The 235,539-nt window shown below is 42.1% G+C and overlaps 1 protein-coding gene and 1 long non-coding RNA gene across 5 annotated transcripts; one reads left to right on the forward strand and one right to left on the reverse strand.

The window, feature by feature from the left end:
• Positions 1 to 21,646: 21,646 nt before the first annotated feature.
• FCHO2 (FCH and mu domain containing endocytic adaptor 2) lies at positions 21,647 to 234,409 on the reverse strand. Of its 4 annotated transcripts, XM_039543172.1 has the most exons (28): positions 234,207 to 234,409; positions 213,254 to 213,374; positions 205,206 to 205,297; positions 191,272 to 191,346; positions 189,303 to 189,335; positions 188,631 to 188,772; positions 188,386 to 188,538; positions 177,560 to 177,664; positions 169,498 to 169,596; positions 155,453 to 155,549; positions 123,596 to 123,640; positions 121,575 to 121,647; positions 114,716 to 114,740; positions 88,655 to 88,709; positions 82,700 to 82,878; positions 81,725 to 81,736; positions 77,781 to 77,805; positions 76,135 to 76,177; positions 73,964 to 74,058; positions 58,685 to 58,788; positions 51,025 to 51,154; positions 44,980 to 45,091; positions 44,211 to 44,366; positions 41,970 to 42,102; positions 39,912 to 40,111; positions 33,119 to 33,183; positions 23,719 to 23,883; positions 21,647 to 23,418 (listed from the first exon to the last, which is right to left on the reverse strand). In XM_039543172.1, exons 2-28 carry the CDS (start codon positions 213,269 to 213,271, stop codon positions 23,396 to 23,398), a joined length of 2,454 nt encoding a protein of 817 aa, XP_039399106.1. In that variant the 5' UTR covers positions 213,272 to 213,374; positions 234,207 to 234,409; the 3' UTR covers positions 21,647 to 23,395. The 4 variants fall into 4 exon arrangements, with proteins under 4 accessions (XP_039399106.1, XP_039399105.1, XP_039399108.1 ...); XM_039543171.1 differs by lacking the exon at positions 213,254 to 213,374; XM_039543174.1 differs by lacking the exons at positions 213,254 to 213,374; positions 234,207 to 234,409 and adding an exon at positions 205,850 to 205,918.
• LOC120407527 lies at positions 214,594 to 221,834 on the forward strand. Its single transcript, XR_005600086.1, has 3 exons — positions 214,594 to 214,692; positions 220,503 to 220,622; positions 221,499 to 221,834. It is a non-coding gene; the product is annotated as an uncharacterized LOC120407527 (long non-coding RNA).
• Positions 234,410 to 235,539: the final 1,130 nt, after the last annotated feature.

Here is a 235,539-nt window from a genome sequence, read left to right on the forward strand (position 1 = left end):
TTTGGCCATCTGGGCTGAAGTGTTTCCAGGCCAGGTGTTGGCTTCAGGCTGAGTTGTGGATTTTTTGTTTCTGAAAGCTAAAAAGGGTATTCAGCCATTTCCAAGAGTGAGGTTAGGGGAAAATATATTTAGGCTTAGCAGACTTCAGTTCTTTTTTGCAATTTTGATGATTAATATAATTTCTTTTTCCAAGTTTTAACTTTTTATTTTCACAGGTGTGGGAAACTAAGTGGGATAGGGTTGGGATTAGGGATAGGGCAGTGCTGACATGGGGCTGCAGGGCTCTCTGCACAGCCCAGGGGCCCAAAACACCTGAGTGCAAGGTGGTGAGAAGTCTGCAGTCCTGGCAAAGCAGAACAGACACTCTGCTCAGGGCTGCAAGGAGAAAGTTGAGCCTGTGGCCATGGGGGAGCCCACTCTGCTGCTGAGCTGTTCTGTCTGGGGATGGCCCCCTGCTCCTGGCTGATGAGTGAGTGAATAAAGCCATGACAGCAGGGCTGCAGAGAACTCTCTGTGCTGCCAAAGGGCTGGTGGCACCTGATCCCTGCTAGCACAAGGTGTAGGAAGGACATCCTGCCAGAACAGAAACTTCTGCCCAGGACTGCAAGGAGGAGGATGAGCCTGACCTCAATCAGGAGCCATTCAGCAGCAGGGTAGCCTCCCCCACACCCAAGAACTAGTTCCACTCCTTGCAGTCCTGGCCCAGGAATCTTCTGTCTACCTATCCAGGACCATAGCCTTCCTTACAGCTGCAGGGATCCAGTGTCATTGGCCCACAGGTGTGCAGGAAACCCTCTGCAGCTCTGCTGTCATGGTTCTGCGTCCTCTCTCCCTTGCCAGAAGGGCTGCAGAGGGCTCTCTCTGATGCCGCAGTGACAGTCGATCCCTGTAGGTGCAAGGTATAGGGGCTGTTACTGATGGAGATTTTTTTTTGTTGAGATATTTTGGAATGTTGGCTGAAATTTGTGTTTACAGACAGCTACTAATTTATATCAAATCCTGCCAAGCCTAAATCTGTTTTGTTCATGTTTAAAAAATGCTGGTGACCTTTGTCTGGAAACGCTTTAGAGCCACCATGCTTTGGAGCAGGGACTTGGAGTTTGGCAGGGGGGTGGCCTTTGTGTCAGTGATGTGCCTATGATAATCTTCCAAATTTGGCCAGTTTATAAGCCTTTGAGAAATTGCAGTTTGTACATGCTCACACACTTGCTAGAACTTAACAGCTAAAATCTTTGAAGATTCTGGCCTCACTAAGCATGTTTCAGCCAATGTGAAACAGAACTCTCCCTGCAATTGCATCTCTGGGCTGTGTTAGGTTTGGGTCCAGGCACTGGAAATGAGAACAGGGAGACCCTTTCTGCTGTGCTCTCTCTGACCATTCCTCTGGGCCTAGGTAATGTAGAAGAAGCTTCTTGATTCCAATACAGCAGGGAGAAGAGCTGGACCAGGGTGAGGAAGTGAGAAACTGAGAGCTTGTGAGGAGATTGGGACTGGGAGCCAAGTGAAGGGACACTGGGAGTGACTGGGTAAGAGGATGGGGAACCAAGAAAGGAAGTTGGGGAGGGGACTGGAAGTGACTGGGTAAGAAGAGTAGCAGGTGGGAAGGGTTATGGGGCGGGGTAGCCAGTAGGTAAAGGAGAGACTGAGATTGGATGAAGATCTTGTTGTGGAGCCTGGGGCTGACTCATCAAGGAGGCTAGGACTGGGAATCAGTGGGGTTAGGGGAAAGAGAGGAACCAGGGTATGGAATGGGAACTGGCACTGGCTGGGTGAAGAGATTGTGACAAGGAGCCAGGAAAGGTGTGTATGTGTGGGTACTGAGATTAGATTAGGAGTCTGTGGAGAGAGACTGGTATTAGGAGTCACTTAGGACAGAGAACGTGGGTGGGGGCAACTGAAGGCCAGTTGTGGCAGATATCCAGTGAAGAACTGAAATGTGGGGGATGGGACTGTCTGGGCAAGGAGCCTGTGGAAAACAGATAGGCGGAGATGAACTAGGAATGGTTGGGCAAGAAGAATGGGACAGAGAACCCCAAGGGGAGATTCCAACTGGGATGAGAAGCCCAAGGGGTGGAGACTGGGATGGCTAGATGAGGAGAATGGGACTGGGGCAAGGAGCCGGGGTGGGGAAGAGATAGGACTGGGACAAGTTGTCTGTGCAACCATAATTCAGTCCTCTTGTGCATGTACATCGTTCTATAGCGTATTTAATTACATGATCACATACTGTTTTTCTATAAGAACCCTACCTCTTTCAGTGCACAGACTGACCAGTGTTTACTTAATGAACATCAATTCAATATTTGCAGAAACCACCCTGCAAAGCAATTCTTAGCCTTAAAATAAAATTATTAAACTACAAAGATACTCATTAAATGTGAGATACAGGCTTGGAAAGGAGTGTCTTAGAAATACTTACAAGAGTGCTTATAAATAGTGAGAACAAAGTCCTGTTAAAAGAGAAGTTTGAAATTATTTGTATTGTGATAGAGGCCAGGGTGCCACTGTGCTAGGCATTGTATAACCATAAAAAGAGACAGCCCCAATCCCAGGATATTATGCACTACCCATTTCTCAAACAAAATTTCAGAAGTTCAGACAAGAAATGCAAAATGACCCAATCAGCTTGATAGAGCAATTCTAGATTGATGGTCAATAGAAAAAGCCCTGATGTCTCCAACTGTAAACATGTACTGGGGCTATAATGGTACAATTACTGCATATGATGAGATTCTGTACAAAGTTCATGATCATAATACCACACACCATGAATTTAGAAATGCTAAGAATAATCCGTAGTGCCTGTCTGGGTGTTTAAAAAGTGCAACTGCAAAGCTCGGTTCTATTTTGGCCTGACATGAATGCTGCCATCAAAGAAAACATATCCAAAGTGTGAAATCTGCAATACGGTTAGGAAAACAGGATTCAAGAAAAGTCTGAAACCACTTGAGATCCTCAATCAAAAGTTGGCACAAATCTTTCCGAATTAAATTGAAAACTCTGCCTTTTAATAGTAGGCTACTACTCAAATTTCTTTGAAATAGAACTGGTGCAGAAAACATCAAATAAAATTGTAGTAACATACTGTAAATTGCAGATCTATACTTGGTAATGCTATAATATCAAAATATACTTCACTAGACTAACCAATTCAGAGGGTCATGAGCAGGACAAAAACCTCTGTGCCAACATTCACCAGTCTGTTTGAACCAAACATAATTAACCCTGAAGTAGTTAAAGATGAGCTACGTGCCAGGAAGTTGGAACAGAAGAAATACTATGACAGGAATGTAAAACCATTGCCCAAGTTGCAAGTAGGAGAGAATGTTAGATTGCAAACATAGTGGCTGGCAACAAGCCAAGTTCACAGGGATACTGTATATTTGCACCAAGGCTATATGCCACAGCCACCCTTAAAAGTCAGTCCTGCAGGAGGAACTGAAAATATTTAAACAAAACCAAAGAGGCGCTTTCCTTCTTCAAAACATCCTGAATGTTCATGCCCCGAAGGAAGTAATACATGACCACCTCTTCTCTGACAATAAATACCATCAGAAGAGCAAATACAGATACCTGGCAGATGAGGATGATGTAAACAGCTTTATTGGAGCCTTGCCATGTGACAGTAGTAAAGCCTTTTGTAACCCTGAGCTGTATTGTGAATGGGACCAGGAAATGATCAGCCTTTTACCAGTATTTCTGTGTGTTACACCTTTATTACATCTGGTTTGCTGCAGAATTTTGTTCCATAATTGAAGGCCTTTCACATAGATCACTCTTGGTCCTGGCGATCACTAGTTGAAGTCTGGACTCTGTCAGATGACGTTTCCCTGCTGAGGGAGCAGGTAGAGTGGGGAGCAAAGACACAGACATTTCCTGACTCAACATGACCCTAACTCTTTCAAGAGGAACTCAAAGACCTCAAAATGGATATGAATTCAATTATTGGTCAGTACAGAATGCAGAACACTCTGTGTGATATTCATTACTCCTGAGGGAATTCTGTATCAAAAAAATTAAATATTTTGTGCCAAAAAACAAAAATTCTGCACACAATATTTTAAAATTCTGCAAACTTTATTTGGTCAATAAATAAATGTGGAGGCTCCAGCATGGCAGTGGGGAGCACACGCCAATGGCTGCCCTGCAGCCCCCCCCTCCACCCCCCGGACACAGGCTCAGCATTGAGGCTGCACCCAAGCCTGAAACAGTGCATGGTCTGGCCTACCCAAGGGCCATGCTCCTCCATGCCAGGCATACCAGGTGTGAGTGGGCAGGCTCAGCCTGAGAGAATCCATGTGTGTGTGTGGGATGGTTCTGTGTGGGGCAATCTGAGTGCAGGCTGCTTGGTGTGGGGTCTGGGTACAGGGAGATCAGAGTTAGGTTGACGCAAGACAGCTTAAGTCAACCTAATTATGTCAGTGTCTACACTAGAATGCTGCTTCTGCCAAAGTAAGTCCCCCACTACACTGACATAACTCCACGTTCTCCTCCAGCTGTGAACCCTGCACCTGGCTGAATAGGGCAGGTTGTCAGCACCGGGGTGGAGGGGGCCCAGCTGTGAGCCTGCATCTGGCTGTCATCAGGAGTTGTCAACACTGGGGCAGCTGTCAGTGGTGGGGTGCGGGGGACAGATGTGAGCCCCACAAGGGCTGCTGGGCTCTAGCTGTCAGTATCCCACAATACCCCACTTCAGTTGGTGGAAGCGCTCTTGGTGAGGATGTGCACCACTGACAGAAGGAGCAAGTGTGGATGTGAATCACTGCTTTAATTGCTGCAATGGCTGTACATTGACTTAAGTTGGCTTAATTTTGTAATGTAGACAAGCCCTAAGAGACTGGTTAGCAGCTGTTCTCTCCCTAAGGAAGTGGGTGTTCGGAGCTCTATTTAAATAAAGACAGGATAGGTCTGCCTCCCAAACTGGGTTTCAGATCTTAAGAACATAAGAATGGCCCTACTGCATCAGACCAAAGGTCCATCTAGCCCAGTATCCTTTCTTCTGACGGTGCCCAGTGCCCCAGAAGGAATGAACAGAACAGGTAATCATCAAATGATCCATCCCGTGTCATCCATTCCCAGCTTCTGGCAAACAGAGGCTAGGGATACCATTCCTGCCCATCATGGCTAATAGACATTGATGGACCTATCCTCCATGAATTTATCTAGTTCTTTTTTGAACCCTGTTATGGTCTTGACCTTCATAACATCCTCCAGCAAGGAATTCCACAAGTTGACCGTGTGCTGTGTGAAGAAATACTTCCTTTTATTTGTTTGAAAGCTGCTGCCTATTAATTTAATTGGGTGACCCCTAGTTCTTGTGTTTTGAGAAGTAGTAAACAACATTTCCTTATCTACTTTCTCTACACCAGTCATGGTTTAAAGATCTCAATCATATCTGTCCTTATCTGTCTCTTTTCCAAGCTGAAAAGTCTGTTTTATCAATCTCTCCTCATATGGAAGCCATTCCATACGCCTAATGATTTTTGTTGCCCTTTTCTGAACCTTTTCCAATTCCAATACATCTTTTTTTGAGATGGGGTGACCGCATCTGCACGCAGTATTCAAAATGTATACTATGGGTTCATATAGAGGCAACATGTTATTTTCTGTCCTATTATCTATCTCTTTCTTAATTATTCCCAGCATTCTGTTTGGTTTTTTGACTGCCACTGTCCATTGACTGGATATTTTCAGAGAACTATCCACAATGACTCCAAGATCTCTTTCTTGATTGGTAACAGCTAATTTAGACCCCATCATTTTATATGTATAGTTGGGATTATGCTTTCCAATGTGCATCACTTTGCATTTATCAACATTAAATTTCATCTGCCATTTTGTTGCCCAGTCACCCAGTTTTGAGAGATCCTTTTGTAGCTCTTCACAGTCTGCATGGATCTTATCTTTAGTAATTTTGTATCATCTTCAAATTTTGCCACCTCACTGTTTACCCTGTAGCTACAGCCAGTGAGGAGTGCTGAATAAAAGTATGCACGGAGTTCTAAGCTGCTCCCCTGCAAATTTTCTGATACAGGAATGTTTCTTGGGCCCTACTAGAGCATTCTTTAATATGAGAAGGTGGTTCTAATTTATTTCGTTTATAGACTATCTTAATGCAATCTGATACCCATTTCAAGAGTCTCTGGATTGAAATAGCCTACCTTTTACAAATAGCCTAAATGACTTGTGGAAAGGCTTTGTACTTTGGAGATAGTAGGAGGGTGCTCTCACAACATCAGGCATATGAAGTGTGGTTTATCCAGAAGTCAAATGGGGTGTGGGGAAGAACACTAGAAGGCATGTAGATTGATTCAAATGAAAGTTCAGACCACCCTGGGTAAGAACTTGAGTGAGGTTAGAGAATACTAGAAGTGTAGGACTGGAAGGGACCTCAATAGGTCATCTAGTCCAATCCCCTGCACTCAAGACAGGACTAAGTAATATCTAGACCATCCCTGACTGGTGTTTGTCTAACCTGTTCATAAAAGGGAGCTGCCCTCCTCCCCCTTCATTTATCATAACTCCAAGGACAGAGATTCCACAACTTCCCCATGCAATTTATTTCAGAATTTAACTACCCTGACAGGTAGTTTTGCCTAATGTTCAATCTAAATCTCCCTTGCTAGAATTTAAGCTTTATTGCTTCTTGTCCATTCTCAGAGGTTAAGGAGAACAATTTTTCACCTTCCTCCTTGTAACAACTTTTTATGTACTTGAAAACTGTTATGTCCTCCCTCAGTCTTCTCTTCTCCAGACTAAACAAACCATTTTTTTCTTTCTTTCCTCATAGGTTCTGTTTTCTAGACCTTTAATCATTTTTGTTGCTCTCCTCTGGACTTTTTCCAATTTGTCCAGATCTTCCCTGAAATGTGGTGCCCAGAACTGGACACAATACTCCAGCTGAGGCCTAATCAGCATGGAGTCGTAAAATTACTTCTTGTGTCTTGCTTAAAACAATCCTGCTGATATATCCCAGAATGATTTGCAACATTGTTACACTGTTGACTCATATTTACCTTTTGAGCCACTGTAATCCCCAGATCTCTTTCCACAGTATTCCTTCCTAGCCAGTCATTTCCCATTTTGTGTATGTGCAACTGATTGTTACTTTCTAAGTAGAGTACTTTGCATTTGTCCCTAATGAATGTCATCCTATTTACTTTAGGCCATTTCTCCCGTTTGCCTAGATCATTTTGAATTTTAATCCTATCCTCCCCAACACTTGCAACCCCTCCCAGCTTGGTATTATCCGCAAACTTTATAAATGTACTATATTATCATCTAAATCATTGATGAAGATATTGAACAGACCCAGAACCGTTCCCTGTGGGCCCACTCAATACATCCTTCCTGTTTGACTGTGAACCAAGGATAACTACTCTCTGGGAATGATTTTCCAACAAGTTATGCACCCATCTTATAATAGCTCCATCTAGGCTACATTTCCCTAGTTAGTTTATGAGGAAGTCATGTGAGACAGTATTAAAAACCTAAGATATACTACATATACTGCTTCTCCCCATCCACAGGGCTTGTTGCCTTGTCAAAGAAAGCTATTAGGTTGATTTGACATGATTTGTTCTTTACAAATCCATATGGGTTGTTACTTATCACCTTATTAACTTCTAGGTGTTTGCAAATTGATTACTTCATTATTTGCTCCATTATCTTTTCATGTGCTGAAGTTAAGCTGACTGGTCTGTAATTCCTCATGTTGTCCTTCTTCCCCTTTTTATAGATTGGCAATAGATTTGACCTCTTCTAGTCCTGTGGAATCTCTCCCATCTTCCATGAATTTTCAGAGATGAAATAGCTAATGGCTCAGATATCTCCTGTCAGCTCCTTGAGTATTCTAGCATGTATTTAATCAGACCCTGCTGACTTGAAGATGTCCAACTTGTCTAAGTACAGCAGAATCCCATTTATCTGGTCTAATTGGGACCAGATCAGATAATTGAAAGTTCAGATAATGCAGCAATTAGCCAGATTACAGCCTACTGCTGGTAAAGAGTACAGTACCCCCTCCAGTTTTTAAAAATGCAGAAATGGTAAACTGAGGGAACTAAAAAATAGAATAGTATTGCTGTTGCAATTTAAAATTATAATTTCTGCATTTTCAAAAACTGATACTCTTTACTAGAAGAAACGGTTCATGTGCACTGTAAATAAAGAAGGCAGCTATGTTTTAATTCTTTTCTGGGAGCAGCCAGCTAGTTTAAAAGCAACTCTGCAGTTTAAAATAAGGGATAGAAAGCTCTTTGCCCATTTTCTGGATTATAAAGTTTTAATACTTAATACAATATCCTATGTGCGCACTGGTTATTTGGTTAATACAAAGAGCTGGGTAATAGATCACTTGATAAACAGGAATCTACTGTAATTTTTAAATTGATCTTCCCCTATTTTAGCTTCAGATACTGTCAGTGCCCCCCCATAAAGCTTTATGGAAATATGCTTATGAATATGTATGACATAACTGGAATATGTTCTGTGTTACATATACCATGTAACATATCTATGTAAAGGTTATGATCCACTGAATCTATTAATCCTATTTGTATGCATGTATTATTTTTGTACTCAAAGTTATGAACATTGGCCATGTACTGGCTTGATTTCTAAGTAACCTTAGTAGAGCATTTGGTCAGTTCCTGGAGAAAGGAATTCACAAAGTTAAGTGCCCAATCAGGAAGCACTTAAGGAACAATGCATCTGGGAATGCTCCAATCCACATAAGAAGTCTTCCTGGAGACATTCAAGATACCATGTGGGTAGTGGCTTCTGTCTGTAAAAACTGAGAGTTTTGGACATGTGACTTGCCCAGGTGACTCCAGAACTCCATCTTGGAGCTGGACTTTGCATAGGAGAGAGGAGGGTGTTGCCCCCCCCCCCCCAAGAGAGAGTCTATTCAAGCCCGTCAGAGACCCCTCCATCTTGTCTTCAACTGGCTAAAGAGAGGGCCTCTCCACCCCCAAAGATACCTGAAGGACAGTGACTGCGAATGATTGCTGGACCCAGACTAAAAGGAGATTAGTCTGTAAAAGGAAGCATTCTGGAACTGGTGAGGATCTGAGCTGTAGTCAGTTGTATTACTGTATTAGGCTTAGATTTGCATGTGTTATTTTATTTCACTTGGCAATTCACTTTGTTCTGTCTGTTACTACTTGGAACCACTTAAATCCTACTTTCTGTATTTAATAAAATCACTTTTTACTTAATTAACCCAGAGTATGTGTTAATACCTGGGGAGAGGGGGGGGTAAACAGCTATGCATATCTCTCTAGCCGTGTTATAGAGGGTGAACAATTTACCCTATATAAGCTTTATACAGGGTAAAACGGATTTATTTGGGGCTTAGACCCCATTGGAAGTTGGGCATTTGAGTGTTAAAGACAAGAACACCTCTACTAGCTGCTTTCAGGTAAGCCTACAGCTGTTAGGGGATGTGATTCAGACCTGGGTCTGGGTTTGCAGCAGACTAGTGAATCTGGCTCAAACCAGGCAGGGCACTGAAGTCCTAAGCTGACAGGGCAGGAAAGCAGAGGCAGGAGTAGTCTTGACATATCTGGTGGCAGCTCCCAAGGGGGGGGTTTGTGATCTAACCCGTCACAGATACTACCTCATTTCACTGGCATTCACTCTGTTAGATGTCTGATTACCAAAAAGGTTAATAGCAAAGATGGAAACAAAAAAGGTATTTAGCACTTCCACCATTTCCACATTTTCTGTTACCGTCTTTCTCCCCTTCTTGAGTAATGGGCCTACCCTGTCATTTGTCTTCCTCCTACTTGCAATGTTTTTATGTCTCTAGCTCAGGGGTAGGCAACCTATGGCATGGGTGCCGAAGGCAGCACACGAGGTGGTTTCAGTGGCACTCATTGCCCAGGTCCTGGCCACCAGTCGGGGGCGAGGGAGGGCTCTTCATTTTAACTTTATTTTAAATGAAGCTTCTTAAACATTTTAAAAACCTTATTTACTTTACATACAACAGTTTAGTTATATATTATAGACTTATAGAAAGAGACCTTCTAAAATGTATTACTGGCACACAAAACCTTAGAGTGAATAAATGAAGACTCGGCACACCGCTTCTGAAAGGTTGCCGACCCCTGCTCTAGCTAGTTTAATCTCATTTTGTACCTGAAGCTTTCTAATTTTGTCCCTGGATGCTTGTGTTTTTTTTATATTCATCCTTTGTAATCTGATCCAGTTTCCACTTTCTGTAGGACTCTTTTTTGAGTTTCAGCTCACTGATGTTCTCCTGGTTAAGCCAGGGTGGCTTCTTTTCATACTTCCTATCTTTCCTATGCAGTGGGATAGTTTGCTCTTGTGCCCTTAATATCTCTTTGAAAAACTGCCAACTCACACTATTTTTCCCCTTAGACTTGCTTCCCACTTACCAATTCCCCGAGTTTGCTAACATCTACCTTCTTGAAATCCATTATCTTTATTCTGCTGTTTTCCCTCCTACCATTTCTTAGAATCATGAACTCTACCATTTCATGATCATTTTCACTCAAGCTGACTTCCACTTTCAAATTCTCAACCAGCTCCGCCCTATTTGTCAAATTCAACTCTAGAACAGCCTTACCCCTACTTGCTTTCTTCACCTTCTGAAATTCTCTAATGCATTCCAAGAACTCGTTGGATAATCTGTGCCCTGCTGTATTATTTTCCCAACAGATGTCTGAGTAGTTGAAGACCCCCATCACCATGAAGTTGTGTGTCTTGGATGATTCTGTTAGTTGTTTAAAAAAAGCCTCATCCACTTCTTCCTGGTTAGGTGGTCTATCGTAAACCTCATCCTTGTTTTTTTTAACCTCCTTTAGCCTTTACACAGAGACTTTCAACAAGTATGTTTCCTATTTCCATCTGAACCTCAGTGCAAGTGTATACATCTTTGATATACAAGGCAACACCTCCTCCTTTTCCCTGCCTGTCCTTCCTGAGCAAGCTGTACTCTTCTATACCACTATTCCAGTCATATGTATTATCCCACCTGTGATGTCAACTATGTTATAATTGTGATTATTCACTAGTATGTCTAGTTCTTCCTGTTTACTCCCTATACTGGTTGCATTAGTATACAGACATAAGATACTGATTTGATTTCCCCTCTATGTTCCCTTGTCTCTCCTTTTTGCCTGCTACAATTGCCCACGCTCCCCCCAGCTTCTGACCCTTCATCCAGGTTTTCATCTTTTTGACTGACCTGTAGGCTTTTGTCTCCTTCCCATCAAACCTAGTTTAAAGCCCTCCTCACTAGGTTAGCCAGTCTGTATCCAGTATGCTTTCCCCCTTCCTCAATAGGTGGAAGTCCTTAAAAGTCCTTCTTGAATAGCATCCTGTGGTCAAGGAAGCTAAAACCAAAGCCCTCCTGGCAATATCACCCACACAGCCAGGCATCGATCTCCAGGATTAATTTGTTTGCCTGGGCCCCTACCTCGTACTGGAATGATCGAAGAGATCACCAACTATGCCCCCAACTCCTTCACCTTTATTCCCGGAGCCCAGTAGTCACTTCTGGTCTGCTCAGGGTCACATCTTGAAGTATTATTAGTGCCTACATAGAATCATAAGACTGGAAGGGCCCTCAGGTGGTCATCTAGTCCAATCCCCTGCACTCATGGCAGGACGAAGTATTATCTAGACTATCCCTGACAGGCATTATTTGTCTAAGCTTCTCTTAAAAATCTCCAATGATGGAGATTTCATAACCTCCCTAAGCAATTTATTCCACTGCTTAACCACCCTGACAGGACATTTTTCCTAATGTCCAACCTAAACATCCCTTGCTTCTTGTCCTGTCCTCAGAGATTTAAAATTTTTTTTTCTTCCTCCTCCTCATAACAATTTTCAAGTACATAAAAGATTATGTTCCGTCTCGGTCGTCTCTTTTCCAGACTAAACAAACCCATTTTTTTCAATCTTACTTTATAGGTCATGCTTTCTAGACATTTAATTGTTTTTGTTGCTCTTATATGGACTTTCTCCAGTTTGTCCACATCTTTCCTGAAATGTGGTGCCCAGAACTGGACACAATACTCCAGTTGAGGCCTAATCAGCAGAGTAGAGTGGAAGAATTTCCTCTCGTCTTGCTTACAACACTCCTGCTAATGCAAAAAAAGCAAACATCATTCTGGGATGCAATAGTGTTACACCATTGATTCATATTTAACTTGTGGTCCATTATGACTCCCAAATCCCTTTCTGCAGTACTCCTTCCTAGCCAGTCATTTCCCAATTTGTTTATGTACAACGGATTGTTCCTAAGTGGAGTACTTTGCATTTGTCCTTATTGAATTTCATCCTATTTACTTCAGGCCATTTCTCCAGTTTGTCCAGATCATTTTGAATTATTATCCTCTCCTTAAAAGCACTTGCAACCCCTCCCAGCTTGGTATCGTCCGCAAAGTTTATAAGTGTACACTCTGCCATTATCTAAATCATTGACAAAGATATTGAACAGAACTAGACCCAGAACTGATCCCTGTGGGACCCCACTCGTTATGCCATTTAGCATGACTCTGAACCGCTCTTCAGAGATGTGGAGGTGTATCCACCTTATAGTATCTCCATTGAGATTGCATTATCCTAGTTTGTTTATGAGGTGATCATGTGAGACAGTATCAAAAGCTTTATTGAAGGCAAGATATACCACATCTACCACTTCCCCCCATCCACAAGGCTTGTTCCCCTGTCAAAGAAAGCTAGCAGGTTGGTTTGACACGATTTGTTCTTGACAAATCCATGCTGTTACTTATCACCTTATTATCTTTTAGATGTTTGCTAATTATTTGCTTCATTATCTTTCCGGGTACAGAAATTAAGCGGAGTGGTCTGTAATTCCTGGATTGTCTTTATTTCCCTTTTTATTGATTGGCACTATATTTGCCATTTTCCAGGCTTCTGGAATCTCTCCTGTCTTCCTTACTTTTCAAAGATAATCGCTAGTGGCTAAGATATCTCCTCAATCAGCTCCTTGAGTACTCTAGGATGCATTTCATCAGGCCCTGCCGACCTGAAGACATCCAACTTGTCTAAGTAATTTTTAAATTGTTCTTTCCCTATTTTAGCCTCTGATCTTACCTCATTTAGACATCCAATCACTACCAACATTCTCGGTGAAAACCTCTGCCATTTCCATGGATGAGTATCATAGGATATTAGTCAGCGGGCCAGATGATCCTTAACAATTTCCCCTCTATGTTCTCTCGTCTCTCCTTTGTCCTTGCTCTAATCGGCTATGCTTTCCTCCCCTTTCTCCCCCCACCCCCAGCCAAGATTCCGACCCTTCACCCAGGTCTCCATGTTTTTGACTTACCTGTAGGGTTTCTCTCCTGCCCCGTCAAACCTAGTTTAAAGCCGCCTTGTCTTTGTAAAATTTAGTGTGATGGTCCAGCCATTAGCACCTGAATCTCACTCACCCTTTGAGAAAAAATGGGGGTCCAAAATGTTGTCTTGATAGAGGAATGGTATAAGGAGTACAATGCTAAAGGCACAAAGGCAAGGGGGTATTCATTAGGGCCAAGAGTACAATATTTAAGTCCCAGAGAATGGGAAGGTCTATCACGGGGGGAAATGCGTGGATCAGACCTTTCAAGAACTGGGACACAGTTGGATGTGTGAATGTAACATGTCCTTGAATTGGAGGCTGACAGGCAGATGCTAAAGCTAAAGGAACTCTTAACTTGGCTGATTGAATGTTACAAGAATAATAAATAGTTCAGAATAACAGCAATAGATAGCTATAAGGATTGAAGGTCATGCTAGGAGCTTAGAGCAAAAAATATTTCTATTTGGCTCTGTATTAGTCCATAGAAGTCTTTCTGCTTTGAATCAAAATATATTGTACTTTGGTGGAACAGCTCCTATCTAGTTCACGTAACGAGCTAGCATCTATGCTGTCATGTAGAGGCAAGTGATCTGGGCATAGGATCAGGCCCTGATTTTGTGAAATAACATCCATAAGATCTGGAAAAGTGATGGGTGGCTGAGTTGATAGATGCATCAGTTTTGAATACAAGAACTGACATACCTGTGATAGTGCTCTCAGTATCAGGTCTTTGTCCCATCTTACTTTTCTGATGACACTGGGGACTAACAGGATTGACAAGAAGGCATGTATCAAGTCTCTATTCCACTGGATCAGGAACGCATCCAAAAGGAACCATGGGCTCATACCGCCTCAGGAGCAAAATGCCTGGCACTTCTTGTTCAAATTGGTGGCAAAGAGATCCGTGGTGGAAAGACCCATTGAGAACTGAGAGTCCATTCATGACTGGTAAAGCACTACAGACTGAGTTGGTCTGCCACATTGTTCTGAATAGCTGATAAGTGTAGAGTTATGACATTGATCTGGTGTTTATGCTCCAGTCCCATAAATTAATCGCCTTTTGAGAGGGGATGATCTCACTTCACCTTGTTTGTGCATTGCTTCAGTATTGTCTATCAGGACTTGAATGGTGGTCCCTTGGAGGAGGGGCTGAAAAGTTCTGCATGCTGAACATGTGCTCTGAGTTCTAGCATATTTATGTGTAAATGAAAATCTTCTCGGGACCACCAGCCTTGTGTCTGAAGATAGTCTAGATATGCTCCCCAACCTCTGGTGCTCCCATTATCAGAGTCCTAGTTGGTAGATGGTGAAGCAAATGACACACCTTGGCAGACTTTTTGCAGGACTTTCCACCACAATAGAAAAGATAGGACTTTTGGGGCAGTTACGACCCGCAAGTTCATGCAATGCTTTTCAGGTTGATAAATTGAATGTAACCAGCCTTGACAAGGCCAAAAGCAAAGTCTTCCATGGAACAATCACAAACGTGCATGAGGCCATGTGGCCCAATAACTGGAGACAGTCCTTAGTTATAGAATATTTGGGTTGGAAGGGACCTCAGGAGATCATCTAGTCCTGAGCTCCTTGTCCAGATGTGGGAAAACTGTGTTGGCTGCCCAAATACGACAGAGTTACAGAGAAAACTTTTGTAAACACGCTGGTGCTGTTGCTAGCCCAAAGGAAAGGACTCTGAACTGGAAATGTTCTTGGCCCACCATAAACTGCAGGAACCTTCCATGGGAGGGATGAATGTTTACTTGAAAGTATGCATCCTTCATGTCAAGAGCCTCAAACCACATCCTTCCAGTGGGGTAGGGGCTGTCGATACTAATGTAGCCATCCTGAATTTTGACTTTTGAATAAAGATGATTAGTTGCTGAAAGCCCAGAAAAGATCTCCAGAAAAGATCTCCACCCTCCATCTTTTGTGGAGGCGACAGAATACGGGGAACAGAACCTTCTCCCTTGATATGGAGGTGAGACACGCTCTATTGCCCCTTGTTGTAGGAGGGCAATAGAGCGTCTCTTGATGAAGAATCACCTCATAATAGTGGTCCCTGAAAGGGGACCAGGAAAGGGGTTTATGAAGGAGGGAAAGGAACTCGATGGGAGTATCCTTGATGGATAATTTCTAAGACCCAACTGTTTGTAGTGATCAAGTCCCAATTGTGGGTTAAGAGTGCAAGATGGCCCCCCAAAATAATGGGGGAAGAGGTGGGTGGCATCAGTGGCTGTAGACATCTCGGTTGAGACCTGCCAAAAGTAGCCTTTTGTAGGCAGCGGGGAACAGGTAGAGGGCATGGTGATATAGGGGACCAAGAAGCAAGACCTCTGAAACCACTCTTGATGTTGCCAATATAAGAACTGGGATACATGGTGGAGACTAAAAGGCTATGGAGTCTTGAAAATGAAAGTCCATATAATAGAAGGAGTGGATCTGACCAGAAGAAAGGAAGGGGCATTTAAAGAATACCAGAAGAAGCTGGATGGATGAAGAGCCAGAGCAAGTTGGGGAAGTGCTGCTCCTTTGGAGATCTCTTTCATTAACCATGATCAAGAGGGAACTCACTGGGAGATTCTAAGGGTATGTGACTACTAATAAAGGGCTGGGTTATCACCATTGCCTCTACAGACCAAAAAACTTACAGCTTGAGGAGCTTTGCCAGCTTTGTGCTAGGAAACAGATGGTGTCTTTGTTGCAGAGGTGCTGGGGCGCTGATAGAGGTTTGAAGTGACCACAGGTCATCTAATGAGTAAGATACAGAAAGAGGATACAGGCAAGTATTAAAATGAATATAACACAGGTTAAAATTAAATGACATTTTAAAAATAAAAAAAAGTATTGGTTCATAACACATGGAGTTGGAGTAAAGAAATAAGACAATAGGTAAAACAAAAATCAGCAAAGGTTAAAAGTTGCATGCAAAATGGGCTATAATAAAAACATTAAACTAGACAACAAAATTGGGAAAGATTAAAAAAAGTAGAAAAGAACAAATAGGCATTGATTTAAACAAAGTGCAAGTGGACAAGGAAAACGTGGCAGTTATGCATGAGGTTATTGAAATGTATAAAAACCTAAAAAAATTAATTTGTAATGGAACTTAGACAAAACCAGAGTTATTTCCTGACCTTGTATAATCTGTTCTACCTCTTTTAGTCATGAGTTGCTTCACATTTAAAATTAGACTCTCATCCTGCTAACACTTACCCACATGCATAATTTAGCACGTGAGAAGTCTCATTGACATTAATGAGGCTCCATGTGGGCAAAGGAGATGGGCCCAATCCTGCAATGAAGTATGTGGGCACTCCGTTCACTTCAGTGAGCATCTGCCCACAAGACCTTATTGTAGAATATGGGTCCTAGATTGGCTGCTTTTAGAGGCAGGGATGGTCTCTTTTACAGCAATTTGTTAAGGGCAATAGTATATGCTTGAGGGCTACAAAAGAAATAATAAACTCAATAATAGGGCAAGTAAAAATGATTAAAAACAAGATTCTTCTGTTTTCTATTGGCCAGCCTGATAGTAATTCAGGGGGGAAAAAAAAAAAAAACCCTTACAGCATAAATAGTGAAAGGTAAATTAGGGCGAGCGTACACTTGAAGTGCTACAGTGGTGCAGCTGCACCAATGCAACTGTGCCACTACTGGTGAAGATGCTCTATGCCAATGGGAGAGAACTCTCCTGTCGGCATAATGAAACCACCTCCATGAGAGGCGGTAACTATGTTGGTAGGAGAAGCTCTGCCATTAGCATAGCGCTCTGGTCATGGTGACTTACATCTCTCAAACGGTAGCTTATTCACATCCCCGAGCGACATAACTTATACAGACATATGTGGTAGTGTGTACAAGCCCCAAGATTTACAAATCTTTTAATGAAGGGTTATAAGTAACCCAGGTAAGACCATTTGTTTTTCTAAAAAACATATTGCTTTTGATCTTGCATTATGCTTTAAAAACAATTTGTGGTTTGTAGAGGTTTTGAAACAGTGAAGGGATAATGAATTAAATTAACTAAGGGGAAAGGTAACATCTGCATGTCAAGAAGGAGGCAGGTCAGATAAGGTCTGGGAGGAAAGACTCAAGAAACAATACTGTACAAAGAGTTGAAGATAAAGATTGTTACATTTTCAATTAAGAGACCTGCGCATCAGTTTGTTCATGAGCACGACTTAAGAACATAAGAACGGCCATATTGGGTCAGACCAGTGATCCATCCAGTCCCGTAATACTCTCATCTGACAGTGCCAAGTGCTTCAGAGGAATGGACAGAACAGGGCAATTACTGCGTGATCCACCCCGTTGTCCACTCCCAGCTTTTGGCAGTTAGAGGCTAGGGACACCCGGAGCATGGTCTTGCATTCATGACCATCTTGGCTAATGATGGATCTCAGCCTCCATGAACTTACCTAATTCTTTTTTGACCTTTTATATGTTTGGCCTTCACAACATCTCATTGCAAGGAGTTCCACAGGTTGACTGTGCGTTGTGTGAAGAAGTACTTCCTTATGTTTGTTTTAAACTTGCTACCTATTAATTGGGTGACCCCTGGTTCTTGTGTTAGGGATAAATAACACTTCCTTATTCACTTTCTCCACACCATTTGTTCTTTTTATAGACCTTGATCATATCCCCCCTTAACTGTCTCTTTTCCAAGCTGAAAAGTCCCAGTCTTTTTAATCTCTCCTTATATGGAACCTGTTCCATACACAATTCTAATATTTTTTTGAGATGGGGTGACCAGAACTGCACACAATATTCAAGGTGTGGGCATACCATGGATTTATATAATGACAATATAATATTTACTATCTTATTTCCTATCCCTTTCTTAGAGGTTCCTAATATGGTTAGCTTTTATGACTGTCACTGCACCTTGAGCGGATGGAGAACTATTTGCAATGACTAAGATCTCTTTCTTGAGTCATAACAGCTCATTTAGAGCCCAGCATTTTGTATCTGTAGTTGGGATTATGTTTGCCAATGGCCCTTACTTTGCATTTATTAACACTGAATTTCATCTGTCATTTTGTTGCCTAGTCAACCAGTTTTGTGAGAGCCCTTTGTAACTCCTTGCAGTCTGCTTGAGTAATTTTGTGTCAGCTGCAAACTTTGCCACCTCACTATTTACCCCTTTTCCCAGACTATTTATGAATATGTTGAACAGCACTGGTCCCCGTCCCTGGGGGACACTACTATTTACCTTTCTCCGTTCTGAAAACTGATCATTCATTCCTACCTGTTGTCTCCTGTCTTTTAATCAAGTACCAGTCCATGAGAGGACCTTCAATTCTATCCCATGACCTGCAATTTAACATGGCATTAAAAAAGAAAATAGCTCGAAATGCCTTGGAGGAATTCTGATATAGCAGATTTTTTCCCTAACATTTCTAAGAACAGTTTCATAAATACTCAGATGCATCTCAAACCTATTGGAAACATGCAGCCTTTTTCATTTACTAGTATTTGACTCAGTGTTTTTTTCCTGGTTAATAGATCAAAACACCAGGTTTATTACGCCTCTTGTGTTCCACTTGATAAGCAGAAATGTCTTATCTACCTCATGTGTCCTACTGTTTGCCAAAATCTAAATTATTATGTAGCACTAGTGTGAACAATCAAGTATGTCATTATCTAAATACATTAAAGAGTTTGCTTTTCAGGAATAAGCATGTTAGAACAGCACAAATCCAGTTTAGAGTAGTTAGAGCAATACATGGGCGTTCACTTAAAACGAGGAAGGTCAGATAGGCTGGATTCCCAGGGATTCTGATCTCTGTTATATAGTTTGTATGCAGGGTTCTACTTCAGTGGAGTTACTTCCGATTTACATCTGACATCAGAATCATGCCTTTGGTCTTTTGCTTTCAAGCATAACAGGAATGCTGATTGTTAAAAGTGATGCACTTGGCTTTGGGGCAATAGTTGGAAAGGAAGAAGTGTTCTGATTTATTGATAACAGAACTTAGTTGACTGTTTTGGAAGGAAATCCCATGTAGGTCTTGGTCAAAGGTAATGGATGCGATAGGGGAACCTAACAGGGCTGGAAATCACCAGCACTCAATGAGGGATACAGAAAATCTTTCCTCAGCCTTATCCCACTCCTGGATTCTGGAAAGAGGGCAAGGAGGACAGAAGCCACCATTCTAAAAATCTCTCTCTCTCTCAAGGGGGAAATAAATCTCTTAAGAGTTTCATGTACAATATGATTATTTCAAATAAGAACCTTTGTTATTTCTTTAGAAATGTACTTTTTGCAGGAGGGCGGGATTGGACGGGAAGTATTTGTTTCAACTGGAATTTAGCTTCTTGCTCGTCACCAAGAGGTTCAACAATTTGTCTTCATTTTCAGCTGAAATAAACAGATAATGGAAAGTCTATTTCAGGACAACTATTGCTTCTGTGGCCCCAGTCTCTGGAAGGAATGTTCTCAGAGCTAATGCTTCTTCCCTCCTGTGTTCAGGATATGTGCTAGAACAGGGGCGGCTCTACAAAGTAGGCTGCCCCAAGCAGCGCGGAGCGCTGCGCCGCCCTTCCCCAGTCCCGCGGCGGGTCCCCTTCTCCCAGCGGCGCCCTGGGGGGGGGGAGGCGCATTTGGAGGGGGCGCTCCGCCCGCCGCACCATCACCGGCGGAGCCCGGACGGCCGGGCGGACCGCGGCGCGCCCTGCGGGAGCTCACCGGGCCGGAGCGGAGGGAGGACGCGCAGGCAGCGCCCGCGCGGGTCCGCGCGCCGCCGTCGCTGTCGGCCCGCGAGCATGCGCCGCAGCAGCGAGCCCGAGCCAAATCACTCCCCCCCCCCCTGCCCCGCCCCTGCCCGCTGGCCCCGTGCTGCCCTGGTGCCCCTTGCTGTGCCCCCCTATATATATATTATATATATATACAAAGTCAGTTAGAACTGGTGAAGACTAAAGGTGCAGAAAGGAAAGAGACTACCACCCATTTGTATATTGTATATCTAATATAATTAAAATATAAAAAAATAATGGTTTATGAATCCTTTGAAAAAAATAAAAAAAATAAAAAAAAAAAAATAAAAAAACAAAAAGTATCTAGAAGAAACTTTAAGAACATTTAAAAAAATTATGAAAGGAAACTTTTTTTATCTTTGTTTGTTTTAATTTGTTTTTGTGTGATAATTTTTTTATATCTAGTAAATGCTTTATATTATTATGACTTCATAAGTCAGTAGCCTTCTATGTTTTTCTTTTGTCCTGATTTCTGCCCCTTGTATCCTTCTCTCATCTTACTTTCAAAATTAATTAGGACTGGCTTTGAAGGCTCAGATGCTCATTGCATTTAGCAATTTTCTTTAGAAGTCCACTCAAATATACATTTAAAATCCACTAGGGTCAGATTATTCTTGTAACATTCATTACTAGGAATAGATTAGCCAATATTGCTAGTATCTGTAAAACTCAAAACCATATCTCGTTGTTGAATTCCCTTTTCTATCAAAACACACTTCTTGTTTTGTCCAGAGAACAGTTCCACAGCAGATGGTAGAGATATTTATTAATTCTTTTAAATAAATGAGCAAATCAAGTAATATATTCCAACCAACGGGATACTGTGGCACAAGACTACGCCTCTATTAAGCATTTGGAATTTTGAATATTGTTGATTATTGTAAGCATAAACAGCATAAATCATCTTGTAAATTATATATTACATGTTTATTATGGGTGCAATTTTTTTGGAAAATTTACATTTTATGAAAAATCAGTGTATTTACAATTTTGGTAAGAAATTTGTATTGTTCTAATTTACACTCCAAAGTATTAATATTTCATACAAACCTCAGATCCTTTAGAACTGTGTTTAAAAATTCATTTTCTCAATAGGAGGCAGCTACAAAGGTTATCGCTGTATACACAAGCAAGAACCAGCTTGCTACATACATTTCTCATCAAATATCTTTTTTTTTTTTTTACACTGTTGATGGATTTCTCTACAAAAAGTCTATATAAATTTGTATGGCTTCAAAATTGTAACCTGTACCCATTATAAATGTATGTTTTATCACCTGGTATGAATGCTAGTTTAAATTGTTGAAACTTAACTACTTCATTAATTTAGAAATGTAAGTAATACTTGATTAAAAATGGAGAGTAAAATAATTCTTGGATTTCAATAATAAAATAACTATCAGGTTAAACACACAGTTTGATTGCAAAGCAAATTACAATTAAGATTCCAGTAAAAGATTGTACCATTTTAAATGCCAATTACAATAAGAATTAGATATTCTAGTTATGTTCATTATTCAGTAAAGAGTAATATTTTAGCAAATTAAGAGCCATATGTACTGCTCCAGTCAAATTTAATTCAGGTTTGTTATAACAAGGAATATGTATAAAAAGCACATACTGTACTGTATATTGTTTAACAATGGACTCTTTTGTCTGTAGTGTGAATCAGAACTTACATAAGTGTCCTGAAAATTCATCTGTGTAAAGCTTAGCAGTCCAATTTGTTAGTGGTTTTACCTGAATTATTACACAAACAAAACAATTTATTATTGCTTCCAGTATATAATCTGAATAGACATTGGTATTCAGAATTATAATATATAGTTCCCATTTTCAGGTTATTAAATTATTCTGCCCCAAAACATTTGATTTCTGCACTTAATAAGGACTTGTTTAACAATAGCACAATACATAACAGATTTTTGAAGTTACTAACCAGTTTTAAGAAATACTACCAATGTGTCACTTCAGATCACTTCCCTATATTTTGCATATGGCAAATAGATTAGTGACAATACAAACATACAAAGTGGTAGTTTTTCAGTGAAGCTTAAATTAATAATGCAAATGACAGCACTTTTCTTGCTGCTACCAAAAATATACCTTTCTAAAATGCTATTCCTCACAAAGCACAACGTTTACATTCATATCACAAGTCCATAAAGCACTTAAATTTTCAACAACTTAGTAGTCAGAGTGAAGGGAAATGCTACATTTGTTTTAAAAATTAGCCTGTTTTTATAATTCTTTATGCATCTTCAGAATTCACACATCTTTGGTGAGATTAAAGTTGAAACTTTGACACTGAGTTTTTCTGTAATTATATTAAAGTCTTGCGCTATTCATTTCCCTCTACAATGGCTACATTTATTGCAATTACCCCATAAGGAAGTAATCCAGTATTTTAAACATTTTACAAAGCAACCTCCAGTTATTGTAAATATACTTTCTAAATTCCACTCAAAGGAATTTTATGAAGTTCTATGCATTACATACACCATGGTATGGAAGAGCCAGACTGAGAAAGGAAGTGAGGCACATCAACAACAAATTGGACAGGCAGTTTAAAAAAAGGCACACATGTTATGTAATCCATATAAAAATAAATTAAGTCTACAGCATTAATTCAAACGATCACAATTCCCATAAAATTTACTAACAGCAGAAGTAAGTATTTCTGCTGTCTTTTGCAATTTTTAACAACACATTGCACTTAAGAAAAAAAATTAAATCTTACATATAAAACAATTTACACTTTAATATATGGTACATGGGAATCACATACTTTTTGTATACATCTCTTTCTAACAACTGATTTTATAGCACATAAATGTAACATAAGTGGGCGGAGAGATTATCTTTGCCTCTGTTTGCTTTGCACAATGGCAATTAAGGACACAGATATATATGAATATTATTTATGCAAAGCTAAAATATTTTGTGCTTGCTCTCCTACTTTTTTAAGTTTAATGTTTACAGTATAATATAGTTTCATACATTTTCAATATAGCTAATGATTAGTATTTTGATTTAGTTCATATAAATTTACTAAAATCTGAATAAACAAGTTCCCTAAAGATTGCAGTTGATCATTTACAAACAGTGTTGAAGTTCACTTCAGTGCTATTATAAAGTAATATTTTTTTCCCCCAAAATGACTTCTTTAAAAAAGTGCATTTTTTTTATTTTGTAAAACAGGTCAAAGTTTAAAAAAAGTAATGCATGTTAAAATAGTGTTTGAAAGGTAGAGAAAATAGAGTTAGCTTCTTATGCTCCTTTGATTCAATGATTTCCACAGGTTCATCAGCAATCTGCCATATATCGTCCTGAAAAAATATAAGTAACCTCTTGCAATTATAATACTTACAGTAATTATGTTTTACAATAAACAAGACCACAAAACATTAAAGGAAAGTTTCAGTATTTTCCTGGAAACAGCGTTTTTGTTTTCATCTATAGTAAGCACCAATAACTACTTCCATTATGCATTGCATAAGTACTCCATGCTTATATACCAGATAATTAGTAGACAAAGTATAAAAATGCTCCATACAGATAATTAGAAGAGTCAGAGTTACATTAGTAAATCATGTTAGTTCAAAAATATAAAAATCTCAATTTCTTACCAGTGGCAAATCTCTTCTTAACTAGGGAAAGCCGGTAGCCAGTGCCTACTAGCTCTACATCTACACCTGAAAGGGTGCTTCCTTCACTAATGAATTGCACTGCAAGTGTAGCTGCTTTACTGGGTCCTTCTAACAGATCAAATTTTGCCCTTAGGGATCCAGAACCTATAAAAATAATGACAAAATTAAATGGATTGAGATTATAAAATAAAACTCTCTCACAAAACACAAGCAATAGGCAGTGCACTAATATAAATATCTCTAATTTCTGGGAGTGTAGTAATATATATACACATTTCCATAACAAATCACATAATTGGTCTATTTGTCCAGTATTCTGATTAAGGCAGCAACTAATATATAAGGATGCTTCAGAGAAAGGCAGCACATAATCTACATAGCTTTATGTGGAGAAAAATTTTCTTCCTGAGCTTCAGGTGATCAATCACCTGAAATGTATTTGAGTCTCCTATAATAACTGTTTAAGCTTGTTGATCTGCAAATGTTGCTAATCATATAGAATCATAGAAACACAGGCTGGTATGGACGTTGATAGGTTATCAGGTCCAAGTAAACCAAGACCATCTATGACAGGTGTTTGTCCAGGTTCTTCTTAAAAATCTCCAATGACAGGATTACACAATAATACAATAGAGGGATTATATTGTAATAATTGTGTATACAAATTTACCCTAGCTGTAAACTCAACTGTGAAAAGTGGGTAAAGGTTCATAAAATATCACAGTAAACTATAACACCACCTGTCAATGGGAAAAAGTGCAAAATGGAGATAGAAAAACAGAATTAGTCCACACAAAAAGACCTACTTTTATAACTGAAGGACTGTGTTAAATTCATGCCTGGTAAATAAAAGTGTGGATCCAAACATCAGACGACCAAAATTAGTGTGTCAGAAATTAGGCCTAATGAGTGGACAAAATAATGAGAGGATGGGCTATTCCACTCATCATTCCCTTTTGGGGCTCTCAAAGAGAGAGAGAAAAAAACTGATAAAATTAGCAAAAACCCCCACAGCTGTCTGCCAACAACTGTTGCAGCAAGCTTTACCATTGTGGCTGCCCCCATCCACGTTCTCCTCTGACCCCAGAATCCAGTGCGACACCACTGTGCCTTCATCATCCTAATCCTAAAGCTTGGTCTACACTACAGATTTATGTTGGTATGACTATGTCACTTGGGTGTGGAAAATCCACATCCCTGAGCAATGCAGTCATACCAAATTAACTCCTGGTGTAAACAGTGCTATGTCGACAGGAGGGTTTCTCTTGGGGAAGTGGAGTACCTAGCTGATGGGAGAACCTCTCCTGTGAGTGTACTAGCATCTTCACTAAGTGCTGCATTGGTGCTGCTGCAGCGCTGTGTGTGTAGATAATCCCTAAGAGATGTGACCAGACTGTGCCACAAGAGGGACCCAGATGATATCATCACCTCCAGGAGCTCTGGCTTAATCTCAAATACTACCTAGGATGTGAGACTTGGTCTGACCACACACAATCCTTTTCCTTAGCTATCTTATTGCTTCTCTTTCTTCTCTCTTGTTTTTCCTTCTGTTTATAGGAGTCTGGCTTAGCCACTCAAGACTGTATAGTTTGCAACACTGCTGTAAGCCTCTAACCAGAAAGGCAGCTAAAAGCAATGCTCTAAACCAGGGTTCTCAAACGGGGGGTCGGGACCCCTCAGGGGGTCGCAAGGTTATGACTTGGGGGGTCGTGAGCTGTCAGCCTCCACCCCAAACCCCGCTTTGCCTTCAGCATTTATAATGGTGTTAAATATATTAAAAAATGGTTTTAATTTAGGGGGGGGGGGGAGAGGAGGAGGTCGGACTCAGAGGCTTGCTGTGTGAAAGGGCTCACCAGTACAAAAGTCTGAGAACCCCTGCTCTAAACAACCCCATGCTGATACAAGTTTGCCTGGTTTTGGAGTGGCTGATAAGATCTTGTGTTATGCCTGTGTTTCTCCAGCAGGGAGGCTGCAAGTAAAAGTAAACACCAGAGACAGAAGCTGGGTTTTCTACCTGTGCTGCTCTTTTCTCTCCCCTTTTGTGTGTTTGTCTTCTTTTGTCTTCTAGGAAACAGGATTGGACTTTAACAGCAGCAGCAATAACAACAGCTCCAACTCATCTCAACTAATCTTTTTTCTTTCCTCCCCAAAAGGACAGTTATTGCTATATAAGGGACTGTGAAACAAGGGTTTTTTTCCTCCTTAATCTACAGGGAAAGGAAACAAGGGATACTGTGAAAGTGAAAGCCTTACTGAACACTCTACATTTCAAATGCTTTAACTGATTTTCCTTCTTTTTCTCTATCTTTAATAAAAGGTTTAAAAGGATTTTTAATGGTGTTTGCCCTGGTACTAAGTAGACTGAGGAATCTGTATACCCAAACCCTGAACCTTGTGTAAAATTGTTCAATGTTTGGCAGTTTCAGCATCTCGTTATCATCTCTGGGTCCAATTATTTCATTCTAAATTAATACAACAGTTCTTATAAAGTGCACTTCATCAGCAGATCTCAAAGCGCTTTACAAAGGAAGGAAGGAAGTATCTAAATCTAATCAGTGTTTGTCTCAATGGACTGGGTGCACCTACACTGGCAAAACTTGTAAACATTTTCTGGGCCAGTGGAGCTCCATTGGAAAATGCTGTAATGTAGATAAGGGAACTGTGCCACTTCAGAAACATGCTTATATATTTTTCTAGTGTAGACAAGGCCACTGGGACAGTGAATTCTCATGTTCAATATACAGTGAACAAACATTTATTTCCTTTCTTTTAGTTCTAAAGAAGCATTCCCTTGTTTTCATATTATAGAATAGGAGGGAAAAGGAGCACTCAATGACTTCTACTAGTCCCATCAAAATTAAATAAGTCTCCCTTTTGGAAGTTAATTATTCCCAGTCCACATATTTTCTCTTTGAAGTCAACAGGAGCTGTGGGTGTTTGACATCGCTGAAAATCTTACTGGGCTTGATGCAGGTATTACTGGCCTGTGTTATACAGAAGGTCATGCTACCTGATCCCAACTGTACCTCTTCTGGCCTTAAAAGCAATTCCCACCTCTGCCACTAACTCTGACACATACTTGGCAAGTCAATTTATATGCACTTTCCCATAACAGTATCCACCTTTGCAAAGTACTTTTAAATCTGATGACAAACTTCTTCTATTTTTCATGTGTATGTTTGCTGACTCAACTGCTACAAACTACCTGACCACGGGGCAGATCCTTGCAGCTGCACAGCCAACATGGTGTTTGGCCACAAGAAACTGCAACATGTTCTAACACATTAAACACTGGACAGAGCAAAGAACTCCAGCATTTTATTCTGGTATTAGAAATCTCTCTCTCTTTGTGGCCTTGGTCAAGCTACTTAACTTTTATGTCTTAGTTTCCACTATCTGTAAAACTGGGATAATACAATTTTTTCCTACCTCATAAGTGGTGTGACAAATAGTTAATATTTATCAACTGCTACGTAGCAAGTGCTGAATATTATTATTTATATAGAAAGATAAAGGGGTAAGAATGTGGGAAGACAATGGAATACAGATGTCAGCATGACAAAGTTGAGGAAACATCAGAACAGGAGCAATGGGTATTGAGACAATGGCATATGGGACAGAGCAAGGAAAAGGTGAACAGAGTATGAGGTAAATATGAATGAAAATGAGAGGTAGATTGACTCATGCTATGGCATCTTTCCTCCCTCCTTAGTATCTAAGCGGTGATGCTTATATGCCATAGATATTGGCACCTTAGAATTAGATGACATAGGAGATACTGCTTTAGAAAGTAAGTGGACAGAAAGAAGAGCGAGAAAAAAACCATTGACAAAAATGAGGAAAAAAATTACAGTTATCTTTCCGTAACTGATGTTCTTCAAGATGTGTTGCTCGTGTCCATTCCACAATAGGAGTGCGTACTTGCCCCGTGCACCAGTGCCGGAAGTTTTCCCCTTAGCAGTACCCACAGGGGAGCACCCCTAGCGACCCCTGGAGTGGCGCGGTTATGGCACGGTATAAGGGGTGCTGCGCTCTCCCCCCACTCTCAGTTCCTTCTTGCCAGACAACTCCAACAGAGGGGAAGGAGGGCAGGATGTGGAATGGACATGAGCAACACATCTCAAAGAACACCAGTTACGGAAAGGTAACTGTCTTTTCTTCTTCAAGTGATTGCTCATGTGTATTCCACAATAGGTGATTCCAAGCTATATCTGTTGGAGGTAGGTAGGCATTTACAGACAGTTGGGACGGAGCACTGCCTTGCCGAAAATGGCGTCCTCCCTGGTTTGGGAGACGATCTCATAATGCGAGGTAAACGTGTGAACCGATGACCATGTGGCAGCCCTACAAATGTCCTGAATAGAGATGTGGGCCAGAAAGGCAGCTGACGAGGCTTGCGCCCTAGTTGAGTGCGCCCTCACAATTGGCGGCAGGGAAACTCCCGCCAGGTCATAACAAGTATGGATACACAAGGTGATCCAGTTGGAGAGCCGCTGAGTGGAGATTGGCTGACCTTTCATGTGTTCAGCCGTGGCGAACAACAGTTTGGAAAATCTCCTGAACAGTTTTGTACATTCCAGGTAAAAAGCCATAGCCCATCTCACATCCAGCATGTGGAGGTGGTGCTCCTCACTGGACACCCGGGGTTTGGGACAGAGCACTGACAGGAAAAATGTCCTGGCCCATATGATAAGCGGAGACAACCTTGGGGAGGAATGAAGGGTGTGGGCAGAGCTGGACCTTATCCTTATGGAACACCGTGTACGGGGGTTCGGCAGTCAGGGCCCAGAGCTCTGAGACCCATCTAGCAGACATGATCACCACCAGAAAGGCTACTTTCCATGAGAGGTGTGACTTGGGAGCATGTAGCAAGCGGCTCACGTGGAGGTCCAGTTAGCCTGGCCAGCACCAGGTTCAGGTCCCACTGGGGAACCTGGGGGGGGGGGGGGTCTAACATATGGAAAAAGGTGATCTAAGCCCTTAAGGAATTGACTGGTCATGGCATAAGAGAATATTGTGTGGCCCTGCACTGGCAGGTGGAAGGCCATTATGGCTGCCAGGTGCATCTTGACTGACGAGGGCGCTAGGCCCTGGGCTCTAAGATGAAGGAGATAGTCTAGTATAAGCTGGATCGGAGCAGCCACTGGCGAGACACCCTGATCAGTGGCCCACCTTTTTATAAGGGGGCTTGTATCTGGAGTGGGAGCCTGCTGCGGTTTGAACTTGGTAGAGACTGAGGGTCTTTAATGTTGTACAGGAGTCCTTCAGACTGTAACTTCACATCTGTCTGTTCTGCAAACAGGGCCTTGCCATCGAACGGAAGGTCCTGCAAGGAGTTCTGTGCCTTGCTGGATAATCCAGACAGCAGGAGCCATGACGCTCTCCTCATAGACTATCAGGGTTGGAAGGGACCTCAGGAGGTCATCTAGTCCAACCCCCTGCTCAAAGCAGGACCAATCCCCTGACAGATTTTTGCCCCAGATCCCTAAATGGCCTCCTCAAGGATTGAACTCACAACCCTGGGTTTCGCAGGCCAATGCTCAAACCACTGAGCTATCGCTCCCCCCCACAGAGGCCGTGGACCTTGCAGCCATATCCGCAGTGTCTTAGGCTGCCTGAAGGGCCTCCCTGATGGCAGCCATGCCCTCCTCAACCAGAGCCTTAAACTCCTCCTTATCACGCTCCTGGAGGGCGTCTGCAAATCTGGGCAGTGAGCCCCACAAACTGAAGTCGTATCTACCCAGCAAGGCTTGGTGGTTTGCTGCCCTCAGTTGGAAGCTTGAGAATGAATACACCTTTTTACCGAATAAATCCAGTTTCCTTGGAGTCCTTATTCTTAGGAGTAGGAGCGGGTTGACCTTGATGCTCCCTACGGTTGACCGCCTTGACCACTAGAGAGGTGGGGGCGGGGTGGGTATACAGATATTCATGCCCCTTGGCGGGCACAAAATACTTCCCTTCTGCCCTCTTAGAGATGGTGGGCAAGGAAGCCGGGGCTTGCCACAGGGTGTTTGAGATCTTTGCCATCCCTTCATGGAGTGGGAGAGCCACCCTGGCCAGTGCCAAAGCCAGGAGAACATTGAAGAGGGAATCTGAGGGTTCCTCCACCTCCTCATCTTGTAGGTTGAGGCTTGATGCCACCCTTTTCAACAGTTCCCGGTGAGCTTTTGTGTCTTCCTGCGGGATGGGAGAAGGAGGGGCCGTGATCGCCTCATCAGGAAAGGATGATGGGGGTGCGGTGCTCTGCGTCCCCACCTATGCCGCAGGTCCCACCACTTGGTCCCCTTCTAAGTGCAGGACTGGGGATGAGCGCTCCGCTGACCCTTTTCTGGGAAGCCGAGAGAGGGAGGCTGATGGTCATCCCCGAGGCTCCGGCCACCGAGCAAGCCACCACGGGGCCCACAGCGCTGGCTAGGGAGCCCGATGCCACTGCACCTGCTGTGGCACCGTCACAGCGGACTGACTCACCTGGTCCACCAACTGTTGACTTTGAAGGGAGGCCAGGCTGGCATATGATCTACCACTGTCCTGGGACTGGGACGAGTGACGGTGTCAGGAGTGGTGCTGAACACGAGACCGCGATCCCTGTGTGGAGGAATGGGAGTACCATCTTTAGCGGCTGCTCCGCGAATGGCTCCGATGGGCGGATCGGCGACTTTGGGGTGCCAGTGACTGATGCCTGGGGCTGCGGGAGTGGTGCTGTGGCGGGGACCTTGAATGGGAGGAAGAGAGGGAACGGCGTCGATGTCTGTACTGCAAGGGGCTATGATAGCTTCTTGGAGATAACGACCTCCAGTGCTGTATGTCCTGGTCTTGGCAGGGCATGCTCTCAACGCGAGGTCTGCGTTCCCTCAAGGTGGAGCGGTGCCTTGAACCCCTCCTGCTTGGCACCCAGCCAGACAACTTGTTGGGGGTTGACGGGGATAGTGCGGGCCGTGCGTGGGACGGTCATTGTGCTGATGACAGCATCGGGAACCTTCCCTCAACCATGAGCGGTACCATTCAGGCGGCGACTGTGGGGGTCCGAGTGGTGGCTTGCCTCTGGACCGGGGAGCTGTTGACAGCGGTGCAACCAGTACCAGTAGAGACATAATGTCTCGAGCTGCCTGCAGGGTCTCTGGTGTGGAAGGCACCCGAATGTGGCCACTGGCATCCGGGGAGGTTGGCTCGGAGTGGGCTGGGCTACTCCACTCAACTTGAGTCGGAGGTCGCGAGGCCAATGGGGATCGAGAGCTGCCCAGTGCGGGTCTAGTCTCTCCCCTAGCTTTGCTCCGGTGCCTTGGCAGAGAAGACCTCTTCTTAGCCTTTTTAGAGTGTCCCGTGGACGGAGAGCAGTGCTGACCGGTGGAGGGCACCACTGGGTTGCGTGCAGCGATGCCACAGTGCTGACTCAGAGCGGTGTGTACCGCCCCTTCTTGGTCCGAGGTTTGAAGGATCTGCAAATTTTGCAGCGGTCGCTGAGATGGGTTTCCCCCAGACAGTGTAAACAGTCCACGTGTGGGTCACTCACAGGCATAGGCTGTTTGCGAGTGTTGCACGACTTAAAGCGCGGGGCATGCCCTGACCCGGGTGCACTTAACTTTTGTAACTAAACTTTTTTTTTTTTTTTTTTGGTAACTGCAGGTACTACTAACTACGAACTAACAAAGTCCAAAGAGGGAAAGATACAGCAGAGCTGGAGCAGAGCAGTTCCAAAGCACCTTCACGGGCAGCAAGAAGGAACTGAGGGTTGGGGGAGCATGCGGCACCACTCCAGGCGTTGCTAGGGGCGCTCTCCTACAGGTATTGCTAAGGGAAAAACTTCCGGCACCGGTGCACGTGGTGAGCATGCACGCCTATTGTGGAATGCACCTGAGCAATCACTTGAAGAAGAATATTTGGAAATGGACAGAATGTGTCAGACATGGACAGAAAATCAAGTTAAAAATGGATGGAGTGAGCAAGCAACAAAAGAGAAATTCTAGACTACCAATTTCAGTGTATTCTTTTGACTCTCTCTATTGCTGATTCATGCTCCTGTCCCAGGTTAATAAAATTGTAAGTTACATAAAATGCAGAATGTGATCTTAATAACTAATATTTATCCAGCTATTGTACACTTTCTGCTTAGCTCAACAATTAAACTATGCAACAATGGCATTAAAAATTACCTTTCCTTGAACAGCTATTCACTTTCATATGGTACTGAAACAGGCAAAACTTGGCATGTACTGTACATTTCCTCATCCATGGCAATGATTAGTCATTAGAACTGCTAGCTCAGGGGTCGGCAACCTTTCAGAAGTGCTGTGCCGAGTCTTCATTTATTCACTCTAATTTAAGGTTTCGCGTGCCAGTAATACATGTTAATGGTTTTAGAAGGTCTCTTTCTATAAGTCTAGAATATATAACTAAACTATTGTTGTATTTAAGTAAATAAGGTTTTAAAAATGTTTAAGAAGGTTAATTTAAAATTAAATTAAAATGCAGAACCCCCCAGACTAGTGGCCAGGACCCAGGCAGTGAGAGTGCCACTGAAAAATCAGCTCGTGTGCCGCCTTCGGCACGCGTGCCATAAGTTGCCTATCCCTGTGCTAGCTACTCTGAAGTAGTTTCCCCATTTCTTCTCCAATAGCTGCTTCATTAACAACTACATTTTGTGCTTCCAATTAACAATAAAATAAACTAAATCAACTAACCTAAGATTTTAAGATTAAATTTATTCAAAAACAACCCATTTATAATCTTGAAGAATTTAGGTGTTGTTTTTTAATAAGCATTTCAGGAGAATTAGGAAGTAGCATCTGGGAACAGTTTCAGTTTCTTCTGTGTTATTTGCTAAGTGCTGACAACATTCTTGGTGCTTTATAAGACAAAAAATGAACACTTCCTATTCTGAGCAGTTTTAAATCAGACAGACAGAGAGAGAGAGAGAGAGAGAGCAGGATTGTTTGCCAGAAGCTGGGAATGGGCGACGGGATGGATCTCTTGATGATTACCTGTTCTGTTCATTCCCTCTGGGGCAGCTGGCATTGGCCACGGACGGAAGACAGGATACTGGGCTAGATGGACCTTTGGTCTGACCCAGTATGGCAGTTCTTATGACATACTGGGATTTCCAGGAGAAGTAAGGTAGAGTGTTTTTTTTAATTTATTTTGACTGATAACTCAGCTTTTGGGTTGTGTAAAGAGAGTTTTCAGGATGAATTTGAATGAGGTGGTGGCAGCTTGGTAAACCAGATGAGAGGGCAACCCAGGAATCGGAGATAGCATGGAAAAAGGTGCAGACACCAGAGTGGGAAAAGTAAAACACAAAAGAAAATGATAAAAATGTATTTCTTCTAATTAAATAATTTATTTCTATATAATAAAATTATCAGCAAAACCCACTCAGACTTACCTCCATTCTCTGATTTTTCTGAAATACCAGATATTTTCCAAAAAGCTTTCATCTGTTCTGCATTCCTAAAATAGAAAGCTAGTTACTCACCAATAACAAAGTTTTAGAATATATTCCTGCCCTAGATCCTTTAACCTGGTGACCTTGGAAAACAGTTAGCCCTAAGAAGGGACCCTTGTACTAAACTCGATTTAGACAGAGGTTATACAAAGGCACCCCTTCACCCCCATCCCCGCTCTCCCAGATTCAGCTGTCTGAAAAAAGTCTACAAAGAGGCATAGGTTGAAGTAGATAAGTGTGGCTCTGGAGGCAGTATATTTAGATAAGTTACTGAAAAGTAATCTCATTTTCTCATGCATAAAATTACCTTCCCACAGATAATCTCTGAAAAGAGGTTAAGCAGCTAGCTGAAGAAGGTGGAGGAGGGACTGTAAAACAGTTCGCCCAAAGCAGACATTAGAACTAGCTTCAGCATCCAAAGCACATACCGACCTATATGTAGATATGAGAGCTGACCAAAGGCTGACAATTCCATTTTGTGACAACTTTTGAGGTTTTGAAATTATATCCTGGTGGTTAGGGTACTGGCCTGGTATGCAGGAGAAAGGTTCAAGTCCCTTCCCTGCCTGATTCAGAATGGAGTTTTTAATTCCAGATCACCTGTGATGGGGATGTATACCCCACACAAGCAACAAAGGATTAATGTAGACCTGAGGCGCAGTTATGCTACTTGGCTGCACCGGGAGGGTGGGTCAGATCAAATTAAAGATGAGTCCCAGCTGTGAGAAGAACTGGGTGGGTAGTATGAAATGAGAAAGTCTGGAGCAGAAGGGGGGCTGCAGGGAGAGAAGGAGGAACTCTGCAGTCACTCCAGGACTAGACAGTGGAGAGACCAGGAAGGTCAAGGAGGAAACTCGGGGAAGAGTTGGCCCTGGGATCCTCTACTGAGTTGCAAAGGCTGGCAAGAGGCCAGGAGAGAGATGGAGCAGCCACCAGGCTGGCGCAGGCTCTAGCAGTGAGCCCTAATAAAAGGGCAGGATCTGGACTTTCAGAGGTGGGAGGTGTTCAGCTGAATAACTAAGGAAAACGTAAGAGGGTGAAAGGACAAGCCTGAGGAGGGCAGAAATTGGATTAAGTGGCACTTCTGGTGTGGGATTAATGGGGAGGAGGCTGGGGCTGAGAGTCCTGACTTTAGAGAGGCCAGCTGACAGACTTAGTAGGAAGAAGTCCAGGAAGATGGCAGCATGGAGTCTGGCACAGTGAACCTTGATTGCCTGTCCTAGGGTCCCTGGACTGGAACCCAATGTAGTGGGAAGGCCTGAGCTCCCCCAGCAGCCAGTGGTGAGGTGGTGTGAAGCCCTGGAGAAGGGGATATGGACTACTGGAAGCCCTGAGAAAAGGGTGTACTGACTACTGAGCCCAGAATTGTTGTGGCAGACCAGTCAGAGGGACTGGACAACTGTGTTATTGTTGTTACACTGGGAGGCATGGGACTAAACATGTCCTGGTCAAAGGGCTGAGTCATGAGAATCAGCAGACTGCAGGGGTGCTAGAGGAGGAGAGTCTGCTATGCCACACCCAACTGTGGAGGTGGGTGGCTCCAGCATTGAGTCCACTCTTCTACAACCCCAGATCAGGGACTTGAACCTGGGTCTTCCGCATCCCCGGCCCCCAACTACCTAGCCAGAGTCTCTCTCCTTCTTTCTTTACCCAAACATCTTCCCAACAAAGGTTTTGTGGAAACCAATACACCTTCATGAAACATTCTATCTTTGCAAAGTGTTCTGACCAGCTCTAGGAAATACTCTGCACATCTCAGAGATTAAAGCATTATTCAGGCAGGCTGCAAAAGCTGCCATAGTCTTAGTGGAATAATTTAATAATCATTTGGCAATCGTACCCCTCCTTGAGAATAGCAGGCCTGAACAACAAGGAAGATTCATCTTGTCAGCTTCTTCACTTAAAATGATTCTTCTATAGTACTTCCTCAAAGCACAATATTAAAAAATGGATTAATTCCAGAAAGACTGGAAACTATCCAGATAACACTACAGCACTTGCACCACATCTGTTTGTTAAGCAAGGCAAGGTTCAGATAAAAAAAAAAAAAAAAAATCAGACTTGTCTTTATGAAAAATTCTTCCGTTCTCTGTGTTTTCTTACCACAATGAAAAGCAGCAAACATATGTCAAATTTAAGGATTTAAGTAATATGATTTTATATTAAAAAACAGGAGTACTTGTGGCACCTTAAAAAGACTAACAAATTTATTTAAGCATGAGCTTTCGTGAGCTACAGCTCACTTCTTCGGATGCATAGAATGGAACACACAGACAGGGGATATTTATACATACAGAGAACATGAAAAGGTGGATCAGTCTTACTGTATGGAGCTGAAACCTGGAGGACAACCAAAACAACCACCAGGAAGATCCAGACCTTCATTAATAGCTGCCTCAGAAGGATTCTCCAGATCCGCTGGCCAGACACCATCAGTAACATCCACCTCTTGGAGAGGACCCATCAACTCCCAGCAGAGGAAGAAATTAGAAGGAGAAGGTGGGGCTGGATAGGACATACACTACGCAAGCAGCCAACCAACATCACCAGACAGGCACTGCAGTGGAACCCCCAAGGCAAGCGGAAAAGAGGCCGCCCAAGAAATACCTGGCGACGCGACCTTCAGGTTGATAGCAAAAAAATGGGCTATACCTGGAACCAGCTAGAGCGAATGGCCCAGGATAGAAGACTATGGAGATCTGTTGTTGGCGGCCCATACCCCGGTTGGGGTGACGGGCATGAATGAATGATGAATGAATGCATACCAACAGGCAGAGTCTAATCAATTGAGATGAGCTATCGTTAGCAGGAGGAAAAAAACTTTTTGAAGTGATAATTAAGATGGCCCATAGAAGGTGTGAGGAGAACTTAACATAGGGAAATAGATTCAATTGGTGTAATGACCCAACCATTCCCAGTCTTTGTTTAACCCACAGATAATAGTATCTAGTTTGCATATTAATTCAAGTTCAGCAGTTTCTCTTTGGAGTCTGTTTTTGAAGTTTTTTTGTTGCAAAATTGCCACCTTCAAGTCTGTCACTGAGTGGTTAGAGAGGTTGAAGTGTTCTCCCACTGGTTTTTGAATGTTATGATTCCTGATGTCAGATTTGTGTCCATTTATTCTTTTGCGTAGAGACTGTCCGGTTTGGCCAATGTACATGGCAGAGGGGCATTGCTGGCACATGATGGCATATATCACGTTGGTAGATGTGCAGGTGTATGAGCCCCTGATGGCGTGTCTGATGTGATTAGGTCCTATGATGGTGTCACTTGAATGGATATGTGGACAGAGCTGGCATCGGGCTTTGTTGCAAGGATAGGTTCCTGGGTTAGTGTTTATGTTGTATGGTGTGCGGTTGCTGGTGAGTATTTGCTTCAGGTTGGGAGGCTGTCTATAAGCGAGGACTGGCTTGTCTCCCAAGATCTGTGAGAGTGAGGGATCATCTCTAAGGATAGGTTGTAAATCTTTGATGATGCGCTGGAGAGGTTTTAGTGTGGCGCTGTAGGTGATGGCTAGTGGTGTTCTGTTATTTTCTTTTTTAGGCCTGTCCTGTAGTAGGTGGCTTCTGGGTACTCTTCTGGCTCTGTCAATCTGTTTTTTCACTTCAGCAGGTGGGTATTGTAGGTTTAAGAATGCTTGATAGAGATCTTGTAGGTGTTTATCTCTGTCTGAGGGATTGGAGCAAATACGGTTGTATCTTAGAGCTTGGCTGTAGACAATGGATCGTGTGGTGTGTCCGGGATGGAAGCTGGAGGCATGTAAGTAAGTATAGCGGTCAGTGGGTTTCCGGTATAGGGTGGTATTTATGTGACCATCGTTTATTAGCACAGTAGTGTCTAGGAAATGGACCGCTTGTGTGGATTGGTCTAGGCTGAGGTTGATGGTGGGATGGAAATTGTTAAAATCTCGGTGGAATTCCTCGAGGGCTTCTTTTCCATGAGTCCAGATGATGAAGATGTCATCAATGTAGCGCAAGTAGAGTAGGGGCGTTAGGGAACGAGAGTTAAGGAAGCGTTGTTCTAAGTCAGCCATAAAGATGTTGGCATACTGAGGGGCCATGCGGGTACCCATAGCAGTGCCACTGACTTGAAGATATATATTGTCCCCAAATGTGAAATAGTTGTGGGTGAGGACAAAATCACAAAGTTCAGCCACCAGGTTAGCCGTGATATTATCGGGGATACTGTTCCTGATGGCTTGTAGTCCATCTTTGTGTGGAATGTTAGTGTAGAGGGCTTCCACATCCATAGTGGCCAGAATGGTGTTTTCTGGAAGATCACTGATGGATTGTAGTTTCCTCAGGAAGTCAGTGGTGTCTCGAAGATAGCTGGGAGTGCTGGTAGCATAGGGCCTGAGGAGAGAATCCACATAGCCAGACAATCCTGCTGTTAAAGTACCAATGCTTGAGATGATGGGGTGTCCAGGATTTCCAGGTTTATGGATCTTGGGTAGCAAATAGAATACACCTGGTCGGGGTTCCAGGCATGTGTCTGTATAGATCTGTTCCTGTGCTTTCTCAGGGAGTTTTTTGAGCAGATGGTGTAGTTTCTTTTGGTAATCATCAGTGGGATCAGAGGGTAATGGCTTGTAGAATGTGGAGTTAGAGAGTTGCCTGGCAGCTTCTTGTTCATATTCCGACCTATTCATGATGACGACAGCACCTCCTTTGTCAGCCTGTTTGATTATGATGTCAAGAGTTGTTCTTTAGGCTGTTGATGGCATTGTGTTCAGCACGGCTTAGGTTATGGGGCAAGTGATGTTGCTTTTCCACAATTTCAGCCCGTGCACGGTGACGGAAGCAATCTATGTAGAGGTCTAGTCTGTTGTTTCGACCCTCAGGAGGAGTCCATGCAGAATCCTTTTTATTATAGCGTTGGTAGGAAGGATTCTGTGGGTTAGTATGTAGTTTAGAGGTGTGTTGGAAGCATTCTTTGAGTCGGAGACGGCGAAAGTAGGATTCTAGGTCACCACAAAACTGTATCATATTCGTGGATCTGGAAGGACAAAAGGAGAGTCCCCGAGATAGGACAGATTCTTCTGCTGGGCTAAGAGAATAGCTGGAAAGATTAACAATATTGTTAGGTGGGTTAAGGGAGCTACTGTTGTGGCTCCTTGTGCCATGTAGCAGTTTAGACAGTTTAGTGTCCTTTTTCTTTTGTAGAGAAGCAAAGTTTTTGTTGTAAATGGCTTGTCTAGTTTTTGTAAAGTTTGTCCATGAGGAAGTTTGTGCAGAAGGTTGGTTTTTCATCAGAATATCTAGTTTAGAGAGTTCAGTCTTAATCTTCCCCTGTTTGCTGTATAGGATGTTGATCAGGTGGTTTCGCAGTTTCTTTGAGAGTGTGTGGCACAATCTGTCAGCATAGTCTGTGTGGTATGTAGATTGTAATGGATTTTTTACCTTTAGTCCTTTTGGTAAGATGTCCATCTGTTTGCATTTGGAAAGGAATTATATTATATTTACTAAAGCTAGTTCAATTTTTTTTAAGCATTTGAATTAAAAACAATTTGGATAAACTTCAACAAAACTGAAAGATTTACCCTGTTTTTTCTATTGACTATAGGACTGGTCAAAATATTTTGACTTCAGTTTTCTTTATTTAGAAAAATCAAGAAAAAATTCCAATTTTTTTTCAATTCTTCCCCAATTCCCGTTTTTGAGCAATGCTAGCATTTCCCTTTATTTTTTCCTGATGAATGCCATTTTCCCTCTCTTGGCATTGACACCTCCTCATCAATTATTGGGAGTGGACTACATCCGCCCTGATTGGATTGGCCCTGTCAACAATGGTTCTCCACTTGTAGGTAACTCCCTTCTCTCCATGTGTCAGTATAATAATGCCTGCATCTGTAATTTTCACTCCATGCATCTGAAGAAGTGGGTTTTTTACCCACGAAAGCTTATGCCCAACTAAATCTGTTAGTCTTTAAGGTGCCACCGGACTCCTCATTGTTTTTATTTGAAAACAGAGAAAAAACTAGTGACTAATTACTACAAGAAAAGGGTACAGGAAAACTTTCTACAAATTTTAAAGAAATAGATGGCAAATTGATACCAAGTCACAGACCAGCAGTTCTCTAATTTGTCTACAAGGGAAACTAGAACGCAAGAAGAAAAATGTGTTAGTATTGGTGCTGACCTGTGTAGCCACGGCAGCAGGTGGGTTAACTGCTTCCAGTGATTACACTGTCCACATGACATGACATACAAATTCAACAACATGATCCGTGGAAGCGATTTCAAATGAAATGGCCATTAGGTTAGAAGATGTTACGCTCAGTTTAGTGCAAAATACAGCCAGTGACAAATTTGTCCAAAAGAACACAGATAGTTGCATTGGCTTGACGTACTTTATTATGGTTGGAATGAGTGCATGTTTTCAATTTGAATTAATATAAATTGATTGGATATTGTCTATGTTTTGGAGTGAACCTCTACCCTGATATAACGCTCCGGGAGTGGGCTGGGAGCGGGGGCTGCGCGCTCCGGCAGATCAAAGCAAGTTCGATATAATGTGGTTTCACCTATAACGCAGTAAGATTTTTTGGCTCCAGAGGACAGCTTTATATCAGAGTAGAAGTGTATCTAATAAGATTATACACTATCAAAGGGTTTAAAATAAGTTACTAAAGCGATTGCAAAACTCTCAGTATGATTTCTTTTCAAAATTCACCTAATGTTAACAAGCGTCCTGAAATAAATGTGATACTATAATAGAAATGCACTGAATTTACCATTTTGCAGGGGGAAGTGACTGCATGTTTGTTACTCCTCCATCTACTGGTACGACAACCTGTATGTTAGACAGCATACTAGGCACAGTCATAGATTCTGGGTTGTACTTGTAATCCACTCTTACATCAGTAGTGCTAGCATTACATTTCCAGTACGTTGCAAGATTCAAAGGTGTGGACTGGATACCATTTGAAGATACCTTTAAAAAAATTAAAATAAAATGTCTATTTACTTATTGTAAGAATTATGGAACTGTGTTAGCAACACCACAATTAAGATTCTAACTCCATTATAAATCCTGGTTATATTTGAGATAAATGCAAATTAATAATCACTAATGCTCTTTTTGGGGGAGGAAGGTCTCATTCAAAAAGTATTACTTAATGACACACAATTGAGATTATCCATCTATCTAATCGTGCCTTATAACTAAATGGGATATTCTCAGGTTAATTGGGAACAACATCCAAGTCAGACTGGGCTCAGTAGCTTTTATATCGTAATTCCACAGACTGCTTTTGTCAGACTTTTTTTTTGGGTGGGGGGGTGGGAAGGGAAGGGGGATTAACTGTCTCCCCTCCACCCCTAAAATCCCCTTCCCTTTCTGGCTCTTCCAATACAAATCATTGGTGTCAGTTTAGTTTTTAAGTTGTCTTTTGCATTCTACACTGCACTGAAGAAATCTGCCTGGAGAGGACTTATTTTCTCCCATCCACTTGTGGACCATAATGATTTAATTGACAGAAGGTAACTTATAGTCATGGGACAGTTAGCCCAAAAGTACTATTAGAAACAACATTTGCCTACCAGTTGAAGCACACATTTGGCTGCTTCTGTAGGCTGAGCACATCACACACACCAGGGGCTCTTTGTATCCCCACATTCCCCTTACAAGCTCCCTGTGTCCCACCCTCCCATCCCCTTTTATTTCAGGGACACACTGCTACCCTCTCCCTCATGCCAGGGGATCTGTGTCCCCCTAACAGCTTCCTCATGTCTGGTACTCTGTGCTTCCCCATTCTCCCCCAACCTTCAAGACAGGGGCTCTGTGTGCCCCCTCACTGTCTTATACTAGGGTCCCCCATTAGTCCCCCAAGGGTTATGTATGCCCCCTCCTGCACATCCCAGTGGCTCTTTGTGCCCCCCCATATTCCCTTTCCCCACCAATACCAGTGTCTCCCATTCTCTCTCGCCCCCTCCCTCTTCCCCAGCAAGGGTTCTGAGTGGCCTTCTCCTTCGCCAGCCTATGTTAGCGGCTTCAGGTGCCCCCTTTTCCCTGGTCTCCCACACTCCCTCCCAGGACAGGGGCTCATGTGCATCCCTATTCCCATCTCACTGTATGTTGTGTGCCCCCTTCCTCCATACCAGGTGCTCTATATGTCCCCCATCACCCTTTTCTTTCCCTCCCACATTCTCTCCTTTTCAGGGCATCAACGTTTTTAAACTGTATTGGAAGATGGGGAGAGCTGCTATCCTGGCAAGGGTTTATGAGTGCCATCAACTGGTTCTTCGATCTATAGACAACAACAGAGGTAGATGAAGCTGCTGAATGGCAGCTGCAGGGGGCTCCTTGTATCCCTCATTTCTCCCTTTTGATTTTTCCAGTTTCACCAAAATCAATAGGGTTATGCCCTACTTCCTGAAAGTGTGGAATTGACTGGATGCCGCATTCAAAAAGTTATCACACAGACAGATGGAGAAATACCATCAAATTGAGTATAAGGTCTCACTTCCCTCAGCCAACAATGGTCAAAGGAAGCAATGTTGGAACCCAGCATAAGTGTCACATGCTCAGAGCAAGCATGAGCAAACAGAAAAGTCATCAAGCCAGGAGAAGCAGCAAGAAAACACCAAGGGCACAAATTGATCCATCAGCCAGGTGAGGTCCTATGGTTTGGAACAGTCTAGTGTAGGTCTGGCTTAAGAATCATCCAACTAAACGGTGACAATCCTCCTTTATGCCCACATAAACAGTAATTCTGATAGTCTCTTTACAGATGTGAAATCTGCAAAAGTTCCTTAAAAAAAAATAATCTCCAAATAAAAAAAATATTTACCTGATATTTTAAAACATCAACATTATAATAGGAAGCAGATGGATTCTGCTCTGATAACTTCTTGAGGTAGACTGTGACAGCTTGCATGTTCATCCAAAAATCTTTTGTACTGGAGTCACTTTGTGACTGATCACTACATGTAAAATGAAGATTGAGAATACAAATATCAGTTTTCTTATTTTGGTTGTCTTAATTTTAAGTGGTAGACCTTTCCCTTTATTTCTTACACTTTTTTCAAACACAATAAGAAGTTGTAACATAATTTCACCTTTCAGAATATTAAGGCACATCAGTTACCTATTCAATACTAGCATTCAACACAAAAACACACCCCTGGATTACAGCTGAATGTCAGTGGCACCATAGTTAAGGCTGTGTCTGGATTGTTCCTTCAAGAGGACATATTTTTAATATTAAAAAAAACTGCCCTGTAGTGACACCTTGAGGGGAAAAAGCTACAAAAAAGTATCTTTAAAAATAAATTTAATCTAATCTAAGATTATAAACACTAAAATGCCTTGATCACAATGTGGAGGTTACTTACCTGTAACTAGAGGTTCTTCAACATGTATAGTCCCTATCTCTAGTCCACACATGGTATGCATGCGCTCTATGTGCCTGAGATCAGAGATTTCTGGCAGGTGGTTTCCGTTGGTTTACACTTGTACAGTTGCTTCCCTCATGCTCTATACTGAGGTTTTGAGGGGCAGCGTGAACCAACACTTCTCCAGTTCCTCCTCTTACTGCAAATCCAGTCATGATCCAAAGTAGAGGGGAAGGAGGGCAGGCAGTTGCATAGAGATAGGGACCACATATCTTGAAGAACCTTCAGTTACAGGTCAACGACCTGCTTTTCTTCTTTGTGTGGCAGTCCCTATGTGTATTCCACACGTGACTGGTAAGCAGTATCCAAACAAGTGAGAGTGCAAGGATGCAGGCAGTGTAGATGTCTGTAATACCTGCTGTCTGTACTTCTGAATCTGGAGAAGAATCTGGGACTAAGGCATAATCCTTTGTGAAGGTATCAATGGAACACCAGGTTGCCGTCTTACAAATGTCCAGTACAGGTACTTCTCAAAGATGTGTTATTGATTTGCATGTGTTCTATTGCAGTGGGTCCTCCCCCCACCCAAGGAAGGGAGATACAGCCAACAGGTAACAAAAAGAGTGATACAGCTGGAGGTCCAACGAGAGTCTCTCTGAGCAGATAGCACTTGTCCCTGTGAGTGCTCTGCTACGGCAACAAATAGTCTAGTCTATCTAGTTCACCTAGATAGACTTTCACCTTCCAGAGCCCATAGGTCTGAGGCAGCCCTGCCATGGGGACTGTCCTCTGGCTTCCAGGGGCCATGGCAGCACGGCCATGTGGATTATATGAGTCTGCAGCTCCATGTGGTGGTGTTTCAAAACATAGAAATTTCTCACAAACCAGAAATCCTGACTTTCAGGCAGCTCTAGCTGCAATATACAAAACAGTTACTCTAGATGGGCACTGCTTTTTTTCCTCTAAGAATTTTCAGAAGTACTTTTGCTGTGGATAGCACATGCATCATCTATATAGTAACACAAAGGTTCTGGTCTACTGTATAAAAGATAGGTTTCAGAGTATAAAAGATGTAGTTAAAAAAAAACCCACAATAGTAATTGCCATATCAGAAAAAGAACTTCAGTATTAACTGCAAGCTAACAGATTTCCAAGTGAAGGCTGACACTTGATCCATCAATCATTCCAATATGATCTCTGTACAAAAAATGCTATGTGCCTTGAAGTGAGAGTGTCAGTCTTCTTAATTTTGAAATTTCTAGTTTGTTTCTGTCAGTGATCAGGTACATTGTCCGTATAATTTAAACATGTATTTATGTATTTAGATAAATTAAATCTGGTTTAATTTTTAAACAGAGCTTGTCTAAAACATTTAATTTACAAAGTCGTATGTAAAGAGACATCCACAGATTCATACAACTAGATTTTTAGCCATTTTTGCAGTTTTAGCCATGTGGTTCCCATTATAATCAATTGACATTTCAAATCTAGTAATCTATGCAATTCTCATACTGGGATTAGAGTGAGAGCGCTGAACAGAAACTAAGCATAAAAAATACAAGGCAATTTACTGGCGTAAATAAAATTCACAGCAAAGTTTAAACAATAAGATATCGGAGAATTTGTTTTTAAATAGTAATGCAACAATTCACATTTTAAAATCACATGGTTTTCTATTAGATAAAAAAATACAAAACCTGTATACAAGTTGTGCATTTGGAAGAATCTGCTCTAGTTTGCTTGTGTTTTTTACCCTGAAGCAGAGTACAGCTGGAGATGGGTTGCTGGTGAAGACTTTAATAATCCCACTTGGGAATGATACTGTCATATCACCAGTGATCTTCACAATACATCTGGGAGAGAGATGAGAAAAGAGCAATTCTATTAAAACGGAATAAAAATAAAAATACCCAGTTCTTACTGCATGTCAAATTTCAGTATTAATTTTAAAGTAAAGATCTACTGTTTTCAGAATATTTGTATCTAAGTCATAAATTTAAAATACAAATTGATTCTAAATGAAGAGGAGGCGGCACTATGGCTTATTGCACTACCTCTTTCACCTCTTGGGATATGATTTAAAAATTAGATGAGGTTGCAAGTGAAATGAGTTTGGTGGATAAAGCATACAGTAGTCTGTTGGTGAACTTTTTTTTTTCCACACCACAAACACAAGGCACAACTATGTGTAGGAGATGGCCACAACTGGCATAGCAGGGGTGTTGCAGGTAGAAATGAGGTGCTTTGAGCTGTGTGGGACAATTTACACATAGCACCTACCTGAACTATGCCTGGCCAGTGATAAATCACCATCTCATTTTCATCAGAAATTCATTTCAACGAATTTACCACATTCTTCTAAAGTTTCACCATTTTTTCCCCCATATTTAAAAGAAAAGAAAAAAAGACCAATTTGTTTTCTAAATGTAACTCAGTATAGTCAAAACAATTCACTATTTAACTAACTTGGTAGGATCTGCTCCTTTAAAGTAGGCGTTAACAGATTCAGTAAAGGCTACTGCAACAGGCAGGGTGTCCTGGTTTCCAAGGGTGACAGGGCTGGGACCACGTGAAACACCTAGAATACATATGGTTTATAGGTTTAATTTTCAAGAAGCTTAGCTAGATTTCAAAACGGTTGGCTACCTATGTTACTGAAGTATCAAGTAAAAGAAGTCACTACCATCAGCTTCACAGCAAAGTCCAAAGTATTTTTTTGAAAAGTGTGGAAAAATCTATTTGAAAAACATTTGAAATCAGAATATAACACAATCAAAGCACTAAGCAACAATAAGCAACCTGAGAAAACAGGACTATTGCAATGACATTTTAAACAGATAGATACTAGGGAACACATCATACATGATACAACATAAATGGTAACATTGTATTAATTAAAGCCAACAGCACCCAAAAGGAAATTAAACATGTAGCTGGTACTACTCATAAAACAAACTCTCTACTGTATGCTTATAATATGAAGAAAATGTATAGTAAAAGAAAAGAGTCATCATGGACATGCCCTGATTCCAATTATGTCTGCATAAAATTAGTCTGATTCCACATACATTAAGTATTGGCATCTTTAACTAAGTCTCGAGCACTATCAAGCAGGCAAACACTTTTCACATGAGATGATCACAGACCATTTTTATTTACTGAGATTTTTACGTCCACCTATTAAGGAATCAGGATATGCCTCAGTTACAAGGAAATATGCACCACTTTAAAAGTAATTCAATGTACTGGGGAAAATAGTCAGAAAGGCCTGTGTCCAATCTTCATAAGTTGTTATGCAAACACCTGCATACACAAAAGTGTTTCAATTTTTATCTACAAAACCAACTGAGGCCTAGTGTTAAGACTTCTTACACTGTGGCTGCATAAGAAGAGTGTGGGTGAACGTATGCATAACAACAAAATGTTGTGCATGCACATGTGAAGACCAGGGACTAAAATGTACCACTCTAAAATATATACGACCAGTTACTGAAAGCAATAGCACAGTGGAAAGCTTATTATTATTCTTTTCCTGTACTCCTATTAAACCTGACTGCCTCATGCAAAGCATATTGCTCACAAAGGAAGTCTAACACTTTTCAATAAGCAGGCAGAAACAGACCAATGAATATTTTCTACTGAGGTACCATAAAGCAGAAAGCCATGTTTCTGCTTTCAAACTAATCCTATAATTTACTTTGAAATACTGTGATGTGCTTCTCAGATGTATCAGCAGTACATGCTGTAGGACAGGGGTTCTCAAACTGGGGGTCGGGACCCCTCAGGGGGTCACGAGGTTATTACATCGGGGGTTACGAGCTGTCAGCCTCCACCCCAAACCCCGCTTTGCCTCCAGCATTTATAATGGTGTTAAATATATAATAAAGTATTTTTAATTTATTGGGGGGTTGCACTCAGAGGCTTTTTATGTGAAAGGGGTCAAAAAGTTTGAGAGCCACTGCTGTAGGAGGAGGGTGGGACCTTAATATGGGGAAGCAGCTTGTTAATACATGTACTGATCTATGAAGTAAGTACATGTGGGTGTGGGAACTGTATGTTTAATTTGAGGCAGGAGGGGTGAGAGGAGAAGGAGCAGCATGAGAGTGAGAGAGTAGTTTAAAAAAAATGGTCAGATTCCAGATATTTAGTCTTATTATGATACTATCACGCCTTACCTTCTCCTCTAAAGTCTTGTGCACTGTTTACAAGATGCTTTAATGTTTTGAATTCTTCCCATTAGTTACTTTGTCTATGAACCAATACAATTCACTTCCATAAAAAACCTCTAATAGAACACGTACTCTTCCTTCGACCCACGGTATTGCCAGCCCAGGCATTAAAAAATCATGAATCAGACTAAAGAAATATTAGTGGACTGATTGGAAACATGAAATTATGATGACATCTTTTTATATGCCTTTCAGTGTACACTTAGGCCACATCTTCAAGCTTTTTGCTGTAGCTACAAAGGCTAGAAAGTTAATCTTTTTTAAAAAGAAAGCTGAGATTTTCACATAACCCTACAATTTTGTTTTAAGAAAAACAAAATATTGCATGACTCATCAAATATTGCAAGACTCGTGGAAATTAATGGGAATATGATTTTATCACGAGTTGGCAAAACTGGACCCATTAATTTCCATCTCTGTAGTGAAATGCTCAACTATGGAGACAGCAAATAATACAAAGTCGTCTATAACAAAGAGTTAAAAATGCATTTAAGCTGTAAGTATTGCTCTACAGTTGTATGGGAATTTATCCCCTTTTCATCAGACCAATAGGGAGTAATGCTTAGACAGCTCAACTGCAGAGCCAGGCTGGAAGGTGATCACTTCCTGCTAAATAAATAGTCTTTTACAGAGGTACAAATTGTTGATTTACAGTAACTTTTTTCTTTTTATATTCTTATAGATAAATTCAAACTGATCCATTAGAGAGAATTATGCAAAATCTATTAAACTTCGTGTATACATATATTTTTCCATTCCATAAAAGAAATACAGGAATTTCTTGCTTGCTGAAAATAACTGTATCTTCCTTAATATATTACAATTTGCACATATTTAAGGAGACACAGACAGATATATGAATATATGCAAGTACACACATACATATTCCTTTTTTTCTTGGTCATACCCAGGGCACTAGAAATCAACAGATTTATTTTCTTTTTTCAGCTTTTACTGTGCTCTGCAAAAATCTAAGTTTTCATTAAAAAAAAAACTCCAAACAAAACTAAGTCCTTCTTATTATAAAGATAGATTTAACATTGTAAATCAGCGTTTTGTTGGCCTGTTTGCTCTGCAGCCAGGCACAAAATGCTGAGAATCCTTGTTGGGAGTGAGAAAGGAGGCTGGAGCTGGAGATCCAGAAATAGGGAAGTCGTGTGACAGGGGGTGGCTGCAGCTGATGACCTCAAAGTGGAGGTGGAGAAGGAAAGAAGCAAGCTGAGATGGAAGAACAATAAGGAGTGAGAGGCAGCAACTTTGAAGGGGATGAAGGCTTTAAAGAGGCAGGCATGAATGAACTGTCCCCTAGAGAGGCTGCAGGCAAGTTGAAGAGCAGTGGACTGTGGAGTAGACCAGTTTTAGTGTCAAGTATCAGAGGGGTAGCCGTGTTAGTCTGGTTCTGTAAAAGCAGCAAAGAATCCTGTGGCACCTTATAGACTAACAGACGTTTTGCAGCATGAGCTTTCGTGGGTGAATACCCACTTCTTCGGATGCAAGTGGTGGAAATTTCCTGGGGCAGGTATATATAAGCAAGCAAGAAGCAAGCTAGAGATAACGAGGTTAGATCAATCAGGGAGGATGAGGCCCTGTTCTAGCAGTTGAAGTGTGAAAACCAAGGGAGGAGAAACTGGTTCTGTAATTGGCAAGCCATTCACAGTCTTTGTTTAATCCTGACCTGATGGTGTCAAATTTGCAGATGAACTGGAGCTCAGCAGTTTCTCTTTGAAGTCTGGTCCTAAAGTTTTTTTGCTGTAGGATGGCCACCTTAAGATCTGTTATTGTGTGGCCAGGGAGGTTGAAGTGTTCTCCTACAGGTTTTTGTATATTGCCATTCCTAATGTCTGATTTGTGTCCATTTATCCTTTTCCTTAGAGACTGTCCAGTTTGGCCGATGTACATAGCAGAGGGGCATTGCTGGCATTGCTGGCACAGTTTTAGTGTGTACAGGAGGGAAACAATTCTGAATGTGTGTCGGGCTTTCAAACAGATGTTCAGTAGCGTTAGAACTGATTTTTCATGCAGATGAGGAAGTATTTGAATTAATTTGCATTGGAGAGGAAATTGGTTGTGGGGGAGGGACTTCATTTTGATTTAATGAGTTGAGCAGCCTCCTTGTAACACAACATGAAAAAGATTGAGAAGCCATCACCCAACACACCTCAGACCTAACAAAGTCTGGCCATTCTATCTTTGATGCCATTAGAAACTTCAGATGGGGTCCATCTGCCCCCCACCCACACAGAGTGTCCTGTATAACAAGGGAAGAGAAACGGCCCGGGAAAAGCAGCCTTCTTTTTTCCTCTGGTGGCAAGTCCTTGGGGCAGAAGCCTATTGGTGGGGTTGTGTAGCCTCTCTCCTGAGCCAAACAGCAGCAGTCTGAAAAGTTAGTAGGACTTTGAGACTTCACTGAAACGGGCACCCTAGATTGCAACACAGGTTTCAAAATTTTTAGATCTTTTGAGACTTAAATGGTTTTGAGGTTGAGGACGCAAAAAGTAAAGTGGCTCCAGTGTGTCATTATATGAAAAGTAGCTCCAGCAGAGTTACAAAGAGTTGCCTGGGTCCTACTATACCACAGGCTGAAGCACTTTTAATTTTGCTAAATTAGTCTGCTGGAGGGCAATGGACAATATCTGTCTGGAAAAAAAGGTAACAATTATTTATGGTGGAAGTTTCCAAATATTTCAGAGTTCTCCTTATTTGCATGCCACACACAAAACAGGTTCTTTAAAAGTGTTAAGTAAGGATTGTCATTTTAAAAGTTCAAGATAATTGCTTATTTTTTTTTGAGAAAAGCTATGATGGAAGATTAGGGAGAATAAGACCACAGGCTTTACCTGAATTTTTTGGAAATTTTTAAGTGTTTGGTTATATCAATTTCAAATGATTAATACAACACATAACTGATTAAGCAGTTTAGCTCTGAAGCTACTTTATGGCTGGACGATACTAGAGATTGCTGGAGAAAGTTAAGTCACAAAATTTTTTTATTAGGTACCGTTTTAGGATAATTAGTTAACATATATATCTTCTTCTAGAACAATACCTGCAGGTGTCTCACAAAGTTTTTCAATCGTAGGGAGCTTTCCAATGACTATATCATCATCTATTACATTTAAATGAAACAAAACATTGCAAGAAAACAAAACATTTCAAGCAATAATAAAAAGCACTAGTGTAAAGTTACATTATTTAAATGGAAAGATGTTTGAAAAATAAGAAATCTAATTAAAGATGAGGTTAAAATATAAAATAAATTAGTTAAGGAATATTAGACTTTTCCACAAATTCCCTTGAAACAATATACATTTGCTGGAGTTAAGTTTAATTTAGAAGACTAAAGTTGTAATAGTGTCCAGTAGTTAAAAATAATAATCAGTCCTGCAAAAAGATCAGGTTAAAAAAAAATACACTTTTAAAAAAAATAAAATGTCCTTGCTAGTTACACCTTAGGTTGTCAAAACTGAAAGAATTTTAAAAGAAATCAAGGTCCTGATCCTTCAAACACGAACATGTAACTTTATGCAGGCGAATGGTCCCTCTAAAGTCAATGTCACTATTCATGTATATTGCACGATTGGGGCCCTAATTTACTTTTCACCATTTATGCTCTTTATTTAGTTCCTTTACTTCTCTCAACCTGGAGAAAGGAAAAGACCACCAATTCCAGATTTTGGTTTCTATGTAACTGCATAATGCTGCAATTATGGGGTTGTAAGCAAGGCAAGGGAACATTTAAATCACTATAGATCATTTAAAAACAATTTTCATGGAAACAATTATATTAGTATTATGTTTTATAACAGAAATTATCAAAACAAAACCTGATTATCGGCCTAAACACAATGGTTTCTTTAAAAATGATTAAATTCACTCTATATCTAAAGAATATTTCAATATCAAGTAGAATAAAATCTCAAACAAATAACAGCCCTCACTTAATGTATACATATCCTGCATACCAAGTAAGCATTTATAAGCATTTCTACAACAATTTTAAAAAAAATTTCACTGAAGGATCTGCCATACTGGATCAGACCAGTGGTCTATCTAGCCCAGTATCCTGTCTCTGATAGTATTCAGTACCGGATACTTCAAAGGAAGCGGCAAGAAAACCTAAGTTGGACAAATAAGGCTATTTCCTCCTAACATCCAGAAGTTAGTGGTTTATATATGCCCTGAAGAATAAAGATTTATAGCTCTTCTAAAAAAATAAAAGTTATAAAAATTACAGGCTATAGAGACATAAAATAGTTGTTCACAGATAGTCTGAATTACTTACCTACTGTGGGTGTATTTGCTGCACTTAGAGAAGCCGAAGAAGATATTGATGAGATACTCTCTGCACGTGCCAAAGGAGCTATAGGTGGTGGACTGGAGTTAGAGGTCAAGGGTGGGCTGAACGGCCTCGGCTTAAAACAAAATGTGTCAATATCATTACAAACATATAAATGATTTTAAATGGATGAAACAAAGGAAATCTTATGAGAATCAAACAGAACCAAAAAAGAAGTCTTCATTTAGTTCATTCCCTGCCTAATGCAAGATTGTTCCCTACGATATTTTTTTTCTAGTGTTTTATCCAACCTAATTTTCAAAGTAAAAAAACTTATGAACTGCTACTATTTCCCTTGGACAGTTATTCTATTATTTAGACTATTGTTAGGAAGTTTTTCTTGATAATCAATCTTTAATGAGTTAAAAGACGGTTACTCACCTTTGTAACTGTTGTTCTTCGAGATGTGTTGCTCATATCCATTCCAATTAGGTGTGTGCGCGCTGCGTGCACGTTCGTCGGAAGATTTTTACCCTAGCAACACTCGGTGGGTCGGCTGGGTTGCCCCCTGGAGTGGCGCTGCTATAGTGCCAAATATATACCCCTGCCCATCCAACGGCCCCTCAGTTCCTTCTTGCCGGCTACTCCGACAGAGGGGAAGGAGGGCGGGTTTGGAATGGATATGAGCAACACATCTCGAAGAACAACAGTTACAAAGTGAGTAACCGTCTTTTCTTCTTCGAGTGCTTGCTCATATCGATTCCAATTAGGTGATTCCCAAGCCTTACCTAGGTGGTGGGGTCGGAGTGAGATGTTGCAGAATGCAAAACTGCTGAGCCAAAGGCTGCATCATCTCTGGACTGTTGGACCAGTGCATAATGTGAGGCAAAGGTGTGGACCGAGGACCAGGTAGCTGCGCGACATATCTCCTGGATGGGAACGTGAGCCAGGAAGGCAGCAGAAGAAGCCTGAGCTCTGGTGGAATGTGCAGTGAGGTGGCTCGATGGAACATAGGCCAAGTCATGGCAGGTGCGGATGCACGACGTCACCCAAGATGAAATCCTCTGGGAGGAGACAGGTAGGCCCTTCGTTCGGTCTGCCACTGCAACAAAGAGTTGGGGCGTTTTACGAAAGGGCTTTGTCCGCTCGATATAAAATGCGAGTGCCCTACGGACGTCTAGGGAATGCAATTGTTGCTCCCTTCGCGATGAGAGTGGCTTCGGAAAGAAGACCGGAAGGAAGATATCCTGGTTGATATGAAAGGCCAACACCACCTTAGCGAGGAAGGCCGGATGTGGTCGCAACTTCACCTTGTCCTTGTGAAACACAGTATACGGTGGGTCCACCGTGAGAGCCCGAAGCTTGGAGACTCGTCTGGCCGATGTAATGGCTACGAGGAAAACTGTCTTCCAGGACAGGTATAGCAGCGAGCAAGTTGCCAGTGGCTCGAATAGGGCAGTCATAAGTCTGGTTAGAACCAGGTTGAGGTCCCAGGTTTGGGAGGGGCAGCGAACTTGGGGGTATAAGTGCTCCAAGCCCTTGAGGAACCTAGAAACCATAGGGTGCGAGAATACGGAGCAGCCACTCTCCCCTGGGTGGAAGGTAGAGATGGCTGCCACGTGTACCCTCAGTGATGACACCGCCAGGCCCTGCTGTTTGAGAGACCAGAGGTAGTCCAAGATGGAATGGATCGGGACCTCGGTGGGAGTAACATTGTGCGTTTCGCACCAGCAGGAGAAACGCTTCCACTTGGCCAGATATGTTAACCGAGTGGAAGATTTCCTACTACCCAGGAGTACCTGTTGTACTGAGGCAGAGCAACGTAACTCGGATCGGTTTAGCCACGCAGCAGCCATGCTGTGAGGTGCAGGGATTGCAGGTCTGGGTGGTGAAGTCTGCCGTGATCCTGCTTTATAAGGTCTGGATGAAGAGGCAGGGGAATCGGGTTGGCTATCGACAGGTCTAGCAACATGGTGTACCAGTGCTGCCTGGGCCACGCAGGAGCGATCATGATCAGGTGCGCTCTGTCCCTGCGGAGTTTTAGCAGGACCCTGTGAACCAGCGGGAACGGGGGAAAAGCGTACAGCAGATGGCTTGTCCACGGCATCAGAAAAGCGTCCGAGATCGAGCCCGGGGAGAGACCTTGGAATGAGCAGAACATCTGGCACTTCCTATTCTCGTGAGAAGCGAAGAGGTCTATGCGGGGAAAGCCCCATTTCTGGAAAACGGAATGGATAACATCCAGACGAATCGACCACTCGTGAGACAGGAAGGATCTGCTGAGGCGATCCACCAGAGTGTTCCGGACCCCTGGGAGAAAGGACGCTACCAGGTCTATCGATTGGGCTATGCAGAAGTCCCAGAGCTGGATAGCTTCCTGGCAAAGAGGGGAGGACCGTGCTCCTCCCTGCTTGTTTATGTAATACATGGCTGTTGTGTTGTCTGTGAACACTGAGACACAAGGCCTTGTAAGTGCTGCTGAAACGCCTGGCACGCAAGGCGGACTGCTCTCAGACACTGATGTGCAAGGCCAGCTCTTGAGCTGACCAAAGGCCCTGAGTGCGAAACTGACCAAGGTGAGCACCCCAGCTGAGAGATGAAGCGTCCGTCGTCAGGGACACCGAGGGGTGAGGTGGATGGAACAGCATCCCTGCACACACCAGGGAGGGCGTCGACTCCCAGTTGAGGGAGCCTAGGATGCTCGGGGGGATCGTGACGATCATGTTTATGCTGTCTCTGCTCGGGTGGTACACCGAGGTGAGCCACGATTGGAGTGGACGGAGGCGAAGCCTAGCATGTTTGGTTATGAACGTGCAGGCAGCCATGTGACCCAGGAGACCTAGGCAAGTGCGAGCCGAAGTTGTCGGGAAGTTCCGTAGACCTTGTATAATTGTTACCATCGCCTGAAACCGAGGCTGAGGTAAGCAGGCTCTGGCGAGATTGGAGTCCAGGATGGCCCCAATGAATTCTATTCTCTGTGTGGGAATCAGAGGGGATTTCTCTATATTGATCATCAGGCCTAGACATAGGCATAGGTCCTTGACGATGCCCACATGACGGGTAACTTGGGCCTTGGAGGTCCCTCGAATTAGCCAATCGTCTAGATACGGAAAAACGTGTATCCGACGGCAGCGGAGGGAGGCGGCAACTACAGTCATGCACTTTGTGAATACTCTTGGGGCTGTAGAGAGGCCAAACGGAAGGACTGTAAACTGGAAATGTTGACGGTTGGCCACAAACCGGAGGTTACCTTCTGTGTGGAGGATAAATGGCGACGTTAAAATACGCGTCCTTCATATCGAGGGCGGCATACCAGTCTCCGGGATCCAAGGATGGGATGATGGTCCCCAGGGATACCATGCGGAACTTCAGCTTTATCATGAACTTGTTGAGTTCCCGCAGGTCTAGGATAGGCCTGAGACCTCCCTTCGCCTTGGGGATTAGGAAATAGCGGGAGTAGAACCCCTTGCCCCTTTCGTCCTTTGGTACCTCCTCTATAGCTCCGATGGTGAGGAGCATCCGCACCTCTTGCAAGAGGAATTGCTCGTGAGAGGGGTCCCTGAAGAGGGACGAGGATGGAGGGTGGGAGGTGGGGGGGCGAAATAAACTGGAGGCGGTACCCAAGTTCCACCGTGCGTAGGACCCAACGATCTGAGGTTAGATGGGACCACGCAGGGAGGAAAAAGGAGAGGCAGTTGTAAAAGGGAGGGAACGGATCCTGGGTAATAACTGGTGCGCCGTCCTCGGGTGTGCCTTCAAAAGTTTGGCTTTGGCCCCGCTGGAGGTTTAGAGAGACCCTGATTTTGGCCCCCTTGGGGCCCTGACTGATGCCTACGACCACCTCGGCCACGCCTTCTGCCAAAGTCCTGTCATTGTCTAGGTGCAGGGTAAGGGCGGTGAGGCTGGGGATGGAAAGGCCGGCGCTGAGTCACCGGCATGTGCATGCCAAGAGAGCGCATAGTGACCCTGCTGTCCTTTAGGCTTTGCAGCCTAGGGTCAGTTTTTTCAGAGAACAGGCCTTTGCCATCGAAGGGCAAGTCCTGTATAGTATGCTGCAGCTCCGGGGGAAGGCCCGACACCTGGAGCCATGAAATGTGCCTCATGGCAACACCCGAAGCCAGAGTCCTGGCAGTGGAGTCAGCTGCATCCAACGAGGCCTGGAGGAAGTTCTCGCCACTTTCTTCCCTTCTTCCAGGAGGGTAGCAAACTCCTGACGGGAGTCCCGAGGAAGCAACTCCGTAAATTTGCCCACCACCGCCCAGGTGTTGTAATTGTAGCGGCTAAGCAGGGCTTGCTGGTTTGCTACGCAGAGTTGCAGGGCCCCTGCCGAGTACACCTTACAGCCCAGTAAGTCCATTCGCCTAGCCTCCTTCGATTTAGGGACTGGTGCCTGCTGGCCATGGCGTTCCCTCTCATTGACGGACTGGACGACAAGGGAGCAAGGGGGAGGATGTACATATAGGTACTTGTACCCCTTGGAGGGTACCATGTACTTGCGTTCGACTCCCCTGGCCGTGGGCAGGATAGAGGCTGGAGACTGCCAGATGGTATCCGCATTGGCTTGGATCGTCCAAATGAACGGTAGGGCCACTCTAGTGGGGGCGTGAGCCGACAGAATGTCTACGGCCGGATCCTCTATCTCCGAGACTTCCTTCACTTGGAGGTTCATATTGAGTGCCACCCGTCTCAGGAGGTCCTGATGGGCCCTCAAGTCGATTGGAGGAGGGCCCGAGGAGGATGTTCCTGCCACCACCTCATCTGGGGAGGAGGAAGAAGAAAGGCCGGGGACAAGCGGGTCCTGCGTGGGCTCGTGCTCCTGGACGACCTCCTGTTCCAGTGGGATCTGGGAGTCTGGTGGCTGAACCAGGGCTTCCTCTTTACTGGTCGGGGGGGGACGGCTAACTGTCGCCTCTGGCACCCGGTGCTCTGACAGAACAGAGCGAGATGGGATCACAGGTACGCCTTGGGCCTGGGTGGTACGCCTAAGGTGTCCAGAATGACCACTGATGGGGGGCCAGGGTCCTGGGCCTGGGGCTCCTGGAAGACTCTGGTGGGCACATCCGAATCACGGTCCTGCACGTATGAACTGCCCGTGTGGGATGACACTGATGCATGTCTGGATGGCCATGGAGGAGCTGAAAAACCCTGGGCAGTCTCCCTCTCTAGCTGATGTCGCTCGACGCAGCACCAGGGATCGGTACCGGGAGGCATACTGGTACCAGGAGCGAGATTGGGACCTGCGACCGGAGCGGTGCCGGGAGGTCGATCGAGATCTCGAGGCTCGACGTCGGGAGTGGCTACAAGAGTCACGGTGCCTGGAGCGGTGCCGGGAGCTGGATTGGTGCCGAGTGTACCGGGCCGGTGAACAGGAAGCTGACCGGTGCCGCGAGTACGACTGGTACCGAAAAGGAGAACGGTGCCGGGACTGCGAGCGGCATCGGGACCTGGATCGGCGACGGGACCCAGAACGTCTGCGGGACCGCGATCGTGAACGGTGCCGCTCTGCGGTGCCGACGGAGGGTGGTCTGATCAAGGCAGGCTTGCCGATCGACTGTATAACCCACACTGGTGGTGTCGGGGGTTGAGGCAGCGCAGACTCCGTCATTGCAATCAACTCCCTTGCCGTGGAAAATGTCTCCGGTGTGGAGGGAATAGTGAGCTCAACCATGGCTCGCACCGGGGAGCTTTCAGGCACCGGACTCGATGGCTCTTGCGTGGCCGGAATCGACGGTGCCGATGTTGTCGGTGCCACGGCAGGTATTGGTGCCGGGCGGTCTGACTTAGTAGAGTGCTCGGGCTGCGGAGCAGGCAGCGTGGACGCAGCAGGAGTCTTGTGCCTCTTTGACCTCGGGGAGAGGAATCGGTGCCGAGCGGACGGTGGTGCCAGCAACGGCCGGTGCCGAGAGGCCTTGGCGGTACCGGCGCGATCCGGTGCCAAAGGAGCGCTTCTTGAAGATTGCCCTGCGCTCAGTGCCGAGGGCGGAGGAGTAAGAGCTGCCTCCATCAGGAGCTGCTTGAGACGAAAGTCCCACTCCTTTTTTGTTCTTGGCTTAAAGGCCTTACAAATGCGGCACTTATCTGTTAGGTGAGATTCCCCGAGGCACTTAAGACAGGAGTCGTGGGATTTCCTGTCGGCATCGGCTTGTGGCAGGCCGAGCACGGTTTGAAACCCGGTGAGCCGGACATAGGCCCCGGCACCGGGTGTGGGGAAGGGAATAATCCCCGAACTCCTCTGAACTATATACACTAACTATACTATAAACGAATAACGTTAACTACAACTATATAAATCTGAACTATATATACAAGAATTAACGAGAGAACTACGAGTAGCTAGGGAAGTGGAGGTCAGCTAAGCCACGCTCCACTGTTCCAACGACCGACACGGGCGGTAAGAAGGAACTGAGGGGCTGTTGGGTCGGCAGGGGTATATATTCGGCGCTATAGCGGCGCCACTCCAGGGGGCAACCCAGCTGACCCACCGAGTGTTGCTAGGGTAAAAATCTTCCGACGAACATGCATGCGGCGCGCGCACACCTAATTGGAATCAATATGAGCAAGCACTCTAAGAAGAACATTATGCTTTGCCTATATAACAGCCTAAAGTAACCCTATTTCAGGCTGAGCTAAGTGCCAAACAAACAAAAAAAAAAAGCAGAGAAGCTAAACTTTTATGCTGCTGCCTGAACCTGCAGTCCTGAATACACGAGCACTTTCCATGGATGACTACTTTATGGGCCACACCAGTGGAGAGGCAAGGTTGGTGTCTTTCAAAGAACCATCCGCTGTTTAACCTGGAGATGGTGCAGTGCCACTGCATTGTGAAAGAGTGGATCTCAGGCTTTCCACACACATTAATCCTCTCCTCTGCCCTGACCTCCCCTCACCCAAATTCATCTGGTGTTGCACAAGGATGGTTTCACACCCAAGATTAACGAATAAGGACAGACTAGATTAAATGTTAGCAGCACTCAGTCAAATAATTTAACACAAGCAAGGGGAGAGCAAATCTGAAATGGTGGAGGTTGTGGTTTGGTTTTGCTACTTATGTCTCCCTTTTTACAGCACCCAGAACCTGTAAAGAATTCTCAGGTACTACAGTGATGGGTAGTACAGAAATGCACATAACTAATAAAACTGTAGCTAGTGAGCCATGTTAGGTCAGAAGAATTCAAAATGTTTATCATAAGATGGATAAACAGTATCAGCCTGATAATATGAATGAGTTCCTCTTCCCTCGTGTGGTTCTCTCCCCTAGAAATTGGGGGTGAAATCCTGGGAGTTTTGCGATTGATTTCACTGGGATCAGGATTTCACTCAAGGTTTTTTCTGAAGATATGGCATTATGTATATGCAATCTTCAGTTTTTAAAACTGATTCTTTGTTTGAGCAAGTAAAAGCAAACACACCTAAGCCCTCCAAAAGCTGCTTTGCATAAAAAATACTAACAAATTTATGCTACCAATAATTACATTAACAGTGAACAATTTCCATGCACATTTTAGGTTGATGACAATTAAAATGGGTGATTTATAAACTCTCCAAGAGTTTGATGTAAAAAGAAATGTTAAAGCACTAATTTACCCCCATTATAGTTATTTCAAGTTGAACCATTCCTTGAGAAATAATTTATATAATTAAACAAAACCTAAAATTAAATACATACAATTTCATTAATTCCACTAAGTTTCCCTGTTGATATCTTTGGTCTGGAAGCAGGCCTTGGAGGTGGTACAATAGTTCCTACAGAAAGAGGAGTTGTGGGCCTGGCTGAAAAAAAATAATGTGAAGAAATCATTAGTATTATAAAAGTCATATGAAAATACGAAAAATACAAAAAAGTCACTGCGTGCAACCATTATAAATTACATTTCTGTTAAAGATTCTACTTATTCTGTTAAAGATTCTACTTATTAATAACCCTATTAAGTAGAATAAGTAGAACCTTATTCTACTTAATAGGGTTATTACAAACCCTATTTTGCAGGAATTCATAACAAAGAAAAACTACTATGGTATTAAAATGTGATTCTATGGTACTCTGAAAAATGACTACAAATGGTATTGTGGGTTCCATCATTATAGTTCCTAAATGATTCCATATCAAATATACCCAGTTTGTAGGTCAAAAGATGGTTTTACCTAGCTTTCACCCTGTATGCTCAGCATGGGCTCAGGGTGAAGTCTGGTCTTTTATTTCTCATGAATCACCAACAGTAATAAAACAGGCCAGTTAGGCCTTTGGTGACTGCTGTGCAGCTCCATTATCTTAATATCAGGCCGCTGACATATGTGAAACCACACTGCCTTCAGTGAGATTTCACAGGTGTTATAAATGATTAAAATTTAGTAAATAATTGTGTTGATGTGTGAGAAACCATGTAACTTCTCACTTCTTTCAGCAGGACTACCAGAAACTAAAAAATTGTAAAAAAAAAAAAAATAATTTTTTTTATAAGCCTCTAAAATGAGCAGATATAATTCTCAATACACGTCAATGAAAGAAGGAGCTATTTTTACATAGCCACTTTTCTGAGAACTATACTTCAAAACAGCTGTTAGATATCATCCAGAAAGTATTCTGAATAAAAAATGTGCTTTTTTCCCCCCTCAAAAAAGCAAATACATAATTACATGATAAACAAGATTCAGAGTAGCAGCCGTGTTAGTCTGTATCCTCAGAAAGAACAGGAGTACTTGTGTCTCTAAGGTGCCACAAGTACGCCTGTTCTTTTTGATGATAAACAAGAGTTATAGCATATTCAATTATCTGTCCAAAAATAATTTTACATGTGCTTGTAACCAAAAAGAATATTCTCTAAAAATTACACTTAGTGAGAGATTTTCAAAAGCACTCAGATATGGCATAACTCTGTTCCTATTAAAGTAAATGGTAGTTTTATCAATGACTTCGATGGAAATAGAGTTAGGCCAATGCTGAGCACTTGAAAATCCCACTCATCCTAAATTTGTACCACAAATGCCAAAACCAAACCAATTCAAGACTAACATTACCAATCTTCCATTTAAATTCATCCTCTTATGCCTACTGTAAGTAGTGCACGATAAACACCCTGATCAGAGGCACACAATGGGAGGAGATGGAATACCTGTCTCAACAATGATTTTTTCTTTTACATATGTTAGTTTGTGTCACAACTGTAGTCTCAACTGCACATTAAAATTTGATTTAAGTATCAAAAGGATATGTACAGATTTTAGATTTTTTACTCCAATAATAGCTATATAAAATTTAAAAAACACTACAATTACTTTTTGCAGTACTAAATATTTAAATTTTCCAGAAGTTTTTGATTTCTGAGGGATGTCAAAGGCAGTGAGCATAGTATATTCACTGCTTTTTTAAAAAGCAAAGTTCCACATGATCAGGAACAAACAATGCCCTTAGTCAAGAAGGGTTTTTTTCAGTTGGATACTTATTTATATGTTGACTGACTGACTTAGGAGGCTTGGTGCTAAAAACATTGATAAGATTTAGTATCTTTAGATGAGAGGATGAATTAATTTTAATATCAGGTGAGCAAGAGTGAGGGAGAGAAGTCAGTCTACTTTTTGGAGTCAGTTATTAGGCAAAGACCAATACACAACACATGCTTGCCATACCCTTGTCTATATGAACACAAGTGGAAACTGAACTAGAGTCCAGTGGTGCTAACGAAGATGTGGAAGAAATTTCAGCAGCACTGTCAATTTCTTGAATGAATAATTTTTCATGGTACATAATATTATTGTAAAGGTCACTTTGATCCTCAGAGGCACAGCTGTTGGAAGAACTCCCAAGCAAAGCAGCAGAGGCAGTGTGGAGATTTTCAGTTTTAAAATGCAAACTTTGGGGCGCCTCGTGGTTTGCATTTGTTTGCTCAGCTGTAACAAGATCACGAGCAAAGCAAATCCACTGATTTTGAGACCACGAAATAATAGATAAAGTATTTGTGTTCCCTGCTGGTTCTGTTGTAATAAAAGGTTTGCACAAAGAGCTAGAGGTGAAGTCTGGTGATGATGGGCTCCTAGACCCAGAATCTGTATGGTGCCCAAGCAAAGATTCAGATATTATGCACCCAGGAAAATCAATGGTAGATGAGAAGGAGCTCCTATTTTGCTCTTTTAGTGTAGCTGAAGGAAAAGGGAAAAACTGAAAGCTAGAAGCAAGATGAAAATTCTAAAAACTACAATATAAATCCAAACATATACACCCTGAAGATTACGTCTACTAGCCAAGCTGAAAAATAACTGTTCTCTCAGGCCCTGTCTGCATTAAAAGTTGTATATTATTTGTATACATCATTTAACTGTAATACTGTCAACCAATCTATTAATTTTGCTCTGTCATTTTTCTCCAAGTCTCTCCCCCTCTCCATATAGTATCCTGTTTGGGTTCTATCTTCTATATCAGCCTCTATTCAGTAGGTGTCTGGTAGTAAAGGAATATTCTCTCACCTCAAAATCACCTGACTGATGTTACTGTAGGGGGACTACTCTATTATCCTCCCTCACCTCCTTGGCTGCTGTAGTGGCAGGAACAGCAATAGTAAAAACTGATCAGACTGGTCAGTTTACCCTATGCTGCAACTTGTCAAAGCTACAAGCAACAGTGGCAATGGAGTGGTGTACAGACTTAGGAAGAAAGCACAATATTGGTTTCCACTCAGTTCATATATGGAAAATAATCTTTGCAACTATAAAAAGTGGTTACCTACCTGTACTGTAATTGTTTTTTTTGAGTTGTGGGTGCAGACATGTGTTCCACTCAGGTGTGTGTGCACTCAGTGGACTGAAGCCAGTAACTTTGCTTAGCAGTATCCAGTGGGATGGTACTCACACCATTAGGCCCTCATAGTCCTCTCCAATGGCTATTTAAGGGCAGCGCTGCCCCAACCTCCCTCAATTCCTTTGCAACTAACATCAAGGCCTAGTCTACATAACAAGTTTATGTCGAATTTAGCAGTGTTAAATTGAATTAACCCTGCACCCGTCCACACAATGAAGCCATTTTTGTCGACATGAAGGGCTCTTAAAATCGATTTCTGTACTCCTCCCCGACAAACGGAGTAGCGCTGAAATCGACATTGCCATTTCGAATTAGGGTTAGCGTGGCTGCAATTCAACGCTATTGGCCTCTGGGAGCTATCCCACAGTGCACTATTGTGACAGCTCTGGACAGCAATCTGAACTCGGATGCACTGGTCAGGTAGACAGGAAAAGCCTCGCGAACTTTGAATTTCATTTCCTGTTTGCCCAGAGTGGAGCGCTGATCAGCATGGGTGACCATGCAGTCCCAGAATAAAAAAAAAGAGCTCCAGCATGGACCGTACGAGAAATACTGAATCTGATCTCTGTATGGGAGATGAATCTGTTCTATCAGAACTCCGTTCCAAAAGACAAAATGCCAAAACATTTGAAAAAATCTCTAAGGCCATGATGGACAGAGGCCACAACAGGGACTCAACACAGTGCTGCGTGAAACTTAAGGAGCTGAGACAAGCGTACCAGAAAGCCAAAGAATCAAATGGACACTCACGGAGGGAGGGGCAACTGACAACTGTAGCTATCTCACAGTTCCTGCACTCTCCAAAAGCCATTTGAATTCTGGGCTGAGCTCCCAATGCCTGAAGGCTCAAAAACATTGTTGTGGGTGGTTCAGGGTATATGTCGTCAGCCCCTCCCAGTGAAAGCAAAGGGGAAAAAAATGTTTCTCGCCTTTTTTCAATGTCACCGTATGTCTACTGGATGCTGCTGGCAGACGCGTTGCTGCAGCGCTACACTGCAGCATCCCCTTGCCTTGCCGACGGCAGACGGTGCAGTATGACTGGTATCCATCATCGTCGTCCCGTGGGTGCTCCTGGCTGGCCTCGGTGAGGTCAGTCGGGGGCGCCTGGGCAAAAATGGGAATGAGTCCAGGTCATTCTCTTCTTTAAGTTTTGTGTAATGGAGATTCAGTCCTGCCTGGAATATCCTGCCAGCTGGAGGCTTCTGCCTCAGGCTGCTCTCCCAGTCAGCAGCACCATGCAGTCGCACCTACCTCAGCCTACGCCTTGCTACCAGGGCTCACAATCAGATACTCAGACCTCTACATTTTGCTGCAAATAAAAAAATTAAGCTGCCGTTTAGAACTGTCCCCCAACATACATATCCTGGGACATTTTGTATTTTACCATTGTCAACCAAAGGCCCACACACAAATGGAGATTCAGTCCTGCCTGTGCTTCTATCCTAGTGTTTATCACAGATTCCCATTTTCAGCTATAGGCTGAGCAAGTGCAGAATGGTGGTTCGCTCTACTTCGCTGTAAGCCAATCGCACTCCCCTCCCCCCTTTGATCTCTGGTTGCAGAAGCAATAAAGTCAGTGTTGTTTCAAATTCATGCATTCTTTATTACTTCATCACACAAATGGGGGGATAACTGCCACGGTAACCCAGGAGGGGTGGAGGAGGAGGGAAGCAACGGTGGGGTTGTTGCAGGGGCACCTCCTAGAATGGCATGCAGCTCATCATTTCTGCAGGATGTATGGGGCTCTGACCCGGAGCGGTCGTTTGCCTCTCTGGTTCTTTAGTAGGCTTGCCTGATATTCTAGGCAGGACTGACTCTCCATTAGACAAAACTTAAAGAAGAGAATGACCTGGGGAGTCATTCCCATTTTGGTCCAGGCACCCCCGACCGACCTCACCCAGGCCGGCCAGGAGCACCCATGACAGCAGCAGACGGTACAGACGGTACAGTATGACTGGTAACCGTCTTTGCTAACGTGCAAAGGCAAGAGGATGCTGCTGTGTAGCACTGCAGTACCGCGTCTGTCAGCAGCATCCAGTAGACGTACGGTGACAGTGAAAAAAGGCTGAATGGGCTCCATGGTTGCCATGCTATGGCGTCTGCCCGGGCAATCCAGGGAAAAGGGCGCAAAATGATTGTCTGCCGTTGCTTTCACGGAGGGAGGACTGACTGACGAAATTTACCCATAACCACCCGTGACAAATTTTTGGCCCCATCATTCTCAACCCATAATTCCAATGGGCGGAGGAAACTGCGGGAACTATGGGATAGCTATGAGATAGTTACCCACAGTGCAATGCTCCAGAAGTCGAGCTAGCTTCGGTACATGGATGCACACTGCTGAATTAATGTGCTTAGTGTGGCCGCTTGCACTTGACTTTATACAATCTGTTTCCAAAAATCGATTTCTGTAAAATCGGAATAATCCCGTAGTGTAGACATACCCCAACAGTAGAAACTCCATTGCAGAGGGGATGGGGGGAGGGTCACAGAATACCTATCTGCATCCACATCTCGAACAACAATTACAGTACAGGTTGGTAATAGTTTTTTCTTCTAGTGGCTGCAGATATGTATTCCACTCAGGCAACTGACAAGCAGTAAACAAAGGTGGTGAGGCTTGGAATCTACTTGAACAATGACTGCAGGACTGCCTTCCCAAAGTGTGCATCTGACAGAGATGCAGTTGTAATAGCATAATGTCTGCTAAACATATGCACAGACGACCAAATACCGACTCTGCAAATATCCAGTATTAAAAACATTACTGAGAAATGCAACAGAAGCTTCTTGGGCCCTCATCAAATGAGCCATCGGTTTCTGTGGAGGTGTGATCTGAGCTACCTCATATGCTGTCGTAATGCAGGAAATGATCCATATGGAAAGCATCTGTCCAGAGACCACCTGACCCTTCATTCGATCCGCACAGAAGATGAAGTCAAGGTGATGAACTATTTGGTTTAATCCTTTTCAGATAGAATACCAAGCATTGTCTCACATCCAGTGTGTGAAGACGCTGTTCATCCACATTTGAATGTGGCTTACAAAAGAACAGAGGTAAATATTTCATTAAGGCGAAACTGTGAAACCACTTTGCATCCAAAATTTTTGTCTAATCTTTGGACCACTTCATCTTTGCAAACTGCATTTACGGAGGTTCTGCCATTAAGGCCTGCAGTTCACTCATTCTTCTTGAGGCTTTTATGGCAATAAGAAAAGCCACCTTTTGGCAAAGAAGAGAGAACAAGTTGCCAGGATGCACCATAAAGGTAGCCAATACAGTATTAAGGTCCCATAATGGAACAGTTTACTTCACAAGTGGAAAGAGACAGACAACACCTCTTAGAAATCTCATTACCATGCGGTTTGAGAAAACAGACTTCCTTTGGATCAGAGGACGGTATAGAGAGATTGCTGCTAAGTGGACCCTCAATGATCTGAGAGAGGGAAAAAAAAAAAGAAAGAAACCAGGGGACTAAAAGTTGTAACAGATAATCCAAAGTGTCCTGAATGCTGGTTAGCTTCAGCTGAATTCCCCTGGCTAGCGATCAAACCAAAAAAATGTTTTCACTTGGCCAAATAGATAACCTTAGTGGAAGGTTTTTTTACTATTAAGCAGAACACTCAGAACTGCTTCTGAACCCACCATCCTTCCCCTCATCTAACCATGCAGCATACACACCATGAGGTCAGACTGCTCAGCACTGGATGCCAAATTTGACCACGGTGCTGAGTCAGTAGGTCAAGATAGAGGGGAAGAGATCAGGGAGGTCAAACACAGACTGAGAATGTTGCAGAACATTGTCTTGCAACGATACAATCTGATGCAACAAGTATTCATTTGGCACGATCCAACATCAGTTTGAAAACAATCTGTGGAATGAGTGGGTTCGGGGGGAAAGCATATCTCAGTGCTGATCCCCAGTTCAGATGGAAGACATTGATTAAAGGATCCCAGACTGAAACCCAATTGAGAACAAAACTTATTTTTGGTTGCAAACAGGTCGACAGTTGGAATGCCCCATTTGCTGAAGATGGACATCAGCCTGCTGCTCTTCAGAGACCACTCGTGATTCTGGGAGAAATTCCTGCTGAGGTAATCAACCAAGTTATTCTGAGCATCTGGTAAGTGAGCGGCTGTGGAGATGTTTTCCCTAAAGCAAAACTGACAAAAAACATTATTGCTTCCTGACAAAGGTGGCTGGAGCAAGCTCCTCCCTGGTTGTTCACATAAAACATTGTGGTGGTATTGTCAATGAGGATATGAATATCTGTGCTCTTCATCTGTGCCCAGCATCCATTGTAAATGGCTTGAAGCTACAGGATGTTGATATGAAAGGAAGCTTCCTTGTCTGTCCATAAACCGTGAACCTTCAATGTCCCCAGATGTATTCCCCAATCTGCTGTGAAGGCATCAGTAACTATGGCCCTGATTAGAGGAGGATGGGCAAAAGGAACACCTTTGCAACTATTTGATCTGATCTGTCCACCCCTCTGTAGAGACTCCAGGATGGGCAGTGGCAATGACTGACATTTCAGGAGATATACCAACTTCAACCATCCCTGAAGAGGATGAAGATGAAATCTTGCATGTTGGACCACGTACGTAAATGCGGCCATATGACCTAACAATTCCAGCATACAAGGATCAGAGTTAAAGGGTGAGAGCAAGGGACAGCCACAGGCAACGAACTGCATGAAATCCTTCTCTTGACAGAAACACCCTCGAACCTGTAGAGTCTAGGAGGGCCTCAGTGAACTCTATTTGTGTGTTGCTATTGTGGTGGCTGGCTTTCCTTTGTTCACAGACGATCGAAGAAATGTAGCGGAAATTGGAACAGACAGAAGACTTGGTCTCTGGACTTCCCCCTTACTAATCAAACATTAAGGTAAATGAAAGACATTAATTCCTCTTTTTCTGAGATATGCTGCTGCTACTACAGTCATACATTTGGCAAAAACACGTGGAGCTGAGGACAGGCCAAAGGAAAGCACTGTGTACTGTTAATGGTGACCTGTCACTACAAATCTCAGAAACTTCCTGTGGCTTGGAAAAATTGCCATGTGGAAGTAAGCATCCTGAAGATCAAGGGCAGCAAATCAGTCATGATTCAAAGTGGGGAGAACAGTAGTTAGGGTAACCATATGGAATCTCATGTATTTGATGTACTTGTTGAGACCACAGAGATTGGGGATCGGGAAATACTGTGAGTAGAGTCCTTTTCCCTGATGCTGCAGGGGAAACATGAAGCATGCAGACTAGACCTGTTGAAGGAGCTGTGACTCATGAGGAGTCCCTGAAAAAGGGATGGGGTAGTGGGGTGGGAAGGGGAAATGAACAGAAATTGGATGGTCTAACCGACTCCCACAGTGCTTAGGACCCATTTGTCCTTGGTTACTGTTTCCCAAGCATTTTAGAAGCGAGACAGCCTGTCCCCAAATGGTGGAGATATGGCTGGGGAGATAAAGTCTGGAATGCAGCTCTCAATATGCAAGTCAAAATGGCTTATTGCTTGAAGCTGATGGAGGACAGGCTGGCTGGTTAAAATTGGACCCAAAAGGCCTCCTACTTGTGTCCCTTCCTGGAGAAGTCTTGCTGCCTAGCAGGTAGGAGGACTACCAGAAGTATTGCTGAGAGTGCTATTGCTGCTGTTGTTGATAACCTCCATAATGACGTCTCTTTACGAATAAACCCTCAATGAAAGCAAAGTAGCACAAGAGTCCTTGAGAAAATAAAAAAACAACCACTGAAAGGTAAGTCCTTTATGCTCTGCTGGACCACAGGAGCAATGCTGTAATCACAAGGCCCTTCTCATAGTTACAACTGAGACCATAATTTTAGAAGAAGCATCCACCATGCCCACTGCCAATTGCAATAACATCTTGGCTACCAGCTGACCTTCTACAATGAATGCCTTAAACTCTTCCCTGTAGGATTCTGGCAACTTATCAGGAAAATTGGACATAGCTTCCCAATGCACAAAGTCATATTTAGATAACAGAGCCTACTGATTCACAATGTGCATTTGTAAAGATAAAGTTGAATAATTTTTTCTTTCCATCAAATCTTACTCTAAAAGGTTATCTTCAGGCATCTCCTCTGCCATAGTCGTTCATTTGCTGCCATCACAACAAGAGAATTCGGGGCTGGATGTGGGCAGAAGCACTCAAAACTCTGCATAGGGACATGATATCTTTTATCAGTATTCAGTATGCTTCACTGTAAGCGGTGGTAAAGAAGCTGGGGTATGTCACAAAGTGTTTGCACAAAAGTGCTTCATTTATAGGGAGAGCTACCATCCCTGGGGCTGAGGACTGGACAGTTTCCACCAACTTACGTTATTTTCCTGAACAAACTCTGCCTGAATGCCTAAGGCTGAAACCATTTGCCTCAGAAGATCCTGATATAATTTAAACTCCTCAGGCACTGGAGAAGAGGAATCTAGTCATCTGGTGAAGAGGAAGGGAACAGAGCCTATGGTATCTCCTGCAGCAACTCCTGCCCCTGCAACAATGGTTCAGGCTGAACCAGCTCAGAGGGGACAACCTCAGTCTGTGTTTGCAGTGTAGGTGGCTCAGGAGGAGAGACTACAAAGGGGATTGGCAAACTCACTCTGGACTGAGCCAAGGATCAGGACTTTGCAGTTCAAGGAATTTCCCAATGATTCCAAGGAGGTCACTGAGGAAGAGAATATGGCATTGTGGCCAATAGGAACTGGTCCAAGAGCCTCTATCGTTATTGTAGGAGTGGCGGCAATCCCAGTACCGATGGTAATCCCCAGAATGTCTTGCTAACTGTCGAGGACAGTACCTTGAAGGCAAGAGAGAGGAAGTCAATGCCCTTGAGTTCAATCTTAAAGAACCCTTCAAGCAGTATAGTGGCAACAGAGGAGCATCTCCAGGCAGGGGCAAGTAAACATCCAGCCTCATCTGAAGACCAATACGCAGATCGCATTGGTGTGACCAATGATAAAGTAGCTGGCACCTTGGGCCCTAGTGGGGGCATTGCATTCACACTCAGCACCAAAACAGACATTGGTAATGAAGTCAAGGCTGGTAGTAATATTGTAGAGGTGGTCTATACTGAAACAGTTGTTGGTACCGAAGGCAATGTGTGTACTGGTGAGCCCCTTGGCATCAAGGAGACCAACCTCAATCAATTAAGCAGTGCGGAAGATGGTGCCAACAATAACAACAATTCTGCAGCCAGTCCAGTTAGCCCCAAGGACACAGAAGAGGCCACTACAGTTGAATGCTTCTGAAGTAATGGAGAGACAGGAACAGAAAGGCAGAGCAAATCCTGTGCTGCCTGTTATGCCAATGGCGTGGAAACAGTCAGTGCAGCAGATGCCCCATGAATAATACTGGAACTGATGGTATAGTATAGTGTGTCCAACTGATCTCGTCTCAGTTCCAGAGAGCAGGTGGGGCCCAGCCCTATCTTGGGCACCTGGGAAACACAATGCTGGTCTGCACTCTTCTTGGAAGAAGAGGAAGAATCTCTCTGAGCTCTGTAGCCCAGTTCATCTTGAGAGTCATTTTCCTTGGGGGACCAGAGGAAGAAGAACAATCTTTCTTCATCCTGGGGGAGCAATCAGAATCTGGCCATGGAATATGCCAGCTCCAAAGCTCCCTGAGGGGCCAACCGACCTGTGGAAGTCCCTGGTGCTGAAGCAGTGCTGCCTGGTCCATAAGATATTGTTTCAGATGCAAGTCTCTAAAGCCACCTTCATTCTCCTTTTGAATGACTGGCAGATGAAGCACTTTTCTTTAATATGCCATTCCTCAAGGCACAATAAACACTGAATGCTGGGTTCACTATTAGGAACAGCCATCTCACATCATAGAATCATAGAATCATAGAATTCAAGATCAGAAGGGACCATTATGATCATCTAGTCTGACCTCCTGCAAGATGCAGGCCACATAAGCCGATCCACCCACTCCTTAGCAAGCGACCCCTGCCCCATGCTTCGGAGGAAGGCGAAAAACCTCCAGGGCCATTGCCAATCTTCCCTGGAGGAAAATTCCTTCCCGACCCCAAATATGGCGGTCAGCTGAACCCCGAGCATGCAGGCAAGACTCTCCAGCCAAACCCTCTGGAAAAGGTTATATCATACCATTGACCCATTGTACTATTTACCAGTGTGGCACTTAATTGACCTATTGACTAAGCCCGTTATCCTATCATACCATCCCCTCCATAAACTTATCTAGCTTAATCTTAAAGTCATGGAGGTCCTTCGCCCCCACTGTTTCCCTCGGTAGGCTGTTCCAGTATTGCACTCCCCTGATGGTTAGAAACCTTCGTCTAATTTCAAGCCTGAATTTCCTGACTGACAGTTTATATCCATTCGTCCTCGTGTCCACATTAGCACTGAGCTGAAATAATTCTTCTCCTTCCCTGGTATTTATCCCTCTGATATATTTAAAGAGTGTAATCATATCTCCTCTTATCCTTCTTTTGGTTAAGGAAAACAAACCGAGCTCCTCAAGTCTCCTTTCATACAAAAGGCCTTCCATTCCTCGGATCATTCTAGTGGCCCTTCTTTGTACCTGTTCTAGTTTGAATTCATCCTTCTTAAACATGGGAGACCAAAACTGCACACAATACTCCAAATGAGGTCTCACCAACGCCTTATATAACGGGACTAGCACCTCCTTATCCCTACTAGAAATACCTCGCCTAATGCAACCCAAGACCGCATTAGCTTTTTTAACGGCCACATCACATTGCCTACTCATAGTCATCCTGCGATCAACCAGGACTCCTAGGTCCTTCTCCTCCTCCGTTACTTCCAACTGGTGCGTCCCCAGCTTATAACTAAAGTTCTTGTTAGACATCCCTAAATGCATAACCTTACACTTCTCACTATTGAATTTCATCCTGTTACTAATACTCCAGTTTACAAGGTCATCTAAATCTCCCTGGAGAATATCCCGATCCTCTTCCGAATTGACAATACCCCCCAACTTGGTGTCATCCGCAAACTTTATCAGCCCACTCCTACTCTTGGTTCCCAGGTCAGCAATAAATAGATTGACAGGCAGTGTTCAAAACTTGATGACGGTATCACACCAGACTAAACCGTATCTAACTTCTACTGCTTAACTAAATCCTAAGGGTACTACTAGAACTATATACACAAGAAAAGCACCGTGACAGAGAAATGCGAGATAAAATACCACACGGATACACTTTGACTCAAGCCATGGCTGGTGAGAAGGAACTGAGGGGGGGTCAGGGTTGTGCTGCCCTTAAAGTACTACATGATGGTTTACAAGGGCCAAAGGACATGAGTATCACCCCATCGGGTACTGCTAAGTAAAGTTCTATGGCTTTAGTGCACTGAGTGTGTGCACTCCTAAGGGGAGATGGACAGATTAAAAAAAATAAATGAAAATTTCAATTCTAGAGAGTTGATAGCACTTGCCTGGGAAAACTTCCTACTCACCACAGGCTAGTAGATTTTTCAAGCCTGGAAATCTACAGATTTAGTAGATCTTACTGTTCCTGCTAAATGCTTTAAACATTGTTTCTAAAGTTTGCATTGCTACAGATCCTAAGTTAAAACAGTGCACAGACAAACATAAAAAACTGAATTTTTTAAACTACAGACGAAGAAATGGGGAAGGAAGGAAGAAAGAGTACATGAAAGAAGCATTTTTATAACATGAATAACTAATACGGAAAGCGTAACTAGCCAAAATAATTTCTATCATGTTTTCTCACGATAACAAAGTTTGCTTCAAGTTCTATCAAAGGGCAATTATTCACTGAATGATCTAAGTTTACTTCTATGCTGCAAGGCCTACCGATTGTTTAAATAATATAGTAATTCATATTGAGCTGCAAAACACTGTCCAAAAGGAAGGTTTTAAGCAGTGGTAAAAAGGAAAAGAATGCCCATGTGGTGACTTTTTAAACCACAATATGTTACATGTATGTTACATGTACTTGCAAGTATATTTCAGTCAGCAACTTAATTATTGGGATGGGGTTGTCAAAAGAGCTAAACATTGGCTTAACTTTTGTCCTACTGAAGTCAATGATAAAACTCCCACTGACTTCAAGGAGTGCTGAATTAGGTCCAATCCCAGTGGTTTTGGAAATCCCACCTCTTGGTATCTAACTGCAGCTCAAAGAGCAATAAAGGTCAGCTTGATTTAAATAATACTATCAGAACTTAGGTACTTTCACAGGATAATTGCCTACTGTTGCTTTTGCCTTGCCACATATTTTTCCAAAGTACATTATATTTATTCTGTGATATTTTAGAATACTCACTTTATTTAATATTGTATACATTAGGTAACAGATGTAGATGGATTAATTTTGCTTTGTACAAGGATCAACTGAAGTGAGCATTATTCACTGTGGCTAAAATGTTCAAAAGCATTGACATCCCATTTTCCAAAGCAATTTAGGCCCTCAGTAGCCTTTAAATGAGATTTATGGTCCTAAGTGCCTAAATCCCATTTGAAAATGAGATGTATGCTTCTAAATCATAGCAATGCTAAATCACTGCAATGCTGAATGCAGTAACACCTTTAAAAATCTGGGCCTTAGATTCCTTTGAAATTTTACCCAGTGTCTTTAAAAACTGGATTCTGGCTGGTTTTTGACAAAATCTGCATTTCAGCTAATAAAAAGACAGGTTAATTAGAAAAGTCCATGCTATTTTTACAAATCTAATTTATAACATACTCTCTCTCATTTCAATTTATCAGTAAATTAGGGTCAGCTAGCCTGCTGATAGGGCAAGGCTCCCATCCTTCCCAGAGCTCCTCCTGGTTGGTTGGGAGAAAGGGCAGCATATATGCTACCTTCTCTCTAATAACAGGACATACACCATCAGGGGAAGGATGGCTGCCTGCTGACCTGTCCCAGCCCAGGGAGGCAGGGACTAAGTAAGGAGGGGCCAGCTTGGAAAAGCTGCTTGAAGGCTGCAGTTGGCCTGAATCAGCACAGCCACAACAAAAGGGCTATGGAACTTCTCAACCCAGGAGAGAAAGCCTATTTGAATCAACAAGTCCCAACAAGGACGGCTGTGGGACTCCTGACCCTAGGAGGAGACGTTTTCTTGAACTGTAGCATGGGCCCTTGGGGGAGAGGGGTGGGGCCAGGGGCGGCTCTACAAAGTAGGCTGCCCCAAGCAGCGCGGAACGCTGCGCCGCCCTTCCCCAGTCCCGCGGCGGGTCCCCTCTTCCCGCGGCTCCGGCATCCTGGGGAGGGCGTCATTTGGCTCCGGTGGAGCTCCCGCCGGCATGCCTGCGGCAGGTCCACCGGAGCCCGGGACGAGCGGACCTGCCGCAGTCATGCCTGCGGGAGCTCAATGGGACCCGCCGCAGGCATGACTGCGGCAGGTCCGCTCGTCCCGGGCTCCGGTGGACCTGCCGCAGGCATGCCGGCGGGAGCTCCACCGGAGCCAAATGACGCCCTCCCCAGGATGCCGCCCCAAGCGGGCGCTTGGCCCGCTGGTGCCTAGAGCCGCCCCTGGGTGGGGCTCTGGGACTCCAGAACCAGGGAGAAGAGTTGGACTTGTGGGGCTAACAAAGAGTTTTATACTCTGTAAAAGAGGTAATGAGTCAGACCCCACAGAAGGGGGATCTTGTTCTCAGTACTTAGGTCTGGTAGTCGATCACTGCAGAGAACACAAGAAACTGGGGGCAGGGTGCCTACAAGGCCACCTCAGACGACAATAGGGTGCTCTGGAGGTAGTGATCCAGTTACAATGACTTAAAAGAAACAAGGGGGAACATCCTTTCCTATGAAGAGAGACAAGTGAGGGAGTAGGAAGAGCCCCATACATTATTTGGATTGTAACCCATGGAGAAAGTAGCACCCAGTAACAGTAGGTGGATTATAGAGGAAATAGGAAGAGCTGTGCACAGTGCTAGCAAAAAATTGACTCTGCCTTCAGTTTATTCAGATGCTTAAAGAATGAACACAGTTACTTATAGTAATCCACAGTCTAACACACTGTATCCTGCTGTACATATAAATGAGAGATATCATGTTTCAAAACTCTCTCACTGCAATTCTCTCTAATGCAAATCCCTTCCAATAGAAAAATAACAAAACAAACCCCAAAGAAGATTTTTATAATAAACACTTAGGATTTATAATACAATTTCTAGTATCAAATATTTTACCTAATGAGGCTGAGGACGTCAATGAAGCTGAAGAAGATGAATCAAGAGAAGTGACAAAGGGTAGATCCCATGCCAGGAGGTCATTGTTCCCCTTCCTATTGTAACAGTTAAAATTGGAAAATAAACACAAAGCATACATATTTATAACAACCACCAAATTATTGAAGTGACTTGTGTGCTGTAATCAGTCTAATGAGAACCTCCCTGCCACATAAAAACATTCTGCTGGATAAATGTAGGTCATAGGGCTGGTTCACACACAGACTTTCACCAAAAGAAAGAAATGTTTTAAATTTACACTTTGTTATTTCGGTGCAAATTTGTGTGTGGGCACTCTTATTTCAGAATAAAAGGGTCCTATTTCCTTTTTCAACAAAACATGTTAATTAAAACTAGGGCTGTTGATTAATCGCACTTAACTCAAAAAAATTAATCACAATTAATTGCACTGTTAAACAACAGAATACCTATTGACATTTATTAAGTATTTTTGGATGTTTTTGTACATTTTCAAATATATTGAGTTCTATTACAACACAGAATACAAAGTGTACAGTGCTCACTTTATATTATTTTTATTACAAATATTTGCACTGTAAAAATGATAAACAAAAAATAGTATTTCAATTCACCTCATACAAGTACTGTAGTACAATCTCTATCGTGAAAGTGTAACTTAACTACACTCAAAAACAAAACAACGTAAAACTTTAGAGCCTACAAATCTATTCAGTCCTACTTTGTGTTCAGCCAATTGCTAAGACAAACAAGTTTGTTTACATTTACGGGCAATACTGCTGACTGCTTCTTATTTACAATGTCACCTGAAAGTGAGAACAGGCGTTCATATGGCACTTTTGTAGCTGGCGTTGCAAGGTATTTATGTGCCAGATATGCTAAACATTCATATGCCCCTTCATGCTTCGGCCCCCACTCCAGAGGACATGCTTCCATGTTTGATGAGGCTTATTAAAAAAATAATGCGTTAACTAAATTTGTGATTGAACTACCTGGGGGAGAACTGTATGTCTCCTGTTCTGTTTTACCTGCATTCTGCCATATATGTCATATAGCAGTCTCGGATGATGACCCAGCACAGGTTTGTTTTAAGAACTCTTTCACAGTGGATTTGACAAAATGCAAAGAAGGTACCAATGTGAGATTTCTATGACAGATACAGCACTCGACCCAAGGTTTAAGAATCTGAAGTGCCTTCTGAAATCTGAGAGGGACGAGATGTGGACAATGCTTTCAGAAGTCTTAAAAGAGCAACACTCCAATGCGGAAACTACAGAACCTGAACCACCAAAAAAGAAAAATCAACCTTCTGCTGGTGGAAAACCAACCTTCTGCTGACTCAGATTATGAAAATGAACATGCATCTTTAGCGTAAATATCTTGCATAAATATCTTTAAATATCTTTAGGGTAAATATCTTGCGATGCTGGCTACAACAGTGCCATGCGAACGCCTGTTCTCATTTTCAGGTGACATTGTAAACAAGACGTGGGCAGAATTATCTCCTGCAAATTGTAACCAAACTTGTTTGTCTGAACAATTGACTGAAGTAGGACTGATTGGACTGATTGGACTTGCAGGTTCTAAAGTTTTATGCTTTGTATTCTGTGTTGTAATTAAAATCAATATATTTGAAAATGTAGAAAACATACAAAAATATTTAAATAAACAATAATAGAATACCATTTAACAGTGGAATTCATTTTTTAATCGCTCGACAGCCCTAATTAAAACTGATCAGTAAAACTTGTATATGAACCAGCCCAAATCTTGACCCTATCAAACTTGCATTCCTTAAAAGTTATGGTAGCTTCTAGATTAATTTAGAATGTTAACCGATTTCTATTACTTTTAATAATTGTAATATAAAATAAAATTTTATATTTATAACTAAAATAATTATTTGAGACAATCACAATGAAGAAAATGAACAGGTGGAAAAAAGGAATGCCCATGAAGGGAAGAGTATAGGATAAAATCCCCAGTTTTTAAATAAAGAATTTTGAGTAAGTCCTTACCTCTTAGGAATCACTAGCTATCCAGCCTAAACTGAATAGCCAAGTCTAGCAATGGATTTCTCAATCCTGTATCAAACCAAACCCCCCACAAAAATGGAATTCAATGTAAAGCCTACATTTTAAATTGTAACTTACTCATTAGATGGAACAGAATGCTTTGATTTTGTTAACTCTTCACCTAATTAAAAAAAAACAACCTTTTATGACAAATGAAAGCCATGAAATTTGATTAACAAAATCATTCAGCTTCATGATAAAACACAATCTGGAATGATAATAGCTGCAATGAAAATAATTCAGAAGGAAATGGAAAGGATGAAATTAGTGTTATTTATGCAATGTTATGAGTCAGCTCCTTCTAAAATACTTCCTAAAATATGCTTAACATACAAAAATGAAGGATGATTTGTGTCAGAAAGTCTTGGTCCTTTGAAAATATGTCTTTATGGGACATAACATAGGTCAACTTCACTCTTTTGCAGTTTTAAGTCCCTACTGCAGCAGAAAAGAACATTCATTTTTAGCAGATGTTACTGGTCATTTAAGTTTTCTAGGAAAAGCGGATTAAAGTGTGAACATGAGACACTTCAAAACAAATATTTTAATTCTTTAGCATCTAGAATACTAACAAGATAATACTAGTAAAAGGCTAGTTGCTATTTCCTGAAGCAAATACAACTCTGCCCCAAAATAAGGGCCATGTAATTTGCATTTTGTTTCAAAAGCTAATACTAATGAGCTATCATTGAACAGTATTATCATGCAGCATTTCAAATTTATTTTCTGACTACTTCACATCATGGCCTTCTTTGAGGTAATCTACACTGTGTACCTGTCAGTGGAGGAATTGAACTCCTCAAAATGCATGGGAGTCTGATCTCACATCTTTATTAAACAGCACTCTAAAGAACAACTCCTTTCTGAGGGACTGGAATCACCGCTATCATGGCTTCACCCAGCCTTTCCTCCATTGACTGGGATTCTCCATTTTAAGAGTGAACCCCCACTGCTCCAGCCAGAATCCAGCAAGGGGACAGCAGCTGCCACTCTTCCACGGCTGCTCAGTCAGTGCTTGGCCTGGTCTGCCTCCTCACTCACCAGGACTCCATCCTCTAAGTCCCTGCTCCTGCTGAGACTCAACAGTGTGGCTGAGAGTACACTTTTTGATCACGGGATGGACAAACTGCTGTTTTTTATGGAGTGGGAGAACAAAACATGGGATGATGGAGAAAGTTTGACAGTGGAATAAGAGGAGGTTTTGGTTTGGGGATTTGGGACACTAAAATGGTTCTGGGGTTGGTGAAAGAGGAAGAGTGTTATTTTAGGAGGTCCATGAGCTAGAGTACTCAGTACACAGGACTGACAATAGAATGTTTTCAATGACGGCCCCTTCGCTCTGGAACTTATTCCACATCATTGATCACAAACAGCACAAATCTATTGAACTTTGCAGGATGCTAGGTCTTTTGGGGAGAGCTAGGAAAGTAGATGCAATAAGATCTTTGGGTGGACCACATTCACTGCTTTGAAACACTGGCTGGTAATGTTCATTTAACATTTTTTTCTTCAAGTTTTAATACATCTGTTGGGTGGTTATTTTTTGTAAATTCAATTTGTATTAATTGTTATGGCAACAAGAGCTGATGACAGGCATTTTTCTTGTATTTAAAATACAAAAATAAAAATTGATCATAATCAGGAAATTAAATTTTCATGCTAAATATAAAGATTTTGATAAGAAAAATACAAAGTATACCCTAATAGTTAAAGTTTGCACTTACTAGGTGAATTCCTGTTCATTTGAGCCTAAAATAGAAATGAAAAGTAATACAAATAAACATTATTTTTTATTAACCATCTACTAAAGAACAAATGGCACAAGTATTATTTAGCATGTACCCCCTCCCATTCACCATTTTATTTTCAGTGCTGGGGAGACAGTGTAAAGCTCAGGGAGGGGACAGAACATGAGCAGGCTCCAGGTGAGTGTAAGGCAGGCAGGAGAGGAGAACAGAGGAACAGGGAGCAGTGGCAGAAGGCAAGGTGGCAGGAAAGGCTATTTGGAGTTTGAAGGTGGGAGTTGAAGCAGGGAAATTAAGATGGAGGCTTGTGGAAAAAGAGCTAGCTGAGTTGGCAGCATGTCAGCAGTTGGCAGCTGAGGGAGAGATGGGGTGAGTGGAAAACAGTCTAAGAGCAACTGCTCCTAGAAAGCTAGGGTTTGCAGCACTCCATGAATACAGCAAAAGTCAGCTAGCTGACACTACAGCAGTTCTGGAGCACTTTGAAAAAGTAAGTCTACATGTACAGCTGCATGTAGAGCACACATACTGCACACCCAGACAGCATGGGTATAAACAGCAGTGGTAGAGGGTGAGGTCTGGCTTGGGTGAATAGAGTTGAGAAAGTGCCCTGCATGTCTGAACCCCTTCAGTATATACCCTACATGGTTCTCTATTCACCAAAGAAGTGCCTCCCACTATTTTTAGTAGTGTAGCGTCCTGCTACCAGAGCCTTGTATTGGCACGTGTAGCTACATGTGTAGTGCCTGTACTTTACATAATGCCATAAGTGTAAACACAGACATACTGTGTATTGGAACCAAGGGGATATGGAACACATATAAACATGTTCTTAGGTATAGAAAGCTAAAAAGAATTTTTTTTTAAAGTATACAGAATGATAGAAACGTAGAGCTTGAGAAGTCATCAAATCCAGCCCCCTGTACTCGGGCAGGACCAAGTAAACCTAGATCACCCCTGATAGGTGTTTGTCTGACCTGTTCTTAAAAATCTCCAAAATGGGGATTGTAAAGCCTTACTTGGAAGCCTATTCCACAGTTTAGCTACCCTTATAGTTAGACCGTTTTTCCTAATATCTAAATCTCCCTTGCTGCAGATTGAGCCCATTACTTCTTGTCCTATCTTCAGTGGACATGGACAACAATTGATCATCTTCTTTATATATTTGAAAACTCAAGTCCCCCTCAGTCATCTTTTTTCAAGACTAAACATGCCGAGTTTTTTTTAACCTTTCCTCAGAGGTGAGGTTTTCTAAACTTATCATTTTTGCTGCTCTCCTCTTGACTCTCTCCAATTTGTCCACATCTTTCCTAAAGTGTGGTGCACAGAAATGGACACAGTACTCCAGATGAGGCCACACCAGTGCAAAGTAAAGCAGGACAATTACTTTCCTTGTCTTATATTCAATACACCTGATACTACACCCTACAATGAAATTAGTCTTTTTCGCAACTGCATCACGTCGTTGATTCATATTCAATTTGTGATCCACTATAACTAAGCTACCTTTTAGTCGCGGGTATTTTTAGTAAAAGTCACGGACAGGTCACGGGCAGTAAACAAAAATTCATGGCCCGTGACCTGTCCATGACTTTTACTAAAAATACCAGTGACTAAAACTTGGGGGAGGGCTGCCCGGGGGTGCTAGAGGAGGGCGGCCGGGCGGCCTGAGCCCCCCGCTGAGGGTGGGAGGGGGAGGAGATGGCACACAGCCCGGGACCCCTGCTGGTGCTAGGGGGGTTGGCGGGGCCAGCAGGCTCCCTACCTGACTCTGCGCCTCCTCCCCAGCAGCAGCAGAGTTTGGGTGTGGGAGGGGATTGGGGCACAGGATGGGGTGAGGTGGGTTCTGGGCAGCGCTTACCTGGGGGGCTCCCCGGAAGCGGCAGCTTCCCCCTCGCTCAGCTGCTAGGCAGAGGCATGGCCAGGCAGCTCAGCACACTGCTTCCACCAGCAGGCACCGCCCCCGCAGCTCCCATTGGCTGCAGTTCCCAGCCAATGGAAGCTGTGAAGCCAGTGATCTGGGCAGAGGCAGCCCACAGTGTCCATGCCTCCGCCTAGCAGCTGAGTGAGGGGGATGTTGCCACTTCCGGGGAACCCCCCAGGTAAGCGCCATCCAGAGCCCACCCCACCCTATCCCACGCCCCAACCCTCTGCCCCCTCCCACACCCAAACTCTGCTGCTGAAGAGGAGAGGGGTGTGATGGCCTGAAACTGCCCCAGCAGGGGCTGGTGTGCCTGGCACAAGGGCTGCCTGAGCTGCCCCCAAGCTAGGTGCACTGGTCGCTGCAGAAGTCACTGAGGGTCATGGAATCCATGACCTCTGACACAAACTTGCAGCCTTAACTATAACCCCCAGATCTTTGCCAAAAATATTACCACCTAGCTAGTTATCCCCCATTTTGCAGTAGTGCATTTGATTTTTAAATTTCCAAGTGAAGTACTTTGCACTTATCTTTACTGAATTTCATCTTGTTGAATTCAGATCAGTTCTCCAATCTGTCAAGGTAATTTTGAATTCTAATTCTGTCCTCCAAAGTGCATGCAATCCCTCTCCCAGTTTGGTGTCATTAACAAATTTTATAAGCACACTCTACTCCATTATCAAGTCATTAATGAAAATATTGAATAGTACAGGACCCAGGATTGATCCGTGTAAGACCCCACTAGATATGCCCTTCCAGTTTGACAGCTAACCATTGATAACTACTCTTTGAGTACAGTATTTCAACTGGTTGTGCATCAACCTTACAGTCAAGATGAATTTACTACATTTCCCTAGTTTTCTTATAAGAATGTCTTGTGGGATTGTGTCAAAAGTCTTATCAAAATCAAGATATGTTACATCTATTGCTTCCCCCCATCCACTACACCAGTAAACCTGTCAAAGAAGGAAAATTAGGTTGGATTGGCATGATTTGTTCTTGATAAATCCATTCTGGCTAGTCCTTATAAGCCTATTATCCTTTAGGCACTTATAAACTGATTGTTTAATAATTTGTTCCAGTATCTTTCCAGGTATTAAAGTTAGGTTGACTGGCCTATGATTCCCTGGGTCCTCTTTATTCCCTTTAAAGACAGGTAACTATGCTTGCCCTTCTCCAGTCCTCTGGGACCTCAACTATTCTGCATGAGTTCCAAAAGATAATTGCTAATAGTTCTGAGATTGCTTTAGCTTGTTCCTTAAGTACAATTTCATTGTATTTACTGCAAGTCTACTGATACTTGAATCAAAATGTGACAAAATACTTTGTATTTCTATAGTGCCGTATATATTATTATTTTATACTTATTTTCATGGGTGGACTCGGGCTTGGGGAGGTTAGCCCCTGGTCCGGCCTGCACCTTGTGCCCAATGCCCTACACTCCCAAAGAAGCCCAGAGGGCCCCCCACCAGTACACCGGGTGGGCAACACAGTGCTCCTCCCCCAGCCCTGGTGCGCCAGGCAGGTGACACAGCCCACCCCCACCTCCCTCAACCCTGGAGTGCCAGGTGCTGTGCCCTGGAGCGCTGTCTGGGCAGTGCACCTCTCCCAGCCTCAGAACGCCAGATGGGCAGGCGGTGCAGACCCCCTACTCCAACACCCATTAGCCCCAGGGTGGGGAGAAGAGCCCCCTCCCCACCCCCAGCATAGCGCTGGGAAGCAGGAAGGGGACTGGGGGTGGAGTGTGGGTGGGGCCACGCAAGACTGTTTGAGGAGGCTCAGCCTTCCCCTGCCTTTGATACCCGCCACCCATGCTTATTTTACAGAATGGATAAATTAAATGAGTTTCACAAGATCACACAGCAAGCGTTTGACAGATCCAGGAAGAGAACCCAGACCACTAGAGTCAGTCTTGTGCTTTAACCATCAGAACTTACTTCCTCTCTTAAACAAGAATTATTTCATTTTTAGTTTAAAAATGGTTAAAAAAAGATTTTGTACTTACAGGACTGTGTCTCTAGTATCAGTATGCGGAAGAAAAAGGGGAAAACATGATTAATATACCTATATAATAAGACTGCAGGACTGACATTCTGCCTTTGTGTCACTCTGAAGCCTACAGTGTCTATTGAGTCAGCATGAAGCAATGGAAACAGCTAGAAGCATGGCTGACTGCTCTTTTTGGTTCAAATATCACCAGGTTCAATCATCACTGGGCTTTGTGGTTTTTTACAATCCATTTTTTAAGTTCTTAGCCATTTTTATTTCCCCCCCCCACGTTATGAATTGCATGGGTATGCCAGCACAGACTTTCACCTAGTTTTTTAAAAATAAGATTGTATGTCAAATATTTGCTTTAATATACACGCCTTTTTATTCTAATCTTCATTTTACGCTGATATCACTTATAAGGTTCAACCGTAATGTTAATCCTAAATACAAAAGCATCACTCTATTATCCTAAGGAATAAAACACAGCAATCTGCAATGTAAAGTTATATATACCCCTGGTCTATCTTAGGGTTTTCTATAGTACTCATCCCCTTAGCTTCGAAGCACTTACAATCCAATACAAATCTCATCCATCTGTTAAAAAGAATCCCCAGCACATCGCAATTTAAACCCAAAACGTGGATCTCAGAATAGAGAGGTTATATTTGTAGGGGGCTTGGGGAGAAGATAATAGTCACTATTTTCCTTTCATTTGTTAAGGTTGCCCCCTGGAACATATCTCACACCTGGAACTAACATCAATCCTAGAAACAAAGTGGTAATGAATATATATGTGAGAGAGACATGCTGCACTCAACATCTGGAATTAAAATGGATGCTTGGTGCATCAGGAGATAGACCCATCCTTCTCAGTAAAATCTGACCTTCCATAGAAAAGAGTAACATTAATAGTTAATGTGAAACAAAATGTAAGGAACATATTAACTTGCTTCTCTGCTAAATGTAATATATGGAACAAATTACTCACAGATATTGCTGGAGAAAGAGTGATGTTCCCTATAGATACTTTTAATTCATCCAATGAAGCCATAGTGTAGTGAGAGCTATTATTTGGCTGTACAGGTTTGATTTCTACATGGAACCTCCTCGGTTCATCATCTTCAGAGTCAGAATCACTGGATGAGTAGAAATGGTTCTCTTTGATATGTTTTTCTCAGTTAAGGTAACTGATATTTTAGTGTCACCTATATAGTGAATAAATCAGTTTCTCATACACTCCTCAACATATACATCTGCGGCAAGTAAACACTTTCATGCATAAAACTAACAGTTAAAAAAGGGTCTGACAATAGCTACTTGAAAACACCATCCACAGTTTGCCAACACTCATACTTTAAAGTTAAACTTTGATTCTTTCACCCTAAGCATCTAACAAATGCAGAAGGTATGTTAATGCAACTTTACTGTTACAAATTTAAAATCACAAATGACCAGAATGGAAAAATGTAGGCTCTAGAGTAGTATTAATTTGTCTGCAGTGCAGGTTGGAGCATAAAATGGAGAGTTAAGACTTCTGAGTTCTATTCCCAGCTCTGCTACCAACTCACTCTGACTACAGGCAACTTATCAAACCTCTGACTCATTTCTGCCCTTCTGTAAAGAAGTTATTTAATAATACAGTAACTGGAATTCTTCAAGATATATCTATTCCACTTTGGTGTGTATGTACTCCATACACTTGAGATTGGAGTCTTTTGTCTAGCAATGTCCACGTTGCTGTACATGTGCTCCGAGAGTGCTCATGCTCCTGTACTGAGGGAATAAAAGGTGATATGGAACCAACTGCCCCTCAATTTCTCCTCCATTGCAGAATCCAACTGTAGGACTCCGAAGAAGAGTGGGTTGAGGAATATGTGGACATCATCTCCAAGGATCTTTGTTACTGGACAGGTGTTGTCAGGGCTGTCGCTTCTCCCCAGCTTCAAAGCATGCACTGTCACGCCCAGTCTCATGCCTAGTCTACACTGGGGGGGATCAATCTAAGTTATGCAACTTCAGCTACATTACTTAGATCTACTTACAGTGGTGTCTTCACTGTGGTAAGTGGACAGCTGATGCTCTGCCGTCAACTCTGCCTACGCCTCTCGCCCTGGTGGAGTACCGGAGTTGACGGGAGAACGCTCAGCGGTCGATTTATCGCGTCTAGACTAGACATGATAAATCAATCCCCGCTGGATCGATGGCTGCCCGTTGATCCAGTGGGTAATATAGAAAAGCCCTCAGTTAAAAAGGTTTATTGTCATAACAGAGGGACTTAACTTTAGCCTTGACCCCAGGCTTCAGGGCTCTCTCTCCCAGTTTTTGGCACTCCAGCTCTTGGCAGCCTCCCAGCATCAGTCAGCTCTGCTCCCCTCCTGGAGCAGCAGCCATAGGGCTGCTTCCCTGAGCCCCTGGCCCTTGCTCCAGGGACCCATCACAGGAGCTAGCTGCACTCCAGTGAAGCTTTTCCTCCCCAAAGCTTAGCCTATCTCAGTCCTTCCTGCCCAGCAGCCTACTTGCAGCCTTTTATAGACTCAGGTGTAGCCCAACCCTCTATAATTGGCTGGATTGGGCTCACCTGCTCTGGTCCAGGAGTGCTGGCCTTAATCTAGCCACAGGGACTAGTTACCCTGTGACAACAGGTAAATAACTTTTCTTTCTTCAAGTGCTAGTCCACATACATATTCCACTCTTGGTGGCTCCCAAGTGGTGAATTAACTAAGGTGGTGGGTGCTCTGAGCCTTCACAATAGACTGCAGAACAACTCTGCCAAAGTAAGCGTCTGCTCTAGATGCTTCCACTAAAGCATAATGTCTAGTAAAGGTATGCATAAGAGCCCTAGGTGGCAGCTTTACAGAGATCAGTTATGGGAATGCTTCTCAACAAAGCAGCTGAGGCTGACTGCAACCTACTGAAATGGGCTACAATACTGTCTGGTGGATCTAATTTAACTAGGTCATATCAGAGCCTAATACACCCTGAAACCCATTTAAATAATCTTTGGAAGGATACAGGGTGGCCTTTCATCCTCTCGGCAAAGAATAGCAGCAGCCTAGGAGATGACCTAAAAGGTTTCATTCACTGAAGTTAAAAGGCTAGGGTCCTGTGCTCATGAAGGATATGTAGCTTAGCTTCACCATGATTAGTATGGGGCTCAGGAAAAAATGTATGTAGATGTATGACTTGATTTATATGGAAATCTAACACTTTTTTTTTGGTAGGAATTTGGGCTGTGTCCTAAGGAATACCTTAACACAGTGGAAAATAATATTGGGGGGGGTGTTCCATTGTAAGAGCCCACATCTCCCCCACCCTCCTAGCAAATGTGACTGCCACAAAGAGGGAGGTCTTCATAGACAGGTGTAAGAGAGAACACCCATGGGTACAAGACTCTCAAATTACTGAACATTTTGTACATATCTTTGTTGGGAAGAGTAACTCTCTATTGGAATCTGCCAAGAATACATGACAGACACCAGCTATTGCTGCCCCATATATGCAAATATACATTGTTAGACAACCACTGCTGAGTTCCTCCTCCCTGCTCAGGGCTTTTCATGGAGCTCCCACCCAGTGTCTGCAGTACTATCTCCCCTTGTTAGAGTGAATTGAGGAATTAGGATGTGTATTAGGGTAGTTACATAGTTGCCCATTAGCACCCAATCTCGCCATTTTTGACAGGCTTTGGGTAATCTGAGGGGAAATTTTAATTCTTCATTTCCTTGTATTCATTTCCCAATGGAATCTTCCTGGTACCATGGCTTTAGGATGTCACATCCAAAGGACCTTAGATTTAAATATTGTCCCTCTTGCAACATGGCAATTCCAGTTAACAATGGACACGAGGTGTGTGTTTGTCTGGTGGGGAATCCCCCATAAATGTACTGTGTGATAGTCCTTTTCAAAAAGGAGTTGAGAAACCAGGCTTAAAATGTTTGTTTTTGACCACTCCCATGCAAGCTATCTGAGACAGAGATTAATCTGATATCCCTGTACATCTGCCTGTTGTGTTGAGAAGCACCCCTGTGAGCTCAGCCCCAGTTGGCTCCAGGACTCTACCGGCCTTTGATTTCCAGAGATACTGGTAGGATTGTCCCTGTTACGACCACTGAGGGAAAGGAACATCATTCTTTCTCTAAGAGCAGAAGCTAGTCTCCTCAAAAGACCTCCATAAGAAGAGTTCAGTCCTATGATTCTATGTAAAGTTCAAAATCTCCCCTTTAATTCCAATCTACGGAGATTCTATAGCCCAAGTTGGGCTCATTGTTCTACTGTTTAGTACCACCCACTGAACCTACCTTGTCAATGACCAATAGAAAGACTGCAACCACTGAGGTGGCACCGGTTGCTCCCTCTCTCCATCATTGCCAATAACTGTATTGGTACTGAGCAAGTTGTTACAGATTATTTCAACTCTGGCTACTCCTATGGGCTATAAATTTATCCCCAATTTTAACAGCCCCATCTACTCAGTAACAATGAGATATACAGTACCAAAGGACCTCCAGGTTACAGAGGAAACTAAGTCCCCCCTTGCTATTGGTAGGGCTTCACATTCTACCAGCATGAGGGCCCACTGCCTCAGTGATACCGACCTCCTCTTTGGCACTGAATGCTGCTGTGGGGTTACAATCTATAAGCCCTGACTCTGCAGCCCCTCCTTTGGCATTGAAATTTTCTTATTCCTCTTCTAACTCCCAACAAAGTGGGGAAGGATCTCCCACCTACTTCCCTAGAGCCTCTTCATCCAAGTTTTATGGATCAGAGAGGAAGTCTAAGGTCTCCTACAGATCTAAGCAGCAGAAGCTATGAGGGTGACCATGTGTCCTGGTATCCTTCTCTTTGGGCCCCTACTCTTTTTCCTTATAATATTCCTTCACGGCCATAGTGGAGCCCCAGATGTCCATATCAAGAGCATACCCTGAATGTATCACCTCACAGAGAGAAGTACAGGAGGCAGAAAACAGTTCAGCTTCACGCAGCTCCTCAAGATACCTAGCTTCCAGATGAATTGTCTGTATGTGTGTGGCATTTCTCCAAAAAGGGCCATATTTTTGGAGTTTAATGTACCTATCCCTAAATCACCCACAACATATATAATTTGAAAGTTTATTTTATGTACATTTAGATGAGGTCTGATGGGGAGCTGTCAAGTGGTGCCATAAGCCTGCAGGTGAGGTGAAACAATAGTACCCAAAATGGGAAAGTGTCATTTTTTTGCACAGTTCCAGAAACTCAGCAACATGACTATAACTGTAGTTTTTACTGTTCAAGTTAAACACTACATTAAAGTGTTGAAATTATTGGCCAAAGCTACCAAATGACAACATATTAATTTTTTTATTTGTTTTGGCATGGGAATGTATTCCCCCCCCCCCCCCAGATATGAAGAAGCTGTTTAGAATGTGACAAAAATGGTGAACATCAACATTTTGCAATATATTCTTAATTGTCAAAGTTTCTCACAAGTGATAATAGTATTATATATTTTCAATTTAAAATTGCTGACCAGATCAGTCTCGCACTGAAGACTGTGCACAAGTAGTGGCAGATTACACAGTAGTTTTGTACTGCATAGTAGGTAGATATAAATGTATGTGAATTCCTAATATAATGCCTCTCAATTTGTAAGCTTCTGTACATACAGTGTGGCATCTAGTCTGCCAGGTAGAAGGTTTTAATTTGTAATTGCCTATCCATGCAGTACTAGCCTTTGAAACATTCTACAAACTAGCTTTTTAATTCAGAGACTCTTATGCGCAGGTCAGTATTAGTGTTAGAAATAACAATACAGAGCTTCCTACTAGGCTTCAAACAAACGGCACAAACAAAAATGACAATTGTAATACTATCATATAGCTCTAATTTAGCACAAGTCTGTATACTTATATAAGATGAAAAATGCTGGTAGTAATGCTAGCAATATACTTGGGGAATTTTACTTCTACAGGGAAGTTATTGTATAAAGTGACATGGAGGACATAAGCCCCCTTACATCAAGTCCCACTTGTACACCCCACACCCCTCCTGCATCCCAACCCCCTGCCCTGAGTTCCCTGCTGCACCCCAACCCCTGTGCACCCCAACCTCCTTCCCTGAGTCCCCTGCCACACCCCAACCTTGTACCCTGAGACCCCTCATACACCCTGCACCCCTCCTCTGCCCCAATCCCTTGCCCTGAGCTCCTTCCTGCACACCCCACACTCCCTTCTGCACCCCAACCGCTTGCCCCAGCCCTGCATACAATTTCCCCACCCAGATGTGGCCCTCAGCCCAAAAAGTTTGCCCACCCCCGTCTAACCTGTTCTTAAAAACCTTCAATGATGGAGATTCCACAAGGCAGTATGTTATAACACTTAACTACCCTGAGAGTTCCTTACTCCTGGGGGAATTCTTCACCACTGTGCGCGTGCAGAATTCATGTCACCCACAGATTTCTTTGCTTCGCCATAGAAAAATGTCTTCTGACAGGGAAGCCGCAAGAGCAGTTACGCGCCCCTCACCAGCAGTGTGGGCACATCACTTTGGGTGCCCGGAGCAGTTGGTGAAGTAAATCACTGTGGGGGGGCTGTGGCTCCTACTCTGTGCCAGGCTCAGCTGCTAGTCTTGGGCTGAGTCAGACCCACTCTCAGGAACTTTGCCTGGCTGCAGGAAGCTCTGCACTCCCTCTTCCTGTCCCCACCACTACTCAGCTGTAGTGGGAGGGGTCACTGTACAGGGAACTGCTCTCCCGTCCACCCAACCCCCCTGCGTTCAGACTTCCCTCATAAGCAGATCCCTCTGGCGAGCCCCATCCCCCTGCACACAGAACACCCACCCCACCTAAGGCCCACCCCCTGCATCTGGAGACCCCCCGCACCAAGACCCCTCTGCCAAGCCCCCCCCCAGACACCCTCCCCCCGACAATCCTACCCCAATATATTTGCAATAGATAAAAGGATATTCTGGCTTGCTTCTGGTTTAATACTGTACCCTTCGTCATCTACGTCAGGAATGTTCTAAAAAGAAAAAAAAAGAAAATTTATGGCACTGACAAACTCTTCTATCCCTCTGAAATGTACAATCACAATAATGTATTTTTACTTGAAACTGTTGTACTTAGGAATTTAGACTATTCACCCACGAAAGCTCATGCTCCAAAACGTCTGTTAGTCTATAAGGTGCCACAAGACTCTCTGCTGCTTTTACAGATCCAGACTAACACGGCTACCCCTCTGATACTAGACTTTGTTTGACACTATTGCCAGATTAAAATTACAGTATGACAGTTTGTGACAGTTACCCATTATTATTAGGCAATTATTTCCAGTTACGCTTCATGGCTCAGAAATTCTCTGGCAGTTCAGATTTCACATTTCAAATAAGTGCTAATGGGTCTGGAGTTATCTGTGTAACTTTAACAAAATGCACTGTATACAGATTGACTTTATTTGCCTGCAGTGGTAACTCTAAAGCACTTATTTTCCTGGCCCCACAGTTTTCAAATCTCTTCCCAATTTCTACTTCTATTCTTTCAGCTACATTATTGCAGGCTTTGATTTTGCAGGATCTCACACTTCAACTAGTATACAGACTGGTAAGTCAATATTTCAATAGAAGACTAAGAAAAATCTAGATGGTGCAGGATGTAATTTCTTCTTCCATAGGTAGAAATCCTGTATCATTACTTTAACAAAAGATTTTCCCCTCATTAGTTTTAAAATATATGGATAAGATTTTAAAAAATGGGAAGCTCACATCAGCCTCCCGCATCCCTATTTAGGTACCAACATAAGAGTTTTCTGATTTTCAAGAATACTGAGCACATAGCAGTTCCCAATGATTTAAGGTGAAATTGCTGGGCTTTCATCATTTTTGAAAATCAGGATACTTATGCAGGACTAAAAAGAACACTTTAAGCATCTATTTTTTAAAAATTTAGCCACACAATTTTAACCTTATAAAATTATACTCAAAGAGAGCCTGCTAATCCAAGGAGGGGAGAAGAGCAGAAAGTTCCTTTAAGTACACTAGTGACCACAGACAAATTAAATCTGCATGTAGAGAAGTGCTTAGACATTATACTGACAGGCATTATAGAAAACTGCAAGACAGGGAGATTTTTAAAATGTAGAAATCTGACCTCTTATAAATCCCTTATAAAAAAAAGATAGTCTAGGATTAGGATGCTAAATTGTTTCTTTTAACAAGTTGATTGGTTACACACTTGGCTGAAATACAGAAACTCACGATGAAAAGAGCATGAAACAAGAAAGTAGTTTATATATGACTGACTAAACAGGCATTAGAAGCTTGCTCCAAAAATTCTGAGGCAGGACTTGGACATTTTTTCCTCATCCTGAATCTTTTAAACTATCGATCCAAGACACATACAGGAAACTTCGTGATGGCAGAAAAGGAAGTGAACTTAATGGTCTGTTACAGACAAACACTAGGGAAAGAAGTTATTTTCTAAATCAAATTTTCTATTTTTCTGCCCCCTCCCCTTTCTAATTAAAAGGGCAGGTGGTGGGAAGCAGTTGGGGGGGGGCAGGGGGAGACAGGGGGAGGATGGAGAATTAGTAGACCACAATCTTCCAGTAACATTTTTAAAGAAAAATCCAGGAACAAGAAAAACAGACTCCAGAATTCTTTCATAACCCATTTAAAGGCTGATAGTGAAGTCTGTCAGTTAAGAGCACAAAGCAGCAAGAAGTCAGGCCAGGAAATCTGACATAAGGCCTCTAAGAATACTTGCTACTTTCTTGGCAAAAAGCATGGGAGAGGATAATGCAGAGCAGCTGCAAACTCACTGCTGTAAAAAAAATTGAAAAAAATTCAATCTGGGGAAACTGTCAAAGGGAGGGTCTGGACAGCAAAACAGTATTTCTTTGCATAGTTTAATATTGGTACAGTGTTTATGCTTTATTACCTATTTCAGTAGTTTTCAATGTTATTCATAGGATTTCTTCAATTTAAATTGAATGTTTGGTGGCTCTTACTAGTTATTTACATCTTGTTTATCAATGTTTTCACGGTCTGACCACTAAATCCTACCTCCAGTCATTTATTGGATTTTCTGGGTTTTCTTTTGGGCTCTCTTGTTCTCCAGTAGCTACCTCTGCCATGTTTACACCTGAAAACTGAACCAATCCTGACTGAACTAGTGAGATGATCAGTATAACCATAGCAGCAACACTTGCTTGTTCTCTGCACCACTGCAGATTTGCCCCATTGTCCACATTAGAGCTGTTGGAAACAATTTCAGGCCTGGTCTACACTAGGACTTTAATTCGAATTAACCGTGCACCCGTCCACACCAGGAAGCCATTTAATTCGACCTAGAGGGCTCTTTAGTTCGAATTCGGTACTCCACCCCGACGAGGGGAGTAGCGCTAAATTCGACATGGCTATGTCGAATTAGGCTAGGTGTGGATGCAAATCGAACTTACTAGCTCCGGGAGCTATCCCACACTGCACCACTCTGTTGACGCTCTGGACAGCAGTCCAAGCTTGGATTCTCTGACCAGCCACACAGGAAACGACCCGGGAAAATTTGAATTCCTTTTCCTGTCTGGCCAGTTTGAATCTCAATTCCTGGTTGGACATCGGGGCGAGCTCAGCAGCACCTGCAACGATGCAGAGCTCTCCAGCAGAGGAGTTCATGCAATCCCAGAGTAGAAAGAGGTCCCCAGCATGGACAGACCGGGAAGTCCTGGATCTGATCGCTGTGTGGGGCGATGAGTCTGTGCTTTCGGAGCTGCGCTCCAACAAACGGAATGCAAAGACCTACGAGAAGGTCTCCAAAGCCATGGCACTCAGAGGATACAGCCAGGATGCAACGCAGTGCCGCGTGAAAATCAAGGACCTGAGACAAGGCTACCAAAAAGTCAGAGCGGCAAACGGACGCTCCGGAGCCCAGCCCCAGACATGCCACTTCTACGAGGCACTGCATGCCATTCTAGGTGGGTCTGCCACCACTGCCCCACCAGTGACAGTGGACTCTGAGGATGGCATAGTGTCGACGGGCAGTTCCTCGGCGTTGTTCGCCGATGGGGAAGATGAGGAAGGGTTTGGGGAGGACGGCGCAGGCGACAGCGCTTACAATACCGCTTTCCCCGACAGCCAGGATCTCTTCATCACCCTCACAGAGATCCCCTACCAACCCTCCCCGGCCGGTAACACGGACTCAGAATCAGGGGAAGGATCAGTCGGTAAGTGTTATAAACATGGAAACATTTCTTTATTAAACAACAGGAATATATACTATATAAAAACTAGCTAAAAAGTTGTCCATATAAAACTATATAAAAAGAAGGTCCACACATATAGGGATTGAACAGAAATCCTCTTGGGACAGTTCCACGAAGCTATCGTACAGGTACTCGAAAAGCCTCCACAGGAGGTTCCTGGGGAGAGGTGCCTTATGTGGTGCTCCATTGAAGCACACTCTTCCGCGCCAGGCCATCCTCAAGTAGAAAGGAATCATTGCCTCGACCAGCATGGCTGCATACGGTCCTGGTCTGTGCAGGGAGTCTCTCAGCATCCTCTCTCTCTCTGCCCGAGTGACCCGCCTCAGGGTAATGTCGCTCGGCGACTGCTGCATCTAAGTAGGGCAATTAGTGTACTGTTACTACTGTGAATGCTTGAGTTTTACTTTGCATAGCAAAGACCTTCGTTTAACAGCCACGTGCTGGAGGCCGCAGAGGAAAAGCATACAGTGATCTTTCCCGGGCACAGCCGCGAGGGGCTGGAACAGGGTCAGACTTTATGCTTTCCAGATTGCCTTCTGCGGGAGGGCACAGCTACCCATTAACTGTTAAGCAGCCTATAGTCTAGGGCTTACCAGGCCTGGCTGATAAAAGGATTCAGCTGTACCGCCCCGCTTGTCCGATCTCCGGTGCAAGACCGCAGCCACTGAAAGCGTATTCCGAAATCTCGAACTTGTCCTGAGAGCTCGTGAGACTAGGTTCCCTGTATGGTCTTGTTCACAGAAACTGAGTAGACTGTGTTCACTGTTCGCAAACATGTATCTTTTCAAGGAAATCACTTCCTTTTTCCCATCACACAGCTGCGGCTCTTTCACGAACTGCCCCGCCATCCCCCTCACAGAGGCTGGCGCAGATTAGGCGGCGAAAGAAAAAGACTAGGGACGACATGTTCTCGGAACTGATGGCCTGCTCCAGAGCCGAGGCGGCCGAGCAGAGACAGTGGAGGGAGACCCTATGTCAGCACCAGCAGTCACACATCGAACGGGAGGACAGGTGGCGGAAGGAAGACCAGCAGGCGACTCAAACGCTGCTTGGGCTAATGAGGGAGCAAACGGACACGCTTCGGCGCCTTGCAGATGTTCTGCAGGACCGCAGGCAGGAGGAGAGAGCCCCCCTGCACTGTATCTGCAACCGCAATCCCCCGCCACAAAGTCCTGTCCCCCCCTCACCCAAAATAACAAGAAGGAGGGGCGCTAGGGGCCGTGAAAACTGGCACAGCACCCCAGCATAGCGCTCATGTACCACACCGCTCTGATGCCATAAACTTTGAGAAGTGCTTCCCTTCCTGCATCACCCAGTCCCAAATCCAAGTTTCATCCCCCCACTGTGTAGTTGAGTATTAAAAGTAGTTTGTTGTTATTCACTGTTTCCGTCCCGTTTTTCTTGTCAGAAGACTTTGTGTGAAGGGGGGGGAGGGGTTTTTTAATCGCATAGGACAGCCTCCATTACCAGGGTACAGACTTGGGGGCAGGATCAACAGCAGGACACACACAGACTGCAGTCACTAGGCACCAGGGTCAGTCTGGGAGGTGTATGCTGCCCCGGGTCAGTCTGGGAGGTGTATGCTGCCCCTGGGTCCTAGCGCCTGCCATCCACAAATGGCAAGGCAGGCTGCCCTTACCATGCCCTTCCACCCTAGCCACGAGCCTCTCCAATGCCCTGAGCCCCAGCAAGAGCCCTCATCCACGGACACATACTCACCCTTCCCACACACCCCTCACCCCTTCCTACGCCCCAACCCCCAGCCCAGAGCCTGCATCCAAACTCCGTCCCAAAGATGGCACCCCTCACCCCTTCCTGCAAACCCACCCCTTCCTGCACACCCACCCGCAACCGTCCTCCCCCCAGAGACCGCTGTAGGAGCAGGAGCCTGTCATTCCTCTAGTGTAGAAGCGGTCTGTACATCAGTGCACACCGTACCCACCACAGTCTGCGTCCATGTTTCAACCCTAGAACAGGAATTCATAATTAAAGAAAACTTTGTTAATAATCAGTGTTCAATTAACTTTATTTTAGAAGGGGGGAAACCTGGAGAACGGGGTATGTAACCGCAGATCGAAGTCAACAGTCACTAAAACAGGCTCAGGTTCAGCTTCTCTGTAAGTCAAGTGGACAGTCATAGGTTACCCTGCTCTCCGAGGAACCTAGCTTTCAAAGCCTCCCGGATGCACAGCGCTTCCCGCTGGGATCTTCTATCGGCACGGCTGTCTGGCTGAGCGTAATCAGCAGCCAGGCGATTTGCCTCAACCTCCCATCCCGCCATAAAGGTCTCCCCCTTGCTCTCACAGAGATTGTGGAGCACACAGCAAGCTGCAATAACAACGGGGATATTTTTTTCGCTGAGGTCCGAGCGAGTGAGTAAGCTCCGCCATCTCCCCTTGAGACATCCGAAAGCACACTCCACCACCATTCTGCACTTGCTCAGCCGGTAGTTGAAGAGTTCCTTCTCACTGTCCAAGGCGCCTGTATAGGGCTTCATGAGCCAGGGCATTAGCGGGTAGGCTGGGTCCCCGAGGATCACTGTAGGCATCTGCACATCCCCAACCGTTATTTTGTGGTCCGGGAAGAAAATACCTGCCTGGAGGCGTCTAAACAGACCAGAGTTCCTGAACACACGCGCGTCATGAACCTTGCCCGGCCACCCGACGTAGATGTTGGTAAAACGTCCCCTATGGTCCACCAGTGCTTGCAGCACCATAGAAAAGTAGCCCTTTCGGTTAATGTAGTGGCTGGCCTGGTGGGCTGGTCCCAGGATAGGGATGTGAGTCCGATCTATAGCCCCACCGCAGTTTGGGAATCCCATCGCGGCGAAACCATCTCTGACGACCTCGACGTTTCCTAGAGTCACTACCTTTGAGAGCAGTTGCTCAACGATTGCGTGGGCTACTTGAATCACAGCAAGCCCTACAGTAGATTTGCCGACGCCAAAGTGGTTCGCTACTGACCGGTAGCTGTCTGGCGTTGCAAGTTTCCAGAGGGCTATGGCCACTCGCTTCTGCACAGTCAGGGCTGCTCGCATCCGGGTGTCCTGGCGCTTCAGGGCAGGGGCCAGCAAGTCACAGAGTTCAAGGAAAGTGCCCTTACGCATCCTGAAGTTTCGCAGCCACTGTGATTCATCCCAGACCTGCAGCACTATGCGGTCCCACCAGTCCGTGCTTGTTTCCCGGGCCCAGAATCGCCGTTCCACACCATGAACTTGACCCATTGCCACCATGATCTCCACTGCGCGGCGTACCCTGCTTTGTGAGAGGTCTGCGCCACTCTCCTCACCGCGCTGCCGGAGCCTCCTCGCCCGATTTCTCAGCAGCTGACTGTGGAAGAGGTGGACGATAAGGTGCGAGGAGTTGACAACGGCCATAAGTGCAGCGATGATCGCAGCGGGCTCCATGCTCGCAGTGCTGTGGCGTCCGCGCTGTAACCGACCAGAGAAGGGCACGAACAGATTTCCCGCCGGCGCTTTCAGGGAGGGAGGGCGTCATTGACGGTTCAATGACGAGAGTTACCCAAAACCACCCTCAACACATTTTTTTCCCCAGCAGGCATTGGGGGCTCTACCCAGCATTCCAATGGGCAGCGGGGACTGCGGGAACTGTGGGATAGCTTCCCACAGTGCAACGCTTCCAAAGTCGACGCTGGCCCCGTTAGTGTGGACTCACAAAGTCGAATTAGTGTCCTTAGTGTGGATACACAAATTCGACTTCATAAGGTCGATTCCACAAATTCGAATTAAGTTAATTTGAAATAGTCTTGTAGTGTAGACGTACCCTCAGTTGCAGCACCCTCTTTATATTTTTCCCCACAGTTCATAGCAATACTTCCTAGAAGCACTGGATTCTGAGAAATTCCAAAAGGCTGCAGCTACCTTATGGGTCAGCAGTAGGATGACTATCTGAACCATTTTCATACTAATACTATATCTTAACCAATACAGACTGAAAGGGATTAGACTAAACTTATTTAGATGTGCTTAAATTAACTCTACTTCAAACAGTATTTGGCATGCACATAAACTGAAGCACTTGTGTGTGGATACACTGTACTTTACAAGTTGGCTTTGGGGACCATATGGTTCTTAGAATGTACAAATCTGTCCAGTGTAGACAATGTCTTGGCTATCTGTCTGGGGTCTTTAAGTGAATTCTCTGTAATCTGTTCAACTTTCTGTGCAGAACCAGGTATATTTCATTTGAGAGTGCTGCAGCTTTTCTGGTTAGAGATCATTCCCTGTACTATCCACATTTATTTTAAGTTACCTGACACATGTTTCTCTAACAAAAGAGAATAAAAACATCACTATGAAATATTCCTGCAAGATATATAATTTCCATTTCTGATGTGACCATCTTGACTATAATAAAGAACTACCAACAAATACATACACAGTCAAAATTGTCCAATTTCCCAAATCTAAATAAGCAGTATCAAAACTGTTGACAGATTGTGTGTGCATGTGCCAAGCATCCTCATGAAAATATGAATCTTTCTAACCCTACAGATAATTTTGTTTTCAGTAGTTAATTTAAGAAGGAGCTTCTTATATTATATTGTTTACCCTGGAAATGGAGCAGTAGATGCAAGATTTGCCAAGTGAACATAGACCAATTAAATGGAAAAAGCTCTGTTACTTTAAAGTTTCCAAGAGGCTACTAATGTGAAATAAAATGCAAAAGTAGAGCAATATATTCAAAAGCATCTCTCTAATGTTTAATTTCAATAAATAGATCCCGGATCACCAAGAAGTCAGAGGCTGATTTTAAGAAGTTTTTTAGGTTTTCTAATTTTACTTTTCAATAAATAATATTTTTGTCCCAAAAGATGAGTATAAGTTTACCTTGTTTATTTTTTCCTCAAAGGACGAACATAGCTTCAGTGGTCACCTTAAAATATTTATTTGCCAATAGTTACCATATTCTCTGAGATACTAGAGTTTTTTCCCTATACTTAAAATATGAAATTTAGTAAATATGCAGCATCTGGTGGTAAATGTTTACATTTAATGGCATCCAGTATATTTTAATTTAGCCTCACCTTTTACAATTTTATTTTGATTGACAGAGCCTCATCTCATAGCAATCAAGGCATGGATTGAAAGAAGCCTGGGCATAAGTAGTCAATACTCTTTCTCCATTGCCCTCCCCCTCCAAAAAAAAAAAAAAAGAGTTGAGAGAGGCAAAATAGATTGAGGAAAGTTTCAAAACTAAAAGGATGTAGCACTGGTCATTTAATTGCCTAAATTTGCTACCATTTCCTTAAGTCTAGTACATTCAATCAGTTATTATGATAAGAATTCCTGTGCAAATATTAAACAGTTTTTGATACTGCCAATAAAACCAAGAGAAATTTTTACATCCACAAAAGAGAAGCATCAGATCAAAAATCTGTGTAAATGTCAAACTTTTATTTCAAAAAGACTTAAAACGTGGGGAAAAATTGTCATATGAATGTTTTGCATTGCTGCAATATAATGAAATTCAAAAACATTTTTCCATATATGATATATCATATAATGTGTTCGTCAAACTTTATAAAAGTTTTTAAAACTAATCTCTTGTTCGTTCTTCCTTTACTGGGGTAGTGTTTCTCTCTTAGGTTTGTATTTATACAGCTCCCTTGGTTTTGGCATTTGGTTATAACCACAATTTGAATATTAAACAATAACTTTTCCAGTTCACTTCCTTAACTTTATTTTCTTCTCTTTCGTATCTTGCTGTATTTCCAACCCAGTGGATTCCCTGGACTGTGTGACTCTCTTTTTTGGGCCATAAGAACGCTAAACGGGATACAAGGTTTTATTTTGTTGCTGCTGTTGTTGGTTAATTTGTTTGGGTCTGATTTCTGGAGGAGAAGGGACATGTTTGGTTAGATGGGAGTGTCATTCTTGCTATGGTAGAAAGACTTTCAAAGGCTTTGCAGCATTTTTTATAGGGTAGCAGACAAGATTTGCCTAATCTTTTCTGGAAATTCATTCCATGGAGAAATATCCTGATCAAGAATGCTTTGTCTCCTGCTCTTATGCATTTCATCCTGGGTTTTGTGATCTGCATTGTTTCAAAAGAGACAACTCTCTCAAAAACTAATCTTTTGAAAAAGCATTGTGCAGGTTTCCTTTGAGGAGGAGGATTGATAGGTCAGATCTAGAGTGATCACTTTGTGAAGTGTTCGCCCACAGGTGATAGGGTGTTTTTGTCTTTTGTCATTTTGCTGTGTGAGTTCATTTGAGAGCATAGTGATTGTCTAGTTTCACCCACATAACTGTTATTGGGGCATTTAGTGCATAAGATGAGGTACACCACGTATTGTGATGGGCATGTGTAGGATCCATGGATCTTGAAAGGTGTGTTGATCATTGTAGGAGTGGAGCTATGTCTGCAGGTTTTGTATCTATTGTTCTGGCAGGGTCTGGTGCTGCTTTGAGTTGATATGTCTTGGTCTGTGGGGGGCTTGTGTCTGATGATGAATTTGCAGAGGTTGGGAGGTTGTTTGAAAGCCAGAGGTGAGGGTTCAGGAAAGATTTCTCTCTCAGACTTGAAGAGGAGCTCTGTGTGGCTCAAAAGCTTGTCTTTCTTACCAACAGAAGTTGGTCCAATAAAAGATATTACCTCGCTCCAGTGGCGGATTAACAAATTTGCCGCCCCTAGGCCCTCAAAAAATTGCCGCCCCCAGCTCACCTCCGCTCCCCCACGGCAAGCCTGGGAGGGAGGGGGAGATGTGGCGCACTTGGGGGATGGCGGAGGTGGAGTGATGGTGAGCTGGGGCAGGGAGCAGTTCCCTGCCCCCCACCGCAAAGAGTTACTCCCCGTGCCCGCCGACCCCAGGTCACCTCCGCTATCCCCCGAGCACACCGCTACTCGCTTCTCCTCCCTCCCTCCCAGAGCTTTCGTGCGGCAAGCCTGGGAGGGAGGGAGGGGGGAGAAGGGGAGTTGTGGCACTCGGGGGATGGCAGCAGTGGAGCAGAGGTGAGCTGGGGCGAAGAGCGGTTCCCGGCCCCCCGAGTTACTCCCCGCACACGTGGGCCCCAGCTCACCTCTGCTCTGCCTCCTCTGAGTGTGCCGCTACTCACTTCTCCCTCTCTCCCAGCACTTTTGCGCAGCAAGCCTGGGAGGGAGATGGAAGGAGGGAAGCGCGGTGCGCCTGGGGGAGGAGGCAGGCTGGGGATTTGGGGAAGGGGCGGAGTTGGGGAGGGGGCGTGAGCAAAATTTGCCGCCCCTGCAAATTTGCCACCCTAGGCCTAGGTCTTGTTGGCCTAGGCGATAATACGCTGCTGCCTCACTCACCTTGTCTTTCTAATATCCTGGGACCAACATGGCTACAACTACTCTTCAATAAGGGTCAGGGACTGGGAAACAGCCACAGAGCCTTCCAAGGGAAACCCTTGGTTGCTCAGTTCCCAGAAAGCAACTGGGAAAGAAGAGGAAAAAGCCAGAATGAGACCTGCTTTGGGTGCTACTGAGGCAGCTGCACCTCTGACTGACTAGCTGCAAGCCAGCTGACCCTTTCATATGGCTATAAAAGCTGGTCAGGGGGAGACAGAGATGAAAGGAAAGGTGTTCCTATCACTTATGAGTAAGGCTATGTTTTAGTCATGGGTATTTTTAGTAAAAATCATGGACAGGTCATGGGCTGTGAATTTTTGTTTACTGCCCATGACCATGACAGGTGCTTTGGGGGCGGGGGGGAAGAGAGGCAGCAGCGAACAGCCTAGGACCCCCGATGGTGCTGGGGAAGGGTTGGCGAAGCTGGCAGCCTCCCTACCTGGCTCCGAGCCTCCTCAGAAGCAATGACATCCCCCTCCCTCAGCTCTTAGACAGAGGCGTGGCAAGGCAGCTCTGTGCACTGCCTCTGCCCCAAGTGCCAGCACCTTGGCCAATGGGAGCTGTGGGGGGCAGTGCCTGCAGGCGAAGGCACCGCCGCCTAGGAGCCAAGGGATGTCGCCACTTCTGAGGAGCCCCCCCCAAGGTAAGCGTCGCCCAAAGCCCTCACTCCCTCCTGTATCCCAAGACTGCACCAGCAGAGGTTGGTGCAGCTGGGTCAGGGGCTGCCTGAGCTCAGGAAGCCCCTGGGCCAGCCGCACAGCCGCTACAGAAGTCACAGAGGTCCCAGAAAGTCACAGAATCCATGACTTCTGTGACCTCCATGACAAACTTGCAGCCTTACTTATGAGATGATAATCTGATAAGAGCATTAGAATTTATCATCTCTGAAAGAAGACTTCCTTGACAATATTCACAAATATTTGCTGACAATGTTACTAGTACACTAAAACATTTTATTCATGGACAAAACGGATTGTCTTTAGAACTCTTAGAAAATAATCTGCATGAGGGCTATATACCCAATTTGAGGATGGCAACTGCCTGGGCTTGAAGACATTCTTGCTTACCTCTCTTCTGAGTCACTAACAGAATGGAGAGAGACTATGAGGTGACAATATTAAGAGGCCATAATTTAGTGGTCACCTTGAAATCAAGCTCAGAAGGTAGAACTTTCCTGTACTGACAGCGTATTTAAATTTCTACTTAATTTCCTATGTTTTGTCTTACAACACTTTTGTTCAGCGCTTCTCAACCTCCTTCACAGACAGCTGACTGATCACGTTACTTGCACCTCATTTTCACCTGCTAAACTCCATTAAAAGACAGCTTAAAATACATTAAATACTTTTACATGTAAGCAACTGCTATAGCTGCCACAGAGAGGGCTATGTAATTGCAAATGGGAGGGAGCAGTCCATGTGATTCTCTATTAAGAGATCTCACTATGAAAAGTTTGAAAAGTCCCTGGATCTAGTCCATTCTTAATCTTTTTGAGACACTTTATGAAAGCAATGATGTTAAAGTGTCTTCATGGACACCTGAATGTAGGGCTACATAAGTAACTGAAGAGAGCCCTGCATATCTTTCCATATGGATGGTGTCTTTGGCAAAGGAAGCTGACTGGGCTCTCCAGATCAGACCAGCAGAACTTTCACAGACAGTTCTGAAAGGATCCTGCGTTTCTCCTGGATATTTCAGAGTATGGAATATCTAACTAGACTCATGGACAGTAGAAGTAGTTTAGCTCTCTGCAGCAGTGACAAAGAAACTGAGGTGGGTCAAACTTCCTTACACATGTGTAGGTGATGACATCAAGAGTGACAGCACTTCTGTACCCTGCCAGTGGACACTGTTTTTCTATAAGTTCTCCAGTTCAATGCAGAGACACTGAATCCCATTAGTGGGAATGCACAGAGGCCCTTGAAGAATAACTGCCAAATCCATTCAGAAGTTAGTGCCCTTGGGAGCCTTAGAGGCTCCCAAACACTTTGGACCATTCATGGCCTACAGCAGGGGTGGGCAAACGACGGCACGGGGCCGCATCCGGCCCTTCAGATGTTTTAATCCGGCCGTCAAGCTCCCACTGGGGAGCAGGATCTGGGGCTTGCCCCGCTTTGGTGCTCCAGCCGAGGAGCAGGGTTGGGGGCTTGCCATGGCTCCATGCGGCTCCCAGAAGCAGTGGTATGTCACCCCTCTGGCTCCTACGCGTGGGGGCATCCAGGGGGCTCTGCACGGTGCTCTGCCGCAAGCACCACCCCCGCAGCTCACATTGGCTGGGAACCGCAGACAGAAGTTCATTAGAACCTAAACCAAAAAACTTCTGTATCAGTAGCAACAAGTTCAACTGTACCCAGAAAAGATTAAGAAACCAGTGTATTCTTTAGCGTACTGGTGTAATATGCTCCCTCCTGTAACACTTTTAAAGCAGCAGACAGATTCCTGCTTCAACACGTTCACTTTTGAAATACTAGTGGGTCGAGGACCAGCAATATATCAGGTCTGTGTCATGCTTATTTTAATTTTCATACTGTGTCATATTAGTCTTAATTTTCAAAAACGAAATCCAAAATTGTATTTTCAGCTTTTCCTCATGTAAATATCATTGCCTCCATGCATGTCATACTAAGGAAAAAAATATTTTCCTCTGTACACATCTCAAGGCACAACAGTTCTCAATTAAAAATGAGTGAATTTACACCTTGCTCTAATTTCCTGCTGAAGAAAGTTTTTCCACTAAATATTTCTGTTTTTAATACCATATAACACATTGACAGCTTATAAGGTAATATCTTAAATCAATCTTTTCTCAAATTTGGTATTCTATCTCAAAGCTCTAACTTTAACATCCAGAATATTTAGATCCAATTTCTCTTTTTTGAAAACTTTCAGAACTGTGTGATTTTAAAAACAGGAGAAGGGGAGCTTCACATGGTCCAGTACCTTAGTTCAGCTTGTTCAAATCACAAGGTTCTTAGCTATGCTTGACCTCAAGCTGACCTAGTTTATACACCAAAAAAAGTACTAATGAAGCTTGACAAAGTAAACAGAACAAAAACAAATAGCCAAAAGCTGTGTATATGCCCATAAAATAATACAACCCCAAACTGACTCCTGAAACTATTTAAATTACAATGGTAAGCTATTTTCAATATTTCAGGATCTTTCATGGTTAAAACAGATTAAAATGAAACATCTTTATAAACACAATAAGCATTTACTTAGATATGAATCTGGCCAGATTCAATATGGAAAAAAAAAAATCCACGCAGTAGCCAGGGATAATGGGGGGGGGGGGGGGGAAATGTCAGTAACCGGTAATTCTGCCTTCTTTATTAGCATACAATTGTGAAAACTCATCTTATACAAGCGATTATTAAATTGTTTCTAATGTAGTGAATGCTTGCAAGCAACCTGTTAAAACACAAAATTAGTGGGTAAATTCTTTTAGAATTTCATCTAAAAAAAATCTATGTATTACTTTGTATGTCAGGTCTGATTTTGTAAATATTCTTGCAACTATGATTTATCAACAATGTTACTTGAGCACCTATACACAGTCACGCACTGAGTTAAAAATCAGTAGTATAGTCAAGGGTATATGCAGGTAAACAGAGTTTACCCACTTCTCATTTGGGGTATATGGCGTTTAGGTTAGGTTAGTTTACCCACTTCTTTTTTTAAATCACTACACTCAGCAGCTAAAATGATGAGTGACCTGAAAAGCATCTTGTCCCTGACTTTAATGCTCTATGCTTTAAAAATTTGGCTCTCAGTGTTACCAAGCAGCCATAAGGCCATGTCTATACTCACTGGGATTGATGCAGCAGGAGTCGACTTCGCAGGTCTAATGAAGACCCACTAAATTGACCGCAGAGAGCTCTCCAGTCGATTCCAATACTCCACCAGAACAAGAAGAGTAAGAGTAAGTCGACGGGATGAAGTGTGGTGTAGACACCACAGTAAGTCGACCTAAATTACGTTGACTAGCGTAACTTAGGTTGACTTACCTCGGTAATGTTGATGTGAAGGCCTCTATTTTTACTTAATTTAGGACAAGTGAAAAAAGTGCATTATGGTCCTGATCCAAAGCCAATGGAAAGATTCATTGACTTCTGTGAGCTATGATTCAGGCTCCATATCCTGGGAAGCTCTCTTGACTAATGTAGCAGATGATAACTGCAAAGTATCTAAACCACATCACAGCAACACAGTATTATACTACGCCACACATTTTCTGTATCAATGTTTCCCAGAGTCCTTGGTTATAACTCAATGGACACCTGAATTAGACAAGTAATTTACTTAAAATTTTCTAGGATCTACAGCAGGGGTCAGCAACCATTCAGAAGTGGTGTGCTGAGTCTTCATTTATTCACTCTAATTTAAGGTTTTGCATGCCAGTAATACATTTTAGCCTTCTTAGATGGTCTCGTTCTAGAAGTCTATAATATATAACTAAACTATGGTTGTATGTAAAGTAAGTAAGGTTTCAAAATGTTTAGAAGTTTCATTTAAAATTAAATTAAAATGCAGAGCCCCCTGGACCGGTGGCCAGGACCTGGGCAGTGTGAGTGCCACTGAAAATCAGCTCGCGTGCCGCCTTCGGCACATGTGCCATAGGTTGCCTACCTCTGATCTACAGCTTCCATTTTTGCATTATCATGTTCCAAACACCAGCCAGACATTAATGAATTAAAAAAACAAAAACAAAAAAACCCAGAAAATATTAAGACAGAAGAGTTAATAAATTACAATTGTAGACATAAAATCTGCTTTTTAACGATATCATGTTTTTCTATAGATGTCCCACCACTTTTACTATAAATTCCAAAGCCACAAAAACTTGACACAGAGTCAAGAAAACACTGCAACCTACTATCTATACCAGTAGTATCCAACCTTCTGAACCTGAGGGCTGACCATAAAGGACCGACAATTAGAATTGGATACAGTTTTTCAGGCAAAACTTTTTTTTTTTTTTTTTTTACACCACACATTGAAAAACTTGGGACTCTGGTTGATAGAAACATTTAGCAAATTTGTGTAGATTTTGGTGAAATGTTTGTGCCTAAATGGAAAAAAAATCAAATGTTAAAACAAACCATTAAGACATCATCAAAATGAAATTACCTGAGAGGAGGGATACTACAGTTCCAGGCACTGCTCCAGAGTAAGGATTCAAACCTGGGTCTCCCATATCTGAGGGGAGTGCCCTAATAATTGGGCTATACTGGGTATAGGGCAGGGGGCATCACCACTTCCTCTGGTGGTTCTGTGAATCTAGCTTTTCATTTCCTTGGCTTTTATTAAAAATATTCTAAATGAAATTGTGTTGATTCACTGAAATTCAGACACATTTTGAATTTGGTTTGAACCAACCAACTCCACTCCCTGGCCCCCTCCAACTGATGGTGAACCAAAAAAAATCAGTTATTTATACAGCTCTATCCATAACTAATAAAGCAGATTGTTGATCCTGTTCGTCTTGGAACACTTGGGAGTGGGAAGCACACACAAGTCCCATGCTGGGGATTCTCCTGGAGTATGAGCCAGCAGTGGGTATGTCAGGCTTAAGAGGAGGAGTATCTGAAGAGGGCTGCACTCTGGCTACTCCAGCTGACATATGATCCCGAGGGAACCCTCACCAGCTAGCAGAAGTTAGAATAGTCTCCAGGCTTTAGAGGGGCAAAGAATCAGCTAACCACAACTGGTTGTTGGTTCTCAGCTCTTCCTCCCTTTCTTATCCCCTGGGCGGCTGTGTGGGGGAAGTGAGGCTTCCTCTGCTAGGCATTCCTTAGGTGCATGCAGAGCCTTATTCAAACTAAGCAAACTAATAAACCAAGGATAAATTTAATGAAATTTTAATGTGCATGTAGTTTCTGATACATACTATAGCAGTAGTTTTAAGGCTTTTTCTATACAGTGAACCACACCTAAATAGATAAGAGACTGTCTCTCTTGGAACAAATCCACCCCCCTCAGATTTCTACAGACCACCCCTACCTCCCAGCCCCCATTATTGATCATATAACACTCTTGTGGCAACAACAGGAATTGGTTCTATGGAAAAGTAGCTTAAGATAAATATTAAATTATTATCTTTCTTTTCATGTAATTTGGCAGCTGCAAACAAAGATGACCATGAGCAAAGTCTGACCAAATAGATCTCCATGGATCAGTGTAAGAACTGCTGTAATTATGGTAGGAAATGCATTTTCTATGGTTGCCTCATTATATATTGTTTATTTTTCTTTTTCTATTCATAAATACTTATTACATGTATGGCCAAATATGAAAGTCCTAAAGAAAGTGGCCAAAGTGCTACCTCTAATTTCCCACAGTTTATACACAAAGATTAGCGGATAAACTATTTCCCTTACGCATCACAGGTATTGAGTTCAAATCTTGGTGGAGGTTGTATTTTTTAGTAAAACGTCTACAATTTTCTTCTCCATTACTACTGTTAAGATTGTACACAGTTTTCCTCCTCCCATTAACCCCCGACCCCCAGAAAGTCACCTCCCTGTATTAGTAACTGTTGTTCTTTGAGATGTGGGTGCAGATGTGTATTCAGCTCAGATGTGCATGTGTCCAGAACAGCAAAGCCAGAGAACTTTGCTTAGCAGTACCCACTGTGGTAGTGCTTGCGCCCTCGGACCTCTTGTACCCCCATCCAGGGCTGTTTGAAGCAGAGCTGCCTTAACCTCCCTCAAGTTCCTTTGCATTGAAATCCAAGACTGAGGACGCCAATGCAGAGGGGACAGAGGGTTGTGGAATACATGTCTGCATCCACGTCTCGAAAAACAATGACAGTATAGGTAGGGCAACTGTTTTTTCTTTGAGTGGTTGCAGATGTGTATTCCACTCAGGTGAGCCACAAACAGTAATAGATGGAAATGGGCTCTTAGAATCTGCTTAAATAACAATTGCAGAATTGCCTTTCCAAAGTTTGCATCTGATCTAGACAGTCATAATAGCATAATGTTTGGTAAAAGTCTGTATGGAAGACCAGGCAGCATCCCTGCACATGTCCAATATAAAAACATCACTAAGACTATGGCAACATTACGAGGCTTTTAGCGCCACAGCTGTGCTTCTACAGCCGTGCTGCTAAAAGGCATGCAGTGTAGCTGCTGTTTGTTGGCAGGACAGAGCTCTCTGACAAAAAACTTCCACCCCCAACGAATGGCAGTGGCTTAGTCGGCTCTCCTGCTGACAAAGTTCTGTTCACACCAGCACTTTTCGTCAGTAAAATATTTGTCATTCAGGGGTGTGGTTTTTTTAATACCCCTGAATGACAAAAGTTTTGCCGACAAAGTGCCAGTGTAGACAAACTCTGAGAAATGCAGCCAAAATCGCATGGCCCCTGGTTAAATGAGCTACCAGTTTTTGGGAACTGTGGTCTGAGCTACCCCATATGCTATTACAGTGCAGGAAGGAATCTATCAGGAATTGTGTGGAAATCACCAGATCCTTCATCTGATCTGCATAAGATACAAAAAGTTGAGGTGGTAAGTCCTTTACAGACAGAATGCCAATGATCGTCTCACATCCAAGGAATAAATATGCTGTTCATCTGCATTTGAGTGAGGCTTAGGAAAAAATACAGGTAGGGATATTGTTTGGTTAAGGTGGAATTGTGACATTACTTTTGAAAAACTGAATACATTAAGGCCCACAGCTCACTAAATCTCCTTGTGGAAGTTATAGCAACAAGAAAAGCTGTCTTTTGGCAAAGACGAAACAGAGAACAAGTGTTTAGGGACTCAAATGGAAGACCCATGAGGGCAGCCAGTACAGTATTGGAGGAGTCAATTCTTTTACAAGAAGAAAGAAGTGGACAACACGTTATAGAAATCTAACCATCATGGAATTGGAAAATACCAACTTCTCTCAGACTGGAGGATGAAATGCTGAGATCATTGTTAAGTGGACCCTCAAATCACTGAGTGACAGACTTGAGGACTTAAGATGTAACAGGTAATCCAAAATATCTTGAATACATGGTATCATCAGCCAAATTCCCCAAGCTAAAGACCAAATGAAAAAACACTTCCACTTAGCCAAATAGGAAGACCTAATAGAAGGGTTTTTTACTATTAAATAGGACTCGCCACTGCACTGCTTGCAAACATTGTTCTTCCTCCTCATGCAGCATCCATGCCATTAGGTGCAGATGGCCCAGTGCTGGATGCTGTATCAGATTATGATGTTGTGTCAGCAGGTGAGGAATGAAGGGAGGAGATCTGAGAGATTGAACAGACAGCCTGTGAAGGTCGGAGAACCAACATTGTCTCAGCCAAGCTGGTGCAACGAGTATCAGGTTGGCATGTTCCAGCTTCAGTTTGAGAATGAGTGGTATCAGGGGGAAGGCATACATTAGGGCCAATTCTCAACTCAAATGGAAGGCATCAATGAATGAGCCTGTACTGAGATCCACTCGAGAGCAAAATTGACTGAATTTCTTTTTTGTCTCTTGCTGTAAAAAGGTCAACTGTCAGAATGCCTCATTCTTTGAAAAGGGACCTCGGCACACTGCTTTTCAGGAACCATTCATGACTCTGGGAGAAACTCCTGCTGAGGTGATCGGACAACCATTTCTGAGCACCTAGTAAGCATGCAGTTGTGGGAACAATATCTTCCTTGATGCAAAAGTGACAAAACTTTATCGCTTCCTTGTAGAGCTGGTTGGAGTGTGCTTCTCCCTGCTTGTTGACATAATACACTGCGGTGATACTGTTGGTAAGTATGTGAACCGCTGTGCCCTCGATCTAAGCCCGAAAGGCCTGGCACGCTTTGTCAACCACTTGAAGCTCCAGGATGCTGATATGTAGGGAAACTTCCTGTTTTGTCCACAAAGCCTGAATTTTCAATTTCTCTAGACTTGCTTCCCAACTTATTGTGGAGGTATCAGTAAATATAGTGCTTGTCAGGGAAGGAAGGGAACACTCTCTCATACATGCTCTGTTCTGCCCATCACTGTAGGGACTCCAGAATCACCAGTGGCACTTGGATGAGCTTGTCCAATGAATGACAACTCAGATGACAGAGCAACTTCAACCATGATTGAAGAGGACGAAGGCACAATCTCACATGCTGGACTATATAAGTGTTAACAGGCCATATGGCTTACCAAACTCAGATGTACATGGACTGTAGCTGAAGTGTGAGATTGGAGGGACAGACACAGTCAACAATCTGTTTGGAAATGTTCTTGTGGGAGAAAGATCCTTAAACTCAAAGAGTCTAGTAGGGCCCAATGAAGTTTATTTTGTGCATTGGAATTACTGCTGACTAGGGTTCAAAATCAACCCTAGCGGATCAAAGAGATCCATGGACATGACAGAGGACTTGTTCCTCACTAGCCAATCTTCTATGTATGGCAAGATGTGAATTCTCATCCTCCTGAGACAGGCTGCCATTACTGTCATGCATTTGGTAAATACATGTGTGGCTGATAAGAGGGCAAAGGGAAATATTGTGTAATGGTAATGTTGGCCTGCTACTACAAATCTCAGTAACTTCCTGTGTCTTGGGAAAATTGCCCCATGAAAGTAGGCATACTGAAGACCAAAGGCTGCAAACAGTCATGATGATCTAATGCAAGGAGAACTGTAGCTAAGGTTACCATGCAGAATCTCATATATTTGTTGAGTCCAGAATAGATCTCATATTGGACTTAGGGATCAAAAAAGGTAACAGAGTAAAATCCCCTTCCCCAATGCTGAAGGGGAAGTTCCTCTATGGCTCCAGAAGTGCAGTCTGGATCAGCTGTAGAAGCAGCGACTTGTGAGATGGGTCATTAAAAGGGACCAGATAGGGGGGGATAGATGGGAAATGGATAACATAACCACCAATCCCACAGTGTTTAGGACACATTTGTATGTAGTTATTGTTTCCCAAGCACTGCAGAAGTGGGACAGCGTCTCCAAATGGCGAGGAACTGGTGTCGAAATTGACAACTGGTAAGCTGCCCTTGATACGAGCATAAAATTGACTGCTTATTTAAAGCTGATGGAGGATGGGCAGGCTGGTTAAAATTAGAACCAGAAGACCTTCTTCTCTGTGACTTATGGCTCTTTCTGTAGAAGTCCTGCTGTCTAGCAGCATAAGCTCACTGCCTGTAATACCACTGGAAATACCACTTGGTATTGTTGTTGCTGCTGCCACCGCCTTCCATAATGCCATCTCTTAATCATGGGTATAAACCCCCAATGAACATAAAGTAACTTGAGAGTCCTTAAAAGACTGTAGCGTCTCATCCACCTTTTCTGAAAACAAAAAAATAACCATCAAAATGTAGGTCCTCGCTGGACCTTGGGCGCTATGCCAGAGTTCTGTAACTATGAAGCTCTTCTCTGTTACATCTGAGGCCATAATCCTGGGTGAGAAATCTGCCACATCCAGTGCTGACTGCAATGACATCTTTCCCACTAAACAACCTTCAGCCATGAAAGCTTAAACTCTTTCTTGGAGGATTCTGGTAATTTTATCATATTCGAACAGTGCCTGCTGATTAGCAATGTGCATTTGTAAAAACGAAGTAGAATATATTTTTCTTCCCATCAAATCCAACCATTTAGAGACTTTTCCTTTAAGCATTCTCTTAAATATCCTGTCACAGTCTCTCATTTGCAGCTGTTACAACAAGAAAGTGAGGGGCTGGATGCGAGTAGAAGTGCCTGAAACCCTGCATTAGGGACATAATACTGCTTATCAGTATGCTTTGTTGTAGGCAGTAAGGAAGTGAGGGCAAACCACCAAGTCTTTGCAGGTTCCAAAAGCACTTTATTTAAAGGTAAAGCTATCCTCCCTGGAGCTGACAACTGGAGAATGTCCACCAACCTATGGGTACTGTCCTGAACAAATTCTGCAGCCATTCGCCTTAGCAGATCTTAATATGACTGAAAGTCATCGGGCACATGAGAAGAGGAATCTGGTATAGCCGAGTCATCTGGTGAAGATGAGGAAGGAGGAAGCAGGGCCAGTGGGATGTGCTGAGATTCTGCTTGCTCCTGCAATAATGTCTCAGACTGAACCACCTCCATATGCATTTCCACTGTAGGTGGGCCAAGAGACAAGACAGCAGGAGAGTTCAGTGACCACAATAAGCCAAGGACTGAGACCTTAAAGATCGAGGGAATCCCAATGGTTCCATGAATGCCACAGAAGAAAGGGATACTGCATTGATGGCCAGTAGAAACTGGAAATTTCCACTACATGCATCCAACGAAGTGGATGTATTCACCCACGAAAGCTCATGCTCCAAAATGGCTGTTAGTCTATAAGGTGCCACAAGACACTCTGCTGCTTTTACAGATCCAGACTAACACGGCTACCCCTCTGATACTCTCTCTACTGAGAGAACATATCAATCCTGGTACTGATGTGCTCCCCTGAGGTATCAAAGACTTTTGAGCTCAGTGCCTGGACAGAGAAGTGGAAAATGATTCTGAACTGGAATGCAAGGAACCTTCCAAATAGTCCAAAGGGAACAGAGGAGCCACCTCTGGTGGAGCCATCATATGCTCTGACTCATCTGAAGCCCAGTATGTGGGTTGCATTGGTGCCTATGCAGGTAGAGAAGCTGGTGCCTTGAGTAGTGGCAGCATCATAGAGGCAGCACTAACACCTGGTACCAGAAAGGATGTTGGTATCAAAGAAGAAGCTGGTACCAAATCTGTAGCTCTGGCCAGCACTGGGGCTATAGAAGCTGACACTGTCTCCGGAGAGAAAATCGGAATGGACAACGGCTGTCTTGGTGCTGATACAGAAACTTATATTGTCTGTGCAGTCTGGATTTTAAGTGGTGCCAGAGATGATGCCCACAATAGCCCATATTCTAGGTCAATCAAACCAGATGGTCCCAGGACTACAGAAGACACCACCACAGCTGATGACTCCTATATCACAGGTGCGTCCAGCACAGAAAGGGAGAGTAAATCTCTGGCAGCTTGATAAGCCTGTGGAGTTGATATGGTTGGTGCTGAGAGCAACATGGTCGATACCAGACTCAATAGCCGCCCCACAAATGGTACCAGAATCAATGGTATGGTGATGGAATGATCTCATCTTGGTATCAGCAAGTGGATAGAGAGCCCTGCTCTATTCTGATTACTCAAGGAAACCCAGTGCCAGTCAACATTCCTCTTAAAAGAGGAAAAATCTCCCCAAGTCTTGGAGTGACTGTGGTCAGTTTTATAAGCCTTCTTTCTTGGGGGAGGAGACGAAAGAACAGTCTTCTCCTTGAAGAGTCAGAGCTTCCCGGCATCACCGAAGCTCTCTGAGGGGCCAGACAATCTAATCCCAGGGCTAAAGCAGGCCTCATGACTCACTCCATAAGGACAGGTTTCAGAGTAGCAGCTGTGTTAGTCTGTATCCGCAAAAAGAACATTCTATGCATCCGAAGAAGTGAGCTGTAGCTCACGAAAGCTCATGCTGAAATAAATTTGTTAGTCTCTAAGGTGCCACGAGTACTCCTGTTCTTTTCACTCCATAAGGTGCAGCTTCAGATCTAAGTCTCTAGCTACTTGCATCGCCTTTTTGAAGGGCAGGCAAATTGAGTACTTCTTAATATGCCCCTCTCCTAGGAACAATAAGCACAAAATATGGGGATTACTGCTGGGGACAGCTACTCCACAGGAGGGGAGGTGCTTGAAACCTGGTGAAGATATTGGATCAGAGAAAAACCAACTATGTAACTACTAAACTAAGTAATCTAACGCAAAGGGTACTACTACCACCACCTATAACTAACTAAGCATATACAAAATACCAAGAGAAATTTTTTTGATGTAACAACCAATGCGTGAGGTATATATCACATGGAAGAAACAGTTAACTACTTGTCTGTAACTGTTGTTCTTTGAGACATGTTGCACCTGTCCTTTCCACTGTAGAGATTTGTGCACCCCATGCACTGTTGTCGGATGTCTTTTTCCCTAAGCAATACACATCAGGGCAGCCTGAGGGCCCTCTGCTGTAGTGTGCCACTGCATGTTGGTATATGGGGGTGGAGCCACACCCAAGCCTCTAGATGCTTTTTACCAGATAGACATTGATAAGAGTGGGGAAGGAGGGCAGGTCGTGGAATGGACATGTGTAACACATCTTGAAGAACAGTTTTGGAAAGATAGATAACCATTTCTTCTTTGAGTGATTGCACATATCTATTCCACTGTAGGTGATTCACAAGCAGATTAACTTGGAGGTGGGCTTGGAGTCTACTTGAGCAGAGACTGGAGAAGAACACATTCAAAAGAGGGTATTGTCCTGAACTGACTGGCTATAGCATAATGAGAAGCAAACGTGTGCACTGACGACCAAGTTGCCGCTCTGCAAATGCCCAGAATAGGTACCTGCACTAGAAAAGCTGCTGATGCTGCATGCACCCTAGTTGAACGAGCCAACACTCTCGTGGTGAAGTAACACTAGCCAACAGGTAGCAAAAATGAATGCATGAAGAAACCCAGGATGAAATTTTCTGAGTGGAAACCAGATGGCCTTTCACTCTGTCTGCTATCACAACACAGAGCTGTGTTGAGGACATAAAGGACTTAGTGCAGTCCAGATAGAAAACTTAAGTTCTTTTCACTTCTAATGAATGGAAGATTTTCTTCATCTCTCTGAGCGTGAGGCTTTGGAAAGAAAATCGGCAAATGAACTGCCTGGTTATGGCAAAAATTGAAGACCATCTTTGTTAGGAATTTCGGATGAGGGTGGAGATAAACTTTAAACTTGTGGAAAACTTCATAGAAAGGACTTGACACCACTGCTGTCAACTCACCCACTCTCCTCACTGAGATAATTGCAATTAAAAAAATCATCTTCACAGAAAGATTGAGCAGAGAGCAAATTGCAAGAGGTTCAAAAGTGGCACCATTAATTTTGCCAACATGAAGTTCAAATCCCATGCAGGAATAGGATCTTACACCTGTGGGTATAATCTATCCAAGCCCATTAGAAACCTGATGGTGATGGGGTTGTGTGTGACATTCCCCAGTGTACGCTATGGACTGCTGAACAGAGATAGCATTCTACATCACTTTATGTGAAAGTGACTATGTTTTGAATGTGTTTTATTACAGAATTTCACCAAAGGGAGTAGTATGAATAGCTTGAAACTTAAAAAGAGACAATAGATGGAAGTTATAAATCTTGTTCTAAGTACATTCATGAATGGCTGGGAATGATACAGACCGGGAAACAAATGAAAGTACAAATTTTCTGGTTAGAAGTTATGAAAATATGAAATTTTCAGTCTGCAAATTAATACTATACAGAGTAAATTCAGTTATAGGATCATATGATGCCTAGTGTATCGGAAAGGAATTCCAGGCACATTGAATTTGTTTCATTAATTTTTAAACCATGAGCACCAAAATAAGCAAATCAGAAAGTCAACATTGTAAATCAAACCCAGTTATGTTTCACTCCATTGATTTAATCTTAGAGCTGTCAAAAGCCATTATTTCCATTAAGGGCTTGATAATTCTAGGGTTAATTCTCTGGTTGACTTTACAGTGAAAGAACAAAAAAGAACATTTGTGTTGCCCAAATTCCTTCAGCAATTTAAACAAGATGCCTTTGTAACAGATAACAGAGCTGTGTTTCAATTACGTGAATTAAAAAACCCCTGACTGTTCATAAATTTGTACCTTTGTAGCAAATAATGCATAGAACTTAATGTACTTTTTCTTATTTAGCAGAAGTGCACTTCTAGATTATTTTTTGGTAATCCAAATCTCCAAAATGTTAACTATCATTAAAACAGCCAAGTGCATAGATAGTAAACAAAGAACAGATGAATCTGGATCCTTAAACTCTTCTGTTTTATCGAACAGAAAAGTACTGAATCCACTGTTTCATTTAGAACTGCTACATCTTCAAAGTTGAAAGTGAAACTATAAAATACACTATAAATGGAGCTGAGAGAAGTGAAACAGTTGCACAAAAATAAAGCTGTGTCTATCATGCCAATGAGTGAACAAATTTAATATAAATTTCAGACATTTACAAATTTAATCTCTGAACCTATACTGTCATCCATGTGAATAAATTGTTGAAGCCAAATGGAACCCACTGAAGTCAACAGGGCTCTGCAAGGGCACAGAAATTCGAAAGGGCAAATGACAATGCAGGGCTAGGATCTTACAAGAACATCACAAGTGTTTACTCCATTAAGTACCTATTAAACTTCCACAATAAATTACAAATGGTTAAAGTGTCTTGTTTAAAAATTAAAGTTTCTATGAAATATAAATTTATTACAGATTTAAAAAATTCTATCTGCAAACTCGGTAAAAATAACTACTGTAGAGACACTCCAATTAGAACAGAATAGCACTTTGCTTTGTCATACCAGAAGGTAAGTCAGTTGACTAAATTTTAGCCTCCGACAAAGTTAGATTACACACTTGTGTAGGAAATAAGTCTACTTACAACTGAATCTGCATCTGGACATTCCCTGTAAAAAAATAAAGAAAAAATATGTAACTATCAAAAATGCACAGACAGAGATGTATTTTTTTAATACAATTCTGGAATCTCCTTTAGTAGTTTTTAATTTGCTTACAACCCATCCCTTTGCACATAACTCCTAAAAAGCAACAGTAACTGTTTTATTTAACTGACATTAATATTAATTGAGTTCTCTTTATTCAGCTGCGAGAAAATAAAGTAACTGAAGGTTTAAACTGAGTCCACCAAAGCAAGGAAATTCACATAAATGCTGAAAATCAAAGCTGACATTCCAGCCTTAGCTGACGCCATGGTGCAAAAAAGAAAAAAATATAATGGAATGAGTTAAGGCAGGAGTGTCAGCCTGGATTTTAAGTTATATCTGTGAATTCCCAAATTGTTCTGGGTTGAAGGCAAATGTTTAACAATTTTGTGTAGATTTATGTAATTTGAGAGAGTCAGGTCTATGCAGATGATGTGCACATGCAGAAAAACCCTGTCAACAATACTAATGAAACTGTCCATATAAAAAAATTCACTCATTTGGACAATAACCTGTTCTATAAACAATTATGACTAGGCTAATGGAGTTTAGAGTTTCTCTCTTCCATAATTTCATTCTTTTAGATCATGTCCAAGAACCATGTGGGCCCTGGAGTCATAGTTAGATAGACTTGAGTTGCATTATAAGAACTGGTCTATATACCAACAAGTAACAAGACAGATCACCACCACAAAGGCTCGGTAAAAAAAGATAAAATAAAAATCACCTCTTCAAGAATAAAAAGTTTCCAAAAAAGCAGTTGGTAGGTGTTTAGTATTTGTGAATGCTTGATATGGGACTGTAAACAGATTCCGTTGTAGTTTCTGGATTCAAACAGTAATGTTCTCAAAAATGAAAGTTAGTCCAAGTGACCAGACATGAAATTCTCGGAGACAACTGATAAATGCCAGCTGGAGCTACTCTGAACTAAACACCTGAATATGGAATCAGTACACAGGCCTTCTGTAACCTGCACCATCAAAAATCAAATAGCAAATGTCACTGTAAATGAATATGTTGTTAATTATTTCTTAAAGACAGCTGTATTTATGACAAATAGAAAGAATAATAAAAGTGGTAACAGACATTTCTTTGATAGGCCAAACAGTTAATTCAGACATCCAACCTATAGATAATCTCTTCATGAATGACAAAAAAAACTTGCAAAGAAACTGAACCATGAATATGGAATTCCAATATCACCTTAAGAAAGAACTTAGAATGAGGTGTTTTTCTAAGAAGAACACAGGAATACAGAGTCTGCGTCTGTGAACAAGTTTTTAATTCATGTACATTTTACCTCTAGCTAAGGTAACAGCATCAGGCAAGGCTATTTTAAAAAACAGAAAGTGCAAGTGACGGCTCAAAGAGAAGGCTCACCTGATTTCGCCCATGTGTCTCAAGACATGAGAACTAAGTTTTACAACATTTGATATTAAAAAAAAATAATCACCTGAACTATACAAACAAGAAGGATGAGAAACTACTGGAAGCAAACTAGAATGAAGATTCATACAAAATCAATGAGCACATTAAATGAATTAAAATCTGACTGATAAATCTCAAAACGAAAGTGTAAATAGGGAATCATCATACAGTGAGGGCAGCTCTGTGAGGTCTCACAGGGCTATATTCTTGGTCCAATACTATTCAATATCTTCATTATCATTGCTGGTAAAGTTTATAGATGATACAAAAATTGGTAGAGTGGTAAATAATGATAAGAACAGGTCAGTTCAACAGAATTATCTGAGATTGCATGGTAAGATGGGATCACAAGAACATGTGTTTTAATAAAGCGAAATATAAGGTCACAAAACTAGAAACCAAAAATGGAGGTCACATTTGCAGAATGAAAGACTGCATTTTGGAAATCAGTAGCTCAGAAAAAGACTTAGGCATCATGCTGGATAATCAACTAAAGAGCAATGTGGTGGCTAAGAAAGCAGATGCAATGTTTAGATATACACCTATACCCCAATATAACGTGACCCGATATAGCACGGATTCTGATATAACACAGTAAAGCAGTGCTCTTGGGGGGGGGGGGGGGCTGCGCACGCCGGCAGATCAAAGCAAGTTCGATATAACACGGTAAGATTTTTTGGCATCCAAGGACAGCGTTATATCGAGGTAGAGGTGTATAAGTAGGGGAACAGAGAGTAGAATTAGGGAGGTGTTATTTTCATGGTATAGAGCATTAGTGAGACCATTACTGTAATACCATTTTCCAGTTCTGGTGTCCATGCTGTAAAAAGAATGACACGAGGTCTGGAAAAAGCTGCCTTACAGTGAAAGGCCAAAGAAGCTCAATCTGTTTATCTGAACAAAGAGGTTAGAGGTGATTCGAAGGAAGATTTCTGATAGTACAGATCTCTTTAATCTAGCAGAAAAAGGCATAAAGACACAAGATCCAATGATTAGAAGCTGAAGCTAGACAAATACAGACTAGGAATATGACACTAAAAAAAAAATGATGGCAATTAACCACTGGATTAATCACCAATTTAGAAATACAATTTATTTCCAGGATATGCAGTGGATTCTCCATCACTTGAAATCTACATAAAAACTGGATGTCTTGCTAATGGCTTTGATGCAGGAATCACCAGTTAAAAAAAATCTACGGCCTGTGTTATGTTGGAGGTCAAACTAGATGACAATAATGGTCCCTTCTGACCTTAAAAATCTATTGAATGTCATACTCAAATTATGTAGTTAAAAATTATGTAATTCTAGTCCTCAAGGAAACTATAGATTTCAATGCCAATAGGAGAGCAGGAAATAAGGGGTTTAAAAGGACTGAATAAGCTAAATGTCATCTTCTAAGTTCTGCCTACTGTCCTTCGACAGGCTTCTTAAATGGAGAAGCAGATTGAAGTTTCCAGCAGTTGACTCTGGTGAGGCTGGAAAGAGATGTCGCATTCACGGTATGTCTACACTACGAAATTAGGTCGATTTTATAGAAGTCGATTTTTAGAAATTGATTTTATACGGTTGATTGCGTATATCCACACTAAGTGCATTAAGTCGGAGTGTGTCCTCACTACCGCAGCTAGCATCGACTTACGGAGCGGAGCATGGTGGGTAGCTATCTCACAGTTCCCACAGTCTCCACCACCCACCGGAATTCTGGGTTAAGCTCCCAATGCCCGATGGGGCAAAAACATTGTCCTGGGTGGTTTTGGGTACATGTCATCAGTCGCCCCTCCCTCCATGAAAGCAACGGAAGACAATCTTTTTGCGTTTTTCCTGGGTTACCAGTGCAGACGCCATACCATGGCAAGCATTGAGCCCGCTCAGCTCACCATCACTGCTGCTGTTGTGGGCAAGTCTACTGTGGGGGCTACTGTGAGCCAAGTAGCCAATGAAATCATTGACATTCTGTTATCAGGGGTAGAAGAGGTGGGGGGAGGAGGGGTAGCTCAGTGGTTTGAACATTGGCCTGCTAAACCCAGTGTTGAGAGTTCAATCCTTGAGGGGGCCATTTAGGGATCTGGGGCAAAAATCTGTCTGGGGATTGGTCCTGCTTTGAGCAGAGGGCTGGACTAGATGACCTCCTGAGGTCCCTTCCAACCCTGATATTCTATGACTCTGGGAAATGTGCAGGCCTTTTTACATTTTAGGTGCATCATATTCCTGTCCTTTATCACTGGTGAAGAAGTCTTGCAGCTGTACATTCCAGTCCAGTCAGCACTGTAACACCCCATAGCACTTCTGTGGTTGACACATGAAACAGCTCCAGGGCTCTTGCTCTTTTGCCTTCGCCGAGTTACCTTGCCCTACCCGGACCTCCAAGCATTTGACACAGAAGCACCTGCAGCAGCTGGCATTGCTACACAGCAGCAGCTCCTTGCCTTCACAGCAGACGGTGCAGTAGGACTGCTAACCGTCGTCATCCACTGCTTCTGCTGCAGCTCTGCTCTCCTGCTCCCCAGCGATGAGCTTGGGGGATCTGTACTGGTCCTCCTGGGTGCTGCTGGCATCAGTAGGACTAGTAACCATCCTCGTCGGACATGTACCGTGGCCGGGGGTTCTGGGAACGTCTTCCCTGCCCAGCTCCTAGGAACCTCCAGGGCATGGTGTATGGCTCCATCACTTCCCCTGCAACTCTGTTCTCCTGCTCCCTAGCGACGAGCTCGGGGGATCCGTTCATGAAGCCTGGACAGTAGTAAGGAGCAGTTCAACTATAGGCTGAGTAAGTGCAGAATGGTGGTAGAATGTGCCTTTGGACGTTTAAAAGCTCACTGGTGCTGTTTGTCAGACCTCAGCACAACCAACATTCCCATTGTTATTGCTGCTTGCTGTGTATTCCATAATATCGGAGAGAGTAAGGGGGAGACATTTATGGCGGGGTGGGAGGTTGAGGCAAATCGCCTGGCGTCCGATTTTGAGCAGCCAGACACCAGGGCGATTAGAAGAGCTTTTGGGAGGCTCAGATATAAGGTGACCAGATGTCCTGATTTTATAGGCCTGGTCTACACCGGAGGGAGGGGGATATCGATCCAAGATATGCAACTTCAGGTACGAGAATAGCGTAGCTGAAGTTGACGCATCTTAGATTGACTTAGTTTGCGTCCTCGCGGTGCAGGATCAACGGCTGCTGCTCCCCCGTCAACTCCTCTTCTGCCTCCCGCAGCAGTGGAGTTCCAGAGTTGACGGGGAGTGCGTTCGGGGATCGATTTATTGCGTCTAGATGAGACACGATAAATCAATCCCCGATAAATCGATCACTACCCGCCTATCCGGCTGGTAGTGTAGATGTACCCACAGGGACAGTCCCAATTTTTGGGTCTTTTTCTTATATAGGCTGCTATTACACCCCACCTCCTGTCCCGATTTTTCACACTTGCTGTCTGGTCATCCTACTCAGATAGGAAGACTGTTCACCATCAAATTAGGCCTGAATAAAGACTGGGAGTGGCTGGGTCACTACAAAATTTTTTTTCCCCTCTGTTGATATTCACCCCTTCTTGTCAACTACAAGAAGGATGTGGAAAAATTGGAAAGAGTCCAGCGGAGGGCAACAAAAATGATTAGGGGGCTGGAGAACATGACTTATGAGGAGAGGCTGAGGGAACTGGGATTGTTTAGTCTGCAGAAGAGAAGAATGAGTGGGGATTTGATAGCTGCTTTCAACTACCTGAAAGGGGGTTCCAAAGAGGATGGATCTAGACTGTTCTCAGTGGTACCTGATGACAGAACAAGGAGTAATGGTCTCAAGTTGCAGTGGGAGAGGTTTAGGTTGGATATTAGGAAAAAAACTTTTTCACTAAGAGAGTGGTGAAGCACTGGAATGGGTTACCTAGGGAAGTGGTGGAATCTCCTTCCTTAGAGGTTTTTAAGGTCAAGCTTGACAAAGCCCTGGCTGGGATGATTTAGTTGGGAATTGGTCCTGCTTTGAGCAGGGGGTTGGACTAGATGACCTCCTGAGCTCCCTTCCAACCCTGATATTCTATGATTCTATGAACTGTTGAGAATGGCCACTCCCACCCTAATTGAATTGGCCTCGTTAGTACTGATGCCCACTTGGTAAGGCAATTCCCATCTTTTCATGTGCTGCATATTTATACCTGTTTACCATATTTTCCACTCCATGCATCTGAAGAAGTGGGTTATAGCCCACAAAAACTTATGCCCAAATAAATTTGTTGGTCTCTAAGGTGCCACAAGGACTCCTCATTGTTTTTTTTTGTTTTTTTTCCCAAGGGAATGAGATTCCTGGTTTCAGAACAAGTTAACTTAACAATTGAGTAACATGGAATCTGAAATTAGTTTAAGTAATAAACCATAGTTAAGGTCAAAACGTAATTCTATTGGCAAAAAATTCAAGGAGAGTTAATAACTACAGAACCTGGGTAACCCCATTCACATAAGAAAGCTAAATGGAATCAAAATGGCTACTTTACAAGAAAGTAGATGAAAGGAAGGCACAACATATGTTGGCAACAATTTTACATATTATGTCTGGTTGTACATAAAGTTTTCATCTACTTTCCCTGTCAACATTTTTTAAACTGTACAGAATTTTTGTCTAAAAAGGCTTGGGGTTTTTTGCTTATAAGCACACAGCAAATATTTATGAATTCAATTTTTTTTTAATGAAATTCCTTGTCTCATTCCAAAATAAAATCTTATTTTCCTATGCTTCTAGAAACTTCACATGCCAAACAATTTGAAATGTATGAGTCATAATTATCTCATACTTAAAGGGATATCGCCAACTTGAATGTTTTTAAAATGCACTTTCTGATAGAACATCCTTTAATTCCTCATATTGATAAAACAATTCCCTTGAAAAAAGTGATTAAAGGTTATTCTACTCTTCTCTTGTTGCTTATAAGGGTCTTTTCAGAAAGAGAGAAACTAAGGCCCTGATCCTGCAAACACTTAGGCGCACACATAACTTTACTCACGTGTGTAGAATCATTGACTTATATGGAACTACTCTAGTGAGTAAAGTTACTTAGGTGCTTAATGATTTGTAGGACAAAGATGTCTAACTACCTATGCAGAGCACACAATGAAACACAAAGTACTGTCAAATGCACAAAATAAACAAAACAAAATCTTTCCCCTACTAACTTTTCAGTTATAGTAATCCTACGTGTGTTACTTGCATCTAAAAGAGGAACACATTTTTCAGGGGAAAAAATCCTTTTCAAGTTAATGGTGTGCCTTTAAACATCCCTTGTAAAATTATTTCTGGTCACAAACATTAGCTAAATATTTATCTCCACAATTACGCTGTTCCATTTTCATTTAGGACTGAATGCTCCGGGTTTGAAATCTACTTACACAGATTCTGCATCTTTTTCTTTCTTAATTATTCCTGATAAACCAAATGCCTTTCTTTTCCTTGGTTTGATCCCTACAGAACAAATGTTTATCATTAGAAGACCACCAAGATGAATTTTATTTAACAATATAGATAATACATTTATGAACACAATTCTCTGTATAACATTTATGTCCATATTCAATGCTTTATTTTCAATACATGGGTTTTTTTAAATGGCTCAGATGTGTTTTGATTCCCTCTCCCCACTAATTTAGGGGAGAGGTTATTTAAGATTTACAGTTGATTTGATGGATACTGCTCAATGAATCCATAATCTTATATTATTTACACCAATGCAAGACGGTGGACATTTCAGAGAGAATGGGTAAAACTAACAATACAACATTAAATATCATGAAGATTCCTTTACAAAAAAAAGCATTATAAAATAAGAAGACACGCCACTGAGTCTTATTGTAGTTTTCTATATTGTATTAATAAAGGATCACAAGCATGGAATGGGCAATACCACAGACCACCTAGTGTATTCAACTGCCAAAACCCTAATAACTAGTCCAGGAGGAAAACCAGTCTAACTTCCATGGTAAACCTGGAACTAAATTAGTGGAGTTAAAAGATTTGCAGCATGCTTACAACAAAAAGAGGGAACTGAATAAAAACTATTCCAAAGGTTAAAGTCCTTTGTATCATAATAATAAATACACTCTGCACAGTAAAATGACTTTCAATTGTACATGATACAAGCATAATTACTACAAGTTTTATTTTATAATGATCTTAAGTGTCAAAATTAGTTTCAATTAGATACCATATCAGACTCATTGCCGTATTTACTCCTCTCCTAGATTTATGCTGAAGCATATCTGACTACTACTTCCACAGATCTGAAAATATGGGACTGACTATATGCTTCCACAAACAGCTAGGTAGGATGCAAAACTATGCCATTTATTCCAGTCTTCCCAAATATCCTCTTAATTGAAGCAAGCTGTGTTTTTAGGAAGGCAGTTTTATAATCTGGATATCTGGAACAATAAGTCAACAACTGTTCTGCCAGTTTGAAAACAATGTTATAAAATGACAATGTTCCCCTTACTAGTAGCACATTAGGTGCATGGATTCAGCAGAGAGATTTCCCCAGTCTTGGAAATTTTCTGGCTGAGAACACTACCGTTCTTTTAATCAGGAAGCTACAATTCAGCCAATTATAAAATAAAAAGGAGGCAGACTGATGGAATCCCTCCCCTCAGGAGAAATAATAATTCTTCAATGTATGATCTGATACTCATTTTCCTTCTAGTCTATTTCAGAAAGCACTCGCTTTCTTGTCCCTTATCAAACTAAAAACCATTACTATTATGGTGTGAGACTATAGTTCTCAAAATGGTGCTTCCCTGATCAACTGTCCTTCCATTGTAGTTTTGGCAACTTACTTTAATACTTGTAAATTTTCCAATCATTTGAGGTCCAATATTCTAGAAACAGAGGGCCAGATCAGGGATCACAACCAAATGGTTATGGGTGAAAGTGCAGCTGTTTATGAGAAACATTTTGATCCCTTGGCAATTGTATAGTAAGACTGTAAAATAGTGGTATTGGATGTTTTCTTGAATGTCAGTTTAAAACAAATAATGCATTACTAGAAAATATCAATTACTTATTAGCCTTTCAAATGATTTAAAAGTAGAGTAACAGTTTTATTTAATATCAAGTATCAGGGGGTAGCCATGTTAGTCTGTATCCACAAAAACAAAAAGGAGTCCGGTGGCACCTTATAGACAGATATATTTGGGCATAAGCTTTTGTGGGTTAAAAAACTCACTTCTTCAGATGCATCTTTAGTCTTTAAGGTGCCACCGGACTCCTTGTAGTTTTATTTACCGTGTTGAATACCCTTCATACACTGGGTTCCATTTTTTAATTGACACACGCATCATTTAAAAAAAATCTATCTATATGGAGACACCTAAAGCAGACATTTAAGAAATTATGCAACAAATTTACTGCAGGAACTCACCTTCAACTGCACTAGCTGTGTTGCATTCTTCAAATTCGATAAGGCCTTAAAGGAAGAACATTGAAAATTAATATTAATCTAATTTAGCTATTAGTTTTAATTTTAAAAGACATTTTCTGAGGTGTTTTGAAAGTGGCATCTTTTTCTTCCAAAGAGACTGGATAGTTTAGTTTGCAGTGTTGTTGTAGAGACACAAGGTAGGTGAGATAATGATGATACCTAACTCTGGATAGTCTTGTTAAGACGCAGTTTACATCTCAGACACCCCTAACCGCATTGTGATCAGTTAAGTTGCACAACCATACACATATAATGATGAACATATAATTAAATAATTAACATCATAGTAAGCTTTCAAATTTGAATATTCAGATATCAGGGCAACAATATTACATGGCCAAGATCCATACAGAATGTGTGTGACTACCAATAAGAATATTGCAAGTACAATTTAATGTATGTTACATTCAAAGTAGCTAAGTTAACATTGTGTTTAGGACACCTAATCTTTTACCTTTCATTGACTGTAAATTCGAATTTGCAAGCATATTATATTATATTAATATTAAGTTTTTAATGTTTTTTTAATGAGAAAAGAGAAATGCAAAGAAAAGTCACAATGGGAAAGACAGACATGGCTCCAGCACTACAGTGGAATACAAATCTGTTTTAATCAAGTTTATTCTGTGCATTTGACAGCTCCTTGTTTGTAGTTAGCTCTCCTGTTTACCCTGAAGAGTCAATTATTTTGATGGCAAATAGTTTTGTCTGGGTTTATACTGCAAGAGCAGAGAGAAAAATATTTTTAAAAATAGAGAAAAGATTGTAAACATGACGAAAATACCAGACGGCATCAGGACAGGTGCAATACTTCAATGATCTGTAACTCATTGTTTGAAACAGAGTATAGATTTCAAGTGGTCAGTATCGTTTTAATAATGGTGTTCACTGTTCTGGACACTGAGGGTATATATACGCTGCAATGTAAGCCTGTGCTTGAGACCACCCTCTTTGCATCTAACACTGCTATCCAGGGCACAGACCTCAGGTCCCAGGACCCTGAAGGGTCCAAGCTCTAATTAAGCCAGGACCCAGGATCTAAGATCTATTGCTTTACAAGGTAGATGAAAACCAGCTTGACTTGGGTCCTGGGAGTCTGCCAGAAGTATCTCACAATTCCATGGACAACTTCCTTATTCCTCTCTATCCTAACAACGTGCCACCCATTCTATTGAAAATGGAAGCGACCCTCACCACCTTTGCAAACTGCAGCAGCTCAGGTCAGCGTTAACCCATTCTCGTCTGCTCACTGATCTGCAAGCACACTATCAGAGAGCCTCCTGGGTTTGCAATGGAGAATGAACTGATCAAGACTTTCACAAAGTGAAGTGCTTCTGGTCAAGTGCAGGGCAGGCAGTAAAGCTTTCCCACAGTGCACCACAGTCCCTAGAGATAAAGTGGCCACATTTCAGGGAAGGGACGGGCACATGCTAGGGACTCTGGGATTTGGTTACTTTGACTCGGGTCTGCACACTTTGGTGTGGATGCCAGAGCCCTAGGTTTGAGCACAGTTTAGAAAAGTTTTAACACAGCATTAAAATACAACGTAGACGCTCAAGCCCAGGGTTGCCCAGCATGGGTCAGCTGATGCAATTCCCATTAACCCTGGGCTTATATTGCAGTGTAGGCATGCCCTAAATTCTCTCAGGGCAGGGACTGTCCCTTCTGTGTTTGTACAGTGCCTATTATAATGGGCCCAATCTCTGTATGTGTCTACAAACACACAGGATAGCTATATTATGTGTAAAGTAGCAAAAAGTATTGTTTTCAAATCCCATACTCAAACCAAGTAACTTTTCTCTTTAAAAGAAATTACCACTTTTAGGTAGAGATCCAAGCCTGCAGAAACTCAGTTACAGTCACTGAAAACAGGGAGTTAGAATGGAAACATTTATACAATCTTAAATACAGAAGTTGTTTCCATTCTCACTATAAAAAGGCTTTCATAATAAAAAATACGTTGAGACTGCCTTTTTGTGGTATTTTGAGTTTTACTGTGTTAGAAATACAAGCAAGTTGTGCATCTTTCAGAATGTTTTGATCTAGATTAGAAAAAATGCAAAAAAGACTAGTGGTGCTCTAGAGCATTTTTTGATCTGTTTTGACTGGTACTCATTACAAAATGAATGAGTCATTCTTAAATGAGGACAAGAAGGGGGTGGGGCTAGGGGCCCCACAGGGTCTGCATAGGAGCTAGTGGGGTGACAGCATTGGGGTCTGCATGGGGGAGGCTCTCCAACTATCCCCTACGCTCCCCGCAAAAAACCTGTTCCATACTTCTCGCACCCACACCCAACATTTACTCTCCAGGTTCATTCCCAGGTTCCTTCCCTCTCCTTGAGCTCCTCCATTACCCTGACTCCCCCAAAACTTTGCACTGCTTCTGAGGGGTGCGAGAATTACATTTCTGTATTGTAGTTTAAATGAATTATTAAAATTTTTTAAAAAAATCCTGAATCTTTTTTGTTGTCCATATTGTTACAATCATACTTGCTGACAGGTATTTTGAAATAAATTACCAAAATTGAAACTGGCATTATTATATTTTGATAAATAAAATATGCAGATTTTGCAGAATTTTAAAATACTGTATTGTACGCAGAATTTTAAATTTTTTGGCACAGAATTCCTCCAGGAGTAAGACAGGCATGCTGCAAGTTTCAGGGTTTTTTAAGCAGTAGAATATAGAAAATTATACCGTAATTAGAGAAGATATCACATTTAAACACTTTAAGAATTCATTAACAACCCATCACGGTTTCTATATTTTGTCCATCCCAACTGCCACCACCTGCCTTTGATAATGATTTCACAATCTAATACATCTGATATTTCAATAGACTTAAACATCTATTCTACTCCTGTTTTGGATATCTTGAGGAGGACTACTTATTGTACTAGAATGTACCAATGTGTATATAGTGGACAAATGGATGCAAGAAGAGATACTACTGCTGGAGTATAGCCAGAGGGGTTACAAAAGGATGAAAAACTGAGACCAGATTATCATCCACCAAAACAGATCGCTATCTCCTAGGCAACCAGAGACAGTAGAAGGTGTTATGTATGAACACTACTATATGACAGCTTAACATCAATGAGAAATCTAGAAGCACACCTAAACTGTGCATTGGACTAATTGTGTTTGTTCATCTTCAGCCCATAGTCTGCACTGTGACTACAAAAACCTCAAAATGCTTTCCTCTATCAACCAACATAACCTTCCTCTTTTTTAGGTTCTGCTTCAACCAGAAATTCTTCATTCGTGAACTGATCTCATCTAAGCACGTGTCCAGCTCGATGGCAGTGATTTTGTCATATGTTGCGTAGGCTAGGAAGAGCTGAGAGTCATTTGCATGCACTGGCACCGGAGTCCATATTGTTTCACCTGTTCTTGTAAAGGCGGTATGGAGATGTTGATGTATGTGTGTGTTCACCTGCTCACCATGAAGCAGATAGAAATCCATATCAACAACTCCACAATATCCAAGGACTGAATAGAAGTCAAAGGAAGAAGCTTACATAGGGTCACCACAGAAGGCTGAAGAAGTCTCAATATAAATATACTTCTGTTTAGAAGGTGAACTGAGATCCTAGCTGCACAAACTCCATTGCTTATAAAACCCAACGGTGCACAGGCTAACGCCAATGACCCTGGGAGCCAACGATCTAACAGTGAATATGCACTATCCACTACAGCATCCAAAGGAGAAAAAGTGATTGTTTCTAGGTACAGGATATAATATTGGTACTGAGAGGGCTAAACCATCTCCTGAAGCAGATTGGCTAGCCAAAGTCTTCAGAATCAGTGCCATAACTGGTCCCTGATCCCTGCTTGGAATCTCTAGGTGCTATTGCAGTACACATGAATAGGAACATAAGTTCACTGTATTATAATTGAAGAACTGAAATATCTTCCTTTCTGGCTCCGTTAAGATAAGGAAACGTAATTCACGTCAATGAGGAGGAACCCTATTCCCTCATGCACATGAAATGTGAAATGGCAAAAACATGTTCTCTCATTTACATAATCTAAAGCAATGTGAAAATGGAAGTGGCCAAAATAGAAAGTTTGGTAAATGTTTTTAAGTTTTTTTTTTTTTTTTTTTTGGCGTGCAACACCAAATGTTAGGAAAATTAACTGCAGACACACTCATTTTTGAATACTGATATCTCTATCAATTATAAATACTCTTTTCCTAAATAGACATGTGATTATTCCTCTATGGACTTATGATTTGGCCAGTTCCAGGTTCTAAAATGAAGCTGTTTGAGAGCTATTTCCACACACAAAAAATCTGTAATTTGCATTTATTTTGGACTTATTCTGATAACTCTAACAGTTGAACTAAATTTCACACTTTGCAAAAAGTCCCTGAATTATCTCTCAGTTAAATCAAGCATGGATAGTTTCAGCCTGCAGTCAATGGTTTTACCGAAAAAGGGGTAGTGGTGGTGGGGGAGGGGGCTTGAACTGAATCCTTCTTAACGACAGAAGTGCTTCAAACATTCTATTATATGACAAATACACATTAAATCCATGAACATAATGTATTTAACAATTGAGTCACAAAATGTAAAAGCTACATTACTAGGAGAAATTTAAATTCATTCAGTTACTTACATTTCTTGGATTTTTTTAAAATTTACAATAGTAACATTGTTTTAATTATTCTGTTTAATTAAAAAATACAAAGATAGTCACTACTAACCAGTGTGCTAAATTTCTGCAATTGCTCAAAGTAAAATATATATATATATATATACACACTGATATATTACAATTACATTCCAGAATTATAAGTGCACATTCACCTAATTAATAAACACTATATTTCTAAAATACTCCATAATGATGTAGCCTGTAAACTAAACAGAAATGATGTACCACAAATGGCCTAAAGTATATTGGAAATTGCTTGTCTTTCTTTCTAAATACGAATCAGGAGTCTATTACCCAATGAATGCTATCAACATAGATCATTTCAATTTAAAAAAAAAAAAAGTCTACTGAAGAAGTTACCATATAGGTCTATTCTAGCTGAGGAGCACGTAGATAATACCATGATGCACACTGTGGAAAACAGAGTAACAAGGATAGAAAATTTCAGCCAGACTAAAATAAAAAAAATTAAAAAAAGGATTTAAAAAAAGCAGAATGAGGAGTTCTTGTAGTTGAAAAATTACAAATGATTTTCCATCAACTTTAAAAAAATTTTGAGGCCACATCGAGAAAGTTTCAGGTCAAAAGTAAGATATTTGAGAAAATTATGAGCCATTCAAAATAGGTTTATCATGAAAGTCCATATATAATTTAATGAAAATGTTTCAAAACACACATTAGGGAAAATTATCACATTTACAATAAGCTGAACTATAGCTCACCACTCTCTCTAACCTTCAAAGCAGAAGGATGAGAAATGTAAAGTTTCAGTCGCTAACCCTGCCATAGGATACGCATCCTAATTACTTTGATATCACTGGGAGTTTCGATGCATATCCTGTAACAAGGAGAGGGCCTCAAAATATGTAAGCTCTTGAAATTATGTATAAATTATCCCATCCGCACTTAATCAGAAAACAGTTTCAAGATAGGGTAATGAAAGCTTCTAGGTATACATTCCAGAAGATTTCCAGATAGGGGACAGCGTGCGAGGCACAGATACAGATGTGGGAGAAACAAGCTAAAAGGTGTATAAGGCTAGACTAGAGGCATTAATAGCATGGAAAGACAGGAGCAATACATCAGTTAGGCTAGAGCAAATAAGGAGGGAGTGGCTGAGTTGTAAAGGACGAGAAGCTTGAACTTGATACAATGGAAAAGGGGAAGTCAGTAGGATGACTGAAGGGGTAGGATAATGTGATCAGAACAATGGACAAATTCTATTGAAATTAACCAAATGCTACTTGAAATAAATTAATACTACTTGTAATAAATAAATTAATAAGCCACAGTAAGTGGCTTCAACTCATGACATCACTCCTAGCATATCAGAGTATCTACTGCCTGTCCTCTAGCTAGAAAAGGTGTGTGAATGCATGGAGTTTTGTGACACTCAAAAAAGATAGAGAAGGCTGGCCAAAGATACTGCAATATTAATCTCACTCCAAAACTGCCAGGTCAGCTTTGTTCTTTGAAACAATAATGCTCAATAGTGGTATATAAATCTTCAACTGCTATGATGTATGTATAATTTACTTTTTGATTCCTGAATGGAAAAGGAAATAAACGATGTCAATAAAATTCGTTGTCCATTGTCTAGTGGATACTAGGAATATTTTAAAGAGGATGCATTTCATCTCTGAGGAAGATGAACAGATGCAAGAGGTTTTAAATGACAACAATCTTACACCTGCTACCTAATTAATCTATGAAGTGACACTAATGGCCTTGAAGACATTTATGTCTCTTGTCAGCCAGGTTGAACAGGGTGCTACAACAAGTCACTAGTATATACTGTGGGGGAGAGGCTGAGACAACAATTTTGGCTAAGACCTCAACTAGGTTAGTGGGATAGAATCACTTAGACTTTAAAAAAAAAAATAAAAAAAAATAAAAAAAAACCACCCCAAAAATAACACACACACACACACACACACACACACACACACACACACACACAGTAATTCTTTAACAAATAAAAGAGGCAAATAATCATTCAAAAACTAATTCAATATTGCTGGAAAACATATAACTATATTGTACATTCAAAAATAGCCTTTGAGATCTCTTGAAGTATACTTTAGACTGGGAAATCCCAACAAGCTAAAAAATTAATCAAAATTGAATAGTAATATTACTTTTTCTACTTAAAATTATCTATTCTTTTATTAACTGCATTTCACTTCATTGCAAAAAAATAGCTTTACTTCACAATCAGTTTATATAAAATGCATTAATATGCACAAGCATTTTAAAATTTTCATCAACCTAAAACTTATAAAAGTGAAAGAAAAAATTGCAAAGCTACTTGTAATTACCAATGTGATAAGAAAATATTCTTGTTTTTGAGAAAACAAGTTTTTTTTTATCTGACATGAAATCATGCATGAAAGGAGGACAATTTTTTAAAAACTGCATATGCCTCTCATGCCGCTTCAAATGGCAAAGCTTTGCGTGCCTGGCTCAGTGCCAGTTGACAGCTCAGCTGGATATCAATGCACATTCTGACCCCCCTTGCAGTATGTCACTTTTGAATTGTTTTCACAGTAGAAAGTTTATTCAACCTCTCTCTTGAATGCAGTGGACCGACCATCATTCTGCAATTTAATCATAGCAGGACAAGTTATTTTTCTGACAGCACTAAAGCCAGAGAGCAATTCCTAATGAACAGCTTGATACAAGTGGAATTTCGACTGTTTTAGCCTCAATTAATTCTGCTGTCAAAACAAATGACTGCTCTTGGTGCTTAGATGTTAAGCTGGATCATAAAGGTCAATTTTGTGTGTACACAAACACATAAGCAATCTTTTGCTTGCTATCATCTGATGCTATTTCATGTTTATTATCAACAAAAAATTCAAAGTTTTCAAACTGAGACACCAGAAATGCAAAATAAATTTGTCTACAGTAGCATTTTTAACAGCAACATTCCATTTTAACTGCCTGTCTGATGAAAAATGAAAGATAAATCTGTTTCCACATTTGTAAATAAACAGATAATGAAGGAATCATTTTCTGTTCTAGAACAACTAGTTTTAGAACGACCAATTAGTAAAAGTTTATTTTCAGAGATGATCAACTGAAGTGTAAAGGTGAACAGGAGTTACTGATCTATAAGAAAATGTATTTAGAATACAGTATTTACCCTGCCTGGGTCAAGTGGCCTTAAGCAATTACGTTTGCGCTAAATATATTAAATAAAATTAAAATATATATTTTACTCTATAGCTGATGCACTTCATCTCTGAAAATGGACAAATAATAAAAGATATATAATTAACTGAAAGACAAACAAACATTACAACAAATATGGCAGGAAAAACTTTGAAAATTAATGCTGCTATAATTACATTCTATTACATTTTAAAAATAAGAAAATGTTTCAAAAAGTGTAAATAAAGGATTTTTGTGGGTGTTTTATCAAACGAACAAAAGAAAGCTGTAACCAGGGCCTGTCCTCATGATCCAACAGAAAGCACTGTGGAATACACAACTGCCTCATCTAGATTCCTATGTGGTTCCCAACAGTACTACTACTTGAGTGCCTAATGCCCAAAGACTCAACCAACTTTCTCACTGAGGCCGAAAGACTACATGGAATTTCTCTTTTTTGTCCATGTTGAATGAAGAAAAATGTCACATTATTGGGACAAGGATCCCCATCATTCCAAGAAGGGACAGGGGGCAGTAATGGAGCATAACGTTATTATAATTAATAGTAATAATTTATACAGCACGATTTTCCAGAAGATTCCAAGCATTTCTCTTCCCTTTTACAGATGAAGAAATCAATATATAAGGAGGTTGTACCTTACACACTTTCACTGTACAAGTCAGTCTCAGAGTTGGGATTAGGATGCAGGAGTTAGTTCCCTTAAACTAGTTTAGAATTTAGGAAACTGTTTATTAATCAGCAAGTGAAGATCAGGAAACCACAAATGTCTTGTAATGTTACTCCACTAAACCCAAAGGAGGCAACTGACTAGATTCATTCAGTTAAAATAAAAATATGTTATTTCTCATTTGGTCTCCAAAGAACTACGTAAGAAAAATTTCAGTCAAAACACTTGACCACTACTTCAAAAACATACTGGGATATCTAACAAAGATAGACTTGGAAAGATGAAGAATTCACTGTCTTTCAACATTTGACCTGATTATGCCAGCCTAGACAATGGAAACTTCAACAGTAATTTATGAAAATAAAAAAAAATACATATATAGAACAAAAAGATTATAGATTGCATCATGTATGACCCACCTGCTAAAGGCTGCATCTGCAGAGGCTGCCATTGAAAGCCTGTAATGGAATACTTTATTCCAAATACATTTACTTACGGATAAGTAATGCACATTTAGGGTGACACTGTTGATAGCTTATTCCCAGCAAGCGACCCACACCTCATGCTTCAGAGTAAGGTGAAAAAAGATCACAAGGCTTCCTGGGCCAATTAAGGGCTACCAGAAATCCTCTAGAACTTTACAGTCTTCTGAAAGACTTTACCAGTCAGGGGAAGGAGAGCAGTTAAGTTCAATTTCTAATGGTTAAGGATGTGTTTATTCCTAGGGATAATAGTCCAGGAACTTATAGGAGAACCCGTATTTACTATCATGTTTAATCAGAAGGTATTGAGGTCCACCTGAAGAGCTCATTAATTGTGGCTAGTCACTTCAATGCCCCTTGGTCCTCAAATGTCCTGAGATATTTTGGTGCAGATGGAGGCTATTTTCAGAAAAAAATCATCAGCAACTGACCCATCTCAACCTTAATTATAGAATTTAGACAATAAAATGAACATATAGCTACATTTTTAAAAGCTAGGAACCTGCAGTTATGAAGTTATAGTTGGTGACTATATATATATATGCCTTAGACATAAAGAAGACAAGCCAAAAAGTTGAGTACATGAAGCTAAAGTGGGTGGATCGATAGGTAATTATCTTACAAGAACACTTGTATTTAAATGCTGTATATAAAACAGGAGGGAATACTGCTTGATGCAATTTATGTAATATTTGATCAGCATAAAAGCTTTTTCAACTGTTCATACACAGAAATGAGTTAACTTCATAGAATCAAGTGGCAGGGAACGGGGATACCTAAATGTTTGCTGCTCACTTTGCTACTGCTTTGATATTTTTTCCCTGTTCCTACTTCACACCATTCAGGTGACAGGTCAAGGGGTACCCCACTGTTTCTTCATCTGACAAAATGAAGAAAATCAATATGTAGTCTTTAAAAATAGAACTACTGGTGCAGAAGGTCACTACATACTACCAGCAACTCTATGACGATGGAGGAACAACAGAAAAATACTGTGAGACTGCACTCCTGGAGACAATGTAATATAGACATACATGAGGTCAAACATAAATGGAGTGAGAATTTACTTGCAGTTGCCAAACATGTTTGTTCAAGGAAAAAAAAACCTTCAAAGACATGCACTCTTGATGTTAAATTGGTGACTAATTCATTGGAGAAATCATTCAGGAGCAGACTACCTTTGAGAAAAATGTCACCCTGTAGCACTGCCAAGGTCAATTAAATTTTGGATATGTACAATGCAATTTCCCCCAGCAAAAGTTATATTTGCCTACCAACTAATTTAAACCATATACGCAACCTTACAGATAATACTGTTTTCCTATAATTCAACTTAATTTCATTAGGAAAGTAGAATATATTGCATAATATAGATTTTAAAATTTAATACACTTTAATTTCCTCATACTTCCTTTCTTTAGAGCCTCTCCTGAAATCAAAACCACTTTTTTGTGATAAATTATTGCAGGACTATGGAAATGAGGAGAAAAAACCAAACACTTCTTCACAGCTATATGATAAGTAGCATGCATATTTTGTAACCATCACTACAATCATATTTGGAATATTTTCTGTTAATAGAAAGAGTCAAACTTTGGCTGTGTACCACTCTATGACCACTTAAATAGTGAAGAACTACAAGATACATGCTTAAATATATTAACATAATACATTTCCTATCTCTTGGGTGACAGGTATTTCAGATGGCTTGGGCTATCACCATAATGTAACAGTACCCCCCAGAGAGCAGTGCAGAAACAGCTGTATTAAAAACAGCTATATTTTAGATGAATTTAAAAGAGCCATGGCTATTGGTTTGTTGTTTTTACTTACCTTTCCTAAGAGCAAAATCAGTAATTTATGTTAATTTTTATCACTAGACTATTTTATTAATTAATACCTACTATTTTAGCTAGACTAACTTATTAATATCTGGGATTCTCTGTCTTCCCCAAATCTATTAGATGAGGTTCTTGCAACCCTATTTACCCTTACAATCTTTATGTTGTGGGATCCTTCTGCTTGTATCAGCATCATCAGTTAAACATGGATTATGTCTAGTCACTCATTCATTCTTTTGAATTTGAGTGTATTCTGCAAATACCTCCTCTACTCTCACTTCTATAACATGATATACAATTAAATTTACCTTATTTTGGAACATATTTGATTACATTTATAATAAGTGTGCCTATAGTGGACTCTAATATAGAAAATTATCTTTAAAACCACAAACATACATAACCTAAACATCAAATATTGCCAACACATTAATATCTAATGGATATAAAAAAGAGAAGCCAATGTTGCTAAAAATTTTGAAATCATTTTCCTTCACATGCTTCAAACTGCACCAATTCTTTGTTTTTTCCAATATTTTTGGTAAAAAAAATTTTTAATCAATTACTTACAATGTCAGGAAAAGAATGTAGGATTCCAGTAAGTTTGGAAAGGAAAAAGCTGAAGGAAAAACACAACAAAACATTCAATTTTTTCATTTCCAAATCTGCTCCCAAAAAGGTTCAGAAATTTAAGTTTTTTAGTGAAAATTTCAGTTCTGACAAGAGGCCATTTTTTAATGAAAAAATTATTAGAAAAATTCTGATCAGCTGCAGTGATAACATTTTCTGTCCAAACAAACCTTCCCTTTCTCTCCACCAAATATAATATAACCCTGTTTGGCCACAATCATTTTACCATCATTTTACAATCTTTTTTTTTTTTTTTTTGGGTGCAGAAGAGAGCTTAGTGTGTTAATCTGGTCATAGAGTCCTCACGTTCAACTATTTTATCAGCCAGCCTTCATTTCCATAAATTGTATACATCCAGCAATCCATTACCATTGCACCCTCTCTATTTCATGACAGCATAGTTTAGTATGTTTATTTCACACTCTTTAATTACCGTATATACTCATTCATTAGCCTGTTCGTTTATAAGATGACTCCCCCAAGATGGGTAAGTAAAAATAGCAAAAACTGTATGACCCTTTCATAATCGAACCCTATATTTCAGGAGTTGGAAAACTTTGGCTCCAGGCCCATCAGGGTAAGCCACTAGCGGGCCTGGATGTTTTGGTTTACCTGGAGCATCCACAGGCATGGAGCCCCTCAGCTCACAGTGGCCGTGGCTTACCACTCCCAGCCAATGGGAGCTGCGGGAAGCGGCACAGGCCAAGGGACATGCTAGCCACCACTTCCCGCAGCTCCCATTGGCTGTGGGGCTCTGTGCCTGTGAAGGCTCCAGGTAAACAAAACGACAATGTATTAGATATTCAATTCAATAATTCCATAGAGCTTAAAATCATCTAATTTTGGTGTAGACCCATTGATAAGCCGACCCCTGCTCTTTAATGCTTCACTTTTTTACCCCAAAAATTTGGCTTATGAACGAGTATATACGGTATTTAACCTTTCTGCTCTTCCACAACCTAAAAAACCCAAATTAATTGCTTTATTTACTTCTCAGTACCTTTGCTTCCTCTCATTTTAGTGTGATTTGATTCTGTAACAGTTTCCTCCTAAAGGCCAACTCATGACATCTCTTATCCTTCTCCCTTCTCGACATCCCATTTCAGTGTTTCTAGTTCACTGAGTACTTATTCTTTATACCTGGCTCAGCTCCAGCCATTTGGTTGCACTGCAAACCACAGGCCACAGCAAAACTTTCAAAGAGATACATTCAAAAAGCATTTTACTTTCAACGCAAGACCACAAAACCCCAAACCTCTTCCTTGCTGCCTCTACTGCTGACAATCTCTCATATGCTTCTACTTTTGCTGTATCTTGTTTGCTGTTGGGAGTTGAGCAAATTTAAACTTGCACAGCTAGAGAGCAGTATATTTAGTGTCCTAAATAGCTCATGAGTATATGGGTACGTATACATATACCCTAGTAGTGTGTGCCAAAGAACAAAAGATAAGCAAGCAACCTTGCAAGTCCAATGATCGCATGCTTCCAAGAGATGCACTGAGTCAAACAAATCCTTAGATACTTTCTATGTATTGCCTTTTACTAGCCAATTCTCTAAACCAAACTAAAAAGTAGTAATTATTTCTAGCATAAATATACTGCTATAACTACAAAGAATTATGTAAATAACAAAAAAAACCCTACATTTGACAGACTTCCCTTACCTTCTGAAATCAGAGAGAGATTCTGAAATTGAGATTTCCTATGAATGAGTATTTAAGTATTCAACAGGTACACAGCACAAAATTTTCCTCTTTCATGAGCAGATGAATTGCTGCCAGACGGAAATTTTAATTTGTTAGAATAAGACAATTGAAATGTCAGCTCTAGAACTGGTCAACCTTCATCTTTTTGTGCCAGGATGCACTAAAAACCATTCCCCTATTTTCTTCTGGTCCATTGGTTGAACAACATTTTTGTAACGAGAAGAATTGCATTTTTAGCACTGATTCTAGCTGATACTACTGAATACAAGCTCATGCTTAAGGAAAGCAATTTGGTGGGCTTCGCCAAAGTCTCATGTTCTAGTCATGTCAAATAATGCTGAATTCCCATTTGTCTGATGTATCTAGCTGCTATCAGGAGTAGAATACCATTATTCTTCCTCCCATAGGAAAATCCTTTGGAATCAAAATTGGCTGGGTACAAACTCCAGGCCATTAAACCAAACCAAATGATTTGGTGGCATTTTATTCTTTGTGTAACGGAAGTCTGAAACCTTGAATCCTACGTATATCAAGAGGCTTAGAAGTCTGCTGGAGGCCCAGCTTCAGCAGATCTTCTTCTTAGTTGGTAACTGTCAGAATCTAACCTGGTTGCCCTCTGGAAGGACACCAGGCTGTTTCTGAGTGGTCCCAACTGCTGGATCCCACATGCTCTTAAGCCAACTGAGCCTGGGACTTTGTTCCTACCTCTAAGTCCTGAAGATACACTCCTATGTGCAGACCTCACGTTTGTACCTCTTCCTTGAGATGTGGGGCTCTGCAGCCAAGCTGCCTTAGACAACAAAATCAATGGCTTAGTCCTCCCAGGCCCCCATCTGCTTATACAGGTTTCCTCAAATTTCCATCTCATTATAAAAGAGACTCAGTTAACCCCTTCAGGGGCAACATGGCAACCAAACAAGGAATACAGGCTTTGCAAAGGAATTTTTTAACCATAGTCACGTAAAAGCACTACAGAATTATTGATCTTTGGAAAAGAAATATCCTAAGAATCACCCTCCCCCATACACCCCAATACTAATCCCACCCCTTCTGAGACTCTGAGGTCTGGTCAGTGTTTGAGGCACCGGAACCAGGGGGGCACGGCACACCCCCCACTTTTAAAACAAAAGAAATAAGCCCAGAATTCATGTCCTCTGCAAATTTCCGGCCCCCCACTCGCCCGCAGAATAATAGAGTCTGCCAGGAAGACACTGCAGTTACACCTTTTGCCCAACAAGGGCTGCTGTGGTACCATAAGAGAGGGCAGTGGGCTCATCACCAGAGCAGCCAGCCATGGAAAAGGAGGGGACACTTTGGCCTTGGCCCTCTCACTTCTACAAAAGTTCCGGTGCCCTTGGTTTGAGGCCAGGAAGATCCCTACTACCTTTTCTGTCTCTCCAATCTGCGGAAATGGACATCCTCCCTTTGCAGAGAGCATTACCTCTTAAACACAATCTAATCCCTTGACCACATGCCTAGGTTGAGAAACACAAGCCCTTTCCCCCAGCCAGTTTTCTAAGTAGAGTTTATTATTCTTGTAGATGGGCCAGAAGTTGAGAGAGAATCAAAGTTGATGGCCTTCAATGGCTGTCTCATTGAAAGTCTTCTCCAAGGTATCCCATACCACTTATGAGCAGTGTCATATTTGGATAGACTGGCCTTGTAAAACCAGACTGGCCTTGGCAGCAGAGATCATAAATTATCAACACACAAAATGGAAGAAACAACATGGAGTTCACAATTCAATACAGATATCTCCTATCACATCAGCTTTCTCTATAACTATTACTTCGTAATGCATTACCTTCATCTTCCCCTGAAAAGGCTTTCCAATATTAGTTGGAATAACATTTTTGCTAAACGTCCAGACAGCCCTGAAGAAACACCTAAAAAGTTTCAATCACAAGCACATTTGCTTCTGCTGCAACAACACAATCTCTCATCTGATGCCATACCATCCTCAGTACCACACAAATAAGTGTTTATTTCTCTCAGGCAAAACCATAAACAAACCCACAAACCTTTTTCTGCAGTTGAAACGGATATGTGTATTTGCCCATGAAGGCAAGTAAATATAACCTCCAGTTATACAGCCTGCATAGATGACTGGCACACCTTCCTGCCAGTCAGGTACTATCTCTCATCAGTCAGTTCCAGGAAAACAAAAGTGTTAGCAACATGTTCTAATTTTGGCCATTGGAGTCACAACTATCAGATTTGTGCAGAAGGAAGAGTAGCTGGCATTTACACAGGAAGTTTCAGGTTTTATCTTTTTAAGTTTGTGTGCAGTGAGAGCGTATCACTGCATCTTAACCATCCATTCCAATCAGGATTCATGGGTGCAACCATGATGCTCAAAAGATCATTCTCCAGCCCTGCAGCCGATTGTCTCAAAAAATAAAGGTGATTGTTTCAGCCATTCTCTCCACAAGAGATCCAGATCTTCTGGATCCAATTCAGTCTTGTTTTCCTTGGTTCCCAAAATACACAAGGTCACAAAGGATTCCGTCAACCTCAAGGTCCTACTGATAGACTTCTGTTGACTCCCATTTCTTCTCACCTTCCTAGTTTAGCCAGTGTCAGACTGGTTAACAAAAGGAAGTCGATCTGATCTGATGATGTTGAACTGAAGCTTACATCAGCACTGCCTCTCATAATGTGAGAAGGTACCAAAAACAATGAATCCCTTGATGCAGTAATTCATATTGCATATGTAAACAGTAAAGGTTTGATGCAGGCAAAAGTGTCAACTGACAAGTCAAATTGTACCTCCGGACTGAACAGTGTGCTCTAATAGTCAACACACACCTAGAGCTGGAAAGAGCAGAGGCCCTAAAATAGGAGAGAGAAATGTCTTATTCTCAACTTGCACTTTTTGGGAAGCTTTTACATCTTTTTCAAAAATGGAGAAGGAAATGACAGGGAAGTAATGCACAGGTGCCAATACATCAAAATCTCCATGGATCCCATCAATTTCCACAGACAGGATCAGTGGAATACTTAAAGAATGCCAAAATGATGCTTTAGACCCTATCCTAGTGGACCTGCAACAAAATGTGTGTATCTAATTGAAAGCTGCATCTTTCAGTAAGCTGCTGCTTAGCACTGATATCCATCACCACAATTTGGCTTCTAGCTTATTGGATGTTTCACAAAAGAAAAGAAAAATAGAAACTGAAAACTGGAATCCCTAATTTAACAAATCTTGATTAGGGTATGTATATGGTATAATATATATATATACACACACACACACACACACACACATATGGTATATTTTTCTCATAAAATGTGTCTAAATCATAGAAAATTATTGCTCACAATCTTCCTTTCCTGAGTCCAATGTTGATGCAAGTGTAAACTTGAGAAACTGAGATGCTTTGGGGATATTTAAGCAAGTCACAGTCATAAAATGATCTGTATACTTCTTCCAAACATGTTGAAATATTTGCAACAGCATAAAACAAATACTTTCTTCTGCTGCGTTGAGGAAGATCATTTAATTGTTAAGCACCCCTTGTTTACCAAATATTTTTCTTCTCTTGGAAGTTTTCTTCCGAAATATAACAGGTCCTCCCAATCATCTAGCTCCTGCGGAAGAACAGCCCCAAGCCCCTAATCACAGACATCAATCTGCAGGAAAAAAAAATTCTGAAGTCTGGACTATACAGTACTGGTTGATTGTAGAGAATGCATTTGATCTTCCCAACAGCATCAGCACATGCCAGGGACCACTGTACTTCCAGGGCTCATTATTGTACAGGTCGTCAGGTAAAGCAACAGTTATCATGGAAAACTGGGCCGCAAAGTGTCAATAATATCATGAGTACTTGTGGCACCTTAGAGACTAAAATTTATTTGAGCATACGCTTTCGTGGGCTACATACATCTCCTCACTATATGTTCCATTCTACTAGTCCAATGAAGTGGGATAGGCATCAATTTCCACACCGCATTGATGTTCCTAACATCAATACAGAACCAGATACTATAATCTGGTTTTGGAACCGGTACAACTGGGTTGCACCACTCACTCTGGGACCCTTTTATTTCCCTCCTAAGCAGCTCTCATAATCCACTTATGCTAAGTGATGCATGACTTCAAAAGGACCTTGTCACTTTGCTAACATGGAGGAACATGCATCCTGGATTAGCTGGGATGTGAATGAAGTGCCCTGATTGGTTAAGATCACCTTCAGGATCTGACAGGAAAATGCTTTAAGTCAGTAGCTATAGCCTGTGCTGATGCTGAGCACAAAGGCACAGTTTTCGGATATCAAGTGGCATACTCCCCAATCACTACAATAAATTGGCAACTACTCAAACTAAGGGTCACACCAAATCCACCCTAATTTGATTGCACATAACTGGAGCATGCCTGGGTGACACAACTGGCACTTCAGATAGGAAGCACAATTGTCCTTGTTCTCTTGGTAGACTCTCAGCCAAAAGAATTGGGCTAGCACACTCTCCTGTATCTACTCCATCCATAAGTGACCTGACCATGGCACAACTTGGATTAGGTTAATACTCTTCTCTAGCAGAGTTTCAGAATAAGGAGCCAGGTTCAGCATGATCCTGTCAGGGCACGTACAGGTGTCATAAACAGATAGTAAGGGTTAAGGTCTCTTACCTGTAAAGGGTTAACAAACTCAGTAATCTGAGGAACACCTGACCAGAGGACCAATCAAGGGACAAGATAATTTCAAATCTCTGTGGAGGGAAGGCTTTGTCTGTGTCCTTTGTTTGGATTGCCGTTCTCTCTTTGGATCTAAGAGAGGCCAGACATATTCTTCAAGTTCTCCAAGGTTTCCTGAAGTATTTTCTTCTATTCAGTATAGTGAGTATTAGAAGGCGGTTTAGTCTTATAATTGATTTCTACATTTGCAATTGTGTGTTTGCTGAAGAAATATCTTTATTTCTGTTTGCTGTTACTTTGATTATTCTGAGAAAGGAGTGGGGGGAAAAGCCTCTCCAGGTTTATAAGTTAGACCCTGTATTTTTGCATCCTGGTAATACAGAGATAGTGTACTTTTTTTTTTCTTTCTTTAATAAAATCTTTTCTTTTTAGAACTTGATTGATTTCTTCCCTTGTTTGGATTTTCAGGGGAAGGGGAAAACTGAATCCCTCTTTGTTTGATTCAAGGAGTTTGAATCAAGGTATCTCCCCCAAGGACAAGGGGAGGGGGAAGAAGGTGGGGGGAATGGATTATTTCCCTTTGTGTTAAGATCCAAGGAAGTTGGGATCTGTGTTCCCCAGGGAAAGTTTGGGGGAACGGGGAGTGTACTAGACACTGGAATTTCTAGTTGGTGGCAGCTTTACCAGATCTAAACTAGGATTTAAGTTTAGAGGAGTCTATGCAGGTCCCCATCTTGTGAATGCTAAAGTTCAGAGTGGGAAATAAACCTATGACAACAGGATTGAGCTCCAAGGGCATAAATGGGGAATATTGAGACTCCCAAGCATGGTCGACAAAAAACCCTAGCTAATAATCTGTACAGCTAACTGAACACCATATCATGCCTCTGGTTTTAAATAAAATCAAGCCTGTGAGCTATTGTCTCAGTATCTCTCAACATGAAGCGGGTCTGAAAGGTCCTGTCCTTTGCATGGGCATACTTTTGGGTTCCAGTTTGCAATGCAACACTGTGCCTTTTCCATCTCTTTTTCCTGGAGTGTCCTGAGCTCCAAGAACCTCCCTCCTTCTCGTTTGAAGTTTGGGATCAGAGAATGAAAAGATCGCCTCAGGCCAATTCTTCCCCTGGTGCTGATGCCTGGCTCTGGGTCTCTCAGAACTGTGCCCCTTGTAAGATCGACTATGGGCACCCAGTGCTGGCCCAACACCATTGGGAGGCTAAATGCCTAGTCATAGCTGTTGTCATTTCAGTATCCCAGCCTCACACAGACAACCTTGGTCATAGGATAGGGTCAGATGTCCCCAGGAATGTAGCCTACACACACCCACTTTCTTCCCTGCAAAGTCTTGGGGTTATCAGCTGTTCCCGGATAAATGTCTGCCCTGAGCCTGACTCCTCCAAACCTAATATCTCTGTTCCATTTACTATGGCTAGAACTACACAGCCTCTTAGACCATGGATATCCCCTTGGGTTTCAGATGCACAGGCTCCAGCATAATCACATTTGATACTAGGACAAACCCAGTACCTGTGGCCTTACAGCCCACTGGAAAAGTGGACTCCCCAATCCCAGGATAGAACCTCCTCCCCTCTTTCCTTTTAGAACATAAGAGCGGCCATACTGGGTCAGACCAAAGGTTCATCTAGCCCAGTATCCTGTCTCCCTCCAGGTGGCCCAGAGGGAATGAATAGAACAGGCGATCTCAAGTGATCCATCCCTGTTGCACATTCCCAGCTTCTAGCAAACAGAGGCTACGGAAACCATCCCTGCCCATCCTGGCTAATAGCCATTGATGGACCTATCCGCCATGAACTCTAGTTCTTTTTTGAACCCTATTACAGTCTTGGCCTTCACAACATCCCTTGGCAGAGTTCCACAGGTTGACTGTGCATTGTGTGAAAAAATACTTCCTTTTATTTGTTTTAAACCTGCTGCCTATTAATTTAATTTGGTGACCCCGAGTTCATGTGTTATGAGAAGGAGTAAATAACATTTCCTTATGTACTTTCTCCACACCAGTTGTGATTTTATAGACCTCCATCATATCCCCCCTTAGATGTCTCTTTTCCAATATGAGAAGTCCTAGTTTTATTAATCTCTTCTCATATGGAAGCCATTCCATACCCCAATCATTTTTGTTGCCCTTTTCTGAACCTTTTCCAAGTCCAAGATATCTTTTTTTGAGATAGGGAAACCCCATCTGCATGCAATATTCCAGATTCGGGCATATCATGGATTTATATAGAGGCAATATGATATTTTCTGTCTTATTATCTATCCCTCTCTTAATGTCTCCCAACATGCACTTTTTTTGACTGCCGCTGCACACTGAGTGGATGTTTTCAGAGAACTATCCACAATGACTTCAAGATCTCTTTCTTGAGTGGTAACAGCTAATTTAGACCCCATTATTTTATATGTATAGTTGGGATTATGTTTTCCAGTGTGCATTACTTTGCATTTATCAACATTGCATTTCATCTGCCATTTTGTTGCCCAATAACCCAGTTTTGAGAGATCCTTTTGTAGCTCTTTGCAGTCTGCCTGGGACTTAACTATCTTGAGTAGTTTTGTATCATCTGCAAATTTTGCTAACTCACTTTTTCCAGATCATTTAGGAATACGTTGAATAGGACTGGGCCTGGTACAGACCCCTGAGGGATACCACTATTTAGTACCTCTCTCCATTCTGAAAACTGACCATTTATTCCTACCCTTTGTTTTATATCTTTTAATCAGTTACCAAGCCATGAGAGGACCTTCCCTCTTATCCCATGACAGCTTACTTTGCTTAAGAGCCTTTGGTTAGGGACCTTGTCAAAAGCTTTCTGAAAATCTAAATACACTATATCCACTGGATCCCCCTTGTTCACATGCTCGTTGACCCCCTCAAAGAATTCTAGTAGGTTGGTGATGCATGATTTCCCGTTTCAAAAACTATGTTGACTCTTCCTCAACAAATTATGTTCATCTATGCGTCTGACAATTTTGATCTTAGTTTCAACCTGTTTGCCTGGTACTGAAGTCAGACTTACCGACCTGTAATTGCTGGGATCACCTCTGGAGCCCTTTTAAAAAATTGGTGTCACATGAGCTATCCTCCAGTCATTTGGTACAGAAACTGATTTAAAATGATAGACTACAGACTACAGTTAGCAGTTCTGAAATTTCACATCTGAGTTCCCTCAGAACTCTCGGGTAAATACCATCTGGTCCTGATGACTTATTACTGTTTAGTATATCAATTTGTTCCAAAACCTTCTCTAATGACACCTCACTCTGGGAGAGTTCCTCAGATTTGTCGCCTAAAAAGAATGGCTCAGGTTTGGGAATCTCCATCAAGTCCTCAGCCATGAAGACTGATGCAAAGAATTCATTAAGTTTCTCCGCAATGGCCTTATCGTCCTTGAGTGCTCCTTTAGCATCTTGATCATCCACTGGCCCCACTTGTTGTTTAGCAGGCTTCCTGCTTCTGATGTATTTAATATTTTTTTCTATTACTTTTTGAGTCTTTGGCTAGTCTTTTTGGCCTTCCTAATTATATTTTTACACTTCAGTTGCCAGAGTTTATGTTTTTTCCTCACTAGGATTTAACTTCAACTTTTTAAAGGATGCCTCCTTTTTGCCTCTCTCACTGCTTCTTTTACTTTCTTATTTAGTCATGGTGGCACTTTTTTGGTTCTCTCTGTTTTTTAATTTGGAGTATACATTTAAACTGAGACTTTATTAAGGTGTCTTTAAAAAGTTTCCATGCAGCTTGCAGGGATTTCTCTTTTGCCATTGTACCTCTTAATTTCTGTTTAACTAACTTCCTCATTTTTGTGTAGTCCCCCTTTTCAAAATTAAATGCTACAAGTGTTGGGCTGCTGTCGTGTTTTCCCTGCCACAGGGATGTTAAATTTAATTATATTATGGTCACAATTACCAAATGGTCCAGCTATATTCACCTCTTGGACTAGATCCTGTGCTCCATTTAGGACTAAATCAAGAATTGCCTCTCCTCTTGTGGGTTCCAGGACTAGCTACTCCAAGAAGCAGTCATTTAAGGGGTCAAGTAACCTTATCTCTGCATCCCGTCCTAAGGTGACATGTATTCAATGAATATGGGGATAGCTGAAATCCCCTATTATTATTATTGTCTTATTTATTTGTATAGCCTCTCTAATCTCCCTGAGCATTTCACAGTCACTATAACTATCCTTGTGAGGTGGTCGGTAATATATCCCTACTGCTATATTATTAGAGCATGGAATTAGAGATTCTATGGGACAGTTTGGTTCATTTACATTTTTTACTTCATTTGATTCTACACTTTCTTTCACATATAGTGCCCCTCCTCCACCAGCATGACCTGTTCTGTCCTTCTGGTATATTTTGTACCCTGGTATTACTGTGTCCCATTGATTATCCTCATTCCACCAAGTTTCTGTGATGCCTATTATATCAATATTCTCATTTAATATGAGGCACTCCAGTTCACCCATCTTATTATTTAGACTCTAGCATTTGTATATAAGCACTTAAAAACTTGTCACTATGTAACTGTCTGCCATTACATGATGTAACTGAATGGGACTTTTTTTTTCATTTGACTGTTTCTCATCAGATCCTACCTGTATTTTATCATCTTCCATCCTCTCCTTCTTACTAGGACATAGAGCATCTCCTTTAATAGATCCTCCTCTAAGGGATGTCTCTGTCTGAACCACGTGCTCCTCTGCACCTGTCGGCTTTCCCCCAGCCCTTAGTTTAAAAACTGCTCTGTGACCTTTTTCATTTTCAGTGCCAGCAATCTGGTTCCATTTTGGTTTAGGTGGAGCCCATCCTTCCTTTAGCCAGGGATGCCCTCGTCACAAGTCCATCATCTCCAGACCCAGACCCAATACTGGGGTCTACCCCTGGTCATGGCCACCCTGTGACAATAAGCAAGCCCCATGGCTCATTGAGACTGTTCCCAATAGGAGCCTCATAACACATGGCCAACCCCTCATAATCCCAGCCATCCCTGGCCCCATTCTCAAGTAGGACGACTGTTTCAAAGATACTACAATCCAGTTCTGTGCTAGGAAGTTCTTCACAAAGTATGATGCGTACTCTAGGTGGGTAACCTGGTGATGGCAGACCCACTCCTTAGGCTCTACTGGTAGGATCTGACAAAACTGCTCCAATGCCATGACAAACTATTTCCTCTGAGAACTGTACTTCCAGTGAAAGCAGAAATCCCATAGCCACTGAGCCACCTCAAAATGCTGAGAGTATGGTGCAAACTGTTTCCATCTAAACCAGAAACGATATCCCTCCTCAATGAACAGCAAATGTTCCAAAATGGGTCCAAAGTGATCCATAATCGTGTGCTGAGGTCCCATTTATAGCATGATGTGTAGCCTGAGATTCCCCTAGCAAGCAGAGGGCTATCTTGATGGCCCACACCTCTCTGGGCCATCAGTGGGTACCTGCTACCCATTCAAAGGTCACTAAGGACAGACCGAGGGTGTGGGGGGTGGTGGTGTCATCCTCCATCACCATCTTAAGTAAGATATCTTCCCCCATTCCGGGGTGACTGATTGTCATGCCAACTTATGTCTCACCCATGCTGACCCAGTAGTTGGAGCAGAAACTGCTGCTGGATTTCCAGTTTCTGTTGGAATTGCTGTTGCTGCAGTTGTCACTCCTGTTGCTCCAAGAGCTGGTGCAGCTGTCATTTCCCCCCTCAGCCATTTCAATAGCACTTCTGGATCCATTTTTGTCTTCAGGCTATGACAACTGCCTGCAATCTCCACCAAGTGTATGATGGGGAGCTCTCACACCAGCCCAGAAGAGAATCAGTGCCACGCTCAAGTCTATTTCAGTCCTTTGCCTTATACCACAATTTATTATTCAAACACAAACAAAAAACAAAGCAATTCCCCTGATACCTTTCCTTTCATTGCGCTTGATCCCCAGAAAAAGGAAGGGCTCCCAAAGCACACCCTGGGGGCAGACAGGGATTCAAAGCAGGTTGCATAAAGACACTGAAGGTGAGTTTGCATGATGGCACTCTGTGGATTTTTTTAAGGGGGACTGTGAATCAGTGGGGGTGAAAATTTAAAATGAATTAAACATCTGAGGCAGATGCTGCAAAAGAATATTTGCTTTTAGGTTGAGTATAATCAAGGATCTGCGATACTTTGGCTGATCTGCACTTGTTCCCATGGAGATACCCTGAACTAATTTAATACCAAACTGTGAAACAGTCAGTGGATAGTTTTCTTGAAGACAAGAGAATTTCAAATCACTTTCTAAAAATAGCCTTTCCTGATTAGTTGTCTTCAGTCTACATGCATGAAATCAGACACAATTTTCCTGTATATGGAAATACCAGGAGCACTTGAGACAACAGATTATTCTACAAGGGCAGATGAAGAGGTGGATAATTCCAGTAGGTCCAAAACCCAAACTAGAATAGTTACTAGGATTACTGACGCCATCTCTTTTTATGGATCCTGGGTTACTGTAAGTATGAGAAGAAAAGGAAAGAAGATAGAGAAAACTAGTTGGCCAGGGCTGGGACAATGTTATCTCCCACCGACTTTGGAGGGAGAATATGTGGGTTTTGGCATTGTTTGGTTGCAGAAAGATTCCACATTACTCCTAATTTCTGTGAAGGCAGTGGATAATGGAGTGAGACACTATTATGCAGGATCTAATGACTGCTTGCTCACCCATTCTGACTCTGCTCTCTTATGGCCAGAAACTTGGGGAATCATCTGTGGGAAAGTTCTTGACTAGGACATGTAGGCAGGCCTCTCAGAGGCCAAATGAAATCAGGAAATCTTTATAGAAAACAGTTTCTAGTGTCTATGTCAAGGTTTGCATTTTGAACTTTCATTTCATGTCTAATTTGTTCAGGCTTTTCAGGCTGAGGATGACATTAATCTCATCTGAAGTACTTACAACTGCAAAGATGACTAGAGATAAATAATAATAAATAATAGTAATAGGGACTAACTCAACAGATAATAAATGGGTATATATATTTTTAAGAGAGAAATCTCTTGCAAGGAAAGGGGATGTGGACTCAAAACCATAGCCATTGCCAATTTTCATCATCAGCCCATCCTCAGGTCACTAGGCTCATAAACAAACAAACAAAAGGCCTTGTCCTGCCCACCAGCTCCTTGGACATAGTGGAGTCTGAGGGTGTTCGTGTGGAACACAGTGGTGAAAGACTGCCTAGAGAAGTTGTTTCTGGCTCTTCCACGTAAGTATTTGTTCCGTTATCTTCTTGAGGAGTCCTTGGGCCAGATCCATGGCCCAAATTCCGAATGCTTTGTGCTGCTGCAGCTAGAAAAGGGTCCTAAAGTGGCTGCTGGCTATTCCTCTATGCCACCCACTCTTCCTGTTTCTTCCAGTGAAACAGGCAGGGCTCATCACACATTCCCCTTCTACAATGAGATGGATCAGGTGCTGTCAACAGCTCCCGGTACTGAGCCTGAAGTGGCTCATAGCCCTGAGGAGGACCCCAAGTTGTGGTAAGAACTAGAATCCGAGTCTGGTAAATTACAATGGAACTCCCCACCAATATCCTTTCTTGCGCTAGTGCTACATTTGTGATTTTAAGCCCAGTCCTCCCGCTCCACTTCAACCCTTAAGAGCCCCTGAGCAAGATACAGCTATAAATCAATGATTTTATAGATTTCTGATGAAACATTATTATGCATTTCACAGAAGCTATAAAACGGATTATTAACGTACAATCACGGTGCCTGTGCGCATTTCTCAGCCAGCTCACAGGCAGTGATGGTCCAGAGGCTGCGCGGATAGGAACAAGCAAAGGGGTAGGTTTAGAAAAGTCCCTGTTGGGGATGGGACAGCTGTAGAAAACAATTTGTCTAAAGTTGGTAACAGCCTCCCTTTTTTCCTTTGAAACTTTTATATACAGTTCCAGTGTCTTTCCCATACCATTCCCAATCTTACCAGGCCTTTATAAATTGGAGCTGTGTGGAAGGGGGATGGGAGAGAGGGAGAGCTGAGGTGGAGGAGAGCAGAGGTCTAGGAAGGGGAAGGGAAAACTTTGGTTGCCTGAGGAAAAGTTAGCCACAGCAGTCCTTTTCCCCCCTGGAAGATTACAAAATTGTTGCTTTTTCTGGTGTATAGTCTTCTCCACGCACTGAGCCACGCTGCATAAGCCAGGGGAAGGGGGAAGGAGCAAGATCCAGTCTAACATTTAAATAAACACAGTGAGGTATCCCACTGCAGTGGCGAGGTGAGGAATTAGTCATGCGCTGATCTGAAACATCAGGGAATGAAATAAATTTGCAGGGTGTGGCTCTTTCATTCCCTGTCCATTTCACCAATGTTATCTGGTGATGCTGGGAAGGGGATGGATGGGTGGGCAGCATTCATGGTATGTAAACTGTATATGCTAGCTGAGAAGATAGACAATAACCAGTCAAAATGTCTCCTCGTCTTGTAATTTTAGAAAATTTCTGCTGTAGCAGAAACTCCAGCTGGGTCTTGAGGGTCACCAGCAGTACAAGTCTCTTGGACCACACTTTCATAGCTGACCAAACCCTCCATTTAGCAATATACAGATGAGTGACCATTAACAGAAACATGCAGCAATCTATGCCAGATCTCCTTCACAGAACCAAGAAGCCTCTTTTCCATTCTGGTACCTAAAAAACTGCTCTCAAAATGTTGGCCTGCTTTTAAAGAAGAAACTACGAACTAATAATATAGTCCCTCTAAAGAACTGCTTCCTCCACCACTTGAGACACTATGAACATTTAAAATTTTTAAAAACATCAATATATGTATCTTCTAATTAGCCTCTGCGCCTTCTTTACCCGCTGGAAAAGTTGTCCGAGAATCAAGAATAGTCTAACAGTTACATTCGTGGAATGCTGAATAGTATCAAAACTTTCCATAGTAAAGTTATGTTATGTGAGAGGATTTCTCAGCTTCTTCCAAAGTAAAAAAATGATACCCTTGTCTTTGAACTGGCAGGACCATCACCCCCTGAGAGGGAAAACATTCTTCTGGGAGGACAGGAGCAGCACCACAGAGAGAGCAAAATCAGACAGAGAAAGACCCTGGAGGATGTGCTCGTTGACATGGACAGGAGGAATCAGGAGCAGTTTGAGTTCCACCAGGGCATGGGAAAAATCAGTCTCTTCAACAGGAAGAGACACCGATGAACCAGTTCATGGAGAAGGAGGCATGCCTTAGTGAACAGGAGCATTCCATAGCAGACAGAATGATAGAACTGGTGGTCAAACAAGTTTGGGGTCTGCCTGTTGCCATGGCCATTGCATCTCTTCATGAAGAGCTGCCACCACCACGGCCGCCTCTGGCTGCCACCCAGAGCACTGCTGAGGTGGAGGACCTAATCCCTGCCCCGAGGGACCAGCAGGAGCCCGTACAACTCAGCACCCAAAATACACCAGTATGCAAACCGCCTTGCCTGGGGACATCCCGGAGCAGAACAATGAGTCCCTGAAGCCCACCAAAAGTACCCCCCCTTAAACACCAACAGAAGACATCCCTGGTTGTCCCAAAGAATGATTTTCCACAGTAATTTCCCCTCCTTTTCAGGGTAAGGGAGAGGGCAAGAAGACAAGCGTGGAGACATTAACATTTGACCATTGTCGTCAGATTCAGTCTGGTTATGTTTCGTTGGTTTACATTTCCTTTTAAAATATTTCAATTACACCTCCCATAGTACTTAAATGTCACAGTTTCTTCGACTAGTGTATGGTCCCTCATTCCTAAGTACAATGAGTGTAAGGTGTTTTCTCATTTGGGATTCGGCCCCATGATGCACAGCACATGAAATGGAATAGCATAAATATCTGGTGCCATCATACTGCAAACACTTTTCTGTCTGCCCCACACCCAAATCTCCCCCACCCAGGTTAAGATATAGCCGCAGTCCCAAGGATACATGGGACGGATGAGGAAAGTACATTGTTATGTGCTTACAGAAGGCACTGCTAGCTCTAAAAGCAGCAGAATTCACAACACAGACAATGGGTAAACAAACATCTTTATGGCTTGGTTCAGATGCAGGAAAATGAAATAATTAAAGTAACAACACAGGCATCTGCCACTACCTAGTGATTAAATGCCCCCCACTCCCTCTAAACATTGACCTGTTTCAACCTTGAGATTGTACTCCATAACAGCCACCAAGTGCAGTTAGCACTGTTGACAATGAACACCTAAAAAAGAATATGTGCACCCCCACATCCTGAAACCAAATGTAGATAAGGTCACAAAGACCAACTGAGTGCTCCCAATAACCGAGGTATGCAAATAAGTGTGACCATTTAAGACTAAAGAACTGCACAACAGCATTACAATTTTGCTGCCACCCTCCACCGCACAAACCCAACCCTAATGTGATAATATAGTAGGGCACCTCACTCAGATTATCTGTAATGAGAGAATAGTCACATGAACGAAAAGCTAATGACTGTCTGCTATAGGGGAACAACACCCTCACAACAGTAAGTAGCCCCACAAATATGTGCCAATGTTCCCTCATATGCTTTTCCAGCAGCTGTACAGGGTGTAAAAGTAACCCTCAGCACAGGCAGATATCACCCTCTGCCTTCCTGCTGTGCCAAGAGGTGCGAACACATGGCATCACTTCTCTTGCCTGCTGGGAACTAGGATGAGTGGACACATGGGTGGGATCTAGCTGCCTGTACAAAGTTTGTAAACCAGACTTGTCCTGTGCCGACATAGGATGGGAAGCACTCCTTTTTACCTTCACAAACGTTATGCAGTGTGCAGCAGGTGGTGATTATGTTAAAAGCACTGGCCACACTGGGATCCAGATGGGTGCATAGGCAGCGCCAATGAGATCTCAGCCTACCAAATGTGCACTCCACAACCATTTTGCAGTTACTATGGTTGTAACTGAATTCCCTTTTCCCAGAGTCATTGATGTCGGAATATGGTTTCATGATCCAAGTTAGGAGCAGGTATGCAGGGTACCCCAAAATAACAGTTGGCACGGACACACCATAGAGAACCACGTAGTTTCTAGGGAATGAAGTCCCTTCCTTGCCCCTTCAAGTACAATCCCAATCTTCTCAGCATCTTGCTGTTGTGAATCTTTCCAGTGTTTCCCATGTTGGTATTCATGAATCTGCCTCTGAGGTCCACTAAGCCTTGCAGAACAAGAGACCACCACCTTTTTGGTTCAGAAACTCACTTGCCCCTTTTGGTGGGCAAAATACTGGGATGTGGGTGCCGTCAATGGCCTCAGCTCAGTTCAGAAATCCCATCCTCTGACAGTCAGCTATTATTTCCGGAACTTTGCTTATGGCAACCACCCATAGGTAGGACACAGCGTTAACGGTCTGCACATACATAACCCTTTCAGCAGACTTTCCAACACCAAAGGGATTTTCAACTGACCTACAGAAGTCTTGCATTGCCAGTTTCCACCAGGCAACAGCCACCCACTTCTGTGGTCGTATGGCTTCCCTGAATGTGCATCTACTTGCTGCAATCAAAAACATATGCCCTGTAAACAGGCTTGGCAGGATCTGATTTAAATCGACAGATGTTGGTAAACGTAGATTTCTGCTCACACTGAAATTGACAAGAAAATATCCAGCAATAACAGTTATGCAAGTGTAGCCTTCCCCCCACAACTTTGTCCCCGTAGGGATTGGGTGTCACCAGCTTTGTGGAAAAGCCCTCTGCAGCCCTGCTGTCATGGGAGTGAGGGAGCAGGGACTAGACAGCAGGGCTGCAGAGGGCTCCTTACACAGCCAAAGGTCTGGGTGACACTGGATCACTGCATCTCGAAGGTGCAGAGAGGGCTGCATTCCTGCTGGGGAACAGAAATGTCCCAGCCAGGGCTGCGAGGAGAATGATGAGACCCTGGCCAGGGCTCTGCTCTGTCCCACCAGGACCACAGCCTTCTCCGCACATTGTGCCTGCAGGGATCTAATGTAATCAGCCCTGCTGTTAGGGTCCTGCTCACTCCCTCATCAGCCAGAAGTGCAAGAACTATCGCAGGCCAGGAACTGTTCAGCAGTGGGATGTCTTCCCCCACAGCCCGAGGTTCGTCCTTCTCCTTGCAGCCTTGGCTGGGGGTCTCTATTAAGCTAGGACAGGACTGCAGCCACCCCCACACCTTACACTCCAATGTCTTGAGTCTTTATGCCATGCAGGGAGCCCAATGTAGCCCTGCTGTCAGCGCTGACTTAACCCTAAAACTCGACCCGAACTGTAATAATTAAAATAGTTCAAAATTAAAAAAAAAAAAAAATTAAAAAATACTTTGAAATTGAAACCAAAACCAAATTCTGCCAAGGCTACCCGTAAATGTTCCAGCACAGTCTATGTGGATTTACTGCCACTGCATAGCCGGAAATTTCCAAGGATACCGAGCACGTTTAGGCATGTGTTGTTTTTGCTGACAATCTTGACTTTTTTGCCATTTTCATATTTCCCAATGTTTCAAATGGCTAAAACAGAATGAAGCGCAACTCAGATTTGGTCCATCTGCTTTTCCATAGATGGAGACAGACTGGCTGTATTTGATTAGTATTGTGGCCTGCTGCACAGGGTTGCAACTCCACTACATATTTGCCCTAAGGAAGGCTGTGCTGCTGGTGAAAGAGAAAATATATAAAGCATTGTTTCATGGGGCAACTGGCCCTTAAGAGAGGAGTCAGGGCCTAGATTGCCCATGAAAGCCCTTGTGAGACCCACTTTGGAGTAACCGCTTGCCCCAAATGACTGTTTAATGGTCAACAGTAAAGGAGCACCTGCACTCTATAAAAAGGTTTCTTAAGCTCAATCAGGGAGAATACTCCCAGGAGGAAGTTCCTCTGAGTTGAGGGGGCTTTTAGGAAGGAGGGCAACCCCAGGGAGTGAGAGTTCCCAGGTGGGAAACAGAAGTATCCCAGGGGAAGGAACTAAGAGGGTTCCAGAGAGAGACAGACTGCTCTGAAGGGAACAGAAATACCCTGAAACGAAGGAACCTGAGATTGTTCTCCAGTTCAAGGGAACAGGAGCAGGCTGAAAGAAAAAAACAGCAGCTGAGCTCCAAGGGAAGAGAGCAGGAGCAATCTAGAAGTCCTGGCTCCAGATGAGGAGCTTGGCCTGGAGTGCCCCTTGGCCATCAGACCAAGAAGTTAGTTGGACTGATCCCAAGATAGCGAATTTTCTACGGATACACGAACAAGGTCTTGCTTATGTTTACTTTCATCTTTGTTGCCAATAAATGAGATCCTCTGAAAAGGGGGGCTGCTCTTAACACACAGAAGGTCTGTTTGGATTTGTCTAAGCCCAGGAGAGGAGAATCTAAAGGAGGGCTCACCCATGATGCCACACCTGAATGGTAGGGGGCACAGAGGCTGAACCAGAGTGTCCACACGCTAGTACCGGCAAAAGTACTAAAATATATAATTTTGAAAATAAAAGTTTAGTTAATAAAGTTATACTGAACAATTACCACAGATAAATTAGTGTAAATGTAAAATCATATATCTAAAGTTTTAGGGCAAGTTGTAAATTATATTGAATTTGATAATATGATTGTGCGATTAAACTGTAATGCAAAAAGCACAAAGGAGAAGAGATAAGAGAGTACAGAGAATTTTAAACTTTGAGATTAACTGACAACAGTTTTCAGTGATTAACCATTCAACACTAAAATTTAATTAATATAAGATTTTATTCTCTCCCACTTTCTGTGCAAACACAGCTACAGTCAAACCCCCTCTGACAACACTTACATCAATAAAATATCCTACATGTATAGCTAAGTCAACTGTCAATCAGTATGTCCAGAAACTCATTGTAGTAATAGTAATATGATACACTAATAAAAAAATTACAGGTTATTGTATGAGAATTGAAGACTATAAACAAATTAATAACAGTGTACATTATACAAAATCAATGACCTGTATTAAATGTGCAAACTTGCCAAATAAATTCTAAAATTTATATTTCCAATTCTTCTTGCATATATAATCTCTTACCAGGTCTCTCCTTGCCAGTGCCTTTTGACTCTGCAAATTTTTGTATCAAACTTTCAACTGTAGTATTTGCCATGTTATTAATAAATTCTTCATGAACCTTTAAGAAAATAAATGAAATAAAGGTAAAAAACAATATTTGGAGAAACTGATTAGCTAAAACAGTTGATTTTCCTATAGTTAAGTGTTTAAAAGGTCTTCCAGAATAAGTTCTTCAGCCTTTTAAGAACATGACCAGACATCTTAGCGATGAAACCACTTTGTTCCTGTAACCCTAGGTATGTGCCAAGGAGGATTCACAGGAGGGGCAAAGCAGAGAATGACTGTTAGTGAAAATGGATCTAGGATTTTCTTCCATTTCTTCTTTCTAAACTGATTTTATTATAAATAAATAATGAGAAGAGATTATACACAGCAACAATTATGATAGACAGTCTCGTCCATAAATTAGGAAGACAAGCATTCTGGGACAGCAACAGTGAGCGAGAGTGTAAACATGTAACATTGTACAATCATAGCTTCCACGTACCTGGCTAAGAGCAGTGCTCAGAAAGCGCCTCTCCAACCCAGCAATATGGATAGGTATTTTAGAAATAAAAATGTTAAAATAATAAACAGCAGCAGAACAATCTACTAGGCACAATTTTTTTTTAATTGCTCAGGATATAGACATTCCCATTCTGAACTATAAATAAAGTTACATTTCAATGCATTAACAAATTATAGGAAAGAATAAAGTTTATTGTTTACACATAATTATGCTGACCTCAGAGTAGTATCTGTAGGAAAAACCACTGACTCCAAAGCTTGCTTAAATATTTTTAACACAGCCCCATAACTCCCAAAAAAGCATAATACAGTATAATGTTCTAAAGCTTTTTAAGGTCCAGGCACGGACTTCGAGAGTTTTGCCTAAAATAAGTGAGTATAATATCCCAATTGCATATGAAACAAATATAGACCTGAAATCTGGGGAAGAAAGCTTTCCAGTAAACACTGACAATTCCTTTAACTTTTTAAAAGGCAAGATAATATTCTGTTTCCTGGTATACACACTTGAACATTATGCAAAATTTGACCTTGATTATCCAAATACAATAAGGGAATATGGATAACTTCAATTTATTGAGTATCAGGTGTAGCCGTGTTAGTCTGGATCTGTAAAAGCAGCAAAGAGTCCTGTGGAACCTTATAGACTAACAGACGTATTGGAGATGAGCTTTCGTGGGTGAATACAATGAAGTGGGTACTCACCCACGAAAGCTCATGCTCCAGTATGTCTGTTAGTCTATAAGGTTCCACAGGACTCTTTGCTGCTTTCAATTTATTGAAAGTTCAGAATTCTCTAAAATGTAGAAAATTTCAGTTTACTGAGGGATTCCCCCCCCCATATAATGAGTAGAAATCAGAGAACATGACCCTGTTTCAGATAACAAGGAGCTTCAGATAATAAAGATGGAACTGAATTAAGAAAATAAAGTACTATTTAGCAAGACAAAAAATAAAACGATTTTAATAGAAACTTAGCAATGTTTCATAACTCCTTCAAACCTCTGATACACTCAAACTCAGCATACTGCAGAGGCAATGGGCGGCATCTGGTGGAAGAAAGCAGAAGTTGCTTGTTTCTGCTATGAGTCCCCCACATACAGCATATTGCCACTAGCACAATCACTTGTCCACCAGGCTGGATAAAGAGTGTCTAAAACATGAAAACAGCATACAAATCAACAAAATTGGCACAAAACCAAAATATTTTTCTTAAAAAGATCAAATAATTCTAATGTAACCAAGCATATGCCTGGTCCACTGGTAATAAGTGGTGGCAGAGAGGAGAAAACCAAAATGATGATGAACAATTACTTACCCTATGCACACAAGAGCAAATTTTTATTTATTTATTTATTTAAACAACAGTGTCCATTTGGGTCACGCATGAGCACTGTCCCTCCTTGTGCTTCCATGAGAGGGCATAAAGGGTGCAACAGCCATGGACCACACAGAGTTTCCTTGCAATTCAAAGCCGTAGTAGCTGAGGACTATGAAAAGGGAGGTCGGGGAGGGGGGTCATGGGATTCACACTGATGCCATGAAGAACCACAGTTTCTGTAGGGTAAGCAAGCATTCTCTCTTCTTTAAGTATGTCTCTGTAGGTGAATGGCAAGCAGTATCTCAGAACGGCGGGGATGAGATGTTTCAGCTACATCAGTTGAGCAGTGATTCAAGTACTGCTCTCCCAAAATAGCCACTATATCCCAAGCCACAGTGTTTGACAAAAATTAGTGGGTTAGTCCACATTATGATCTTACAAGTTGCAGCTATCAGCACATTCCTGAAGCAGTTAGAGGATGTTACTTTTGCTCTTGTGGAGTAAACTTTGATGTTCAGTGGGAGAGGTACTCTAGTCAGCTAGTAACACAGCAAGATACATTGGGTTATCCACTTAGAAGTGATGGCTTGACGTTTAGAATGTCCAGCTATATCTATCAAAAACTGGAGCGGCAGTGTGAATGGTTTGGTCCTGTCCGTATAACAAAAGGAATATCCTTGGAACAGCTAGTGTGAACAATTTTGTTTCTTCTGTTGTCAAGTGTGGCTTTGGGCAAGATCAGGTCCAGGTGAACCGGAAGCTGGATCAGAGGCTGAACTGATATCTGCCCTGGGTTTGTCAACCAAAACTAACTTGGCCAGTATGAAACTATGAGAATGATCATGGTGAGAGAAGTTTGTCTCTCTTTGTTTTGGAGGCTGCCCTGCAATCAGGGGAAATCAAAGGAAAAGCAGACAGTAAGCTTCTGTTTCACTGCATGACTGAGACATCTGATAATGATCCTGGATTCAGATCTCCTCTGGAGCTGTAGTTCTGATCACTGGAGTTGCTCTTGGCAGCAAACAAGTCGATTGTGAGGAATCCCCAATGACAGACTATCAGTCTTATTGGACTGGTGCAAGGACCGTTGGTGACTGGTCACTGATTGCCTGTTCAGGAAATCCAGTAGGCTGGTTCTGACTACTGGGAGGTGAAGGGCCATCAGGGTCATGTCATTCTAATGGCACCAAGTGCAGAATTTGATAGCCTCTAGGCACAGAGTTGAGGAGCAGGCACTCCCTTGTTTGTTTACATAATGCATATCTTTAACAGACAATACAAAGCTTTCACTATAGGGTTTAAGAGGACAGGCACAAACATGGTAAAGATTAATCTGATGGATTGTAGTTGCATATCATCCAGAAGATGTCCATAATGAGTATCTTTGTTGTGATAGGGACTGAAAAGGGTACTCACATTTGTGGGATCCAACCACCTGCCTGTCCTCTGAAACCACATAGTGCAAATCTTCACAGGCAACACAAATCAGTTCTGAAATGACACAATGCGGCATTGACGCTTTCCTGTGTAATTAATGTCTCCTTGGGGAACAGAACAGCTTTGGCTGGAGGGTTCACAAATGAAGTCTGGCAAGCAGCATCACATACATGCGTGCCAGCATGTGGTAGAATACAGCGAGGCAAGTCCATAACATTATAGCTGGTTTTCATGTTAGACAATGTTTTCTTACTGAAGAGCTCCATCCCCTCAAACAGTAGGTCCTGGATAGTGTCTAAGACTTCTCTTCATATTCCAGATCCTAACAGCTAAGAGGCCAGCTATGGCCATTAAGCTTGCGGCCAGGTCAGAGGCATCCATGGCTGTCTATAGGGTTTCTCCAGCAACTATGTGACCTCTTATTTTCCCTCTAGTGTCCTATGGTACTTTTGCCATGATGAAAGTTACCCTTTCCCATGTTTGCCAAATATAATTTCCTGACAACACCTGATTGTTCACCATATGATGCTGCAGTGAGGTGGCCAAGTGGACTCTGTGCCTGAACTAGTCTAGCTTTTTTAAGATCTTTATTTTTGGACATTCCTTTAATCAATTTCAACCTCTCCTGCACTGCTGCAGTTGACAATAATCCTGGATTCGGGTGGGAGCAGAAGTGTTTGAAGCTTTTCAGGGGCACTTTATAACATTTCTTCAACACTTTGGAAATAGGCTGGATGGTGGTTTGAGAGTGCCCCTTTGCCTGGCTCTAGTATGACCTCATTAATTGGGAGAGCAATCATGGCTGAAACTTACACGGTCAAAAATGTCAAAGAGTTTATGTGATTTCTCTTGTATAATCACTGTTTTGAGATCTAATCTCCATGATGTGAGACAAAAGATCCTGAAAGGCTTTCAAGTCACCAGCCATTGGGGCAGGGCCTCACATACAGGCCAACAAGACTGCCTAGTCCTGCGACAAGGACTATTCTTTCAAAGGAAACTGAAGGTGCTGTGATTTTTGCATTGCTCCCAGTTTCCAGACCACTGACCCATAGGGACAGATGGCAGTGTATAGTTAGTGATGCTGCCGAAGGAACTCAATCGCTTCTTTCTGAACCCACAGGAAGGGAATCTATTGTGGGACATTTGAGATAAAGGTCCCCAATAGCATCAGTATGGCCAGAGTGGCACAGAGTATGGATACAGGCCCTCTGCTGACTGGTCAGCTCAATGCAACTCATGTCTTTCTTGTGGTGGTGCCTTGCATGAGGAATCTCTGGTACAGACTCTCTCTCAGTGCCTACAAGCAAATCATCCTTGTTCAGCATTGGAGAGAAGACTTGGTCAGTTGACTGTGATGAAGAGTAACACTCTTTGAATAGCACCTTCGGTACCTGGCATTATCCCAATATTTATGGACTTCCCAGGAAGGGATCTCAACTGTTCCATGAGGGCACATCTTGATCCTGTAATCAGCACTGGGTGTCTTGGCTTGTGTCTGTGCCAGTGTCACTGCTGGTTTACCTAGTACTACTCTCAAAGGAGGACAGCCACCTTGCCCTTAGAAGGTATGATGTCTATTCTTGTCTTCTTGGGGTGGTGTCTGAAGCCATGTCTGACTCTGCCTGGCCCTGCCTTTTGGTCTTGCTCTGGTGTTGGGGTGCTGGTGCCAGTTCTCATGCCAGAGACATTGGTGGTGAGGCCCAATGCCAAATCTGTCAGTACTTGTGCTGAAGGGGTTGATGAAGCTAGGGTAGCAGTGGCCGGTGCCAAAGGCCCCCATTGTAAGATGTTTAGGGTCAATTTCTATGGTGTTATTTTCCCCTGTCCTTCTGTCACTGCCAGGGTGCAGTGTCTGCTCCCAGAGGTACTCACTGAGGACAACCCTTTCGATTTTTTGTAGGTGGTTATCTCCTTTGGGTCTGAGATGACATGCATTGAATGCTCGAATGGGTATAGTTTCATCTGTAAGTGCCTTGACTTGCAAATCCTCAACAAGAAGGATTTCAATACCAAACACTGATCAGGGATGTGGGTCTTCCCCAAACACTATAGGAACTAGTTATGCCCATTGACCAGGGGAATGAGTCCATCAGGGATGAGAGAGGGTTTAAACCCTGAGGGTTTAGAGTTCACCATGTTGGTTAGTGTGGGGCACTTTGTCTCACAGTATAAAGAGATGTACGGGGATGAGGGTCGCAATCTGTGTTTAATTTGGGCATTCAAAAAAGAAAAATAAAGAAATTAAAGAGCATAAGAGATAATGACTGTGAAGAGAGTTTCTTCACCAAAATAGCATAGGAAGTGAGCTTGAAACACAGAGAAAGTAGCAGTAAGACACTTGCCAGATTCCATTTCACTGCCACAAGCAGTAAGAGGGAACAGAGGGAAGGTTGCAGCCATTTCGCCCTTTTTGCCCTTGCACAAGAGCACGAGGTGGTACAGGTCATGTGCACAACCCCAACAGACATTCCTATTAAAAAAATCCAAACCGGTGCATGTGAGACACATGTGCACATACAATGAGATATACAGAGAGACATACTCGAAGAACAAAAAAAATATTTATACACATGAAATACCAGAAAATTTGGGGTACATTTGAGGCTTAGAAAATTTGAAAAGTACTACAGGCTAAGTACAGTCATCTAGCTAAAAATCCTATTTAGAGATTGGACAAAATATTTATTATATGTATTGTGGTAGGCTCCAATCAGGCAGAAAGCCCCATTACATTCCATGCTGTAAACACACATAGCAAGGAACATTCTCTACCACACAAAGCATCAGCATGTCTCATTTGTTCTCTATTTACCTTGCCCCCACCCCAAGGCTCCAAGACAAAACAGACATATAGCCACAGCATTTTAAAACACACATGCATGCATGCTAAAAACACATTAAGTTTGCAAAGTCAAACACTCAAAATATAAGCAAGTCCAGAATTAATGTTGCTTGTGCAACTTTCATTCAGGATCTTTATGTATACATTTTATGATTCCATCTTTAATTACAGGATCACATCTGTTTAAAAAAAAAAACACACAACAAAAAAAACCCAGTAACCCCCTGCCTCATTCAGTGCAGAAAATAGATGGTGCTCACTAAATGAGCAGCTGCACAACATTTTGTTTTATCCTCACTGTTTATGTGAGGCCCATGTCTTATTAACCGCACACTATTAAAACCCTGCTCTAAATACATAATTATTAATTTTCTCATGGGCTGTGTTATGGTACTCATTTAAATGCTTCACTAAACATTAACTAATTAACTCCTGTGAGGGTCTACTGTTATGCCCATTTTACAGATGGGGAACTGAGGCTCAGTGATTAAGGTAAAAAAGAGTCCACTAATTTTGGGTCGCCAAATGGTGATGTTAAGTACTCTGAAGAATCAGGTGATAGTCATTATATAACACAGTGCCCACTAACTTCAGTTGCAGCTGAGAGTGCTTAGTGGTTCTGCAAATGAGACTGCTGCATCTTAAAATGGGCACCCTGAAAATGAGGACTATACAATTAGTTGCCTAAATAAAAATAGGTGACTAAAAAAAAATAATAATAATTTGATTTGATTTTTTAAAAACAAATCTATTTAAATATAAACTTGAAATTATGACAATGTTAAGATTTACAATAATTTATTAAAATCTTTAAAAAAATATATATTTTAAAATTGAAATTAATTTTAAAAAACTTGCTGCCAAATTTTAAATGTAGTCACTGCACTGGTGGAAGTCATTAATCAAACACCTGAAATCAGGGTCGATTGAAGTTAAAACAGCTTTTAACAGCAGTAGCCTCTTCTGCAGCTGCAGAGAGAATATTTTCTTCATTTTAATTTATTCAACGTTCAGGTTGATGATTAGTTTGTTCCAAGTCAAGAAACCAACTGAGAGCTGAAAAAGCAGGAAAGTTTTTTCCTCTTCTAATCTATGAATAAAAATGAAGTGTGAGAAGATGAGATCTACTAGTTTTAAAACCTTGAAGGGGATGGTGGTCAGGACCAATTAGTTCTTTTCACTAACTGCAGATAATACTTCCTTTGTTTAGTAATTCAGTAATTGCAAAATGTTTTGATGAATTTTGATAAAATTTGTTCCTTACATATCCAACATATTTAAAGTAGCTTCATTTAACTAAAGAAGATTTAACTATTTTTGTAGTGAATGAGGCTGAGAACTTCAGAAAGGAAAGATGATGTCATGGTTAATGCAGCTGAATGTCACCTGAATAACTGGATTATAACCCTGCCTATGCCACAGAGTTCCTATGTGATGCCAGGTACGTCATAAAACAAACAAAAAAAAGATTCCACAAGTGGCCACTGTGTGTTCCTTATTTTCTGGGTACCCAACCTGAGGCACTTGGGTCTGATTACATGCTGAATATTCACAAATGCAACTGAGGCTGATGGGAACTCTGCTGAGAACACAAACTGCTATAAAATGCTAAAATTCAGGCCGTAGGCTGAACTGGGCACCTAAAATAGTGAACACTTGACAATTGTGACTGAATCTATGTTCTTCATCTGTAAAGTGGTGATAATATCACATTCTCTCATAGGGTTGTAGTAAAGATATATTCATTAATGTTTGTAAAAAATATTACCATGAGAGCATCACAGAAAAGCCAATGAAGAAATTAATAATTCTGTATTCAGTGCAGGGTTTGGACAGTGTTAAGTAAATAATGCACTGGGCCACATGCTGGCATCCATCCTGTGCACCAACTGAGGAAGGGGTTCTATACAAAAAATAGAATAAGTTCATATAATTAAACATATCATAATGCACAAGGGAGCTGAATTAAGGTTGTACAAGCAACCTTAATTCTTGCATTTCCTAACTTTTTGAGTGCGTGATTTGGCAACTTTAATATTCTTTGAATAGTTTTTTTAAATATAGTATTTATAGTCGGATATCTATTACATACCTATTTACATTATGTGTTTTGACTATACTCAAGAGCCTCTCAACACACCCATTATCAGCTGGACTGTGTTTTTTTAAGCAGAACAGCAGAGGTTGCTCTTGAGGGATTTGAAGGAGGAGACAAAAGTGACCTCACAGATAAATTGAGGGAGAGTGTTATATGTGCAAGGAATTGTGTTGAAGGAGATGTTTACGTGAGAAGTTGACAAATGGGTAGCGACTACTGGCATGTTTGGATGGCTGAGCAGAGGCAAAGATTACACAGTACAAGGAAAGAGTGAACACACAGGGAGTGGCAGAGTTGTGAAATATAAGCTATAAGAAATACACATACCAAAAACAGTCACCACATAATCTTGCTACTGTAAACACTGTTCCGCCTCATCCCATTTGTCACCCATTCATTGCATCACTGCTAATAATAGAGGTTAAGTTCTTGAAGGCAGGTTTCTTATCTTGTGTATTTCAGTAAAGCACCTAGCATATTTTTCAACAATATGAAAATGAAATAAAACATAATACCACTGACTTCATTTTGGATTATACTGGTGAAATGAAACATCCATTATACTAAAGATTAAAAGAACAAAGCTACAAATGTTATGGTGGTAATAAGTAACCAATAAATAATACATGGAGAGAGGAAAGTGAAGAGGAAATCGCTGATGGTCTCAAAAGCTAGTAGTGTGCTGGATTCATCCTCTGGCCTGGAGCCTTATGCCTGCACTATTTGGGGCAAGGACTATTGCTCAAGAATTGGACATTTTAGCCACTTGCAATGCAACAGCATGACACACAGTAATTGAATTACTTTGCCACACCACTGTCGTTCAAGATGGATGACTGACAGCAATAAATACCACCACCCCAAGAATATTGTACTTATGGGGTATTTTATCTGAAGATATCAGAGTTTTTTACAAGTATGGGTTTTATGTCTATCTTACAAATTGGGAAACAGAGGTGAAATTATCTTCTTAAGGTCTCACAAAGTCCAGGGGCAGAATTGGGAATGAAATCCAGGTCTGTAGCCCTGAGGATTAATCTGTTGGTCTGTATAAAATGTCTTTTTGATAAAAGTGTGTAGGCTGCATAGATTAATAGAATTTGCAATAGCTATAAATGCAAGATACCTAGAAGTTTCTAAACCAGACATCCTGGCCTATTTCCTCTGTGATGCTGAAAGCAACCTTTAAGACCCTTACTCAGAAAAGTGATACTAGGAAACAAACCTACGCAAATTGTCTAGGGACTTTCTGAATATCTGCTAACCTTTCACCTAGTTAGGGTAAAAAGGAGGGTATTTTTGACCACAAATGTAACACATACACCCGCAGATGCGTCATTTAATACGTACACAAAGGTCAGCCTATGAAAACAGGTACCCTCACCTTTCCATGGGGGAAAGACAAATTTGGGCATAGGAGGAAAGATATCTCCCTATAAAAGGTGTGATAATCCACCATTAGGGCAGGCGATACATCTCTCTGTTTCCTGGTCGTCTCAACCTGCTTCAAAGCCTTTTTCTCCTATGAACGCTGTCAATACTAAGTCATAGTATTAATTCTTTTCAAAGTTGTGAGTATGAAATAATTCTTAATTTCTACTTCACCTCTAAAGCATCTATGCTAAGAAGGGTTTAGCTCATAACCAGTTTCTTTATAACTATACTTCCTCTAGCAGAGGTGTGAAATTCACTTTAGTACTATTTGCTGCAAAGTGCATTTAGAACTGTGTAATATATCATATCTCTTAAAGAACTGTGATATTTTGTAACTTTGTAATCTCATACTGCTTTTAACATTTTACATTTACTTCTTGTTTCATTGATTTTAAATAAAAGGTCTTGTTTGACTAAACTTTGTCTCAGTGTAATTCCTGTTATACCCCAATCTCCTTGTATTAAATTCTGTGAAGCCTGATTCAAGACGAACTTTTATCTTCTGATCACACATATTGGCGAGCCATACCCATATTATTAATAACTATTAATTATTATTAACATTCTTAATTAATTAGAACATTAATTATTAAATAAAACTAAATTAAGTGGATAAATTCCACTGTCCCTACTAACCCTCCCCAAATCAGGCAACAGGTCTCCAGACTTCCAGTCCCCTACTGTAACCAACAGACAAATTCGCTTTCTGATATATACATATTCTTGTCCTAAATGCAAGAGACAACTGAACTGGGTAACTATAAACACTATGAACCAGCATCTGCTCATGGAGAAAAAAGAACAAGAAATCTCCTTGAAATATATACACCTCTACCCCGATATAACGTTGTCCTCGGGAGCCAAAAAATCTTAGCACGTTATAGGTGAAACTGCGTTATACTGAACTTGCTTTGATCCCCCGGAGCACTGCTTTACCGTGTTATATCCAAAGTCGTGTTATATTAGGGTAGAGGTGTATGTCAGCAACATTTGTACAACTAAAAATATGCAGAATATGCCTCCTTAAAACTGATCTAAATAGAAGCACACAGCAAGTAAAAAGAAGAAAATAAAATAATAATAATAATAATAATAATAATAATAAAGGTTGCAGAATTAGAACATAAAGACCCAGATGAAATTGCGCTGAGATTCATGAAAGATATAACTGCAGCCATACTGGGGATAAGTGTTTGATGAGATTACTATGATCCACTGTATGGAATGCTGCTAATTAAGCAAAAGAAGCAAGAGTAGAGCATTTACATCTGGATCCATTAGTAAATCACTTTATATTCTCACTGCCGTTTCTGTACTGTGACATGTTCTAAACCTGACTGAAATTTTTCAAATGCACAAGCTTTTTGCATAACTGATCATCAGAGCTGGTCAAAATTTGAAACTTCAAATTTGGACAAAAAGGGAAAAAATTATCACGAAAATGTTCAAGAAAAATGTATCCTGGTTTTCATTCAGTCTTGATTGTGTGTTCCAACAGCACTGATATAAAAGCTAATTTTGACAGTGAATGAAAATTTGGAAGATCAACTATCAAAGAAGGTGTCAAGGCTGATTCCCTCTGCCACTTTGAGTGCAGAAGGTGGGGGCCTGAAAGGAGTCTAAAAATTAATACTTTCCACTCCAGGCTTGTATTATACTCCCAAGGTCACAGCTTTTTTCTGACCTTGGATTGGTAAATCTGCCACCACCCAAGTGCAAAACCCCTCTGAGAACCCAGAAAGACGCACTTGGGAATTCCTTCCTGTGGGGTACCCTCAAGCCCGGTCACCCCCTCTCCTCCTCAGGGAAGAGCTGAGAAAGAAAAACAAAGGAAATCAGCTGTTGCCAACACCTAATTAAACAACGTGTGCACAAACCTCTTAGGACACAAAAATCCAATTCTGTTTTTTTTAAAAAGGTAAATTTTATTAAAAAACAAAAAGGAAGAAAAAATATTTAGGAACTTAGGCTATTGTTAGATTTAAAAAGAGCAGCTACAAGGATTAAACATCAAGAAAAAATTCTTGAGATCCAGCTTAAAGGTTACAAGCAAACAAAAAGCACCTTGGGTTAGCACAGAGGACTCCACAAGCCATAAAGAAATAAAAGGAGATAAACCTGATCGGATCTTCCTAGACATTTCCTGATCTACTTACATATCTGGGGTTTCAAATGAGTAGTTTCTAGGTATGATACCGATGATTTTTCATAACTGGCCCCAACTTCTTACAGCATAGTTGCAGCCCAGTCTACCTCTCCCCAAGAACGACAGGCAGACAAAAAGGGAGTTATTGTTCAATTTTAAAGTTATAGCCTTCCCATTGGCTCTTTTGGCCAGGTGTCCACTCACTTCCTTTTACCTACGCATAGCAGTGACTTTTAACCCTTTACAGGTAAAGAATAGCTAACTGGCTGGCAGGGTCCATAAAAGGGAGCTACCCCGCCCCCTTCATTTATCACAGAAGACTTTTTTTTTTTTTTAAACTATAGTGGTTTTTAACCAGAGCACTGACAATTGTCTAAAAGCAGGGCTAATCCCCTTCCTTCCCCCTTTCTAAAAATTAAAACACTGATTCATTCTCTCCAGAATGACTAAGGCCATAACCAGTAGACTCTCAATAGTCAGTTCCTGTATCACTTCACTAATACCTGGTACAGCCAATTAGACAAAGGATTTAAATAGTCCATAAAATGGAGAGTATGAAAGTCCAGAGGTGGAAATATACCATTTAAGTAAAGAAGAAATCAATTTTGGACACCCAAAGTTTATTCATAATTTGCAGAACTTATCCAGAGCAGTTACTGAAAGAGAAGCCTTTTCAATGGTCTTCAGACACAGGAGGATAACTGCCCAGAAATTAGAAAAACATAACCCTATTTGCCTGAGAGTATCAATCATTTAACATTTGAGATTTTCATGCTTCAAAAACACATACCATTTTGAATACTGAACTTCTACACAATGTTGAACTTTTAGATATTATCCTTCTGTTAAAATTCCTATGGCATAGGTATACTAAGGGGAACAACGTGAGAGCCCAGACCTCTTTGTAAAGGTACTATCATCTTATTCAGATTCACCCTTATCTATCTATAATCCTATTTCTATATCAACCAAACCTTCATTCTTTACAGAGCCTTCCAAATATGAATCTGATTAAAAAAACATTAGAATTTAGAAGTCATGAAGGAGAACAGCAACTTACAGAAACTTGATTGAAACTGTAATTATGGGTAATGAGGTACATTTATGTTAAGATGCTATTTTGTGTCTTAAATTTCTCATACTTATTCTCAGTCTAAAAATAAGGTTTGGCTGCAGAATTTGATAAAATTCTATTTTGCTTTTTTTTTTAGTTTTAGTTTAGTTTTCAGAATATAGATAATATTTTGTTTTTATCAAGACTGAACTATTTAAAAAAGTAACTGAAATATTAGCATTATATACTTTTGGATAAGGAATGAGTACTTTGACAGACTGAAGAATACTGGTTGAAAGAAACACATCATCAGTGAAATGTGTATACTGCCCCTGAATAATCCTGAACAATGCATGATATCCCTCGTGGCTCTACATGTACTCCGAGTGCAGCTATCCATCACATACATGTATTAAGTATAAGCACATAAGGAATGTATTTCAATTTATAACAATTATGAGGACACAAATAAATGCAATCAGTGGCCAAAGTTAGAAGTGATTTAAACACTGGTGTAATTTATATCTCAGTAAGTGGGTGTAATTTACTTACTGAGAGAATGGGAGCACAAGGCTGTAATAGAAAAAGCAAACAGAAAGATGTATACCCTCTTGTTTGTTTTCCTGCTAAAACCCTACACACCCCATTCAGAGTATAATTTATACCTACTTGGTCACATGTACCTTATACAGCCATTTATATTACCTATTAATTTGGCCCAGTGTGTTTACTGTAACATGCAATCACTCAAGAATAAAGGCACAGATATATGTAAACATAAAAAGACTGTGATTTTACATGCTCAAAGGTAATACATTCAAAGTTCTCTAGTTATGTTGCTCCTACATATTAAGACACGAGTGTCTACACAATTGGAAGTAATAAAGAAGTCCTACAAAGGCAAAAGAGTGATGTACTATAATAGTTGTGGCATCTATACATTTGAATTTCATAGCTTGTATTGCCATAAAGTGAACCATAAGGTTACATGAAAAAATTTTTGCTGGCACATCTCTCCTTTTTCTAATGGAAGACAAGTCTATGTCATGGACCAAAAACTGGCAATCATAGCTGAAACAATACGTGATATGACTTTTCATAATATAAGAAATCTAAAAATATTTATAGTCAGATTAATATAAAGATTAATTTAAATACACTCACCTGGCCTATTTGTAAATGAATTTCTTTTACAGTGTTTGACAATGATTCCACAATCTCTTTCATGTGAAGGAGATGCATTTCTTCAATGTCTTGAAATTTCTGTATAGTAAATAGAAGCAATTAGTCATGACAAAAACAGTTAATATAGGCTACGTCTTCACTACCCGCCGTATCGGGTAGTGATATATCTAGACGCGATATATCGATCCCCGAATGAGCTCCTGTCGACTCCGGAACTCCACCAACCCGAACGGCGGTAGCGGAGTCGACATGGGGAGCCGCGGACGTCGATCCCGCACCGTGAGGACGGTAGGTAATTCGATACAAGATTCTTCGACTTCAGCTACGTTATTCACCAACAAACTTTGGTGCTGGAGTGGTTCTTTGACCAGTGCGGGTATCAGCATGAGAAGGGCTCAGTATTGATGTTGGCACCAGGGCCAAAGCTTCTTTGGCTTTCTTTTTCTGAGTTTTTCTCAATTAATTGCAATGGCAACTATGCAAATGCAACATTCTATTTTCACTGGACATGTGTACCAATTGCATTATACAGATCTGGCTATCTATATCATAGAATCATAGAATATCATGATTGGAAGGGACCTCAGGAGGTCGTCTAGTCCAACCCCCTGCTCAAAGCAGGACCAATCCCCAGACAGATTTTTGCCCCAGATCCCTAAATGGCCCTCCCAAGGATCGACCTCACAACGCTGGCCAATGCTCGAACCACTTAGCTATCCATCCCCCTATATACATCTTTATATAGATTGTCACTCCAAAATCCAGTCTATTACTTCAACTTATAAATTGGATATGAAGTATATGTTTTTTTAAAAAACCCTTAACAATAAAGTTAGTTCTAAATCATATTTCTTCAAAGACAAAAAAAGTATGTACACTCATTGAGGAATAAGTTATTTAACCAATTTGAAAGAGCAAAAAAACCACACACACACACTGGACACCAGGGTGTTTTTTGTTGTTGTTTGTTTTTTGAAACAATCACAATCTAGCCTCTCAAATTCACAAGTCATAATCTGGCTCAAAACACACTTCACACACATATCTGGAGTCTGGAAGACATTTTTCCTCACATCAGATTGGCAATGATTGAAGATTTTTCACCTTCTTCTACAGCATGTGGGTGCAGGTTATTTGCTGGCATTATCTGTATACATCTCACGCAATCATTTTCCTGCCCTTCCATAAGCCTTGACCGCCGGTGCACCTCAGTCCCTTCTATTCTCTGCCTGGGGGGCTGTAATATTTAGGCCTAATTTCAGTTGTTAGGTTTAGTGTGTGGGCGCAGGGTAATGCTGGTGGGCTGTGAAATATACAGGTCAGACTATTTGGTGGTCCCTTAAACTCTATTACTATGACTAGAATAGTAATCAGTGGTGCACAATCAAGCTGGAACGGCACATGGAATGGGTCCCACAGGGATTGGTCTGAGGCCGGTTCCGTTCAATATCTTCATCAGTGATAGTGGAGCCAGGAGAGGAGTAGCTTGGAGAACAGGAGGAGAACTCCCCTGGGAATGGTGGTACCTTCAAGGACAGTTCTGGGTGAAGATGATGCCAGTGCCCAAGATGGTGCCAACACTGGTGCTTGGAGAAAAAGCGAGGGTGGATACTGAATGGCAAACTTTGGTGCTGGAGTGGTTCTTTGACCAGTGCGGGTATCAGCATGAGAAGGGCTCAGTATTGATGTTGGCACCAGGGCCAAAGCTTCTCTGGCTTTCTTTCCTGACAGCGCCCTCCTACCATCTTTGGAACTGGAAGGCCTGGAAGGTCCTCAACCTGAGGTAAACATAATGTCCACTTGGAGCTGCATTCACAGCAGTGCTCTGTATCCAACACAAAATGTTAAGGGGCTCTTTGTCCCACCTTCTGCACTGATGTCTTCAATATCAAGGAAGTATCTGGGGCACTAGTGACGAAAGGCTCCAAGGTTCCAGTTGGGACCATGTTTCTTCCAAATGGGTCTGATGCCACTTTCATGGATTGCTCCAAGAGGTGCAGTTTGAGCCTCATAGCCCTTGACTTCCAAGTGTAGGATAAGGAGAAGCAGATGTAGCATGTAACATGAGCTTCCCTGAGGCAGAAAGACACCTGCTATACCCATCACACAAAGGACAGAGGTTAAACCCAAGCACTGAGAGTCTGGTCTTTTTCATGGTTGTGTAACTTTGCCCTGCTCTATAGGGGATGAGGGAGCGTGTACAGGGGGCTCTCTCCTGTCAGCTCTTCTGTTTTTTCCCCAGAATATCCAAATACAATGAAAAATTTACAAATTAAAATAACAAGAAGAGCATTTCTTCACAGTTAAGTTTGAAGCTTAGACAAAAGTGCAGTCCAGCGTCTGTCTCACAGCCATTGGCAGTAAGAGGAAACATAAAAGGTCATGATTTCTCCATCTTTTACGTTCTTGGTGGGATCACAAGGAGGCAAAGGGCACAAGAGTGGCCCTGACAGACATGGCTATGCAAAAGATTCCAAGCTTGTGCACACAAGACACATGCACACTGACTACCCAAAGTAGCTATTTCAATGCAATATATCCCTCATGAAACCAGTTTACTTTCTATCACCTTCTTGGAAAGCCAAAACTGTAGTCAAATGAATGATAGGAAGAGGTTTAACTTGCATGGAGGTAAACTTAATAGAATACTGTGCATAGAATATGTGACTTAAGACCATGCTTCAAAAGGTCTTCATCTAAATTTATATTGTCTTCTGCTAGAAATATGTTATCTGATATTTCAGACAGATGTCTCTAACTTCTCTGAAGCCATGCCAACAAAGATTTCAGGAATGGAATCAAAGATATGCCCTGGCTTTGAGTTACTAAAATGTGACACAAAACAACAAGCCTGATGAAATCAGCTGTTACAATCTCTAATATGTTTGGGAACTGAATGTTTCAGCTAACACAAAGTTATCAAGACTTTGGACGTTAGTTTTCTCATGCTTGATCAGAAATTGCGATTCCAGACAGACTGAAGGAAAAGCATATATCAAGTGCTTCTCTAACTATGAACTCTAACTGCTCTGTTTCTTATGCAAAACTGATATGGGGAGGTTACTTACCTGTAACGGGAGGTTCTTCAAGATGTGTAGTTCCTATCTGTATTCCACTGAGGGTTATGTGCATGCACCATGCACCTGGAGCTTTTCAAAACAGTAGTGTCCATTGGTCTGCGCATGTGTCCTTGTACGCCTTGTGGTTTCACCTGAGGTGATAAAGTGTGGGGTGGACCGACAGCATCTTCAGTTTCTTCCCCACTGCAGATCTACCAGATCCACAGCAGAGGAGAAGGAGGGTGGGTTGGAATATGGATAGGGACCACACACCACGAACTCCAGTTATAGGTAAGTAAAAAATGGTTACTCACCTTTTTGTAACTGTTGTTCTTCGAGATGTGTTGCTCATATCCATTCCAGTTAGGTGTGCGTACACTGCATGCACAGTCGTTGAAGAGTTTTTCCCTTAGCTATGGAGCCCCCTGGAGTGGCGCCTCCATGGCAGTGAATATAGGACCCTGCTGACCCAGCGCCTCCTCAGTTCCTTCTTGCCGGCTACTCCGACAAAGGGGAAGGCAGGTGGGTTTGGAATGAATATGAGCAACACATCTCGAAGAACAGTTACGAGAAGGTAAGTAACTGTTTTTTTTCTTTGAGTGATTGCTCATATCGATTCCAAGGAGGTGGGGTTGGAGTTATGGAATCACTGACTAGAGCACCACTCTCCCGAATGCTGCATCATCTCTGGTGTGTTGGGTGATGGCATAATGAGAGGTGAATGTATGCATCGAAAACCATGTTGCCACTCTGATGATCTCTTGTATTGGTACTTGGGCCAAGAACATTGCCGAGAAAGCCTGTGTCCTCATGGAATGCGCCATAAGTGCCGGAGTTGGAACTTTGGCTAGCTCGTAATATGTCCGGATGCAGGATGTGATCCACGATGAGATTCTCTGCAATGAGACTGGGAGACCTTTCATCCAGTCCACCACAAACAGCTGGATCAAATTACGGAACGGCTTCATGCGCTCGATGTAAAAGGCCAGCACTCGAACATCCAGTGAGTGAAGCCTCTGCTCTTGGCAGCTCGCGTGAGGTTTAGGGTAGAATACCAGTAGAAAAATGTCCTGGTTGGCATGGAATTGGGACACTAACTTTGGAAGGAAGGCCAGGTGAGGTCTGAGTTGTACCTTGTCCTTATAGAAAACCGTATGGGTAGGGAGTCTCATGTGAGGGCCTTTAACTCAGATACCCTCTTAGCAGAGATAATGGTGACTAGGAAGGCTACCTTTCATGACAGGTAGTCGACTGAGCAAGTCGCCAGTGGTTCAAACGGGGGGCCATTAGCATGGAGAGGACCAGGTTAAGGTCCCACGCCGGGACCAGTTGTCTAATTCGTGGGTATAGATGTTCCAGACCCTTGAAGAAATAGCCGACCATGGGGCTGGCGAAGACTGAACATGCGTCCACTCCTGGGTGAAAGGCTGAAATGGCAGCAAGATGCACCTTGATGGATGAAACTACCAGGCCTTGCTGTTTCAGGTGTAGTAGGCACTCCAGGATGAGAAGTATGGACGCCTGAAGCGGGGCTGTGCAGTCTGGAGCATACCAGAATGTGAACCTTTTCCACTTTGCCAAGTATGTAGCCCTAGTAGAAGGTTTCCTGCTGCCGAATAAGACCTCCCTCACTGGTTCTGAGCATAGGAGCTCCATGAGGTTTAGCCATGAAGCTTCCAGGCTGTGAGATGGAGGGACTGTAGGCCGGGGTGGTGACAGCAACCATGGTCTTGGAGAATCAGGTCCAGTAGGAATAGCAACATAATCATGGCGTCTATCAACAGCTCCAGGAGCGTGGTGTACCAGTGTTGGAGAGACCACACCATTACCACCAGTATCACCACCTGTCCCTGCTGGCCTTGAGCAGGACCTTGTGTATGAGTGGGAATGGCAGGAACATGTACAGCAGAAGTCTTGTCTAGGGGAGGAGGAACGCATCCACAAGTGAGCCCAGGCTGTGTTTTTTGAAAGAATAGAATTGCAGGCACTTTGTTGCTTTGTGTGGCGACCAGATCAATCTGGGGAGGTCCCCACCACTGGAATATGTTGTGTATGCTATCCGGATGGATGGACAACTCGTGGTCACAGAAGGATCTGCTGAGGTAGTCCACTAGCTCGTTCTGTGCTCCTAGGAGATAGGACTCTTCCAGGTGAATGGAGTGGGCTATTCAGAACTCCCATAACCGGAGGACTTCCTGATAGAGGGGAGAGGAACAAGCTCCACCTGCTTGTTGATATAAAACATGGCAGTGGTGTTGTCCGTCATAACTGCCATGCACCGTCCATGCAACTGGGCCTGAAAGGTTTGTCACACCCAGTCAGATCGCCCTCAGCTCCTTGATATAGATATGGAGCAAGAGCTCGTCCTGAGACCAAAGGCCTTGCGTCTGGATGTCTCCCAGGTGCGTGCCCCATCCCAGCGCAGACATGTCTGTTACCAGGGACAAGGAGGGCTGGGGGCTGTTGAATGGGACTCCCTCGCACTCTGACTGAGGGTCGAGCCACCATCAAAGGGACCTGAGGTGGAATAGTGACCACAGGGTCCAGGCCGTCACACCCTGGATGGTAGACCAACACAAGCCACACTTGGAGGAGTCTGAGCCTCATTCTGGCATGCTGGACTATGTACGTGCATGCTGCCATGTGGCCAAGGAGACTCAGGCATACCCTTGCTGTAGTGGTCGGGTACGGCCTGAGGCCTTGTATGATGTTTGCCATTGCTTGAAAGCAGGCCTCTGGTAGGAATGCTCTGGCCTGGACTGAGTCCAACATCGCACCGTTGAATTCCATTCTTTGAGTCAGTAACAAAGTTGACTTGTTCACATTGAGAAGGAGACCCAGCCTCTCTAAGGTGGATCTGACCAAACAGACTTAAGACTCCACCTATTCCCTGGAACACCTTCTTGAGCAGCCAGTCATCGAGGTAGGGATATAGCTGCACCTGCCTCCATCAGAGGAAGGCTGCTATGACCGACATGCACTTGGTGAACACTTGGGGGGCTGTCGACAGGCTGAAGGGGAGGACTGTGAACGGATAATGGTTGTGGTCGACCACAAACTGGAGGAATCGTCTGTCTGCAGGCTGCATAGATATGTGAAAGTACCCGTCTTTCAGGTTGAGAGCAGCATAATAGTCTCCCGGATCCAGAGAAGGGATAATCGCACTATGGGAGACTATGTGGAACTTCAATTTTTCCATGAACTTGTTGAGTCCTCGCAGGTCTAGAATGGGTCTGAGACCTCCCCCTTGGCTTTGGGAATTGGGAAATATTGGGAATAGAATCCCGTGCCCCTTATCGCCTGAGGAACCTCCTCCACTGCTCCTACAGTGAGGAGCATCGGCACCTCCTGGATAAGGAGTTGCTCGTGAGCAGCGTCCCTGAACGAGGAGCAGAATTGGAGAGAATATCCCACTCTCCTGTGTGAAGAGCCCAGCGGTCTGATGTTATCTGGGACCAAGCATGGTAGAAGCGGGATAGCCAATACATGAAACGGTGCTCTGTACTCTCTAGGAAAGCCTGAGCAATGTAACCAGGATTTCCTCCTCATGATGATTCCAGTCGTTTTTTCTGGAAAGTTTGGGAAGTGTGTCACCAAGGATGAGAGAACAGCAGAAGCTCTGACTCAGACCATGTGGCAGTGAGAACCAACTGAAGATGCAGTTGGTCCACCCCGCCCTTTACTGCCTCGGGCAAAACCACGAGGCTATACAAGGGCACACGTGTGGACCAATGGACACTACTATATTGGAAAAGCTCTGGCTCTAGGCACACAGCCCATAACCCTCAGTGGACTATAAAAGAGACCATCACTTGAAGAAGAACTTCTGATTCAATTATATTAGCAAATAAGTCTTCATACTCAAGAGGAAGAAATCTAACAATTAACTTTCCATCTTTGAGTTTTTCAGCACTAGTCTAGATAAGTGATTACAGTGCTTTCCTGTCAGTAGGGGAAAATAGAGTAGCTGCAATTATTTCACTTACCCTCCACTTACAAGGAACTTTCAATTTCAGAACCACCAGTAACAACTAGAATGACCCAACCAGGACATTCTTTCATAAGTGAATTTTCTCCAACTCAGATCTGACATTTTATAAAACTTGAGAGAAGGGGACTGGATTGTTGTAGGAGAACTCAGGAAGCAAGAGTTTGACAACTAAAATACTACAATATTATTTTTGGCTATGCATTCATCCTAGCAAGTAAACCTTAAAGAAATTGTTAGAGTGGACTGTTATTCTTCTCACTCTACTACTTTGCATTACTGCCCTATATATTTTTCTGTAATGCAAAACATTTAAAAACAACACTATCAAAAAGGAGCAACTGTTCACAAACTTAAAAGAGAAAAAAAGGAGGAAGCAAGTACTGATTTTGGGGAGTCAAAACCAAGATTGTTGCTCAGTCCCTTCTCCCCTTTACCTAACTGCTATATCCACGCAGAATTCCTATTTATGGCCTATCATCCTCCCACCTAACCCCAACAAATCTTTAACTCACTCCAGTGCTCTCATTCCTTCTAGCAAAAAGATAAAAGAGTCTAGACTATTCTTCACAAGTCGTCCTCTCCTGGACCCTAAGTCTTGCCCTACTACATCTTGCCTTTTGAACTCCAATACAAGAACTTCCTTCTGGATCAAACTCCTAGCTACAGCAATCACCTGCTTTCCCACAAGAACATGCAAACACATCTACCTTTCTCCACAAAAGATCACTTTCTCTTCCCAATACTCACCTTCAGAAATCCTAGAACACCCATGCCTACACTTGTCCATTCAGGAATCTCACGGGTGGAAACAGAACAGTCACCCTAAATTTATCTTGTGTCCCCCAAATTACTTTTAAAAATATGCAGCTCTCATTAACTTCAAATAGACCTACTTCACAATGATTCTACAATGTATTGCTCTTCAAATTCTTTGTCCCTTTGGGGCCATCTAAAATCAAACTTGACTGGATGCAAATAATCCAGCACTTACCTGTGCAGTTTCCGTCATTTTCTTTTCAAAGTCAGATTTAGCTGCAGCATACTTTTCTACATAGAGTTTATAGGTATCCGTAGCTTTCTTTGATTTTACTGATGCCTGTAAAGAACAGATTACACAAAGACCATTGAAAAATATAATTGTATTCTAATAAATTTATTCCAACCTAAGGCAATTTATATTTATCATTACTGAAAAGATGAAGATGGGTATGACTTATACCAAAATGTCCAACAGGACATGAGGCAGAAGATAGTACAATGTGTTTATTAAGATTCCACTGAATGGTAATTTAGGCACTTACAATAAATGATCATATTTTTATTCAAACCCATACTGTACATGAAATACATCATTGGAAGTGCCACATTGCAGGGTGCACCTGGTCTTGGGGAAATGTCATAAAAGGTAAAGATAACTACAAGTCTGACATGAAAAGTAGATAACTAGAAAGTGGTGAGTAGCAGAGCCAGCAGGGAGAAAAGGTAGCAGAATACATGTTTTTGGATACCGACTATTCTGGGGATGGAAAAAGAGGAAAGAAAGTATATACTATAGGCCTTATTAGATTCCCCTATTGGCACTAGCTACTCCATACATTGTTTGTTGAAGTATTGTAAGAATTTTGTACATTGCTAAGGAGTAACTGATTAGCTCATTTTAGACATCACAAATAGATGTTTAACTGAAGAATAAGGAAAAGGTGCAGGAAAAATGCAGGGTCAGAATACAGAGCAAATAAGATGTAACAGTTTCAAATAACATTTAAAAAAACTGTTGGAAGACTCAAGAGGCAAAAAAAATGGGAGAATCTGGTTTTCGAAAAGGGAAAAATAAAGAAAATAGAAAGTGCAGAAAGGGGATTCAAAATTGTGCTGGATTCTGTGTCACTGGAAATTTTAAAACCAAGATTGAATGTTTGTCTAAAAAGGACACACTCTAGCTCAGGGATGGGAAAAATTTTTGGCCCAAGGGCCTCATCTGAGTGGGAAAATTGTATGCAGAGCCATGTATATAGGGCTGGGGCAGGTGGTTGGCGTGCAAGAGGGAGTGCGGGCTGTGGGAGGGGGTGCAGTATGCAGGAAGGAGCTCAGGGCAAGGGGTTGGGGTGCAGGAGGGATGCGGAGTGTGGCGGGGGGCTCAGAGCAGGGGATTGGGGTGTGCGGTGCAGGAGGGGTTTAGGGCATGGGCTTCAGCCCAGCATTGCTTACCTCAAACAGCTCGGGAGTAGCAGCAGTCCACAGCGAGGCTAAGGCAAGCTCCCCGCCTGCCCTGACCCCATGCTGCTCCTGGAAGTGCCACAGCATGTCTGGCAGTGCTCCTGGGGGTGGGGCAGGGCAGGTGGCTCCGCCGTGTGCTGCCCTCGCCTGTGGGTACCACCCCTGAAACGCCCATTGGGCGCAGTTCCCCGTTCCTGGCCAATGGGAGCTGCGGGGGGCGGTGCCTGTAGGCAAGGGCAGTGCACGAAGCCCTTCCCCCCCCAAGGGGCCACAGGGACATGGTGCCAGCTGCTTACAGGAGCGGTGCAGGGCCAGGGCAAGCAGAGAGCCTGCCTTAGCCCCACTGTGCCATGGGGCTGGCAATCCCGTCGGCTGGACTGAAAGCCCTGATGGGCTGGATCCAGCCCACGGGCCGTAGTTTGCCCTCCCCTGCTCTAGTTCAAACAGGAATTAATTCAGGGAAGTCCTGTGGCCTATGTTATACAGGAAGACAGATTAGATGATCACAATGGTCCATTCTTAACTTCAAATCTAAAATAATTTCATTATTTGAAACCACAAGATTTTTTTTTTCCTTTTTGTAGGCATTAATAATCTTAAAATATATTGGTATGGCAGTGCCTCGGTATTAAGTTGGGTTCAGTTTTTAATGTAAAGTAGGGATTTGACCCTTTTAGTACAAAGAACGCTTCTCAAAATTTACGGCATATAATCCATAAGCGAAGACTGAATTTTCTGAAGGCTTTGTACTCTTACCAGTTTTGAACTAGAATTAGTTAGAAACAGAACTTAATGTTTTTTCCTAAGTGTCTCAACTTTTTTGCAGTCTTTTGTTAAAAAAAACAGGTGATTTCTCCTTAAACTTTCTGTACATTTAGAACTCAAAAAACTAGAGTTGAATCCTTAATTACAACCCACCATGTTAGATATACAAAATTAATTACTGTTGTGTATTATCTTTGTTGTTATAATCACAATTGGCTCTTACATAAAATAACCACTATTCCCCACAACTCTCAATCAGACTGATGCAACCCACTGAAACTAATCATGTCCTCTGTAAAGATGGCAACTATTTCACTAAAGACTTGAAATATGAAATAACACTATCCCTGTAAAAAATGTCATCATTACCAAAAGAATTAAAGCCAGACTGTCCTCAAGAAAAGGATGGTTACATTCTGTGCCCTGATTAGAAAACAAAACTGAAAACTAAGGAGCATAGTCTCTGTGAACCTCAGTTCAACCAGGGGAAGTAGCAGCCAGGGCTCCAAAGGAACAGAAACTAAGGGTATGCCTGCACAGCAAATCAAGCAAGCAAGCCATGGCTGCAAGTCTCAGTGCACCAGTCAACTAACTCAGGCTTGTGCTGCACACATTTTGACTCAGGCTGGAGCCCAGGCTCTGAAACCCAGTGAGGGTAGAGGGTCTCACAGCCCAGGCTCCAGCCCTAGTCCAAGCAGCTTCATAGCCCTTTTTAGCACTGCTGCATGAACCCAAGCTCTAGTTCTGAGACTCGTTACGTGGGCCTTTTTTTGATGTGTAGGTGTACCCTAAGAGTGCTGGGGCTTTCCAGCCTTTGCCAAAGCTCTGTGGCATAGACAGAAATTTCTCCACTCCGAGGAATCATGGCTGGTCTTGCATAGCAGAAACAACTGTACTGGAATTAAAGAGGGTAGAGATGGGATGCACCAGCCCCGCCTACGATTGCCAATTTTGGTTGGATATATTCCTAGAGGTTTCATCACATGACAATCTTTAATTAAAGATTAACCTTTAATTCCTGAAACCCCAGTACAATCCTGGACGGTTGGCAACACTAGCCCTGGCCCCCCTTCCCATTCCTGACATACAATTAATCCCTTGACTCATTATTCCCATGCCTTTTTATCTCCACATACCATAGGGAAACAGAGGAAGGAGACATTCCTGCCCTCCACTTTCCAAATACCCTTCTGTACCTGCAGTATTAAAAACTCACAATATTTCGTAAACAAACACTTGGTTTAAAAAATTAAGGTTAAGTGTTAAATCTCTCCAATTCAAATCCTTAAAAAGCAAGGAAATGTCAAGTTATGAGACTTTTAAGCTAAGACTTATTTTATTAAATTTAAAAAATGGTTTAAACTTGAAACAGCAGTCTAAATGCTGCATCTATGGTTTATAATACAGACAAAAATCAAGGTTCTTTATCTCATAACTATGTATGAACTAAGCACAGGAAGAGCAATTTGTGCTTTGAAGAAGGAAAACTTAACTACTTTGTGAAACTTACCGAGGAAAATTATTGAACAAGTGAATAGCAAATAATCAAACAACATCTTTAGAATTCTACAAGCAGGATGTTTGCATGTGTACACAAACACACTCAACAAGCAATTGTTGTGACTCCATTTGGTAGATTTACTGTAACTAAAAACTTGGCTGTCAGTCAAAAAATATTGTAAAGTCATTACAAACGGAGCAGTTCAAGATTTTGTGCTAACATAACAGGGAGCAAGATGAAACCATAACACAAGTAAGTACTAAGATTTGTGTCAGATAGTTGCTTAAGGTTACCCGATTCGGTAATAAGATTTTTCAAACACTTTCCTTTCAGATGCCTCAGTACAATATCTGTTCAATGTTTGATTGTATGATGAACTTTCAGTAGACACCCACCATTGCACCACAGAGGTGCACATTCCTTGTCTTCTGATAACAACTGTTTCCCTATGTTTGTGATGTAAAGATATATTCTGTCCTCCTAAGGTGGTCAGAGACCACTCTATCCAGAGTTGACTGGTACAATCTTTGGTAACATGTCTCCGAAGTGTTTTGAGTAAAATGGAATCAAAGAGAACATAATATAGACAGAACTGGTAGCCAGGGCCGGCTTTAGGAAGTGCGGGGCCCAATTCGAACATTTTTGGCGGGGCCCTGGCAGGGATGACTAAAAAAAAAAGCCTTTCATTTCTTCCTTCTATTATTTACTTTCCATAACTATATAAATCATAAAATTATATGTTATGTACATTGATTCATATATGCTGTTGATTGGTTATTAATGACCTGCCCTCCCTCATTGAAGCAGGTGTGCAGGGTTACTGCCCTGGGAACTGCAGGGCAGCAGTGGACATGGGGCTGGTTGGAGGCAGGGCAGGGGCTGACTGGAGGTAGGGTCTGGCTGCAGGCAAGGCAAGAGGTGCAGGGCTGGCTGGAGACGGGGGTGTGGGGTGGGCTGGCTGGCTTCAGGCAGGGCTGCAGGGGAGTGCAGCAGGGGTTGGCAGGGCTGGAGACAGAGGAGTGCGGGACTGGCTGGCTTCAGGCAGGGGTGCAGCAGGGTTGGCTGGAGACAGAGCAGGGGTGCGGGGGCTGGGGTGCGGGCTGGGGTGGGGGGGGCGGGCTGGCTTGGGGCAGGCCTGCTGGGGGGTGTGGCTGGGGGTGGCTGGAGTCAGGGCAGGGTGATTGGCAGGGACTGGCTGCGGGCACAGGGTGCAGAGCTGGCTGCAGGCATGGGGGGGCAGAGCGGGTGCAGGCAGGGCAAGGCAAGGGCTGCAGCAGAGGCAGCTGGAGCCTGGGCCTTTAAATAGCCCCAAGACCCCTCTATCCCAGGGCTCTGGGGGCTATTTAAAGGGCCCAGCTACCCTGCTTCTACCCCGCAGACCTTTTTTTAAAGCACGGCCCCCCTGATGAATGCATAGCCAACTGGGAGAGCGGGCTGCAGGGGGGGCTTTTGCACCACTGTGGCCGCCCAGCCGGGCCGGTGGGGGGGCACCCACACGCCGGAGGCTTGCCGGAGTTCCAGCTGGGAGGAGTTCCAGCTGGGAGAGCGGGCGCCGGGGGCTTGCCGCTCGGCGGGGAGCCGCCCCGGGGGCTGGGCTTGCCTTGCCTCTGGCGCTGGGAGCCAGCTGGGGGGGGGCGCGCCGGGGCTTGCCGCGGCCGGAGCGCGGGCTGAGCGAGAGGGGCGGGGCTTGCGCCACGCCCCCCAGCTGGGAGGAGTTCCAGCTGGGAGAGCCTGGTAGCTCCTAATGGGAGCACTGTTTCATGCAGCTGTATATTCAGCCAATGCCTGAAAATCAGTCACTAGTGTTTAGTGAAGATTTGGAGAGTGTGCCAAATGAGGGCCTTTGCATGAATCATCAACCCATACTTCAACTTTCTCTACTCACAAACTGGACATTACACAGCTTGAGTGTTCTGATTCTAAGTGTACAAGACATTTCCAGAGACATGTAACACTCCTGGACACTGGATCTTATCTATTCTGCTATAATATACCTTTTAAGTCCTTTCATCAAGGCTTTGATGAGTATGTCAACTAAATTGGCCCTCCTGCACAGTTCCAGTCTATCTAGGTAAACTATGGCTTTTCCTCCTAGGCTGGGGCAGAAGCTAGGAAAAGAGATGTCCTGGTTCAAGTGAAAAGACAAGATGACTTTAGACTAAAGACTAGGACAAGCTCAAAGGACAATTTTGTTGTCGGTGAAAATTAAGGTGAGAGGACAGCCAGCAATCCTATTTGCTGAACCAAGGGGATAGTCAGCAAGAAAACCACACCGAAGGTGAGAAAACACTAGTCCAATAAAGTGGAGGGCCTCAAAAATAGTCAGACAGGGATTCATATAATCACTGTAGAATAAGGTTAACACTCCAGAGTTAAAACAGGGGATCTGAAAGGAGGTAGCGAAATAGCACAACTTTCAAGAAACAAAATAGATGGAAGGATCTCACTGTCCCCCAATCTGATGACTGTTTTAGGATGCTAAATCCCAACATTTGGGCTTCTTTAGAGCTGGGGGCTAGTCCCTTGTAAATGTAGTCCATCAAGCAGAGATCATTTGGCCTGCTCCAGGCAAGAGAAAACTGTCCGCACCAAATGATAAGCAAAGGAAGTACTCTTTTTGCATGAATAAAATACCGTCAAGGCTACCCTGTTCAAGGTACTCCTAAGGAGTTAGTGTCTTGTCACAGACCAGGGCCAAGAGACTTTGGGTTTCTAGATCCGGACGCTGGTGTCTGCCAAAAAAGTGGTGGGACAGAAGAAGAGGGACCTTGTTCTCTCAGGACCAGATTAAGAGATCCATGTATCAAACTCCTTGATCATTTTGGAGCAATAAGAATTAGTTTGGGAATTGCAGATGTGAAAGTAGAATGAATTATATTGTAAAAATAAGAATGGATTAAAGAAATGTTGTATGTACCTTTAAGCAGAAATAAGAAATGTTGAAATACAGGTGCCAGGAAAAGAAACATTAGGCATAAACAATGGTGCTAATGGCAAAACATTAACAGTTAGTAAGGAAATAAGATATGCATGCCTATCCCAGGTAAACTTATCTGATTCTGCCTCCTTTGTTATCTTGTTAAGTTCTCACCCTTTTAGCTGTATAAATAAGATAGTTTGTGTCTTGCATGGTGCTCACATTATCTGGGTGTCATTAGCAGAGCGCTGTGCTAATAAAACAGAGTGGTCTGACAAACTGTGAGTCCTGAGTCTAACTTTGACACAGACTACCTCTTGATTGTCCCGAGGAAAATGGAAGGGAAGACATAAACTAAGGAATACTCCATGGAATGGCAAACCCATCCTTTGCAAAGTCAGTAGATTTTTCCTTCCTCTGCAGCAGGTACACAATCAACTGACACTTTTTTTTTCTTTTTAAATTGAGATCAGATCCATGCCCAGGTTTCTCTTTCTGCCAAAAAACTTCCAACATCAGCAACCCCACAGCTGGGAGTACTTCTGATCTACTGAACCAGTCCACTGTGCAGTTAAGTGGGAGGCATGTGGAGATATTTTACTGAGAGGAGGATCACCTCTGCCCATGAGAACATGAAAGTGGACCTTCCCTCAACGAGTTTAGGGTATGTCTACACTGCAATGAAAAGCCTGCAGCACTGAGTGTCAGACCACGGGTCAATTCACTCTGGCTTGTGGGGCCTGGCCTGCAGGTCTAAACATATCAGTATAGACATTCCTGCTCTGGATTGACCATGTGCTCTGAAACCTAGAAAGGGGAGGAGGGTCTTGGAGCCTGGGCTCTAGCCCAAACAGGAACATCTATACTCTTATTTTTAGTCCCACAGCCCGAGCCAATTGAACTGGACTCAGACTCGGTGCTGCAGGATTTTCTTTGCAATATAGATACACCCTATGTCTCCTGTTGCCACTTTGGCATTACTGCTGTGTCGCGAGATTCTGAGTATGGCCTGGTCTACACTACGAGTTTATATCGAATTTAGCAGTGTTAAACCGAATTAACCCTGCACCCGTCCACACAATGAAGCCCTATACTTCGATATAAAGGGCTCTTGATATCGATATCTGTACTCCTCTCCGACGAGGAGAGTAGCGCTGAAATTGGTATTGCCATTTCGCATTAGAGTTAGCGTGGGTGCAATTCGATGGTTTTGGCCTCCGTGAGCTATCCCACAGTGCACCATTGTGACCGCTCTAAACAGCAATCTGAACTCGGATGCACTGGCCAGGTAGACAGGAAAAGCCCCGCAAACTTTTGAGTTTCATTTCCTGTTTGCCCAGAGCGGAGCGCTGATCAGCACGGGTGACCAGGCAGTCCCAGAATCAAAAAAGAGCTCCAGCATGGACCGTACGAGAGATACTGAATCTGATCTCTGTATGGGGAGAAGAATCTGTTCTTTCAGAACTCCGTTCCAAAAGACGAAATGCCAAATCATTTGAAAAAAATCTCCCAGGCCATGATGGACAGAGGCCACAACAGGGGCTCAACACAGTGCTGCATGAAACTTGAGGAGCTGAGACAAGCATACCAGAAAGCCAAAGAATCAAATGGACATTCACGGAGGGAGGGGCGACTGATGACTGTAGCTATCCCACAGTTCCTGCACTCTCTGAAAACCATTTGAATTCTGGGTTGGGCTCCCAAAGCCTGAAGATAGTCAAAAACATTGTCATGGATGGTTCAGGGTATATGTCATCAGCCCCCACCCCTATGAAAGCAAAGGGAAAAAAAATCATTTCTTGCCTTTTTTCAATGTCACCGTATGTCTACTGGATGCTGCTGGCAGACGCAGTGCTACACAGCAGCAACTCTTTGCCTTGTCTTGCGGATGGCTGACGGTACAGTATGACTGATATCCGTCATCGTCATCCCGTGGGTGCTCCTGGCTGGCCTCGGTGAGGTTGGCCGGGGGCGCCTGGGCAAAAAAGGGAATGACTCCAGGTCATTCTCTTCTTTAAGTTTTGTGTAATGGAAATTCAGTCCTGCCTGGAATATCATGCCAGCTGGAGGCTTCTGCCTCAGGCCGCTCTCCCAGTCAGCAGCACCGCGTGGTCACGCCTACCCCAGCCTACCCCTTGCTACCAGGGCTCACAATCAGATACTTAGACCTCTACATTTTGCTGCAAATAAAAAAATTAAGCTGTCATTTAGAACTGTCCCCCAACATACATATCCTGGGACATTTTGTATTTTACCAGTGTCAACCAAAGGTCCACACACATATGGAGATTCAGTCCTGCCTGTGCTTCTACCTTAGTGCTTATCACAGATTCCCATTTTCAGCTATAGGCTGAGCAAGTGCAGAATGGTGGTTCACTCTACTTCGCTGTAAGCCAACCGCCCTCCTCTCCCCCCTTTGATCTCTGCTTGCAGAGGCAATAAAGTCAGTGTTGTTTCAAATTCAGGCATACTTTATTACTTCATCACACAAATGGGGGGATAACTGCCATGGTAGCCCAGGAGGGGTGGGGGAGGAGGGAAGCAATGGGTGGGGTTGTTGCAGGGGCACCCCCTAGAATGGCATGCAGTTCATCATTTCTGCAGGATGTATGGGGCTCTGACCCGGAGCAGCTGTCCTCTCTCTGGTTCTTTAGTAAGCTTGCCTGATATTCTAGGCGGGACTGACTCTCCATTAGACAAAACTTAAAGAAGAGAATGACCTGGGGAGTCATTCCCATTTTTGTCCAGGCGCCCCGACCGACCTCACTGAGGCTGGCCAGGAGCACCCATGACAGCAGCAGATGGTACAGTACGACTGGTTACCGTCATTACCAACTTGCAAAGCAGCAGCCAGTACTGTAGGGCTGGTAACCGTCTTTATAAACGTGCAAAAGGCAAGGGGATGCTGCTGTGTAGCACTGCAATATCGTGTCTGTCAGCAGCATCCAGTAGACATACGGTTACAGTGAAAAAAGGCTGAATGGGCTCTACGGTTGCCGTGCTATGGCGTCTGCCCGGGCAATCCAGGGAAAAGGGTGCAAAATGATTGTCTGCCGTTGCTTTCACGGAGGGACGATTGACTGACAACATTTACCCATAACCACCCGCGACAAATTTTTGGCCCCATCAGGCATTGGGATCTCAACCCAGAATTCCAATCGGCGGGAGAGACTGCGGGAACTATAGGATAGCTATGGGATAGCTACCCACAGTGCAACGCTCCGGAAGTCAACGCTAGCCTCGGTACATGGACGCACACCGCCAAATTAATGTGCTTAGTGTGGCCGTGTGCACTCGACTTTATACAACCTGTTTCCAAAAATCGATTTATGTAAAATCGGAATAATCCCATAGCGTAGACATACCTTATGCGTCTTCCTTTGATTAAGTCCTAGAACGTTAACAGGCCTAGCATGACTGCCACAATTCAAGAGTGATTATATGAAGATTTGTTTTCCTTTGAAGCAACAGAGCACAAAACCCTGTCAGACTTCACATTTGTGGTAAACTGGATTCTACTTTGGGCCCTAGAAGAGGGAAATTTGGCCCCATTGCATTGTTCTCCAGAGATGAGGTTATCCAATCTCATCTACTATTCAATTTCTTACTGGCTGGAAAGATTAACCAGTACCTCTCTTTGTTCCAAATATTTAGGATTCATGATAGACTAATAACTACATAACAGAACTAAAACAGTTTAATACCTCTTCAAGCCATTTCAGTATAAATGGTATCTTTGGCCAGGCCAGTTTTTTCCAACATGGAAAAATCTCCCCTTTCATCCTCATTTCATTCTCACAGAAAAAAAATTAAATTGTTAAAGAAAAACAGGAAAATAGCTTAAGAGGTCATTGGCATCTTAGACAATGAAGCTAAAAGAAAAATGAATGAATGTTAACTTCTGTCAGTAACTTTCTGATTGTTTTATTATCCAGGCATTAGGATAATAGTAAATAACTACTTATATCAGACTCTAAAGCAAAAAGTGTAATCAACTAAGCAAAATAGAAGCATAACCTCAACTCGTGTATTTTAAAATAAGGGTATTTGGTATTTACATATTTGACTGCACTAGATTTAATAAAAGGATGTAGCAGGTGCTGAAAAGATTATACCCAATTTCAATAAATTTCAATACCCATCAAAAAAAATAAAAACTGCATAATGCGTTTAAACTACACAGTTTGCACAACATTTAACAGTGAACAGGTCAATTAATCAAGAGACAAGGCATTGAGAAAATAGTGGTTACAAACAGGCACTCAATGTTTCACATGAAACGGGAAAGATTAAACTTATGTATTGCAATTTTTGATGTTGAATATTTCTCTTAAAGTAATAATAATGAGCCAATTCACAAAATGCATCATAAATTACTAACAAAACACTGCATTTAAATAAGACTTTGCAAAATTACCTTGTCAATTTCTCTTTGTGTTGCTCCTTCCTTTTTCAAACGTTCTTGTTCCACACACTTAGTATTGTAGTTCTCTTTTGATTTCTGTAGGGCCTGAATGATACTCTGAATGTTTTGCACTGCTTCCAAAGTTCCTGAAACTTCTTCTTTAGTCTGTCAAATATCACATACTTGTCAAAGATGACCAGTTTAATATTTTAATTGTAACAAGCAACTGAAAACACATAAAATGGAGAGTGAGTAACCTTTTTATGAGCTTTGATTTGTTCATCTCCATACTTCTGCACTTCTTTTATTAGCTCTTGTAATTTCCGGACAAGCTCCAAGTGACAGCTTGCTACTTTTTCTGTTGATATTTTGAAAACATCCCAAACTGGTGCAAATGTCCTAAAAATAAAGGTTACAGGGAGGAGAAACATTATTTAATGTTGAATTCCATTTTTTTCTTTTTAAAACAAGTTACAATTTTATAATAGAACCCTGAGGTATTGAGGATATGCTTATAAAGTGCACTCTCCTCTATGAGTAATGATATAAAAAAAACACATTCTTATTCAAATCCATTCCTTTTCCTATTCAAAGTCCTCTCTACTAACTTCAAAGACAAAATTAAATGTTTACTGCTTTTTTCCTCCTGTTAACCATGCACAGTCAACATCAATAAAACAGAACAGAATCAAACTTACTCAATCTTGTCCATTGTAAGTACAAAATATACGTTCCAATCTGTTATACCCGCATAAACCCACTGAATAATAGAATTGCACAGATGTTACTAATCATACTGGTGATACTGCAAGTAAAACATCCACGTGGACTCAGAGCAAGATTGAACATGCAAGGCTGGCTGTTTTCAGAGCAGAACCTCACTAAGAATGGGATGAGACTTTTAGATGCTTATAATGCAGAAAAATTACCTGTTTGGCTGAAACCTCATGCTTGATCTTAGCCTATAGCAAAAATTTTTGGAAAGTCACAGGAAAATCTTTTGTCATTATCAGATAACTTGAAAAACTCAAAACAAAACCCTTGTTTTAGCATACTTGGCTAAAATGACATTTAGGTTTAAGATCCTATATTCAGTGGCTTACACTTTCTAAAACAACCTTCTGGACTGACATTTCTCAAGCCTGTTCTGGGGCAGATTTTTCTTCTTTTAGATATCTCTAAAATCATAGTTGGTATTAATGATGCAGTGACGATCAGAGACTGAAATAAATGCAGGCAAAGTTTGATGAAATAACTGAAAAAATGTATCTTTGTCATTAAGAAAATAAGGAGTTAAATACAAACATTACAGTAGCACCATGTTAAGACTGCAGTACTAAAAAGGAGATTCAGAATTAATGTTCAAGTCCATTAGTGTATCCCTGCAAATATGCATTATAATATTCTTTCCCTCTACAACAGCTTCCCCCATCTCCCAGGAAATAGTGAGAGCCTCTCCCCTCATGGAGTTGGGAAAGTAGCTATGAGCAGGGTCTTTGGACATTTACGGCCACATTTCCCCACTCCCCCCACTTTTGTTTTTCCTCCTGACTGAGGCTGAATCTATTTATGTAAGGAGGAAGGAAAATCTCTTGGGTAATCAGTACAAGTTAGCTACCGGCACCAGGACAGAGTAAGTGCTTGTTATAGGGCGGGGGGGATTGAAATTAACATTTTGTATTTTTGACAATTTGCAGTCTTTGTTGTTTGTTTCTGTTCATCCTACCTTTTCTGACTGTCCGCTCTCTGAAGCAAGGATAGATATATACTCTCATATATTCATATATACTCTCAAACAAGCCATCTTAACTTTCGTCATCTTAAAATTTAAAAAAGTACTGTTGTATTAAAAATGTCACACTTGAACACTGAACATGACACCTACAGTGAATCTTGCCATGTGATATTTCTAAAGATGGTGTCATATCAAGCATAAACCATTGCAATTTTTTTTTAAACTTTTAAGAACAGTTTCACTAGCACACAAGAGCAGCACAAATAAGCTAGAGAGCATTGCCCAGTTAAGCTGTATTTACAGTTTGCTTTGCAGTGCAAAGTAGACAAAATGTATTGGTGATTCTGTCCAGTTTTATCATACTACTAGCTCATCACAACCAACAAAATTGTTGCAAGCAAATTAGCTATAAAAGGAAGGATGGTGATTGGTTGAGTTATCTTTTGACAACACAATGGGCCCACTTAAGAATTAACTGAGCTATTGATCTGACCGTGTCTCTAGCCAAACAACAATTAGATAAAACTATTAATTTAATTTCAACTTAATTTCCTAAATACAGCCTATGCACAAGATTTCAATGAATTCTACCTATATGGAAAAGCTGAAGACTCTGTTTTTCTGTTACTAAGATAATTCAGGACAAAGAAAATACTGACAGATGCTACATTTCTTATAGAATGCATTTTTTATTTAATTTGAAACTAACAAATTTACTCTGAATTTTCTGAAAATTCAATCTGTACTCAGAGAGTACCTGCTGTAACTTTGGGAAAGATCTGTTGTATTTTTCATACATAACCAAAAGCCTGAATCCCTGCTTTAGTACAAAATGGAATTCTACCTTAATTACAGAGCCACAACAGCTATCTCCATAATTGTTCCTCCAGTAAGATTGTATGAGTAAATGGACTTGTGAACCATTTTATATTTAAACTGCACCTATTTCTATAATCCTTTTTTCATATATCCATGTGGATTTTATAACTGCTGCATAATCATGTAATTAAAAGCCTTATTGTAATACAATGCATTTTAAAAAATGCCAGAGTTAAGGCTGTTACTAGAACTTTAATTCTGTTAATGCAACATTCAGGTTGAAATCTTAATTGCATAAATGTTCAGGGATTAATAATTTTTCTTTTATACACATATTAACTTACCCAAGCTGCGTGTAATTGCTTGCTGATTTGGCTAGCTTTGTCATTGACCTTGAATATGCCTCCTCTATTGTAGCCCTGTTAAAAACAAAACATACAAAGTTCCTAATGTTAAGTAATCCAAATCACAAATCAATAAAGCTATTAGGATCCATGAAGATATATGCTTTAAAGGAACAGCAAAGGAAACACAGCTTACCATGTATTGTTTTAAAATGACAAAGGCAGTGTTTTCAATGCATCCTCATAAAATCCACCACCAAATTACATTCTGTGTGCTAAAAATCAGAGATGGTGAATAGTGTGGCAGAATAGTGCTTACAAACATTGAAGAAACTCAGCTCTTATGGCACTTTTATCAAACTGTCTCAAAAGCTTCACAATAAGGTGGGAAGGGGAAACCATTCTGCATCCATACACTGCTGGATGCTTTGTCAACGGCTGTTTTAGTACACCTCTACCCCGATATAACGCAACTCAATATAACATGACTTCAAATATAATGCGGTAAAACAGCGCTCGGGGGGGGGGGGGGGCGGCTGTGCACTCCGGTGGATCAAAGCAAGTTCGATATAATGCAGTTTCACCTATAATGCAGTAAGATTTTTTGGCTCATGAGGACAGCGTTATATCGAGGTAGAGGTGTCTATAAATTTCTGAATTATAGAGTAGTGCAATTGTAACACATGCTTTTACAAGATATTAAACGACATTCAAATAGACAAATACTAAAAATAAACAAAGCAATCACACATTAATTGGTGAAGTTGCACTAAAAAGGTATTTAAAAGAGAAATTCTAAGAACTAGCTCATCTTAAGATCCCTCTGAACTGCTATAATGGCATACTGTGATTTTACGTGTTGTTTGGGGTTGGAGTAACAGCATGGTAGGAATAATGTCATCATGGTATTTAGAGTGCTTTTGTTTGAATGACCTGAGAAATATTTTTTGAGAAGCTCATCTGTACATATTGAATTCTTTTCCACCTTCATTTTTCCTCATTTAGTGAGTTAATCTCTTTTGAAACCAAGTAAGCCTCATAAGAACTGACATTTTTTTATTTTCCTACCTATTAGATCAATTGTTAAAATTTTGAAATGTTGTGGGGGAGATTATAGAATTTTCCAACCCAGTTGTCTTGATTATAGCTGCTCATTGCTAAGGGTGGTTTCTGATTTTCCCTTGTAATGGGAATTTCTAGGCAAAGGCATTTCCTTTGGTAATATGATACCCAGAAAGAAGTAATCACTTAAGAAATTTCACCAGAGAGCATGAAGATCAATTTATTCAACTCCCAGTAAGATGACTTGGGAGGAGAAGACTCCATATATGAGTTCCCCTCTGTCTCATCCCTACCCTCCAAAACAAAGATCCAGCCTAAATGCTGGACTCAATTTTTATCTAATTCTGATAGGGAAGGGGCTAGATTAAATACATTTTATAATTCAAACAAAACAATGGGTCAAAAACTTTTACTCGGATTTAAAGAAATGAAAGCTCAGTAGAACATTTTAAGAGGCATCACTGGAACATTAAAAACAGATCTGCAGATATCTTTCTAAGAAAACACTGCTATGAGTAAGGGCTTGGATTGTCATTTTAAAGGAAGAGGCTTCAAGAGATCATCATTTTATTACTTTGTGTGTTTATTAAGAAGAAATTTAAACGAGCAAATTTGAAACTACAGTGAAAGAAAAGGCTTTCCACTTACAAACATAACAGTTTATTTCAAAAAATTCTTTTTTACTTTTTAAGGGTCTCCAAGTTAATGTTACCTGATGTCAACAGGGAAACACAAAGTAGTATCTTTTCACGAAATCTGAAAATTTTATATACTAGAAATTTGCCAGCTTAATAACTGATTGTTTATGCATTGCACATTTTCCTTTCTCTCCTTTTTGATGTTTCTGCTCTTCTATTAATTGTATGGCTGAACAATTTGTCCTTGATTATACCACATTACAAAGGCCAGGTCTACACTATAAACTTACATCAGTATAACTATGTTGCTCAGGGGCAGGAAAAATCTACACCCTCGAAAGACGCAGTTATACCAACCTAAACCCCAATGTAGACAGTGCTATGTCCACAGAAGGGCTTCTCCTGTCAACATAGCTACCACCTCTCACGGAGGTGAATTAACTATGCCAACGGGAGAAGCTCTCCCATCAGCGTAGCAGCATCTTCACTAAAGCACTGCAGCTTTTTACGTGTAGACCTGCCCAAAGACAATTAAAATGTGTGTTTATGTATTTTTATGTATTATACACACACACACACACTTACACACACTTATTATAATCATCATATATTATTTCCTACATTTGTCAGGTTATAAAGGTGGCTCAGTGCCTTATTCTACACAAGACTGACCAAAAGTTTGTGGCCTCTTCTCCAATTCAGACCTTGCTAGCCTTTTAGCTATGACTTTGTCACCATGAGGCTGGCTCACTATAATGTACCTGACTTGAGGATGCCCATAAATATCACCATAAAGTCCTACTTGGTGCAGGATGCTGCTGCTTTCCACCATGAGCATGTAACATTTACACTTCATGCTCTCCATTAACCGTACCTATTTGCTTCCTGGTGCAATCTGATGTGCTGGCTACATTCTATAAAGACCTGAATGATCTGGGATCCATTTGTTTGAGATGGTGCCTCTCCTAATCTGCGGCACATTTAAGATTAGATGTGGCACAACTGTTGATTCCTTCAGATGGCTCTCTATGGCTTTTCCAGCAAAGGTTCCTTCCTGTGAAATTCACTCTAACAGCTGCTCTGAATAAGTTTACACAAGGTGCAATGCATGTTGTGGTCCAGCAGGGTTTAAACTGAGTTTTAGGTACCAGTAAGGTGGCTGCTTGTGTTCACATAAATTAGTTGTTAATGTATACAAAAATGTATACAAAAACAATCCAAGCAGTCACATAGCTCATCTACAATGTATCCCCAATAGTTAAACTGGGGGTTTTCAAAGAAGAGGAAAAATTGTGGGGCAGCCCACCTCTTCGTTGCTTTTCATCCCTTTAAGAGCAAAACTTCTACTAGGAAACTGAGCCAGAATAGAGTGAGGAGCCCTAAGTTTCAGTGGAAAGAAGAGTACCAACTCACCAACATAACAAGGATGTTTTTAAAGTATGTCTAAAGCAGTCAGGTAACAAATGCCCACAAACAGGTATAAAAAAGGTGACCTTAACAGAGGGATAGACACTGAGGGAAAATGAAGAATTACAATAGGGTCACAGGAGCAACAAGAGGGATAACAGTGGAGGTATCTGCTCAACATCTTAGATACCTACACACAAATGCATGCCTATGGAGAATAAAACAGGAAGAAATGGAAATATTACAACATAAGATTGTAAAATAAAATTATGAAAATTGGCATTACAGAGTTGGTGGGATAAATCTCATGACTGAAATATTGGTATACGGAGGTATAGCTTGTTCAGGAAGGCCAGGGAAGGGAAAAAAGGAAGGAGGTGTTGCATTATCTATCAAGAATATATACACTTGTTCTGCAACCCAGAAGGAGGTCAGAGGCAGACCAGTTGAAAGTCTCTGGGTAAAAATAAAAGCAAGGGAGGAGTGAGGGGAACAAGGATTATGTCAAGGTACACGTCTATCATAGACCACAAAAACAGGAGGAGGTTGATAACAACGGTACAGATGCAATAGCAAACTAGTTTGATTAGGAGGAAAGATGGGAATAATAGCAAGAGACCAATATAGTTTCATCAGGAGCCCTTTAATGACCTGAAAATAATAAAGAAATCCTACAAAAAGTGGAAACATGAACCGATTACTTCAGATGAGTATAAAATAATACCACATATATGTAGGTACAAAATAAGAAAGACTAAGACACAAAATGATTTACACCTAGCAATGAACATAAAAGGCAATAAGAAAAAGTTCTATAAGTACATTAGAGGCAAGAAAAAGAGGAAGGACAACGTAAGTCCACCACTTAGCGCAGAAGGAGAGCTAATAACATAACTTCAAGACGGCTGAGATGTTTAATGCCTATTTTCCTTCAGTCATCACTAAAAAGGTTAACTGTGATCTGAAGCTTAACCAGGGTAGATTTGATTTAAATCAATTTGATTTAAATCATGATTTAAATTACTAGTCAGGAAGACTATTTAATCATGAATTTCTACACAAAAGTGTATTCTTGTTGGTTGTTATAACCATAATACATATTCTTCACAACTCAGACATAGATGTAGGTTTCATTTTTAGAAGGTACACACTATACATTTTTTCAGTGATTTATTTTGAAAACTTTTCAGATTAGTTTTACAGCTATATCAAAAAATGAATGGTTATTTCATTTACCAAAGGTAACTGAAGAAGATATGGGAGGTGAACTATCTCCAGTTCAACAGGTTAATCATTAATATATGGAGGATTTTCTTGCCATGCTTTATTAGGAGGAGATCACCACCAGACAGACATTTAAATTGTTTTATTTAATTAAAACAACATTATATAGTCTGGATTTTTTTCTTCAACAGCAAAAATACAATATTTTAACAAAACAAGCAGATGAATTTTTGAATTTAGTTAAACATTTAAGTTTTTTAAAATCAGTTTGTTTTTTGTTAAAATTGTTTAACTAAAACAGTTAAGTGAATTTAAAAAAAAACAAAAAAAACCCCTAAAACTAAATCAACTATGTTAGCCAGGTCAACATGAGAAACTTAAAATATTGGCTTCTGCAGCTAACTCAGTCGTCTTCACCTTCATTTTCCTGTTTGTTCATAATCTGGAAAAGAAAAACAAGCTTTCCTGCTTTTTCAGGTCCCAAATGATTTCTCAATTTGGAATGAATTAATCCAAAGGAAGAAGCAGCTGACAGAAGAAGCTACTGCTCTTAAAAGTGAGATTATCACTTCAACAGTCTCTGAATCCAAGTGCTTAAGTGTCTTCCACCAGTTCACTGGTGTGACTTTCTTTAAAGCATCATCAGCACACATATACTTCTTGAATGGTTCTTATGCCCAAACTGCGTCTCTTTTACGGCCTGCCGTCATTATAGGTTTTCCCTTCTAGTGAGAGAACGGTATGGTAGATCTCAAATCAATGAAGGCCACACTTTGTACTTTTTGAAACTCTGCACTTTTAGAGAGAGGTAAGGGATGGCCTCTGTGTACACAAATTTGCAGAAGGACAATAGGGTGGAAGTCTTATTTCCAAGCATGGCAGTCAGGTGGCCTTCAGTGGCACACCTGCAGGCGGTCCATTAGTCACGCAGATTTGGCGGCGTTTCTGTGGGTGATCTGCCGGTCCCGCGCCTTCAGCATACCCGCCGCTGAATTGCTGCCGAAGCCACTGGCATGCTGCTGAAGCCTGCCTGACTGCCGCTCTCAGGGTGACCGGCACGCCGCCCCAGGCATGTGCTTGCTGTGCTGGTGCCTGGAGCTGCCCCAGGTTATTTCTCACCTCTATACATTATTTATTTATTTAAAAACATTTTTGCTGTTAACAAGCATGTTATCTCTGGAGACACAAATCCACAGTTTGAGAACTGAAAACTAAGCATCTCTGATAGTGCTCAGTCTAGAGATACCGAGTCCCATTGGGTAGACACAAAGATTAACCTAAATCTATACAGAAGCCCCTGGAAGCCCATAAAATTGGGTCCCTAATCCATGAACTATTAAAACTCATTTACAAAACTTTTCTTAAACATTACATGAATATATTGTTTCATACTGTAGAATTAGAATTTATAATCCCTATTCCATGATGAGATATGTTTGAGCTATAATGTATCTTAATTAAAACTATCTTTAGACAGGTTTTTCCCTCAAAAAGCATTTTATCAAAAAAAATCTGATTTAAATAAAAAAATCTGATTTTCTTTTAAATCAGTGATTTTTATCCACCCTGAGCTTAACACAATTAATATAAAAATAAAGGAGAAAGAATGCAAGCCAAATTAGGAAAAAAGCACAGGTTACAGAAAATTTCGATGAATCAGATGTATCCAAGTCGGTAGTGCATGATGAAATTCATTTTAGGACATTTACGGAACTAGGTGAAGCAATTTCGGAACTGTTAGCAATTATCTTCAAGAACTCATGGAGGACAGATGATGTCCCATAGGACTGGAGAAAGACAAACATAGTGCTTATCCTTAAAAAAAGAGAAACAAAGAGAATCTGGGGAATTATCGACCAGTCAACCTAACTTCAATACCTGGAAAGAGAAAGATACAAATTATTAAGCAATCAATTTGTAAGCAAGTAGAGAACAGCAGGATGATAATTAAAGACAACATGGATTTGTCAAGAACAAGTCACACAAACCAATCTAATCTTCCTTGATGGGATTACTGGCCTAGTGGTGGTGGTGGGGGGGGTAAGATGCAGATAGGATATATCTTGATTTTAGTAAGTATTTTGACTCAGTCCCACGTGACATTTTCCTAAGCAAACTAGACAAATGGGGCCCAGGTGAAATTACTATAAATTGGGGGGGCACATTTGGTTGAAAGACTGTACCCAAGGAGTAGTTGTCAATGGTTCACTGACAAACTGGGAGAACATATCTAATGGAATCCCACAGGGATCTGTCCAGGGTCCAGTGCTGGTCAATATTTCCATTAATGACCTCGATAATGGAGAGTATGCTTATAAAATCTGTGGATAGTATCAATCTGGGAGTGATAGCAAACACTTTGGCAGACAGGATTGGAATTCCAAATGAGCTCGATAACTTGGAGAAATAGTCTGAAATCAATAAGATGAAATTCAGTAAAGACAAGTGAAAAGCACCATATTTAGAAAGGAAAAATAAATGCACTGCTACACAATGGGGAATAACTGGTTAGGTAGTAATACTTCTGGCAAGGATTTGGGGGTTATAATGGATCACAAATTGAATACAAGTTAGTAATGTGATGCAGTTGCAAAAAAGGCTAATACCATTCTGAGGCGTATTAACAGGACTGTCCTATGTTTGACTTGGGAGGTAACTGTGCCACTCTACTCTGCATTAGTGTGGCCTCAGCTAGGGTAATGTATCCAGTTTTGGGCACCACCCTATAAGTAAGAAGTGAACAAAGTGGAAAGAGTGTAGAGGAAAGCAAGACAAATGGTACAAGGTTTAGAAAAACCTGACCTGTGAGGAAAGGTTAAAAAAACTGGGCACGTTTAAGTCTTGAGAAAAGACAAAGGGGATCTAATAACAGTTTTCAAATATGTTAAGGGCTGTTATAAAGAGGACAGTGATCAATTGCAAATAGCTTCCAAGGGAGGCTGTGGAATCTCAGTTATTGGAGGTTTAAAGAACAGACAAACACCTGTCACAGATGGTCTAAGTATACTTAGTCATGCTTCAGTGCAGGGAGCTGGACTAGGTGACCTCTCAAGGTCCCTTCCAGCCCTACATGTCTATGATCCTATGACTGCCCAGGAAAGAAGTAATCCACTTTAGGGCTGTCCTTCAATTCCTTTCACTCACTAAAACTTTAGCAAAGACTCAAATAATGAAGGTGAAGGGTGAAGAGAGCAAATCTATACTGCTATAAGAATTAACTAATTATTGTCAATATAAATCCGAATCTTGGGAACTAGCAGTAACTAGCAATTTGTAACTAGCAGTAACAATCCTGCAAAACAGTGGGTCTACTAACAGTAGGGTTAGTTAAATTATAGGGCAGCTTCCTCAAAACAGATGCCTGATCTAACTGTCTAGTCAAAGTAATGCTGTGTAACTATGTCAGTAGAGTTCCAGGTGGCATCGTCTAGAGATGGAAACTCTAAATCTGATGGAATTTGTTCAATGAAGACTGAAGCACATCTGAGACCTTCAAGTACCATTATGCATGAAATGTCATAACTCTGTACACAATGATTTATTTATACAACTCCTGGGTATAAGCAGAAAATCCTTCTGCTGGAAGATGGTAAAATGAGCCAGCTGCCAGATTAAGCTTGACAGTACTCAAGGACAACACAGATTTTTTTTTTTTTTTTTGGTTTGGAAAGTTACAGTAGTACCCATAGGCTTCAAATCAGAATCAGGGCTCCATTGCAATAGGAACTGTACGAATGCACGTACAACACAGTCCCCTCCCCAAAGAGCTTACAATCCAATATAAGACAAGTTTCAACAAATGAGTGTAACGAACAGTGAGTGGGAGGAGGAAAACAGTGATTAGATGATGCATCTGCAAAGGCTAATGTACCTGAGCCCAATTTGATCAAAAAGTAAAGAAAAACTGTTTAATTTAGTTAGATCTTGCCTAATCTGTTTTTTATGTGAACTCTGCCATTTTTAACCCATAGCTATTTCTAATTTAAAAAATAAAGCAACTCTGCTTCTGGTTATTTCTAATTGATTTAAATCTAACTTTGCTCTTTTCTAAATTTGTTTTTCTTCTGCTTAATATCCTTTTGCCTACTTTGTTTTGAAAGACACGCAGCTCTTTTTCAGATTTCATTTTTATTTTTGTAAATCCCTATACTAATTTTATATGTTTAAATTAAAATATAAAATAAAAATCAGTTCCCTGGTTAATTCCTTTTAGCCAAACACAAATAAACACATTCCCAGTTAATAATGTCACTGGGCCTCCTGAAGGGGAGCCAACAGAACTGCCTTCAGACCCAATATAATTTTGTGCAACTCAAACTCTTCAAAATTCCAGCAACTGTGTACTGTTAGATGGTCCGGATGAGCTCACCATGCATTGCCTGAGAAATCTGTCATTACCACAACAAGGTACTGAATAAAACATCTTTGCAGGCATTCTCACACGCTATTCAGTACAAAGGGATTTCATCATGTAAACGATCTAACTGAAGTCTGGCAAATAATGTTATATAAATGTAGGAAGCCACGAGTCCTAGAAACCTCAAGAAAATGCTTTAAGTATTTTGGATACTTCCCATACAAATAATTTCTGTGAACCAATCAAATTTACTTTTAAAAAGAGGAACTGGTATTTAAAAGGGTAACAGATTATCATAATAAGTGGAAGTAAACATAACAGGCAAATAACTAAGACAGGACTTTTGTACATTCACTGCATCCTGTCAATCCAAAGGTGTTTAGCGCCAGACCCATTTAACTCTGGTTGCAACAAATATGATACCATAGAGGAAGAGTGATGAAGGAGACCATTCTATTTCAACAGCAGAAACTATCCTGAAATAAAATCTTGAGATAACTGTCTTCCCAAAAGAATACTGACAACTTCATAAATCATCCTCATCTTCCCAAATATTAACTTTTCAGAAACCAAAGGAGTCATATGGGAGGCTAGACTGGTTAATCTCAGAGAAGGTCTGGGTAAAGATGAACTCAATAGGTGGGTCAATGATTGCAAATATACAATAAAAGAAAATATGTACTCAATTTAAATGAGACTGTACATTATTTTTTGTAGCATTTTAATAGAAAATCATAGAATGTCCATTCCAGATTAACGAGGAGTCAGGTGGCACCTTAAAGACTAATAGATTTAAGGTGCCACCGGACTCCTTGTTGTTTTTGTGGATACAGACTAACACGGCTACCTGTAGGAACTTTACACTTCTCAAGCACTAAGGGGGTTGGAAAACCGCCCCCGAATTTAGAGCGGCTGAAGCACCCCCCCACACACACTCGATCAGGAGACACACAGATTAAGCACCGACCAGGTGTGTACCACTGGAACACGCAATGCATAGAGCACCAATCAGGGGAGGGGGCGAGGAGTTGGATTGGGGTTGCACATGCGCATAATAGAATGATTTATGTAACCATTATAATAAAAGGACATGGAAAACCCCCGCTTGGGGCGCTCCACTGGAACAGACTGACGGACTTGGCTTTATTTATTGCAACAGCTACCCCTCTGAAACTTGACACCATTCCAGATTGTAATATTGAAATATCTAAGCACAATAAAGTGAAGTTAAGGATGATACAATATTCAGACCTGTGTATCCTGACTTGATTGTTGTAACTTCCTCCTCTCTGTCCTGACACCCACATTACTCCCTCTCCTATAATTCACTCAAAATTCAACTGCTAAGGTCATCCTTCCTCATCACTTCAGACATGTTACCCTTTCATCTCAAAGGCCTCTGCATGTCTGCCCCCTTTATCTATCTATGCATCTTTTATTGTATTCCCACATCGCTGCCAGTGACACCAACTTTAACTTAACCCAATTTGTCGTCTCTTCCCAAAATTGATTTTGCACTTTCTTCTAAAATGACTATATACATGGAATATCTCTTTTATACATCATCCTATTTCAAGCTCTCATTTCTACCAGGATACCTACAAGAAATTATGTTTTAAGTAGAGAGGTGTTTACTTTAAATGAGTGGTTCTCAACCAGGGGTATGCGTACCCCTCAGGGTACAGAGAGGCCTTTCAGGGGGTACATCAACTCATCTAGATATTTGCCTAGTTTTACAACAGGCTACATAAAAGTACTGGTAAAGTCAGTACAAACTAAAATTTCATACAACTTGTTTATACTGCTGTATATACTATACACTGAAATGTAAGCACAATATTTATATTCCAATCGATTTTATAATTATATTGTAAAAAGAAGAAAATAAACAATTTTCTAGAATAGTGTGCAGTGACACTTTTGTATTTTTATGTCTGATTTTGTAAACAAGTCGTTTTTAAGTGAGGTGTAACTTGGCGGCACGCAAGACAAATCAAGATTCCTGACAGGAGTACAGTAGTCTGGAAACGTTGAGAGCCACTGTTTTAAACAATAAATGTCAGCTACCCTCAAAGTATATATTTTTATACCTCTTCCACTTCCCTTGGCATGTTCTTTGTTTTCTTATAATGTCTTTGGGGACTGTTTTCTCATATATATTTGGACAGAACATACTGAAATGTGGGCACTAAATGCAATAAAAAAGTAATTTAAAGAGTTTGATTTTAAAAATATTAATATTTCAGATTCTTGCTGCTCTGAGTGCTGTAAGGATCTTAATATAGCAAAAGTACTGCATAATCCACAGCAACATAGACCTAAATTCTGTAGAAAGGACATCCAGCTTCTATAATATTCCAATGGTGCAGAATAAAATGACTGTGGTGCCTTCAAGTAAGCTCAAAATTGGAGGTTTTTATCCAATTTAAAATGGAACTGAATATCAATACAACATCATTCATGTACTCAATTATTAAGTTCAATTTATTTTAATCTGTATGTTTTCTATGTGCCACAGATCTTTTCCATGACAACAAAAAAGGTTTCATTGCAGAAGATGTCATGGAAATTTGGAAGTTTTGGCAGCTTGGTAAGGAACTTTCAGAGCTTTTGGCACTTGGGAAGATATGGGACCTAGTTTGAGTTCGTGGGATAGGCACATTAACTGAAAGGGACCACTAAAACATTTAGCAATTTAATATATTAATACTGACATTTAATAGTCATTAGGTTTCAGTACCAATACTCCACTGAATAGGGACAATTTGCATGTCGGAACTATTGACTCCAAACTCAAAAAGACAACAATGCATCAATTTACACTTCATTCAGATTTTCTTGCTTTGTTTCTGGGTTTTTTTTTGTTTTTGTAAACCATAATGGCTTATTTATTTAATTTATTTATTTTAATAAAACAGAAACTTAGATTTTGGAGCACAATTCTGTGATAAGGATGGATTGCACATCAACAGTTCTGGATTACACAAGGCATTGATTTAACTTGTCTTCAAAGGACTGCATTTCCCTTTTTTAGGTGCCAAATTTAGAGATAAAACGTAGCTATCTGATGTGTTTTTAATTAAAAAAACCTACTTTAAACAATCCCCCTTGAACGTTTACAATTCAAAACACTGAAGCAGGGATATGCTGCTTTTGTGACAATTATACAGCTCTCCTGCTCATCCGGAAGCTGGCAGTTAGAGACCTCTCTTTCCCATTTTTCTTCATATACTAACAGAAAATAGGGTAAGAAAATGCCATTTTATAGCATTTTGTAGATAATTTTTTTTAGTGAGGTATCAATCAAGGGTGATTACTGATAATTATTTGTACTGCTATTATGACTTATGTTGCTTGTTATACTATTAGATAAGCTACAGAAATTTTAGAAATTAATGAACAACAAATTAATTGAATCAGGTGGATATTTCTATGTTGTTTCCTGTTACACTACCATTTCATGAGTTAAGCCAGTCAAAGATTACTGACAAATAGCTTGGGTGGGTATTTAAAAATGTAAAACTTTCTTTCAAAAGTTTTGAATCTGATAGCATGAATCTAGCTGAGACTGGTAATTCTATTTCTGACCAATTACCCAATATTTATCCAAGACACCAATTTAAATCAGATTAGCAGTCATGAATTAGCACTGATTGGACACAGCGGACAGTAGGTAATTTTCTTTAACCATCACCCTAATTCTCTCTGGCACTAGGTTTTTTTCCCTGCTTCTAATTTCATAATTAAAAACCTAAATTTCATACAAAATAAAGTTATTTTTTCAATCTGAAACTTTCCTTTGCTCCAGAAGTGTGTGTGTTGAGATGGGCTTTTAGAGAACGGCAAGACTCACTTTCCCTTGTGTCAACCTTGATTTTATAATGAAATCTAGCTCCTCGTCTATTGAATTTTCACCTAAGAATGAATGCTCAAATGAATCTCAATTTTGGTTAAAACTAAGATTAATTAAAGAAATATCTGGGAACTGAATGCCTCTAATGATTATATTCTTATGAGTGCATGAGAAATCATGAAAATGATCAAATCAATCATTTCCCACAATTTGTATTTTCCTTCTTTACATTATCAAACTACAATAATATTCTTATTAGAGTTTTAAACTTCCTTTAGCTATATCTTGAAATTATATGGGTCAATTCTTGTTGACTGTCCTAAACCTGCAATACTTACTTATACAAAACTCTCAATGAAGTCTAATATTCCTTGAAGAGAATTCACATATTTACTTTTTTAAAAACAAAATATTGTCCTTAAATGTCAAGTCCCTTAAGTTTCAAAGCACCCTTAAAAAACCCAAAAGACTTAGAGTACGAGTTCCACAAATCTATACTTGTCCAATAAAAATGTGCCCTTTTGTAAGTTACAGTATTAAATCTATATTAAGAGCTCTTTTCTAAAGTCATTTGATAAACAATCTGAATTATAAAATTCTAGTTTGTGCTCTACACTATGTGTATAAGCAAGAACAAAAAAACATCTTTGCTATGAGTCCCATTAATGGTGGAAGATATGATAAAAAAGCTAGCCTGCATTATGTTTTTGCTGAGCATTTACCCATAATCATGTACAGATATGACACCCACATTTTGTTGGCCTTAGTATCACGTTGCTAGTCCTGCAGCTCACTCCTGCCAATTCTGAAAATATGGTATATATTGGTTATATTCTTTTCTCACATCCCCATTTACTCTATTTTCATTCCCAGTCTCTTTTCTGCTATTTTTTTAAATTTGAGAATTTCATTTTATAAGGTATTATACTAGAGCCTGGGGGTGTCTTTGTTCTCGTTTTATGCACAATGATCACGCTAATCTTTCTAGAACAAATATTGTTTTTACTGCCTAAGAAAAGAAATAAATGGTTTTCTTCAAACAATTAAACAACAGTACACTCAACTTTTTTTTTTTTTTTTTTTTTTTAAACAGTTGACTAGTGACACTGAATATTCTGGCATCTCTCTCTCTACCCTTCTTAGCTCACTAAGGCAAATGTCAGCTAAATCAAATCCGCAAAGTAGAAATGAACTAATAACTGAAGCGCAAGAGACAACATGCATTTGTAAGCAAACAGAGTATGCCTAAAGAACCTTGAAAGGGGTGAAAAATATAGCAGAGCCTATGAAAGCCATAAAAAAAAATACATACCATCACATTACGTAATCAAACTTTCAAAAGTAAACACACACAGGTGTGCTAAAATTCAGGAATAGTAAGGTAAATACTTACCTTTCTCTTATAAAATCTGCTAGATCTTTTGTTGATAGATGTCCATGTTTCATGTTATGATAGAGGACATCAAAGCCATTGTTCCTTTCCCCCTAAAGATTAATAAAAAGACCTTATAGTTTAATCAAAACTATGAAGCACAACTTATTAAAACAATTATACAACAACTGCTTTCTTGATCTGCTCCATCCCAGCTTATTTCCTAACCACTCAGTTTACAATTAACCCAATAGAGAGACACGGTAGGTGTCCTTCAGCTGTCCTTCAGAAGAGCTCTTTGTAGCTTGAAAGCTTGTCTCTTTCACCAACAGAAGTTGGTCTAATCAGGGCTTTGGAGCTGTGCTCAGACTCTGCTCCAGCTCCAGGCAAAAACCTGCAGCTCCACTGCTCCGCGCTCCAGCTCCGGGCTCCGCTCCAAAGCCCTGGGTCTAATAAAAAAATATTGCCTCACCTGCCTTGTCTCTCTAGTATGATGGGACAAACAGCTACAAAAACACTGCAAACAATTAACCCAGTAGTCACAAATGAACTTCTTGCCAAGTCATGGCCACTCTTTCATATGCACATTTTGTAAGCTACATTGAAGACCCTCTTTTCCTTGGGCTTTTGTATTATTATATCCCCACCTTCCTAACTTCCCACACCTTGCAAGGTACTCCTTCAGTGCTGCATTCTTTCTCCCTGACCCTCCACCTCTGTTGTTGTTCCCCAAAAGTCTGTCCTTCATCCTCTCTTCTTTTTCCTCTACACACACTCCCTGAATGACCTAACATACTCCCATGGTGTGTTACTATCTCTGTGTTGGTTACTTAAATCTCTCTCTCCAACCCAATCTCTCCCATTCTTTCCAGACTCATCTATCTTCCTGTCTTTCTGATATTTCCTCATGGATGTCTCAACACCATGTTCTCAAAACAAACTTGTCAAACACTGAACTCCTCTTTCCTTCTGCACTACCTACCCTTTCCCTCTTTTCCATCACTACTAACCAGTCCACAGTCCTCTTGGTCACTCAAACTCACTTTTCACATTCTTCTTTCCTCAAATTCAGGCCCGTGCCAAATTTTGTCACATCTCCCTCTATAATATTTGGTAAAATGGCTAAAACCATTAATCTCTCTCTTCCATCCCCTACAATCCCCCTTTGCCTATCAATTATATTTGCGATATTTAGATTTTAGAGCACTAAGTGGCATGGACAGTTATTTTCATAATGTACCAAGCATACTTAAAAGGTGTTCTATATAACTATTAAACAACGGAATATAATAGCAATCTGAACTGGACCACCTTCATTCATCTCTCTCAGTGATACTGAGACCTCAGGAGCTAAATTAGCGATCAACATTACCCAAAAGAGCCGCAGTAATGTGAATTCACTGTTTCATTTACTATAGTACTATATATTTATATTTAAAAACAGTGTGACAGGGGAACTATTTAGTGTATAGTATATTATTCTCACAGCAAAATGACTGACCAAGTATTATTTTATCAACTACAATTGGATTAATAACACGGTAAAAGCATCTTGACTGGTTAGTATCTTAGATTAGTTAATAATTAAATCACATGGTGTTTTAATACCATGTGCTGCAAAGAGCCACAGGAGACACATTCAAGAGCCATTTGTGGCTCTTGAGCCTCAGTCTGAGTATCACTGATCTACCTCATAGTAATTTTGGGTTTTTTTGCTTTACTAGTTCCAAACAACATTAAGAGTATTAATCTTATTTTAATTTTCTGGTTACCATTCATCACAATGTTCAAAAAAGGTGAATATGAAGATCAGCAAGTTGCAGATTGATTTAGCTGCAGTTACACATACACGTCTGTACCAATTTAGTCTTTTTACAGGTATGTAAATGGACTATCTTGCATATATTTAAGCACAGTAAACTATAAATGGATTAACATTTTTTAAAAATTTAACACTAGTGTAGTGTTGCTGGCGCAAAGTTTCCTGGAGCTCATTGCTCAGAAAAAAGGAACAGAAAAATCTGATTAATAGAAAAATATAACTTGTTTGGCTAACAGATTTAAGTCTTTCCACTTTATTTGTATAGTCTTTTTGTTTCAACTACTGATCTAACTCCAAACTGAAAAAAATGAAATGAGAAGTCTTGGCTCAATCAACAGTTAAGGCCAATGTTACCAAACTCAATGCAAGAAAATTCTTAGTACTGCATACGCAGGAACATAAATCAGAAAATACCTTAAGATCAATAATCGGCAAATCAAGGTGAGCAGAAGCCAGAACAGTATTTATTTACTCTAGACAGACTATTTGCAAATGCTAACCGTAGCCAATTCAATACCTACTCCCCTTTTCAGTTATCACACTGCTTTGCGCATCTAAAATGTAGACCAACGTAAAGCTATAAAACAGTCCTTGCATACTGGCTCAACAATAGATGACTACTAAACTTACTACAGAACTAAAATTACTGTTTATATTTTCATGAGACGATTTAGTTTCCAAATTTGGGCACAATAACTCTTCAGAGGACAACAGAATCTTCTATACATGTGTTAAAGTAAACCATTAATTTTTGCAGAGGAAACATTTAAAAATGTTCCCTTTATAAAATGCTGTTCTATTTTCTTCATCTATTTGGTCTCCCCAAGCTAAACCAACACAGTCCCCACAAACTCCACAATTCACACACTAACATATTTCTAAATATCTTGAAACACACCACTTTTGAACTTTAATGTTAGAAGTTATTCCCTTTACTTTTCATAATGTGGTGGTTCTCAACCTTTTCCAAACCTTAAGACCTTAATTCTTCACATTTAACAACACAATTTCCAATTCCCACTCAAATGCAGCTTGACAAAGTCGAAGTACAAAATCACATAAGAAATATTCATGATTTTCAAACATAACAAAATGTAAAAATGAGGATACTGAATAAATGTATGTTAAAGCTACATACAGATGCCCCCCTGGATACGCAAACCCAATTTACGCAAATCCGCACTTATGGAAAAAGTTTCATAAGCTAGAAATCTGAGGTTTTTTGTTTTTGTTTTTTTTGCGCATAATGGTTGGGTATACGTTTTTGACTTACGCAAGGTATTCCAGAATGGAACGCCTTGCGTAAGTCGGGAAGCATCTGTAATTGTTTAAATACATTTGCAAAAATAAAGTGCATCTTCTTAGCTAATAAAACTTACCAAATTTAGTGTAAAGGCTATATTTATTTGCAAATCAACATGTTTTAATGGTTATACCAACACCTGAAAATGAACCTTTCCTTAGGAAAATGGCTGAAATGTTTTTACAGCAGTGAATAAACCCACTTTCAATTTAACTCAAGCCGTCTTGTTAAGATCCCTTCTTAGTGTAAGTTCTTTGACTGGATGGTAAAACGTTCATTAATTCTTCCATGAATCTCTCAGCTGTGCCATGGGTAAATACAGTCTTATCAGTTAGTACCTGGTGCACAGAAATAGCTATGTGTAATTTAATGAATGATATAGAGACTCCTAATGGCTTAAAATGAAGCAGATACTCTAGAAGAGAATGAATAGAGGAGGCTGATGCTGGATCTCTTAATATTATTTGCCCAAATAGAAAACTTTTTCCATTTGTGGTCATAGCAGCCGCAGGTTGATTATTACTGGAATTTAGTAAAAATCTGTTGAATTCAAATAAAATGGGATGTTTCAAGGTCCCATGGTCCATGCTATCAAGAGTGTGGTTCTGGGAAGTAAATCCAACCACTCAAATTGGTCAGGAAATCTGTGGTTACTGAGAGACAAAAACTATTTTGGATAGATGATGGTCTGTAAGCCATTTCTGTCTTGCCCAAGCTGGGGAAGTCAAAATATTCTGACCTTGTTCTTATTTTCTTTATAATACTTTGAATGAGTCCAGATGGGGAACACCATAGAGAAAATCTATTCTCCACTAGAACAGAAATGCATCTCATATGGACAGAATCGTAGAATCATAGGACTGGAAGAGATCATCAAGTTCAGTCCCCTGCACTCATGGCAGGACTAAGTATTATCTAGACCATTCCTGACAGATTTGTGTCTAACCTGCTCTTAAAAATCGCCAATGATGGAGATTCCACAACCTCTCCAGGCAATTTATTCCAGTGCTTAACTACCCTGACAGGAAGTTTCTCCTAATGTCCAACCTAAACCTCCCTTGCTGCAATTTAAGCCAATTGCTTTTTGTCCTATCCTCAGAGGTTAAGAAGAACAATTTTTCTCCCTCCTCCTCGTAACAGTTTTCAAGTCCCTTCTCAGTCTTCTCTTCTCTTCTCCAGACTAAACAAACCCAATTTTTTCAATCTTCCCTCATGAGTAAAGGTCTAGAAAACGTAACCTATTTTTGTTCCTTTTCGCTGGACTGTCTCCAATTTGTCCACATCTTTCCTGAAATGTGGTGCCCAGAACAGGACACAATGCTCCAGCTGAGGCCTAATCAGCATGGAGTAGAGCGGAAGAATTACTTCTTGTGGTCTTACTTACAACACTTACAGAATGTCTGCTTCTGCTCTAAAACAAACCTTTGGACATTTTGAATTGCATTTCATTGCAAACAGATCTATCTGTGGATACTCCCTGTAGCAGGGTGGATCCTGCTCCTGCTGAGAAGGGGTTTAAAAAGTGGCCTGACAGGGCTTGAGAGCAGTGGCTCTCAAGGCTGAGCTGATCAGGGAAGTGGCTGCAGCTGGGGGCCACGCCCCAAACTGAGGAACAGGGCCTTATAAGAAGGCAGGGAAGCCAGGAGCCAGACAGTCTCTCTCTGGCTATAGAGAGAGATGGGCCTGGCTGCTTAGGAGCTTGAGACTGGATACCTGAGTGCAGCAGGGCTGGGGAAGGCTGAGGAGCTGGGGAGCTCCAGCCTAGAAAGCCCCAGGCTGCGGCCTAGCAGTGGGCCAACAGGTACTGTGGGTTGCAGAGGGCAACCTAGGGGTAGGCCAAGGCAGCAGGTCCAAACCCAACTTTGCCTGTGATGAGTAGGCTGATACTGCAGTCTGCCCCAGAGTGTGGGGCTAGACAATGACTGGCAGTAGCCAAATACTGAGGCAAGGTAGGGATAGAGGGTGGGGGTTCCCTGAGACAGAAGGGGAGACCCAGAGAGAAAGGGGTTACTGCTAGGGGGCAGCACCCCATGTAAAAGGGCACCGGGTCCAGGGAGGGCCACGGGGGGCCTAAGAACAGGTGGATCACCAGCCTGCAGAGGGTGCTCCAGGGCTGGACTGAGCTAACTTCGGAGAGCAACCAGTAGGAGGCGCCGCAGGGGTGAGTCGACCCGTTTACACTCCCAAAGAGAATATTTCATTACTACTGAATTCTTCAAGTGACTATTTGTGCTGCTGTCTTCTATTCCTGCTCAAAATATCCACAGGCTGCTGACTTGCTCTATGGGATAAATGTCATGATGAATGCACCAGTTCCACAATTCCACAGCTTCCTTGAACAGCTGTCTAGAATGAGCTCCTCGTTTGCTGACATAGAACATTGCTGTCATATTATCTGACCCACTTGTATCACTTTGTCTTGCAGATGTGGGAGAAAGAAGTTGAGAGAACGCCAAACTGCTCTCAATTCTAATATGTTCATATGCATATTCTTTTTCCAGGGGTTCCAATGTCCATGAATTACCAGGTTGCTGAAGTGAGCTTTCACAGATCTAGAATGGGTAGAAGACCTTCATCCTCAGAAATATGGAATAGAATCCCTTTTCCATTTTTGGGGGGGGGGGGGAGGGTGACTTCTTCTATAGCGCCTGCCTCCAATAGTGAGCAGACTTCTGTTCTTAGCAGGTACTGGTGATAGGGATCCCTGAAGGAGGAATTGGAAGGAAGTGGATGTCGAATTGAATGAAGAAACCCCTCTGAATGACTTCCTGAATCCCTCTGTGTCTGCAATGATGGCACTCACCAGAAGTTGAAGGAGTGGAAAAGTTGGCTTTCTAAAGGGAGGAGGGGAGCTAGGCAGTAGGTAAATGACTCATAGCTGGTTTGAGGCTCTCAAATATCTCTGCTAAGAAGGTGAGGACGTAGCCAGTTCCCCTTTTGGGGGAGACATGTAAATTTTTCTTTTCGGCTGTTGCTGATGTAATCTTTTGGGAGCAAAAATAAGCTGAAAACTAAGAAAATAGGCTGTCTTGGGGATCTGCAAATAGGAACGCCAAATCTTCTAAGTGACAGAGATCTTAAGGGCTTATAGCCATAGCTCTAGTACCCTCTGGTTTTTGCATATCAGCTCTAACACTAAGGAATTCATCATCTTCAAATGGAAGGCCTTCCACTCGGTTCTTGCTTCAGGAGGCAGACCAGATGATCAGATCCATGAATGGCACCTCAAGGTGATAGCTGAAGCTATCCTACAAGCTGCATCCGAGGAGCCAAAGGAAGCTCTTAATGCATGTCTGGCTACTAAGCAGTCCTCAGAAACAAAAGCTTTGACCAGTTTCTTTTGCTCTTCAGGTATGGATTTATCAAATATAGCCATCTTCTTCCACAGACAGTACTGCTTTCTGGACACTATAGCTAACTAATTATATACTTTAATGCCCAGTGAAGCTGAAGAAAAGATCTTTCTTCCCTGGGCATCTAGCTTTTTAACTTCCTGTTCAACGGGGTAAAATGAGCCCATCCCTCCTCTTATTCTCTGGACAACAGCAGTGGCAGCTAGTGCATTAGGAACAAGGTGTATATGACACAGGAAAAACCCTCAACTAGTAGAGACCATTGGCCTTTTTTGGAGATAACTTGTCCAGAGGCAGGATTCAGCCACGTACTAGTAGAGTAATAGTAGCACCGTACCATCAGTAGTTACATCACAACACCTTTCAGACCAGGACCCCTGTGTGCTAGGCATTGTACTACAGCCAGCTGTGTTTGTACCCCCTTCTGTACAAGGAGAGTGATTTTACCCTTGGAAGGACACCCCAAAAAGTCAGATATGGAATGAGATACCTCTTCCACTGACACAGACAGAATTTTCAGTGTGGAGGCCATTCTCTCTACCAGCTCATGGAATTGACTCACCTCTTCTCATGGAGGTGGCGGCAGAGGAAACCCAAATATTCTCATCAGATGAGGTTTGATCATCTGGCTCAAGATCCATCTCCTGAGGTCCAATAGGTCCCCTATGGTCCTTCCTCTAACAATATGTTCAGGGCTAGTAGCATGAGACAATTCTCTGGCAGCTGGAGAGGCACACTGATCTGGTGCATGCGACATGCCTTAATCCATTAGAGTGGAAAGTTTCTTAAAAGTTTGTCTAGGGTAGTGATACTCAGACAGACTCCTGAGCTGCAAGTGGCTCTTTAATGGGTCTCCTGTGGCGCTTTGCAACACATGATATTAAAACACTGATATAACCAATCAGGATGCTTTTATTATTATATTAACCAATAATAACCAATGATAAAATAATAATACTTGGTCAGTTATTTTTCTGTAAGAATAGTATGTATGTATTTAAGGATTCAGACCTTCCAGTTTCTTTCAGCAACAGTTACCACCCTCTGCTATAATGTGGAGAGGCAGTGAAATCAGATACTGATTTCCCATCTTCCCTCCCAATCCTCCACCAGCAGAGATGGCTCTATTGGGGTAGAAGGAGAGCCATTTTTTCACCTAGAACATCTCCAGGGAGGCTAGTCTCAATACTCCTCACATCATTTTGAAGGACCGCTTTGTGAACATCTATGGGGTAAAAAGTATCTGTTGGATGGGGATTGTGTCAGTCTCCCCAACAAGACTGCAGCTTTGTGTGTGTGAACCCTTCCATACACAATCACTGGCTAATTAGGACTTCTGGTATTGCTTTCTTTTTCCCCCACGAGCATTGAAGATTTTCTTTTCAGCAGCTGGGCTTCACACTGATACTGCCCCTCTCACATTGTCATAAAGGAGGTCCTTCTCAGATGTCAGGGAAGAGAGCAGGGCAAAGAGAAAATGAGGCTTCCAGTATCCATAAATACTTCTATTAAATAGGCCCATGTAAGGATATTATTGACCCCAACTATGCATACAAAAAAGTAAGGGTCATAGAAAGTGAAGGTAGCTAACCTTTAGATGATGTTTCATTTCAATTTCCCTTCATCAGCAACTAAACAAATGTACAATGTTCTCATGGAAATGAAGTAGCCCTGTCAGCAACTCTTGAGTCTGAATTCAGTTTTTCCACAACCTGTACATAACAGGAAACCAATTACAGGAACTCCCTGTTTTGTTGAACTACCGTAATACATCTTGAAATTTCCAAGAAGAAATTCTCATGTTTTATATGTAGCAAATTTGTATTTAAAGCTTATATTTGGTATAGTAGCCAGAATTAACTTGGCTCATCTGCAGCAGTACTGATTTCCTACATTTTTAATCCAGTTGTACAAAGTACAAGAACTGTCTACTTTGGACCAAAATCTTAACAGTCTATTAGCATAAAACAAAAATACAGATCTAGCTCCTACTTTAAGTGTGTGTAAAATGTGTTACCTCTTAAGTTTATCCTGAATTTTCCTGCACTAGACAAGACAGATACTGTCTTACAGTTAATGGGAAAAGCAGCGATCAACACTATTTTATCAGCAAAACTCAGCAGATGAGCTACTAACAAACAGTAAATACATGCAGATCCAAAGCAGCAGTCCTTTCTGTCCATGATCAAACTTTGTCTTTGATTATAGAAATTTAGAACATAGATTGTCTTGTCCCCTCAAGGATAGGTAAGATAATAAACATCTGACAAAAGTCAATTATGCAATTTTATCTAAGCTGTATTAGCTAATTGGTATCTTCTGAGTTTATGCACTTTGCTTAGAATCTATCAAATTCAGATAGCAAACTGCTCCACTCCCTGATAGTAATGTGATAAAGGAATTTGAAAAATATTCTGTTATGATACACAATTTAAATAGGACTTGTTTAAGCCTAAAAAAACCCAACACTCTATGAAACAGGCAAACAGACTTATTCAAAAACTACAGATGGAAAAAGTCCTCAGACTTAAACAGAATTTTATTTTAATCCATAAAAAGGTTAGGTCTCTAACTCTGAATTCGTATTAAATGAAATTTGGATAATTTCCTGTTTTCAAATCATCATTTTAATTGATGTGCCTTTGTACCCACCCTTTTTGAACAAGAAACCATTATAGAAACATTTTAATTAAGACACAAAGTTATAAATGAAACAGCAGCAATCATTTGGAGGTCACATACTACATTATAATGAATTATGGTCCTTATGTTCTTGGTCAATACTCCATTTATTACAAGAACTACAACCCTATAGAGATGGTGCAAGACCCGTCATACCATTCTAAGTAGTGCCATGACCAGATATTTCCTTCTTTATTAACAATGAAATTGAAATTCTAGAATACTCATTCACATTCTCACACATTAACCCTAGAATGTATTTGAAAATGCAACACCTACATTACTGGTTATCTGTCAAGTTGTCATTCTTGAACGTTTCAGTGGAATCTACTCTACAGGAGGCTACTGGTAAAACTAAACAACTATGTACTGATTTTGAAAAGCTTTTCAATTTAAAAGGTGAAACCTGCAGAAGCCCACAAGGTGAAGCTGATCCAACAGATCAAATTCAGCATCCATGACCACACTTCCAAACTTTCAGCTCCTTAAGGCATATATGATACACACATGACAGTGTAGTTGTAGCCATGTCAGTGGCAGGATATTAGAGAAACAAGGTGGATGAGGTAATATCTTTTATTGGACCAACTTCTGTTGGTGAGACAGGAAAGCTTTCGAGCCACACAGAAGAACTTGTCTCTCTCACCAACAGAGGTTGATTCAATAAAAAGTATTACTTAACTCCTCTTGTCACACCTATGACAGACAGTTCACTACTTTATAAACAAAAAGCCTGCCTTTTGAGAAATGTTAATTATTGTGTGTGCATGCAAAAGGTGAACAAAAAATAGAAACTAGAGCTGCTTCCATATACATGAGAAAAGGAACAACTAATTGTGTTCATATTAAAATTACTCTTCCACATTCACCACAAAACAAGACTAGGAATATTTGCCTCTCTTTGTTGGGGCTCTGGTCAACTCTGAAGAGCTCACTTTTAGTATTAAGTGCAAAACTCTAGAATTAAGCGCAAAGATAAGGTTGTCAGATCAAACAAACATAAAAACAGGTAATTCTAAGATTTACGATTGCCCCGGCACTACTAACTCTGTCATATTCCAAAGCATGTATATTTTAAAGGAATACATTAACTGGATTATGATAAGGTTTACATTTAACAAGTAGAAGAGGAACAGAAAACAATACATCTATAGCAGAAATCTCCTTCCTGGAACAACTTTAACATGAGATTTACTGATTTTTGAATGCTTCTCTTTGGAACTTTAAACTTTGCGGGGAGGGATAGCTCAGTGGCTTGAGCATTGGCCTGCTAAACCCAGGGTTGTGAGTTCAAACCTTGAGGGGGCCATTTAGGGATCTGGGGCAAAAATCTGTCAGGGATGGTGTGACATTATTGATATAATCTGGGACCATACAGAACATGGTTGCAACCAAGGTCCTGTAGTAGCATCAAATCTTATGTAAAGGGGGTCATATAAGGTGTCTTAGACCAGGTTATGGGTTGCTGGTTATGATTATGCTGTCAGTATGCATGTGTCATTTTGTAGTTGAAGTTATGAATATTGGCTCAATCCTGTCTGCATTTCAAACTTGTGCTATGCTTCTGGATGACACCCCAGACAAGTTGGTGTTAGCTCGGCCTACCCTGCTTGATGGCCCATTAAGGACCATCAGCTACACAATTGACCCATGGAGAGAAGGCAGATACGCCTTGTAACTCAGCAAAGTATGCAGGGACTTGCCCATGTGACTCCAGACTCCATTTTGCTGAAAAGCCTATATAAGCCTGATGGCTTATCTCCATCTTGTCTTCCATCCTGCTTCTTACCTCTGGAGGGACTTTGCTACAAACTAAAGCTCTGAACAAAGGACTGATGACCCACCCCAGCGGGTGATGTACTCCAGAGACTTGATTTGAACCTGCAGTTTATTCCATCACTGCTACAAGCCTGAACTAAGAACTTTGCCATTACTGTATGTAATTGATTCCATTTAGCCAATTCTAGCTCTCATCTCTACCTTTTTCCCTTTATGAATAAACCTTTAGATTTTAGATTCTAGAGGACTGGCAACAGCGTGATTTGTGGGTAAGATCTAATGTGTATATTGACCTGGGTCTGGGGCTTGATTCTTTGGGATCGAGAGAACCGTTTTCTTTTATTGGGGTATTGGTTTTCATAACCATTCATCCCCAGGACGAGTGGGACTGGTGGTGATACTGGGAGACTGGAGTGTCTAAGGAAATTGCTTGTGAGACTTCTGGTTAGCCAGTGGGGTGAAATCAAAGTCCTCTTTGTCTGGCTGTTTGGTTTGCCTTAGAGGCGGAAAAACCCCAGCCTACGGCTGTAACTGCCCTGTTTAAGCCCTGCTAGTGAAGGAAGGGGGCTGGACTTGATGACCTTTAAAGGTCCCTTCCAGTTCTATGAGATATATACTTATCTCCATATTTAAAAAAAAAAAAAACTGTTCATGCTCATGCCTGTACTTTCAAATATTCATAACTTATTTTAAAACCAATTCCTCCTCCACAAACTCAGTAAAATATGCGGTTCCTTAAGGTTTATTAATATACCAATGAACTAACTTATTTCATTCACATTGGTGTAAATCAGGTGACTCCATTGAAATCAAGTGGTATTAGTGTAAAGCTGGTATAAAGAGAATCAGGCCTCAAAGTTTTAAAGTAAACTTAAAAGGGTTTTTTGTTTTAATTTGAGACACATTACAAACTCTTCCAATTGGAAGTGTAGGTCCTTCTGGTAGATGATTTCCAAAAAACATCAGAAACAAAGTATATTCTTGAAGATCACCACGGCTACAAGCTCCTTATCCTGTCAGGAGCCAGGCTGTTAAGGAAGGTCTCTTGGGATGGGACAGAGCAGGGTATCCCAATCAGTATGAAGATCTGAGTCCAGATTCTCAGCCTGATGGAACTGGCTTTGGCCACCTACAATGGCATTTAGAACCCTACCTGACTGGGCCAGTACGGGACTGTTAGGATTAGCAAACCTGTGTTGTTCCTGGGCTCCAAGACAACTACAAGAGCCTACTTCTACAGTGGATATCTTGCTAATGGAGCTTCTTCTCGATGCTGTACGAAGACAAGTAGCTTTCTATTCCGGAATGTTCACTGGAAGAATTTATTGAAAAAACTCCTAATCCTGCAACCACTCCTATATAAGCAAGGCTTTCTGACCCAGAGGGGAACTAGCGTGTCCCTGTTTTATATAAACAGTGGCCCAATAGGACTTCTCAACCACACCACCTTTGGGGATAATAGTAATCTGAAAGCTCTGAATGCATCCAGGACTACCCTCCTGTCCAAAACATTGTGTAATTGTTTTTCCTGAATACACCAAGTCCTTTGATATGGAGCCTCTGATACATAGGCTCCCTTTCCCTGATACATCTGTGGTTGCTACAGTTTGGACAAGAGAAATATGGAAGTCTATTCCCAAATGCAGATTGAGTTGATTGTCATCTGTTAACTGCATGTGATGTAAGAACCCAAATTTCTTGCTTCCACTTGGATCTCAGGGTCAAACGAGGTAGCCTTGTGTAGCGATGTGCCATAGGTTTAAAAAAATTAATTTGCGGCCATCAGTCCCAACATGCATAGCATTGTTCTAGTTGTCATTAGCTGTTTCTTGCATATCAGTCATGCAGAAAAAGACAGTCATCTTGAAGAACACCTGTTACAGAAAAGGTGTGTTGCTGGTGTCCATTCCACAATAGGCGTGCGTGCTCCCCACGTGCACTGGTGCTGGAAGTTTTTCCCTTAACAATACCCGTAGGGAAGCGCCCCTAGCAACCTCTGGAGTGGTGCCTCTATGGCGTGGTATAAGGGGCACTGCGTGCTCCCCCCACCCTCAGTTCCTTCTTGCCAGACAACTCCAACAGAGAGGGCGGGATGTGGAATGGACACAAGCAACATATCTTGAAGAACAGTTATGGAAAAGGTAACTGTCTTTTCTTCGAGTGACTGCTCTAGTGCATTCCACAATAGGTGATTCCAAGCTATATCTGTTAGAGGTGGGTAGGAGTTCAGACACTCAGGACAGAGTACAGCCCTGCCGAACCCAGCATCCTCCCTGGTTTGGGAGACAATCGCATAATGTGAGGTGAATGTGTGTACTGAAGACTATGTGGCATCCCTACAAATGTCCCGAATGGGAACATGGGCTAAAAAGGAAGCCGACGAGGCCTGCGCCCTAGTTGAGTGTGCCTTCATTATCGGAGGCAGGGGGACTCATGCCAGGTCGTAACATGTATGAATACAAAAGGCGATCCAGTTGGAGAGCCACTGAGGGGAGATCGGGCGACCTCTCATGTGTTCAGCCGAGGTGATGAACAGCTGCGAGGACTTCCTGAACGGCTTAGTCCGCTCCAGATAAAAGGCCAGAGCCCGTCTCACACAGAGCACCAGCAGGAAGATGTACTGACCCATGTGGTAGGTGGAGACCACCTTGGGGAGGAACGAAGGATGTGGTCAGAGCTGGACCTTATTCTTATGGAACACCCTGTACGGGGGCTCGGAGGTCAGGGCTCTGAGCTCCAAGACTCGTCTAGCTGACTTGATTGCCACAACGAAGGCTGCCTTCCACATGAGGTGTGACCAGAAGCACATAGCTAGCAGCTCAAATGGGGGACCCATCAACTGGGCCAGCACCAAGTTTAGGCCCCCAGTGGGACCTGACGTATGGGAAGAGACGATCCAATCCCTTAAGGAATTGGCCAGTCATAGCATAGGAGAATACCGTGTGCCTCTGCACTGGCTGGTGGAAGGCTGATATGGCAACCAACTGCACCGTGATGGACGAGGGTGCTAGGCCTTGGGCTCTAAGGTGAAGGAGGTAGTCTAAAATGAGTTGGATAGGAACAGCCACGGGCGAAATGCCCTGATCGGCTGCCCGCTGGGAAAATTGAGACTTCGCCAGGTAAGCCCGGCACGTGGAGGGCCGTCTGCTTTCCAGAAGGATGCGCTGAACCCCTTCTGAACATGTCCTTTCCTCCTGGCCTAATCACTGAACAGCCATGCCGTGAGATGGAGTGCCACTAGGTTGGGGTGGAGGAGATGGCCCTGGTGCTGGGAGAGCAGGTCTGGGTGGGACTGCAATGGCCACGGCAGGGCGACTTCCAGGCTTGTGAGAGTCCCGTACTAATGTTGTCTTGGCCATGCCGGGGCAATTAGGAGGACCCGGGCCCTGTCCGTTTTTATGTTCTCCAAGACCTTGCTGATCAGCGGGATCGGGGGGAAGGCATAGGGAAGGTGGCCCAACCAGGATAAGAGGAAGGCATTGGAGATGGCGCCCACGTCCAACCCCTGGAGCAGAAACGGGGACACTGGCAGTTCTGCCGAGTTGCGAATAGGTCCACCTGGGGAGTTCCCCACTCTTGGAAAATCCTGTGCACCACCTCTGGGTGCAGTGACCATTCATGCTGAGAGGAGAAGTCTCAGCTCAGACGATCTGCCTGCGAGTTCCGGGCACCTAGTAAGTGGCGGGCTTGTAGGCAAATGTCATGGGCTATACAGAAGTCCCACAGCCTGAGGGCTTCCTGGCAGAGGAGTGGACCCCGCCTTGCCTGCTGATGTAAAACATTGAGGCCATATTGTCCATGAGAACCTTGACCACTCTGCCCTCTAGGAGTGAGCGGAAGGCCACGCATGCCAGCCAGACCACCCTGAGCTCCCTGACATTTATATGCAGGACAAGGTCCTGAACGGACCACAGACCTTGGGTCTGAACGTTCCCCACATGGACTCCCCACCCCAGGTCCCACACGTCAGACATCAGCTCCATCGATGGGGGCCTGCCCCTGAACAGGACCCTGTGAAGCATGTTCCCTGGGGAGGACCACCATTGTAGGGAGGTTATCACCAGTTCGGGCACAGGGCGGACTTTGTCCATCCTGTCTCTGGACTGGGAAAACACTGAGGCCAATCAGAGCTGGAGAGGCCTCATCCTGAGCCTGGCGTGGCAAACCACATATGTGCACGCCAACATGTGACCGAGGAGCTGGAGGCATGCTCTGGCTGTGGTCACAGGGAACTTTGTGACTGTGTCGATGAGCCCTTTCAGGGTCTCGAATCTGTCCAGTGGGAGGGAGGCCCTGGCCGATGTCGCGTCCAGGACTGCCCTGATAAACTCTATGCGCTGCACTGGGATTAATGTGGACTTGGTGTCGTTTACCAACAGGCCCAGGGTGGCACACATGGACAGGAGGAGCGCAATGTGATCCCACACCTGAGACGTGGAGCTGCCCTTGACCAGCCAGTCGTTGAGATAGGGGAAGATCTGAACCCCATGACATCTGAGGTAGGCCACCACCACAGACATGCACTTTGTGAATATCCTGGGACAGGCCAAATGGGAGGACCGTAAATTGGTAGTGTTCCTGCCCAACCATGAAATGGAGGAAACGCCTGTGTCCCTCGAATATATGAATGTGGAAGAACGTGTCCTGTAGATCGAGGACAGCGTACCAGTCCCCGGGATACAGGGAGGGGATGATGGAGGCCGGAGAGACCAAGCAAAACTTGAGCTCTACCATGTACTGGTTCAGGCCTTGCAGGTCCAAGATGGGCCTGAGCACCCCCGCTTTGGCCTTCGGGATAAGAAAATAGCGGGAGTAGTACTCATGTCTGCACTATGCTGGTACTACTTCCACCACTCCTAGGCCAAGGATCCTCCCCACCTCCTGCTTGAGCAGGGCCTCGTGAGAGTGGTCCCCCAGGAGTGATGGCGATGGAGGGTGTTTGGGCGAGGCAGAGGTAAACTGGAGGGTGTAGCCCTGGGAGACGGTGTTAAGGACCCAACAGTCCGAGGTCAGCCGCAACCTCTCCGGGAGAAAAGCACACAACTGGTTGGAGAAGGGAAGCTTTATTGCGGGTGGATCCCTGGTATGAACTGGTAAGTTGCCCCCAGGCGTCCCGTCAAAACTGACCTTTCCCTACTTGTTTGCCCTGGGAAGGCCCAGGCTGGGGGGCAGACAGGGACTGCCTCCGCGGGTGTTTTACAGTCCCATTACTTTTTATAAGGGGGCTCATAGTTAGAGTGGGTGACCTGGGTGGGAGCCTGCTGAGGCTTAAACTTGGTCCTGGCCAGAGCCAGGACAAAGAGCCCAAGTGTCTTAAGTGGTGTGCAGGAATCTTTCAAGCCGTGCAATTTCACACCCCTCTGTTCCGCAAACAGGGCCTTGCCACTGAACGGAAGGTCCTGCAAGGAATTCTGTGCCTCGCTGGATAGCCCCAACAGCAGAAGCCACGAAGCCCTCCTCCTGGACACCATGGAGGCCACAGACCTTGCAGCCGTATCTGTACCATCCAACGCTGCCTGCAAGGTCGCCCTGGCAGCCGCTGTACCCTCCTCTACCAGAGCCTTGAACTCCTCCAGTAGCGTGACAAGAAGGGAGTCCTCAAATTTGGGCAGAGAGCACCATAAACTGAACTCATACCGTCCCAGGAGGGCCTGATGGTTTGCCACCCTTAACTGGAAGCTTGAGGACAAATAAACCTTTCTCCCGAATAAGTCCAGCCTCCTTGAGTCTTTATTTTTCAGAGTAGGGGCTGGTTGGCCCTGCCTCTCCCTGTGGTTGACCAACTTGACCACCAAGGAGTTAGGGTTAGGGTAGCTGTACAGGTATTTATGCCTCTTGGTGGGCACAAAGTACTTGCGTTCCGCCCTCTTAAAGATGGGGGGGCAACGAAGCCACGGTTTGGCACAAGGCATTTGAAATTTTTGCCACCCCTTCGTGGCACCCCTGCCTGGTGCCGAGGCTGAGAGGACGTTGAAGATAGTCTGAGGGTTCCTTCACCTCCTCGGCTTGAAGGCTGAGGCTCGATGCCCCCCTTTTCAACAGTTCCTGGTGGGCCTTAGAGTCCTCCTGTGGAACAGGTGGAGGAGAGGCCCTAATTGCTTCATCGGGGAGCAATTAGGGCAATGAGGTACTCTGCTTACCCACTGATATTGGAGGTCCAACCACTTGGTTGCCCTCCGGGCGCTGAACCAGAGATGAACGCCCCACTGACTCCTTTCTGGGAGGCCAACAGTCTTGCCAAGGGCTCCGGCCACCAAGCAAGCCACCACCGGGGGCTGCATCGGGGCCCACAGGGCCCATTGGTACCACAGTGCCAGCCAAGGAGCCCGGTGTCACTGCACCTGCTGTGGCACCAGCGGAACAGGCTGTTCAGACCGACTAGCCTGTCCCATCGACTGAGGACTACGAAGGGAGTTTGGGCTGGCATACAACCGGCCGCTGTCCTGGGATTGGGACGAGTGGTGATGTCGGGAACGGTGCCGATCATGAGACTGTGATCCTGGAGTGGAGAAGCGGGAGTACCACCAGTAGCAGCTGTTCCGCAATCGGCTCCAACAGGTGGATCTGCGATGGCAAGGTGCCAGCGATCAATGCCCAGGACTGCGTAAGGGGTGATGCGGCGGGGTCCTGGAGCGAAACAAAGAACGGGAACAGCGTCAATGCCCGTATCACGATGGGCTATGGTATCCTCTCGGAGATGAGGACCTTCAGTGCCGTCTGTCCCGGTCTCGACGGGGCCCACTCCCCTCATGAGGTCTACGGTCCCTTGAGGCAGAGCAGTGCCTGGAACCCCTGCCAGGCGGAACCCAACCAAACAACCTGGTGGGGGACGATGGAGACCAGCATGGACTGCGCACAGTGCAGTTGTTGAGTGGTGAAACATATCGGGAACATTCCCTACACTGTGAACGGTACCGAGCAGGTGGAGATCCAAGTGGTGGCTTGCCTCTGGACTGGGGAGCCAACGGCGGTGGTGCCCCTGGTATCGGAAGAGACGGCACCGGGACATTCGGGGAGATCAGCGCCAAGTGGGCCAGGCTGTTCTGCTCAACCTGAGTCAAAGGTCTGGAGGCTGACACGGATAAAGAACTGCCCATTATGGGTCTAGTCTCTCCCCTGGTCTTGCTCCGGTGTCTCAGCGGAGACGACCTCTTCTTAGCCTTTTTGGTGTGCCCCGCGGACAGGGAGCGGTGCCGACTGGTGGAAGGCACCAAAGGATTGCCACGTACCGACACTGCGGTACTTGGTGCTGACTCGAAGCAGCGCACCAGAGCTGGGGTCAACGCCGACTCCATCAGAATGCCTCGAAGCCAAATGTCTCTTTCCTTCTTGGTCCAAGGCTTGACGGATCTGCAAATCTTGCAGCGATCACTGAGATGGGTTTCCCCCAGACAGCGTAAACAGTCCATGTATGGATCACTCACTGAGTGGAAAGTTACAGTAGCGTGGTCACAAGAACAGAGGGATGAGATAAAGTTGTCATGAGAAAGTAGGGCACTGCGGAAGATATTGTTACGGTTTAGTTAGGCAGCTGGTGTTTTTATTTGCCTTTTTGTTTTGGCTTGTGTAGATTGTAGTATTGATTTTATAAGTTGGGAATGTACTGCTAATGCATTCTCTCCTTTTTTTTTTGATTTTAAGAGAAGGGGGGAATTGTGGGAATTTGGCACATGGGTATGTTTGGGTATGTTAGAGACTAAGTGGCCTTGGGCTGGTTCTCAGCTGCCAAGTAGGCAGTAAACAGGATAATAAATCAGAAAGTTGTACAGGATGATAATTACCCTATGAAGTTACAGCTGTGCCTGTGTGTATTTTATTAACCAATTAGCAACTGCTTGATTGCTTGCCATAATTGTATATAAGAGCATGCTGGAGAGAAATAAATGACTTTGCTACCAATCACATTGATTGATGGGCTCGGTCCAGGCCCGCCTGAGAGGCACCGTGACGCAACACCTGAGGTCCCTTCCAACCCTAATAATCTATGATTTGATGGCTCTTTGTCTAGAGCAACTGGATTTCCTGCAGCACCAAGTCTTAACACCAAGGAATAGGAATGGGGAAAAGGGTGTAATCTGAAAAGTTTTCAAAACAAAACAAAAAATCCAACCCTTGATCTTGTAGCCTCAAAACAAACACTCAGGACACACGTGACCAAGGGCCATAGAATAAAAGGTCTGGCAGAGTAATGGTTAGTGGCAAACCAGCAAAACTTTCTGAAGCCTTTCAAAAACCCTTTGGACTTTGCTTATTAAAAGAGAATGTATGACCCTTCAGCTTGTGGTGGCCTTGAGGCTAAACACCCAGTGCATAGAGTTGTGGATCTCTATTAAAAGCAGTCACTGAAAGCTGGCTTTACTAACAGACTCTCTCTGTTCACCCTTGAAGAAAAGGCTATACAGGTGAGAGGCCGGTTTACGACAATACAGTGCAATCTCAGCCTTCAAGTACTCTCCAGCATAAGAAGTTCTCAAGCTTCTTCCAGGCCTTCAGGGGAACTCAAATGCCTGCAGCAGAGGCATCTACCATCCCTGGGATCACACCATTGCTGTCATCACACCCACCTCAGGGATCTCATATACCTGAAGTCGGTTCAAGCACCAAAAATCAAAGGGTTGATGTGCCAAGTAACCTTAAGGCTACCCAACAACAAGTGAGGCACCAAAGCACTACAGCAAAGGCCTCAAATGTAGAAATCTGAACTAAGTTGACTAGAAGGCAGGTTGAAAAGGATACCTGATGAGTGTCATTGGAGCATGGAAGAGAGCTAGAGTAACAGCCCAGGTGGCACTAGAGCCCCCAGGGGAATTGCTGCACTGACCAAAGTAACTGACTACAATGTCTAGAGATCAGCCTTTATACTCTGCAAGGGTTGGTGAGAGATGGCCAGCAGGGGGCTCAGTTCATACTCTTGCTACTATTGCCCACAACTATTATTAGTTATTATTATTAGAAAGAATCCATTCAGTATGGTATCTTTAGAAATAAAAGATTAGTTTAGAAACACTAACCAAGTTGGTAATGATTTAACTGCTATAATACTGTCCAGTAATGTATACAAATTCTTCTGATCTGAAGAAAGTAGTGAACTTGTAAAACACTCTTGACACAAACAGACCAAAAATAATTTAAAATATTGTCCCGCTGTTGAAATAGATTCAACAGGCCTGGAACTTTGCAACCCTATACAAATTTATGCAACAATATTCTGATAAGGCATATGAGTTTGCATATTGCTGATTTTTTTTGTGGACTGTTAAATATTTCAATTTACATTGTCATTCTGGTTAAGGAAATCAGGACAAAGATGCTGAAACATCTCCCTCATCTACTTTATCTTTGTCCATTCAATCTTGTCTACAGTTGAAAACTTACGAAATGTTTACTATTTCAGGTCCATCAGGGTTAGTAACATTATGATTCCTAACATAAGCAGGCCAACAGTGTTTTAAGTACCATGACAGACACTGCTTAAAACAAAACTAGCAGTTTATCTACACAAGGCTCCCAATGTATCTAACACTGATGGAGTTAAACATGCCTAAGAAACCTAGTGTAGACAAGCTTTTATTCAAAATCTTAGTAGCAACAGATAAATACGTGCCTTTTACCCAATTGTTTATAAAGAAAATTAACAAAACAGTCTCTGAGGAGATTGGAACATGGATGAGATCTGGCTGAATCTCTATTTGGATGCAGTGAAATTATGGTAGTCAGCACGGGTGGGTGCTCACGCCCCCTCCACCCTGGCCCTGTCCTGACCCCACCCTTTCCCGGCCTCCATGCCAACCCCTTTCCCAAAGTCCTTGCCCCAACTCCACCCTGTCTCTTCCCCAAGCACGCCACGTTCCCCTTCCTCCCCCCGCCCTCTCAGCCACACGAAACAGCTGTTTCGTGGTGCAAGCGCAGGGGGAAAAATGGCAGGCAGCGTGCTCAGGGAAGGAGGCAGAGGCGGAGGCGAGCTGGGTGGAGAGCTGCTGGTGGGTGCTGAGCAGCCACCAATTTTTCCCCGTGGATGCTCCAGCCCCGGAGCACCCACAGAGTCAGTGCCTATGAGTCAACCGGGGGAAGCAACCTGTGTTCCCTGTAAACTGCATGCTTGGGCAGCCATGCAGCAGAGATTTAAGTGCCGCCCAGCTGATAGCAGATCACACACAGCCCACAGCATGTGTTTAGGTGCCCCTCTCCCCACATGGCTCCATCCTGCAACTGCTCCCGGGACCCTCCTGCTGGCTGTGCCGAGCGGAGGGGGGGGGGAGGGGGGGAGCTGATTTCAGAGTGTCCCCTCCCCTTTGCCCCCCATCTCCACAGAACAGGGGAGAGGGGACAGCCTGGCTCAGGAGGACTTGGAGCTGCCATGGTCTGAATGGTGAGGTGCCTGAATGCCTTTCTTAAAGAGACAGTGCACTGTTTCTCAGATTTCCCCAGCAGCCAACTCACTCACTCACTGACTCTCTCACACACACACACACACACACACTGTGTCACACTCACCTCCCAACACATTCTTGTATTGTTGTTACCTTTGGTACTTCTTGCAGTGCACATATATTCTCTGTAATTGTATTCTTTCAAAGTGTTATTTTAGTGTTTTGACTAGTCTATACATTTCATAATTTTTATTTCTCTTAATACTCAAAGAATTAAATTTAAGGCTGAGTTTTAAAATGCCTAACCTGTCCTGGCTGGAGTAATTATTCCTTTTAAAAAATATATATCTAGGTTTTTTGTTTCTACTGGTGGCACACATAGGCACATACCTCGGTGCATGTAACAAAATTTATTCCACCACATGGATGGAAAAAATTAGAGGGAACATTGGAAGCAACCATAAGATATAGTGAGGAAGATTTCTTCACCTTTAATTCAGGGTGTGTGTTTGCTCTTTGTGACTTGTTTGCAATTTGGGGGCTGTGTTGGATCAGATTTCTCAGCTGCTGTGAAACTATTCTAATAGCAGCAATGTCCAGGAACTCAGTATGCAACAGTGAATGTTTCTCTCACTCTGGTGATTCAGCCAGTACTTTTTCCTTGTGCTTCATGAAATAATCTACCCTTGGAACATCTGGCAGATGACTAAATGTTTGCAGTAGTTAGCTACCTTACAAGTCTTAGGCTGAAGGGTCTTAGAAATTACATTAGATGTCATTGCAGTAGATGAAAAGATTAACGGCCTAATCCTACAAGAATTCTCATTAGTTCCATTGCAAGCTCTGTATGCAAAAGAGTTGCTCATGTTCAGGTGCTACAAGTCTGGGATAGATACATGGATATAAAATGAATCACCAATGATTTCCAAACTGATTAATTGCAATGTACCTATATTTCCTACAGTTTTAACTGGATAGCATGCTCTTCACCCCTTTTCCTGAACAGCTGGACAGGACTGCTGTACATACTTATAATAGCTGCCACATTCCACAGGTGATTTCATTGCAATGGTGTATGTGACATGATGCCTGTATTTGCAGAAAGTTTTGAGATCCCCTGAAAAAGGATATCCTGCTATATTTATATTTAAAATGATAGTTATCAGTGGCTGCCAGTCAAGCATATTGTCTCTACAGTGCCATTGAAAATTCTGACCCCAAATTCCCTCTTCCATTTCCAAGAATCCTAAGGATTCCACTCCCAGCATCAACTTCCCTGACGCCATGATTAGCTTCAACAATGGAACCCAACAGATGACCATACATAAGAAATTCATAGATCACCACACTTACATTCACAGATCCAGTAACCACCCCAAATACAACCAGGCATACAGATACCACAGAATATATTCTGAAAAGAAAACCCAGGATATACATCTTAACATACTTAAGAAAGTCTTCACCAAATAAGGACACTCCAGAGAAACAGATCACATCATGGAATGGGCCACTGTAGTGGGGCAGTTGCCCCACTTTGGCAGATAAAGAATTAATAGCAGCCCTTGGAGTGGCTGTGCACCTTAGACAGAGCAGCACTGGGCAGGCTCAGGGGAGCAGAGGGAAATCTCCAGCCAGATACCTGCCAGGGTGAGGCCCCTGAAAGAAAGGGCCGAGAAGGTGCAAGGGCCAAATGGAGCGTGAGCAGTAGAGGGAAGAGGAGGAGGGCAGGACATAGCTGACGCCAGAAGATCCCTTAGCCAATACCTGGAGTAGTGGGAGGGCCTGGGTCCCCCCTGTCCCCCTAACACTGCACCTGGCCCTAGAGGAGCATGGCCCGATACAGACTTTGGCTTGCCCCTGAGGCAAGGGGCTAGATTCTGGGAATGCAGTTGGCCACAAGGGCAGCTGCAGACTGAGGACTGCTGATACCCCCGGAAGGGGAGAGAACCAAGTGGGGCATAGCTGGAGGGCTGTATCCAGAAGAGGACGCCACAAACCAGGGAGCAATGTGGGTCCCAGACAAACAGCAGGGCAGACAACAGATGAGACACTACCTGCAGAGGGCGCTCCACAGCTGGACAGAGCTAATTCCCGGAGCAACCAGCAGGAAGCGCCGTGGTGGTGAGTTGGCAACCTGTACAGTTACAGCCACCCAAATATCCCAGGGGAACCTGCTTCAATATAGGGTGGGAAGCACCAGTTACACAGTTCTAGTTGTCACATACCTCCCCACACTGGAAAATATAAGGAGTATCCATTAAGCAATTACAACCTATACCCAATAGGGACCACATCCTGAGAGAAATCTTTCCCCAACCCCCTTTTCTAGCCTTCAAACAATGCCCCCACCTCACCAAGCTCATCATCACAAACAAGCTCCCCATAGATGAGGGCACACCAACTCAAAGCAGCACCGGACCCTGCCATAACAGAAGCAAAACCTGCAAACACATCTCTAATGCCATGATGATCAATAGGCTCCATAACACACTTTTCAAGATCCATGGGTACTACACATGCCTATCACAACATTGGGTATACCTCACCCAGTGTGCTAAATGACCTAACCAACAACTATTTGGGTGAAACAAGGCAATCACCATGCTCCCAAATGAATTTATTCAGAGAAGACAAAAATACCCATGGGGAAACACTTTTCACAAAATGATCACTCCACATCTGACCTCTCAATCCTCATCCTCAAAGGAAACCTGCAGAACGCCTTCAAAAGACAAGCTCAGGAGCTTAAATTCATAACTTTGCTAGACACTAAAAATCATGAACTCAGTAAAAACATTGTTGTAATGAGCCATAAATCCAATCTGTAATCTAACAACCCTCCTTTGTCCACAATTGCAGAGGTGTTAACTGCCCACTTCACGTTGAATGGTCTCTTATAACATGTCATAACTCCTTATGCTTAGTAATCTGTTCCATCTTGAAGTTAGCTGTGACACTCTGAGTACCTTTCCCAGACTTCAAGAAGATCTCTATATAAGCTCAAAAGCTTGTCTGTTTCACCAACCGAAGTTGGTCCAATAAAAGATTATTTCACCCACCTTGTCTCCATACAAATGAGGAAGGGGAGTGAGGGCTGTACATCTGCGGAAAAATACACTCAAAGAACAAGTAATATTTCTTTCACCTTTGAGAAATTTCTCAGCAACACTGAAGAAATAAGAAAAACGCTTAAGCAGTCAAGTCCTCGCACACACACCCCCGATAACCGCATCGACATCCCCTTCAGGGGGCATGCCCGACAATTTAAAAACCAGTGGTTTGGTTCAAGTGTTCTCCAACTTTAAATTTTGAGTCAACGCCTCAAAAAGAGATCCTCTTATGGCCCATGATCCCTTCCTAACATCTCTGTCTCTGCTAGTCTGCACTTGAAATATTTTATTCTGCAGATGACAGTCTGAGAACCACAATTCTACTCAAATTAATACCACATGGAATATGTACCAGTTATCTAAGTACTGAATAACACTTATTCACTGAATATATTCTTTTTTCTTCCTCAACTCCTGAACATCAGCTACTCAGTACCTAGCTTCTTCATAAAACATTTTAATAAGTTTGGATGAGTTTTCAATGGGCCTCTTCTAGAAAAGTAGCAAGACAACAATGCAGTCATTATTAGAGTAAGGGAGCAATTGTTACTCTACTGCATCAGTATCAAAACACATTGACAAACTACAATTTTTTTATTTTTTTTTTACAATAGGAATACTTTTCATAAACTTTTTATTTCACTGATATCTCTGCTTTAAGCCAGCATACATTGTATATAACAGCAGGTACTCATTGTTCTGTGACAACATCCTAATTAGGAGTGTTGAGAATTTTCAGTCAAGTGATTTGAATGCTTGGAACACTACCTCATAACAATGAATTAAAAAATCATTTATAATCTGCACTACTTGTCTTGTATTTTTACCCTACAACAACAGGAAAAAAACCTGTATGAAACTTGTATTAAAGCAATCTATCTTTTTTCTGTTACTGTACTGCATTTTAAAATATTCCCATAGAATACAAACACTAAAGAAAAAGATATACCTACTTTTTACTACTCTCAAAAAAGCCTGGCCTCTGTTCAAATACCATTAAAAGTCGCAACATTTAGAAACCTATTATTTAAAAAGTTTCTTAATTTTCACCACTGAAAAGAAAACAATACTTTTAAATACATTTGTTTTGTTTACATCAGTACATTACTGAATACTTTTCTCAAAGAAGTCCTTAAAAGTAGCAGCTTAATGTACTGGAGACAGAATTACATAAATAGGGTGTTTGCGTGTGTCACTGCCCTCTTCTGAATGGAATCAGACCAGACCATCAGGTTTCTGATGTCTTCCCTAATGACTACCAAGAGGATAAGCATTCAAGCCAGTGGAGGCCCATGTAAGGCACAAGATCCATGGTTTAGTTTCCCATGTGGCATACATGCAGTTTCAACTGGAGACTGGTGTACATTCCAACACTAAATAGATATGGATTCATTACAAAACCATGTTTTCATTTTCTACTCCAAGCATTCCTTTCTCTGAAAGTCTCATCCTTTCCTTCTAAAAGAATCCTGAACCATACATTTTGAGACTTTTTTCCAGATTTCAACTCCACTTTGGGTTCACATCAAACCATGTCTATCATTTGTAATCACAGTACTATGAACATCTAATTCACAACTTTGTGGATTGAATTTGGATACCTCTGCTACATAAAAAAACATTTATTCTAAAATCTTGGAACATACTCCGGTTCGGCAAGGGCACACAACAAATGAGTTTCAAAAACTGTAATCACTTAAAATAGTTACTGAAGAATGTAGTCTAAATTTATTTCCCCTTCATGGCCAGCCTCCTTACTCTAGAATAATAAATGAAGAGTTTAAAAAGAGAGTAACTGAATGTTATATAATAAATATATCTAGCTCTTATATAGTGCATTTCATCATTCAATCTCAAAGTGCTTTCCAAAATTATCCTTGTTTTACACATGGGGAAACAAGAAGGTGAAGTCACTTCCCAATGTCACCCAGCAAGCCAGTGGCCAAGCAGGGAATAGAAGAACTCAATTCTCACTCCAGTTCAGTGTTCTATCCATTAGGTCTGTAAAGGTAAAGGGAGGTGGTATGTTATGTTTAAATTATACCTTTGTTGGATATATGTTGTACATCTAAGTGCACTGGATTATTTCCCCCCCTTATTGTCTGAATTGTAAATGCTCAACATTTTTACACATTTTAATACATTTGGAATTGTAGGGTCTATATTCTGTCCTATCTGAAATGTGGAAAGAATGATATTGAACAACGAACTGATCCGAAATGTTGATGGGGACAGACTAAGCTTTAAAAACATTAAAAATGCACTAAGCTACATTTCATTTGACTATACTAGACACTAATATATACATATAATATAAATTTGTTAGTCTTTAAGGTGCCACAAGTACTCCTGTTTTTTTTGCGGATACAGACTAACACGGCTGCTACTCTGAAACTAATATACCTGTGGTTTGAGATTTTATAGATACTTTTCACGTCAGAAAATATTGCATATGTTTCATTCAAAATTAAATAGACATTATCGACTTCTTTGTTTTTTAACCAAGTAACTAAGACTTCTCTCCTGTCTCAGTGTGCACACACACCTGCTGTGCCTCATCCTTAATGCTATAGCTACTAGGGTACACTCTCTTGGAGGACCTGGGGAAGAATGTGCATGTGAACTCCTCCCCCATAGCAATGCATGAGTGATACTGACTTGCCAATGAGAAAGCACAACTGAACATCAAAACAGTTAAAGGCACTATACATAAATTAAGAAAAGTGCACAAAGTAAATAAAAAGGAAAAATATCTAATCTCAGTTACAATAATTTTGTGCTTCTTGGTTAACAGTAGGAACTAAATTTTCAGATGGATATATGTGATTTTATTTTTCTATCTGTTGTTAAAGTAACACCAAAAGGTTACAAGTTTGTTTCTACTGTTAACCAACTGACACCAGACACTACCAAGCAGCCTTTTAAATGCTATTTACAAAGCTAAAGAAAGTTTTCATATGGTAGTTAAACATGCATTCCCCTCCAATGCTGTAGCACTGTTCAGAATTTTTACATTGGATTTAACAACATGCAGTTTTAAGAAATTTGTTGAATTTAAGACTGCAAACAAAACATGTATGCAGTTATTTCTTAAAATTTCCACTATATTTATAAAATTAGTTTACTGTAAATAAGGAAACTATTATTCATATTTACAAAGCAGACTATACTGAAAGCAACACTTTCCCTTGTGATGTTATCCTTGCTCCATTTTTAGCAAATACATACTTTGAAACTATCATGGCTCATTTGTAAACCTTTGTATTATAAAAACATTAAGGCAAAGACATCAGAGCTCTAAGACCCCACAAGATTAGAGACACACCTATGGGCTTTACATTTAAAAGGGCCATATTTCTACAAGAACAGAGCCCTTCAAGTTACACATAACATTTTAATGATAAACACACTAAACCTTAAAATTTAAATTTGAATTAAGACCTTTCAATGTAGAAGGTTAGTTTAAAAATTCTACACACAATCTTAAGATAAATTACAGAACATTGAAAACTTTCTGAGGAAAGGATTAATCCAGTTAAAACAAATCAAAATTCTCTACAATGCACATGTATCCATTATTCACAGTTCTGTAAGTAACTCGAATCAGGAAATTAAGACTACCAATTTCTCAAAACATTTAGTTTATTTCTCTCCATTTAGATATTTCTAAAATTTAAAAAACATGTCACTGTAGTAGTATAGAGACAATGAAGTAAATTAGTTAAAACTACAGGATAATTTAAATGAATAATTCTGGAAGGTATTAAAAAAAACTAGGATTCAATACAGGCTATAAATTCCTGATGTTACTCTGCATCGCTCCCACTATGTTGGCAGAAAAACATATTTCACAGGGAGGGCATGATTTCGGAAGCACAGTTTGTGTTTGCTAATAACAGTACAAGTGCAGTACGCTGGAATCGGTGCTATTTACCGGGGCAGTTTTATTGTATGAAAAGTTAAATGAATAACCTGTAACTCTGAAGTATGAGTTTTAATAAACATCAGAGAGATTAGAAACGAATGAGACCTAGTCGGAGTTCCCTTCCAGCGCATCCCTCGAGATAAATGGTCGGTAATGCCACAGAAGTCACCATGTCTGGAATATGCCCAGCCAGTGGTTTGCAGGACCGTGAATAGGCGCATATCCAACAGCAGCGCACAGCGAGCTGCGCCCGCTTCTACCCACAGCAGCCTGCCCCTAGCCTCGGCGCGACCCAGGGAGCCGGCTCCCCAGAGCTGCAACAGGGTGGGACATTCGGCAAAGGGGCTCCCCAGCCTCGGCTGCGCCCCGTGCCAGAAGGGACCGGGTCACGGCTCCGTGTGCGTCCCGGACACCCCTGTCCTGTTCCGTCCGCAGCAGGGAGCGAGGCGGGGAGGCCCCAGGACTGCCGGCAGCGGGAGAGGCCGGGGATACGGCGCGCGAGCGAGGGGAATCCGACCGACCCTCATCTCCTCCCGCACCAAGGCCCAAACCCAACCCCCGGGGTAGCGTCGGAGCCAGAGCGGCTTGCCCCGGAGGGGACTCGGCTATGCCCGGCAGCTGGCAGAGCGGGAGCGAGCCGCGGCCCGAGCGGACACAACCACAGCTCCTACCTACCCAGAAACTCTCCACGAAAGACGCCATGACCGCACCGCCGCCTCAGTGCCGGATGAGCCTGGCCCCGACGGCCTCAGCCACCGAGACCCAACGGAGGAAACAGCCACCGCCGCCGTCCGCCACAGAGCGCCGCCCTTCCCTTTACTGTGCGGCAGCCACTCTGCAGCCCAAACGGCCCTGCCGCGCACGCGCCAGCCAGCCACCGCCACCTCCTCCAGGGCGCAGGCGTCTCTCTGCACCTCTCGCCCCGCCCCCGGCCAAGGTTGTGCGCAGGCGTAGAGAGCGGGCGGCGCTCGGGTCTGAGAGGGGCCCGGCAGGGGGAGAGCGCGGGATCCGCGCTGCCCCAGGCGGCAGCAGGAGGCATAGGCCCTGCTTCGCTCTTTGCCACTTCTAACGTATGTGGGGAACTAACCTAGTAAAGGAGGGAGCCGGCTCTGTAAAGGAAAAACTTTCGCACGCAACCAACAAACCCTTTAGGCAGGTTCGATGGAAGGTGGTAATATTTAAGTCTACCTTAGTAAACCATTTCTAAAAACAGAAAAAAAAATTCAACTACACTCCTTTCGTCAGTCAGTCAGTCAAGAAGCAAAGGTGAGGAGGGAGAGGAAGGTTACAGTTCCGAGAGGGTGGTCTGCCAGTGGCCATGTTGATCAGACAACCTCAGCTAAGGCCTATCACTTAGGAGGCACTATGGAGAAGATAAAAAAAACCCAGGAGGGAACAAGTTGTGCACAGCAGCATGTACATTTACAAGAGAAAAGGCAAGGTCAAAGGAGTGCACATTTTGCATTTGGAGCAAATGGAGGTTAGGTTTCTGATACTCCTTAGTTCCTGTAGTTGTTCATTCCAGTCTTGGACCAACCCCAGAGACTAATCCCTCTCCTACACAGACAAACTTTACCCTGAGTTCTACTGTTCCAAAACAAATGGACTTGACTGAAGTTTTCATCACAGAAGTTTAGGCAATCTTTTAGAAATCCTAAATCCAGATGACAAACACTATAAAGACTTAACATCCTCTGAGAAGCCAGTGTAAAGATCAGAGGACAGGTTTGATGTGTGTGTAGTATCCCACAGGACTAATACAGACTGCTGAAGCATGTCTTCTCAGCAAAAGGTCCTTGACCTCTGATAGCTTCATGCCCACATGAAGATTCCAGCACTATAGTCCAGAGGAGATGTGACAAAGGCAGGTATAACTAAGGCCAGCTCATCATGTCAGGATGGGAGTTTCCAATCCAACCAGACAAGGCAGATAGCAAAATCCACAAGTAATGCTATGTGAGAACTTGGAGTTGATGGCAGTAGTATGGTCTTATCTCCACTTAGTCTT

This window comes from Mauremys reevesii, linkage group 6 (genome assembly GCF_016161935.1).
Source record: "Mauremys reevesii isolate NIE-2019 linkage group 6, ASM1616193v1, whole genome shotgun sequence".
Lineage (NCBI taxonomy): Eukaryota > Metazoa > Chordata > Testudines > Geoemydidae > Mauremys > Mauremys reevesii.

Coding starts and splice junctions, on each gene's coding strand:
- FCHO2 (XM_039543171.1), bottom strand. CDS start 234,233: ATGGCGTCTTTCGTGGAGAGTTTCTGG. Junction 121,648..123,595: donor CACAGCTAGTGCAGTTGAAG/GTGAGTTCCTGC, acceptor TTTGTTCTGTAG/GGATCAAACCAAGGAAAAGA. Junction 45,092..51,024: donor AGCAAATACACCCACAGTAG/GTAAGTAATTCA, acceptor TATGTATTCTAG/GTGTTTCACGTGGTCCCAGC.